The sequence below is a fragment of the Falco biarmicus genome, chromosome 6, assembly GCF_023638135.1.
Source record: "Falco biarmicus isolate bFalBia1 chromosome 6, bFalBia1.pri, whole genome shotgun sequence".
Taxonomy (NCBI): Eukaryota; Metazoa; Chordata; class Aves; order Falconiformes; family Falconidae; genus Falco; species Falco biarmicus.
In genome coordinates, this window is record NC_079293.1 from 60,797,990 (window position 1) to 61,000,597 (window position 202,608).

Below are 202,608 nucleotides of genomic sequence, written 5' to 3' on the forward strand. Positions count from 1 at the left end.
GGGGACCCACACTGGAGCAGTCTGTGCCTGAAGGATTACACCCTGTGGAAGGGACCCACACTGGGACAGTACATGAAGAACTGCAGCCCATGGGAAAGGCTTACATTGGTGAAGTTTGTGGAGGACTGCCTTCCAAGGGAGGGACCCCACACTGAAGCAGGGGAAGAGTGTGAGGAGTCCTTCCCTTGAGGAGGAAGGAAGAGCAGAAACAACGTGTGATCAACTAACCACAACCCCCACTCCCCATCCCCCTGTATCACTGTGGAGGGGAGGTAGAGAATTCAGGAGTAAAGTTAAGCCCAGGAAGAAGGGAAGGGTGGAGGGGGAAGATGTTTTAAGATTTAGTGTTTGTTTCTCATTATCCTACTCTGATTTGATTTAAAATAAATTAAATTAATTTTCCTCAAGTCTGTTTTGCCTGTGATGGTAATTAGCGAGTGATGTCTCCCTGTCCTTATCTTGACCCACAAGCCTTTTTTTGTACTTTCTTTCCCCTGCCCAGCTGAGGAGAGGAGTGATAGAGCACCTTTGGTGGGCACCTGCCACCCAGCCAGAGTCAACCCACTACAATATATTATTTTATTAGTCTTATAAAAAATCTGACTAGTATTTGTAAATCTTAAAGCTGATTACTTCCCATATTCCCAAATGCTTAGACTCTCTTTGGTACCCTGTCTAGTTCTCCATCTCAATGACGGGCATCTCAGATTAAATCACAGCTCAAAACTGAAGGAAAGCAAAGGATAAGTAACACTAGACAGGCCTGACACAGGACGCAACTCAGCAACTTCTATTTATGGATCCACTTTCCCCATCCACCCATCCTGTTTTGGGAAGGACAGTAAAGTAACTCATTTTAGGTTAGATTATTAACCTAAAGCAACCCATTCACATTTCCTAGTTCTTAATATTATGCCTGCTTTACCTATGTATTTAGGCATTAATCCTAGTGTCTAGTTCACTGTATTAACCATTCATGAGCCACTTCACAAACATGGTAGCAACCCTTCTGCCCTGGTGGCTTAACCTCCAAGGCATTCTTATGCAGATTCAGCTGCAGGGACAGCACAGTTCCTATGCAGAATTTGTTGGTCTAGGCTTCAGAGCACACAGCTGACACTCCATGGCATGGATCATTTCCACATCACAGAAAGTAATCCAATTGACTAAAATAGGACAGAATTAGGCAGCGTCTAACAGCAGTAACAGTAATGAAACTGGCTTTAAGTAAGATTTCACCCATAATCTTGAAAGGCTTGTACCATGCCTGTATTTTCCCTGGTCACTATGCACCATCCTGGTCAACACCTGGCTGATCACAGGCCAGTAAGGTTAAGAAAATCTGGTGTGTAGAGAAGGTGAGGCATAGCTGTTTTAAGGTCTCCTTCTTGCCTCTGGCTAGTGCAAGAGACAACTATAAAGATATCCTGTCCTGGACAATAAATATGGGTCGTAACTCAAGCTGGCAACAAATAACATGTCGTGACAATATCTGGTTTCCTGACACAGTGCCTCAGGGACAGATTTTTATTCCCAAATGACTGCTTTCTACTCCCTACTTTTCCTTCCATGTACATTCAGCCCTAAGAACTCCTCTCTACCATTATCCTTCCAGCAGTTGGTGTACCATATGGTCCATATTCCATGGACAAATTATCCATATTTGTGTTGTCAGTCTTGAATTATTCAAGTAACTCATGGAAGAGAATTACTGGACTGGTGGCCCTTGCAGTATATGCCAACAGGGCCAACTCAAGGCTGGGGGGGATGTCTTCTGTGCAGGCTACAAAAGCATGGGAGAATGCCAGTTGGTTGGTCCTTCAGAACAACTAGATACAGGGGCACACTGTAGGCAAGTCTGTGGCCTGAAAGTCTGGCACCAGCCCATGCTCCTGATCTCCCATTTCTGCTATGAGATGCGGATGGGCAATGGCTTAAATGAAGTTATCACCTTTCTGCAAGACCACAGGATGGCTACATGTGGCACAAAAATGTCGGTGACAGAGTGATCAGCAAGAGGTGTAAAAAGACCTTGGTGGTAAAATTATGCCCCCTGAGATGCCTTGTGGAGGCCTTTGTACAGCCCCAGCAGGACTGTTAATAGGACAGGACTAGTGAGAGGACAAGTCAGCACGAGCCTTCACTAGCACAACAATCCAACCAGTACAGGTCTGGTCAGAAAGTCATTTCTCGAGTTTCTTTCCACTATATTCAGAGCTCTTTGCAGTTTTCTCAAACATTCTGATATATTTTTTGTAAATAGGGCATTGCTTTTTAGTAGTGTTGTATAAACAGTTTTCCACTAACATTCTGAGGCAAACACTTGACTATGAATTCTTCCAGCCACCTGAGTTCTATCAAATTGTCAGTATGAACTGAAACAGACAAGTAAACGTGAGGCAACGCAAGACAGAAAATCTTTCTCTGAAGAGAGGTGGTGAGGTTGTAGTAAAAGACAGCATGACACCAAACCACTGCTGATAAAGATCTTTAGATAGCCCATCCGTTTTTTTCAAAAGCAGTACTTGCAGCTCTCAAAAGAAGGCATGGAGAGGTCATGCCATCCCAAACCATTAGAGAAACATGACTTTTCCCTGCCTGCTAGCTAGGATGGATTTATTCTTTCTTCCACTCCAACTAGAGAGAAGAATAAATTACTTGCAGCTGCTTAAATGCTATGTGGTAAACTTTGTTGTCTATCAGGAAACACTCCTTACTGATCAAGAAAAAATCCTATCCTAATTTTAAAGATCTATTTCAGAGCAGTTTGTAAATCACTGTTCTCCTACTATTGAGCAAACAATAATGTGTATGCCCATGAAAAGAAACTGCCTCTGTGCTAACCTTTGGGTGCAAAAGTGGAACAACAAGGTAAACCTGCGTTTGATGGGTGATTCTAGGAACATGACAACCTTATCCAGATGCCTCATTCTGCTCTAATTAGAATGTGTCCTCTGTGTTCATACCTTAACAATTAACTTATTTTGCTATCTCTCATCTGTTGATTCAAAAACAAAAGGGGAAAGACACACCAAATTATTTTTATTTGAGCATAATATCTGATGCCAATAATGAGTCAAAAATAAGGAACAGACCATGAATATTTTTCAGATGTAGCCAGTTACTGGTTAACTTGAGAAAATACCAGATATTACCTCTTACAGTAGCTATCTAAATAGACTGATGTTCACCCACTGTTAGAAAAACTAACTATTCACTTTCCACTTTTGCAACTGCCTTGTAGGTTTATTCAAGAAAAGGCAGGTTTCCAACCTGCTGGCAGGGACATTAAAGGAACAGAGTGTATAAAAGAGAGCTAAAGAAACATACAAAAAGGCATGAAACTATGAAAAGCTTAGAGGACTTTTTTCCCCAACTTGTAGATTTGATTTACGTATAAACATTTACCCTTTTCTCAAGACAATACTCTACATTCGTGAAGATCTTCATGCGACAGATACCGGTCTGCAAGTGAAAAATACATTCTTCAGTCTCCAGCATCTTCTTTGAGTTAGGAGGGTTTCCGCGCAAAACATTTGCTTCTGACTCAATAATTACCTTCCCTTTTCAGCCTTGATATTTTTCTGAGTCTCATTCTAAACAGAAATCTGCTTGTCCAAAAGCTGCTTGCTGCTGTATCACTTCTGTCATGCTTGAATCTGGGATCACACACTGTCTGGTGCTTTTGAGGGACATAAAGCACTCAAAGATGACTTGAATTCAGGAAAGTATTACACACTGCAAGCTCAGAGCTGCAGCAATAGACCAGAGCATCAGATGACATGGAGGCAATACAGCTGTCAATAAAGCAGAAGACTCAGGGACAACTGGACATATGTGGAAGAGAAAGAAGACCTGTGTTTCAGGAAGACAGCCAAAAAAGTGAAATGAACTGGCCTGGGATAGATTGTCAGTGGTGTGCTAAAAGTTCTTGGATTAGTAACTGGGCACTGAAAACTAGGAAGAATTTAATTTCTAAGGAAAACAAAGCATAACTTTGCACGTCAAAACAACATTTCATCTAAGAATATCAAAGCAAACTCCATACATTAGGTCTCACTGTCAAATAGGTTAGCTCTTATTTTACAGCTGAGGAAACTAAGGCTCACCATCATACAGACAAAAAATGGCAAAGCCATTTTTCTTATCTAGGTTTTCAGTAAGATCCTGGTTTGACCAAACAGCAAGAGCAAAGGTCAGACTAGCTCTGATTTTTTCTCCATTATTTAGCCCAAGCAGTAAATCAAACAAGGGAGTTTCAGTAGGATAAAAGATCAGATTTGAACTGAGGCTGAAATTGCTGGATTTCATTTAGAGAAGACAAATAATTCACAACTGTGTAAGGTCTGAGCAGACACACGTGCACTGCACACACACCAGCTGGCAGTATGCAGCTGAGAGCCACTACTCTGGGAGTGATTTTAGCAAAGAAAAATTCACACAGCTTGTCAGGGGGTAGCTGCACACATCTGACACATTATCACTGCGTGCCAAGGTCAGTCAAAACACCCATGGCTCAGACAGGAAAATAAAAAAAAAAAAGATTAACTCTCCATCACCAACAGTTTTCTGTGGCTTGGGGTAAGAGAATCCATCATGAACTGATGGAACTGGCCACAATAATTTTGAACAAGATTCTGTGAAGAGGAAATGTGTAGTGATCCTAATTAGAAACACCGGAAAAAGGTGCATCAGTTTTTTTCAGATGACAGAGCCAGTAAACAGTGGAATATTTTTCAATAGGAAGTATTAACTAAGAAAAAAACTAAATACATAACCTCTGCTGCTTGTAACCCCAAAGCTGTGTAAGACCTACAGAAAGAGAAAGCTCAAAAACAAAGTAGATTTGGAGTGATGCCTCAGTCAATCAGGGTACAGTCAGTAAGCCACGTCTGTACTTGTTCTTTTAAAATGTGCTGTTGAGCAGAATTAACTCATCTAGTTAGGGAAACAACCACTAGGAAGAGAGGCACAAGGACACCACTTCAACTATTACATGAGGGCAATTTACATAATACACGTGGCATCACACATGGTTGGGGTGATAAAAGCTCAGGAACATTTTCAGCTTTGTTTTTTATGAAATAGCCAAGGAGCCATTAAATACGGAATTAAAAACATGTACAAATGAAGCACTCCTAATATAAAGAAATAAATGAGTAATTCACCGTGTCCTTTGTTTTTAAGATCTCCTATTAATACTTTCAGTCATCTGCTATAGCACACTTTTATTCCTTAGCAGGGTTATTGGTTTAGCAATAGTCTCTCTAGCCACTTTTCCTTGGGGCCGTATACTAAAAGAGCCAGCTCTGGTTTGCAACCAAGATGTCCATTTATTCCCATCATCTGGCTGCTAAATACAGCTTTTGAACAGTGCAAAACCCAGCTCCAATGACTACGTCTTGTTTTCTGCCAGCGCATGTCTCCTCTGGTTCAGGAAAGTGATGCTACCTTGGAAAGGAAAGTAAGTCTGTTTTCCAAGGATCCTCACAAAATTTTGCCTCCTTGTCTTAATTTAATCCTGTCAGAATAAACTCTAAATTCATACCTGTAAATGTGGTACACAAACTTCATGACAGAAAAAAGCACTGCTGAGAGAAAGCATTTGCTACAGTCATAGTGCTGGCACAAGGTATTTTAGTGCTATTGGAGAAAATTAAGACTAAAGGAAAGCAAGGTAGTAAATTACTTTCAGTCACTCACAATCCACTGAGCTTTGTCCCTTAAATATATGCCATGTCTGGTGGCTTTCTGCCTTTACTGGGGATTGCAGCTACAGAAATGGGAGCCTGGAAGTGAAAGAACATATCAACCTCTATGTAACAGGAGTCTCTTCAATTCTGAGGGACAAGGGAAGATAATAGAGGTACTTCACATGGCTTTTAACAATCTCTTAAACATCTAAGGTCCAGATGGAATTTCATGGGGTTTCTCAAAACAACTTCATCTTTAATTGCTCTGAGAATAATTATACAAGATGCCTATCTGAATCTTAAATGAATGAAACACCATAAACGCTAACTTCCATTTCATAGCTTCAAGGATGTGACCATTGATAAACTGTTCTGGAAAGAGGGACAAAATTTTGTAGCTTTTTTTCTTTCCTTTATTTTCCTACCTCTCCCTTGCACACATAACAACTTGGCCTTGTTTGCTTGCTTTGAGGGACTGCAGAATGTCTATAACAGAAGCAATTAAAAAAAGATGAAAAGCAAGGATTAATTTAAGTGAGATATTCTCAAAAATGCCATCTGAGGTTGAGTATGATAGCTTCATTCTGGTACTGAACATGATCCTGCAAGTGGTCAGAGTTCAAATTCTAGACTCAGTTTTCTTGCAGTGTTGAAGAAAATGCTTTTAATCTTTCATGTTTTTATAGAATGAGAGTCAAGTATTTCCTTCAGGCAGCGTTTCTTGCAGTTCATCTGTGCCTTCTGAAATCTTGAGGTGCAGAGAAAGGGCAGAGCTTTTCCGCTCTTAACTGGATGCTTAGCTGGATGCTTTTTAGCATACACACACCCCAAAAAGCACTGAAAGCTGCATGCACTACAGAGCCTCCCATTTCAGAAATGAATGATCCCTTCCCTCAGGTGGGGATGGAAAGAGTTAAGAAAGATAATTCCAAAGATACTGGTAGAAAAGAGACCTTTGGTAGCATGAATGGGCCATGCCAGAAGAGTTAAAGGAGTGAAGTAAGAAGGTCTGCAAGCTTACAGCTTCATATTCCTGTGACATTTCTACAGTATTTATAACGTTTGGCTATTAGCCACATTCATCCCATGTTTAACTAGAGGAAATGTTTGTTAAAGGCTGTCACAGAATTTTATTTTCTTTCTTCTGTTTTTCGTCCTCGGGTAGGAGATCAATCTTCAACACCTGTCTCATTGGGAAGGCACTAAACTGGTTTCTCCTATCTCAGTTTAGTGCCTTAGCTCGTAGGCTGTAGGCTTCTCTGGGAGTGAGGTGTTCTCACTTCAGGGCTGTAGAGCAACACCCTTTATGGAAAACTTTTCTCCTCTTTGCCCTCAGAGTCCTGCACTCCTCTCTGAGTCACAGCACCACTTCAAAAGGAAATGTGGTGGGGAACGTACACATTCTCCAGGATATTATTGCAAGGCAAAAGAGGATAATTTGAATCGCCTGAGACTGCAAAATGTGTTGAACATAGATGTCCAACTTCCTGAGCAAGTGCTTTAACCACAGTACTGTTAAATAAGTGGTCAACACTTCTCTCTTCTGAGCTCTTAAAGAAAAGCACGCAGCAGTCCCTTATTCTCAAAGCACTGAAGATCAAGCAAAGTTTTTGTGGCTGTGAATCACATTTTCCTCACACACTATACTAAAAACTGCAGCCAAGCACAAAAATCGGAGAGACAGAGCACATTTTATACACATCTGGTCCTCAAATGGCTGAAGCCTCCTTCCAAACAGCATGCTGGGTGTTATGAATCCAGCTTGTGAGCCCTAGGAAACCTATGTGTATGTCACGCTACTTACTCTACAAAAAACTGGATGTCTCCTGGGTTTGTGAATCATAACCCCAAAGGCAAGCCTGTTAAAAGCATCTCTGAAGAGCTGGGCAAAAGTGTTGCATTTTAAAAAGAAGCGGACAAGTAATTTTTTACAGTAGGCTTAACCAGAACGTAACACTGGGAACCCCTTGTAAGGTAGTGGTACTGTTACAAACTCACTGTTCAAAAAGATGTATCAGTCAGTATCTCTGCTTCAGCTGAACGTGCCTAAAAATGGGCCAACTGTTAATACTCTCCTTATCTGTTACATGTATCTTTCAGACCCTGTAAACTAATTCCCTATCACTAGGCAAGATCCAAGACTAGAACCACAACAGATTAGGCACAGCTGATTTTAGAAGAAAATTAAAAAAGCAAAAGAAACTGTAGCTATTTTTTTCCAGGCCTTTCAGTCAATATGCAGCAAATCTGCCCATTCAGAACATTTATTATAGGAAAAAGCCTTTGTCCCTTGATTATGCAAATCTCCCTCTCACTACCTCTCATGTATCAGTTCTACCTTTCTATAAATGCCTGACTTGTGCATGATTGCTGGAAAGTGATTCCTGATCCTGCAGCTGCACCCACAGAAGCAGCAGTTCGCTCCACGGGAGGGATGCAGCCCAGTGTTTTGTTGGTGTAACCAAACTGGATAGGACCTAGCCTTAACCAGCATAGCAAAATGACTGCCTGAAGACTCTTGGGTTTTTTTCCCATTTAGCAGATGTCATCCTGGAAATAATGCAGATCAATTAGGAAAAAGAAAAACCAAAAAAACAAGCAAAAACCCAAACCAAATGAAAACAAACGTGCACACACACACACACACACACACACACACAAAAAAAAAAAAAAAAAAGAAAGAAAACAAAACAAACAAACAAACAAAAACCCCCACACCAACCCAAAGTGTCAGCCACCTCAATGTTTCCACCAGCCGGACATACTGGCAAAGCTGTATCAAAAGAGAGAGACTACTCGGGCTTTTCCACTGCTGTCACTAGGTTATTGCAAACATCAGGCTTCGTTTGTTCCTGCTTTATTTGGATTTTTTTTTTTTTTACACTATTTAAGCACCTATCAACATGGTTTACCTTTACAGCTGCATTGCCTGTTGGACACAGCCAGTCGAAACCAAGCATGTACAACCTTTGGTTCTACTATCACATGTTTTCCTGAGAAACTGCCCGGATTTTCATGTTCTTTGGAATATCTTGTACAGTTCTGTATTATGTCTAAAGCAAATTATTGAGAAAAAAACCCAAGGGACTTGTATAGTAATGTTGGATTGAGGCAGGGTGGTTTGGTTTTTTTTTCTTTCAGTCTTCATTGCCCTCATCTTGTAAACAGCTCCGCATCCCGGTAACTTTACATGCATCAATAGTCCCACTGAATAGTTCCCACATGACTTTGTTGGTAATTGCAACATCAAGTGCTAACAAAGGGAACGCTTTGCGTACAAAATTTAGGGTCCTGTCCAGAGGAGGAGTTCCATTTTAGGGCCTAGATTAGCGTCGTCCTTGGAATGACACCTCCTCACTGAGACTAGTAACAATTTCTGTCTTTGCATAGAAAATGCTGGTTGTTGCTTCCCTCAAGCTCATGAAAGGCGCAGGGTGTCCCAAAGATAGCGATGAGGGTGGCAATGAAACCCCTGGCACGGATTCACATTTAAGCCCTAGCACTTAGGATGGACACCAAAAGAAGGCAACAGGCTGGTGAGTGCAGAGGCTTCAGTTTAGGAGACACAGGAGCAGAGCCCTGTGTGATGGTACTTCCCACCCTTGCATCTGTTCATGAAGTGCTATAGAAACACGGCAGCCTTAGGAATTACTGTAGAACACTGAAGAAAGGCAGTTCTTCCAGCAATAAATTCTGCCTCCAAATATTATCACATAAGTGATGAGTTTTGAGGGCAATCTGTGAAAAATATTGTACACCCACATACACAGCAACTGAAGCAGAATATGCTCACTGAAGCTGAGTGTGGTATTTCACCATTTAGGAAGCTCTTTCATTAGTCGACTGTCTTTCAATTGCTAAACTCTATATTTGCTACCTTAAATGTTGCTTTAAAAAAAAAAAAAAAAGTCAGCATAGATTCTTATCTCCTTTTCCAAGCAGGCTAAATTCTTCAATCCTAAACAGTTTTATCTTGGCACAGCTATCAGGCCACGTTACACATTTCTGGGAAATGTGTGTTAAAATCAGAGTGCTTATTGTTTAGTTAAAGGAATACTCTTACATCTAAATGTGGGGAAATGCAACTGAGGAAAAAAATAGGATTTAAAAAAAAGCAGACCAAAACCTAAAGGAAATGACTGATTTTGCTGGATGCAAAACTGGGCCCCTGATCCTTCACTTTTACATATAGTCCTGAAATTTTACAGAAGTATTTACTTGTATACTGACGGGAGTTTTGCAGAACTCAATCCAACATTTCTATGTAACTGTCTTCTCTAAACCTGTTTTTAATTAATCTATTACATATTCTAACTTCTAAAGAATGGGATTTAGAAAAGCACTGGGCAGCAGCCTTACTTTATTCCTATTAAGTCAATGGTAAAACTCCCCTTAATTCCACCGGGAGTGGAATTAGCCCCATGCCAAGTCCATTTTCAAAATCATGTCTTTACAGTTTACGCAATGCCTTCTCCCTGCCCTTGTTTAAAGCACAGGCTTCCCTCTGCTGTTTTGTTTTGGTTTGGTTTATTTTCCCCCTTGCAAAACAAAGTCATGCAAATATACAAACCGTTCAGCCTCAGCATCTTAACTTCCGGGAACAGCACATCTCACTGTTTTCTTTGACTCTGTGGTTCACATTTTGGAGGAAACATTGAAGTTTACAGTGCTGAACCAGTGTGAAGGTCCAGGTAGGCTTCTAAGTATGTTCCAAAAAAAGCTGGAGATAAACCTCTGGGTGTTGGCTGGATTCCCTTTTCCAGTTAAAGTGGTCCAGCATTTTATTGTGTTTCCCTGCTTCTCACATCCCCACTGTTTATTGCACTGCTCTGTAACAGGAGCAAAATAATAAACCAGGTATCTTATTTTTTTAAAATGTTTCACAGGAGGCCTGGGGAGCTTGATGCAGCAATCCGATCAGCTATCAAACAGGACTTTTCTTTGGGCCAGCACATGTTTTTTCATTTGCACTGGCGTAGAGGGAAAGTCGAATTCTCACACTCACATGGCTAGGTTCCCCCTACCTCCTTGCAAAAGATGGACCTTTTACCGGCAGAAAAATAAAACCGCACCGAAACCCCGGGTTCCTGACGGAGAGCACGGCTCCTCCTAGACCAGCGGGAAGGGCACTGCGCCCAGCGCCGCCCGCCGCCGGGCCGGCTCACCCGGCCTGTGCGCACGTGTGAGCGTGTGCACACGCGTGTGCGCGCGTGTCCGTGAGCGTGCAAGCGCCCCCGCGCGCCGCTGTGGGGGGCACACGCGTGTCTGCATGTGTGTCGCTGGGCGTGCGGGCGCGCCGGCGAGTGCACGCTCACCTGGGACACAAGTGCGCACGTGGGTGCGCGTGCCCGCCGGCCGGCACGTGCCGGTGCCGTGCGCCCGCCTCGGGCCGCCGCCGCCCGCGGGGGACGGAGCGGCAACACCCGCCGCCCCGGCCAGGCGGGCCCCCCCCCCCCCCGCAGGGCAGGCAGCGCCCGGGCAGCGATCCGCCGGGCCGGCCCCCGGGGCCCGCGGCGCCGGGCAGCGCGGGAGGGCGGCAGAGAGGCGGTGCCCGCGCCCCGCCCCGCCCCGCCCTTGCCCCGCCCCGCTCTTGCCCCGCCCCCCTTCATTGGGCCGGCGGCCGCCCCGCCCCGCCCCCGACTGCCCGGCAGTTCCGCGCGGGCGGAGCGGGGAGCGGCACCCGCGGCGGCGGCGGCCCGGCGGCATGGGCTGGAGCTGACAGCGCCCGCCCCGCAGACGCCGAGCGCTGCCGGCGCGGAAGGGAAAAGTTGCCGTGTCCGCCCGGGGAAACTTTCTGCCGCCGAGGCGGGGAGGCGGCGGCGGCGGAGCCGAGCCCGGCCGTCCGGTCCGGTGCGGTGTGGTGCGGTCCCTGCGCGGCGGCGGCGGGGCGCGCTGCGCTGCGCTGTGCTGAGGCGGCGCGGGGGTCATGCCCGCCGCCAGCCTGCTGCCGCTCTTCGGTAGCGCGGCGGGGCCGGGGGCACTGGGCGGCCCCGCGGGCGGCGGCGCGGCCGGCGGAGGCAGGAAGGCGGCGGGCCCCGGCGCGTTCCGGCTGACGGAGAAGTTCGTGCTGCTGCTGGTGTTCAGCGCCTTCATCACCCTCTGCTTCGGGGCCATCTTCTTCCTGCCCGACTCCTCCAAGCTCCTCAGCGGCGTTTTCTTCCACTCGGCCGCCCTGCAGCCGCCGCCGCCGCCGCCCGGCGGGCAGCCCCGCGCCCCGCCGCAGCCCGGAGGCGGCCCGGCGCCGGCAGCGGCGGCGGCGGCCGCGGGCGGGGCGGGCAGCCTGGAGCGGATCCGCGCGGACCACGAGCGGGCTCTGCGGGAGGCCAAGGAGACGCTGCAGAAGCTGCCCGAGGAGATCCGCAGGGACATTCGCCAGGACAAGGAGAAACTTCTGCAGGACGCCCGCGGCAGGAAGGAGGCGGGCGCCCCCGGGCTGCCCCAGCGCCTCTTCCGCCAGCCCGTCGGCGCCGTGGGGCAGGAGCCCGCCGACCCCGCCGTCCGGCAGCGGAGGGCCAAAATCAAGGAGGTGGGTACCAGCGGCCGGGCCCGCTCCCGGGGACGCGCCTCGGTAACCCCGCGTGGGGCAACAGGTCGCTGCCGGCGGGGTGGGGGGCAGCCGTGAACCCTCCTGCCGCCTCCTCCTCCTCCAGCTCCCGGCGGAGGGGGCTTTCTGGCCGGCCCTCGCCCGCCCGCCGCCGCGCAGCTCGGCTTCCCCGCCGGCGGTGGCACCCGGGCAGCCCGCCGCGCGTCCTGCGCGCCCGCGGAGCCAGCGCTGCCTGCGGACCCCGCGCTGCCGGCGCCGGCGGCGTTACCGGGCTGCCCCCGCTGCTGCACGGAAACCCGGGGAGGAGGCAGAGCCCGGCGAGGGCCGGCAGGCTGCGGGGCGCCGCCGAGGCAGCAGCGGGCCGGCCGAGGACCGTGGAGGGACGGCGGCGCCCGGGAGCCCCATCGCCCCATGGCCCCACGGCGACGCGGGCCCGCCTGCGCGCCCCGTGGGGCATCCCGGGCTCGGCCGCCGCCGGTGGGAGCGCGGCGAGCGGCTGCGCGGGGTGCGGAGCTAGCGGGGCCGGCGCTCTCCCCGCACCGCACGGCGCCGGCGGCAGAGGCGGAGCTGGCCCGAGCCGTCCGGCGCTGCCCGAGCCCCCGCGCTCCCAAGTGCGCGGCGCGGCTGCGGTGCGGCGCTCCGGGGATGTCGCGATCTGCCTCGCGATTCGGCGGTTCGCTGTGCTGTGATACCGGCTGCCTAAAGGGTTGAGAGTGTTCGGCAAAATACAGTCCGTTTCGGTTGTAGCGGTGAAGCACGTGAGCTGTGTGCGTTTGACAGATCCCCTCAACCGCCTTCCCGTCGGTTCGTGCTGCTGGGTCGGTCCGGGCACCGCTTCAAAGTCCGTCCTCAGAAATTCCCCAAACTGTCTATAGGTAAGGCTGTCGCGAGCAAAGCTTGACCGGGCTCTCCGGCAGAATTTCCCTCATAATACAGCCCAGCTTCCTGTCATTACTGGTCTGTTTATTTATCGAACTGACCGTTTCAGCCTCCTGCAGAGATTAGGGTGTATGAATTAATTAGTAGTATACGTTTCCTGTTCTGTGGTGGTGGAAAAGAGATAAGAGTGAGACTGTTAACTACGGAGTATTTCTATGTTTGTGAAGTATTGTTAGCCTTGCTTGGACTGATTTATTTTTATTGTGTGTTCGTACGGAGTGGTCTGAAAAGTGTGCCCTGACATCACATGGCGCATCAGCTAATAAGCTCTCGCAAATCTCAAGATGTGTTCTGTGCTCTGGAGTCCTTGCATCAGTTTAACTGTTTTAGCAAATTGTGCAGTGGTTGTAAGCAATAAATACCAATACAAAGGTATTTTGAAGGGAGAAACTCTCAGAAGTGTAAGGTATAGACCACTTCTCGAAGTGCACAGAGGCTATGTTGTCTTCTGGTTTAGTCACACAGCCTCCCTGAGGCGTATGGAACAATTAGAAATACCGGCAAAGTCCTTCTCCAGTTATCTGGAATTGCTGTGTAGAAGTATTTAGAAGTAACGAGGCTCCGGACATGATCTACATGATTCTGTAGTGTGGAAGGCTGCAACAAGTAAATAAGCAGGAGGAAGAATATAAAACTTAATATACTGCTGCTGCTGCTGGTCCCACTCCATGCCAACTAGTCCAAGTTATCTTTCATTGTATATGGATAGACATGAGTATGTGTGCATATGTTTGTATATATGTATGTGTATGTGCATTCATACCCCGGTATCTTCAGGTTTTCTTCCTTCCTTTCCATTCCATCACTCTTCTTTCTTCTCCACATCTACACAGGAGCCACCAACAACACAGTAATACCCCTAAAGCAGATTTTCAGCTGTGTAAGCGTAGGAGATGACAGAGAGACTGCACTTAGTTTCCAGCTTTTTATTTTTCCTTCAAATCTCAGTATAATCCCTCAATACTACGTGTTGTTTCTGGGAGTTTCCTTTCCTCCTGATTCAGTACGTGTCCTTAACATGTTGTTTACTTAATTACTTTTGCATTTTTGCAGTACCTTGACTGGTTTGATTTGCCTTTTTTGAAGAATACTGTTTATTTTTTTTTGCTTGTTTTTTTCCTTGATTGTAAAATGTTTCCTATTCTGCATTAACTTGCTTCACAGTTTCATGTGTCGGCCTTTATGTTGCTTTTTTCTCTGTCTTTGCAAGCTCTCATCTACTTTTTTGTGTTGATGCTTTAAGGTCAAGCTGGAATTCTAATCTGCAGTCCTTTTAGAAAGAATTTTAAATTGTAACTTTTTAAAGTATGAACTTCTGTGCTATGCTGTACATGCACAGACACTGGAATTGTCCCTTAAAGCTCCTCTCCTTTTGCCTGGTAGTTGCATACTCATTTGAGCCTAGAATTTGCGCCTGCATTGTATGATCTATGTCATATAACTAGAACTCAAAATCTGAAACTGCTCCTGTGGATGTTTTGGCAGAAGGAAGCAGGCTACTTTAAAGGAAAAGAATGCCAAAAAATAAGGTTGTTCTTGCCTGCATTTCTGTCCTGGAAGAGCTGTGTCTCATAAACATGCTGACTTAAAGCTGAGAGGGGAGACAGCGTAGAGATGTTTTGTTCATTTACTGTTTAAAATTCTAGACTGAAATAAGTGTTTAGAAGTCTAGCCAGTACAACATGGTTTGCAATCACAAGACAATAAAACGCCATGACTTTATAGCATTTCTTAACAAAGTCTTAGTATAGAATTTTAAGCTTTTTTTCTAGGACATACTGTCATGTATTTTTGGAAAAAAAAAAAAGTGAAACTCAAAAGGGGTGGGGATATAAAGATTCTTGAACCCTTTTTAGTATTGAAACTAACACATTATGACAAATGACTAGAAAAATAGGTTTCTAGAAACTTAATGAGCAAGTAAAAGACTTGTGGAAACATGGAGAAGTAGAGACAGTGTTGCTGTCACTGCCTTTGCCTTCCACTCCATCAAAACAATGTGGTTGCTTGCAAGGTCTGTGTGATAACCATCCCACCGTGTTACACACACAGGGCCTGCCTGTGCGCAGGTGTGCCTGTACGGGTAGGGGATGTGGGCCAGAGACACCAACGGGTGCTGCGATATTCCTCTGTTTCTCTTCTGATGATGAGTTACAGGCAAACTGCAAAGAAAGAGGGTCTGGCAGTGCTGCCGGCAGTGGGGTTTGCCCAGTACTTCCTGTTGTAAAACCGCTGTCAGTTGCTTGTGATTGCTGAATTTTTTACTGGCTGACCTAGTTGCCTGCTCTGAGCATCTTCCTCATGTCAGATGCTTCAGGAAGGCTTGAGCAAAGAGGCACAGCTGCCTTTGAGCATGCCAATCCACTTGTATTTTATCAGAACTGGAGTTCTTCGGGAAGTTCCACTGATGCTGTGGTGTGTCTGTGAGTTGGGGCAGAGTCTGGGTACTTGGTACACTGGTCTCTGTTTTGGTGTCCTAATAGGAGCGCCAGACTGTGAATGAGGAGTTTGTGGTTTATATGCCTGCTTTTCCACTCACTGATTTGAGAGATGGGCCCTCTTTTGAGTAAGTACCTCCTGTGACATCTGTTCCCCATCTGTAAAATAGGGGGAGTGGAAGGCAATGATGACTCCATTCCACTCAAATAAGCTGAAAATCTTCTGGTCTCTGGTCTTGTCCCTTTTGGTTGTGGCTGGACATCATTATTTCTGATGTCCAGGGAAGACTTGCAAGTGCATAGGCAGTTTGGAAAAAAGTGGCAGCTTGAAATGAACAAAAGAAGAGATGGTAATAACGATAGAGGAGAATGGTAATAGTAGGGACAGGTTATGGAGGCAGGAGATGCACTGTTTCAGTTAGGGAAATCTGACTTTAATCTCTTCCAAGTCTCATTCTTCTCACTTAACAACAACAACAAAAAATTGAATTATTTAGGTGTTAAGAAAATAGCAAAAACTGAACTCCTTTTATTTCAGAGGAAAGGAATAGAAAACGATGAATGAGGTAGCTCAGATACTAGAAGCAATATAATCACGTTAGTGCGGTGTTGTGCCCAGGCTAATTAATCCTGCTGAACAGCAAGTATTGGTGTTGGTGGAGCACCATAATAATGCAGCTTCTTGTACAAGGTAGCCAGCTTGGAAACTGTAGACATCATTGTTTGAAGCTGTTTGGGCATGTTTTCAGGATAAAAGCCTCCTTGGTAAACTGGAGTCGATGTCTGAAGAGCATGGTCATGCAGTGCTCCAAATACTTGCAGAGCTCTGAACTGTTGCAGTCATGTAGTACAAGTCTTGGAGAGGAGAATTTTATTTGTGATTCTACAGTCACTCCTGGGCACTAGTCCTTCGAACTCAACAGGGCAATGGTCAAAAGTTAGCAAAACGGATGTCACAGCATGAAGATTAATTCATGTTGTCTTTCTATAAAGAGCTGAATTGAGGTTGCATTGGTAGTGTGAATTCTGGAGCTTCTGAACTCCTCAGCATTCATTTTGTTTGTTTAATTGTTTTCTGTGGTGGCTTTTATGCAGTTCAGTTTAAGAAGTCTTAGTAATGTTGCAGGGAAGTTCAGAAATATCTGAAGGAAAAAAAGCTTCTAAGCATGGAAATAAAGTACTAATAATCAGAGATCTAATATGCACTTGACATAGCAGTACTTGGGCATAATCAGAACTCTCCGTTAACAAGCAGGAGTGACGGGGAAATTATAGGAGGTGGGTTGCTACTGAAGAAGGGTGGTTGGCCCCTTGTGCCTTCCTGCATGCTTTCACTGCTTGCTTTCCCACTGTCTGGTATGCTGGTGCTGCTGCCTGGGAGGGTCCAGTGCCAGGTTGGGGGTACATTTATTTCCTTTTGGTGATTTTTATGAGATGAACTGAGCTCGCTACTACTTGTTGCTGTTGGAAGAGGAGGGGGAGTCTCTTCTTACCACTTTTGACTGCCTTCTCCTACTGTCTACTTTGTGTTAATTCCACCGTAGTCCTCCATAAGCTGCTTCAGCTCACTAAACCAGCAGAAGACTGCCAGAGCAAAACAAGTTAGGTAGTTTTGGTGAGTTGAAGGCCTTAATAGGAGGGTGGACTTGGTGATAGTTTTGGCTGTGGTGAGGGAACAGTACCGCGTGGATGAAAAAGGTACAAAACCTCTTTGAGTAGCTTTGTTTTAGGAGCTGCCATCTGATCTTCTGGCCTAGCTTCTCCATTAAAACTGAAACTCTACAATGTGACATTTGCAAAAAGCAAAACTTCAATCTGCTGTAATAACCTTCTGTAGCAGGCTGAAGTGCTGTGCTTCAGGAGACTGTTACCTCCCAACCCCTTTTCACAGAACAGAAAAGGGGAAAAGAGACACAGTGGCAGGAATTACTGAAGCCCCAGCTCCTGTAGACTGAAATTCAGAGTGCATTTACTGGGAGGTTGTGGGGTCCTTCATGGGAGGGGGAGGGAAGGAGTTAAAATGTAGCTTTGAAAGTGAGTGGTTTGGGTTTCAAACAGAAAAAGCTGTGTTCCCTGATGGTGCATTTCTTCAGGAATAAGATACGGTGAAAGGAAAGGAGTTGACATGTAATGAGTAAGCAGTGTGATGAATCCTGGCAACATGCTGATGATGCAATGCATTTTGAAAGAAGTTTTCTTAAAGTACTTTGTGACCTTAATGCTGACATTGTTGCTCTCATTGAGTTTGTTGAAGGAGTTTAAAATTAATCTTGGCTGGTTTCCCCCCAAAGCTTTATTTATCTGCCTATAATCTTAAATATTTTTGTACCTACTAGTTCTTTTTGAGTGTTTTGCAGTACCTTCCTTCCTGATAAATATTGTTTATTGTAGTTCTTTTAGCTCTTTTCTTTTTGGAATGGTTTTATGAAAGACACTAAGGAGGTGAATTAAGTGCCTAAATACAGGGAATCAGATATGGTGGGTAGGTAGGTACCTTATAGCCCTAAGTTAAGGGCATCCTCATGGGGCTCACAGATGTTTTCCCTGGGTTTGTTGGGGAACTTGTGCTCTTAGGAAGTGGCACTTGTAGGTGGCAGGGGTTATCTTAAGGCATCTAAAATGTCACAAAAGAGTAAATTAAATTGCTTGCTTTAGGGATAATGGCAGTGCAAGACACAGAGAAGTGTCATATGAGTTACTAAGAGTATGATTCAGTGACTTAAGGAATCTCTCGCTTGCCAGCCAGACAGAAAGCTCCCTTCACTTTTATTGGGTTCATGGCCTGGTGAGGTAAGGAGCCAAAATGGCTTAGTGGAGGTGTGATGACCATGGGAGCAGTGGACCCCCCTTTAGCTAGTGTGTTTGAAAGGAGACTAAAGTGGAGGAGGATGGGACTGAGGCATCTTTTTGTCCACAAGACATGAAACAGGATATGCTTATTTCTGTATTTGCCAAATTAACATTCTTTCTGCTAGAAACCCTTAAGGTCTTTTTAGGGGAGGACATTGTTTTAGGTGAGTTGCTTTACTTGCCTTTTTGTTGTCTTTTGAGAACCTGACAGCTTCTTCTCAGTCAAATGACCCAAAGTTTCTGTCATATAGGCAAACACCTGTCTGATTTGAACATTGGTCATGAGATGGAGCAATGTCTCAGTGTGTGGCTGAGTGCATATTTGACTGGAATAGGGTGTGTTCCCATTGCTAGTTCATGTTTTTTTCAGCCTTATACCTGTTTTCTGTGAGCTAAGAATATTTAGTTTTCTTACATTAGGACTTGGTCTACATTCTCAACAGGTAGATTTACCAAAACTAACTGAATGTCCTATGTAAGTAGGTCCTCAGAATTGTGGGGGAAATGAAAAGGTTTTAAATAGGCAGTGGAAAACATCTGGATATCAAAAAACCCAAGCACATGAGTAATTCTTTAACTGAAAACCCACGTGCACATTTTATGTAAAGGCAAAACGTAAATTCCAGATGCACAGGACTCTTTGTGAAAGCTAAATAAGGTGATGTAAAGACATGAGGTAAAGCTTAAAATGGAATGTCTCCTAAGTTTTGGCAAAAGTTATATTCTCATGGTGATGATTTTGTATTTGATGTTAGTGTAGCAGCCTATGGCAGCCATGAAATATAAAGAAATAAAGTATATCATGTTGGTGAATACAGTTGCTTAAGGCAGTAGTTCTGTGCTGTGGACAAACTGAAGCAGAAAATTTCCACCTGTTCATTAAAATCTGCCACTAAGGCCAAAAAATGTCTTATTCAGGGGGAAAATAAGAGTGGTGACAGCCAGGCTTTGATAGCTCCTTTGAATGTTAATGACAAGGAAATCATGGGGACAGGAGACAGCGCTTCATGTGGAAGTTAGTTAATGTCATGACAGAAGCACTTGTATGGCTGTTGGATGGACAGACCTTCTCTTAGAGCTATCTGAAACATGCTGCTGTAGGAATTACCGAGTGTTAACTTTGTCTTTGGTTCGGTTATTCTTTTTTCTAGCCTGGGGAGCCAGTGTAGGTGCAAATTTCTGCAGTTTTCATCTTAAATATAAAATCTTAACAAGTAGTTCCTTTATTTACAAGTACAAAATGTTTCTTCCTAATTTATTTGGCAGTGTAAGTTATACTTCAGGAAAGTGGCTTTGATTCAGTGTTTGCTGCTGTCTAACAGTGCAGCACTTCTCTGGCAATAAACTGCCGGCTGAGATGGTACAGAGATGATGAAACACTCTGGTTGTGTGCTTTTTTGGTAACTAACTCCACTATTCAGATGTGGCATGTTTTAGATGTTCAGTTTTGAAAGATTGGTCTATTTCTAAGTTATTTCTAGAACTGTCATTTTACAAATGAAGAAAATAATTGTTTAGGTGGACCTATGAATTAAGCAATGTGGGCAATGTACCAGATACTCAATATACTGGTTCCTTCTTTTGTGTGAAAATTGTCTTTATCCACAAAACATTTTTTTTTCCTCTTCTTGTTTGGTGTTTTGGGGTTTTTGTTAAACATGTGACACACTTCTAAGAAGCATCGCTGTTCTGTTTTCCATGACTTTTTATAATCAGGTCTTCAAGTCTGTCATGAAAACATAATTGGTAAGTAATAAAGTGCATGCTTGCCCAAACCAGATTAAATGAAACCTTTTACAGAATTGCAGTTAAGCCACTGTCATATCGCAGTGCTCAGCAGCCTTGCCTGCAGAATCCAGAAGACTTTACTACTGTGAGACAGCAGTTTGGTTTTCCAGTGTTGAGAGGGGTCTAGTGACTTGCACAGTGTGACAGGTTTAAGAGCAGAGCTTGATTGCCTGGATCCTGTTCAGTGGTTCACCGCTAAACCAGGAGCTGTTACTGTGTGCTGGAGGGTGAAGGCTGTCTTTGCTCATACCCATGCTGCAGATCTCTAGCCTGGGCATGTCAGCTCACTAGGATCAGTTTAAACCTGGGGTTTGGAGCCTGGTTCACGGCTACACATGGGCAGTTGTGGTTTGCCTCTAAACTGCTATTAATCGCACTGTTTATTACAGGGGGAGGCTAAACCTGAGACTCCCTGGTTCTATGTTCAGGTCACTAGTTGTAAGCTTTTTAAGCAATACTTGAAATCAAATGTTCTAGTCCAGCGCTGTTTTGAAGGCAGGCAGGCAGGGTAGTAAAATTCTGCCTTTCTTGCAGAAATCTTTTCTTGAAATCTTCAGTTTGAACTCTGTTGTAACCAAGAAATAATTGTACAAAATAATATGACAACTTGCTATAACTCTGCAGTAAGCTGATTGGATTTTATAGCTGGTGTTTATGAAGATACAGGTATTGCTCATTCCAGTGCCTCTAATTTTAAAAGCTTTTCAAACAGATTGGATGAGCACATAACCTGCTGTTACATTCTTACAACTGTTAAAAGTTAAACATTCACAGCCCTTGTGGGAACACTGAGATATGCAGTCTCTTATGCAAAGGTAACTACAAGTGTAAGATGTACTTTCATTTGTCCTCCCACTCCCTCTCGGAAACTATATGTACCTTGGCTTTTAAATTGTCTTAGGAATAAAGCAAGGGAATGGAAGTCTGGCTTCTAAGAAAGTTGCCCCCTCCTGCCCCCCCCCTTTTTTTTTAAATGCAAATCTCTAATAAGGTAAGGAAATACATAAAGATCGGAAGAGATGGTAGGTAATATTGAGCAAAGGACCAAAATGATTCTGTGCAATGAATGAGCTTATGACTATGGAACATCTGGCTATTACAAGACTTCCTGTGCACATCTTAAAAATTATTTCAGAAGAATCAACTTTTTTCTTTGATGCTGGGCAGAAGCAGAAGTTGCAATTTTAATGTAAAAGCATGCAGCTTTGAAATTCTCCTGTGAAGATACATATTGCTGGCATTTATGTTAGAGGCAGTACTGTGTATTGTTTATATGAGTAAAGTAGAAAAGAAAGACTGATACTTTTGTCCAGAATTTTACATCATCTGACTTGTATAGGGGTGATCTTACTGCTTGGCAACATAATCCCTCTTTTTAATTATTTATTCAAAGTCGATATGTGCTTTTAAAACATTACAATAAAATGGCATTAGATCAGTGTGGCTTGCTGCTTTAATTAGTATTCAGACCAATGTAAGGTTATTTTTTTTAAAGTATCTGCCTATTTTTCTTTTGCTTGGTCCACTGCATAATAAACATCTCTTCGCCTTTCGAAATTTCTTTTGTTCAGGGACTGCTTTCTTTCCAAGGAAATAAGAAGTAGCTGATGTAAAAGAATAACAAGCTAGAAAACATTTTGCTTTCAAAGTGTAGGGCTTAAGGAGATAGTAATTTTACTGTTCACTGATAAACACACGCAAATGCAGATCCAGTCTTTAACTCCACTGTCAGTTTTCTCACTGCCTTTGAGCACTGACATCTGTTGGTGCACTGAAGGGTGATACAAATGATAAAGCTTTGCCCATACTGCTGTCTGTGGGGAAATCTGTTGCTTGTTACTGTGGTTATAGTTCTCCACCCATCTGTGATTTTGAGAATTGCACTTGAAATTTTATGTTGGACCTAGATAATAATACTGGATTCTTCAAACTAAAGCTTAAAGAAGAGAAGTAGATTTTAATCATTTGCAGCAATGGATTTACACACACACATGCAGACACCCGCTCAATCATGCAACAGTAAACCTAGTTACCATTTGGAGAGAGAAGAGTTATACATATTACGTATTTTAAAAGTCATAATACTTCAAAGCCACATTCTGCTTTCTTTGTTCTGGTGAGATTGTCTGAAGAATCACCACGGGAAAAACTATGCTATGTAAAGACAAACTGCAACTTGACTGGTATTTTTATGTCTTATTCTGTAAAGCTCTAGAGTAAACATGGCACTGAACCTGAACCGACTCTTCATGGAAATGTGTGTGATCTTGTCAAGGGCTGAAGTGACATCATGGATCAGGAAGGGCAATTTTAAAAAGTGACCTTTCCAAAGAAAAGCCCATAAGTCTTTTCATGCAGTTTCTTTAAAAAAATCACTGTATTCATATATTGAGATAGAGATGTATTTGTATCTCTATATATATGTTTTACTTAAGAGCCAAATATATTGTGCAGTTGTTAAATAATAGATTCTGTTGTCTGTAACTGAAGATGTAGTTTGTTGGGGCAAGCTCTGATCTGAATATACACCTTGAAAAAGTGAAAGGCATAGTTGTTTGGGTTTGGTGTATTTTTATACAAATAAACATTGAAATGGAAAAGGTAATTTATATATATGCTGCAAGCAAAATCCAGAACATTAGGATGAGCAAAGAAATCAGAGTACTTCAATAATCAGTTTAGTTCAAGTTTATTTTTTTCATTATGTAAATCTAAACCTTGCAGAAAGTAGATGCTCTGTGAGAACATTTTCAAACTTCATTGAATGGTTTTCATATGCAGCCTGATCAGCTGAAAGTATTACGGAGACATGGCTGTCCTGCGTTTATGCACACTGTAGTCCTCCCAACCTTCTGCTTACCACAGGATTTTGTTGTTGGGGGAGAGAGATTCAGACTCACCACTGGACCTCTGGAGGCCTGATCTCTTGCTTAGAGCAGGGCTGACTTCAAAATTAAATCCGGTTGCTCAGTCTTGTGCACTCAAGTGTGGAAAATCTCTGTGGAGGGAGATTCCGTAACCCCTCTGGACAAGCATATGCCAGTGTCTGAAGACCCTTATTGTAGGTTTTTGTTTGTTTGTTTAATTATTATTTTATCCAGTTAAAATATCTCTTGCTGCAACTGGTGACCACTGCCTTTTTTCCTTTCATTGTGCACCACTGGGAAGCGCTCGGCTATCTTTTCTCTGTAGGCACCCACTAAGTTATTAAGTTATCTTCTCTAGTCTGAACAAACCCATCACCATCTATCTCTTCTTGTATGTCATGTGTTCTCCACCTTTTTTTTTTTTTCTTTTAAATCTCCAGTTGGTACAAGGGAGCTGAAAACCAGGAACAGCCTCCCATCTGCAGCATCAGGAATGTTGCATAGAAAGTGTTAATTGCTTCCCATCACTAGCAACCACTCTTGCTAAAGTGGTGCAGCCCACTATACAATTATCCTTCATCACTGCAAGGATGCCTTGCTTGCTTGTGTTCTACAGGTTGTTTATCAGGACCCCCCAGGACATCTGTTGCAAAGCTGTTTTCTAGCCTCTAAGTTCCCATCATGTACTGTGGAAGGGGATTATCCCACATTAGGTATAAAATTTTTGCATTGGTTTTTATTTGGCTCCACAAGGCTTGTCAGTTCACTCCTCCAGCCTGTTGAGGTCCTTCAGATGGGAGCCTTACTCTCCAGCTTCATGATTGCTGGAGTTCGGTATTATCCGTGAAGCTGGGTGAGTGTGTTCTGCTCTGTTGTTCAGATTAAGCCCAGAGAAATGTCACTCATAGCTAGACGCTAGTTAGACTTTGACCTGTTAACTGCAGTCTTGAGCTTGTCAGTCCAGCCGCATTTTTCATCAACCTCGTTGACCAGCTGTCTAGTCTATCATGCCTTTTTGGCTGCTGTAGTGCAAAGGCAGACTGCACCAAAAAAACGCACTGAAGTCAGGGTAAAGGATGTCTGCAGCTCTGTCTTCATCCACAGAGCCAGTGGCTTCATCACAAGTAACTGGGTTGGCTGAGCACATTTTGCCTTTGGGAAATGATGCTTGCTGTTCACAAAGGTATTTCTGTCCTTCATGTTCCTGGAAATAGAATCAAGGAGGATTTTCTCCATTTTCTTCTCAGGGTTTGGAATAAGGCTGATGGGCCTGTAGTTCCCCTGTCTTCTGGACAAGCATATTCCACTGTTTTCTTGCTTTCTCCCTCAGTTACCAGGGTCCTCCTTTGCTTACTATGGCCTTTCAGAGGTGATCTAGAGAGCCCCTGCAATGACGTCAGCCAACTCCCTCAGCACTGTCAGAGGCATCTCATCTTGTCCTGTGGACTTGTGTGTGTCCATTTTGCTTAAGTGCTCTGTTCCTAGCTTGGTTTTCATTTGCCTGCCGCCTTTCCCCAGGCTCCTGCCACTTAAGCCCCGTGAGTGTGCCTTGCTGGTAAAGACCAAAGCAAAAAAGACACCGAGCGGTTGAGGCTTTTCATGTCCTTTGTGACTACTTTTCTGAACCTGTGGAGCAGTGGGTCCCTGTTTTGTTTGGTCCTTCTTTTGTTGCTGATGTACCCGTAGAGTTCTCTCCTGTCCCGTGGCAGCTTCCAGCTGAGCTTTGGCCTTCTCTCCCCTGGGCAGCCCCCCTGTACTGCTGCGGGACAGCCCCTGCCCACTCCTGCTCTGTGTGCTCCCCTGGTTTCTTCAGGTTTGCAGCCACTCTGCGCTCCTGCCATGGGACACTGAAGACCAGTGAGGTCTCCTGGGCACCTTAGCCCAACAGGGAACTCTCCTGTTGGATCTTACAGATCGGGTCCCTGAACAAATGGAGCTTGTTGCCCTGAAGTCCAGGGTCTTTGCTACTTGTCTCCCTCAGTTCCTTCAGGATCCTAAACTTTCCCGTCTAGCATTTAAATAGGTTTGGGGTTTTAGACATTTCTCATTCATGCATTAATTGTTTTGAAGTGAGCTGTTATTATGGGAGGTGGGGTGGTAGAGGAAAATGGCATGTGGCCTTTCCTGCTAATATGCATCTGTGCTGCCTCTCTCAGTCTCATTAGGGAATGAAACAGGCAAATGCATGTTAGCTCAGCGGGTATTTTGAAATTTTTAAAAATGAGAAAATGTTTACTGGACAAACAGGTATAGTTAATACAGGGAGTTTCCATCAGAAATTTTGAAATACAAGCTATTGATGGAAAAATTGCAGCTTTTGCCACTTTTGTGGGTGTATATGGGTTACATACTTCTGATCGAAGTATCAGTTGTCTGATGTTTATACATTGCAAGTGTGAAGCTAAGGATGTGAAAGCTAATACAGTGTCAATTCACAAAGCTATAAGTTCGGAGTTTGCATTGTAACTGAAACAGACACCATTGATATAAATTTAAAGCACAGTTCTGCTTGATTTCTTACTTAAGGGTCTAATTGCTAGCTTGCAAACTTGTTTTATTAAATTTCCATTTGTGTGACTTGTTATGTGGTTTATGGCAGGCACTGTAAATATTTTTACAGTAGGGTTGTACTGTTGCACTGCACTACCAATTCATGAGAGTCCAACTCTTCAGCATTTGATTCTCTGTTGCTTTTGATATCACAGAGAGTTTTCTGGCTTTACAGAAGCTTGGTTTTGAAAATGAAGTATTCCTTTACACTGCCTCATGTTCAGTGTCCAAACTCGCTACTCACTTTAAAAAAGCATAGGTTTCTGTAGTGATTATATTATCAGCATTATGGTGATACATGAGCATCCCTTCAATTTGGCACGCCTATTCTGATTTTGTGATGTGCGAAGCAAAGCTCTTTCTAGCTATAGCAAGGGCTATATAACCTTGCTTTTGCCCCAGTTTTATGATCCTTTGTTATGGGAACAGTGATCACCCATAGTTTTTATTTGGCCCTTAATGCAAAAGTGTGGAAAGGTAGCTGTAAAACCTCCATAAGTACTTTCGGTAGGAACTGAGTAAGCCTAAGGAAAGGGCCTCCAGATTTTGGAAAGGAGTTAAGCTTGTTTTGACTTTCAGTTAGACTTTTTTTTTTCCTTAAATTTTCTTCTGTGTACGGAGGATTCATTTCATCAAGAAAGTAAGTTATTTTGAATCCTGTTTAGCAATCCAAAGCATGAGCAGTGGCTGTGCCTCCACTTTCACATTTTTGATCTGTGACTTCAAGTAAAAATTCAATATTTCATTTAACAATGTAAAGCAGATCCTGTAGTCTAAGCTATTGAAGTCATACCACTTGGGTCTCCTGCATGTGAAAAGAAATTTTAGATGAAAGGCCTTCTGGTTTGTATGTGCTGGGCATTGAAAAAAACTTTTTTTTTGGTAGCTGTAGTCTTGATGATAAGAACCAAGAAGGACACAACTATTACAAATTTATTTTAAACATATAATAGTGCACTACAGGATGTTACACATGTTCATTTCAGAGTGACTTTATAACAGCTTCCTGGTGTGCTAATTACCCATTGCTGTGTTCTGTGAGGGCGGGTACTTTGTGGCATTTTCTGTTTCCTTTTGTTTGAACACGGTACTTTTGTGATGCCTGTTTTATTCATTATTTGTCATGAAGAGTCTTTTCCACTTCAGATTCATTTGAGAAATTGTGGGTTTTGTTTCATGAGCAAGGAACAAGACCAGTGGCTGGTGCCAAAGAGAAGTCTCAAAATCAGCTTTGAAAGTCCTCTGCGTTCATATGAACACTGCAGTGCAAATAAATGGGGAGGTGGTCTACTACCACCATGTCAAACACACCTAGTTAACGTCTGTTTGACCAGCTCTGCCTTACGTCCACATGGAGAAACATTTCCCTAAGAACTTTGTGGCTGCTTTTGCTGCAGCTTCACCAATAGTGATTCTCTTGTACTTGGTAACTTCATGTTGCCTTTAGTCCTGTGCCTGTGTTACGTGGGCAACTTCTGCAGGCTGTAAAACAAGCTGTGAATGTGCTGTAATCGGAAAGAAAATAACTTATTCATAATTTCTCTTGGATATTCCTGCTGTGCTTTAATATCCAGTCTCAAATATGCTGTTTATAGAAAACATCCTGGGTGGCATTGTACCTGCTGTAATCAAAACAACTAGGAATTTGTTTCATGTTATCTTTTTTACCACCACCAGCCCCCCACAAAAAACCCCCGAACACTTCAATTTCTACTCCTGTGTTTTCCTTAGAAGGACTTGACTAAATGTCAGGATGTCTAGATGTTACATAGAAGGAAGAGAGAAACTTTGTGGGTTTTCTGATGGGATAAGGAACATTGAAAGATTGGGAAGGAAAACTTTCTTTTGTTTGAAAACTAGTAACTGAATGTGCCATGTTTTACCTCAAAAAAACCCAGAGGGGGGTTTGGAGCGGAGAAAGCTTTGTGTATGTATATATAAAAATACATCTGTTAATGAAAAAAAAAAGACTAAAGAAAAAGCTCATACCTTAATATGTGGAATTACTGCCAAAGAAGCAGAGCAAAGATACAATTATTACCATTTTTAAAAATATCGTAAAGATAGGATTGCAGCATACTATCTGTATTTATTTGCTCTTACTGCAATTAGCATGAATGTTTGACAGAGCCCTGGAACAGGCTGCCCAGAGAAGCTGTGGAGTCTCCTTCTCTGGAGATGTTCAAAACACACTGGGACGTGATCCTGTGCAGGTTAACCTGCTTTAGTAGGGGGTTGGGCTAGACGATCTCCAGAGGTGCCTTCCAACCCTGACCATTCTGTGTGATCCTGTGATTCACAGCCGTTCCACCTTTTGTATAAGACTGAAACCTGGGAAAGGCCTTCATCTTGGCTGGCAAGTAGGGAGGAAGTGTTTTGCAGGTCGAATGATAAAAGGTAGTTCTTGAAACGTACAGTATAGCTGTATATGAGGGTGTACTAATAACTATTGTATAAAATCTGATGTTTTATTATTCATTTACCTTTTGGCCTTTGGACTGCTGGGAATAAATAACATTTTAGATCAGGGGTCCTCAAACTATGGCCTGTGGGCTGGATACTGCCCCCCAGGGTCCTCAATCCGGCCCCCGGTATTTACAGACCCCCCTGCCGGGGGTTGGGGGGGAAACCAAGCAGCCGCAGATGACTGCCTGCCACTGCATCCGCGTGCCAGCCCCCTGGTTAAAAAGCTTGAGGACCCCTGTTTTAGATCTTCAGAAGTGCTATTACTAATTAAATACAGACCTCTTTGGGCAAGGACAGCATTTGCTTGCAAGTCATATGTTTAAAAATAAATTTTATTCAGTATTTTATAGCTTACTGAAAATCCTTATCAGCAGTTTTCAATCAGCTTTTCATATAAGGAATTTGATAACAATTCATTTGCATGGTTAATCCATGTAGTTAAATCCCTCTCACTTTGGGATGTCACTCAGTTTCATTCATGCTCTCCAGCTTTTGTGATACGGTTAGTGATACTGAAGTAGTTATGACCTCAGTAATACCTCTGAGTGAATTTAGAAATATTTTGGTTTTTTCTAGTAGAATTTTCATTTCTTTTAGCATCTGTCCCTAAACCTACTTGATTCTGTTTCTACAGACAAATACTGAAAATATGTATTGTGTGGAAAAAATATTTTTTATGTCTTCATAACCTTTCAAGATCTATACAGTCAACCACTTTCTTGAAATCAGCACAAACCCATGTTCCTTTCATTCTCCCTTGAGCTTTGGTAGTATGCTTAAAAATCTAACTAGTCATGGCTCTGCCAGATCGGAACTCGAAGCAAATTCACCGAAACCCCCGTTCTTTTGGCATACACCTTGCCACTGAAAAATCCTTTTCCCTGAGGGCAGAGTGTGTGTGCTGGTGTTGACCGTAGAAGAGATGTATGTGCTCTTGGTGCCAAGCCTTTTGGATTGCAGGGGCCAAATAGTTCTGGAAATGAATGCAGATTGTGGAATATTCATACTTATCCTTGAAGCTTTGGTCATACAATGAACGTATATTCCTTTATTTGCTTTATAATGTGGATGACAGCCGAGCTACCTAAAACTATAGTTCACTTTGATCTGTAAAAACCACAGCTTGCATGAGCAAACTGATGACAGTGGTTTGCTTCCAAGAAGAAAAGTAGTGTACACATACGGGATCACCAGCAATCCCTCCAGCTGGGACGAGAGATTAAACTCTTGCGCACTATCTCCCTTCTTAGGCTACCCACAACACGGTCACTTCTTCAGTATTGAGAATGGGAACAGATAAGCATTGGGGCATTGCAGTGGATGAGAGCGTCCTTTCTTTATGGCCGTATCTGTCAGTTTCAAACAAGGCAAATGCTACTCCACAGGGACTGCTGTTGTCAAGAAAGAAAGCAGTAAGCAATTTCTCATAAAGTCACTGAAAAAACCAGCAGACTGCAAACATTAAACAGGGCGTGTGTTTTGCAAGACTGTAATTTTTGAATTTGAGTTTATTTAATACTGTCAGAAAACTTCAAATGCAGATGTATTTCTGAAGTGCTGCCTCTCTTGCAGACCCTTCTTTTCCCTTTCTGCTTGACATCCCCTTGGGTTTAGTCTGCAGTCTGATTACAGCGCTAGCTTGCACCAGCAGGCTTTATTGACTTTTAGAAGCAGGTATGTATGTTTGATGCTGACTTTAAAGCTTTCTCAGAAAATGTAAAATACTTGCTCAGTATTTACACTTGATAGTTTCTTGCTGTGGCTTCTGGTTATTACCTATTAACAAGCAGCAGTAGCATCATATATAAGGTAGGCATGGAGTCAGCTAGAGAAACTGAAAGTCTGAGCTACTGCATATTTTAATTATGCTGATGTGTTTGTGGGACCAGCAACAGGCCTAGTCTCTGGCTTTCTGTTGCCGGCCAGAGGCTGTGATACGAGACTTGCTCCAGTACCACCACACACCAGAGCAAGCCTTCTGTACTGTACTGCACGGCCCAAAGGCTTTCCTGCCATGTCTCACTGCTCTTGGATGGGATGTGAGAAGCTCGAGGCTTCAGCACTTCAGCTGTGGGCTCTGACTGGTGTGACACTTCTGGAGGGGTCCGCTTTGATTTAGCTGGAGCAATGGTTAGTGACCTACTTCAGAGTCAGTAGCAGATGAACACGCTGCCTAGTAGCTTTTGTCAAAGCTACTATGTTAGTACATGTAAAAGGACTAGACTCAAAGCTGATATCCTCTCAAAGAAATGACAGGCTTAAAAGAATATAGGCTATTAATGGGAACGAGTAGAATACAAGGAAATGAGCCTCTTCTCTCCAGCACAGGGTGAGGCAGTGATAGAGCTGAATTGTTTGTTTTTATGACTGACAGATGGGACAATAAGATTTCCCCTTCAATATCCACATCAGCACTTTGTTGCCTTCCTTATCTAGTGCAGGTAAATTTTTAACTCTCAGTTAACCATCCCAGCTAAAAAATTTGTAAATAGGCTTAACCTGTTGTACGGCGGGTTGGCCCTGGCTGGATGTCAGGTGCCCACCAAAGCTGCTCTATCACTTCCCTCCTTAGCTGGGCAGGGGAGAGAAAATAGAATGAAAGGCTTCTGGGTCGAGATAGGACGGGGAGAGATCATTCACCAGTTACCATCATAGGCAAAACACACTTGAGTTGGTGAAATTAATTTAATTTATTACTAATCAAATCACAGTAGGATAATAAGAAATAAAACCAAAGCTTAAAAACTCCTTCCCCTCATCCCTCCCTTTTTCTTCCCAGGCTTAACTTCAGAGTTCTCCACCTCCTCCCCTCCAGCAGCACAGGGGGATGGGCAGTGAGGGCTGTGGTCAGTTCATCACACCTTGTTCCTGCTCTTCCTTCCTCCTCAGGGGGAGGGCTCCTCACACTCTTCCTCTGCCCCAGAGTGGGTCCCTTCCATGGGGCACAGTCTTTCAGGCACAGACTGCTCCAGTGTGGGTCCCCTGTTGGGGTCACAAGTCCTGCCAGCAAACCTGCTCCAGCCTGGGCTCCTCTCTCCATGGGGCCACAGGTCCTGCCAGGAGCCTGCTCCAGTGTGGGCTTCCCACGGGGTCACAGCCTCCTTGGGGCATCTACCTGCTCCGGCGTGGGGTCCTCCACAGGCTGCAGGTGGGTACCTGCTCCAGCGTTACCCTCCATGGGCTGAGGGGCACAGCCTGCCTCACCGTGGGCTTCACCAGGGGCTGCAGGGGCATCTCTGCTCCAGTGCCTGGGGCACCTCCTGCCTCCTTCTGCAGTGACCTGGGTGTCTGTGGAGTTGTTGATCTCGCGTGTTCTCACTCCTCTCTTCAGCTGCAATTGCTGTTGCACAGGTTTTCCCACCTCCCTTTTTAAATACATTATCCCAGAGGCACTGCCACTGTTGCTGATGGGCTCAGCCTTGGCCAGTGGTGGGTCCATCCTGGAGCCAGCTGGCATTGGCTCCATGGGACACAGAGGAAACTTCTAGCAGCTTCTCATGGAAGTCACCCCTGTACCCCACCCCCAACTACCAAAACCTTGCCACACAAACCAAATACACCAGGCCTGTTTGTAACTACATGTACATCTTTTTTTGGGAGTAGCCACTACTGTTAAGAGCTGTTACTATGGCAACAAGATCAGTAGTATTGCACTAGCATGGGACACAGTGTTGAGTTGCCAAGTATGGAGTTCCATTGATGTAGGTACAAAGCATATCTTCCCTTCCTTAAGGTACACTGCTTGCTCATAACTTAATGAAAAATTTTCACCTTTAGTAACAGGCTTAACTTTTACATAACAGATCTCAGAGAACTCTTTATTATTATTTTTAAATGATGCTTTAGACCAGCAGCTTTTTATTGAAGTGACAAGCTAATTCTGTCAAGTCTGAATCTCCTGGCCACACAGCATCCTGTGTTTTGACTGCTATTTTAAAAGGTTATTTGCTTGTTAGAACAAATTCCACTTCCCTGTTAGGGTCTGGCCCTTAATTATATAGAGCAGTCAAATTTTTATTTTGACATACATTTCTTTGTACTAGCCCTTCAGCTCTTAGTTGAGATAAATACTGGTTTCCCATTTCATGAAACACTTATCTGATAAGTGTACAAAAAAAGTGTAAGTGAAAGTCAGTGGATTCTTGAATTAGGTGTCCTACTGTCTGTTCATAGTGGACTGTAGGTTACTTGTTCTAAATTAATACCATAGCTTTCAATGACAAATACTTCCTTTTACTTCTCCACAATGATGCATATGTAGGTATGTTCTGGCAATACTGCATTGCTAAAAATTAAGAGCAATGAAGTAATTTAAGGTATTCTGAAGTAGCTTCTAACAACATCCTCCAAATCAATAAAGAATTGTTAAAATGAACTTGGGTATGCCAGAACAGAGGTCTCCAGGTTGCCTTTGTAACCCCCAACAGTCAAACAAAGGGAGCCCTGAAATATTCCATGTGCTTGGCAGACCTGAATCACTGTAGAGGGTGATGGGGCTTGCTTTTTATGATTAACAGGAAACAGCTAGGATGCATTGTGTTCTACTGTAAACGAGTGATGCCAGGACTTTCCAAAGTGTGCTGGTTTTAAATCAGACAAAGAAACAAACAAACAAACAAAATTACTGTTGGAGATCCAAGTCATAATGTGCAGATGAGCTCTTTGTGGGTGGTCAGTCAGCTCCTGTGCATGTGGAAAATATAAATCAGCATTTTGTGAAAGTGGGCAGACAAGGCAGACTTACGGATGTGTCAGGAGGGGGGTTTTGTGATGGTTTTCTTTTCAGGTGGTCATTACAAGACAGAAGCCTTGGAATGAGAAACCGATGTAGCTTTTCTGTGTTAGTCTTGAGCACAGCAGCAGGGGAGCATTTGGAAGAAATTAAATGCCTCTCAAATTCTTTGATGTCAGAGTGAAACATTTCACATTTTTGTGAAAATGTATTAGAATAACAACTATTTCTTCCCCTTTCATTTTTGAAGGGAGACATTATGAAAAAGTAAGTTCTATGAATGAGTGAATCATGTTGCAGTTTTGAGAAGACTGGAAGAAGCTGTCTGAAAAATCTTGTATGTTCGACTTCTGTGCTTAAAAAGGGAGCTTTATATAGCACTGGCAAAATGTAATATCCTTAGAGGGACTGAAACCTCTGTTGTCCTAAACTGTCATCTCTAAGGCGTGTTAGTTTAACATGCTAGATGTTGCATTTGAATCCTTGAAAATTAAAAGCTCTGGTTTTCTGTAATTTGATAAAGTCCCTAAGTGTATGGAGACGGTGATATAATAGGTAACCTGAACATCAGTAGGAGTAAAAGGGTGCTGCTCATGAACATGGTGTAGAAACTGGGTGCTATGATAATACATGGCTATGTCATGTAAGGTTTTTATGGATGGATCTTATGAAATATTTCAGAGATCAGAATTGCTTCCCCATTTTAGAATACAGGAACTAAGCAGATCTAAAGCACTTTAGCTCCTTGTAATACACAAATAGTAGATAATTAGAAGGAAGCTAAATTGCACATCTGTCAGTCAGTCTGTTCTCCAAAATTCTTTACCAAAATGCTTAATAAAAGCATACTTTGTTTCAAAATTTTAGGATTAAATCAATTCAGCATTTTCCAGGGAAGTTATGTAATTGAGAGAAATAGTTAAGAATAAAACACTGATTTTTGTGGTGTATGTAGTGGTGTTATTTAAGCCTATTCTGAGAAATATTCCTGTTTATCAAATATAGGGCACATCAAATGAAACTACAAGGTGACAAAATCGGGACCAACCTGTTCTTTAAACATTATGCTGTAGAGCTGTAGAGCCCTTTTGCAGGACGTTGTGAATATCAAAAGTTTACACAAGTTCAGAACACAGTTGAGTAATTTAACAAAAGAAAACTCTACTGGGGATTATTAATCAGACAAGCATCACATCTGGCTCTGAAAGTCCCTAACTGTCAAGCTCTGAACACTCCTGTTAGTCATAGGAAGTATTTCTGTTTGCTTGTATTGTTCCTAAACTTTTGTTAGGGATAGGAGGGTGTAGTAGATAAGCCTTTTAGACTCTCATCTAGCAGTAATTTATTGTCTTGGGGATCTTCTGAGAACTGGAATCGTTGTTGACTGGCTTCTACTGAGAGAAAACTATCTTTGGGAGAGGAACAGCCACCAAGAAAAGGTCCTGCAGATAAATCTTGGAATTATTTCAGAGTGGCACAAACAGAATTCCTACCTGACTTAAATAGAATTACATTAGTATTACCCAGACACTCAGTTAATGAGCTATAAACATGGGGAAAGCTCTGTTCCATTCTGTACGTTGTTAGGATGTCAGGAGGTCTCCTCTAGCTGTTCCCTCACTGGCAGGAGGGAGAGCACCTCACTGCCTAAGTTGGATGCAGATATGAACAGAGCATCAACAGATTTATTATCCTGTTCCAAGATGCATTGATAATGTGCCCTCAAACACCTGATTTGTTTCCCCTTGTATTCCCTTCTCCTGCTTTTCCCTTTCCAAGTTCTTCCCATTTACCAGCCACATCGCTTCCCAATTAAACGTCTCAGCCGTTTTCCTTTCCCCACTGGCCTTGATTCAGTTGAACTGGTAAATTCTGTTAAGCTAGCACTCCCCTTGTGTTATCTCTAGTGCCTGCCTGCCCTTTCTCATGTTGCTGTCTTGTTAGTGGTGCCACAGGACTGGGTGAGCCATCTGCATGTATGATACACCTCCCCTGTTATCTGTAGCATCTCAGGCTTGGTGGTGTTATCTTGTTAGAGGCACCACAAGCCTGGGCGTGCCCCATTCGGGTGCTACCCTGACTTACAGAAAGTCTTGCAGTCTGTAATTCTTTGTGTCTGTGCCCCCCAAAAGATTGCAGAATAATATAGTTTACATATACTTCAGTGTTTACATAACTATAGATGTGGATGGGGATTTTCTAAAGTCTTTATATTGGGGTGACCACAGTTGTTTGCATTGGAGATTAGGGGACTTGGCAGCTGGAAAAGGGTAGACTTGGAAAAGGGATCAAGCCCAGAGCTGGATAGAAAACATTTCTTGTGGCAAAATTTGAGATTTAGGGAAGACATGTGAGACAAAAGAACAAATTATTTGTTTTTCAAAAGTGTTTCACCCCAAAATGGAATCTTCAGAATTTACAAAATTTCCTCATGGGCAGCCAGTAAATCAGAAATGAAAATTGATGGTGCCTGTCAAGCAGGCACTGGGGAAAATCAGTCCCTGCCTACTCTGCTCCTCACCCATCAACCTGCCTGGAAGGGACTTGTCAAATTCAGCTTTTTATCCACAGCAATTGAAGTTGATGTGGTTTTGGGTTTTTGTTTGTTTACTTTTGGTGGGGTGAAGGGAAGCTGGTTTTTAAACCTGGACAGTTGGATCTTCAGCAGGGAATTTCTCCACCAGCTCTGTTCTACCAGACACTTTGTAGCTCAGTGAGTTGACATCTGTATTATTTTTTGGAAATTATTATGACAATTTGGATATTCACTTTTGCCACATAATTGGGCTTATCTTTGAAGTATTTCTTAGAAAAAGCTGCAGCAAAGTCCCTAGATTATTTTGGATAGTTTAGGCTGAACTATCCAAGACACTTTGAAGAAGAGCAAAGACTGTCTCTTCTGTATTGTAGTTTGAAGTACAATAAATATTTTCATCAATCTCCTTTGGGGAACTTTGAAATAAAGTGTGGAATCAACAGAGCTGATCTGGGAAACTTGTGTGGTTTTACATACCTGCCTGAAAAAAAGCAAGAGAATTGAAGGAAATGAATAGTATGTGTTGGAAAACAAGGGCCATCCACAGTCTTTTCTTTGCAGGTCTGTTAACTCTTATAGCTGGCTTCCCTGTTCTTGCTTAGGAAGGGACAGAAATTTCGGATAGTTGTTTGACTGCATTGTATTATGGAGGAGCAACACATCTTCTATATTTTTTTATGTTACCTTAGGTATTTCTGTGAGGCACCACACATGCTGAGAAACTGGTAAGTTTAGATGGCAGTGCAAAGCTAAGATTTTTGCCCATTGCAGGAACTGGGGTTGTTTAGTCTGGAGAAGAGACTAGGGGAAGACCTTGTCGCTCTCTACAACTACCTGAAAGGAGGTTGTAGTGAGGCAAGTGTCAGTCTCTTCTGCCAAGCAGCAAGTGATAGGACAAGAGAAGATGGCCTCAAATTGTGCCAGTGGAGTTTTAGATTAGATATTAGGATAAATTTCTTCACTGAAAGGACTGTCATGCTCTGGAACAGGCTGCCCAGGAAAGTGATGGAGTCACCATCCCTGGAGGTATTTAAAAGAGGCATAGATGTGGTGTTTAGGGACATGGTTTAGTGGTGGATTTGGCAGCGCTGGGTTAATGGTTGGACTCAATCATCTTAAAAGTCTTTTCCAGTCTAAACAAGTCTATGATACTATCATTCTATAATAAGTCTTTGCTGGGTGCATGCATTGGAAGGTGTCTCCTCCTAATGACACTACACTGCATGAAAGTCATCACACCATTAGCTGTGTTACAGATAGCGCAAACTGGAATTACGCTCCATTGTGCTGTGAAAGCTATAAGGCATGTGAAACACTTTCTGTTAACAGGATGGGAAGCGCAGCGTGAAATTTGGGCCAATATCAGCATCTGCTCTGAAATCTTTCAATATCCCATTAAGTTGACAGTGTGTGTCTTCTGGAAATTATTCCTGAGTGTTTGCCTTATCAGTAACAAATGTAACATTTGTGTGGTTTTCTCCTTTTCTATTTTACAAATGTGTCCAGGAGAAGCCCTTACTTTCTTTATGCTTTTACTTTTATCTTGTTCTCTTTTTTCATTTACAAACAAGTAGAGCTAATTTTTCAGCCTTTCCATTGAAGAAAATGCCTCCATGCTTCTTAATTGAATTCTTTCTATTTCTTCTGTATCTTCTACTTCCAGGAGACCGCTAGTATTCATCTTGGCTTTAACTGCATATCAGTTTTGCAGTTTTCCATTAATTTCCTTGTACAACTGAGCATCTGATTTCTTCTGCCTGTCATGAAAGCATGAGCACAGTCATTCTCCATAAGCCTGTGACAGCTCTTCTGAAATCCATGTAGAACTGATTAGATATTAACAGTACTATAATTTGTTATCTCATTTGTAAAGGCTTCTTGCTGAGGAACCTTCGGATATGTAAGAAAAATACCGTGTAAAGCATTCATATATCACTGGAAGAGATGCTACCTAGAGGGTTAAATTACTTCTAGTATGTAAAAGCAAATCTGTATATATTTTTAAGGTTGTTTTTAAATTTTATCCTTCTACAAAAGTATTCACTGCATATATATGCTTTTCAGTATAAAGGTGTCATTTCCAAGCTGTCATCCTTGACTTCAGCTTGACTGAAGAAAATTACAGGTACCAGTAGGTACATTTCATCAGCTGTTCTTGATGTGTTTATGTGACCTGGAAAGCTAACTTACAAATCTGGTTACTGTTCTGTAACATGTATGTACTCTGGTAGTGGATTTAAGCAAAAGAAGGTCTGAGTGTCATGTATTTTGGGAACTGCACCAGCACTGGGTGTGTCAGGATCCACAGTCCAGGTAATCACATAGAAGTTTCAAGAGGAAAACAAATGCCACACAAAGAATGATAATGTTTAGGTTTACAATATCAATTTTGAACATTATGATAAAATTGCTAAAGGAAAACAACTTGATACTCATTCTCTGTTGTGGTGGTTCTTTCAGAGCACAGAGATATGTGGTGACTAATTTACAACAACAAATTCTCACCTCAGAAAATTTTCTGCAATACAACCCTGGAGATGGTTTGATGGCTGCAGAAATAAATCTTTCTTAGAATAATTTTCTTCTTAAACCAAATGCAGCCCTGGGTAAGCTGTTTGATCAGTCTTGACCAAGATAAGTTGATGGAAATGTGAAATGGGCAGAAATCATGAATTCATATGTGACACTAGATCTTCTTCATGTTTCACCAGGGTCTGATCATCTTCATTGTTCTTGAATCTTTCTATACTAAGGCAATAAGCAGATAGCTCTTAATTTCTGGTCAGAAACAAGCTGGCAGTGTTTTGCATAGCTGGAGTAGTTTATTCAGTATGAAAAATACTTTGAAATATTTCTGAAAAAACCTTTAACAACTCATAATTCCCATCTGGAATATTTTAAACAGCTACAGTCTTGGGCTGGAATATGAGTTGTGTCCTTGTTGGTGGGAAGAAGCAGGTCAATTAACTTGCTCTATAAAATTGAGGTAAATACGTGCAACCCATACTGAATTTAGTGGGATCACAGAATAAGTTGGTCTAGAAGTCTGAGGAGGTCCCAGTCCAGCCCTGCCACAGCAGCTCAGTGTCGAGGTCAGGGGCTGGAAACGCCCCAAGGATGCAGCCCAGCACAGCCTCCCCTCGCTGGGCCCAGGGAAAAGCCTTTTCCTCAGGCCCACTCAACCTCTTCTGCATGGTCCCGCAGATGCCCCTTGTCTGCGGCTCCCTCTTGTTGGCCGCCTCCCTGCGGGTACGGGGGTTGTGGCCAGCCTGCCCAGGCTGAGCCAGCCCCATCCGCAGCCTCTCCTCACAGGGCGACAGCTCCAGCCATGACCAGCTCGGGCCCCACTCCCTGCAGGACTCCCGGCAGTTCATTGATCTCTTTCCTGGAGTGGGAGGCCCAAAACTGGATGCATTACCTAGATGTAGTCTCCTGAGCGCTGAGAACATGTGGATAATCCTGTCCCTTGAGGTATGGGCTGGGGTCCTGCTGCTCAGGCACTGCTGGCACGTGCATGGCTCCCTGTGCACCAGAGTCCCAGGACTTTCCTTGCGGAGCTGCTCCCCAGCCTGTACCATCACCAGGGGTCATGGACTTTGCTGCATTTGTCCCCAGTGAGTTCATGAAGTTCCCATGGGCCTGTTCCTCCAGCCTGGCTTGGCCGCTGTGAATGGCAGCCCTGACTCCCTGGTGGGATTTCCCTTCCCCACCCCAACTTGGTGTCACCAGCAAACTTGATACGGGTGCACTACATCACATCCTTTAGGTCACTGATAAAGATGTTAAATGGAGAAAGGAAAAAGTCGTAAGTTAGTATAATCTGCTTTTGACCTCTGTGTAACTGTTTTTCAGCTGTTGGGAAATAGTCTCCAATCCTTTTGCTCTAATTTCAGGCTATTAGGCTGAAGATACTTCTCTGAGGGTGGTGGTAAATGATGCAGACTTAGTCTTTGATCCATGGAGCAACTGCATATCAGGTTAATCTATGTAAATACTTTTCAGTGAACAGGTTCTCTGACTTCCAAAAGTGCAAGTTTTGCCATGGCCACAATAATGAGCTTTACTAGTGGAGTACTTCACCTTTAACCAGATGCTGAAGAGAGGAGAGGGGAGTGGAAAGGAAGCACTCGTTTGGGCGGGAGGAAAAGGAGAAAAACCCAGCTGACAATTAGTGGCACATGGGTAAGGATTTGATACAGTCTGGTATGGCTTCTTGTCAAAAGTCGCTGGCCTGAGCATGCAGAAATTGTTTATTACCAGTACCTACTCTTTTGGAAAGCTCAGAGTACCTGGATTTTGTGGATTCAGTGACAATGTCAAGCTTGGTAAGTTTCTTATTAACTGATAATAACTGAAAATCTAATAGTTTTTATAATTGCTTTGTGTTTTTACTTACTGTTGTAGCTACTTTATTAGGTTGGTGATAGTCCCAGATCTATTAATAATGCATGACTTCCTGTTTAATTTTTCTCCTTAAGAAAAAAACTACTAGAAAAATAATTTTAAAATACTTGCTTCAAAAGAATGCAATTAAATAAAAGAAAATACAATTAAAGAAAAATTGCACTTTAAAAACATGTCAGGAATTTTGCTTTTCAATGCCAGTCTGGCATTCCTACTGCAACTAAAACTTCTTAGTAGCGAGGATACTCTCATCTCTCACAGTTTCTGACATGTGCCCTGGTAGGGGAGCAGGACTGTGGGATGAACGTAGACTTATTGTGCAAGTGGAGAAAACTTCCGGTGGGTTCTTGTTTTGGTTGTTGTTCCTGTTTAGTTTTTGTTTTGAAAGACATCCTGGATAGGCCTGGATATCCTGACACTTTCCATACAATGGGGTGGTCAAATTTTTTTTTTACTTCCTCACTTAGTGGCAGAGTAAAATTTATAAATATGGGAGGGGAGCCTGTGAGTTCAAAATGTGGGAAAGAAAAATAAAACAGGTTCTTTAAATCCACCTTACTTCCTTTTTGTGGATTTTAATCATGTTCTGAAACAGCAGCTTGAATCACCTTGATGTTAATCACTTTATCTGGATGTGTTGTACTGCATAGCACTGTGCTTATTCTTTATTTGCATTGCCCCTGCTGAGATTGGGAACTTCAGCAGCAGCATTGCTATGTAGTGCCAGGTACCTAACGAACAAGCAGGAGATACAGTCTGTGCCAGGAATAATTTATAATCTAATTAGAAGCAAACCTTATCAAATAACTGTTTAAAGAACAGTAAGAAAAAATAGAGAACAAAAGCATGATTGTATCATGCAGTTGTGGGAGCCTAGTTGTTCACACTGTTTGGTTTGGTAGTTCTTGGAAACTGCAGCAAGTCATAAGTAGACCAGGAAAAAAAACCAAAAAAACCAGAAGACTCTGAGTGGGGTGAGTCTCTGTATACCACTATTCTGCATAAGAGTAGCATTTCCACAAACTGCTTTCTTTTTTCTTTCCATTTTGTGACATTAGTCAAATTATGCATGAACTTCAGAGGCTGCTACTAATTCTGCATAAGATCAAAGAAACAGGTTTTTTTACAACTCTGCAATGCTTTTCTGTTTTAAGTGAAAATACTTCAGCGTTCTTTCTGGTCATTGTCAGTATTGAACAATGACTTTAGTTCTTGCACGTTACCTTATGAGGTGTTATGTTTGTCTTTTAATGGCTGTTTCACTAATGCAAAACATCTGTGTGATTTGGTTCTTTAAAAATCAGCCATCAGTGACTCTCCTTAGAAGAATAACATTGGAGCATCACTGATTTGTCCATCCCAGAGTCTAATAAAAAAGAAATCCAAACTCCTGAAATAATAGGTTGTCTGAAGAAACATAATCTACCTCTTACACTAGTAATAAGGAAACAATTTTTCAGTCTATCTGTTAATAAAAAATTCAGATGGACTCTTAAGTGTTTGAAGAAGACTTAGCTTTGAAGAAATACAGCTGTCTTGAGTGACAAGCTGTAGGCTTCAGTTTTTTTCTGAAATGCAGATCTTGGTAACGGTTGCTAAGTTGTAAGACGGAGCTGTACAGCTTATTCTTTAGATTGCTCTTTTGTTTGTAACTGGATGACTTGGATGGCTCATTTAAGATTTCCCTCCTGTATATGTATACAGATGTAAATGGCAGCCGAAACAAGTTGAAAATAGAGCATCTTCAACATTAATGTCATCTATGCTCAATTTAGTAATGCTACACTTGAATACTATTTTTTTTCCCACTGTTTTTTTTTACAGTTAGGTAGTTACTGAGAATGTGTCATTGGTTACCCCACTAGTAACAGAGATGGAGGCCAAAGCAGTTCGACAGCATCTTAATTGGTGGTTTCAAGGCAGGTGTTTTCAGGAAAAACTCTTAAAATGCCTACAGAACATACTCAAATTCTAGCTTATCTGGGGAAGAAACAAACAAACATATCATCCAAACCCCTCAGTTTTAAAAGGAGATTTTTTTTAAAAGGAGATGGCATGTCCATTTTGCTTTCCGTATCTTGGGTGAAAGACATCTGAAGTTGAGCAAATTAATCTAAAACTGATCTGCTTCAGATGGTTCAAGGTAAGATGAATACTATTATATTAGATTTGGGTAACTGTATGGGCAACATTTTTGACCCACACTTTTTTTTCTTTCCCTGAAACTGATAATTTAATTTGGCTGAAATTAGCCAGACCTTCAGCTTCAGAAAGTGCAAGGACAGCGGTCTTCATGGCAAGATTATATGTTCTTGCCTTCCTAGTTTTTGTTAAGTCAAGGAAAGGGTCTCAAGCTAGTGTGCTTCTGTGTTGCACACAGTAGTCTGGTTTTCTTGTGTCTGTGGTGTTGGGATGGCAAGGTAAGAAGCAGGCTGTAGATACAGCTTGAACTGAATATTACTATTTAGAATACACAGGTGAGCTTTGGTATTCATTCAAGTTTCTCTGCCTTATCACCCTGTGACTTCTACTATGCAATAGTTAAAGCACTATGGCCTAGCTCTCAGAAACTAACTGTAAAGCGTTCTGGTATCTTCAGTTTTTCAGTAAATTAATTTTAGAAGTGCTTTACTGCTCAGTAAAGAGAGGTATGCCTCACAAATGAGTAAAATATAGCTTGTTGTCGTTTAATATTTTGGTATGTTGTACAAACATTTTCAAATGAATTCTTTTTTTTTTGGTGCAGACATATCAAAGCATCAGGGCTGCTGTTCTTATTAATTATTTCTTACATGAAATAGGCTTATTTTTCCTGTGTGCTTGTGCATTAAATAAAATATGCAGCAATAGAATAAGTGTAGAAAATACCTTACCTGCAGATTTCTCATTTTCTTTAATTACCTTTTAATTAGAATTCTTGTTACAGAATTAATAAGGTAATTGATTCCTTTTAAAGTGTGTAACAGAATGAAGCACTGTGCAATGTTTGTCCCCGGTTGACAAATGATGCCCAGAACAGCATATGATGAATATTAGTTGGATAGTTTAATACACTACTAAAGAGGCTTACAAGCTACTGTGAGGAGTAGAAAATACAAGAATAAAAGCTTATCTGTAACTTAACACATGTGGGAATAATACTTAGCATTTCTGTCAGGCTTTCTGTTTGAGAATTTTGAAGTGCTTTGCAATACAAATGATGAATTAATCCCCAGAATAGTCCTTAATGTTTTTATTTTCCCTCTTAGTTCCTTTTTTACATGCAGATATTAGACTTCTTACTTTAATTTAGTTTTGCTGGCAAGAAGTGAATTATTTGTAGGATCCTGAAATGCTGAGAAGTAGCAGGAGTTTGCTCATATATCCCTTTAATAGAGCATTAAATACAGAACCATATAAAATGTTTCATGATATGATATGTGTGTTTAATATTAACAGAGAATCCTGTAAATGAGTTTGGCTACCTTAGCTGTACTGTCATTTTAAGAGTTGTAAGTATTTGCCCCACTTGCTGTGTGACAGTACCCTATGCTGTGGGTAGCGCTCTCGGACAAATGTCTGAGTTGTTCGGAGTTCTTGCCATGAGTTAAATGGCAGGTGCCTACATGTTCCCCAAATCTCTAGCTGCTACTTAGTGGAAAACAGCAACTATGAATCCTTGTTACTGGCCCATTAACTAACACAAAAGCCTCTTTCAGCGGTTTACTTGGCTAAGTGGAAGTCCTGTTGGGAAGCACTTGCAGGAACATCTCCAGCCTGCATGGGCTTCGGAGCATGGTTGTCATCCACCTGCTAAATTAGAAATGGTGACGCTTTGGCAGTGACTTAAACAAACATTGACAGTGTGTAGCTTGCTTTTAACTCGGGATGATGCCATTAGGAGAAGAGGTTATAAACACCAGAAATCTGTCAGGCTCCTGCTTTGCAGTAATCTTCCTGCTGACGAGTAAGAAGTGGCTGTATACATATGAAGGATCCTAGTGACAGGATTTATTTTCTGTGTCTTGAAGGAGAAAAACAAATGTCTGTTTCCAGTAAAGAAAGTATGTTGTTATTTGTATCTTCTGTCAGACTAGGATTCAAGGAAAAAAGTAAACAGTATCCAATGAGATGAATCTTCCTTGGATATTTGAGATTATTTTTTTTTTCAGCTTTGTTTCTGGAATAAGAAATCATAACTAAAAATGAAGAGCTTGAAATAAAACTCTGAAACTATAGTTGCAAAATTTTAATATGAAATCAAACTTTAGACACAATTCTACCTACAGAAAACCTGATCTGAATATAAACCAGTTTTAGCTAGTTTTCTAGTGAATCTTGGTCTTCAGCCAAGCAGTTAACTTTGAGTTTTTGTTTTGTGAAAAGTTGCTTAAAACTAATGTTGTCAGCAATCTAGCATAAGGGCAGGCAGTGTAACTGAAAAAAAACCCCAAAAAGCAGACACATACCACACTTAGTCATAGTTGTGTGTCTGCTTAGATAAGGTTATGAACTAATTAGTGAAGTAACTGCAGTAGAACACCCTACATTTTTACATAGAATTTCCACTATAGAGCATGTCTGGACAGAGTAAAAAGCTGTGAATTCTGATAACAACTTTCAAAATCCAATTTATTTTTTTTTTAAAGGCAATTCAAGGTAGTTATAAGTGATCGAAACACTTTCACATGGAAAAGACATTGGAATGTGTTAAAATTACATGCAGAACTGCAGGGAAAGATTGAAATAAAAGGTTTGAAGTACTATTGAAACAATAATAGTGAATAATGACAAAATTAATAAACGTCATGCTCCAAAACAAGGGAAGTTGTCCAATGATTTCACAATGTAGTTGTGCTTCCTAATCCTAGAAAAAAAAGTGTTATGTATTGAGATCTAGAGAAAAATTAATCTATTACTTCATGTTTCCAAGATGCAAATTATTCAAGACAAGACCAATAAACTCAATTACTTCAGAACTGCAATATTACACTAAATACCATTACAAAGATGATGAAACACAGATGTAAATACTTTTAATAACTAAAGTAAAAAAGATAGTTTGTGTATTGCCAAAAATTATTCAGTGTGATAATCAGTAGATTTTGTAAGCATATTAAGCAGAGCTCTTCTATACATGGCATGATTTTATGAAAACTGATAGTAAATCAGCTGAAGGAGATCATACAGTTTTTCACAGAGAAATCCTGATTAGTGACAGTACCTTCAAAGGTACTGTTATGTTTACTAATAACAGATTTCGGGAGTGATTGTGAAGTTTTTTATCTGTACTGCAATCTGGCTGGTGCTTGATGACTGTAAAAACAGTTGAGAATATGTCTTTCAATGGAGGTTGGGCAAGATGGCCTCTAGAGTCCCTTCCAGCTTTAACCCTTCTGTGATTCTGATTCATCAGGTCTCACTTAGGTTCAGTTGTTGGTTAACAGTAATGGGAGTGGAAAGTAAGGAAGTATGGCTTTCTAAAGCTTGAGGTTTTGCTGAGGGTTAATATAATATTGACATCAGAGTGAAGAAACCAGCTGGGGGTTGTGTTGTGGTCACAAACTTCCCACACTGAACATGCTATGAGACATTGTGGTAGGGTCACCTAGGCCAGCAGCCAAGCACCCACACAGCTGTTGGCCCACCAGGTGGGCTGCAGGAGAGAAAGGGAAGAACGAAAGCAAGAAATCTGGTGGGTCGAGGTAAAGACCACTATGTAGGTAAAGGAAGGAGGGGGCAGGGACAAGTGATGCAATGGCAGTCACTCAACCACATCCCACAAACAGACTGATGTCCAGTCTCTGAGCAGCAGCCACCTTAGAAAGCCCCTCCTTCTTTCTCTGCCCCGGTTTTTATTGCTGAACATGATATTACATGGTAGGGAGTATCCCCTTGGCCAGCTGGGGTCAGCTGTTCCAGCTGTGTCCCCTCCCAACCTCTGGCTAACCCCCCCATTCTACTTGTCGCAGGGAGTGGGAAACGGATGGGAGCTGTAAAAAGAGAAAGCCTTGATGTTGTACAAGCACTGTTCCTTGATGTTGTACAAGCACTGTTCAGCAATAGCCAAAACATTGCTGCTTTATCAGCATTATTTCAGTCACAAATTCAAAACACCATATGGGCTGCTGTGAAGGATGCTAACTCCATCCTGGCCAGACCCAGTACAGTCAGCACCATGCAAGTTGATTTGTACAGGAGGAAAGTGGAATGTGTATTGACGTTTCTTACTAATTCTGGGGACTTTTTTCACTTCCCTTGCTGATACTGTGAACAAACCAAGTTTGTTCAGCAACAGGAAGGAGAGAAGATTCCGGGAGACTAGGGTGAATGAATGTGTAGCTCTGGTAAAGAGAAGTTTAGAAGGTGAGAATAATTTAAATGTGTAAAAAGTACAGTGTAAACTGAGGAATAGTAGAGGTTAGACAAGCAAGCTGTCATGTTTTCTTCAGAGTTTTGTTTTGGTTTTTAACTGGTCTCTTCATTTCTTGGGCTTCTAGTACCTTAGCCTTCTGCCTTCATCCCTTGTCTTGGCATGGTTTAAATGGCTCTGTTGAAAGTCAGCGTGGTACTATTTCATGCACTGAAAACTTTTTTCATTTAATATCCCAGTTCTAGAAGGTGCTTGAATTCTTTTCCTGACATCATCTTTACATCTCCCCAGCTTGTATGTAACTGCTAAAAATAAACCTTATGAAGTTCTTATTATTTTAATTTCACCTGGTGCTTTTTGCACCTAAACACCACAATCACTGTGCTGCTTCATCATCTTTTTGTTTTCTGGCAACATTTGCTGCCTGAACTCTTGGGTACTCCTGTTTGACTAGAACTGTATTTTGCACATTTCAAGTGGGCTAGGTGTCCTCTGTAGACTTTGTGTTAGAGTGTTTTGGAAGGTGGCGGTAACTAAAATACTAACAAACAGGAGTGTGTTCTCATCATCTTTTGGTTGGCCAGCATTATAGCTGTAGAAAAGGTCTTTGTTTCTGCTTCTGGAGAACAAATTGGATATTTTTTTTTACTTTATTTCACTTTATTTTTTTTAATATTCAGTGGATTGAGAAGGATTTTAAAATTGTATTTCAAAATGCTTCCATTAAAGACAGACATGCACAGGGTCCTTTTGTGCGTAATGTCAGACCTTCATCTTTTGCTTCTAAGTGACTTTGCTGATACCAATTACAATAGCACACTTTGTTATTCTTCAACAGATATGGGGTAGTATTGTGGCATTTTCTGACTTTGTATGTAAAAATCAGCGCCCCATTTTTTTCTGAAGATGTAAAGCCAAACAGCTTACTAGTAAAACAGTGCTAGCTAGTCAAGCCTTTGGCTGCTACTTTTGATTGCGAGTGACCCGAGACAGAGCTCCATTGGAAACAGACTTTGCTGTTGTAGACATGGGGCTTCCAGTGAGCTATCAGGCTCTTCTCAAGTTTGAAGTTAATGAACATATCTTAGTAAAACTAGAAGGACTGAGGAATACATCTATGCAAATGTAACTCTGCCTGTTGACATCCTGGAGAACTAGTAAGGAATTATTTGAAAGCACTTGGGTGAAATAATTTTATTAGTTACATTGTAGAGGAGTATGAGAGTATCTGAAATCATCTGGTCAAAAGCTGTTAGACTCTTCATCATGAGGAATTTCTTTTTAACAGGATTCATAATGTGGTGTTGAAATACAGATGTTCTCTGTAACTGTGGTCTTTCAAAAGTACTTGTAAGAGTAGTCAGAGATGTGATCAGAAGGGCCTTTGTGAATTAAAGAAATGTAGAGACATTGATTTGGGGATGTCTCATGCAAACAGAAAAGTAAATGGATTTTTCAAAAACCTGTTAAAATTAATTCATGAGGTACCAGTGCTAGGAGTTTTTTCTAAGCAAATAATAATTTTCAGTGAGCTGGGTCTATTCAAATTGCTACTCAATATTTTAGAATTTTTCTATTCTTATGTAGAAAATAAAACTATTAACAAATAGGAAATGTTTTTAATAGGAAACAATACAGTTTTATAATTTCCACAGGGGGAAAAGCATGTAGACTATTCTGATGTATTGCATTCTAGAAATTGAGACTTCTTGCTAGGTTCGAAGCCCAAACTCACTTGTCCAGCAGGCAGTGTTGATTAAGGTAGTTTTTGTAGGCTACTGTATCTATGGGCTATTTTCCTAGTAAGTACAGTAACACTGATTCCTAGGAAGTTTTGGCTAAATAGCCATTAACATTTGTGTATAGTTGGAAAAACTCGGGTCCTTTTGAAACACTAGAGGGCTCACTGAGTGCTTTTGGAGTTGAATTTTACTTTCCATGTTGTGTCCATAAACCCCCAAAATGTCTAAAGCAAGGATGTTCTAAAAGTGCATTTTCTTAGGAGAAAGCTTACTTACTAAGCTTGGTGGTTTTATCTAAATCTAGATTTTCTGGAAGAGTTCTAAATTAACACTTTGATTAGCCAAAAGAGATTAATTAGGTCTCATGCTCAGTAGATTCTGGTGGGTTTTTCTTTTCCACAGAAATATTTCTTAAAGTTTTGGGGTTTTTCCAAATTACTTGTCTGTCTGGCTTTTTGGATTCACGTATTATAATTTCCTGAGAAGCAATTAGACAAAAACGTACCTGAGTACTTGGACTCAGCAAAATAGGAGAATGCTTTGGGGGAAAAAATACCCTAAACCAAAACACTTGTTATTCATTAAATGCAATAATAAATACTATTAGTAAGTAGTCTGTGTGGGATAGCTTCCTGTCTTAATATCTAGGAGCTGACGAGCAACAGGGTAGTGAGAGTGCTTTCAATTGACAACTCACACATGCATTTACAATGCGATAAGATCAAAATGTCATTCAGTTGGAAAAACTAAAGGCAGCTGAGCACAAATAGGACATCTTGTAGCGTCATGCACTTTGTGACTGTTGTGGTTGAACTGAGCTGAATTGAAGCTGTTCCTGCCTTTCCTGCTTGCTAACTGATACCCCTGTAAACATGAAGTCTACCACATGGCTGCCTATTACCAGTTCTGCGTTGGGACAAAATATCCTGTCCTTGGAGAGCACTTAAGCTGTTTTGCAATGAAGTCAAGCAAGGGACACCACTCCTGCCATCCAGCATATCAGTGGCATTCATGGCCTGAGACCATTTCCTCAGAGCCTCTTACTCATTGCCTTTCAGCTGAGGTCTGACACCAGGTTAACCTTCTGGTTGAAAATGCTCAGGTATTAAATGCAGGTGCCAATCTTTCCATTTGTACATCTGGGGCTGTAAGGGCTCTGGAGTAAATTAACATCCCTGAACTTTCCTGCAGTATAGATGCACATTTGTGCTTCCATAAATAGCAAATAAATGTTTATTCTCACAAGTGCAGCAGTATTCTAGAAAATCAGTTGTCATTTATTATAGTCTGGTTTAATCTATATTTTTAATTGACGTAATTTCTCTACGTGATTTGAGCAAAGGGAAGAGGAAGGAAGTGCAAGACTTCTATTATCATTGTGCCCCAAGGCTGTTTTTTTTTAAATTTAGGATTATAACTGTTATTTAACAAAATTATCCTTGACACACATGGCCTCAAGAAGAGGTCTGAAAGCAAGGGCAGAACAGTGTTGTCAGCTGACAGCCTGAAGCAGTATCTTTGAAAAGGTCTGAAATTGTCACTTTTTGTCTAGAAGATGACCTCTGGCATTCCCAGCACTGCTGTGCCTTGTGGAAGAGGGGAAGAGGGGCAATGCAGAGGCAAGATCTTTTTTTCTGTTATGTAAAGTCAGGCTGCTTGTGGTGACCATTAAGGAAGACTCTTCCTGAGGAGGTGTTAAAGGTGGTGGTTGGTAAAGGGAGGTGTTGGACCTGCTGGCGTGGCAGTGGTTCTTCACCAGGCCTGCAGAGCTGGGTGCATTGTCCTCACTGCATGTTTGAGAAGGGACAGGTAGGGTCCTGGCTGTGCACCTGGGCAACCCCCAAAAAGGACAATTTGGGCTTGCTTGGGCTGATCATGGTGGTAGAGAGTGTGAAGGGGTCCTTGAGTCAACCTGCTGTCCCGGCTTCTGACGTGATTGTTCTCTGCTCTTACTGCAGAGCTGCTGCGCTAGGTTCCCTGAAGCAGTTTCTCAAAGCGTTATTTATTTGTGGTGCACCTCTTGATGCAGAACATGGTTTTGTAGTGATATGTGTTTAGTTGTGAAAGTTTTCAGCTATTTGTGGAAAATGACATGTGAAAGTAGCTACTGATACATACAATGGCATTTGTAGTCATAGAAGATTATATCATAATAACCTCAAAACCTTTCCTAGGTGTTCTGTCTGCCCCCTTTAGCTTCCTCCTGTTATTAGCCATACCAAGTTTCATTTTGCTAGTTTTATGCCTGAGAGTCTCTGCCAGAATCTGAAAACTACCGTAAGCTTAATTTTGACCTTAAAAATTCTTACTTTAGGAGAAAAAACTAATTTAAAAATGTTACTTCCTCAGTTTGAGGTGTATGCATAATGGAAATAAAATCTTACTTGAATTGATATCTAACACAGTAAATTCCCTTCCTAAAAATTAATTGGTTTTCAGTGTGTCTTGACCATAAGCATGCAGATAACGGTAGGGGTGGGTGGGACAGACAGAATTCTGACAATAACTATCACAGTGCCACCCAGAAAACAGTGCCACTGTTATTCTGTATTGAGTATTTCATATTTCTAATATAACTCATATAACATGAATTTAATTAAGCATTGGATTAGATGTGTTTAATGTTGAGAATTTTCTCAAGTCAGTATTTGCTGTGGCTTCTTGCTAAATCAACATTGTAATCCTGCTTTCCTTTCTCTACAGATGATGAAACATGCCTGGGATAATTATAAGCGTTATGCATGGGGATTAAATGAACTGAAACCTATATCTAAGCAAGGACATTCAAGCAATTTATTTGGTGAGTAGAGTGTATTTTTGTGCTTAGTGACGTTAGCATAAAACGGTAAATCAGATGAAAAGCTTATAGGTGATAAACATGTTCTTTCTACCCTCTGTCATTCAGTGTGGTGTTTCTTGCTTATGTATAAAAGTAACAGTAAATGACGGTGATGCTTGCTATGACTTTTATAGATTACCATCTGAATGAGAATAAATGAAGCGTGTCATTGCTGTGTGCTAAAGGTGTAGTTTTGTTGTATTAGATACTACCCTGCCTTAAACTTTTCCTGTGAAGTGGAACTCATTGACACCACATTCAATAAGCAGGAAACAAAAACTGTAAGGGGGGCTAAATCCAGAACAAGGAATAAAGCATACTCTTCACAGTCATGAAGGTAGCTGAAGCTGTCTACAGTTCTCAGGAATTTATTTCCATTCCTTAAAAAACTTGTTAGTCTGTATCAGTCAGGTTTCCTTATCAGGCTTTCTCTTTCATGACTATAACCATTATTTGCCCCTCTAAATGTTGCACGGGAGATGCTTAAATAATGACCAAGTTGTTATCAGTGTAGATCAAATAGTTGGCTGAAAAGTTCTAGTAGGAGAGGCACACTGCTGAAATCCGGTGTAATAAGACTTCTTCAGTGTCGAGGTGGGACATAGGGCTGGATAAATAGCAGCTGAAGAGCAACAGCATTCTGAGGAGGCATGAGAAAGCAGTCCTATGAACTGTCATCATCTTCAGTTTTGTAGAAAAACAAAGAATTAAACTGTTTGACAGCAATCTTTATATTCAAATATCTTCTGTTTTCCAAATAGCTGGAAAATTAACTAATTTCTACAGCTGAGACAAAATCAATACATTATTTTGATTTTAACAAGAACTTATTTTGTTGAATGTTTGGAAAATATAGTTTGAAGTGGAAACGTTTCCTAAAACAGCCTAAATAGAACACTTATCAAATCCTCAACTATACTTAGAAGTTGCTAAGAGAGAGCAGTTGTGATTACAAAAATAATTTTGAAAATGCATCTACATTGGTCTTGCTGCACTGCTTGTCTACCCGAGGTAACATAAAAAATGTTACTAGGTAATTATTATATAGTTAGTGATTGGACTTTAAGCACAAATTGGGTGCTTGAAACCAAAGTAGTCTGAGTGAACTTCAGGGTTAAGTGGGGCTTCTGTTTTCTTCTTTTCTTGAAAACTAAAATTTGTTATTAACTTCATGCAGATGACTGATAGTTGTGCAATTTAATATCATATTTGAAGAACTACTTAACACAATCCTGTTTTCTTTGTGTTCTTGGAGGACAGCAAAAAGGCACGTGATGTCTTGAAAATTAAAATGCTCAGTGTAGTTTAATTTGGAATCAAAAGTGGTATAAAAGTTTACGAGGTTTGAGTTCTTAATGATATTGCATGGATTTGCAGAAAACCGTGTAGATGTATTATTGACTCTGGAAATTCTTAAGCAGGAGTTCTGTGGATGTTGCATAAGAATAAGTCACTGCAGACACTATTCAGTGTGAAACAGGACAAGTGTTGAATTTGAAAACAAAACTGCATTTAAAGGAGTAAGAGCCAGAGTCAGTCTACATGTAGATTGCTTTCTCATTGTGGTCATCTACTATAAGATCTTACTGCTGAGGAGATTTCCGAAGGAACATCTTCACTCTTGTTGATCTTGGTGGCAAATCAAAATAAGCATTAGGTCTCTTTCTGCTGAATTGCTTTACAGAATACTGAAGAACAACACATCTGCGAGTAGTCGTGTCTCATAAGCTACCCTTTCCTGAATCCATAATCTCCTTTTGGTTTTTAGAAACAAAACTCCTTGTTTCTGTAATGCTGTCCTCAGATGATTAGATCTGATCTGTACCTTCATGTTTGAATTCAACAAATGCCTTTTTAATAAAGCAATAAAAGTATGATCTTGTTTTTCTTTTTTTCCTTTTTCTTTTTTTTTTTTGTCAAATAATTTAACCTCTCTTTCCTTTTGAAAGGACAAACATGTTTCCTTATTGTCTTTGTTTCTGGTTCTTATTTAAAAAAAAAATAATGCAAATGTTGACTACTTTTAAAGGTAACTCTAAATTGAATTAGTTGAGAATAGGTTACTTCCAGCTCTGTGTCCTGCAAATCTCCTGACAGCCTTCAGAAATCAAGTAAGACCTTCAGTTCACTGTCATCCACCATAACTATCTCCAATTTGCCGTGATTGTCTTTTCTTCTTGCTTCTGGGTCTCAATTTTACAAAAAATAGCAAGTTTCTGATTGTCTTAACAGCAGTAAAATACAGCATATTTCATTAGCCAGCTGTTTAATTTTGAACACTTCCCCTCCTATGAATTCATTGATGCAGTTAATGGTATTTTGCGTATACTGGGAGTGTCTCTTATGGGATAGAGACTTTAAATACCTGATTGTGGGGAACAGCGAGTTCCAATACTGTAGCTCGCTGGTGCTTAATGTTGTGTAGGTTATAGTCACTGTAGCTCTGACACAGAAGGGGACGGTTGTTGTCAAATGATACTGCTTCTAAGCTGAATTTTGGAGGTAAAAATGCTTTAGACATTACAAGCATGATAAGGCATTTTATAGATAGAATATATTGGCGTTTGTGTCTTGAAGACAAGACACAACTGTCACGTTTCTCTGAAACACAAAAATAACATGGGGTTTTCAGAAGCGTTGTTACACATAATGTGACTGTTAAGCAATACCATCATGAATTTGGCAACTACTCTGACACTATTGTTAGTCTAGGGGAAGAGGAACATGGCCAGTGGGATGATGATGGGAGAAAGGATAGTGACAACTGGTGGTTTTGACCTCATCAGGGGAAGGAAAAGCATCTTGCTTTAGCACCTTGTACAAATTAAGAGTAGAAGAGCTCTTCTGTAGCTGAGGACTTCTTGCTGAACTTTAAAATGACATTTTATATGTCCTAAACCCAGGGCATGAAATGTAACTTTTGAAGACAAGGACTTGCCTTGATCTCATTGGTATTCTGTGAGTAGTGTGGGTACAGAGTATATTTAATAAGTTGAGAGACTCTTTAGACTGGTAGACTGTAGACGTATTCATACTATGAGCAGAAATTGCCTCCTTTCACATGTGCACGCTAAAAATAATTCACTTTCAGAGAAAGGCTGAAACGTATGTAAGCTGAAATATTTCTATTTCAAGCCAAAGCCACATACATGTTTCTGACCATTGCAGTCTTTTCAGCACATCCATGTAATGTTTTTGATTTCCTTTTTATTTGCCACTTTATCTTTTACCACGTTGTCTTGGAAAGTAACTAACATTGTTGTGGGTTTTTAATAGTTTACTCCAAGTATGAATAATTCAGTTACAATAACAACTGTTTGAACAGGCAGAAGTGAAAAGTCATCAGTTGTTGTCTCTGTAGCATTCTTATTAGTTTAATTCCAGTAAGTGTACAACTATTTCTAGGCTAATCAAGTAAATTGGACTAGCTAATCATCAGTTTGCACCATACCTGTGCATTAGCAAAACAAGGCATGTCTCTTATGCTGGTATGACTTCTGCTGTGAGTACTAATAGTTCTCTGCCCAGACCTGGCAGAAAGTAGGCCCTGAGTAAGTGCTGTTAATTTTAAATAATTTGATCTTTAACATTTCAGATTTACTATCAACAATACTTGCTAAAATAGAGCTTTATCCATGTACCCTCCTCGTGTGGAAGTGGCAGAATCACAATTTTGCCAATTTTTTTGCAGCGCCCCACCACCAGCCCCTCAGCCCAGGAGTTATTCCTCTCCAAGCCTTCTGTACTAATTTTAAAACTAATAAACATTGTGGTACTAGCGGAGAGCTCTTTCTAGAAGTGTTTTCTGTACCTAAGCATGTGTTACTAAAGGGTTTTAAAATTATCTGTAACTGTATTTCATGTGCAGAATTGCCAGTTTAATAATATTGTAACTTGTGGGCATAGTATAATTAATCTCTGCAAGTGAAAAAGGACCTTTTCTGGAAGGGAAAAGGGAGGCATTTAAGAAATACCCACAATCTGCAAAGCCAAAGTACTATAATTTAGCAAGATCCTGTTCCTCCCACTTTGAACTGATTTTTGTAGTTTCTTGTATGGGGTACTGAGGTGTATGACAATTTTTTAAAGCCTGCCAAATTTCATATTCAGAACTGTCTTGCGGTGTACAACAATGTATTTTTAACCTGTAAGTTTATGTAGCTTTAGAAAATAAATTGTGTATGTATTTAAACAATATGTTAATCTAAATTGAAAAAGTTCAACATCTTTCCTCCACACACACACAAACACACACACACCCCATCTTGTTTGTCTTCACTGTTGCTGCTGGATTCCTTGGAATTTTAGCATTCAGTACGCAGTCTTAATTTTGGAAATAAGCCTGACCTCTTTCCCAACTAAATGAATAGAAACTAGTCTAAAGAATAACATTAGCAGATACGTGGATGAATGACTCAACACAGCATTTGTGAGAGGAGGTCATGCTGCGCAACTGCTGGGTTTTTTTCAAAGAAGATGGTCAGGATGAAGACAGGTTTATTATCTTTTTAGATTAAAAAAAAAAAAAACCAAACATTTTTCAGGATTGTTACTGGCCTCTTGCAGGGATCCATTGCTGCTGAGGCCACGGTCTCAAATTACTTATCACAGCGCTGGAAAACCAAGTGACCCGAGTGACAGTTTGGCAGCGCTAACAAGTTACTTGAGGTAGCTATGGCAATGGCAAACTGCAAACAGTTCCACGAACCCAGCGGATTCCCCGACAGATTGTAATTGCACTTCAAAATAGCAAATGAGGTCTAACATACCTAAACTTAAACTTGCACGTAGTGGCACGGAACGTACAATTCTAAGTTAATACACAGAACTGGTGAACTTGAACTCTTAAGTAGTAAAGCGCGAAGGCTTTTCAATGCAATATATGGAGGCCCATGAAAAGTGGCATAGATGGAATGAACAAGGATTTTTTGTCCCATGTGGGGAGCAATAGGCTTTGTAAGGGGTGGAAATACCAAATCAGTAGGAGTCATGTTCAAACAAATAAAAGGTGGTTCATAATGGAACATGTAAAAAGCCGCCTGGCTGGCCGAGCCCAAAGAGTGGTGGTGGAGTTACACCCAGCTGCTGGCTGGTCACAAGTGTGTTCCCCAGGGCTCAGTATTGGGGCCAGTCCTGTTTAATATCTTTATCAACAATCTGGACATGGGGATTGGGTGCACCCTCAGTAATTTTGCAGATGACACCAAGTTGTGGGGGAGTGTTGATCTGCTTGAGGGCAGGAAGACTGCAGAGGGATCTGGACAGGCTGGACCGATGGGCCAAGGCCAGTTGTATGAGGCTCGACAAGGCTGAGTGCTGGGTCCTGCACCTGGGTCACAACAACCCCACACAGCGCTACAGGCTTGGGGAAGGGTGGCTGGAAAGCTGCCTGGTGGAAAAGGACTTCGGGGTGTTGGTTGATTCAGCCGGCTGAATGTGAGCCCACAGTGTGCCCAGGTAGCCACAAAGGTCAAAAAGCATCCTGGCTTGTATCAAAAACAATGTGGCCAGCAGGACTAGGGACGTGATTGTCCCCCTGTACTCCACACTGGTGAGGCCACATCTCAAGTACTGTTTTCAGTTTTGGTTTGCTTGCTTTCAGCAACAGGGATGCTGAGGTGCTGGAGCGTGTCCAGAGAAGGGCAATGAAGCTGGTGAAGGGTCTAGAGAACAAGTCTTATGAGGAGTGGCTAAGGGAACAGGGGTTGTTTAGCCTGGAGGAGACTCAGGGGGGACCTCATCGCTGTCTACAAGTACTTGAAGGCAGATTGTAGTGAAGTGGGTATCAGTCTCTTCAGTAACAAGTAGTAAGTGATAGGATAGGAGGAGATGGCCTCAGGTTGCACCAGGATTGGGTATTAGGAAAAAATTCTTCACCAAAAGGGCTGTCAAGCATTGGAACAGGCTGCCCAGGGAAGTGGTGGAGGTATTTAAAGGAGGTGTAGATGTGGTGCTTAGGGACACGGTTTAGTGATGGACTTGGCAGTGCTTGTTCACAGTTGACTTGATGATCTCAAAGGTCTTTTCCAGCCTAAATGATTCTATGATTCTATGTAGCTGAGCTTGTGTTGTATGATGTATGCAAGCTGTACGATGCCGAGGGCTTCCACAGAAAGCAAAGAGATGAGTGATGTAAGAATAATTTATCAAGCACTATTAAATACACAAGCTGGCTCTAAAATGCACAGATGTGCAAAATACTAGAGATTAGAAGACTATTCTAGAAATACCACGGCATTATTTCATGGTACACATATGAAAAGCTAATAGCACAGCATTATTTCATGGTACACATATGAAAAGCTAGATCAGTAAAAAAATTGAAATTGTTTCTTTTCCACTCTTACCAGCTGGTAATAGTGACTGAAATTAAAAACATGAGGGTTGCTGGGGCGTTGCCAGTACTTGAGTAAGAGTTTCATGTTTTGGCATAGCACACTTTAACAATTAATCACTCTTGACACTTTAAATTGGTAATGATATTGGATAGGAACCTTTTCACTGAACTTTAAATAAAGGAAAATACTGTTTTAAAATCCAAGTCAGCTTGTGAAACAGCGCTCTAAGAAACCTACAGCTCAAGTCAAAACATAGGCTTGACAAAATCAATATATATTCTTGAATATGTTGACAACAACGTAGTTCGGAGTTGTTAATATACAATGTATATGCATATAAAGCTGAAAAAAATAGATGCTTGATTGATTTTTTTGAATTTGCATATTTAGTGATACAAAGTATCTGATCTTACTCCCCATGTTAAGATCTGAACTGTTCTTAATGACCAGATAAGGAAAAAATTGTGACACTTGTATTTGTGTATTTTTTTGGCTGGAATTTTGAGTCTGAAAGGAAAAACTGGAGGAAGATTTCATAGGATACATCTGCTTTCACTGAGCTTCTTCAACTTACAATAACTGGAAGGTGACAAAACAAGTTTGCCTCACTGGCTGAAAACAACGAAGAGTCTAAGATCAGGGTGGGGCTGAGTCCAATTCAAATATAGCGATGTATACAATTTTTTTTTCTTTTCCACAAATAGTACAAAGTAGCCCAAAAGAGCAGTTCTTCTGACAATAGAGGAAACTTTTTTTGAACATTTTAACTTTGAAGGGATGTTCACTATTGTTTGTATGTGCTGAATTTCCATCATACTAAAAAAATTACAAATATAAATGTCCTATATTAATTTTTGTACTTCATATCAGAAACAAAAAATTTAACTGTCTTTCTGGAAGAAAACCCCAACATTCCATTAATCTTCTACAGTCAATCAAGAACAAGAAATCCTAGCTTATGACTCTTGTCGGATGGCGAACTATTATAGGTGAGGGAGCTGACATATACCATGATCTGAGGCCATTTCATAGTTCATCTTTCCTTATCTTCCATTTTTTTTTATATGCTTTGCCACAGTTTCCTTCCATTCTGAATATGACACAAACTTAGAAAAAGAAAAGGAGTTGAATTTGGGAAGAGTAAGGAGCTTGGCTTCCATCTTGTTATAGATGGTGCGTTAGGACACATCTGAAACTTTCCTCCATGTAATGTTCTATATGATATGCTTGCAGATTACAAATCTTCATCTGTTTCACATATATGTATGCGTATCTGTGTGTGTGTGTGTATCTATATCTCCAAACATATTTGGTGATGAGGAATGTGGATATTCTGGAGAACTGTGCCGCCTTAGTTGCTGGCTGGGGTTAAACCGTGACAAGAACCAAACCACAAACTTGTTGTACAAGGGATGGGAGGAAAGTTGTAAACAAACTGTTAAGTGTGTCAGCATACACTGATTCTAGCATCCTCGCTGTATTCTATTTCAGGCTTTTTTGGCTAAAATATAAGCCATGTCTAAAAGCCTGGGCTAGACAAATAAAAGCTTATTTTGGCCCACCCTCCAAATAGTTTGGCCATAAGCCAGTTGTGGTTCTTAAGCCATATGGCCACATAAGTTCAGTCACAGAGCTGTACTAATAAGCTTGTCCCTGCAGTGACACCCTGGAAGTTATTCATCTTCTGATCACTTTTTAAATTCTGCTCTTCCCACCCACCCGTGAGGTGCTACTTCATTCTCTAATGTGATCTCCTTTTCTTATTAGCGTTCTTATTACCTTTGCATGGTTAAATATTAAAAAGCATGCTGTTTAAATGGACACACTGTGCATTAACCAGAGGTGATCTAGACTGCTCTATGCTTTATATGATGCTATTCTGAAATGCTGGGTAATCAGTCATCTTAGTTAATCATCCACAAATCTTGTTAGCAGCAGGTTCTTTTTTATTTTCTTCCAGATCATTGCAAAGGATTTCAAGTGTTAAACTGGAAAGGATGCTCTGTAGATGCTGCTGGTTCTTATAATTAGTCTAAATAGTCCACTTGAAATTCCATGTTGACTGATTTATTTTGCTCTCTCTTCAGTTAACTAGCTTGTAGGCTCTTTTATATGTTCTCTATTAATCACTTATATGGAATAAATGATGCTGTTAGCAAAGAGGAGAGAAAAACAAGCAGATTTGACAAAGGAAGTGAAATGGAGCATATATGACTACTTGGTCTGGAGGTTTTGGTAGCGACTAATGATGTTTTGCTTTGGTAGGCTTGTACATCTGGTTATCTCTTTTATCATCAAAATTACTCACTTCAAGCTTATGTTTTATGAATGTCAAGTCCATTTTCTCTACCTTGAGTACGGTATTTTTTTACTATCTGAAAAATGTATCTGTAATTACCTGAGATGTATGAATTTGCTCTGGGTATTGCTTGTGATATCTCCCTTCTTTCTACGATAGCTATGAAACTCTGCCGCGGTGACTGCATCTTTGCTGGCACTTTTTGTAACCCAATGCTCACTATTAGCCAAATTCATAGCAGTACCTTAGGTGTATCACAAAACAGTCCTTCTGTTCAAATATTCTGTGTCACGTGAGTGTGTATTGTAATTGTCTAGCAATAATCTTTGCCTCTTGTAGACCATGACTCCTGTGTAATTCCTTGGGAACATTGTGTTGGAACTAACGTGAGTGATAACTGTATTTAATAATTTATGTGGTGTGCTTTGAGAAGCATAGCATATATAGGCTTGTGAAATATTTGGTTTTATTCCATAATAAGAAATGTTCATTTAACTTCTTTGTGTTCCTTTTTTGTAATTATTATTTTATTTCCTCCCACTCCCTTTGTTTGTCTAACTGGTTATGAATGAGCAGCTACACAATTTCTTACACTCTTAATTTTGGATTATCCTGTTGGCTAACAGTGTAAACTGCAGTTGTTCTGAAGTCGTAATTTTGGCCTCTAAACTGACACTTTAAAAATGCATTCAGTGTTCTTTTATCAAGAATTTTGAAGTATAACTGTTCAAGACAAACCTGACTATTTAATTGCCACATTAATTGCTTTATCCTGTTTTCTGAAGCCTTCAGAATAATAGCAAAAGTTGTTTCAAATAAAGTAAGATCTACCTGAGATTCTTCCATTTTCTTCTGTCTGCCTGCAGGGAGAGGTCTATGCTCTAAGCAGGCCATGGAGGCCAAATTCGGGGGGAGGGAAATAAAAATCATAGGAAGTGTGTGACTCCAAGGGTGATTTCTCAATAGGGTTGAATTCTCCTCTTTTTCTTCTGACTCAGTAGTGAATTGCAGCTCAAGTACTAATCCTTGAAATTGAAAGCTCAGTTGTTCAGAAGCAGTGTTAGTTGTATTACAAGAGGACTGACTGTCACAAAGAATGTCATTGCAGGTTAGCCTATCACAGTCCACTCAAGCAAATCAGGTTATAGGTGATTTTTCAGTAAGTAGTGCTCAGTTGTAAAAGTTCACCAGGAGCTGCTTTTGTTGTATAGAGTTACTAAGCATTTCCAGAGTCTTTGCAGAAGTGTTCTTGAGAACGTGTCCTCCAGCAGTTTTCCACAATAGCTCTCACTTTCTCATGCGCTCCGGAAAAATACAAGTTAGCTAGCCAAGTTTAAAGGAATGTTTTTCCTTTAGTATGAGAGAAGGGCAGCCAAGATCCAAATAAGCTCTGGGTTGATGTGATGTTCTTCTTACCAAAGTACGCTGCAGTGTTATTAGTGGACTATCTGGGGGAAAACATATAGATAGCTTCCTTCAGAGTATGAAAGGGATGTTCCAAAAAGGATGGTATAAACAATTAACAGCTGCTAAAAGGAGAGAGACCATCTGGTTCTGTTAAGTGTACCAAGTAACTGTCATAATAATCTCAAGTATTACTTTGTTTAAGATGGTACAAATGGAAAATTATTTCCTACCTGGAAGCTTAAGAAAGGAATGTGATGTCAATCCTGATATATGCAGGTCTCCGATAACTTCTCCTTTTCATGAGAAAGCAGGAAACCTTGATGGTAGTAAACATATGAGTTGATGAAATAGTGGATTTCCTACTTAAACATGAGTAATTGAATTCTGATACTTCGTAAGTCTACAAAACTAAGTTTACCTTTTCACCAGGTATTTCAGAGGCAAGGTGGTAATCAAGTTCTGTAAAGTTAGTTGTAGCTACTGTCTTATTATTTGCCCAGTGCAATCAATTCCTGAATAGTCAACTGTCCACCTGAGTCATTAGCCCTGCTGCGGGAGAGATTGGACCTCATGACTTCCTCTGTGCCTTACAACCTAAATTATTTTGCAGTTCTTAATGTTTCTTTCTGTATTTAAGGTCTGCTCTAAAGTATATCTTAACAGTAGTTTCCATTGATAATGAAGATTGCTGGAGCCAAGTTCGTAAAGATAAAATTGAGTAAAGTGGCTAAAATTGAATTTTTTTACACTATTCAGTAAACAGGAATTGAAACTCTTCCTAGAAAAATGGTGTTTTGAAAAGGTCATAGCAAATTTGAAGGAAGTATGGGAAAAGTCATTTGAGTGGGTTTATTTTCTCCTCCACCCTCCACATTAACCTTTCATATGGGTTCATGAACATTTAATCCATGCCAAAGTGAACATACTGCTGACGTTTCATCTTGCAGTGTTAGATGAAGGCTAGCTCATGCATCTCCATAACAGGGGTAAATGGGTGCCACTTTTGCAAACAACCAGAACTTGCTCTGAAAACTGGCATCTGGCAGTGTCTCTCCTGAGCTGAGAAATTCATGTGTGCAAGTGTGCATTTGCTCCCCCAGTGCTATCTTGTGCAGGTTACATGGTGATGCACGGTATCAGAAAAAAAGTTTTTCGGAGAGAGTACTTTCTAGAGGGCTTTATTAACTGAAATGTGATCAGTACTTACCAGCTTCTTAAAGTTTTATGCATATTATTGAGTATGAAAACAAAAAAGCAACTGATTTTTTTCACTCCAAACTGGAAGAAACAGTCGTTTCTCTACCATATGTAATGAGTTACATTTTATGGTTAACTGTTCTATCAGTGTTTAAAAATGCAAAATCGGGGCTGAAAATGCAGTACATCTTCTGCTCTTCAAAACTTCATTAGTAGAAGAAATACTTAAATATTATGGTGTTGTGTTGTGGCATAGGAATCAAAGTTAAGGCTGTAAATTGCTAGTTGCCAACTTGAATGCTTATATGCCCATTTTTTAATTGCATTAATTGAAATTGGATTTTGAAATTAATTAAAATTAATCAGATTTAACTGAAAAGCCTTCCAATGGAAAGTAAATCACTGGCTCTTCATGTATTTCAGGTAACATTCAAGGAGCAACAATAGTGGATGCCCTTGATACACTATACATCATGGAAATGAAAGAGGAATTCAAGGAAGCCAAGGAGTGGGTTGAAAAAAACTTAGATTTCAATGTGGTAAGTAGCATTGCTGATAAACATTTAATGCTCTGTTCGGTCTCCAGGGGCCAACTGAAGACTGGGTTTTGATAGTGCAAGCATGATACAAGGCTACAGAATTTAGATTGTTGATAGACAAAAGAAGGTAGGGAGCAGAATTATAATAAACTTACTGCTCTGCTTATATGCAGTTTTTCAGTCTGAGAGGTTTAGGTAGATGGGAGGCAACGAGCTGGCCTGAAGGAAGGAATAAGGTTATCGTTGTAAAGCAACAGAGACCTTTCAGCTCTTTTGGACGCAAGAACTGGGATACTTCAAGCGTTAATTTTTTAGTTATGTAAACATTTTATATGTTTGCTTTGTGAAATCTTCCACAAATGTGACTTGTGTTTAGAGAAAACTACACACCATAAATACCGTTTAAATTCCTTTCTGTATACTACTGAAGTTGAACCCCATGAGTTAAGCTGAACTACTGACACAAACTGAGCTGCTTTAGTCTTAAGAGGCATCAGATCACAACTGCATGTATAAATCTTCCTATTAACTGGTAAATATGCAGCTGAGAACAGAGTTCATCAAAGTTCATTATTAAAGTTTCTATTCTAGAAAGGCCCTGAACAGGACAGAACCTCTGTAAAAATTCAATTAAATTGAAATGGCCTGGTTTTTGGTTTGTTTGTTTTTTTTCTTTTGGGGGTCAGAGTACTTGTTATTGCTGGGTATAGAGAGCCAATGGAGTACTTCTGCTGATCAGTGTAGGAAAGTAGGAAAGTATTGTGGGCACAGTACACTGAGCTTAAAAGCTCTTGTAGGTGATGTATGCAATGGCAGAAACACTTTCTGAAAACAAAGTACTCTTTCTAATATGTTATGCAAAAGTCAGGATTAATTATGTTCTCCTACATGCTTGAGAATTAATTATCATTTTAAGAAGGAGAAGTTAAGAAGAGTGGATATTATATAGTTTATATAAGCAGCAATTTAGTGTGCATTAATGTTTACATTAATAGTGTAAATACAGGATATTAATTTGTGCTTCCAAGTAGTGTCAGATGTCTGAATGACATGCTGACTGTAACTTGTGCATAAGATTTTTTTTTTCTAAAGGAATTTTTGTAATATTAAAATCCTTTCTTATTAGCTTAACATTATTAAGATGTTTAAAAATGTAAGAACAAAACATCATAGAAAATAGCAAACTCCACTTTAAAGGAAGAGCTGAGCTCCACTTGGAGTAACACCATAAAGCGCTGTAGAGTGATTTACATTAATAACACTAAAATATTCAGGTTTATATAAATCTTGCTAGATTTTTTACTGGAAACTTCTAGATGGTATTGCCTACAGCTTCAACTCCTCTTGTTAATTTATGTACTTTTTAAAATTAGGTAGCCTTTTTTTTCCCCCCCTCAGTAATGCTTAAAAGCTATGAAGTCTTTCAAAATGTCTGAAATTTTGTATGGCATTAGTTGGTCAATGCCACAATCCAGCATTTACCAAAACTTACAGGTAATACTGATATTCCTGTAAATAGCTGCCTTGAGTTTGACACCTCACAAAAGATTTTTTTTAATCTTCATGATCATATAGAATTGAATTCTACATTGACAACAGTAATGAATAGATGAATTTTCCCGAAATGGAACGAGCAAACGACAATAAATAACTTGGTATCAGTTTGTTTAATGGCTGAATTGTTTGAAGCTGCTCAGCTTGCACTCATTTAGTTTTCCACTTTAAATATAAGTTCTAGTTTCAAATGTTGCTTTGTATTTGTATCTTACAGTTTAAAGTTGGAAATTACTTAGCACAAAGAACAGCAGGGCCCTCTCTTTTGTGTTTAACCATTTATCATTTATTAGGCATTACTTGACATTTTCTGCATTAATGTTTTGTACACTTACTTGCTCCTGTTTTAGAAACCTTTCTCCCATGAAAGTGATTTAGTTTTTAATAACTGACACACTGACATATCTTTAAGTGTTATTTCTTGTGAGTAGTATAAAACATGTTTCTGTTTATTTCCTGGGCAGTGACTGCTTAATCGTCTTTTGGGGAAGCATGTTTGGCCTTTATTTATATAAATAGAATTATTTTTTCTCTCCACTTAATCGTAGAACTATGCTTTTAAAATCTTTAATTTTTTTTAAGATGTTCTTTACAAAAATAGCTGTGACTACTCTGTAGCAGAATCTTTTCTCTTTATATTCTTTGTCAATGCAGCTGGATAAAGCAAGTTTTCCTCTCTAGAAGTTTGTAATACATCAGATATTCGTGTATATGTTGAACTATTTGGCCAGCACTCAATCATTCTCATCACCTGATCATAAAAGCTTCCAGATGTCACTTTCTAAAGTAGGCAGTAGTTCATCCACATAAAAGGATTTGTAGAATAAAGATGACTTAATGAGAATTGGCATCATCTTGTCACATATATATGTTTCAGTTCCTCAATTCAATGAATTACTATTCAGGGTTACTCTTGTTTACCTTTCTGAAGAAAGCAAACTGTTTTGATTTCGAAGGAAAATTCTAGTTAAGTAAATGCCACCTTTCTCAGCAAAGTTGTGAATTTTGGTAAGCTTGTGAGTGGAGGTGTTTGGAAGCTTCCCCATTTGGCTTAGGCGATTTTTATTATAGCTGGAGCTGTTAGCCCTGTGATTTTATAACTGAGATATCCACATAAGCAATGCTTGGAGGTTTTTTCTTTTATAACTGCTGAAATTCCTTGTGTTTTATACCTTGTTGAAGTTTCAGCTAAACTTGAGTGGTCCTTCAGGAATTAAGTTGGATTTTCTGTTAATATTCTAGGAGATTTAGACATACATATACCTTTGGAAAAAGTTGATGTTTGCCGTGGCTAAATCCATGGTCTTTGCATCGTGGATTTGTGCTCTGTTTTCTATTAAATCACTTCACCTCCATGGAGGTGTATAGTTTTGCTCTTCAGTTAATATGGCTGAGGGTTTGGCCTGACCTCCCCACGCATGCTGCTGCTTGCACACCCCTTCCATGGTGCTCGTGCGTGGCCGTGCCTGAGGCTGCACTGGGACAGGTTGTACATCAGCACTTGCAACGGAGGAGAAAGGAGCCAGTCTTTCATGGGATGACTAGGGAGCTTGGCTGTTTCCTAGCTACAGCTACACACTGCTGCATGCTTTTTTGGGTTTATTTTTTCATAGTTTGCTTTAGAACCTGCACACACAGAGAGCATTCATAGCTTTCTGAAAGAGTTTCTGTACCACCACCCAACTTCTGCTTCATGCTGGGGAGAAAAAAAGCTATTGGCCTCTGCAGTGCAAAGGGTGAACCCCAATGAATCCATACTTGGGAAGAGAGATTGGAAGAAGGATCTTAATGAGACACATGAAGGGGTCAGGGTTAGGAGAGGAGTGGTGTGGGGGTTGAGCCGCATGGCACAGCAGTGAAGGACTGGGAGTTCTTAAGTATTAGAACTGATGGCGCTTTGCTTCTACACCCAGACACACCCCAGCTTCTTTAGGGTGAGAGACTTAACTGATCCCTCCCCTTCTTCTTCAGCCCTGCTAAATTCCTTCCCTGCAAAAGGACACTCTTGCCCCTACTGCATACTGAGAACAGTCCTTGGCCTACATGTTGTCCTAAAGTGTGCCTGGGCATTGGCTGGAATGACAGGGGCCCAGACCAGACCAGAAGGTGCTAACTAATTAAATGGTATGTGGGATGGTGCTTGAATTCATGACCTGACTCACTGATCAACTGTCTGATGTGCGTGTAGTCAGACAGGACCAGAATGGGAACAAGGTATGGAGCAGGAAGCTGTGTGCTTGTTGAGACAATAGGAAAATGGTTATTCTACTAGGAGATTATCTCAAAGGTGAATTTGGAGTCAAACTAAAATAACCTTCCTGTTGGTTATTAGTGGATTTTGCTTTGTTTGCCTCATCCCTCTCTGTTTTTTGTCAAAATGAAGGATGGTGGGAAGTTATGATTGCTCAGTCAGATGAAAGTCGCAGCAGTCTGTGCAGCAGCTCTACCTATGTGGATATAATTTAGCTGACTTTAGTTGACATTTTGTGTGAGCACTGACTCGTTGCATATTATGTGTCTCATCACAGATACTTTCCATTGTTAACTGCATAGGACGATCAACCTAGGAAAGAGTTGCTGTTGTGCTGTGGGGAAAGTGTGAAGAGCGTTTCGTTATTTGCTCTTGCAAATAGGTACTAAATGAGTTTGAGGAACTGCATAAAGAGAAGAGAATGAATAAGACAGCAAGGATACGTTCAGTCTTGTGTACTGCCAGCACTCTTAAGCAAATCTGTTTACAGAGGTCAGTCAGTCACTGTTATCTGATTTTATAAGCCACCCTGAAGCTTGAAGGCTTACTTAGCAGTTCTGATTTTCATCTTTGTACCTAGCTTTGCAAGTTCAAGTATCTTTTGAAAAAGCTTCGAGTGCATCTCCATGCAATGTAGAAGTTTTGTGTGTAATATATCTACTACTTTAGGAAGTAGAAAAGAGTGGAAAAAAAGTATAGAAACTTGGAACTTAAGTTTATCTCTACTGCCATGTACAGATTAACATACAACTTTTCCAAGATCACAGAATAACAAATATTATTTGTATCTTATTATTAATGCTTCCAGCATTTATATTTAGCTCAAATCTGTCATGGTGGGGCAGTCAGTAACAGGGCAAACTTTCAGAATCGAGATTGTTAATTTCTAACTTCAGCACGTACAAATTTAATTCCTACTACTCTCAAACCGTAGGCATTATGATCGACCTGTTAATATATTTAACAGATCATAACCTAGTGATCTGGCTTGGACGCAGATAGGGTTGTGGCACTTTATTTTTGGTGTTTTTCTCTCTTTAAGTGAGAAAATTAGAAAGTTTCCTAATATAACAATTTGTGGCTGAATAGCTTTACTATTAAAAAAAAAAAGCAGCACGTGGGAGGTGCGAGCAATTTGACTTCAAGTAAATGTACAATGGGTCTGTGAAGAACCTTAAGAAAGTCAGCAGCTGAAAATGGTTCTTTAGTTTGTAAGACTATGTCGCAGCACTCTCCAGACTATCAAGCTGCAGCAAGGTCTTTTACCATCTCATGCCAGCATACTCTTCATGCCAGTCCCTCTGCTGCCTTCTCCTCATCTCACCTCATCCAGGGCACACTCTCTCTTCTCTTACTTCTTCCTCTCTCTGCTTCTTCCTGAGCTGCTCTCTCTTCATTGGCTCTCAACCACTTAACCAGCCACAGCTGCACCTTATCTACATTGGCCAACCCACCGCCCCTGAAGCCAGCCCACAGCTGTATATATTAACCCAGCTTCATTCCTCTACAATTCCCCCCCTTTGTTTTTTTTTCCCCCTTTTCTTTTTTAACAGGACTATATGTTTACTACTTTGCCATATAATTTATTAGTACACTCTAAATACCAGACTTCAAAGTGACTTGATTTTGGTTTGATTACGAATAAGAAATTATTTTGATGGGCTGAAAGGAGATCTTGCACATTTATTATTAAATCCAGTTCTTTTGCTACTAGAGTTCGTTAATGCCTTTAGTAGCACTTTATTTTTGTTCCTGTTTAAGATCTTAAAGTTTGTCATGTGGGGACTTTATCAAGGTTAAATAACATATTATGCAATAACCAAGCTTTGACAATTGCAATAAGAAGGTGGCTAAAATGGTTTCCCTTGTCTATGGGAACAGAGTATTTTAGCAGGCTGCCACTAAATTTCATTTGTGGAATACAAATGAAACTTACTTCCCCCACAATTGCAAGTAATTAAAATGTTGTTAAATTACAGTAGCTTAAAGTGAGCTCTTGTGATACTCTTGGTGTCTCTATCATACTTCCCAGACTGCTTGAAAATGCTAGAATTTGTTGTTCCCAACCTTTGCGGTTTAACTGGGAGATATTATTTAAAAGTAATAATAATAATAATTACTTCTCTCATTTCACTGGAAACATGGTTCCTTTGTGTCCATTTTTTAGTCTAGAATTATGCACATTATTCAGCTTTGCTCAGTGTGGAGTCCCTGGTGTTCTCTTGCACAGCTTGTTAACCTGCAGGATATGGGCTGTTTACAACAGTACGGTATGGTATGTAGGTGTGGGGGGAGTACCTATAGTCCTTGTACATAGGAGCAATAGATGGAAATGCAGATGAGGTAACTGAAGTTTTATTACACTCTTGATGAGACAAGAAAAAGAGAACTGAAAGAAAGAAAGTTTTGGAAAGAACCTGTGCAAAAAAGACTGAAACAATTATTTGGTAGGATTTGTAGCCTTATTTGGATCTTTATAAAAACAAGGAGAGTAAGCTTTTTATCAGATTTAAATTAAGATATTGGGTATAAATTATTGTGAATACATTCATCCATGTAAAAAGCACACAGTATTTTCTCCAATTGAATTATGAATGGCAGAGCAAGTACCAGTGTTAATGAGTGCCAGGTGGAAGCTTATACTAGATAAATAGAATTTGGTTGTATTTCAAATGAAATATTTCAAAATCAAATATTTCAGAAGAAAACATAGACAAATTGTTTTGGCCTTGGTCTACAAATTTATGGAAAGGAAGACTTTCAGGAATGATGCATTAAGGAAATGATTCAGAAGGATGTGAATACTGATTTTTGGGAAGCTGGAGGAGTCAAAGGAAAAAGGCTTCAGGAGAGCCCAGCTGACAGTAGTTTTGTCGTCTGAACAGTGCTTTCAACACTAAATTCAACCACAGCTCGTTGAAGCTTTAACAGTTTACCAGTTGTAGATTAATTCTCTGGTTTACAGAAGGGCGAGGGAAGTGGTGAGATGCAGCTGAGATCAGATTGGCCCTGTTGTATGTTTGCAAATAAAGTACAAATGCAGGGTAACATAAACTAGCTAATGTAACAATTCCTCCCTACCCCATTTGGGAATAGTTGTTGCTTTTGGAAGATGGGGCTTCCTAAGGTATAGTCAACCTCCCTTTCTTTAAAAGGAGTGACTTTAATAGGTTTAGTGGTTAAACCTGTAACATCCTGCAGCTTCTTGAGTGTTTCCAAGCTATGGTTCTTCTCTTGCTTAAAAAAAATCTTATTTTATATGCTTATTTTAGCATTTCTCCTTGTCAAGCCAAAATGTGGTAACACACAGCTGTTTCGTCCTTTTGATTGTAGAGACTTGCTTATTCGCATAGCCTGAATTTGAGAAGGAGCGGTTTCCACCATAAGTAAATAGGTTCACTTTGGTGTTATGTGTCTAGCCAGCAAACGTAAAGGATGTTACACCTCTTTGTCAAAAGAATTTTGTCTTTAGAAGCCAATCAAGGAAACCACATGAAATTCCATACAGTTGTCAAGTTTTAACCTTGCATCATGTAATGGATACATATATTGCTTTTCGTTTCCACTTTCTGTCAGTATGGTGAACTGCAGTCACAATTTCTCTGGATTTCATTTAGTGCTTGGATGATACCATTTATGATTCACTTATCAGAAGATCAAATAGCGAATGATAAATTATTGAACAAATGTAAGATGAAAGACCAAGTTACTCATATACTTCAATTAACATAAAAGCCCTGGAAGTAAAACAAAAATACGTTCCCAATATACATATCCCTTTCCCAAGCATCTACATACTTTAAGAATCCTTTATACAAGGGAGGTCTCCAAAATCAGCAGCCAGAGTAAGATGATATTGCATAGGAACAGTAAGAGCTTAGCACAGACCATGTACTAAAAAAGGTGTTTCAGATATCGTCATACACAACACATGGCTGTGCTGCCTAATTGGAGTACTAATGAAAAGACTGTAAAATTAGAAAGAATATCTATCCAGTTGGTCAGAGCCATATTACATACTTGGGATTTTACAAAAGGAACATCATAGTCATTTTAAAATAAGCCTATCCAGTCACTTCTCTTTACAGAAGTTCCATTAGATATAATGGAATTAATTCAACCGTATCTCAGACCTGCTATATAATGATAAAATGATGGTTTGAAAGAGAAGACTAAACTTAAAATAAAAAAATAAAGTAATTCTGGCCTCTTCAGCTGCTGAAGTAGAAACTTTGGGAAGTGAAGATGGAGGGGTTTGCTATATGTCTTGGCACTGTTAAATAGATCATAAGGTATTTGAGTACAGCTGGATAGCTGGATCCAAGAGCAAAATAAAAATTAACATTGCTTACTTAGGATCTGAATGCTGAGTAGAAATATACAGATTCATTTGTGCAAATTCTGTGTGGATGATGACTAGAAATGTGAAAAGAGGGTAGTGATCAAAGTATGGCACCTTAAGCGTGTAATACAAAAAATTTAAAAAACAAAAACAAAATAACAAAAAAACCCAAACAAAAACCCCCACCAAATCAAAACATAAAGAAGGGTAAAGTTGGTATAGCAGAAATTGCTGCTTTTACAAGTTCACTTTTCTTAACAGACTTCTTCACATGAACTTTCCATGTAAAGATGAATCTTTCTTTGACATGAAATTATAAAACTTCTTGAACTGTTTTGCAAATTGCTGTAATTCCTGTGCTTTCTGAGAATACTACTACCTTGATGTAATGAGTTTAAGAATGACTGTGTATTAAGCATACAACATTCAAATCTACCATTAATGAAATGTCTGTCCATTTCATTAATTGCATCTGCTTTAGTGGCTTGTGTAAAAGTTTTAGTAAGAGACAAGGATTTCAAACAAAGGTTCAGAGATGTGTACAAGTAAGGTATTGGAAATCTGTTAACGTTAAAATAATGGTTAACTTCAAGAAATACCCTGAAAGATCACCACTTCAGCAAACATTCAGGATTACAGTGCAATTAATCTTTGTGGTTTGACATTAAAATCTTTATTCACATTACTTCAGAGTCTTTTAGTCTGTAACTGATTTCCAGAAGCAGATGTTGGTGCATACGTACTGAGCTTTTCTTAAAGGGCCTTTGCATTCCTGGAAAGATAGTAATGGTTTGCGAGTTAAATGGCCATATTAAATCCAGAAAGGCAAAATGTAAGGTACTGGAGACAAAATATTCAGCTCATATATCACTTCAAGCAATTCAAAATGAAAAAGTAATTTAATTCAATCCTCACAGGAAACACAAGTGTCTGGGATATCTGATTAACTCATTTCCTTGTCTAATACCTACCTCTTTACAGCTTCAACTTTCCCACATCAAAGAAAAGTTCTTGGCATGTGCTGAGGCTCAGGACTGAAATGGAAAGAACTTGAGCTTCTGAAGAAGGTTCTTAAAGTGAAATACTATTTTTAGGCATTTCAGCTAGCTCAAGCTCCAGGGAAAAGAAGCTGCCCCTATTAGTCCTTTTAATCATCCTTTCTTCAGTCTGATCAGGTCAGCCTTTCTTAAGTCTGATCAGTTCTTTACAAGCTGTTTTATGCATTGGATGTAGTTAAGGTAGACTTCTTCATTTAATGTAGAGTTTTTACATAGGTAGCCTGCTTAGATGAACAGGTGTATTGTCTAGTTAGTTCAGAACTCTAGAGGATTTAAATGTTTTTATATCCATCTCCCCAGGTTTGCCATATATCATGGTATATTAAAAGGAAACACAAAGAAAAGGCACTAGTTAAAGTTGAATTGAATACCTGTTCCCGGTTATTTCATTCTCCTTCTTGCTGTATTCAGTGAGACGATGACTGAACACTTGGAAGCAGAAATATCAGTTTAATTTTGGAAACAGAAAGTAAACCTTTTTTGCCTTTGTAGTTTCTTTCAGAAAGAATAAGAGTAGACCAGTAGTGGGATAGCAGTGGGTGAGGAGGTCCTGTAGAGTTTTAGTACACTTAAGATAAACTTAGAAAAAAATCATGTTCTAAACAGTGCAAGACAGCAAGATCACTTTTTCAGTTTCCAGTCTTAACACGTGATGCCAGGTCTGAGTTTTCAGCAGGCAGATGTGTGATGGCTTTATTTCATCTGCCTCTTTGAATTGTGCTCGTGTGTATACAAAACCTACACAGCACACATATATATAATGTACACATTATATATTAATCAGAGCAATTCTGTGAATGGAATTATATCCTGAATTTTTAGAGGGGGAGGAGCAGGACAGATTTTAGAGGAGAAAAGTTAAATGCGTCAGGGCAAGTGGACAAGCATTGTAGCAAGTCTGTGAGTGTTTTTTGAAGTCTGTACCTTTATAACTGATAAAACACTGCACAACTCTGCAATGTGTCTAGATACTTTTCCTTAATCAGAGTGCCTTGCAAACTGTAAAGCATGAAGTAATACTTCTAATAAGTAACCTAGTGCTGTTTTCTTCTGCAAAGGCAGTTTACTGGAATTTAAAATCCATAGAAAAGAGGGAGCAACAACTTCTTTGCTCCTACATAAACTGGTATCTGCATGTTTAAACTGGAAAAGTACAAAAAATAGCTGAATGAGAAAAGCCTGCAAGCCCTTTGGAAGAAAATCCTGCAGCCCCACCATGCATTGATTTATATTAAATATAGCTCTAATGTATTTCACAAATAGAAGATGGAAAAGACCATTCAACAGAAGCAAGAGCAACCCAGAACACACAAAAGTCAAACACCTGTTTATGTGCCCAAAAGTTTAGAGTTTAGAAGATTGACTGCTGGGTGCTATTTTTCTACAGAAATACAAAAATATAAAAAGTAGTATTACATAAAAAAGTGAAAAATAAGAAACTTCGATAGATGAGCTTTCAACTGAATGCCTATTGAGTAGATTGAATGTTGTGTGTCAGAGTAAAATTGGAATTGACTTAGTAAAGAGCAAGAGAATGTAGCAATCATGAGACTCGGATTCTTTATTTAGGTTTGCATTTTAAAAAGGCAGAGAAGAATGTGCTTTGACTTTTGGGATAGATAATGGCTGTATCTGTACTGCTTAATACAACGAACCTAGTCTCTATCATTGGTAAAGACCAGGCCAGCTTCAGAAGGGCTGTCACCATCATAGTGAAAGATCATCTGCTTCCTTGTGAATACATGTCATGATTACATTTTTATCATGAACATATAATTGACTCATTCTAATATTATACACATGTGCCCCATTTTACAATAACTTATGTTTAGACTGTGAGTCGCATTTAGGGTGAGGTTGAGGTAGTGTGGGACATGATCTGAGAGTACTTTTTGTGTCTGAGTGCTGAATCATCTGCAGGGAATTAGATATGTGGATTTAGAGGATGACTTGTGTCGAAATAATTCTTTGTTAATAAGAAGAGGAGAAGAAAATACTTCAAAATGCTCTTAAGTTCACTTACGTTGGCTTTCCCTACATCATCTCTGTTTTGCCATTTACAGCTGGTGTAGCTTAATACCTGCATGTATATAAAAGACAAAAACAAACAAACAAAACCATACAGAAAAATATCAGGGAATAAAACTATGTTTGTTTATTTCAACAGAATGCTGAAATTTCAGTATTTGAAGTGAACATTCGTTTTGTTGGTGGACTACTTTCAGCTTACTATCTTTCAGGAGAAGAGGTAAGATATTTCCACATAGTTTATCTGAAATATCGTCATCTAGATAAGTAGTTAACTTTTAGTTTAATAATTTTTATTTATCCAATTTATACTTGTTTAGAACTTTGAAAATGGCTTGTACAGCAGACATCTGTCCAGTGGCTTTTCTTACTTCTGTTACTGTTGCTTACTGTAAGTCTTAAAGCTATTACTTCTTGTAAGTGTTTTGGGGTTGGTGTTTTTTTCCTGAGTTGAAACCATACCCAGTACATTCTTACTGGGCTTTGTGCTGGTGTATGTAATTACGGAGTTCCTATGCCATGGTAGTGGTAGATTTGGTGCATCAGGTTCCTGATTCACAAATTGGTTTCGAGCATATCCTTTCACTCCTGTAAACAATCCTTGTGTTGGCCTTCCTGAAGCTGAAGCATCAACTCATATGGAAAAGACATGTTAAGAACAAAAAGATAACTGGTAAGCCTATACATGTGAATGTCTTTAAAACATTAATATCCCATTGATCTCTATTGCCTGTCATGGTTCCTGGAGAGGATGAAGAAGCAATTTCATCTAAGAGCTTTGACTAATGCAATATTATTTCTGTAATATATTTGGAGAAGCTATACTGAGTCACAGGTACTGTGATACTTTAAATTTTTAGCTTGGCACTTGAGAAGTCTTTTATCTTACTAGCTTAAATGCTTTTTCCTGTCTCTGGATTATAGCAGTATTTTATTGTAGGATTAACACAAGTTTAATACTCTTTAATCATAAGTTGCATTTACCATTGGATTTCTTAAAATCCAAAACATTTTCTGGTGGAAACTCCACAAAACCCTAAAGATGTATTATTCTCTTTCATATGTCAATTTCCCACATACTGGCTAAAGCTCTGTTTTGAACCTGTCACTTCAACCTAAATTCTATGGTGTGCATGTTGGTTTTTGTTAATTTTTTTCATTATGTTAAAGCTGTCTTAGCAGGTACTTACTGGGTCATGTACCTGACAAAGCAGTTATAAGGAGACAGTGTTCCTCTAATATTTTCACATCCTAAGTAGACTTACCTGTTTATTTCCCATTATCCTGTCCTGAGCATATGTGATCTTGAAAAGACACTCATGTTTTAGAATATACAGGTTTTCATATTTTTACTGTTTTGTAATTTTCTGCAGAAAAAAAATTGCACTTACACCCATTTCAAGTTCACACTTAAAAGTAATGAAAAAATCTGAGAGGTGCTTGGTAGCGCATTTCTAGATCTTTACTAAATATAATTTTGCTGTTTCACCTCTGACTCTTGAAGGAAATCCCTTGTGCTCCTCCAGTAACTCAGTGCCCAGAAAAGTGTATGTAAGGATGTCTAGAACTGAAAGCTCTTCCTTCTGCGATGAAACAGTTCTATCTTTCACTGCAGATCTGTGTCTTACAAACAGGAGCGAACTTTTCCAGTATAACCTATTGCTGCATTTTAATTAACCAGTTCTGACAGAAGCAGAGGATGCTTCTTGGCAGACAGTGAGCTGGCAGAGGACTGCACGCAAGCCTTTATATCAAGCGACAGTTGTCTGCCAGTAAATGCTTCAACCATTTGTTATCTGTTGTTGATTTCATCTGTGCTGATGGTTTATATCTTGTGTCTGTTAACGTGCAGTCTCACTTTCAATCAGTGTGTATAGTTTCTCCTAAATAACACCTAGTCATTGCTCCTCAGCCATTCCTTCAGCTTTAAAGAGGCAGCTTTACCACCACCTCTTGCACTAGATTGATAGCAACACTGGTGTTCAAATAAAACTCTTTTACAAATGAAATGAGGAAGCATTTAAAACAAAGTGTTTCACACCATGAATAATTAATTGGAACTCTTTGCAGTAGGATATTGGTTATACTGGATGCTAATGTCCATTCTAAAAATGCATGGACTTATCAATGAAAGTAGAGTGGGCTCCTAAATGCAAAGTTGATGTGTATGATTAAGGAGCATCCTGAGCTCTTGCAGACTGGGAAAGACACCGTCCATGCTTGCCACTGGTTTTCATACTCTTTGATAGACACCTGCTGTCCAAGACAGAATGATTTTCCTAGACTAATAGCTGTCCTCAAGGCTTAGAGAGTGCAGCTCAGCACGCTCTGCCTTTATCAGATTGGGGAAACTTCCTGATTTGTCTCCAAAATCCAAGATACTGAAGCAATAGCCAAGGGCTGCCTTATGGGAAGAGCAGGGTGTAGCAGTTTTGAGGGCAGAGCCGCTGTGCAGCAGTGTGAGGTTTCCCGTGTTGTGAGAGTCTGTCCTTTGCTGGTGCTGCTGGCAGGTGTGGAAGGGACTGAGGGCCCCAGAGGCTGGCTGCCACTGCAGAAAATATATCTTTAGTCATCTGCTAATCCATTATGTTAGGAGGCCTTCCTAAGGAGGTGGAACAACCTGTGTGCAGACTGGAGGATTAAGCTTTCTCAGTTAAAAGCTCATTTAATTCTTTATCAGATTAACTATTTAAAAAGCTTATGTTTGCTGTGCTCACTTATCAATATCCTAATTAAAGCAAGCTGTGTTTCAGTAAAAGGAGTGACAGAAATAATTATTGTTTGTACTTCTGAATTACATTTCTGTGGGTAATGATCCAAAGCTGCAACACATTGTATGTTCCATAATCATTTGCATGTCTAACTAATCATGATTAAAGAATATCCTATCATACTGAGTAGTTCCTAAAACATCCTGCTCACGTAATAGTTCATTTAGATAAAGGCACCAATGTGAATAATTCTAAAAATGATCAAATTGGATACTTTGCCACTTGGTAACTGTGTGTGGTGCTCACTTGCAAATAGAGCTATGAGATGCATTCTATTAAACTTTTTACAATTTATGCTTTACTAGGATTAATATGAAAAACCTAAAAGTGGTAGAAGAATGTTGTACACTTTAAGTCACTTTTAAAATTTATTTTATGGTTGCTATTTAAACCCCTGCTAGAATTCCATCAGTTATCAAATTTTACTTGAATAACAGCTACAAATACCAGAAAACTTGGTTTCAAGATGAGTAACCTTTCAAGGACTGCTTTTTTGTTTCTTTGGGTTTTGTTTTTAAGTCCCTTGTAGTAATATTGCATGTGAATGCTTCCCTTCCATTTTTCCATGAGTCAGTGGCTGTACGAGATTATTAAAATGCACCTGTCTCCTTTAAAGCACTACTAGTATTGATTTGTTTGCTTGTTTGCATGAAAGCCTCTGGAGAAACCTATAATATGGTAATTTTAACCCATATGAACAAGGCAGATATTTTTGCAAACTTTCTTGATCATTTTGTTTTAATTAAACCCAAAGTCATTAGTAGACATGCACTTCCTTTTCTAAACAATTTGGTATGCAACCTTTTTTTGGTTTTGTACTGGCATAAGATGTCCAGTAAGGGAGAGGTTTGGTTTACAACTGCTTTGATGTACTTACTAGTCTGATTCTGGTACATCAAGGCTCAGGAGCATTGCATGCAATAAGATCCCCTGTTCTGCAAACCCACGTAATTGATTTTTTTCTCTTGCTTGAAATACACTCCCAAATGTAGTCATATAAGGAGATCATTTGTTAACTTCTAGAGGAGGACAATGCTATATCCTCTAACAGCAGCTAAGAACTTTCTTGGAATTCATGGAGATGAGAAACACTATTTCTGAGCACTATGATCTTCATTGTTGGGGCTAACTGTGATACTGGTGATGAAAGTCATGGTAAGCATATGGCACTGCTTGTAGAGGATATACAAGTCTAAATACTGTTCTGGATAGCTCTTCTAATTTACTGATGCCTGGTTCTTATAGGTACTGTTAAAGCTGTTTAATAAGGGGACTGTTTTACTTGAAGGCTCGTTCCACAGTCAGGGAATACATTGCATAGGCAGAAATAGAAGGAGCTTTAAATAATTGCTGTTTGTATGAGTAGCAAAAAAGTAAATCTAAAATGCTCTGAAGTGAATAAGGAGCATGTGAGTTTCAGATCCAGCTGGTAAGTTCCCACATTCCTTTGAAGCTTTTCCAGTTTTTGAATGGGATGAGTAATATTTTTTTTTCCCCCAGAGTTAAAATATTTTTGATTCAGCAGCTGTTCTTCCTGCATAATAAAACCTTCTCTTTTCTAGGACTAAAAATAGTTATTTTCACTGGAGGAAGACAAAATAAAGTTGGCAATGATGTTCATGTTGCCATTTCTTTCCATGGTATGAAGCAGAAGTGTGATAGTTTTTTTTTATTTTTTTTTTTACTTTGGCAGTATATCTTGTTTAAAAGATCACAAGTTTATCCTGATCATGATAAAGGAATAAAAAACCCACAAAAAACTGTTCTTCATGATGATAAATGTTGGGCTTTCTAAGTTTCATCTATTACTCTTTGACCAACTGTTAATTAGAAGTAAAAAAGGTGGGGTAAAAAAAGTGTTGATGTATCACCTAACTAGTTTACATCTGCATTTTAGGAGTTACAGTGCCACTATTCAGCTTCATTTGATGATCTTGGCCTCCTGTCTGACTTCAGACCTAATAACTGCCCACTTAAAACAACCATGCATCAGTGATGGTAGTGCTGTCTTATTAATGAGCAGCAGACATGAAATAGTGATGCAGATGCTATTGATCTAGAGCTGCCTTTGCCAGGCTAACCACAAAACATTGCTGACTTCATGTAGTGCTAAGACAGTCTCCAGAATTTAGCTGTAGCTGGTTTTATCTTGCTCTCCCTCTCTTGTAGAGGTCTGCCTTCACAGAGAATATTTAAATTCCATAAATACAAAAAATACGATTAATCATTTAGCAATCTTGAGTAGTAGGGAGACAAAGTTTGTCACCTATACAAAAGTATTGGCTCATTTCTGCAAATCAGGAATGTAAGTTCCAGTATAGGTGCCTTGGGGATCTTGCCTCACCAGTGTGAGAATTGACCACATGTTTTATCTCCTGCTTCCTTTCACCTAATGATGCTAATTAACAAGAGGTCTTTTCCTTTTATTTCTTGGAAGCTTGATTTCTAATGCTGTTTGAAACTCCAGTCATACTGTATCAGCTTGATCACTTCTGTGTGAATGCCACTTAACTCCTCCTTTAGCATCTTCATAGACTGGCAGTAGAATTCCCTGTTTGATAGAAACTAGAAGACTGCAATTGCCTGTAGTTTTCTACCCCCTTGTTTTCAGATTTGGGTCCTGTTTGCCACCTACCAGCCATCTGCTGCCGCTTTAAGTGATGTATCAGTACTTCAGTGGTATTATCTTTCAGTTCTTTTGGAGCTCTGGTACCTTGATGATTTGTTTCATTTTTATCAATTTATGATTTTTTTTGTTGTTAATTTCCATAGAGTCCTGGAGTCACCTAGCTTAGAAGGGACCTCAGGAGGTCATCTAGTCCAGCTTTGATATTGGGACAGTGCATTAGGCTTGTCCTTTTAAAAATCTCCTTGCATGGTAATCTGCCTAGGCTCTTCAAGACTGAACACTGGGGCAAATACAGGTTTTCTGCAATGGCTTCATTTCATGAACTGTGCTCTTTTACACAGACATCTTTTATTTTTTCCTCCTGACTCTCTAGCAGGCCTTATGTTTCTCTTTTTTTGTTAACTTTTTTTTTTAACTGTAAAAAATTGTTCTTCAAAAATTACTTTTAGCTTGACCTAATGGTTTTTCATTTTACTTGTCAAGCATCATCAGTTTCTGTATTCCTTAATTGGACTTAATATACTCTTGCTTTTAATTACCTTCTTTGCAGTTACACCAAAAGAAGATAGAAGTCATCTGAGCCTTTTGGTTTAAGAATCTTGTAACTCTGAACCTCATCTTTTATCCTCCAAGTCAGCTCCAAGCATTTTACCCATTTGGCTGCTCCTTTCTAAGTTCATTTCAGCTGGTCTTGATTCTCTTTCCAAACTTAAACATTACTAGAGTGAACCTTTTGTTTATAACAGCATGTTGAATTGGAGCATGTGGCCCCTGTTAGCCAGCAATATGTCAAACTAAGTCAAGAACTACTTTTTCTTTTATAGCCTGAGTTTCTGCAAGAAGCTGTCATTACAGTGTATAAAAGCATGGTTTATATCCACTCAGATGTGGCATTGAACAGCCTACTTGGGGGCAGAGAAGGATTTAAAATCTCCTGTGTTTCCCACAATTGCAGGCTGTAATCTCCATTAGTATTTCAGTCTCTTCACCACGTTTAATAGATCTAACGGTGTTCTTTTCCTGTGCTAGCTGTGTCAAAATGTACCACAGAATCCCTATGGATTCACATTCTGGACATAACCTTAACTCCTAAAATTTTCTTTGATGTAGAATGTTCTTCTGCTGTTGCAAGCAGACTGCCCTTCAGTCCTCTATTTCTGTCTCTTTAAGTTCTTGCAGTGCAATTACACTGTCGCTGTTGATGATACCCATCTTTTAAATAGGTTCTCTATACTCCAGAAACTTCCTAATTCCTAGTCCTTCTGTCTCCTTTTTCCTGATGCTACTTGCTCAGCTACTCTGTACAACTCTGCCTTTCAAGCTAGCCCCACACATAATTCTGAGGAAACTTCAAAGAATGGTAAGAGAGATGCTGATTTCCGGTCTTGCACTGAATTCAAATTTTGCGTCTTTGTTTTCCTTTTCTGCTTTGGAGTTACTGATACCACATATACATACCATGACTGGGAACTCTTACTCAGCATTAAGTACATGAAGCCTTGTGGAACTTCTGCCGCCTGTACACCGGGCATGCAATCAACTGCCATCACCAACAATTTTTGTGTCTCATAATAAAGACCCTCAGGCTAGTCTACTAACCTGCAAAGTGAAAATAGTGGCAATTTACATTAATTCATGAGTTACTGTCTGCTGGAGTTCAGCAATGGGCATGTTTCTCTTTCAGATGTCAGCCACATGAATATCCGCAGCAGGGGGACAGAGAAGCTATGGTGACAGCCTGCTGCAGCTGCCATAACTAAGCCCACTATGAAACCAGGGGCCAGAGCCCTGATTTTGGTCTGAGAAACATGAGTTTAGAACTCCAACACGTACATAACCACATTCTTCACTTTTAGTGGTTTCCCTTTTGCATAACTGAAAGGAGTTGGTTTGTTTGGGGTGTTTTTTCAAAACAGCAAGAAAAGTTGGTTTGTCCTATGGAAAACCTATTTGACGTGTTTTTGCATACATGTGTTGGCTTCAGAAATAACTAAACTGAAGAGCTTTATTGCTCGTTACATTAATTTTAACAAAAATCCCTGCTCACCTCCAGACTACTGTAGTCTGATGCTGAAGCTGGTAAAGTTAGAAAGGAGAATGGATGGTAATGAGAGCTAAGTAATATCTGATTGTGTTTGTAACAGCTGGTGTTTGACATGAGCTCATGAGCTATATTATTAAGTAGAATTCAAGCAGCTGAGAGGGAGCTGGTTTGTTTGTTCTGAGGATTTGGCTTTCAACCAGCTCCTGCCATTTAATTTGATTGTGGTTCTACAGAAGAGTTGGAGAGGGCATATCTACCAGAAAATACTAGTGTGGTTGCTTTCCTTTTGAGCAGCAGCTCTAGATAGACCCAAAAGAAGGATTCTTTGCATGTGAGTTAATATACTATACAGAAAAAATTATATGTTATTAACAGTCTGTCCAGAGTCACCAGGCATCTGCAAGAAGTTTACAAGATGTTTGTCTCAGTATTCAGTTCTGTCATATTGCAGCATCAAATGCGATTGCAATAATAAAGAGTAAAAGGAAAGTAAAAACATATTGTCCAAAGAGTTGGGGGGATTGACCTGTTATGCAAATTTAATAGAAAATGTGCAACATATGGTTAAATACAAGGTTCTGTGTAGCCATTTGCAAGCAGTGTTGAGATTGTTGCAAATATACTATGTAAAGAATAATCCTTATATATAATTTTACAGCTGAGAATTTGACTTATTTCTGCAGATGAAAGCAACATAAAAATATCTCAGTCGGTGCTGACAGTGGGAATATATCAGCATTAGTTTACCCTCCTTTAATTCTAGGCTATATAAAATATTTGGGAAAGTATATTATCTCTGTGGATGTATTGGGAAAGTGCAATTAGGTAATAGGTAATAAATGTTATTGAATCATCATAGTGTTTTTTTCTTTTTTGCCCCGTCACCACCCCCCCCCCCCCCGAAAAAAAAAAAAAAAGTACAGATGAAATAGTATGTATTTGCATTTTACTCTGGGCATGGAGTAACTCTTTATTATTTCATTTAAATATTTCACAATGTATAGCCAGTTTATATAAGATTCCATTTTGTGCTTTGTCTCCATAGACTGAGTCTGATCCAGACATTATTTTTCATGAAGTTGGGAGTTAAGTAGATCATAATGTCCTCTCCTTATTAGCTTAAAAAAGATAAAATCATAAACCATCCAGTAGAAGATTCCTGTGTTTTTCATTCTGTTAGAAACTACTAAGGCATTCTATCAGATTCCCAAATATGACTTTAGCAAAGAATACTTTTGTATCCTTTTGCAAAAACTGTATTACTTCTATTAAAGAATATGTAAGCATTAATTAATTCTAAGTATTTTAAATACAAGTCAAGTGACTAGTAATCTTTGGTGAAATTGGGAAAGTTCCTTATCCAATTTGCTGTTTGAAGGATCAGATTAGAGGTTTGTTACAAAACACCACTTTGTGCCACATGCAAGCCCTGCTGCTTCAAGCTAACTGAAAATCATTGAGAAAATTGAATGCCTGAAATCAGAAGCAGACATTATTGCTATTCTTGTGTGCCCTTCGTGCCTCCAGCAATAGCTACAGATAATGGCATCTTTGCTGCAGAAGAAACAGATATTCTTTTAGTCTCCTTTGGATTTAGCAATACATCTTGCTTAGCAGATCAAACCTGAAACAGATACAAACAAGGTTCACTGGCTTTAAATTAGGGAGAACTCTTGCAATCAATTTATGGAGAGTACTAATTGGCCTGTGTTGGGTTTTGTTGGGGTTTTTTGTTTTTGTTTTGTTTTGGTTTTTTTGTCAAGATCTATTGTTTGTGTATTTCAAACACCGTAAATCTGTAAGATTTGAAAGGAAAGATAATGAGGGAGCTTTTTCCCAGGTCTTTCAGAAATGGGAGGAATCCGCATGCAATTTGGATTTCCCATTTGTTTGTAAAAATGCAACAGTTGAATAAATGTTGATGAATGTTGTGGTTCTAAATGAGTGCAGTTCTTGACTCTCCCATACCAAAAGCTTGCCTCTGCCATATGCAGGCTGTATTTGCACCCTGTGTGCAAATGATTGAGAAGGAATTTAGAAAAGATGTTCACATGAAAAATCCTGTGCCACTGGCAGCACAACAGATGCCAAGGGGAATGTGGGGTTTTGGCAGGTGATTGCCCCTGAACGGAGCTGTCATGAAGTATTTGAAAGACAAATCTTTGTTTTCCTCAAATCAATTAATATAAGGGCTTATTTTGCATAGGGCTAAGTGCACAGAAATGGGCAAACTGCAAGCTTTTCTTAAGCCAAAGACTGAGAAGCAGGCAAATAAAATCACTCCTATTAAGATTTGAAAGGTGAAAAAGAAGAGTAGTATTCAGTGCCAGTGTTTCATAGAAACCTTCCTTGCTTTCCTCAAGGAAAAATATTTTAAGGTGTATTTAAACAACAGATTCAGTTTCTTGACTCACTTGTTTACATTCAAAGTCTTACGTCAACAAGCATTGTATTCCCATAGGTGTTAGCTCGTCAGCTATCTTACTGTTTAATTTTCTAGTAAAAATATCAGGTATAAGAGAGATTGGGAGATGGTAAAATATTCCAAAGAACTGTTTGGATATGTTTGATGTGTTCAGCTCTGATATTCTTCACTCAACACCTTTGATTGCTTACTTTAACTCACCTGACCTTGCTAAGTTCTTCAAACAGTAACTAATTAGGACGGTACAGTATGAGGGGAGACTTGTCGTTCAGCTACATGAAGGTGCAAAAGCTTAACATCAAAAAACCCCAATCTTATGTAAACTGACAAAACTCTACAGCGAAGATCACTTCAGCAGCATTGTTACTGGGGTAGAGTCAACCTTCAATTAACAAAAAGCAATCTTCTTTCAGGCGTCAAGGGCCAGTTCAGTTGTTTTTTATGATTCAGATACATTAAACTACTAAAAAGGCTCTGTAACTAGTTAATCTGAAGCAATTGATATGTCTGGTTTGTTTCTTTTCTTCAGCCTTTAGGCAGTCATCTGCTTTTGCAGGCTAAGCAAAATAACTACACTAGTTGTTTTTGGAAGCTGGTTCAGTCCAGTTAGTGCTTTAAAGTCATGTTGTCCCCTGGGGGGCAAGTTGTCCTTAATTTTTGCAAGCATGACTAGATAATTTTACAGTCCAGTAGATCCTCAGGATCATCATGTGAAAAGGATATGCTGTGAACTTCATTCTCTTCCATTTTTCTTTGCAAACTCTTTTGTTTTCTTCAAACCAACAGCTGCGGAACGAAGTCAGCAGCTCACAATGCCATTTCTTAAAGGATGCTATTTTCCCCAACTTGTTCTTTAAAAACACTATTCATCATATAAAGTCAATTTCAGTCTTTTTCCTTTTGTCATGCAAAACCAGTGAGTAACTCAAACCTTCTCATCATCATTTGCTGCTTGTAGGGTATCTCTTACAAACATCATTCAGTCTGCACTCAGTTTTTTCTCTCCAGAGTTGCTTTTGTTTCCTTTTATATTCTAGAGGGAAGAACAAATAATCTGCCTGATTCCAGGCAAGATCAATAACTGCTGAGATGCTCTGGGCAAACATTGCCACACGGCTGCAGGAGGCTATGGCGATGGTACTCAGCCTGTCTGGGCGGACTTACTCCCAATGTTAAAGCCATCAGCCTTTCTGATTTGCTTGAAGGTTGTGTGTTAAATTAATATGGTTATTAACTGACCTAAGGCCAAAAGTAAAGACTTACTGAGATAGAAAGAACTCCTTACTCAACCAATTTTTTTCTTGACAGAGAGTTGAGTGTAGCTGGTGCTAAGATGCCCCTTTTCTAAATCATACTTTCAAGATTTCTTTTTCTTTATATATATCTATTTCCAGCATATAATTTCAGTTAAGATGTCCTAATGTTTTAATTCTTATGCCATCAAATATAAAAAAAATAATTTAGTGAAACCTGCAAAGTACTGTCTCTAGGAATGGCTATGTGAAGTGTTCAGTCAAAGAGTAAAATAGAACACTAAAGTCATGTCATGAGTCTGGGTAAAAACAGAGAGAGTTTACATAAGTGTCATGTCTTTTTTTTTTTTTTTTTTTCTTTCCTCTTCCTTCAGGTGGGGGGATGGAAAGCAATCTAATGATACCTATGTTAGTACGTGTACTTGAAATATTTGTGAATACTTCTAACCGTTATTTCCTTCAAATATATACTGCATTAAAAAATAATGTTAATCTTTTGAGAGAACAAGTTACGGCTGTTTAATTGCAGGAATGATTTTGAGGTGTAAGTGTAAAAAAGTTTTAACTGCAGGGAATTCAGAGAAGCAGCTGAGTTGCTCATAAATTTATGACTTGCTGGCAGCACTGCTTTTCAGTCAGAGCGCTTATTTCTGACTTAAGAATTGGAAATGTCTGCTTGCCACCTTGCGTTTTAGTCACTTTAGTTTTATGGCTTGTCCAGTAAGAGAAATAGTCTTACAGTAAACAGAAAGGAATTGAATTAGTCTGCCTGATGATTTAACTTACAACATAAAAGCAGCTTTTAAAATCATAGTTCTCTCCTGAAACCTCCTATTGGGCTTACATTATAAAAAAAAAAAACAACAAAAACAAACCAAAAAAAAAACCCGCACTGGAGAGTTGACATTTCTTATATTTAATTTAAGGGAAATACACAAATGTTTAGGCTTCCTTTGGATGTGCCTGTTACTCATCAGACAATTCAGTGACTATTGTCTTTCAGAGAAATCTCAACAATAAGAAAGCAAGCACTGAGTTAAGTAACCATCATCTTCCCTTCCCTTCCTGCTATACAAAGGAAGTTTTTTCTTGTTATGTTACTTACATAAAAAGCCAGCTAGATGGTGTGTCAGAAGTCCTTTGGAGGAAGGAACCTGCAGAGTATGTTAATTTTTAACATGTTCCTCTCCCCTGAAAAATAACTTCTTAGGCATGTATCATTAGTGCAACTGCTAGTGTTACAAAACTCACCTGTCATGGAGTCAAGCTAAGCTGTTCGCACATCCAAGCTGAATTTACCCAAATGGCACCTTCTGGATCCCAGTGTTTTTAATGGAATTTACCAAAACAAATGAAAGTAGTTTCTACGATGTTAGTGGTTGTGACAGTTAATCAACATGTAATCTGATAAACCACTGAAACATAGGGCTGGAACAGATAAAACTCTTGGTTCCTTTTCCATATATATAAAAGGAAACAGAAGTAATCTGTAGCTGCGGGTGGTAAAGATCGATGAGTTCTATGATCAAATGGCTTGATCCTAAGTGATCCACGCTGTAAATCTTACAGAGTGACGGTTGGTATTGTCTTTGTACTTGTGATCATTTTACTTTTTATGAAATTTATGATGTATCTGGTATCTGAGATCACAAAACCTGGAAATTCCTGTGTCAGCTTCAGTCTTGGTATAAGGATTAAAAGAAATGCTTCACTGTTTAAACGTGAGACAGCCTTAATATACAACATTAATTTTCAGTGGATACTCATTATATTTGATATATGTTTAAAGAGTAGGAAAAACACGGTAAAAGAGTAGTTTAAAATTTATTCTTCCTGTATCCATGAACATATCAAATTAATGGTCAGTGGAATTGCCCATGTGTGAAGATGAACAGAGGCTCTCTGGTAAAGGACATTAGAGTAAAATTTAATGCAAATGAGGCTCCTTAAGCTTTTTGTGTTTAATGAAGACTGTGTAAAGCCCAACCTCATGACTTGTTCTTAAAACTTCGGCTTTCAAACTTGTCAGTTTGGATTCTCATCCTGCTTTGTTCCTTGTCCTAGTCCTTTTGTCACCTGTGTTGCATGTGGTTCATTAGTTATTGGCTGTTACTATTATTAGTTTACTGTTTCCTTCTTTCCAAAGCAAACCTTTCAAGAGGAGATTCTCGTTGATAAATAGTTTGTTCAGTGTCTACTGAAGCTATACCTTGGACAGAAGTCACTTAGAAATATACTGTGACACTGCCCTGTACATGCCCTAATACTGTGTCATAATATGTGTATAACAATTATATATACCTTTCAGCAGAGATTCCCTCTGAACATCAGGAAACACGTTTTTATTATGAAGGTGACCAAGCACTGCACAGGTTGCCCAGAAAGATTGTTGAGTCTTCATCCTTGGAGATATTCAAAAGCTGTCTGGACATGGTCTTGGGCAGTTGGCTCTAGGTGGTCCTGTTGAGCAGGGGGTTAGACCTTCAGAGGCGTCTCCACAGGTCCCTTCCAACCTAAACCATTCTGTAATACTGTGAACTTTCACTCACAGTTTCATGAAAACACAGCCCCTTGGCTATCTGGAGCACTTTGCATGGAAACAGCAGTGAAAAGGAAAACGTTCCTTTCTTAGGGCCACGGCACTACCACTGCAGACCCGTGACAATTGCTCAGCAGCAGTAGGAGTAACTCTCTCCAGAAGGAACAAACCCCAGGCTGGCTGAAGAAGAGCTGTTCTGTGCTACTTGGTTTGAGGATATTGTCAGTATAAATTTTAACCATTTGAGGACTAGCGTCTGAGTGATATAAATACCTGACTTAAGATACTTGTGATAGTGTCAGATGGAGACTGTGATGATTCAGGAAGATGACCCTTTTGAGTGGGACCTGGGCAAAAAGACAGAGTAGGTGTTTTTTTTCCGTTGGCTTGGCAAGCTGACCAGGTACCCATTTGCTAGTGGGCGGTTCAAGGAAGATGGCAGAATACGGGAGATCCTAGGCCTTGGGCCCTTTTGTCCAAGGATCCTTTTGATTCTAACTGTTGAGAGTCATTTCATTAAGCTATTATTCTGTTGGATAATGTTGGAGTAAGATATTAAAGTGAATAAATGAAGTTAGGAAAAAATGGAGAAGAATAATAATGAATGTAGGCATACTTGGTATCCTGTTCACATTATTATATATTTGTTAAGTATCATTTAAAATTATTTCCATTAAGACCAGGAGAAAATTTACAAGTATCATGTAACACTGGATGAAACAAACAGCTCTCCATTGCTATTAATGTCAGAAATTACATATATTAAATATATATAAATATAAATAGAATATCCTTTACATATGCAGAGTGATTTTAGCCTTTTCTGTGCTTGCCACCATGGTCTAGGAGCATGCTTTAGAGTGAAGGCTTCACTCTGAGTCGCTTAATGGTATTAGAATTAAAAGATAGAGTTGAATTTACAAGGCCAGGAATTAATCTTCTCTTAGCACTTTATGCTACATTAAGGATGTAATTATTGATTCACCATGCGAAGTTTATTAGGCTCCTCCACCCCACCCCCTGCTTTCACACAGATGGTGTTGCAAATCACCTCTCAACGGTCACCTGCTTGAAAGGAGAGTTTCATATGCAAAGTGCTGTTCTTTGTTTAGATATGATAGCTTGCAAGACATAAATGAGGCAGCTATTTAAATTTGTTGTTACAGCAGTTGGGCTGGGTACACAAGATTAAATAAAAAGAAAATTAGGAAGCAGATGCTTGTGGCTTAACAGAGGAATTGTGCTAAAAGATACTCTTCATTACTGGTGGATATGAGTAATTTTACTAAGGCAGCTGTTTCCTTAATCAGGAAAAACACAAAACCTCTAAGATGACATCCAGATGTTTTCTGTATCGCTTCACAATATAATGAGTTTTCGTTGTATACGCCACATTTTTAATTCCTTTCGTCTTTACTTACATCCAATATATTTTCAAATACAGTTATTATCTTCCATAACTGTAGAAGACCTGAGTGCTAAATACATGACATATTTTGTGCTCTTGACATCCTTGCCGGGTGTTAGTCTGCAAGCTGCTTCTAGGGCTGACAGTGTCTGTCACCAGCATCCAAGCATTTGAATATCGGACTTCTGCAGGTTTGAGGAGGGTTTGTTTTGTTGGGGATGGAAGAGTCTCAGTAAGGAGTTTTTTAGTGGTAGTGTCTGTTCATTCTTCAGTTGTGCAGTTGTATAGTGCCCCTTACAGTGCTGCCTGTTCAAAGCAGGACAGACTATAATGTTAATATGTATATAGTGGGTTAATATCCTGTTACAGTTATGTGGGTATTTGGTAAAAACAGATTTAGAACTTCCACCAGTGCTTAGGTGTGGGCTCAGTCCTCTGTCATGCGCTGCTGACAGTTTTAATGCCTGCTAGCTTACCATCTGCCCTTGCTAGAAACACATGCTTTATTTGACTGGAGACCTGGGATTCCAGGCTTTCTGTTGCTGACAGGATATAAGAGTAGCATCCCAAATCTTTGACACTGATTTACTGACACTGAGCTGTTTCATAATTTATTTATTTGGGAGTTGTGGGATTTCAGAATCTTAAGATTTAAGCGCATCTTTTGTAGGCGGAGTCTTGTTACCTGTGGTTTGGGCCTCAGGAGCCAGCTGCCAGTGTGCAGTTGATCTGCACATATGCAGCAAATCCAACGCATTCCTCATTGTGCATGCTGTGTATCGCACCTCTTGAAAAATTAAGGCTGCCCTGAGCTTGGGGTAAGGAATTCTCAAAGGCGTTTATACCTAACAAATTCCTTTTATTACAGGCAATCATTAAAGTTTGTTTACTACATTCATCACCACCTTTTCTTGAATTATCACAACAGAGATATTATTAAACAGTCAGTTCATGAGCTTTCCAAGTACTAATGGGTTGTAGCTAAGCTTTTAATTGTGCAAGTATACATAAGCTTTAAAAAAAATTAATGCTTTCTTGACATTAGTAGATAAATTAGCAGTTACTTTTTCTCTTGTGGTCTGAAAGTTTTCTTCCTGTTAAATAGTTCCTGGAGTTTATGTCTGTGTAAGCAATCTTAAACACACATGAGTAGCACAAAAGGAAATAACTAAATATAACTGGAACAAACTCTTCCTTCATGAGTTTTAATTCTGCAGTTGTTTAGCAATTCCTTCCTTCATTCCAATTTTAAAGTGCAAGTCAGTTGTGTATGTTACTGTATATTAATATTTCTTTGTTTTATGCATTGCCTTCTTTCTGCTGGTTTGTACCATTTATTACTGGCCTTCCTGAAATAAGAATTTCAAACACAATATATCTACTTAGAAATTCTTCAGTTAAAAAACAACTGAAGTAATTACATGTGTTAGCCACTAACTGGGGGTGGGGGGGTGGGATTGCTTGTTGCTACATACATTTGGATTAAATCTGGAAATCTCTCACTAATCCAGTTACTTCCATTTGATTAAGTTCTCTACAGTCTTTTCTACAGAGGGTGACTCTTCATGGTACTATGTGACTTCTCTGGTACAATAATCAGCTAGAAAAGAAAATTAATTTTCTTGCTGTCAGTGAAGCCATAACAAAAAAGGCTGATGGAATACAAGAAGACGGTTTTAATTTTTATTTTTCTTTTAAAGTGGATTTGCTTCTATGAGCTGGTGACCAGCATACTGGAGTATTCTGGAAAGACCAGTAGAAATCTAAAAGCTTACCCATGTTTGTTATTTCCTCAGGTTGTGAAAAAGACAAATACTGCTTTAGCAGTCTGCAGGTGAGAGTGAGTTGTTGCTCTTAGATACCACAAGTTGCCTGAATCTCTCCAGTAAAGTTATTTGCATACTTCTACAATCACAGTTGTCAAAAGCACCTCCCTGAATTGCCGTGTCATCTTGGGTGCCAAAAGCTTTTGCAAGGTTTGAGCGCTCTGATGCCTGCTGCTCTCACAGATGTGTCAAAGCTTTGGATTGCTGTGCTGAAGATCTCAGTATAAATACAACCCTGTGGTGGTTTCAGCCTTAGATGGGGATGGAAAGTCCCCTTTTGCTACAGGATCTATATTTTCCAGGCTCTCTCCACTGAAAACCATTTGTATTTTAACATGTTCCAGCCCAGCACTGTATGACAGTAGACGCTGAGCAAGATTGTGGGAACGGCTGCAGACTGTCATTATTTTAAAATGAGACATTCCTCCTGCTTCATACAGCTGCGATGTTGTTTATATGTGTGAGGGAGAGATTTACATGAAAACCAGTGCTTCTTTGAGAACTTTTATGAGAGGGGAGCGTCTGAGATTATTTCCCAAACTAAGTTTTTTTCCGGTTTAGTCCTTATCCTGGGATTCTGACATCTAACCCCAAGATACCCCTGCACTGTTCTGTGTAACAGTTTAACTTGTGCTGCCTCTGCCGGCATCCCGATGGGATTAGAAACCCAACCAGTTGCATTTTGCTAATCTCCAGGGAGGGAGGGACTTGTTTAAATTCTCAATAAAATTCTGCTCTGTCTGGTGAATATCCTCATGTGAAAGTGTGACAAACCATGCTTTGTAAAGGAGCTAAAACATGCTTTGTTTCCTTCATGGTGCTTTTACAGAATTGGTGCCACTTGAAATTTCCAGCTCATGGTCAGGTTTTCACTGTCCAGGCTGACTGGACAGTGTTGGTGGGTTTGGCTCGGGCAGCACAGGCGGTGTGGGATGCTGTAGGGTGTTCAGTGCAGAGGTGCCCCTTTGCCTCTGGAGGGAAACTTGCCACATCCAGCCAAGCTTCAGAGCTCCAGGTTGGTACAACCCCAGGTGAACCAGGCCTGCTCCACTCAGCCATCAGTGACCCTCCAGTCGTGGGGACTGAGAGGAGCTTATTAGCTCTGAGCAAAGTAGTACAGATGGGCAAAGGTGCTTTGGGTCTGATGCTACACTTGTAAACCAGAAAGCCTTCCCAAAACTCAGTGCTGAAGAGCATGATGCTGGCTCTGGTGTCGGTGTATGCAGTCATGCTGATTGGCTCTGGCTTGTCTTTGACCACTGTAGGCGTAGCCTCAAGCTGAGCTGCTTGTTTTTAAGGCACTGTCCTGTTCTGTATCCTGGTAGGATGACATGAGGCTGCGTGCAGCCCTGGGCTGGAGGTAGGCTCATGCACTGACGTGGCATTTCACGTGTGCTCTGCTCAGGTCTGGCAGGACCAGGGCTGGCCCAGAGCTGGCAAGTTGGTCTTGGACCCAGTCTGTTTCCTGGGGAAAAATGCTCAAAACAAGTTCTCGGCACTTCAGGCTCTGGGTGTACAATAAACACTACTACAGCTGCGAAGATCCTAGATGAAGTCCATTGGGTGCCTTCCATTGGTACTAGTTACCACACTGATATGACTCATTACAGTGCTTGTTTCTAGAAATGTCAACTGTCTCCTCACCTTGTAGCGCAGATAATTCATAACTGACTGGGCTCAGCCAGGAGTAATTGAGGACTGAATGAAATTAAACTCAAAACCACCTGCTAGTGTCAAGGTGACAGTAATTGTAAAAGCAGTAATTGCTTCTGAATTAATGCCAGCAGCTGGGTAACTTATCCAGGTGTCATAAACACTGGAAATATATTATAAGAAATGGTTTCAAATAATAGGCCACTTAAGTGTGGCAGCACTTGGTATTGAAGATAGTGGAAGAATTCAGCTTAAGCTATTTTGAGTATTCTGGTATGTCTCATGGAGCGCCACAATTTTTTGTAGCATTTCTAATCTTTCATTTAAAAATAAACCAAATGCAAATGTAGCAAAAATTCTGGATTGTCTTTCAAGAAAGAAGGTATTGGAACACATTCTTCTAAGAGAGTTCTCTTCTGTTAGCAGATCACTTTAAACCTATCAGCATTTGTTACACTGAAAGGATTTCTATTCAGTGTTCTGAAGAGCAGCAAAGTGGCCTGTCCCTGTTAATTTTTCTGCTCTGGTTTCCTGCTTTTGCACTGAAATACCCGTTCCTTACCCTACTGGGAAAGGCAGTCAGGTACAGAAAAGAAAGCAATAAATCTTACTTAGTGGTTTGTCAGTTTCTATTTGTAAACATAATACAAAGATGAAAAATGCTTAATTTGACAGAATTAGAAATGTGGAGAAAATGTCTTTGTCAATTGAAAAAAAAAAAAATAGGATTGTTTCCTTTGGTATTAAAATCTAACTTCTGGTTTCCCTTGTATGGAGGACCTTTTCAGGCAGAGTTCTGACCGTTCTTTAATTTATGATATTGTACCATGTTATGCTCTTTTTAAATTAGATATGCCTCATACAGAATTCTAATATATTTCTTTGTTTCCTGTATTTTTTTTCCTGGTTAGGAACAGCAATTAAATGTATGATGGGATAATCTAACATTTTCAAAGGGGTTTGTCATTCCAGCCAGAGGAAACATTTTTGTTTATCCAGAGGAGATAACATTCTTGCACTATAATGAAAGCCACTGCTCACCAGATGACAGCTCTGGTCTTACCCCTGTCGTTGCATCTTTGCAGGCAGATCCTCATTTCCCTGTGGGAACGCTGTTCTTCCTAATAAGATTTGATAATGGGCACAAGAGTCTGCAAAATCTGATTGATTGTGGGATTTGGTCTTGTAAAACAGAGTTCTGGATGTATCACCTCTTTTAACAATCTCTTTTAAAAGAAAAAGACTTGTTCTTTAAAGCCATTTAAAAAGAAAATAAAATCAGAAGCCACAGTTGGTACCTGGATGCCACAAGGTTGTGTAGAGAACAAAAGTAACTGCTTTAAATTAAGTGGGTATTTGGAAAACTTGGTTCATTAAATTCACAAATTCTTTTTCATCCATTTTTTTTTCTCTGTTCAAAACCTCTGCATTTGCATCAGTGGCACAAAGTAAGCAGAACCGAAAAAAAAAACCCATACCCAAACTGCTTTTCTAAGCAGAATGCCTCACTGAATTAAGGTCACATTTGAGACAAATAAGGAAACTTTTATTAGGAAAGCTGCTGATGGAAGTTCTGTATATGTAAATGTGGTTACTTTCCTTCCCTTTTTCGGTAATAATGCTGGCAGTCCTACTAGAATGAAACATGCAGATTATAGTTCCTGAGGGAATGGATAACTTTTGGCATGGGGATCACGATGTGCACAGGTACAGTGTTGTGCAAAAGCATACCTCCTAGCAGCTTGTGCAGAGGTGGTGTGGCAGGGGAGTTCCTGGGTTAGTTTGTTCTCTCCTATGAAGACCAGAAGTATTTATATGTACTTAAAAAATAATTGAGAGCATCTAATGGAGTAAGAAAGTAACATTTTGCTCTCTGGCTTGGTGCATGTGTGTTAACTGTGGAATGAACAGACAGTAACAGGAAAGCCAAGTATACGCAGCAGCGAGGTAGATTTCTTGTTTATGTATTACTGCTTACTCAAATGTTGTTCAAAGACTTGCTGGAATAATAGTGATGGTTTGGGCTGACTTTGTAAGGCACTTGAGATTGGTAACTTGAAGGATGACAAAGGTGCTGCTTTACTGAGCATTGAGTTTATTGTAATTAACAATTTACAGCCTACTAATATAAACCGAGATCTCAATAGAAACTAGTAATTCTACCTTCTATATAATTATTATATGACTATAGTAAGTATTTAATTTTCTTTAGTGCTAATTTTGAGTAGAACTGCAGAGTGTGAAGGAGTCTGCGTACTTATTCCATAGGGGAGTCCTCCTTACACAGGACCTTCACATGGTGAGAATCAAGATCACACAAGTTTGTTAAGAGACCTTACATAAAAATTTAAAAAAGGTTAATAATACTTTTGAGTTTCAAAAGGATTATCTCACATCCAAAATCTATCTTCTGGCAAAAAGTAGGTTAGAGAGAAATGCTTGAGAAAGCGTTTAATATCCCACCTAACTCCACGGAGTTACATCACAGATCATTTCTGATTGGTTTCAATTATCATTTTCTTCCTAAATCACAGTGCTTCACTTGGAATGATTTTCTTTGTTGTAGTGTAGTATCTAGCCGAGTTAAATGTCAGTGCAGTTTCTAGTGGTTTGGTTGTTTTTTAAAGGCATCAATAGTACTTTCCTCTGAATCTTCAATTTAAAAGAAGGGATTGATAACAGTGTGACTTATCACACCACCTGATGAAAGGACAGCTGGTACGTCATGTAAATAACTCTGCAGTCCCTCTTCCTTAAAAAAGCTTGCAGTCTAGATAGGATAGAGCACTGGAACAAGTCATGGATGTCTTGGGAGTGTTTTTTAGACTTGTAGGTAAGAGCACTAAGTGTGGGGTGAAGGGTGGGTGCAGGTGTGGGGCTGTGACAGCTTCTGCCAGGTCTGATCCAGCTGCAGTAGTTCAGGTAAGTAAGCCTGCATTACTGCTGGCTGAGCATCCATCAGGAGAGGCCAAGAAAAGTCCTCAAGCCTCTCAAGGTGACCACCGGGATGGGAAGTTTTGCTACAGGTCTTTTCCTTTATTGTATATAATGTCTCTCATTTCTGTGCTCTCTCACTTCTGCCTTTACTCTGTGCATCTCCATAATGGCTGTCATACTTTTTGCTTATCAAAAAATGGCTGTACTGGGTGATAGTGGGGAGAGATTAGGACTTGGCAAAAAGTTGAATTTCATGTAAACGGTAGAGACATTAAGTACAGATTTCTGTTGTTCATTTACTTACATTATCTGGGGGAAAAAAAAAAATCTTACCTTGTGCAATTATTTCTTGTCCAGTATTAGAAGTTTCTGCAAAAGAAAAATGCAGTGAGCATTGTGGACAGTGTGCCATAATTATAACACTCGCTTTTCCTATTATTATTTTTAACTGTTAAAGCTGCAAATTGAAAAACGAAGTGGTTCCTTTAGTAATCTTCACCCCTTTACCCTTGCTGAAAGAGCATAATTTTGCTGCATGAAGTTGCTATTTATTGCGTTCATTCACTGTATTGTAGTATTCTTGTCATTCTTGTTTATACTGTTCTACCTAATAGTGATTTAGCAGCCAGCTGTTCAGCCACATTAAATTAGCCCTAGAGAAAACTGGGTAATGTCCATAGATTACTTTTTTTTTTTTTTTTTAAACTTTGGAAGAGGAAAGAAAATCACTAACATGCATTAGTAATAACCTGTTGAAATTTTCATGTAAACAAGAAGTGCATCTTCACCTCAAGACTTGTTCCAAAATTGTAAGATGGTTTAAAAATAATTTTGTAGTTCTCTTTTCCTAGTTGCCTACTAGGAAAATTGTTTACCACATTGGAAGAGTGCATTTTGGACAAGAAAGAAGTTAGAATGCCTGGCTTCACTGTATGTTTTAATGTCGGTGTTCAGAGCGCTGTGCTTATCAGGAGTGAATTACAATTTCCTTGCATATCCGTATGTGGAACAGTATTTCCTTACTGCTTCATGTCAGATGTGTTTATTTTTTGATAACTATTATTTTTGACATTTCTATGAGGTAGGCAATTTTATTTTGAAAGAAATTGGGTTGTTAATTTATAAAAGAAATGCAATAGAATTGAAAAAATGTGAGACTTGGTAGAAATATTTGAAAGTAAAGCGTTATTGCTGTACATCAAATCTTTAATTAAGATACTAAAATGTTATATTTTTGTCCAGAAGCAATTATTGTAACAGACCTCTTTCTGAGCTTGCATGTAATCTTTTTAATGATGAAGGATTAATATAGCCTGTAAAGTACAGCAGTTACTGAGCCTTGCTGCCACTGCTGTGGTTAAATAAGTATGTGCCTTTTCAAAGGGAGATTTCCTCTTGCCCTTAAAAACACATCTAGAAAGAGTACAGATGGCACCTTTAACCACATTCCAAAAAATAAAATATCTACCAGCTTTACATATGGCAAAAAATAGGGTTTTACACTGCATAGCAGATGCTTCTACAGAAATTCAGGGTCCTTATGTGCCCGTTGCTTGGGAGGGTCATTGTAACCACTCTCCTGTTAATACTTCCAGTGTTTCAGGACAGAGGTGCTAAGGTAAGCTGATGAGTTGATTGCAGCATATGTTGTGAAAGGCTGAGGGGGCTTCTCTTGTGCTGGAAGAGCAAAGCATAGGTTTGGGTTCAACAGACCGAAGGTAAAAAAATGTGGCTGCGTAGTGTAACAAGGGGAAAGCTTGTGTGCTCCTGGTGGGTTACTGTCGCTTGCTCCTCTCAAGGAAATCTGCCTATAGATAATTACATTTAGCGTCAACTGTTTCTGAGTGTCCCTCAAGGTTTTAACCCTTGGGGAGACTGAATTATGTGCTGGATGAAGATCACAAATCCATAACTTAATTCTCAGCAGAATCCCACACACCTGGTAAACCAAGGAGTCAGAAATAACATGGATTATGAAGGGATTTCCAAGCAAATTGTTTTCTGTGCTGCCTTGCTTCAAGTTTCTCCCAGCACTCACATGCCATCCACTTGAAAAAGTTTTCTGACTCCAGCCATAATTTGGCTTCAAATTACTTAACCTCACTCAAAATGTCTTGTACTGTAATTCTAAATCTTTGAGTCTTGTCACAGAAATCTTGAGATCCGTGTCATATGAAGACACTGTGGGGTAGCCTGGAGCCTCTTTATGGTGACATGATTATCCTGGAGTTCTATATTCTCTCCTGATCATATATTTTTCAATAATAAAAAACTTTTCTCAAAGTGGCTTGTAGAAAGTGGGATTTTATAAACTGTATTTTATTGGTGTCAAAATAAATTTCTTCATTACTTTCTTTTGACCAGCAAATGTCTTTATGTTTTCACGTGAGTGTATATGCATTGTTTTTCCTTCTCTGAAAATTTGCTGTACTGTACTACATGATAAGGTGCATTAGGTGTACATTGATTTCTAATACTTCAATAAATAAAAATTCATCATAAATATGTCTGAGGGAGAAAAATGAATTGAAGGGAGGCATTATTAGAAAGAGAACAATGAAGGTGACTTTGCTATTTTGGCCTCTACACCTGGGATAATCCCTTTCATTGTTGCGCAGGATCCCAGTGTAATTCCAAGCAAATAGGCCTTGAACATCCACATATTGAAATCACTAAATAGGTTTCTATATTTAAGTTGGAACAATATTGCTTCTAATTAAAAACTGTCTTACTAGAGCACTTGGTGCTCAAAAAGTCAGGTTAATGTAACCTGAGCTTAGCTTGCAGTTGAAGGACAGCAAATTCCTCTTTGTTCTAGCTTTGTAACTATTACTTTGGACGTTAAAAGTTCCTGGTGTTAAATTGCTTGTCACTCCTGTGGGCATATGTTAAACATTTGGGGTCTTTCCACTTCTTGTTTTTAACATGAAACCTGAAACTCTTCAGATACTAAAGATCAGTTAAGTCTTCAGTTACCTACACAGATATATTCCATTTTTTTAATCAATCATGGCATTGGTACCACCTGGGCATAAGCCAGCTGAGTCCATAAAGACTGTACTGCAGATTTATTTTTTTTTTTTGAGGAGGGGAGTGGAGGTAAGGGGAGGTGGTTTTGCCGCAGATTGCCCGTGCAGCACGTTCATAGTACGGCAGGTACCTGGTGATCCAGCCCTAGTTCCTGCAGCGTGCTGAGCCACTGCAAATAAACCCCATGCAGAGCAAAGGCAACATTTCTGTGGCTGTGTGCCTGCCACTCTGGGAGGAGGTGTCGCACTGATGGCCTCGGTTTGATTCTGGGGATGCCAGATGCAGGTTGTCTGGCAACATTGCTGTGTGATCCTTCTGTGTGAGTTCTGCTGTTGCTGTGTGCAATGGAAAGCAGGTTGTGCTGCTCTCATTCTTTTGACTGTAAAAAAGCAGGGATGCCTCATCGTGCTGAGATGACTGGTACTGTACGCTTAGTAATAGTATTATCTAAATTAATTCAGTGGGAGCAACAATCCATTTTCCAACCCTTTGTTTCTTCTTTACTTCCAGGTTTTCCGAAAAAAGGCAGTGGAGCTTGGAGAGAAATTGCTGCCTGCTTTCAATACTCCCACTGGCATACCTTGGGCACTGCTTAATATCAAAAGGTAAAACAACTGCTTTTTGGTAACTAAAGCATATTAAAAAGTTCTGCTGAAACCATCTTCACCACAGAACCGTTACAATTGCTGCAGAGTTTATGCCATTCCAGCTAGGTAAAAATTGACACAACATCCTTGGTTCTACAGTTTAAATTGGGAAATTTAAGTAGCTATATGTTACATGCACAGGAATGCGTATAGAAAGACATTTATTCCTCTCAGAACTGACTGCTTTTTTATCAGTTAGTATGTTGCTCATCACTTTTCCTGAAGTCCTTCATTGCTTTTAGTGTTGTTACAGGTAGGGTAAAAGCAAAGGGTCATGTGCTACTCTGAAAAGATAAGGTTTCCAGCCACTTTGTACTCCGTTTTTTCCCTGATCTCAAATGTAGTATCAGCATGTCCTTCGTATTGAGAAGCAAGAGTAATACCTGCTACAAGTGACTTATCTCCCAGGGAGTAACTCTGCCTTGGCCAGTTGTGGTTTGAAGGTATATGTTTGCTGTAGGAGGTGCACGCTCTTCTGCAGTTCCTCTGGCCTCCAGTGTCTGACTCCAGACAGATGTCAGCCGCTCCTGGTCCATCTCAGGACTGCTAGCAGTGACACTGTGCTGGTAAAGAAAACGTTTTCCTTGCACAGCCTGGGGAAGAATATTGAAAGTTACATCTGTGGGGTATGTTTGTGTATTCATAAGGACACATCAGCTTTCTTCGTACTGTGAATAAACCCCAGCACCATCTGTCACAAGAAAGCAAATCAAGAAGAATTTCACATGTGCATGTGGTGGTGTTGTCTTGTGGTTTTTTTCACGATTCCCTCTTTGACAGTCAGCATCTTCCACTGTTCTCTGCCTGATCTGTATTTATGGGTATGCTTTTTCCCCGTAGTGGGATGTACGCTGGCATGTTTGCTTGGTTTGCTGTGTTTGCTTCAGGGTTCTCAGTAAACTTCTCAGAGCCAGTCCTACAGAAACCCCTGGTATGTCAGTTCAGACAGGCTTATCTTCTGCCTTCCTTTCAAACAGAAGCAAGGTGGGAGGCAAAGAGCAGGTCTGTGTGCAGGAGCAGGAGGGAGGGAGTGGCTCCTGAACTTTCTCATCTTTGAAGGGGCTGATTAACTGCTGCCTGGTGATGATCCTTGGACTTTGACTTACATGCGTGCTAATGATTTCTTCTCAACAGACTTTAATGAGTTCTGCACGAGTTCAATAGCATAACAGCTAAATGTTGGCATAGGTTTGTAATTGCAACACAAAAGTCAGTACCTTTTTCTACAGAGTATATGTAAACATGTTTAAGGTGTTTAGTCTAAAAAATTGTCTTATATGTAGCCCTTATCTAAATCCCTGCTTATCTACTAAATATATCAATGGTGTTTGCAGATAGGTCAAATTCTGTGGTAGGTCTTTATGGTTTTGTTCCTAGCTGCTCACACTGCTGTGGTGCACTACATGTGTCAGCCACAAGCACTGCAAGGTGGTAATGCAAAAGGGATTCATTTCCTATCTGGCATGAAAGTAGAAAAGAATGTCTGCCAAGATAAGTTCCTTTGCTATGGCAGAAAAAGTTACATTAAATGCTGGATTCTTGGTTATTCATTCTGAATCCTTGCACATCTGTCTAGATTTGACCTTCAATATATGACTTTCATAATACTGTGTGTAAACAAATACGCTGTCATCCAGGCTTAGGAAATGCTAAGCCACTGAAGCCTGCATATATTACAGATATAATATGCCTCATTTCTGATTAGTACTTATTTGATTTTGTTTTGATTTATGCTTTAAATTGGAGAACACTCACAATAGATTGTGGGTGTCATTGGTTATTTTTCAATACTATTTTTGGATTAACAGATGACCTGGATATTTGTTTCACTATGCAAATGTTCTTCACAAAATAGTTTTTCTCTGCGCACCCTGTATCGTCATAGCCAGACTTGCTCTCTCCTTGTGTGTCTGTGTGTAAACGTATATATGTGCTTTTGTCTGAGTGTGTCCTTAGATACACTGAAGGCATACTCCTGAACTCTTGTACTCTTTCTCTTTTCCACTGTTTTTCTTCATGCTGATTCTTTCCTCACAGCTTAATGACCATGGAACACTGTGGAGCCCTAATAATCAAATATGTTAAGAAGTTCACTGTACTATTCTTCAGCTAAAATTATTAGCCAATTCTTAAGTGTGATTGTTTATAAAATTTCCTTTTGTCTCTGAAGTACATTTTAAGTAGTTAGATTGGTAGTTTGTGCTGGGATTTCCTTTTCTTTGTTTCTAAATGTTTCAGTTGCATTTCCATATTTTGATGTTCTTGATACTGTTCTGTATCTTCAGTTCATCTTCAGCATCTGTTTTTCATTCTTCTTATACTGCCAAAGCTGAAGTGCCTTTTATGGCTCACTCGCTTATTTGAGTAACCAGTGTTGTGTATCACTTGTTGACTATTCTGGCTGAAAACACTGGTACAAAGAGAGGCTGCAGGGGGAGAATGTGTATAAAGTGGTGGTGGCTTGACAAATAGGTTTGAGTTGTCTTTTGGGGTTAAGGAGCCCAAGCTGGCAAAGCTGCTTTTATTTTTTTAATTATTTTCCTCCATCACTCAAATCCTTTGTTAAGCTATTTTGTCTTCAGTACTTCTAAAACACCAACTATAACAGCTTCTTAAAATACTGCTAGTTCATGATCCTTTTCTTCTCAGTGAGCCATGACAATCTGGCTTCTTCATGCTAAAATTTTATTTCCCTTTCTAAAAACTTCAAGTAATTTATCACTGAGCAATTGGATTTCTTGTGCATTTCTGTAATGTGCCTCTCAGTTTTATAGAAATAAAAAACCCCCCTGAAATTATAACTCTCGTAGCGAGTTAAGTAAGCTTAACAAATATCCGGCTTGCATCATGTTCACATGATCAAGTAGTCCTTTTAATGTACCTATTTTTACCTCTGTAACTATTAAAATGAAGCTGTATGGGGCTTCTATGTATGCAATGATGCTCAGCTGTGAAATTCACAGAAGAACCCAGATTATTGTTAGGCTGTTGGGTAAGTCAGGAATAAATTTCTGGGTCTAAGATCCTGTACAGTATTTTTTCTCTTTTGGATGGAAATTGCCTCTTTAGGTCAATTTTTCCCCTCCTGAAAGCAGACCTGTATGGTTTTTTTAGTCACTATTAGTTCCAGTAAGACCACATTACTGCTTTCTAGTAAGCAACCCAGAAGCGTTCTTATATGAAAGAATATTTTTCCTATAAAATGTTTGCTGTCTATGCATTGACCAGTTGAATAAGTTGTTTTAAGGTTATTTATTATCCCGTGTGTGCTACGGTGTAAAAATATTGCTAGGTAGTAAGGTGCCTGGCTTTTTATGAAGAATCAATGTATCATATAACCTTTAAGTACACCTGAAACTTTGAAAAACAGTTAGGCCTTACCTTAATGAACAAGTTTTCAACTGGAGTAAATAATATTTTTATTTCTGGAAGCAGGAGAAACTGGAAATGGGTTTTTTGGACGTCCAGCCTGTTTGCAAGTGTTGTGGCTAAGGGGGAACTGTGCCTGTTCTACTGGCTTAGTGACAAAATAGTAAATAGTGTAAGCATTTGTGGATATAGGGATCATGGAAAGTTCTGTATAGCAGGAAAAGCTGTGAGGTATGGGTGGAGTGGGTCAGGGCAGGAAAGCTGAAGAGAAGTCAAGAAGGATGAGTTTGAAATCAGTTTGTTTAATTTGTATTAAAAGCAAACCACAGGGGGTAGTAAGTTTTACTCAACATAAATGTAAAACGTTTGCTGTGCCTGATGTCAGCTCAGGATTCTTTGCCTTTTACACTTTAACATTGGTTGTACATTAACAATGGACCTTAGTTGAATTCTATATTGCATATTTTATGAAGTGAGATAGCAGAAGCCTTGCTAAATTGTTTCCACAAAGCAGTTACTCATTTGTAGGTAGCTGAGGATGGAAGTGACAAAGCTGGAGTATTTATTCTATTGGGATGTTGTCAGAATGATTTTAAAGCAAGGTCCTCTTCTGAGTTCTTTTAAGAATTATTACTCTTTTTTAAATTGCTACATTTTGTACAGAATATTTAAGTTATGCCACAGGCCTTTCCAGGCCTCAGTGTTTGAACAAAAGTTTCTTGGATCTACTGAGCCCACAGAGCCACTGAATGGATTCAGAACAAGAAGGTACACCCACAGCACAGCTTCAAAACCAATCTTTTTTTCCTTCACATTACTTGAAAAAAAGAAAGTAACCAGGAAAAATATACCTGTCTTTATTATTATTGTTATTATTGTTATTGTTATTATTGTTATTATTGTTATTATTATTATTTATTTTGAATGCTTTAAGTTTTACCACCAACTAAAGTTCCTGTTCCGTGACAGCAGTACCAAGCGGGATGGCTCTCCCCCACCAGCCTGGCAGCTTTGGAGAGGGATTTTACACTAAAATGCTACAGTGTCTGCCAGGGTGACAGATGCACAGGTGGTGTTTTCTTCTGGGGCATACAGTCTGGTATTTCAGAGTGCTGGCAGTGTTTGAGGTTGTGGACATTTAAAGGAGCTTATCTCTCGGCACCTTCTACCTAGGAGGAAATGTGGCTGGATAAAGCAGCAACCAGGGTCCTTGGACAGCACAACTTGCTTTAAAATACTTTGAAGTTTCAAAGTAATTCCGAAATTACTTTGGAAACATGTGAAAGGTCTCATGTGCCTAAATCACTTGAGGAATAGATGGCCTTTAAAATGTCTTTAGTGTGCTACCTCATTAGAAAAACTCCGGCATTCCTAAGAAATGATTATAGTGTATAACAGAATGTTTCTCTTTGAGCTCTGGGACTTCTTCCAAAACATAATCAGTGCACTTCAGAGTATATTCCTTTATAGTTTGTAAATGAATCTTAATGCATTGAAAAAGTTTGAAAATATAAAGAAGAAAGGATCCAAACATGTAAATTCAATAAACCTTTTGGTCAGCTTAATTCCTCCATTTACACTATCAGAAATGCCTGAAATGTGATTGTTGCATTATTTCACAAAATCTTCCTAAGTATTGACTTGTTTGTATATTATTCTTTAACAGAATTAGTGGTCATGCTTTTACTTGTCCTAGTGACTCAACAAGCACATTCTTGCAGAGATTCAAGCAGGGCAGCTAATTTAAATTTTCTAATTTGTGCTATTAACTCTCATGTCTAAATGAAGTTTTTTTAAAGACTACAGAGTTTAATATAGCTTACTTTCCAAATTTGACTGGCAAAAATAAACCTGTTTTTTAAAGGGGTTTTAAAGAGGAAAAACTTACATTCTCTGCATGGTTTATCATTGCAGGACCATGCAGAAGTTGTGTTTAGATGGAATCTTTAACTTTATTCCTTCTGTATAACCTGGGCATAATTTTAGAGGTCAAAATCAAAACTAACTGAGAAAAAAAAGCCAGAAGTATTCAATTTTGCACACTTAATAAAGGCTTTGTGTGTGTGGTTTTGGCAAATACTCCCCTGATGTAATAAAGTGGTAATGGTAACAAAAAGGATTTGGTTATTTGGTTAAACACTATTTCCCCTGTAGCAAAATAGACCTACTGAAACTAAACTTTTTGCTTCAGGTGTTTAGATCACAGTGTGGACTTGTATTAGCACTGGATGCAAAGAGATAAATCCTAGCTGAACTTTACCTATCTGAAAATATTTGTCTGGTGTTAAACATATGTTTTAGATTGCAAACATAAAGCATAGAATGATTTACCTTCTAGAGATACTGATCTCTTCCCATTGATTAAAGAAGACCTTAGGCAAATAATTCAAAGAACTAACTTTTTGAGTTGAGGAACTGAATTCCATCCTAATTTATAAGTAACTAGTGACAAGGATGATTTCAGCAAAGGGTACATTTTTTCAGCACTGACATTTCAGGTGCTGGTTAACCCCCTGGTTCATTGCATGATTCATAAACAAGTTTACATTTCTTGAGTCAGTACTGAATGCAAAATAAACTTGAAAAATAATTTTGTTTGGGGCATTTTGATATCACCATGTTGTATGTTGTCTGATTAGCAATTCCATTGGTTTAGAACATGTTAGAACACCACAGCAAGCAAATTGCTTGCTTTTTGCCTCACCTAAAATGAGTAGCCAGTTCTTCATTGAATGACTAGTGCTTTATATTCAATAAGAATCAAATGAACTATTACAAAATTATACTTAATGAAAAAAAAATTCCTTTTTTGCTTTGAGTTTTCATAAATAATTCTTCCATGGTCACACATAAAAGTAAAAAAATTGGTCTGAGAGTGTTATTAAAATTTAGATTTTCTGATTGTAGGTATCAGTACATACCAGTGCAGTTTTCAGGGTACATACTTTTGACCTGTGGTGCTGTCTGATTTGCCATTGAGCAATGCAAAAAATCTCATTATAAAAGTATCAGAAAAAATCCCTGAGATAGTTCAAAGAACATCTCTTTTGGTGATAGCCCATAACGTTAAGCTGTATTATTCAAACAGCAGCTTCAATTCAGTATTGTAACACTGAATTTGTCTGGGAGACTGCCCTCTGGCAGTAACGCAGGAAGGGTTTGGGACCTAGTACTGCTGCTGCAAAATACCTTTCTCAGTTCAAGTGCTTTCTTTATAGCCAAAGAAAAGAGATCCCAGTCCTGAATTCTAAGTATAAACACTAACTCTTTCCCCACAGTTTAGCGCACTGTAAAATGAATGTAAATACAAGTTCATCATTATCATACTACTTATCTGTGTCAAACCCTTTGTAAGGATTAGTAATGTGATTCCTCAGCACTAAAATGTATGATTGCAAACACTTTTAGATTTCTGTGGTGCTAACAATAGGTAGTGTTCTTTTGTAAAACAAGACAAACCTCGTCCCACAGAAGCCAGCTGGTTGCAGGAGGGTCTTGATTTTCACTTCATTGGTTTTGCCACCCTCCACAGCAAGGTATTTTCACCAGGGTATCAAAACCTTCAAACCTTCCCCAGCTATCATAAATGTTTGTCTTGATGGCTTAATTAAAAAAAAAAAAAAAAAAGGCTTTTTTGTGTGTGTTATTTATAAAGAAGATAAGATTCTGTGCCAGAAAGGGGAGGGATTTGAATCAGGTTAAGCAGGTTGCGCTCTTTTGTGTTTTGCCCTAGAAGAAATAAGGAGTAGGAAGTTCCTCGTGGTCACCTATGGCCTGTACCAATAGGTGGCATGTACCAGCCAGATACTTCAAATTTTCTACTAGTCTGGTTGTAAATTAACATGTCCCTCTGTGATAGGATATAGGAACCATGGAGATAGAGTGGATAGTGATGAGTGTGGGAAAGTTGCATTAGATCCACAGTTGGCTTCCTGGTAGTTACAAAATGCTCTTGCTCCCCAAAGAAATCTGCTTGCAAGAATTTGAAAGTGCATTTATTGAAAATAAAATTTTATAAAGTAGTATATAGATGCTGGTGTCGCTTGTGCTCTAGCTTTAGCTGGATAACTGCTGTTACCACCTCAGTATTAGCAGATAATTAGGAGTTATTTGTATGATGTCCTTTCCCACTGCCTAGGAGATGCAAAGGAACCCTTAGTATTGAGTTGTCAAACATATTTGAGAGCTGGAGTTGCACGTAAATGTGTGTAGGATGAGGCGCAGTTCAAGATGAGACATGTTCCTATGTTTTACCAGCGCAGCAGGAGCTAGCTCCCATCACAGTCATTAGGGAGCCAGGCACTACAAAGTAGTTTAAGGAGCAGTTCTCCTGCCCCGAAATAAACGCCTGGTGCCTGCCCCCATGGAGCTGTCCTGCGTCACCGTATTGACTGTGCTGGGAACTCCGGCACCTAAGTGTAGGCACATTAATCTTTGCGCTGGTTAGAGATCATTTCCCTTCCAATTGGTTGTATCATGTATGTCTTAATTTTAATCTGCGTCCAGTAAATTATAATCTTATAATAGATGAAATGTGACTGTTGGAAGAGGCTTCCTTCAGAGGGAAGAGAATCAATTCTTACAGACTTCAGGTTCTGTTAAATAAATAGAGTGCAAGCACTGCTCGATCACTTCCACCACAATTCAAATCACCTCAGTGAAACACGTCATCTAAAAATTATAGTTGTGTTAGGATTGTTTCACCTAAGAATTTTCTAACTGACAAATTGTAAAGACACAAGTTACTTACTTTGTGTATTTGATACTATGTATGTACATTTGTGGGATTTTTGCCTGCAAAATCCATCACTCATTTCTCATTAGGGAACTCTTTAAGTGACCATGAGAAGAGGGGAGAAGGCATCTACAAAGTGTTTTGTTTGTGTACATTAGCTGGAATTACTTAAATACTTCTCTCTGGCTAAATTCTCACATTGTGCAGGTCATTCTTAAAAATATTTCAAAATGGAAAGGTATGTGGGTTGTTTGGATATTTTTTTCATACTCTGGTTTATGCATCTTTATGATGTAGTAGATAATAAGGATTGAGGTCTACCAAGCACTATACTTTGACTGTCTGACTAAATCGTTGGTATAAGGGTATGATACCTGTTCAGCGTTACAAGACTGGAGGAACGAGGTTTTTCCTTAACATCCAAAGTAAGGACCATTTAAAGTTCCAAAATAAGCACTAGATTAAATGGGTGACTAATGCTTGTTACTCTGTATTCTTATTGTCCTAAAATAACGAGTGTGAAGAAAAGTTGCTAACTGAATCTTAAACTTCTCGTTACAGAGCTTAATAATCCTATTAATACTCTGAAACTTGCATTTTGTGTTTTTCAGTTTCATTATACCAGTCCTGATGGGCATTTTTAATGCCATCTTTAGAAGCCTGTTTAATTTTCAGCTGACTAGTCATAACTGCCTATGACATCTTTTGTTTTTCTGAAATTCATGGCATACCCATTTTCATGGATACATCAGATACTGTTCCAGTGTACTTTTCCATTTAGTCTTTTACAATGACCTTAACCTATCTTGCGCTGATTTGTTATTTCATCTTTTTCTTTAGAAATAAGTCCATTATATCAGAATAAGAAGAACATTTATGCAGATTGGTTTTTGGATTTTGATTTTAACAGACACTATTGTTGATTATTTGTTAATTGTTCAGTTATGTTTAACATTTGGTGAGATTTGCAGGGTTTCCTTTCTTTTAAGGAATCTTAAAATGATGGAAGGATTTTTGTCTTCCTTGCGAACATAATTGCTGATTGTTGGTTGCGTTTTCTCAGGGTTGTGATGACCAGCTTCATACACCCAGCTGAATACAGAACACATCCTTGTATTTAAGCAGTATCAGCAGTAAATGCAGACACCTGTAGTGCTGTAATTGTTACTGTATTACCGTAGTGTTAAGTCAATGTGGGTTTGGTTGAAAGATAGCTACATTGTTTCTCATAATGTCTCTTTAGCATCCAGACTTTATTTGAATCTTTAATCTAAGTTGCAAGTATTTATCACAAGCTGCTGAGATCATCCAGTGCCTTTTAGCTGTATGTTTTCTGTAAATCAAGAACTGTTGCAATTCATCTTTGATCATGCTCTAATTTATGTATTTTCTAACCCTGCTACTCCTCTTCCCTGCTGGCTGTCCTCTTTTGAACCATTTTTATTTTGGAGGAGAAGCAGACTGGTGATGATTTTCAGCTCTGATGGGAGCTTTTTTCTACTGAACTGTGATTCTGCCCTTGCCCCCACATGTTGTATAAAATGAATCTGAATCCTGGATGCATCATGTTTCCCAGATCCATGGGATGCGTCTCTGAGTCTTTTTTTCAGATGTTTTAGTTTCATAGCTTGCAAAAATTAATGCTGGCGAACTGTACTGGGTGTTGTCCCACATATGTCTTCTGAGACTTCTAGACTGACTGTTTTTCAGCCCCTCCTTTTCCTCCTTCCCTCCTCCCTCAGATTTTTGAGGTTATTTAGTTGATCTGCTTCTCTGCCTCTCTGCAGCACCCAAAATGGGATATATGCTAGAGTTGCTGCCTTAAGGCAAGATGCTTTATGGAAGAGTTGGTCCATAAATCCTACTTCTCCTAGTATATTATCATATAATACACTGTTCCTTAAGGTCTTGAAGGTGTTCAAGTACTTCGGTATTCTAGAAGGTGATAATCAAACTATTCTTAGGCATATTTTGGTATACATTCAGGGGCGGGGTGTATGTATCTATACACACATATAGGTGTTATATATATGTAGATATATATAAAACATAATAATGTTTAGCAGTGTAAGGCAAATTGGGTTTCTTTAGGGAAGTTTGGGAGAAAAGGATAAATACAGAAAAGGTTGTACTAGGCTTTGCTGCTGAAGGCTGTATATTGTTTTTAAGTTCCTCTGCTTGTCTCCAGTTTCTCTCAAATACAGAATCACTTGTTTTTTACCATCCTCTGGAAGACTTTAGAAACATTTTTAAAAGGAAACAACCCACAAGCTCAAAACATTTGCAGCCTTCATTTGCTATTAAATATTCAGTCTTCCTTTTCTGACACCCAAACCTGACCATGTGAAGACTTCTATTAGATCAAAATAAAATAGGTTGCTGCTCTTTGGAAGCCATTATGTCATAATTCTCATATTTGTACACTCGTTCTTATCTTTTAGAAGAAGGGAAAAGAGAGAAAATAAGTATTTTTTAAGCAGAAATGAGGCTGGAGAAATAAAACATCTTTCAGGCATGAATGGAAAATGAAAAAAGGGGCATTGATTTTACTTGGCTCTCCTTTCTTCAGATGAGAAGCCTTGAAAAATCCTTTCCATCTTATAAAAATGGGGTTTGATACTAATACAGATATGGACATGAGAAAACATATGCTTCTTGAGTGCTGCATTAGTTATCTGTACAGTATTTATAACTGAACAGTCTTGACCAGAACTCTGATGAACTTTAGTATGTATTTCTATAGAGTTGTTTTCCCTTACTAGCTCTTAAAATTTCTCGCAATTTGTTCTCTGTGAAGGCTAGACAGGTATGGAGCACTTTTAGTAGTTTCTAATGGCAAAGTCAGCTGATGAAGAAATTTTAAAAGTCTCAGCAGTGAAGTCTTTCAACGATGCAACTATAAGTAAAACCTCTTTTCTAGTTGAAAAGATACTGAAATACTATCCATTTCTGAATTCTGTCATTAAGAAGATTCTTTAAAAATTCATTTTTAAGCCTATGTAGTTTTTCTACTAACTATATTAAGTCAAATTATAATTTATAATTTATTTGCCTTATTACAACACTTCATTAAAATGTCAGAAGGTACAGCTTCTAGGCAGGGTATTGCACCGAGAACTATGCATGCAGCGCTTTTCGCATATGGAAATAGCTACAGCAGTTCTGTTCTGCAGCATGAATTAACAAAGATTGATTGCAATCTGTTTTTATTAACTCAAGGAAGAAAAGCAGTGTAGCGATATTAAGAAAATTAATTATAACTTTCTAATCTGGTAATTAATGTGCAGCTGGGCGTGAGTGCAGTTAGTGCAATTCAGTAATTTGGCAGTCCTGACAAATTATCATCATCTGTTTTAAGGTAGTCAACTGTTCTTTAATCTTTGCTCAAATTTGTATAATCTTTTCTGTTTCAGAATGGTTTTAACAATTTAGATGTTAGATATGGCCTTTTACTATAACAATGTGAACTGAAGTTCAGTTGTATTTTTTAGAACCCTCTTTTATTCTTTTTCAGTGTTGTACTGAAATTTTTTATGAAGCAGTTGTATGAAACAGTGATTACTGGTAATTGACCTGCATATGTTGAATAATCTTAAAATGCTACTGAGAATTTAATGTACCCTGTAAATTGAGATGCTTCCAATTAAATAGAGTTCTTAGGATAATCACTTTCAAAACTAATCAAGTAATATGATGGTGTTACTAAAACTCTTGTTGACTTAATTATGACAAATTAATAAACCTAACCAACGCAATTACTGTAATGTTCATATCAGTTCACATTTTTCATAACCTATCCATAAATGTTTTTTCAGAAACACAAAGGGAAAATTGAATTTACCTAGGTGTATTGAATTAGCATGACAAGGTGACTTGAGTGGGGGAGTGTTTGTGCCCTCCTTGCCTTCTTTATGAGGTGTGAAGGTTACTGTGAATCACCCCATGCTCAGTGCCTCCCATCTATTAGGAAATCAAATGCTACTGAACAAAAATTAGAACTAGGATCCTAGCAGTGGTATTGATAAGAGAAAATGTTCTTAAGCAGTCTGGCTGGCTTTGATACTATCAAATATGATCTCCTGGAATAATGCTAGTAAACAAAGCACTGTAATCTTGCCAATAGGGTTTATCTTTAGTATTATTTTTAACAATTTAAGGGGAAAAAGCATAAAGCATTATGTAGATCAGACTCTGAAAACCATCCAAAACTGCTCAGTATCCTTACACTGTTAGTGAACAGCTAGTTTAAAAAACCTACTTTATTTACATAAGACTTTGGATGGGGGGGTTGCTTGTCTTGTTTTAGGGCCTTTGTTGCTGTTGTTGAAGTGTTCATTAGGAATGCATTAGAGAAGGTGTTCTGGGAGATGAAAAGCCAGGAGTTTTCAGCTCAGTGAATCTGTCCTTTCGATTGTTTTGTGACATGTTTCAACAGGAGAAAAGACAGACAGCCTTTGCCAGAACAGCCACTTGCTTAGTACTTAAGGCATTCCCCAGGAGTTTAGCAGGCATGGGTTTGAACCTCCTCAGCAGGAGAATTGAACCGAGGTCTTTCACTTCTTGGACACATGCTTTAGCTCTTTTAGGAAGATTATTGCTTCCTTTAAAAGAAATCATTAGCTATACAGCTTAAATCAGTCTGATCATACTGATAGATGGGTGGTAGGTATGTTATGGCTTACGGGCTTGTGAATAATTAAGATCAAGGAATCAATGTGGATTTCTTCATTAGCAGGTTAGTTCAGCGCAGGAGTGAGCTTTTGAGGTGTTTCTCCCAGTCTTCCCTACTTGCTGTGCTGTGGTTTATGCTTACACACAGAAGTGCCTAAAGCTGGGTATTTGCTCTACACCATTGATCTACTTGTTCTCAGGACATGTGGAGATCACAAATCTGGTCTCAGATACCTAAAGGAAAGCAAAGCCTTGTATGTCTTTTGTTTGATCCAGCTCAAGCTGAACAGAGAGAAAGCCAGATCAAAGATTTTAAGCAGAAATTAAAATATTTTATTATGCCATAACAACAATAAAATATATAAGGGATGGAAGGAAGGAGTTACTGACACTCTAATCAAATAAAAGCCTTGAAATTTTATAAAGGACCTACTAGGAATTTCTGGTTTAGTGGTAGAGAGTAAGATTCAAGCAGATCTCATATTTGATTTGCTTCACGCATAACTTCTGGACAAAAAAAACAACTGAACAAACAGCCCAACCTCTTGGAACCTGAAAATTATCTGAGGTTTGTTGGTTGGCATTAATGTCTGTGAATACTGCATGGTGCTGTTTACCATCTTATGCCTTCTTCTAATTTATGTTTCAGAGCCAGTGTCATGTCAGTGTCATGGTTTTAGAATCCTGAAATATTCTATATTGTTCTCCCTATCAAAAATTTGTCATTGAATGAATTAGCTTGATTTTCAAAATAAAAAATGGACAACAATATCATTTATTGCATTAGTCATATTGAACAATTAATTTTGGAACAAATTAAATTAATAAAGAATATAGCAGATTTGGTAGTTTTTTCTGTTTAGACACATGGTTATGAACAATTCGTATTTCCATTATTTTTGTCTGCTTCAAACCATTTTGAAAGTATCTTAAGTTTTTGTATTGTTTTATTTTCATATTTGCTGAGTGTTTACTTTGCACTCACCAGTGTAACAGAACTTTCATGAGCATTCACAGTAATAAAGCTCAGTTTGCATATGGCAAATTAAGAATAGTTACATGACATGCAGCTGTTTGGAGAAAGAGATATTTTGAAGTGTCTTATGTGTTCTTTGAAGTCATTCTGTGATGAATTAGTCACTCCAGTACTGTAAATCAGTTTGATCACGCTATAACTTTCAGTTAGATCAGCTATATTTCCATTGTGTGCTTTCATGTACTACCAGGTATTATGACTGACAAAGATTACACATTACAGAATTAGTTTGTAGATATGTAGCATAAAATATAACCTTAAGTGATCCAGTATTGTCATGCATTCAGCTGTGCTGATGAAATGGATGGTTGCAGAACTGACGTGTGTAGTGAAGTCCAAGAGATCCTCCAAAAGCAGATTCAGTCATACATATGAATGCCTCAAGGCTTTTTGTAGCTGTCGGTGGTTTTTCCTCATAGTACTGAGAGATATGGAGTGTTAACTGCAAAACTTCAATCTTTCTGACCAGTTTTGATAGATAGTTTGGCTTTTAATGTCTTTTTTCTTTCTTTGTTTTTTTTTAAGAAAAACTTCTAACAGTTTTCTGTCTCCTGATTGCTGATGAGTTGCATGTACATATACCTTTGAAAGCCGATCCTCTGTCATATCTTTGGGTCTCTGCTATGATGGCCAGCATGATGTTCATATTGAGGAAGAAACCATAAAAGAAGAGGGTGAATTCTTCCATCAGGAGAAATGAGGATTACCATAGAATCTGTATCTGCTGAGATCGTTTTGGATTTTGTGTATGATATTTTGCAATGGGTTGTTGCTAAAAAATCTGTATGTGTTCAAACTAACTGTATGGCATTATCATATTGATGTTATGGCAGGGTGAGCTTTTCAAGTGAGTGTGACTTTTGCTACTGGAGCCTGCCAGTGTTAGGGTGATTATTAGATGCTGTGTAGGCTGGCTGTCTGCTATTTTTTTTCCTAGTATTTTCATATAATTTGGAATTACTATAGCAGAGAGCTAATGCCTGGCTACTCAACCTTAAGACGGACCCAACGAGCAAAATTTCCATGATCATGTTCTGCTCTGACTGACCTTTAACTCATTACAGGCGTACTTGTGTAAGGACAGAGAAGAGCAGGAGCATGTCTTTATGTTGTGGAAGACATGCAACCTGACTTCTTAGTCCTGTGGGCTGATGTGAACTCTCTTTTAAGTGTTGAGTTAGGTGGACACACCTAGCCAACATCCAAAATATGTGGTGTTCTTGCTCTAATCTCACATTAAACGATGAGTGACCTTGTGTTTGCTGCTTTTGATGAGCAGACCTTGCTCACTGTAGTACACCATAACCTAACTGAGTAGACCTGGCTTGGAGGATATGGTATAACTTAATATAATTTTTAAAGACTTATCAGAATAGTCACTTTGCTCTCTATTAAAGAATCTGCTGCCCACTAACAAGTAGTAAAAAAAAAAAACACCAAAAAAAAAACCTCAGCAGTAAATGCCATAAACACATGATGTCACAGTAGGAATCCGGATAGCAGAGGGTAAAGACAAAATGAGATTTGTACAATGGTGGGGTAGTTTCAGAGCTATTGAGTAGGAAATAAAAAGAGGCTTGTGAGCCACCTAAGCAGTTTGTTCCAGAAATTTGCCTCCATTGGTTTAAACTTCATGTTAAAATTACATTTTTATTGTTACAACACTGACACATCTTTATGAGAAAGTTAATAGGAGGGAACAATCTTTCAGCAAATTAAATGAAAGGCTACTGTTTCCAATTGACATCTATGAAACTGCTGCTACATTCCTTGCAGTAGTGCTTAGAGAAATAAATGAGCAAATATTCATTATAATCGAGCTTTAATGGTATCCATATGCTATATATCTTGCTATGGTGCTCATGTTGTGTGTTGTATGAAAAAAATGAGTACTAGTCTGTCAAAGGCCCATTAATGTAAATGTCTTGATTCAGTCCTTAGCCTTGGTGAGGCTCGTGTGTTTTGAATATATCCCAGCAAATCGTGGTTGGTGCAGCAAATCTGAGAGTCTTTCTGGTTGACCTTTCAGGTTGTCCATTTCATGTCATACAGCATACTTTCTAGATAACAAAATCTACTGGAGCAAAGAAGATTTAAAAAATTTATCATTTTGATTTTGATTCTTTTCAAATTAATATTTTCTAACAGACATTAGAACGTGCAGTTTTTCAGCAATGTTGTTTCACATCATGGCATGATATTTTACTAAAGCCATAAATTAACTATTTTCTCGATCTTCTACCCAGATTTCATTTTGTAAATTAATTGAGTTTTGCTTAACTATGTTTTAGTCAGCATTGTGTTAACAGCTAATGGCTTTTGGACCTGTCTTTGAAGACTTAATTCTGTCACTTTAGTATTAAGCCTGTTGTATGGTTAAGGTTTACTGTCATCCAAGGTTTTTGTGAGAACTACAAGTTCACAAGCTTGCTTTTGAGTGATTAAAGTTTGGACAGTGGTTCAATCTTGCTCCTTTTACTCCATTTAATGAAGTCTAAACTGTCCAATTTTTGCATGACGTACTGGTTCTTCTGAATGATGTACCACAGATGCTTTGATAAGGCATAGCTTAAAAATTCAAAAAGGACTCTTTATGAGCTTTACTTGCTTCCCTACTCTGATAATACACAGAGATGAGATGCTGTGAAATTTTTATTAGTAAACAAGCTTTAATTCATCAGGAATGTATGATTTAGCTTTGTATTGCTTTATCAGAAGTTTATTGGGAGGTTTCAGAAATTAAATAATGACAGAAAATAAGGCAGAAGTCATGTCATCAATCCATATGCTCCAATACGGAGCACTTAAGCTGTGCCTCAGTTATCCTAGACAGATGTTCGTCTAGCCATTTCTTCAAGACCTGCAACATGGACATTCCATGCTTTTCCAAGGAAGCTGATCCCGGTGCTTCTGTATCTTCACTACTGGGAGTGTTCTGGGGTGGCTGTTATTTTCTCTGATGTCTAGCGTGGAACTTAAATACTTCACTATTTTGGTGGAAGATTTATCCCCCTTTACGTGTTGGAAGAAGACTATTGCCATGTCTAACCCATTATCCATTAACAAGATCACTCTTCCTGCCCTCAGCCCTGGGGCAATACTTTCTCTGTTCCTCATAATCCTTGTTACTCTTCTCTAAGCTTTCTAAAATTTGTCGCTGTCTGTCTGTAGCTGGTCAAGGAAGGCCTTTCCATGAATGAATAACATATGCCCTTCAGCACCCTCATTCCTCAGTTGACATTTAAGCCATGTCATACAGCTCACAACATGCCTTGTTTGCATTTCCGCTTAACAGCCTGCTCATTTCTAAAACCTCCTTCCCCATACCTGCTTCTCCAAGCTTTTGGGGATGCTTCCGTAGCAAACTCTAATCCTAGATTTCTTCATGAGTTCTCCAGACCTCTTTTCCATACACATTTTTTGAGTCACCAAAATACTTGTCTTATCAGAGCAGCTCTGGTGTACGGTCAGTATCACTTACGTTTGTTTCCTCTCACTCAAGCACAACGGAAAGAGAAGACAAATGTTGGACAAAACCATGGCATCCCCATCACTTTTATGTATGTTTTATGCTATTCTATACCACATCAGTACTTGATCCTCTGATATGGGAGACTATGTTTCAGTATTTCTTGAGCCTCTTTGAAGTGAACAACTGGTTTATTTTTTCTTTTTTTCCTTTTATGATCCTTTGTAATTGTATAGCTTTTTGTGTGTGAGCCAAGTTGGTTTGTCGATAATCAGTCACATATTGACTAAATATGTCTTAGGTACTTCAGAGGATTAGAAAAAGACCTGTTGCTGACCACAGAGATAGCAGCTCCAGCGGAAGTTGCTCTTTGTGCTCGCCTTTTAGGGAGAACAAGGGATCCTGGCCTTTATATTCGATCCCTGCATTCACCCACACATCAGACATCCTTTGGAAGTCTGTCTACCTGAAAGAGACGGGAGTGAGAAAGGGGAGCCGTCTCCACTTCTGTGTTTGCTCTGATCATTTTGACTTGGACCAGGGTGTTGCTCTCATACTCACAAATTTGTAATATTGTAAGAATCAAGAAATTAAATCGTTTTGATAGAGTCAACAGACTCTATTTGAAGTTACTTATAAGAGACCTAAAACCAGCTTATTTTGATGGCTTTTGAGTTCAAAGTTTCTCTAGTACCCAGAAGATAATTGTGCTCTTGACCAAAAATTCTTTTTTTTACTATCTTTCAAAAGGGTCAAGACAACTAACCAATATGCCATATCTATCCAGAATATACTCCGTTCCCGACAAGGTCTTAATTTTAGTTGAAGAACAAGTATGCCACTTCTTACATGATGATCCTTGCAAGATACTCCATTCTATACCATATTATTCCAGTCTACAGCTGGAAATACAAAAAAGGAAAAAAAAAAAGAAGCTTAAAATACATATTCTTGCACTAAAGCCATTAAAAGCAGTGAGGCATTACAAGCAACATTTAAAACCTTTACGGAAATGTTTTCCTAGAATTCAGGTATAAACTTGATTTTCTTAAATGCTTTGTAAAACTATAGCATCATTGTTCTTATTGATAATTTGATAAAGAAAAATAGCAAGCTAATTTCCCTGTGTAAATTGTTCAATATGGAGAAGCTTTTTCAACACGGTTAATGCAACAGTATATGCCAGTGCAGGAAAAAAAACTACACATATAATCTCCAGCGGGTTTCCAAGGATTCCAGAAGCATGGGGGTTTTGTGAGCCTTTGATTGTTCTATCATTTTAAATAGTAATCCTTTCATGCTGATTTCACTTTATCCTTTATCTTACTTTCATTATATTGATTAAAATCCCATTATGGTTAAGAAAAGCTTATTTGACTACTTGATGCCAGCCCCTTTATTATCTGATAATCTTGTTTACAGAATCCTCCAAGGAACATCTTTAAGTGTGGTCATGAGTGCGAGGATTGTGATCTTGTTTTTTTAACAAGTACTTTTAGAAGAAATGTTTGATACTTCTTATTTTTCTGCTCTGCCAAGGTAGCGTAGGTATTTCTGCCTTTTTCAACTCTATTGAATTATTAGGTAACTGGATGGAAAACTCTTTTCCTTCTTCAGGATATTCACTACTTGAAGGTATCATTGTATCGTAATTTAAAGCATGGATTACTGCAAAACGATTATGGAACAAAATTACTTTTTCTTTAAAAATACAAGTCTTGCCTAATCTGGCTGTGCTGAGTTTTTGAGGTAATGTTTGTCCTTTTTTTTTAATTCTTCTCTTTATGGTATAATCAGATTGTCCTGGATCATAATTTTTAGTGCATATCTGAGGATTAAGCTGTATTGTGCTGTGCCTTGCTATCTGAGATAGTCAGCATCATTGGTTTCTTGTAAATAGCTCATCTATAACATGAGAAGCAGCTGTGTAGAATTATTTGTTGCATGAAGTAACAAGTGAATTAAAGGTGAAATTTTGGTTTGGTGGAACACAGCTAAATAACAGCTGATAGAGACTGTACCACAGGAAAAGTGTGATGGAGATACTTTCCTCAGGTGAAAATCAGGTGTGTATTAGATTGGGGTGAGGGGCTGGCGAGTGTCCATCTGCCTGCTATACAGTAGAAAATATTCCTATTTAATCATACCTTAGTTAATGAATTTGATCATGATTTAGCCATTGGTTGATATTCCTTGATTACACAAACAACGAGGGACTTGATTCATTTGTACATATGTGATCCAATGAAATCAGATGTCATGTTTATTAAACCATATTCCATTTTGTTTGGAGCACAAGCATAACATTTAGAATCAGAAACTGATAAATAACATGGATGTTTTCCACTAGCCTAGCGATACGCCTGAAACTAATGTCATTTGAGGACAATAGGGATAGCTCTTTATTGTTAAATTGACTGGTACACCCTGAATAATATGTATCTCTATAAATGTATGAAGTGAGGGAAAAGGAACCTGTAAATTGCACGTAAGTGCGTACTTCTCTTTTTTTAAAGTAATTGACTTAGATCTTCATTTTCAAAATTGATAGGCATTGAAGGATGAAAATGTGCATAGCAAATGTGTCAGGTGCTGGGAAAAGAAACTGAAACAGTCTTTTTTTACATCGTATTACTCATTTCCAGAAAGAGAACCAGTTCTCAGTTCCCAAATCTGAATGGTGTTAATGGAAAGAATTTATACACTATGGATTCCCCATATTCATATTCACCTGTGGTCTCTCCAATATTGGCAATTACAGAAGTTTAATGCTTGATCAGTACCTTTTGAAGCCACCAGGAAGGAGTGTTTCTGTTGGCTGTGAGTAAGGATCAAGCCCTTAGTGATGGGCACTGAGAAAAACAAATGTTTATCTGATCCCAGAACAAATGGATTTATATGACACTGCAACGTGTCGGTAAAGAGGAAGAAGATTGAAGCAGACTGGAAAAAAGGGACATTTATACCTTTCTTAAAGCATTTGTCAAAACAGATTATGTCTTTAGCAACACTAGTCTGAAAAAGACTACTTCAGGTTTTTTTATCTGGAAGAGCTGTCGCTTTCAGTGAACCAGAATGCCATTTCAGTAGTGTTTCATACAGCTGTCACAGCATCTGTGAAAGCAGATACTGAAGGGAGAGGTTTCACTTGACAACAGTGGTGTCTCTGTATTGTACATTTAGGTTGATACACATATCTGCAAATGCATATGCAAGTGTAATTTATGGCATTTGTAAGTTAACGTTATATCAGATGAGTATTGCAGCTGCAAGTCTTGTGTGACAAGCTGTCCAGTATCTGAAACCACTGTTGATCCAACAGCTGTATTAAAAGGAGAAATAATTGACTGTCAGTCAGAAAGCCTTTGGCGTAGGCTCCTCACAATGAATAGTAGCTACAAAACTGCTTAAAACAGACCTTTGCAACTAGTCAGCCAATTATTTTTAATAACGGAGCCGTGCAGTTAGTGTCATGATTTTGATTCTCACTTCAAACATTTAATGGTACTACATGCAATATCAAGCACAATAAATGTGACTAAAGGCTTTGAAAGGCTTCTTAAGTGCCTGTGAATCCACTTAAAATATTTTCTTGAAATGAGAAACCAATAAAAGCTAATTGAGTTCAGAAAAGTAGAAGATTAAAACCACTGTTTAAAGTTACTGTCTGGTGGTAAGGAATGAGTATGATTGGATAAACAAGAGTGATAGATATTTAAAATGACTGAGATTGAGATTAGGGCGATCTAGGTATTAAAAAATTAGTGTTGGAAAGTGGGAATTAGGGACTGGGAAGTTTCATGTAGCCTGTCACTTGCCATCCGTTGTTTTGATGCTTTGAATCTTTACCTTCTCTGGAAAGTCCCTGATCAGACTGAAAAGACCGAATACTCAGATTTTGTCCTGTCCAGAAGGTCATTAGTGGCGTTGAAAAAGTGACTCTGACTCATCTGGTAGAGAAGCCACTGTTTTCACAATAATTCAGTACACTAATATTCTTGACTGAGTTGTGAGTGTCCTTAAGCTGAACTGGAGGTGACCACTGTTGTAGAATCTCCATCATAGAAATGCATCTTGCTGCTGCTACTTGAGGCTCTGTGGAGAGAACCTGAAGATCTCAAGTGACTGACAGCAGAGGGAATAATATCTGGTAACACAGAAGTTGAGTGGAAGAGCAAGATGAGGGTTGTGGGAGCAGAAAGATAGAGGAGCAGCAAAAAAAACCCAAACCAACAAATACATCAAGAAAAAAGAAATGGGCAAGTTCTGAATTCTAGCATCAATTTTCCACAGTGTTTCTGTGTTACCTAGTCACTTCCAAATGCAAACTGCTCAACACTCATCCTCATAACAAATTATTTTACAAAGGAAATTAGTAAAGTTGATTTGTGCTTGGACAATGCGATTGATATGGTACAAGAATAATTTAGAAAAGCTCAAATAGGAGTTATTAGTAAAGGAATGCTGATGCGAGACAGAAACTCACTGAAGTCAGAAGTTAATGAACTAATCAGTGTGGAGGGGGGTTTTACAGCAAACCCTCAGCAGAAAAAAAAAAAAAAGATAACCTTTAAGCTGAGTGTTTGAAAAGTGATATAAAACTGGATGCAGAGTCTTACAGAGAGATGTACTGAGCAAAGTAGATCGACAGTGCTGATGCCATGGCTGAGGTGGTTTAAGGCAGCAAGTACTCTTACTTAATGTGAAATGTAAAGTTCCAAAATAAGCTTTATAGTTAAACAAACAAGGTTAGTTCATCTTTTAGTATTAAAAGGCATGGCAGAGAAGAAGAGAACATATATATGGTCTTTCTCATGGACTCAATTTTTTTTTCCCAGTGAATCTGCTAAGAATGTGTTTTCCATTGGCTTCTCAGAACCAGGAGGTTTGGGAGTTTTTCTTGCTTTGTTGGTTTTTGAGGTTTTTTTACAGATGGAAGGTCTTTTTGTTTGGTTGTTTAGTTGGGTTTGGTTTTGGAAGATTTTTTAGACTGTCACTAACACTGAGTTATACCAGTTGCTACAGTAGGGAATTTTATTGTAATACCGTCGTCTTTTACACCGTGTAACTTATTGTTGCATGGATGGCAGAACTGTAGACTTCCATTCATGAGTTTTGATTTCCTGTTATTTTCAGTTTTCTTCAGGGACCTGATTAAAAGTAGTCTGTGCTGGTGCTTATTATCTCTAGCCTTGCTCTGTTGTGTTGTATTCCCTCTTGCTTTCCTAGCTCTTGGAATTGATTAATTAAACCTTTAGTGCATAAAGTAATAGGAAACATGAATTGTTTAGTTTATTCATTAGTGTGTTGTGGGAGACATGTAGGTCTGTGCCATGCTCAGATAACTTTTATCAGAAATCATTACAGTAGCAAGTACAGTTTTAGTACAGATTTAGACGGTGACACTGCAAGTTACCTTTAAGTACTTGACATGTCTCATATTGACATTTCAAGTCATGTACTGCTTGGCTAATAATTGTCTCTCCCTTTCTCACACTCCTCCATGTGGGTGCGTACGTGTGAGCTTACTGCTCTGTTGGTTTACTGCAGGGTGCCAGTTCCATAAGCTTTGATGCTCCTTTAGAGCACCAGTAACGCGAGAAGTGTCACAGGGCAGACAGCCATAAGGAAAGGACTGTACAAGCCCTACCTGTAAAGTCCTACAGAAATTCAGTCTTTTTCCACAGAGAAATGCTACGGGAATTTGACATTAAAAAAAAGCAGTCCAACAGTCTGAATGAACCGGTAAGAATAAGATACTCCGATTATTCTAAGCATCAATACAGTATTGTTAATTCCAGACGTTCAGAAACCATGTATTAGATCACAGAAGAGGTATCTGATGGTGTCTGGTGGTTTTTTGAGCCCATGGAGGAAGTGTTTTATTTTTATTCTCAGTAGCTGCCAGGCTTCAATGCGTACAGTAAAGCATGATCTTCCCACGAGCAATGTCACTGACCTTCACTTATTCTCTGCTGCTCTCCAGAGGCAGATGAGACTGTCTCTTCTTCGTCTTGATATTCCCGTACATTTTGGTCTCCACCTGTGTCTTGGCTCCTCCTGCTCCCCCTGCCGCTGTTCCCATTCATTTCAGTATTTCCCCAGGAGAGCAAGTACATTTCACCACAGAGGCACTGGTCCTCTTGCCATGGTAGTAAGTTTCATGGTAGCATTGAACAATATCTTTTTTTACTGAGTGAAGAGTACTTAGTGGGGTTTCATGGACTGTGACTTGGACATGGAGCAGGCATAACTCTCTAGGCTCCCTTGTGTGTTTATATGCACACTTCTCCAACACCTCCTCCACTGCTAACTTGATCCTTCTGAGAGGTGGGGATCTGTTCTGGCAGAGGCCACAGCACAAGTTGATACTGGAAATTTTGTACTTCATGCACCTTCTGCTCAATTCTGCTTTTACATTAACGGTGCTTTTCAGTCTCTGTTGCTGTGTTGTCCAGTCGGAAGAGAAATTGCCTGTCAGATGGTCACCTGGAGGAAGATCAGCCCACTTGATAGTGTTCCATGACTGTTGAGCATTTTAACCTTTTGCCTCAAGTACAGTAAGGAAATAGTGACCATTCTAGGATAGCTTCAAAGGTTGCTAGGTAGTTTTCCCTAAACGGGACAAAAATATTGGGAGGAGGATAACTTTTGCTCTTGAAAAATTTAACCACAGATAGTGCACCTGATGTGCCTAGGTACTGTAAGTTCTCTAAAACAACTACTAATCTTCAAGAACTACAAAACTATTCTGACTGGTCCTGACTTCCTAAAAATGACAAGGGGAGCAAGGAGACCATTTCTGCTTCTACTGCCCTTTTACGGGTGGGCATCTCTGTAATGTTTGGATTAGAAAGCATGCCACATACATTGCCTTTGAAGGACCTGATGAACCTCATGGAGGAAAGGAGGGATCTTGTTTTAAGATCTGTTTGATATTAGCATATATTTGGAGCTGCGCTAGTAGTTTCTCGTGTGATGAACAGTCAGCCACCCACATTTCCAGCCAGATAATGATGTGCATGTGCCTTCAGTACAAATGGATGCATCTCCTGTACTGGCAGAACTGAACTGGCCAGGAGATCAGCATATATTAATGCTGATACTGCATATGACTAGACAGATAAATAAAATTAATGTTCTCAAACTAATAGCTCTTGAGGCTATGCCTCTTAATTATCTCACTTGTTACAGTCAAAAAAACATTCATGTTCTGTCTGACATTACAGCACAGAATTTTTTTAATTCCCTGTCGTACTGTAAAATTGAGTAACCACTTTTGTTGTTAGTTTTCGTACTGCAGTTGCTGATGGTGCTAATTCACAGTCTGCTGCCTCCTGCTAAATCAACATCCCTGGAAATCACCTCACCAGGTAATAGCTGGTGTCAGTCAGTCTTCAGAGAGGGCAACTGAGTGGAGCAGGAGGCCACCAGCTGGGCAATGATTAGGCAAGGGCAGTAGTTACACACTCATTGTCACAGCTGAAAAACTAACCAGCTGTTAGCATTTGCCTAAATGATTCTCCTAACAAAGTGGAATAAAACAGACATCAAAAACTACCACATAGGCTGGCTAGCTGATTTAAGTTTCTTTTTCTGCTGTCTCCAGCTGTCAAGACATTGTGTGAGAGATGCTTAATCAGATCATAATTATTTTATTTTCTCAGGAAAGGGATACAGTGGAAAAGTCAGATCTCCAGTAGAAGTCTGTCTGCCTTGGTTGGTGCTGTCTGGGGGGAGATAGGGACCACGTAGGCTGCAGAAAGTTAATTGCCATTTATTAGAAGTTGGACAGGAAGATGTTTCACACTTGCTACTGGGGCTAGAAGTGCACAGCGGCTCTGCTAGCCCTGTCACAGGTTCCCCCGATTGAATTTGCCCACAAGGTGCTGTTCTGGCAGCTTCTACCACTAGACTTGGGTGGAAGAGTTGAGTACCAGTGGTGTAAACAAACGTGGGATTTCTGTGTTTCTATCTTTCTTCTGTTAGATAGGTGTTCAGATGATTTGCCAGGTATGGGGAAAGGAAAAACATATTAAATATCTTTGAAGTCTTAACAAATAAATCATTGATTTCAGTGCTTGTGAAGACAGGCCCTGAAAACAAGATCCCATATGTTGTACTCTTGGGGGTGGTAGGTGAAGGAAAATTAAGAGAAAAAAATAATCTTTTGGGAATGTAATTTATCAAATACAGCAGTTGAAACTTTAGCAAGCGTTGCCTGTATGCTCTGTGGTTGGGGTTTTTGTTTGTTTTAAAAAGTATGAGCCTCTAATAAAATAATTTAATTCTTCATCACATTTCCTTTATAAATTAAATCATAACCCATAGTTTAATAGCATTATTAGTTAGCTGCAATACTGAAAGCAGAAAGATGAAGAGAACCTTTTCTAACAGCAGATCCCCCTTTAACTTCCCAGTGTGGTCCATGGTCCTGAATTTAGCTTCTCTCTTGGCAAGCTGCTGGGAAGGGATGTGTGTCTAATGATCAGCATTGGTTTCTGGGAAGAGAAGAAGCTGCTTTTAATTTATTTTTTGTGACATATTGACAAATGGTTCTATTCAGAGCAAAATAAAAAATCATTCTTATGAAAGCGTTTTCAGATGTGGCAATCCTAAGTCATGCATGAAACATTAGATATGCTATGAAAATAACCTCTGAGTATCATCCTTTTGGCTGCCGTAGTGACTCCCTTAGCTAGGGCATCAGGATCACAGTATGCAGCTATAGTGTCCATGAAATATTTCTTCTGTTATTTTCTTATTTTTATGTTGAGGTGTGTGTCACAAAGTATATTTAACTGTTTGGTTTTGAGTTCAGTCATTTGCCTAGGAAATGCTGAAAGCAATTAAGTTTCATTTAGCATTTTGACGTATTTTGTGCCATCTAGGGCTCTATAGCAACTTAAATCTTTTAAATATATTTTGTTTAAAATGAAAATAGGTACTGAGTATGTAAATGAAAATCTGACCCTTTACTGACTTAATTTGTTCTAAGGAGACTCAGTTGACTTAATTAAATTAAAATATTATGAAAGACTGGTAGTGGCAGAAAAGAAATAGACTAAAGCCTTTTGTAATGTATAAATACTTTATTGGAAATGCAATGACTGGCCATTATGTAGTTATACTGACTTTTTATAAAAGGAATACATTTGGGTTGTTTTTTTTTTAAAAAAGCCATCCATAGAAATCATGACTGATTCTGCCAAAATGGAATGTGCCTTTCGACATTTTTCTCACTGGATTGAAATATGGCAGAGAAAATAATAATAAGTTGACATGTATTATATCTATGAGAGAAATTTTGGACATTATGCATTATGTTAACTTGCTTGTTTTACTAATTCACAATATGTGGCACTGTCTGTATGGCTTTGCCTGGCTATGTATAGAAGATTCATGGACTTTGTGGTATCCTTTTCATGTCACGGTACTGTAGAAAAGTTTTCTGTATTTATTTTTTGAATTTAATCTGCCAAAAGTTATCTTGCAATATTTTATAAAAATGTCATGCAAATGTGACCAGTACAAAAAAAGGACCATTAAAAATAAATTGTGAGCTAGGAGAAACCTTATTTTAAAATTTAAGAAGTAAGAATATAACATTACAAAGTGTTTAACTCCAATCCTACTTTTTGTTATATTTATTAGCCTGTAAAGAGTTAAAAAAATCCATCTAATACCTGTGAAGTTAATTGAAATCTTGAGGAGATTTGGGCACCTGGCAGGGGGTAACTGTAGGTGAGGCTGGTCTCCCTGGGTTTGCTCTGTAAAAGGAGAGACTCCACCTTCAGCTTAATCTCCTCTGTGAAGTGATTTAATTTTGTTATCTCCCTGTACTGATTGTCGGGGGAGCCTCAGAGATTCATTTCTGTGAATGCCCTTGCTGGAGTTGCACTGCTCTTGCATCTTCGCTGCAGTCAGACCCGTCTCTGGTGCACAGTGTCCATGTGCTGAATGACAGTCTGGGGTGTGAGCCGTGCAGCCTCATCGCCTGTGGCTGTGATCTTAAGGCTGAAACATGGAAAAGTGATCATTATGCTTTCAAAATTGTCTGAGGACCACAGACGTCCTTTTGGAGGAGAAGCGGGGGATGACGGTTTTTTTCACAAAAAAAGCTGGTAATTTTACTTTATTTGTAAGACATTTACACTTGTGGGTTGAGACTCAAGAAGCGTGAAGTGGTCCTGGGGAACAGGGCGGGGGAAGAAAGAGAAAAAAGCTGCAGGAAAGTTTGTGTGGCCTTTGCATCACCCTCCCCCTTTTTCCTGACCTCCGTTTGGGAAGGTCCCTCTCCCTAATGGATGTCAGAGGAGTGGCTCATGCTGCAGAGCAAGGGAAGCAACCCAGGGACTGCAGGCTGGGCTGGGCATCTGCTTGTGCAGGTTCCTGTTAAAACAAGATGAAGCCCAACCAATTTCAGTTGTAAATTGTATTCTCTGGGCAGATCCCCCTGTTCCTTCAGCACTCCTGGAAGTACCAGGGCACAACCTGTATGCTCCAGCTTGAGTCTCATGGCTCTGGGGAATTTAAATGGACCCCTCGTAGTGCCATGTTCTCATTTCTCTGTCACAGTGTTTTGCATTTTCACCTGCCGTCATAGTTGGAGCAGCTTTTTCGCATAAATGATCAGGATTAGTGCAGTCCAAAGGAGCTATAGGGAATTATTTTCATATTTAATCCTGAAACCTTTTGCAACTGTGGCTGTTGGACTTTTCACATTGTTGCTGCTAGAGCTCTTTTATTCTGGCCTTTTGCTTTTTTTACTGGCTAAGTCTGCAGGAGGATACTGACAATTAGGTTGTGCTTTTACGTTTTGCATTAAACATTGAAGTTCTGAGGTCTCTGCCTCCAGCTTGTGGAGTTGTCCTGGCAGCCTCCAGGAAAGGTTGGGGAATAATAAACTGTCTCCAGGGACTGAAACAGTTCTGCTCACTGATGGCAAAATTTTGATTTGGTGAGTGTTTTGACCCTTTGAAGTATTTATGCAGTTTCCCTGAGGATTTGCTGTTCCTTTCAGTTGAAAATTACCTGCTGCTTTGTATATATTTGGGACATAATGTAATTTTTAAAAAATTTTGTCAATATTGTTGTGCCTCTGAATTTCAGTAATTTAAAGGAAAAAAACTTTACATATTTATGTTTCCTCTGTGGTTCCCTCTCCTGGTACGTTCTGTACATTTTGGAAGAGATACTGATCTCATAGCTCCTGTTCCCAGTACAGAAGGAGCAGCAGTGGTCTACTGGAAAGATACTGAGCTGAGTTACCAGCAGCCCAGGCCAGTCAGACCCATATCTCCTGAGAATGAATGACAGTGGAATTACAAACACTGTTACAGATTCTGTGGCAGTCAGTGTTCAGTAGCAAAGTGTATAAAATAAATGGGAAATACCATAAACCAATGATGGTCCTGCTTTAATACACTTTTCTGATTCAGATCCTCATTTCAAATTTCAGTTAATTACGTAATGCTGGTGATGACACTAGTTATAATGATTTAGAAGAAAGCTCTAAAGTTCTATTAATATTTTACAGAAATTTCAATGGATTTTAAGTAGTATAAACAATGTCATTTTAGACACAATGATTAAATAGTACCCTGTAAACTGAAATTATTTTAGTACTGGTCTGGAACTTCAAACAAGTTTAAGTAGTGTGGCTTCTTCCTTCCTTCCAGAAGTATATAGAAGGAGTTTTGTTTAGTACAAGTTGTAGTGAGTATCAACATAATAAAATTGAAAAATACAGTGACGAAATAAATTACAAAAAGAAAGCAAGGTAACAGAATGCAGCTAATAAAAGGGGTGAGTGTCATACCTGGGCCCCCTTTGCTGTCTTCTGCCAGTGGTGGTACGTATCTATCTCTTTCTGAAGAGTGCGTTTGTCAGCTTACAAGGCATCTGGGACTTTATACCATTTTGGAAGAATAACTGAGTGAAAATAAGCTGCAAAATATTTTCAGTGCTTTACAGATTTTTGCTTTGGTTGAAACGAGTGATTTGCACATAAGTTTGTGCAGCTCACAAACAGAGCCGCAAGCCACCTTTTGAAAATCCCCCAAATTTGATCATTCTTTGGGTTCAGATACCTACTGCGGTTTCTTGACCTGAGTAATGGGTGTCCTTGGAAGAAAAACTGTAAGAACTTGCAATGTTATACATAGTTTGCTAAAACTTGGAGCAGAAATAAAACCTTACACCAGACCCCAGGCTTGCATCTCAAAATTTCAGGAAGACAGCCCATAAATACATAACAGAAGAATAAATAGATACCCAGCATTGACTTTATGGCTGAAGAGTAAATAGGTACCTAGCACTGACTTTTTTTAACTTTGGAGAATTTTCTGGTCACCCCAATAATAATATTGGTGAAGAGCTTGAAAAATGTCTGAGTTGGGAACACTGGATGTCTGATGTCATGCATGGGCAGAAATCAGTATTATACTATGCCTGGTTATTAAGATTTACGGAGCTATTACACTTATTTATGGCATGTTATTTTCTAGGGCACCTAGTGATTTATAAATGTACTCATTGTTTATAATCCTTGACACAGAATTCTTTTTCCATTTCACCATATCCCTTCATCTGTTCAGGTTCTGTGCTGCTTAAGGTCTGTTTTGTCAAAAAGTATACAATATTTAGGAAAAAAATTGGGGGGCGGGGGGGGAAGAGCAGCCTTTGCAGTTTCATTTTTTTAAGTCAAGAGACTGTTAATCAAAAGCCAAAGTCTACTTTGTCTCATCAAAGATCAGAGAGTATGAAATCTCTCTTATTCGGTATGCTGAGAGCTTTGTTGACTATCTCCCGGGCTCTGGCAGTGACCCTTCAGGAGCTGGCTGCATAGCTGTGCGTGCTGGGCTGTCACCTTCAAATAAGGATAGAGCTAAATGGAACCAGAAGCAATACTGTGGCTGCTCCAGTTAGTGTGAGAGAATATGGAAAACTTACCTGTTCTGGTGCTTCCAAAGGTGCAATATATGAGAGAATGTATGAGGTTGCATGAAAAATAGTTAAGGCACTGAACTGGATTTCTTGGATTCTGCCATTTGTTGAAACGAGTTGGTCAGTTTTGACTTAGAGCACCCATCTGAGACTAAACCAACAGATATCCTTGTTATTTTGCAAATTTGCCAGAAATATGTTGACGCCTTTTTTTTTCCTAATCAGCCGTCCCAACTGAAAACAATGAAAGCTACATTAAGTAGTACTTAGATGCAACATAGGTGTTTCTTTCTACTTTCCTTGCATTAAGAGTAAAGAATGCAAGTTTATAGTTTTCAAACCATCTTAAGCAAGAAGAATCTTCCACTTGTGATAAAGCACATCACTGCATGCAGAAAACCTCAGCAGCCATGACTGGAAATTTTTCTGGTTAACAAAACGTAGTACATCAAAATGTTCTGACAGGTTGTGTTGATATCAGCAGGTGTTGTGGTGGAATAGAAGTAGGGACTTTATTATGTTTTCTGCCAAGTTTGGTTGGCCCCTTGCTGCAGGAACAGCCTAATGTTTCCACTTTGAGATTTACTGAGAAATAATAGAAAAAAAGTGGGCTTTTGCCATGACACGGTAACTTTTCAAAACCTTAAAATATTCCACTTTATAATCTGGTGAGCTTTATTTACCCATAGTATCTTATGTCATATCTTTTAATCTGGATGATTTGGAAACAAACTAAAATATTTTCATCTAGAAGTCAGCAGTTATGCAGAACTTGGGCCAGTGTGTCCCAGAGCTGTCACCTGTTCTTGGGTGTATAACAAGTCTGTAGGTGTAAGCTCTCCAGTCTGTAGATGAGGTTTCCAGACATGTTGTCTGCAGTACTCACCTTGATCCTCTTTTTTGTAATATCTTCACACTTTTATGTCACCATTTGGAAAAATTGTGACCCATGGTGGATTGAAGTCCAGACAGCTTGTAAACCAGGTGGGTTTTTCTCTTCACTTTTGCTTTCCTCAAAGGTCAAAAGATTGCTCTTAAAATGAGATATTCAGATCCCATAAAACTTGTGTTCTGTTTCTGTCACACAAATATCATATCAAAGTTGGACTGCGTGCATCTTTGCAGCACCCTGATTTCATTATGTTATTGATTTTGTCTGCAGCAATGGAGATTAGAAACATCTTTCTCCTTTGGAGTTTTGGCCAATCATTTGCATCAGGGGACTTCCATGTGTGCCAGCCTCTTGCACCTTTATGGTCAGCTGGGGGAGCCTCATTTGAGCTCTTTCCTTTTGCTTTCCCAAGTTCTCCCTCCACTCAGCACTCAGATAAGCTTAGTCACTTCAACGCTTTATGATGTGGGAAAAAGAAAATCTATAGCATACCTGTGGGGAGTGTTTGACAGATGCTATGGTACTTCAGAAATGGGACAATATGTGTCTGCCTGTCAGGAGATAATATTCTGGCTTTATTTTTGGTGGCACTTGAGTGAGTTCCAATGGTGCTTTCAGCTCAAGGCCAGGCAGCTAAAGGTGTTGCAGTTTAGAGCCGTAACATTTAAGCAGAACACAAAATGTGTTATCTGTAGCCTTTACTCTGCTTTTAAAGTTTAATGACTTGTTTTTATTTTGTGTGTGTGTGGCAGAAATCTCAAAACAATATGTTAATGTAACTGGTGGGGAAATCAATTTAATGGAGTCTTAATTTCATTGTATCAGTTAAATTTCGCTTACAGATAGTTGACCTTTTGAGAAAGAAATTTTAATACAACTGAGGACTTCCAGCACGATGAACTAAAGATGGGGTTTCTTGGTTTTTTGCTTTGTTTTGGTTTTTTTCATAATATGAGTCATATTTTAACTCAGGAAGAATACCCAATTTTCATGGTTGTGCAAGTGCTAACTGATGACTGTAGTGGCTGTTTATGTGTGGAAGTAAAACCAATCTTTTATATATGTATGGAGTGTGTTTAATGCTGTTTACAACTTGAAAATGAGGAAGACATTCTAGTACCTAATAAGTGTATTTGTATTGAACGTTCATGGTCTAATATGTCATTATTCACCTAGATGCTCCAAAAAGATAACTGGCTTTTCTTTAATTTCATGTTTATTTCTGAATATTGCTGCTGGAAATTTCAAGGGAAAAAACCACCTTTTTGTAATGAAATTTTAGCAGACTTCTAGTCCTGAATCTCAACCATCGTTAGTTTCTAGTGGGGATTTAGCAATAAATGTGCTTTTCTTTACACTCAGCACAAAAACTGAGATAAATTTTGCTGTGAAGCATCTTTAGGTCTTAATTAAAACTGAAGTTACTCATCCTGGTAAGAGTCCCTGGCCAGACAATGCCTACATGTCCTACTCTGTTAAATTTTCAGGCATTAATACTGCATGTAATACTTTAACTTTAATGCATATATACAGCATAGGCTTTAAGTTAATAAAAAATTGCACTGCAGAAGGAAGAGTTAGAATTGGAGAAGGTTGTGTTAAATACAGGGAAAACAGGTGAAGTATGAGAAAACTTCTCATACTTCACCTGTTTTCCCTATGTTTAACAGGGGAATGTTTTCTCATACTCAGTGGGTTTTGTAGTGTCTTTAAACATGATATCGTACAGTGAAACAGTGGTACAGTGATGTGTGTGATGGAGCTATTCACGAGCTAAAAGATTGGCTTGTTGCAAGAAGCCATTCTACAAGCCCAAGAACTGGACCAGAGTAACTCAGGGTCTTGCGGTGAAGTCATGAAAGGCTGCCAAAGCATGGTTCCTTATGCAGTTATTAAGTACATTTTAAATTAATTATCTTCTCTTGATAACAGTATATCTACTACCTGTCAGATTTGTTAGCATTGCATCATAGACTCTCATGGTTATTTTCTGTATTTCTCTTCCCCCCATCTTAGTGGAATCGGTCGAAATTGGCCGTGGGCCTCTGGCGGCAGCAGCATTTTGGCAGAATTTGGGACTTTGCATCTGGAGTTCGTACACTTGAGCCACCTGTCTGGAAATCCTGTCTTTGCTGAAAAGGTTAGACTGTTCAGTCAAAATCATGTTGTAAAAGATAAATCATGTGTTAGGAGGCTAATACCTCTGAGGAGAGATTTGGATTTTCCTCAGTCGAAAGCATTTATCACAGGAAGTAGGTATTTTCTGGATGTTTCCCTAATCACCTTTGCGTGGCTTTTCTATTCAAAAATCTGTTCCAAAATCATTTTGATGCATCTTCTTGTATCTAGCACTTACTCGGATCTATGAAATATACCATTTCTGTTTATGTTCTAAATTAGTATCACATTAAAAAATCGGACTGTAAAACTTTCTTCAGCACTTCACCTGCATGTGGTGAAAACAAAAATTATTATATTGGGGTTAATATGTGATGACTACATTGTGTGATTTCAGCAAGTTTAGTCTTCAATATGCTGTATGATATCACTGCTGTCAGGGAGGTCTGAAACCCCTTCTACCCCACTGACCTTTAAAGAAATGTGCTTTGAACTTTCTTTGGGGCAAGAAAATAAACTAAAAAAACATCCTTTGATGAAAAAGTTGTGCTTACTAAGTCTTCCAAAATTTGGTGACATTGTCTCCTGGATACTTTTTTTTTATGTGAGCTGTGAACAGCAATTGCTCTTCTCCTTTCCTCAATTCCCACCTAACCAATTTTGCTTTGCTTTTTGGTATGTAAGTAGTCAGTGAGGTATGTTCTTTATAATAGACTGTATCATTTACCTTTTTTTTTTTTTTTCCTAATTGAAACTTCCACTTGTTTTGGTTTTGTATTCTTAGTGCAACTGCCCCATGTTAGCTAAAACTGATGTTATCTATCTAATAATGAGACTCCAAATATTTAGCAGTAGCTGTAAAAGTGATGGTGAAATGTAAAATGAATACTTGTTGTACCAAACTTAAAGGATTGAATGACATTGCTGCAATACCATTGTCAGCACTGGAATAAGTTTTGTGAAACAAACAGTTAGGGATTTTAATGTATTTAGAGGTGAATTTGAAGATAGAGTTTCTCTTAAACAAATCTGAACTGTGGGGGAAGGATGGGGAGTGTGACAGCACCAAGAAACAGCCAGAAACAGACATACTAGAAAACTTAATTATCTTTTGACATTTATGGTAATTTAATGTATAACATCTGTTCTACTAAGAGACAATTAAAGTATGATGAAAGTATGTATATTAAAAATCCTAGCCTATGGTTCTCTTCCAAAGTGGCATCAAGCTATAGCTGCAAAATGCTGGAAATCTGTGTGTGTAAGCTGCTCTTAAAACCCTTTAGAGATTGCAATTCCACAGCCCTCCAAGGCAATCCATTCCAGGGCTGGTATGCTTGATAAAAAAGAAGAAACATAAGCATAAGCTTTGCATGGAAGAATTCATTAAATGTGGTCTAGGACTCGTTGCAGTCTGCATTTGTGCAATGACTGTTAGCAATGTAGTGTCAACATTGCAGAAGGCAGTTTGTGTACAACAGAAACCCTTCTGTGGCTTGGTGTAAGTTAATTTATCTTCTTTCTCAGCAGCTAGCTCACTTGATCTCTAAGCATGCAGGGTGTTATAATGAACCTGTCAGTACTTTTTTGTTATGATTTCTGGTCTGTGGTGCTCAGGATCTTCATTCTCCCAAGTTGCTCCATTTGCTTTTTTTTGTGAATGTTAAAATTCAGTATAAATAATTTCATGTGCTCTGCAATGGATTGTGCTGCTGGGTGAATCCAGCTGCAGAGCATCTGGGCTGTAATTGTTTCCCTGGGCCTCTCATTTGTAGCAAGCTCCTTAACAGTGCCAGTGGAGTGCTCAGGGCTGCGTGGGCTCTTGCTGGGCAAGCTGCTTGTATGAATCTCAGTTCCAGCAGTACTCTCTCCTTTCCAGGCAAAACTGTTCTCTTCTGCATCTGAACTAGGTGATAGGCTTAATATTTAATAGCATTTCTGATTTGGGTATATGAGGAACATCGTGCTGAAGTGGCTGAGCTTAGTTAAGGCAACTAGCCTCCATGAATTTCAGTGTCCTGTGGAGGGGTGAGATACACTGTATGGCAAGTCCTGAGCTTCGGAGCTTGCTTCTGTTGTGTTGTTTCATTACTGATACTTGACAGAGAAACTCCAGAGGTTTTGAGGAGCTCATTTATATGATGATATCAGCTTAGAGATCTTTTTTAATAGTAATATGATTGCACAGAAGTATTCAGGTATATGTGTTGAATAAGACTATTTTTTTTTTTATTTTTAGGCATATTTGCAATGTAAGACTTTTGTGCCCGCGCTGTTTTATTTTGTGGGGGGAAAATGGATCAGTGCTCAGTGTTTTGTACCCTTCCAACAGGTAATGAATATTCGAAAAGTTCTAAATCGATTGGATAAACCAGAGGGCCTTTACCCCAACTATCTAAATCCAAGCAGCGGCCAATGGGGCCAGCGTAAGTAGATCACTTCTTTGGTACTGTGACCTGTCTATCAGTGTGCTGTTTGCAGTCATTAACCTCTTTCAACCATTGTTATGGGTTTTGTATATATATATATATAAAGAACTTCGTAAAGTATAAAAGCTCACATTATATCTGAGGTTCTATACAAAGTAACAAATACTACAAATATAAAAATAATAATCCTACTTGCCGTCCTTTTTTTGATCTTTCAGTATGGCTTATGCAAGCAGGGAAATGTCTGAATATGTATCCGTTTGGAAGGGAATTTGTAGACTACAAAAGTCTTCTATTCAAAAATATAAAGTGTTTTCTAAAGTAGATGTTTAAGGAAACATTATCAGCTTGCCTGAATCAAATTCTATGTTTTAGAGCGGTGTGGCTCTACTGAAGATAAAAAAAAATAAAAAATCAAACAAATCTTTCCAGTTAATACTAGCTGTGATTTCTGTTGAATTTTAATGCCAACAACTGAGGAAGCAAACTAAACAGAACTGTGTCATGGCATTAATCCCCTTGGAACCATTTCTGGACCAAGATTAGAAGGGAGAGAGTAAATAAAATGCTTGACGTATTTGATCTTCTTAGACCCTTCCTGATGATTGAGACCTTTCTTGTACTTTGCCTTCTCCGATCTTCATAACCTGTTCAAAGCCTACATAGTGTGCAGGGTCACGATTCTAGAGCCCCTACTTCTTTTGCACTTTGCCCTTCTTAGATTCAGTCTACCACCATCCCATTCATGTGATTCAATGTTCTCATATTTTTTCCTCCCTACATTATTGAAAGAAAAAAAGCAAGATATGCTGTCTTGGCCTGAAAAGACACACACAGATGAGATGGTCCTGTAGATTACCGGTGTTGGAGCTGGTTAGACAATACAAGGGAGGGAAAGGACTGAAGAAGTTTTTGAATATAATTGTTTAGGATGCAGCTAAGGTGGAAGTGAGGTTCTGGAGTCCTTATGGAACCGGCTACAGTCTGGATGGGTAAGAGAACTTTCACAAAGGCAAAGAGCAAGTGTTTTATTGAATAAAAGAGTTTTCTGAATGCTTTATTTCACTCTTTGAATTAAAGAGATGTCCAAAAAGGTGGTGCTGCTCAGTTGTATTGTCCCATCAAGGCAAATGCCATTTCCCTTTATGAATTAGAAGTGTGCTTGTCATTTTAAAAAGCCTTCTAGTCTGCTACCCTGTGATGGCTTCCTTCAGGTCACCATGTCACAAGGCCTGTGGCAGCCCAGCATACATAACCATCAACTCCAGTTGGCATGTTGGTATAAACTCTAACTTCCACTTACAGATATGAGAGATGTATACCCGCTTGTTATCCATGTTTGTTTAGCACAGCTTTGTAAAACATTGAAACGTCCCACTGGAAGTCTTGATCCTACAGCAGTAGGAACAGGGTTTGGTTAGAAGGCCACTCAGCATCTGTGAGCCAGGGCCAGTTACTTCCCTGCTCGGCTTCTGTCAGCCACAGAAACACAGCTTTTTGGTGAGCTGCATGAGAGCAGGTCTTTCTAGTAGCTGACACCATTAGTGGCTTTGTCTAATTTATTTTAAAGCAGTCAAATATTTACTCTGCCTTATGGCCTTTGCCATTTCCGTATATTAATATATTTGTGTCTTACATACTCCTCGCTCACATTAATTGCTAGTTTTTGTTGGTGTGCACAGGAAAAGTTACAGTTTATACAAGCTTTGCTTTCCAATAGGATGTAGTGTTAACAAAGAAATCGCTTCCTGCACATGCGAATGATGGATGCGGATGGTGATGCAGGTCAGCCCTTAGCATTCTGAAGCATCAAAAGCAAATTCCATCATGTTGTGTCTTCCATTTCAGTTGCCTCTGTTTGCAGACACTGATTTATTATTTTTTTTTTCCCATAGCAGATCAGAATGTAAGACTTGAGGGATGTTTTATTTGAGATTGCTCTTCTAGGCTGTTTTCAGTTGATTACAACAGGAAAAAAAAATTGACTTAGACTCTTGATTGGTACAAGACAGAAGTATTCTTTCTCACACATCAAGTGGGGAGGGAGGAATGGTTTCTGAACATTTCTTCTCTAGTAGTGCTGTAACTGTGAAGGACACTGCTGGATCACTGCCATTGTTCCTGTAAATTCATTTAGCCCTTGTTATTTTGACAGTAAACTGACAGTGATTTGCCGCAGCGTGCATCAATTGGATTTGTCTACTGCAATAATGTATATAATAACAGGGCTTATTATTGATGAAACTGTGCTTGTGCTATTTAGTTTGCAAATGTCAGAGGTTTCTATGGTAATTTATTTAGGAAACCGTAAAGGTCATTTAAATGCTGCTGTTCAAAGATCAGCCTTCGATCATAGAAAATGTTCCCATTTTTTTAAGAAGCCTCTTTTCCTTTTGGATCATGAACATTTAATTAAATAAATGGTGTATTCTTTCCAGAAATTTAATATATCTCATTCAAAAGAGGAGCTGGGGTGGGGGAAAGCCATTTATAACCGAGGTTTCATGGTACAATGTATTAGTTAGGCAAAGGGACAGGATACATTTGGAAAACTAAACTATTTATGTCACAGTCTAGTGGAGGGAAAAGGCACTGTTAATACCCTTTTTTCTATTCAAAATTTATCTTCTACATTTGCATGGCTTTGCAACCTATTCAGAAGGTGAAAGGAGGTATTCCGTTAGAAGAGTTTAAAATAAGGAGTTTAAAAATAAAATATCTGTGTTCTTTTGAATTCCACCAACAGAGGCATAACTTTGAGGCTAAGATCAGAGTTAGGTGTTGGGAAGTGTGAGCTCTGTACCACTAACCCTTCTGCATCTCACTTTACAAGCCTGGATTACTCCATGCATGTTTTGCTTTTCTCATGCCCAGAATTTTGCAGTATGACTCATGGGCTTGCTGTGTGATATATGTAACCACATCTCCACCCTGGATGTCTTGAGTCAAATTAGCAGACCCCTTCCTCACTGTAAAATTAACGATTATACATGAGTAGATAAAGCACTTTGAAAACTTTTCAGTGAAGGCTTGATAAATGCCAAATTCCTTAATGTTACCAGGCAGCGCCAACTTCAAAAAGAAAACCTCTAGCTAGTGTTCTTAGTTTAATGGAGCTTAGAGAAACACTTCACACACACACACTTTTATACACACACACACATATAATTGTAGTAGTGTTACGGCAATCTATGCTGAAATTGTGATAGCCCATTAAAATTTAGCCAGGAATTTTTTAGGCTCCTCTTAGGACAGCAAGTGAGTGCAACCTTCTGCAAGCAGCTGAGAGCATCACTTTCACATCACTGGTGCAACTGACATCAAACAGTCTGACTTGTGTGGTGCTAGTGTTTGCAGGGTCATGTCCGAAATGTGTGTAGTTAAATAATCACAGCATCTGTAAGTGCAGGGCAGAATAAAGCAATGTGATAGCAGTAATCCTGTGTAGATGTGGCACTCTTTTTTTTTTTTTTTTTTTCTTTTTTTTCTTTTTTTTTTTTTTCCTTCCAGAACGACTGCTGAGCTCTGAGAGCAGCCAGATATTCAAAAATGTAGTATTATTTTAAAACATATGGGTCAGCATTTTGAAATACCATTAAATAACCTGAAATTCAAGTCCGCAGTAAGGAGCTAAAATATTTTGGCCTTATTTAGAAAGTGACTTAAATGGGGCATTAATTAATTCTACTTTTTTCCCTGTTTTTAGAATAAAAACCCCTCAGATTAACAGATTTTTGTGTGGGATAGACTACATGAATTAGATGTTAAACATATAAATTCTTGTTGCTTTGCCGTGAACTCCTGTGGCACGATGTGAATATTAGGTAACTATGATGCTTTAGCTTGATGAAAAAGCAATTAAAGAAATAATTCTCTCTATATACCAGTTAAGTTTTTCCTGAGTTTCCAGGTTTGCATTTATCGAAGATTGTTGTAGGAAGAGATCATTAAATTCCCTGTTTGAAATTGTAATTGTATTTTATTGTCCAGGCTGAAGATGAAATTGCTGTTCAATCTCTTTCTTCCCTCTTAAGATCACGTCTCCATTGGAGGGCTTGGGGATAGCTTTTATGAATATTTGCTCAAGGCATGGCTGATGTCGGACAAGACAGATGAAGAAGGCAAGAAAATGTATTATGATGCTGTTCAGGTAAGTAAGATATTTAAATCTTCCTTTCCATAATAATCTGATCTATAATAATCCTAGAGAGACAGGTACTGGGGACAATGTGAGAGATTTATATCTTTGCCACCACAGTGTGTGTTTTTTAAAGAATTAGTTTCTCTTTTAAAAAGGCTTCATCAAATATAAATGCTAGAGGAATACAGACGCTGGGAATGGGGAAAGTCTTGAAATATAGCTATTTGTTTTCCAACTGCAATACAGTCAGTTCTCTCCAATACTGGAGCAGAAAAGTATACAATACACAACAAAAAAATACATCTATAAGTAGCTCTTAGGTAGAAATTCAGTTCTTTTTTCCTCAGTCTTTCCTAAATATATTCCTTTTGTCCTCTTTCCTTATATCCAGGAGGGAGTTCCTGTCTTGTGTTTTGACCTCATATTTCAGCCATTAGAATATTTTGATTGTGGTCAACACAGGGTTCAATATATTATGGTAGATAATTACAAGTGAAAATAGATTTTTTTTGTTGCACAATGACTTTTTGTTACAAGAGGCATCTATTTGCCAGCTTCTGTGAAACAGCCAGTTATTCAAATTGGACACAAGAGAAAGTTTTCAAAAATCAGAACTGTTCATACTTACATATCTATGCGGTATTTTATTTACGATCCTTCTGATATGCAATTTGCTTTGTTATTGATGCTACTTCCTTAATATGCTGTTTTGGGAGAAATAATGGTTTTATGACACCAGATTGAGGTTTGAGAAGTATTAAGTTTAAATTCATATTTACAGACTTTCCTTCCAGTCTTGGGCAAATGACCTATTTTCTTGGTTCTTTGCTTTCAGAGATATATATATACATATAAAAGAGGATAATATTACTTCTTTTTTCCCCATCCTTTCATCTGTTTTGACTGGAAGCTCTCTAGGGTCAGAACTTTTATCTGTTAGTAACTCTATGTATGTACAGTGCCTCTGCAGACAAGGCTTCAAGATGCTAAGCAGTATCTGCTAATTCTTTTGTACATCTGGAAATACGCTGTCCCTAGGGAAGAGACATAAGTCTCCTTTTACTTCCCATACCACAAAAAGGGGTGGCATTAAAAGAATACAGCCCTGGCTTATTGCAAGTATCTTCTTTTTTTTTTTTTTTTTTTTTTTCATGAGAGAGAAAAGTCATATGCAATGATTTAAGTCATATGTAATGATTTAAGGGAGAGTGTGATCTCTGGTGGTAGTAAATTTGACGGCCAAATATCCTCTGCTAAGAAAATCCAGCCTTTAATTTTGTAAGTGCAGATTTGGATGCAGTCAGCCTCATTTTCACAGCTAACGTGGTTTCAGCTTCAGAGCAAAAGGTGGATTTTAAATCAGGTTTAAGTGCATTCGGGCCTATAATATAAGAACAGTGATACTGTAATAGCTCAGCCATTAGGTTGGCAGCCAAAAAGAGAGAACAAAGTGTCTGAGAATACAGTATCAATTCATCTTGCCACGGAAGGCATTTGGAAACACCTCAAAGCTGCTTCTAGTCTTCTACTCCCACTGTCTTAATAACATCAGGTTTTTTCTTCTAAAGACAGTCTTACACAGGGTAAGCACTAGTGCATACAAGCATGCAGTAAAAAAAAGGTGGGTTTGCTAGTACAGCTGTTCTGGAAACCACCTCAGGTAGCCTATCCCAGTTGTGGTGTGACCATCACCCTTGTTGGCAGGACAGCAAGTGCCTCCCATTCTGCTGGGGAGCAGCAGGGGCACATTGATCCCAATTGACAACAGAGAGCCCAGGAGAGCCCAGTGCCTTGATGGCCAGCGCTGGGCTGCCCCAACTAAGGCTGAAGGTTCCCCATCCCCTGACTTGAGCACAGCTGGAGTGAGGTACGTCAGGAAGCTCCTCTTGCCTTATGCCCCGTGAGCGGGTGTCCCATCCCGTGTCAGCTGCACAGGGTCAGTGTGCCTGCCCCCCGCCCCGAGCCAGCCCACACCGCCCAGCGGGTGGAGAGCTGCCTGCTGGTGCCTGGTCATCGGGAAAGAGGGCCAGGAGTGCTCCGAGGGGAGTCCGTATGGAGTGCGGCAGCGTGGCTTTGTTTAAACTCACACATTAGCTACACCAGGATAACAAGCTCCTCGGGTACAAAAGTTGTCTTAGGCTCCTGAGGTCCCCACAGGGAGCAGAAGTGGTGATGGCCACCACACTGGGCAGCCACTTCTCCCTGCTCGGGGTTGAGCTGGGGGAGCAGAACTGCCCAGTCAGCAGCAGCACCGCATGTGGCAATATCAACGGCAGGGTCTGAGCTCTGCTGTATATGACTAGACTTAAAGTACCTATTATCTTAATATTTTTAGTAGTACTAGCTCTTAAGCAGCCCAAGCGTTATGTCTGTCCAGAGTATCAGCGTTTGAGAGGGCTGAATGATCGCTGCATGTGTGCTAGGATTCACCGTGCTGCTGGCTGAATGCTATTTCCAGTATTTTCTGAGTGATGGTGTTCATGTTCTCTGTTTTCTATACCGAGGTACATCTGTACCCAAGCTGAAAGTGTATACGCAGCGTGTGGAGGTACAGTTGGATGTTGTCACGTAGCTTGTTCAGAAAACAGCGGGGAAGTTGCAGTCTCACCGAAACTGCAGAGTGCTTGGGCCCCATTGAGATGTCGGGTTATTCTCCAGAGTAACTAGCCTGTTTTGCAATCCATCCTGATATTGGCTTTATTGCTATCGATCCCTTACTTATCTAAATTAAAGCTAATTTAAGTGTCTGCCCAAGCTGCAGTCTTGCTTTATGACTAAGCCTACATAGTTTGGGCATTCCGAGTCTGCTTCGTATTTTCTTAGATAAATTTCCCCTGACACTTTCAGAATCTTTTTAAGACTACGCCAAAGGGAAGAGCATGATTATTCCTGGCCGTTCAGTTCAGCACATACCCACCAAATTCTGAAAGAGCAATGTGAAGGTCTGATGCCTAAATCAATATTATCCGCTATCCAGAAACCACAAATGAGAATATATGACGAGTTATAGTTCACTGTGAAAAGCTGAAATTTATTTAGATGAAGCTTTGGGGTTATTTCTTACATTTTTCTGTAACTCATATTAAAAACAAAGACTTCTTTCTATTAGAATTTTTGTAGCACCCATAGATTGTTTTATGGCTTAAGTTAAAAGTAATAACTAAGATGTCAAACTAGATTTAAAAACTTTTTCTGCTTGCCTTGAATAAGATGGGTATTTGGCTGACGCCATTTAAAGAGGAGTTTATTTCTTATGGGAAAAGGGACAGAGATAGTGTTATTTTGAATACCAGAGCATAATATGAATGTATTTATAAGGCTGTCAGGGGGGATTCGTAAACTCTAGAATTTGCACAAAAAGACAAGTGAATGTATTTTTAATGTAAGTTATTTTTCTCTTTTGAAAAGCAATGCATATAATGTCCTGCTTCACATAATACAGGAAGTAAGAGATCTTCTTAAACTGATTACAATGGATAGCATGCAACATTTAGGTACAGAACAAACATGTATTCAGCTTTTAATCATATTTTGAGGATGTAACTGCCCATAGAATGATCTATCAGTCTTTGCAAGTACCCAAGAGAGGAACCATCCCACTCTTTTCAGATAACGCAGCTGATCTCTGAGACACAACTGAGTAGGTTTAGTAAGAGAACATGGTAATTCAGAATGAAAATGGACCTTGTGGGTTCACTTATATCCAGTCTAGCAACAGCAGTGTCACATGCAACTGCATGAAATCCTCCCCTCTTGAACGTGTCAGCCCTCATTTTCTAAGTTGAAGGGCAATTTTCCCACTACTCCTGTTAATAGGTTGTCTCACACCTGGTGTCTGATGACGAGGTATCTTTTCCAAATTTTCACGTTACATTTATTTATGGCCACTGCTGCAAGCTTTCTGCACCTTAAATATTTCTTCTTCCTCTTTCTGATGCTGCCTTCATCCCCTCCTCAGTGTGTTTCTAGAGAAGTGGCATACCTAAAGGCTGTAAGGAGAGCAGTAGCTCAGCCCAGAGGAACTTAAAGAGGGAGAATCCCTTGCCAGCCCTTCCCAAGCAGCTTGGTTCAGTACAGCCCTCGGTGGCCCTCTGGTATCTGAGAGGTAAAGCCACCGTGATCTGCAGTTTTACCTTTAGACAGGGGAGTTTACTTTTAGACATTTAGATTGTTTAATTTCTCTGACTGGGTAAAAACTGCTCAGAAGATTGTAACAAGAAAACGAGTGATCTCTGGAGAACCTAGCGTGTGGAAGTAGAAACAATGGATGTAGCAAAAAGTATAGGTGTTGTGAAGCAGTGCCAGGGCTGCTCTCTGCCAAATTTCAACTGCAGCCAGCCTGCTGCTAGCCTGGGTTGCATGGCTAAAGAACGCAGTAACCTTTTGTGGGTATCAAAAGGTGAAAACGTAATTTTTGGCCTCAGGATTTTGAGTATTCACAACAGAAAATGTATAGGATCACTTTTTAATATTTTTTTGTAGTTTTTTTCTTTTTTTCACATTGCTAACTTTTTAGACTAGCCTTGATTTACTCAGTTTGTACTCTGCCAAAGGAAGCTCTATGGCTCTGATTTTTATTTTTTTTTTGGGGGGGGTGGGTGGGGATATTTAATTGTCAGCATTAAGTAGTGAATATTTTTAAGAGCTGTCAAGATTTCAGCCTTTCAGATAAATAGAACAAATCCATGCAGATTCCTTTCTCATTGAAATGAGGGAGAGAACAAAGTGTTATTAGCAAACTGAAAACATGATATTGGCAGATAGGCCCTTTTCATCTCCAGAGTTTCCTGAGAGTCTATTTGAGTGTGGTGACAGTCTGGTGGTTGGTCTGTGCTGATTGCAGTTTCCATTAAGTTGCTTGAAGTGGTTTGCTTTGTGATCATAGTGATCTTAAAAACTACATAACTGATGTGGACAATGACAGAACTGCAACAACTCAATTAGAACAGTTTGTCATACTGGGTAAAGCCAAAAATCTATTAATGATTTGAACATTCAGTACTTGAGAACTTCTTGGCATTGAAGGAAACACGTAAGTAGAGGAGGCAGGGTGCTGCAGTGGGAGCCTGTCTTACAAGGAAAGAGTTGGTAGAGGGAACGCAGTATTCCCCCTACATACATTTGGGGGGGCAGGGGAGAAGGTATGGCCTATAACTTGAATGTGTAAAAATTACTAAACAGGCAGTTTATTTACATCTTTTGTCAGCTGTCATGTTTAAAATATTTATCACCCAGCTGCACTGGTGTTCTGCACGTAGCGATAGTATAGCTGCATTATGTAGGAACACAAGATTCATTACGCTTAACAGACGAGAACATCCAGAGGACTTGCTGCTCTTTTTTATTCCTTCAGTATATTTCCCCTCTTGACAGGAGTTTTGAGGCTCTCTACAACTGCTTACAGAAAGGATCAAGACTAAAGACAGGCTTCTGCAGATTTTTAAATTGTTGATAACATACTTATAGCTGCACGATGTCAATGTTTTGGACTATAGAAAGTACTTACTAAAAAGTTTGCTTGCTTATGGACTGTCAGGAGAAACAGCAAGATATAATGGTCTTAGAACTCTTTAAGGAGGATTTTAACTAAAAAGTCCTGCGACAGAAATTGTCCCCTTTTTGCTCATGGCTTTGCTCTTGTTCTCAGAGCAGCTGTTTCCTTACTACTTGTGCTGTTTTCCCTTCCTTTTTTGACAGAAAAAAGCTTGTCAGGAGTGATAGATATTTATTCTAGAATTTTCAGGAAATATATAATATAACATTTTAAGAATTACTTGCTTTGATTCATGCTATTCTTTCAATACTGTTTTAGGCATGTGACTAAAACTAGCCTTCTGGTAGCAGACAGCATTAAGTACATTTAGTGCAAGAGCATTGGTGCTCTTAGAGACTCTAACAGATGTATACAAGGGGCGGGAAAAATGGATCTTCAGACAAAAGTTAATTATCAGTTTTCCCCTAGAAATTAATCATCCTTTTAGTGATCAGATGGATAGGTATCATAGTAGTTAAATGTTGCCAATGTTTCCATTTTAAAAATTTAGGTATTCGTATTTCATTTCACATGTCAGCTTGTCTGTATAACACATCCTAAGTCCAAAAGCAGTAAGTGCCTTATTGCTTTCAAAACATTCTTATCTATTGTGTTTAAACAAATGAACATTCTTCTTTGTTCAGATTTTGGTTTTTTCAAGCACAGTTTAGAGAGCAGTGAGGATCTCAGGGTAAGAAGATGGCAGAAGTATTTAAATAAATTGTTAACAAGAACTTGACCTTCCTATTCTGTCCTTTTTCTGACTGTATGTTTTCACATTTCATGCATCTTGTAATACATATTTAAATCCTGTATGAAGGATATTTAAGCAAGCAGAATCAACTAATAAATAACATTTAAAAAAAGAAGTGCCATGGTTTTCTGCCATCTCCAAAACAGCAATAATAATGGAAAAAATGCAAATCTTAAACTCATTGGAATTTTGGATGAACAATAAATTTGATAAATTATAAAGATTGCTGAAGAAAAGTATTTATTGCATTAGATGAGCTCAACAGTGAAAGCATGAGGGAAGTAACTTAAAGTGAAGAAAACAGGCAATTGACTTATAAATGCACAGCCCTGCCTGCTGTGTGCCATTTCAAAGCAATAAAATGTATTGGTGAAAGCCGTAAATAATAAAATGAATAAGCAAGCAATTGACATTATACATCTTTGAATTATTGGACATATCACATGGTAGAATCCTCTTTCATACTCACTGTTGCTTCAAATCATGAAAATACTGTTTATGAAGAAGATTCCTAGGGGAAGAAAAATATATTAGAATTTTGAACTGAGCTAATTTATAGTGCTTTGTTGTAAAGAATCCTGCAGACTTGTAATTATCCCCCAAACAAACATTATTAAACCCTGGAAATTTAGAACCAGGATCATATTTTTGAAGTTTCAAATTTATTAAGGTATGGAAATACTTAACTATGACTTGCAAGACAGTTTTCTCTCTAGCTGCAGTGACATCTTGAGGTGGGAAACGAAACACCTGGTTTTTGTGTTAAAACATCAGAAGTCATTGAAATTCATTAATCATAATTAGACAGTTGTTGTAAAAGGAGAGGTAAAATGCCTAAGTGCTAGAGGAAGTGGAACTGCAGTTTTACATTGCATTTTGAGGTTTGCAGTTTGTTATCCCTGCTCTTTTAGCAGAGTTAACTTTTTTTGTGGCACTTTTATTTTGAATTGAGAAACTTTGAGTTGCAGAACATTTTTCCTGAGAAGCCTCCATCTGTGCTCTGTAGGCATCTCAGTTAATATTTTGATTACCTGTCAGCGTAATCCACCAAGAGGATACCCTCTATGAAACGTAAGCTTGTTGATAGCAGTTTTTTACTCGTTTGGACGGTGAGATGACTTCAGTTCTGTATCCTCTGTTTCTCTATAAACAATCCAGTTCAACATCCCGAACAACTCAAATGATAAATTAAGGACTTCCCAATCCCAAAATCAAGTCAGGGATTGAGGAAGGGGGTGTTGAAAACAGCATTTAAGCTGTGTGAAAGGCTTAAAGGAGTGAAGAACTGAATGAAAGAAAATGGGTATTTATTGGCAGGGTTCAGTTCTGCTTTATTTTGTGAGGGTAGTAAGGACGGGCAGTATAACGCGAAGGTTAAGGGACAGGCTGTTAAGCAGAGAACACAAAACATATCGTCTTAAGAAGGGGGGCAGGAGGGGGAGGATATCGGGTTGGGAAAAACTGAAGAGTTTCTCTTTTGTGCTGTCAATAACAGAGATTAGGCACACGTACAATTTGCAATCCTGTAAGCTAAGCAATTCCGAATGTCTTATTCATTACAGTTCTTTCAATGTGACAGATAGGCAAGGGCATAATTTTTAACGTGCAAATCCATAAGAAAGATGCCAGGAGTAATACAAGGTGCACTTCAGTCACAAGTCAAACTGTAAAAGGGACTGTTATTAATGCTTCTAATTGAGTGCTCAAGCATTTTTACAGTTGTTTTATAGAAGGAATAATTTCCCACAAGATGGAAGATAAAGCCAAAGGCTTTATTGCAGCAAGGACAATAAGCAGAGCCTTACATAAGAACATGAAAAAAATATAAATTGCCAGGAATCATATCAGCTGTCTGTAAGAGCTTGTATGTATGCAACAAACCATATGCCGTATCAGCTTTACATGTAGTAAATTTATTTCTTGAAATATCTGGCAAATGTTTATTTTCCTTTAGTTGCCTTTCCTTCCTCTCCTTTTTTGTCCACTACAGTCAAAAAATCAGGTTGTCTCAATTTTTTGTTGTTGTTTTTTGTTTGGTTGGTTTGGTTTGGTTTTTGGTCACTTCCAGGTTGCTCCCTTTGGGAACAGACATTTACAGCCACTTTTTTTTTTTTTTTTTTTTTTTTTTTTTTTTTTTTTTTTGCAACCTTTTAGGTTGCACAGTCTCTCTTCTTTACTTTGGTGGAAAGGAAGAAATTACTATTTGAATTGCAGAAACACATTCTGGAAAAAAGTAAAATGAAATGTCCATTTACTATACCAGCTCCAGACAATTGTCCATCAATAATGGATTTTCAGCTAATCAAAGACAACGTTCTTCTAGCTTTTTTGATTATTTGCAGATTCTGTATATTGGTTTGTACTGACAATATTTATTACAGTAAAATTAAATAATAATCTCTATAGTGATAAATATGACACCACCTGATGTGCAAGCGGTGCAGGAAGGAGTTATTCATAGGTGGGGACCAAGCTGTAATAGAGCTGCAGCTCAAATAAATGTGTCTTTTTTAAGTGTGATAATTATATCAGGATAAAAGTAAATGAATTCCAAGTGTGAAATTCTGAATTAAGTCTACCAAACAGGGCTTTTCATTTGGGTGGATCCTTGTCACCACACTACCTATTCTCCTTTTATAACAACTTGGTTTAGTAACTTGATTTCCCTGGCAGAACTGTGCCCGCAGCACTGCAGAGAGCAAGTAGCATTTCCCTATGGGATTGTAACGCCTTTCCACCCTACCACTCATGTTTGGAGACCCTTATATCTTCATTTAAACTGATAGTATTTCTTCCTCATCCTAGTACTTTCTCAACTTTGCATTCAAGTTTTTATACTTAAAACAATTGCCCACATATTCCCGCCAGTGATTTAGTCCTGCTCTGAACCTCAAGTTTATTTAGAAACTGAATGTCTTTCAGAAAGTTCAATACAGCCTGATGGCACTTACAAACCTTGTGAAACTCACTGAAAAATATTTTGATGTGCTGCTTACAGAAGTACATACCATTATATTATAACCACAAAAATATTTAGAATGTGAATAGCGTTTTTGTGAATTTCCAATAGATGGATGATATATGGCACTTTGGCAGTTTGGGTATAGATTCAGAATTGATAATTGTAAGAGTACTGATTTTTGTTTATTGTTTACTTTGAAAAAATTTTATTATACAAATTCATTTTACAGACATTATACATTCCAGAAGTAGTGCTTTAACAATATTTGGAAGTAAATTCTGAAATTAAACTATAGTTAGGTTGGACTTGTGGGGAAAAGGAAGGTTTTACTGTGTCTTAGTGCTGCAAATACTGTTATTGATACAGGAGTTCAAAATTTCAGTGAATGCATTTATCAATAGTTAACGTTGGGGAGTTTCTTTTATGTGTTTAACTCATGCAGGAGATACATTTTTTTTTAAGATCAAAAGCATCTACATTTTTAAGGCTTTCTAAGTATGCTGATTTTTTTTAAAACAACTTTCTTTTTTATGTTGAGATCCTGAAACAAGCGGAACACGCCTAACATTCATTATAATCTAACATTTCTATGGCATGCTGGAATTGTTCCAAACTTTATGCAACTTTAATACTGCAAATTCATTAGCAAGCCTTTGGAGAGTGTTGTTTCAGGGCAAGCGGTTAGTCTGTCTCTTCTCAGTCAGAGGGCAGATGAATAGTGATGAGAGAAGGGGAACTGGGTTCTGACAAAAACAGTTTCCCTAGCTCAGACTGAAAATGGCCCATGAAGCAACTTCTCGGGTTCAGTTGGGCAGCCCCACTGTGAGCTGCCTGGCGGTGGTTTTGCGAGCTCCACTGGTGTACTTACAAAAAGAGCTACAAGTCCTCTGGGAAGAGACGCTCCGCTGCCTTTCATGCTTTACAAAAGCTGTTTGGTTGAGATCACTTTGCTTAAATCATGTAACTACTACAAACTATGACTTCATAAGTATATAACTTCAAACGCAGATTAGGCTTTACCAAGTTACAGTGTTTGTTTTCCTGTCTTCAAGAATAAGAATTTGCTGAGTGCTGATGGACTTGCAAGTTCGGCACACTGGGGCTTATGGCTTCTGATAGCATATCAAAGGGTACTTGGATTTCACGTCTTGGCAGAAATGATTAGTTACCTAGCTTGCCATTAATAAAGGTATATGCAACCAGTATAGGTCTTATCTAGCCCTCAGGGACCTGTGGTTATAAAAAGTATGACAAGGCAATTTGAGAATCTGTAATATATCAAATAACTACGTAATAGAAATAGCTTTAAATAAGATGCTTACATAATAAAAATATTTTTTAATAGGCATATGTACTAGTTCTTAATAGGACCCATTTATAAAACCAAGATAATTTGCTTTACTAAACATGAATATTCAATCTGGAAACATATTTTTATTTTGTGACGTTCTTAGCATCAGTTAGCATCAATTTGTTAGTTTCTTGACACCAGTTTGTTAGAATAATTTTTTAATTTCCCAAGTGGAAGTCATCTTTTTTTGGCCTGAACTTTAATTTTGAGCCAAGAGAACAGGAAAAAAACCCCGCAAACTCTGAAAGACTAATTGCTATCGCAGAATCCATTTTCATAGTACAAAATTCAACTCTGCTCTAGTTACTATAGTTCTGAAGGTACATGATTACTGTTATTTCCATCAGGTACAATAATACTTCATTCTGTCTTTCATTATTTTTTTACTAAAATAAATGTAATATATGTAAATTTAGTCATCCATCTATTTTTATATTTGTTTATTTTTTAAATAAATTCTGATTCAGCTGCTAAGTAACCAGTAGAGTTACCGACTATTGCCAGAATTGTTAATTTGGTGACATAGGGATTACCATGCTGAAAGGCTTAATGAAATGTCATTAAGTTAAAAGGTTTTTTTTATTTCTGAACATGGTTTTACATAGCTTATTTTTCAGAATGCCTAAGTATTCTGAAAGCTGTTTCCCGCAAAATTGTTGTGTGCTTTCACACTTTAACCCTTTCATATTAAATTCTTCTTTTTATATGTTAAAGTATGCAGGATTTGTTTAAAGCACAGGAATCTTCATTGTTTACTGCAGCTGTAAAATTTAGGTATGTCTTTCAGTAGGTATCTGGTGCTAAAACCATACAATTAAGGAGAAAACAAAGGGATTGAGTTTTCTGAGCCAGTAGTGGGTCTGGAGCTGGGCAGGAAACATCCTTACTAAGTGCTTTGCACCAATATTAGTGGAAAACCAGGTGTAGCTTTCCGTGTGACATTCTTGGCACAACAAACCTACTCAGTAAGTAAAACTTGTACAATTATTCTGCTGATGCTTCTAGTTCAGAGCAGATTTTTCATGCTTATGAAAACAACCTTTACGGATGTTTAAATGGGAAGAAGTAACTACAATCAATACCTTCTCTTTATAACATTTTTTTAAAATCCTGGCTTTTTTCTTGTTAATACTTCTCTGTACTGATATTTTATTCATGTTTTTTCTCTTGTATAATGCATATTAAGTATTGTTTCTGAATCTCAGGATTTCAATAGAATAAACCAGAGCACTGCTGGATAACTGAATGTATGATAGCATTGTTCATCTCCTCTCCATTACCACTTAAAGAGTAATAGCCTACTTTCGGTGTGGGCTTCTAATTAACATGCTCTTCTGCATCTCCTCTATTGTTTTAGTTCTGTTCCTTCCACAAGGGAAGGTTGTTGTCCTGGATTTTGTGATCAATGACCATACATTGCTAACAGCACCAACTTCTAATTCTCTCTAGGAGATTAGTGTATTTTTATCCTGCCTGGGTTTTTTTTCCAGAAATCACAGTGAGACCCTACTCCTGATTGATAACTACAGAGGAATTGAGTTTGGGATGGAAAACTCATGGGACTTTGGGAATACCATATAGAGTCAGAGCCCTAATATCATTCAATGCACTCGTTGAGTCAGGCGTTTAGAATATGAGTTATGTTTGCATATAAGTGGCATGAAGTTATATCAATAACCACATCCTTTAAGTCAGAATTAAAATGGGAAGTATGGAACCTGAAGCGATGGCTAATGACCATTAAAAGTGAAATTACCCAAAATTGCTCAAAGTAGAAAGGGAAAGAAGTAAAATAATTTTAAAATTGAATTGTATTTTTCAGGTCTTTTCAATATTTTAATAAAATGTACTGCATAAGTTGCCCAGAGTTGTAGCAAAATGAATCATTGTTACTCATGTATGCTAATCTGTGTTGGTTTGGTTGCACTTTGAGGTTATGCTAGATCATATTATCTATTTTACTTTATAAGCAAAGGTGATACGGAGAAGAGCCAACCAACATACAAGACAATTTTGTCTTTGTCCCACATGCTTTACCAAATGGTACATTTGGTTTGAAATCACATACTTTTGCAGGCTATAGAGACCCACCTAATTCGAAAATCAAGTGGGGGGCTGACATACATCGCTGAGTGGAAGGGTGGACTGCTTGAACACAAGATGGGACATCTCACTTGTTTTGCTGGAGGCATGTTTGCTCTAGGAGCGGACGGAGCACCTAATGACAAGACAGGCCATCACATTGAGCTTGGTGCTGAAATTGCTAGGACTTGCCATGAATCCTATGATCGTACAAGTAAGTACTGTATCGCAGAGTTTAGTTTCACAGTTTGACTTTGTGGAGGCACCCACTGGTATTTTTGCACAATGCTGAATGAAAGTTGTATGATGATGAGAACTTTTTATCCTTTCTGAGCAAATCCTGCTTTGCTCTTAGAGTAACTTTAAGAACGGCTGCTCTGTTTTATAAATAATTTCTGTGCACCTGAATCATATCTACTCACTCTAGTAATTAACATGATAGCTTTTGTTTCACTTTGCCAATTTCTGTATAGCCGAATACAAATCAGAGAGGGACCCTGTTCACTTATGCATCAATATAGCTATTAATCATGTGTTATGCACAAAAAATTATTTTATGCTCAGTTCTGGTGGTATAACGCTGCACACAATAGAATTGCACAAAGAAGGTGGATTTCTGTGCAGAAAATTTCTCTGGATTCTTTCATCTTCTTATAGAAATAAACCTGGCAGCATTTCAGGTCCAGAGTGTATTTTCCAGTTTGACATAGAAAAGTAAATATCCTTGTCTTTTAAGCAAAATTTCACATGTTGCTGTTCATATGAAGTCTTCCAGAATGCAAATGTTAGCATCACTATTCAAACTGGAACTGCTGTTTAGGGCACTGATGAAGAACAGCTTTCTCCTACTCTGAAGTATTTACAAAATATTAAAAACAGAAGGAGCTGCAGTATCGTCCAGAAATTATATACCTTTTGGGTAACCTGGCTTTGTGCCACAGGAAAGGATCATTGATTTGGTAGATGACATAGTTGAAAGCCTTTCTTAATGCCTTCATTTTAGCATGTGATTTTATATTTGCTAGGCATGAAACTGGGACCGGAAGCCTTCAGATTTGATGGTGGTGTTGAGGCCATTGCTACAAGACAAAATGAAAAATACTACATCCTACGACCAGAAGTCATAGAGACCTACATGTACATGTGGCGGCTCACTCATGACCCAAAGTACAGGCAGTGGGGATGGGAAGCTGTAGAGGTAATGTTCTATTGGACTTTTTTCTTACTAAATCCTAACGTCTTGTTAAATGAGCTACTGAATGATATCTGGATGTAGTTTAGCAGTTGGAGAGTAAATATTTATTTTAAGTTAGTAATATCAACTCAAATTTCCAGAGATTCATTTACTAAATTGATGAACTGAGATTGTTTTTACAAAACCAAATAGTGCTGGTATTGTGTTATTAGAAAAATACCTTGGGATTTCTCCTTCTTAAATACTTCTGAGATCAGGGTCATATTTGGATGTACTGCTCAAGATGTTAAGGATCACTGCATGTGAATGGAAAGTGCGGATGTGTGTCAAATTTGAGACTTGGACATGGAAATAAGCTTTATGATATGTATTTTCAACAGTAATGTACAAAGGTGATTTTAATTAAGGTGATGAAGGCCAAAATGAAGTACTAGATAGCACCGAATGTTTAAAAAATGGGTCACTTTCAAAAAGCATAGGTCATCTAGGCTGAACTCCATTAATGATAACAACCTCTTCTAGGCTTAAATTTCTGTGTCCCACTAGCCATTGAGTTTCAACCATCACGCTGAACCTAGCTATTCAGTTTTGTCTAGCACAAGCCTTCCAAGAGAGCAGCTAGTCTATACTGCAAAAATTGGCTTGCCAAATCCATTGTTTCCCTTATTTCAGTGGTCAATCACTCTTACTGTTAGAGAGGAGAGCCTTTGCATTTACCATGTTTTATTCTCTGGGTATGGGTATTGCGCTCCTAGAGTTCACTTATTTTATCCTCACACTAACGTTCCCCTTGCTAAATTACCTGCCTTTAACTCTTACTTTGGAATTTTTAAGATTGAGATATCACAGGAGATACAAGAAGCTGAAGAACATTATTTTCGCAGCTCTGTATATTTAAGAAAAATGAAAAAAGAAAAAAAGAAAACAAAACCCTGTGCAGTATTTTTTTCATTCAGTGACCTCTCCTTTGCAGAGTTATTGCTGCCCAGGATTTCAAAAATGTCCTGTCTGTCAGTTTGCCCAATGCCCCTTGCTCCTAGGAGTACGTGACTATAACTTTCTTGGACGGGCCTACACAAGTAGTTGTAGAAGGTTGCTTTATACTAAGGGAAGAACATTTAGACTCATGTCGTCCAATTTCTCACCACCAAAGGACCCTACTACAGAGCTGTTAATGGGGTATGACTCCACATACCTGGCTGTGACACGACATCCGCCAGTCACCTGGCTCGCTCAACAGCAACCAGGATCTGTAATTGTATTCAGTATTCACTGTGTGATATAGTGAATGTGTGGCAAATGTTGTTGAGTGTTGTGAAAAAAAGAGCGATTCAGTTTTGGTAATTAGATATTCTTGAAGAATGAAATCTGTGGTAAAATCTGCTTTCCGTAAAAGAATAGCTGCTAGCATTAACTATACTTCTACTCTCTAATTTCTCCTTGTTTGAATATTCACAGCAATTCCGTATCTGCAGTCAACACTGTATTCAGCTAGGTAGACAGTGGTTATTTAGGACATTTTACTTGCCTCCCTCGGGTGTTGGCTCTATCAGCCCTGAAACAATATGCTCCTCAGTTAATGATTCCAAAGCAATTTTTTTAAAAAAATTATTTGGATATTTTAGATAAATAATGTAATTTAGAGCGCTGTTTCCTTACTTTCTTCTTTGCTAGCGCTACCCATAGGCATGCATTTTACTACTGGAATCTTCCCAGGCAGATTATAACTGGAATATTTACAATGGCTGTTTAGGGAAGTCATCCCACCAGGCTTCAGCAATGCCAAGTGCTCCTTCTTCAGGAGATGTTTTTCCTGACTCATTGTTGCTGCCCACACTGATAGCATTGTTATAAACAATTGAAATGTTTTCCTTGTTATTATTGTGTACCCTGTTGGTTCAGTTTGTTTGTGTTTACTTCACGTTTGTACACTCGTTTACCTTCTTAGCATTCCCCATGTGTTCCTTGTTTAACATTTTTGTAGTTATTCTTTTCTGGCTCTAAGGCAGTGGATTACAGCCCACGTGTGGGAGATGCAGCTGGTCACATTGTGTACAGGCCCATCTTCTACTGTCCTAATACACAGTTGCGTGTTTCACATAAACAAACAGCTTCACAGAATGTATAGTCAGCTGTAGGTTCCAAATCTTTTTTTTTTCTTTTTTCTCTTCTTTCTTGATATTTATACCCATACAGCTCCACCTGATAATGTATTATTTTTTGTTCTAGCATGTGTCATGATACTGCAACTATTTCATAAATTCTGCTCCCTCTTGCTCCCTGTTCTTGCACCAGAAAGCACGTCAATCCACCCTTTTTGTTCTTGGGGAAGTCCCTGACTACTGACTATAGCTGGTTTAATTATCAACATCTGTTGCACAGAGAGGAAGCTGAGATTGAAACAAGAAAAAAGGGGGAACATTCAGACCATTTGTTGTTGCCCAGAAAAGCTGGGCAGGTCTTCAGGTGTTTCATGTTCATTTTCAATTCATGACACTGGCAATAAGAACTCATCAGGTTTGTTCCCCTGTGCCCTTGTAGTAGAAAAGGAGGCTGTTCTGTAAGTCGTGACTTCTAAACTTTCCAACAAGTCTATTAATTCTTTCTCTAAAAACATGCTCTAGCCTCTCTATTTTTTTCTTTAGAAACTTGCTTTGCTGCTTTAATTTTGAGTCCAAGATCATTCTGTATGTACTTCAGCAGCTGGAGAAAATGCGGTTACGACCAACAGCAATATCCACTATTTCTGAGTCAGAAAGGTTTTATCAGCTTAGCTCATGAAAGTCTCCCTTTCTGCATTATAAATGTGGCACATATTTTGAATTCATAGCACTTCCTTTGTTTTTTTGCCTTTATGATACTTTGAGACTGTCAGCCAGTTTTCCCTCTGCTTGATGTTTTCCATTACTGTAGCATAACTGATCATAGCTACCTTCATTTTCTGACAACTACTAATTTTAAAAGTGTTTGTTTCTTCCCACTCACCAGTACCCCGAACGTCACTGTACTCTGAAACTGCAGGTATGGGCGCAAAAAGCCATGACTGCCAGTTAAATGAGGGTGACAACCAAGAGCTTTTTTATTGTGCTAAGGCTGCACATGAATGTCCTGTTCCTTCAGTTAAGTGGCAAGTAGCTTTGAGGGGTAAGATATTTCACATTTTCATCAAGTGGATAGCACCAGGTGGCTAACAGGGTGCAAGTTAACCTCTTAGTTTACATCATAGCAGTGTGTTCAAGTACCTATATGGTGTATCTCTACAGCAAACTCATAAAGAAGGCTCTAACTACATGTTAGAGCGTGTAAACCACAAATTCAATTTGCTTTTATTTTACCTCACCCTGTTTAGAACACAGATATTTCCTTGAATAATAGCCTTATCCTTCTAGTTCAAGTTCCCTTTCTGCTGTGCCCTGGAAAACATAATCTTATGTTTGACGTTGAAAATCCAGACACAGATTCAGCATTCTGAATTCGTTGCAGGTTGAAGTAGACAAGAGGGAAGGAGTACCAGCCAGGGGAAATTACTTGTTTAAACTTAAGTATATTTGTCACTTAGTAAAAGTGTCCAGGAAAATTAAAGAACATAAAGACACACAAGAAAAGAAAAATAGGCCTGTTTATATTTTAAAGGATCTCTCCTGGAGAAAAATCCCTTTTAAATATACAATAGGCAGCTTACTCTCTAGTGAAAACTATGGAGAGACTGACGTGCAAGCTAAATATATGCAGATAGCTATAGGGACTCCAGCAAAACCAAGGACATGTAGGATATCTGCTCACACACACATCTTGAGCAGCCTTTAGAGCAGCTGGAGGTGATGGATACCTCAGTAATTATTACTGACTTTTAGTCCCATCTTTCGTCAGAAAATGCTTATTCTTATCTTGCAGCTTTTTGCTATATGTGGTTTGAAATGCAGCATCTTTCCCTAAATAAAATGTACACATCCTGTAATCACTTCAGTGATGTTTTTAATAACTTCAGAAATGGAAAAACTAGTTGTCTTCCATCTCTCCATCGGGAGTTTGATAAAACTCCAGGTATTTCAGCTTGAAAGTTGTTGCTCCAATACCTGCCTCCACAGCAGGCACCATGTTTCAGAGTAGTGTGGTCCTGAGTAAATGTGGTAATCCACCCTGCTTACTGTCGGTTTCATTGTTAGAATTTATTTAAGGCTAAAGACCATTTTCTGATTTTTTTTTAATATAATGCATTGTTTTAAATGTAATCATCTTTGATTCTCTTCATTCCTTTATTATACTGCATGATAGCAAAGAGTTATTATAAAAGAGTAAGAAAAATTAAGAGTCTAATAATACTTTTGACCTTGTTAAATAGGTAAATTATAAAGAAAAAAGATGAATGAATATTTTTAAACAGCAGTGACAAAAGAAATAATATTCAAATAAGGTATTGGATAGCAGTGTATTTAAAGAAGTTATGGCTTGTACATAGGCATATAGGTACTACCTTTCTAATGCAAACACCTGTCTAAAATAAAGCAAAGAAGCAAGGTTTATTAAATAATATAACTGTATATACCTTCTACACTTCCAGCACCAGGTACATGTTCTTTGCTTTCTGTCCAGTCTTCATCTGATCTTTTTTCTCCTTCAAAATCAGCTGATCATATAGAACATTTCTGTGGGCAGAAAAGGAATTATATTTTTAGGTGGTCCATGTGCTCCTTTTCATTGTAAAATAGGAATCAATCATCTGTTTTACACCTCTTAACTGAATACACAGTTTGGAAACTAGTTAGAGAAAAACACATTCTTATTCCTACATCTAAAACGTGTTGCATTAATTTCAGCTACGTATTAGCTTTCCATCTACTCCTGTGGAATATATAGCTTTTTCAGAAAGGTATCAAAGCAAAATAGTACCTACTGCAGAAAAGAAAACTCAGTCACAGCCCAATAGCAGAGCTTTCCCATTGAAAAACGAAAAATTGCAAAGAGAAACTAAACCACTTACATAGAAAATGGAGAGTTGCCTTACTTTTTTTGAAGCAGCTGTCAGGAGGTACGGAAAAGACTGGTCTTTATCACGGTACTCAGTTCTATCACAACAATTTTTAAGCACTAAAATATGACCAAGAAAGGTATATGTGACATGATCTCTGAAGTCTGATAGTCAAGCCTGTGAGAAAGAGGCTATTATTATTCCTATTAAAAAGAGGAAAAAGAAAATAATTGAAAATCCATATGTCTTTACATCCATATATCCCTATATCTTTCCTTCTGAAAACTGGTTTGTGTTCACTTCTTTTATTAACTTATTATTTGGTTCTCTTCTAAATGTAAAATTAGACATGTGTGCCTATGTCTTTGTAAAAAGAGTTTTCTACCTAGAGCTTTATCTGGTTTTCAACTCTTCAACAAAGTGACAATTTGAGGGCAGGGCCTAGTTTTATTGTCAAAGAAGATAAAAATGGCAGCTGATTAATTTTGTTAATCCCACTGTTGGTTTCCCCCCCCCCCCCCCTCTTCAGGCACTGGAAAAACACTGCAGAGTAGATGGCGGCTATTCTGGCATTAGAGATGTTTACAACAATCATGAAAGCCATGATGATGTGCAGCAAAGTTTCTTTCTTTCAGAGACACTCAAGTAAGTTAAGAGAGTTGACTTTGATTAATATGAAGTAGTTCTATGTATCATCTTTACAGACAAGTATTTATCATTGGTACCCTTGACATTCACAGAACAAAATCTGACTGAAATAGTAGAGCTTTTCTTAGGTGACGGGAAGCCAAATTGCCTTTATTTTTTTTCTTTCTGTATCAATAAACTAAATCCTGTGACTTCTGGAAATTTTCTTTACTTCTGATAAAGGTACTTTATAGTCTCAGTTGAGAAATTACATCTCTTTGTTTTGATAGGATCTAATTATATATGCCAACAGTAGTGAAACAAAATGACTAAACAGAGGACTTATCAGGCTTGTATTACTTTTCATTTTTAAAACTACAGAAAAAGAAAACAGAAGTCATCTTGCATGGTAAGCTCGCAGGGCCTCTCCTAAGTTTTTAATGAAATAAATAATGAAATAAAGGAAGCATTGTCTTGGTCTTTCCACTTTTTTTTTTTTTTTTTTTTTGGTGCTGTGCAAGAAGAAGTTGCAAAGACCAGAAGGAAGCAATCACATCATTTCAACAGAAATTATAATACTCAAGTAAAATAAATATTGTAAATACAGTTATATACATGGTGGGGGGTTTTTGGGTGGGTTTTTTGAGATGGTGCACTCCTCCTACTGTGTCTTTTAAATTGGCCTATCAGAATTAGACCAAGAAAAGCCTTCGGGAAAGTATGGTCATTAAGAAAAAATAAAATGTCACTTGGTAAGCAGACTTCCATCCCTAAGAAGACTTCAATAATCATGCTACAGTAGCTACTACCTCGTATCGTGACATAAGTAAAATATTGGATTTGTTTATTGGTTACTGATGGGTTTAATAGACACCATCTTAGTAAATGGGTGCCCAAGCTACTGGTCTAGTACTGGTTTTCTTCTTTAAAAATCCTAAGCCAGAGGTTGTTCTTAAAATATTGTAGTCCAATCTTGTCTTGCTTCTCATTCCTACACTTTGATATACGTGGACATTCAGGAGGAAGAAACTTACTGTGGTTGTGTATTATCAAAACAATGTGTAATAAAATTACTGAGGATGAAATGGAAGTGAACTGATATTTAACTTTGATAGCCTAAATGTCTTTGTATTCTGTCAGGATAGAGGCACTCTTTTGTTGGTCTCCAGTTGCTATTGCCCTTAAGTCCAATCTGAGTTGAGTAGCCCCAAAGTTTTGTGCTAATCATTGTGGTGCTGGGACTTACTGCTGTTTTGTCATTGGTCAGCTTTTCCCGTTGGTATATTCATCTAGGGATCAGGTGTTTATGCTTTCCTGATAACTGTTGTAGTTTCACTTGCCTGATGTCATCACATTTCCTACTTTTTTTCTTGCCAGGTACTTGTATTTGCTGTTTTCTGAAGATGATCTTCTTCCATTTGAACACTGGGTCTTCAACACAGAGGCTCATCCTCTCCCTGTTCTTCACAAAGACTATGGGAATACAGAAGAAAACCAGAAATAGATGAAGATTAAGTTACACTTTGTTTATTTCTTATGTTTCTTTCCAGGACTTGGGCACATGATTTGGGTTTAAATTCCTGAGTTTTTAAATCAAGTGTTTTGCAGTCTGTTTTCTTTAACAGTAAATTATTATGAATGGACCCAAACTAATTATGATAAAACCTCAGTCCTCTAATCCAGCTGAGCCACTTCTTTGAAGAGAAATAGGACATCTCTCCAGATTTTGTTAGGCTGCAGTATCGTCCTGGCCAAAAAGAGCAGAGGGTCTGCATGTTACTTGTTCCCTGTTATGCTTGTAAGTTGACTGCAAAATTCTTTTCTCCTCTGTGAGGAGATGTCTGCTTTAAGCTGTAATATTTTGCCATGTTGCAAAAAGCCATATTGAATTAAGTATAAAAAGCTTTTTCTTTTTTTTTTTTTTCTGTGTTAATTTGTTTTGTGTGTCATCCAAAACAAATCTTGTGACTGTGACAGCCTCTTCTTATGCGGGTCTATCATTACTTGGTAAAGTATCTGATGTATTTCATTGTCAATGAAGTCTACATTAGGAATATTTTAATCTCATGCAGATACGGCTCGGAAACTGTAGTATACGTTGAAGTTAGACTTAACTAGTTTCTATGAATTTAGCACATTAGTTAGCAGACCTTAGTTTTTCAGGTTTTGATTAGAATATTGTAATAGAATAAATTGTTTCCTCCCTTTTCTAAGTGATGTTATTCTCATGCCTTTAGTCAGGCTACTATGGAGTAAAAAAAGATAGTAATTTCTTATTAAGAAAGGGAGTCTTACCTTCTTTATGTATTTTGTCCAGTAGCTTTCATTTGATCGGATGGTGAAAAGGCAAAAAAAAATACTCAATGACATTTTCCTGGAAGCTGAGAATTATACCAGAGACAATTTGTTTGGTTTTCTGGGACTTTAGCAAACATTCAGCTGAGTTCAGACTTGATAGTATATTGTCACAAAGCAATTTAATGTATCTACATGAATAAAGCTAAATGTTCAGATGCGTTGAGGAAGGTAAAAGAAGATAATCAGAGGGGAAATTATCCAGGATAGAACTAAAACTTTCTGAAAGCACCAAGTCTGTCATGTTTAAGTGAGAGAAACACAGTATGCTTAAAAATATTCCCTAGATTAGAGGCCTGGTTTACTAAGAAAGATAACAGCTTTGCCAAAAATGTTTTACTTTGTGGCATAACCAAAGGGAAAAAAAAATAAAGATGAGGCACTATTCATTCCTGTTTCTATTTAAGTGTGGTTTGGAGTGGTTTACACAATTATTAAGTCTACCTATGTTTTCATTTAGTGACAGGATGACTTTCACACATTTTGAGTAGGGTATAACACCTGGCTTCCCATTCAGAGAAAGTACATTATTTACCGATTGGACTGCAGCAAAACAAATATGGTTCTGTACAGTAATCTTCTTGAAAGGTATTTAGTAAGATAGCTCACGTGTCCAGCACAGCTGAGGAAGCACATTTGTTTAGGCATTACAGAGTATGTTTTTTCTAGACTGATAGAGGTCTACAATGTAGGTTTTCTTATGTAGAAGCCAAGAACAAAGACGTTTTTGTGTATAGCAGCTGAAAGCTGACCTCTAAACTTTACCCCTTCACTCTCTGGAATCTGCAAAGACAGCACTGCCTCTCTGCTTCCCCTGCACAGAGAAGATGGCATGTGCCACACGAGCTGCCAAAGACACGTATGTAGGCGGCAAGGCAAGAGGATCTTCAGTGATGCTGATCCTTCCCTCGCAGGCCTGGCAGAGCTGAGCATTCATACATGGAAGATAGTAGGGGTACCCTGCTGAGCCTAGGCCACCCAGCACTGGGAGAAGGGATTCAAATGTAAATTTTACCTGCAGGTAAAGCCTGCTTATGTGGAACCAGCACTGGCTCAAGGCTTTTTGCTTTGCTGCTTTTTTATTGCTATTTTCTTTTTTAAAGTATGGATTCCCTCATGTCACAATAACAGTTTGCTGAAACTGAATGAACAAGGCTGAAGTTTTGGCTCTCCTCTCTTGAGAAGCAGAACTTTTGCTGATTTTGATACTTCAAATTTGTATCATTGGAGGACTAAAATATTTCACTGTATTTCTTCAGAAAGAGCATTTAAGGAAGCCTTCCCCCCTCCCATGTACCACAGAGAAAGTACAGCTGTGGAATAAAAACAGAAATTCTGTTCCCTTTTTAACCAAAAAGTAATAATAATTACTTCTGTTTCGGTTATTTTTATTGGGTCATCTGCTGCTATTTACCCCATGGTTGTGCATGTGCTACTATAGGCCTCATATCACTTAAATAGCTACAATAGCTCAGACAAAAAAAGTCTTTGAGAAATGTGTTTTGTAAGCCTCTTTTTACATGGTTTTCTTAACCACAGTATGCTTCCCCCAGATGTGTCTAGTGATCTTGCCTTTACCTAACAAGCTGCAGAGAACCAGGAGAACAAGGTAGCTCTTCTCTGTGTTGCAAAAAGCAGGCTACTCTTGTGTGCATTGGGTCCTATGTACTTAAATATAAGCATCATGACTGTTTCCTTGTAATACAGACATTTAGTATGAATATTTTTTTAGTTTGAGAGTTACAATGATATGAAAGAGCACAAATTTGACATGACTGGTATGGGTATTCAGGTTGTATGTACAAACTGCACTATACTGTACCTTTTGTAAACTAATGTAAGTAGACGAGAAGATTGTACAACGTGTAGATTTGCCAACTGTAAGAAAAAACCTTTTCATAAACTGAGAATATATTGATTTTTCTTTTTCTTTTTTTTTTATAACCCCAAAACACCAAAGTTAGAGCAATCATTTTGAAACAGTCCGTACTTAACACTGCCTGTTAGATTGCCGAGAAACCATGCATTTTATTTCCCATTCACTTAACTAGCTGCATGGAAGTGGCTAGTGATGCTGTTCCCAGTCATTCATAAGAGCAAAAGAACTTGCTTTTTTGTTTGGGGGCGGGCAGAACAGGGGACGGGACACACAGACAGGACATGACAACACGGGATGACATTACCTTTGTATAAACACACTGCCTATACTTTTTCCATTTTGTTGTAGCATAATAATGCATTTAAATCTGCATATGTTAAGTTCTAAGAGGCAGATCACTAAGTGGCACCCACATTGCTTCATGGGGAAAAAGTTTTGGTTGTTTGTGAGATAAGTATTGCATATGTGTTGGTTGTACACAGATTTTTGCAATGCCCAATGGCTCACTGTTTCTATGGTGACTTCATCATACATATTATCCATTTCTGTCATGCATTTAAATTGTTTTTGATTGGTACATAGTCCGTTTAGTCTTTTCATCTTTATATAAACTGAAATTATGGAATACATAATAGATCAAGATGCTTAATTTTGAAGAACTTATATTTGTAAAAATTTCTCTATTGTGAATAAAGTCTTTTAATATATCTGTTCAACTTGTTATAATTTTTCCTAAGTGTGTTGCAGAAGTAACTACAGGAGTCTGCTGCATAGTCTGGTTTGGCTGCTATACTCATGATTTTTTCTCAGCAGATTGGTTTGGTACAGATTAGTACTCTGTGTACTTGTTAAGATACTGTTGTTAATTAATGTCAGCGTACAGAATTGCTAGCACAGAAATGAATTTCTGGGAGTTCTTGTCAATAAAATTCAGCATACCAAATGTATTTTGGTAGAAAGTGAACCTACTAATGAAAAGCAAGAAGCTGGGAAGTCAGAGGTGGCAGGCAGTAAGCGCAGTGAAGGTCAGTTGCTCCAATTCACATTTTGCACAATACAAGCGGGCTTCAGCTAGATGCCATTTAGAAGCAGACACTGGAGCAGAGATGACAAGGCTGTCACAGTGCCCAGCATTACATGATTATGTAATGAAATGCTATCGTTAGTCCATGCTGCAGAGGGGAGAGGAACAGTTGTCATAGGAACTGTAACTACATTTTGTCTTGGAAGGATGTTAAGATCTCCAGTCTAGATACTGAAATAACAGCTACACCTCACACCTAACCTTGTTTTCTCTGTTTAGTAGGAAGCCTTATCCAAAGATGATAGTGTAATAAACTACTGTGATTTTACAGAACAGTCTCAGTAGAATAAATTTCTGTCAGAGAACTTACTCATTAGACCTGCTCTAAGTAATTTTTGAGGGTAGCTCTTAAATCTGGTGTCTCGTTTTTCCAGCATGGTTGTCGGTGTGCAGCTACACAGTGCAATCCTTGGAGCAGCCACAGGCAGTCCCCTCCGGTAGCTGGCTCCAGGATCACACAAACTGCTTCTCAACAAGCTGAACACGAACTAATGCAAACCTTACTACAGATCATTATTCACAAGAGATGTAAATACAAGCCTGGGTTAGAATTTCAACCAATTCAGTCTCTTAATTGGGTGCTTGGTGTGGTTTGTTTTCTTCAGGGGAAAAAGGAACTAGGACCGAGTTGACAGTTAGTCAAGACAAACAGGATTTGCCCTGCCATCTGCACTGCCCTACAGTCTTGCTCTATCAAGAGGAACTCAGCACTTGTATGACAACGTCTGCTATAGAAACAGCCCTTCATCTAATCCACCCTAATCCTGGGATTAGTCTATTCTGGTTGATCTCAAAAGTAGGGTGAAAGATTATTCATCAAAAAAGCAGTCTGCCAAATGCAGGAAATGGTCACCGAGAATCAAGAGTTCTTGTCCAAGTACTACAAGAATAGATATAACACAGGGGCTTGCTCTGTCCTGGTTTTGTGCATTCATACATGTACAAAGTGGTGGATGGAGCAAGTCACGGAGCTGCAGAATCCAGTTAAAGCCCAGCAGGCTGTTAGCATTCAAAAGTACCTCAAAAACCAGCAGTTTGATCCTCATTTCTCAAGTATCTGCTCCTTTATCTGCACCAGCTCTCACACACCCTGTACGCAAAATCACCATAATTAACCTCCCCTTTGGAAGCCCCTCTGCCAAACTTTCATGTGCTCTCCAAACTGCCTGTGCATGCTTTGTGGCTGATTTGTGGAAGATTGTTTGCCTTTCACCATTCCCACACTGACATTTTACAGGACATTAAAGACCCTTCTGGTTAATATTTTCTCTTCAATTGTGCATTACTTTCACACTGTCAATCAGAGTAGCAGAGCTACTATTAGTCTTAAGCATATCAAGTTTAAAAAACATACCCTAATAAAATTGTCAGTGTGACTTATTATACTGTCATGTTCTGACCATTGATTCATCTGCCAAGGAGCATCACTCTGACAAGGGGACTTGCTGGTACTCCAGAACTTCAGGGAGGTGCTATGGTTGGCAATGCACATGAGCCTAAAGTTATTTGTCTGGGCCATGTGTGATAGTTAAAGGATCATGATGCTGCAAACAGTGATCCTACAGTAGTGGCAGGTTATGTCATTTTAAAAAGTTCTATCAGCACATACCCAAAGGAGCGCACAGGCAATGGCATACTGAGACACCATGTAATACCCTGGCCCAACTACCCCCAGATCCATGGAGTCAGCCCATCAAAGGCCCATCTCCACACTCCCAGAGGAGCAAAGGAGCACACAGGCAGGTGGGAACCCATGTAAGGGACTCCTGTGGAAAGGACACCCTGTCCAGCCCGCCTCCCAGGGCTGTCCCAGGAGAGCCTCAACCCTGGTGCCCAGGTGTTCAGCTATCAGAATGAGTCAACAAGAGCAAATCAGAGCACCCTTGAGTGGGGGTCAGTGTCAAGGGGTATGCAGGGGGAGAGCATTTTGGCATTATGCAAGACTTATGGGATATTTAGAGGAAGTATCAAATGTGGGCTGTGTTGCTGGTTGACCTCAGCTGGTTTGAACTGCTAATCTCTACCTGCTAAATACTTGCTATTTAATAACCAACACATTCCCTCCCAAACAACTTTCTATTTTGATGCTTGTTCCTTGAGGAACCTCAGCTCTGTGAAACATTCTGTGCTTCAGTCCTATTTTTCTCAGTCCAGTGCTTTATGTTTGCTGCTGGGGGCACCTCTGCTTCCCTTGGCTCCAAGTACCTCAAGTACCCCGGGCCCTTCTCTAAGGTGGAGACCATTCTCACCAAGGTGTGTTCTCAGAGCTCACTCCTCTGCTGCTACTCACAGGTCACTGCTGCTTGCTCCTAGCATGTTAAATCCCTCAACTTCCCAAAACTCAGAATAAAAGTAGGCTTATAACCTTGTTGCTTTCACATTTGCTATGTCCAATTGCATATTCAACCCCATGGGAAAAGTTGTTGCTATGTACTGTGAAGAGCTATGTCCATAAGCCTCATACCATTCCCTCAGTTTGCAATTTAAAATATTACAATCCTCTGCTTCAAAAGTACAGTGCAAAGAATTATATCTCAAGGGGACAAAGTAAGGGATGAGCAAAACTATACCAAATGCTGTATTTACAAGAGGTTTTATTGTAGTTTGATTATCTTTTAGCTGCAGCTAAATGGTCAACCACAGTTGCTTTCTATTCCGTTCACTTCTGGGTTTGATGTAATTCCCAGCTCCTCTTGTACATGTTTCAAATTATTTTCCTCAGACATTTGCATTTAGTTTTCCATTGCTAACAACTAGCCATAAGTGCTCCATCTTTAAACAGAAAACCAAAACCCAATAGAAAAACAACAAAAAAACCCCAGAAAAAAATAATTTTACTTTAAATATTGAGCTACAACTGCATCGTACACAAGTAAGCAGAAACAGAACTTACTCTAAAAAGATATTTTTCATGTGCAGTTCCAATCATTACAGTTTACACAACACCTCCTAATCTACAACTGCACAAGAGTTTCAAGATTTGTCTCTGCCATCCTCAAAGACACCACCCAGAGCTAACAAGGGCAGCAGCAGCAAATTAATACTACAACACTCCATAGTCATTCTGGCCAGGAGCTGACAGATAGATCACAGGACAAACCCAGGGAAAGCAAAACAATGGCTCAAAATACCACCAAGAGTTCAACATCCAGACGTATTTACTATGCTGTTAGGAAGGACAGAGGGAGAAGAGACTCAAACCATCAGTTCAAGCATCACAGAGCTCCTTCTTTGTGGTTGAGGAACCAGAGGACTGGTCATCTGATATTTTCTCTGAGTACATAGGAGTTTGCCACCAGTCTCCTTTGCTGCCTGTCCATGCGTAACTGCTGCCCCTCAGTGCGGGTGATCCTCAGTGCAAGTGACACACAGTCCTGCTGCCCGCCCTTGTGCCACTACACAGCGTGGCACAATGGTGCCTGGGTGCTGCAGACCAACTCCTTTGGGCACGCCACAACAGAGCCACTGGTGATGCCCCAAAAGCCTCTGCTCCCAGCCCCTCACTTGTAATCCACCTAACACTGACTCTAATGACTCAGATTTCTAACCCAGAATCACACAACAAAGAGGGTTTGACCACTTCCAAGCCTTCCCCAATGAATTTAAGGCTACTGCACCTTCTAGTCAATGAGTGGCTTCTACTCTGTTCAGAGTGAAACCTACTGAGACATATCATACAAGTCCTAAGGAAAAATCCTCCATTCCCTGGGGCTACATGAAAAACTGAGGACAGAGCTGATTAGGGGAGCAGATTTGCTAGTTGTGAAGCCATAGTTTTTTTGCAAATGCACCTTTCAGTTACAGAAGTTTTTTCTGACCACCGCTGTCATCCGCTGACCAGAAATGCCATCCAGAAAGCCAGAGACTCAGGTACTCACTAGGGCAGCAAAAGATGCAGGTCAAGTGCCTGGTCCAAACTGTAGAGACCCAAACCTGATTCCATGGGGTCACTGAGCTCTCCTACACCCCCACCCCACCCAGGCACCTCCTCAATCCCACTGACATGCCAGAGCAGGACCCAGCAATAGGAGCAAGGCCTTTGGAAGTGCTCAGCTGCAACAGAGCCAGGTATTGCTCACAGCATCCCAGCCAAGAAATGCCACGGAGCTGCGTGCTGCCAGTGTTGTATGGGAAGCAAGGTTACCTTAACAGCTTGGCTTCTTCTGGAGTCCAGTCATTTCTCCAGAAGCTCTGCAGCCCAAGAAAAAGTGCTGCTGTATTTTGTTTCAGTATTTTAACATTAAGCAGCAAATTGCCAAGAAGTAGCTTCAAACATTCTTTCCCCACTGCAAGTTACAACGCAAAGCCAGCTCTCACCACTGTGGTCCCTGTGTTTGGGAGTGACCACACAGGCTAAAAGCAAGCATGAACAAATCAAAACTTGCCTAAGAGCAAACAACCTCTGCCCCACTAGCAGTTAACTGCACCAAGGACTGACAATAACGACTGAGCATTAATCAACCACCACCCACAGAAGTTGGGAACAGAGTGCTCCCCTCTCCACTGTGCCAAACTCCCTTCCTCATGTCCCAGAGTTCAGAAAAACACAAGAGGACAGCTCCTAAAAAAAGGAGGGGTGATTTCTCACAGCACAGCAGAGGTGCTGCTCAGACAGCCCAGGAAGCTAATTTTGGTGGCTTAGCTCAAACACAACCCACACCAGCAATTAAAAGCAAAAAAGAAGGAGCCTTAGCAGGCTGAGAGAGTAGGAGCTTAAAAGAAAGATGCTTGGGGAAAAATGAGAGTTTCTACAGAAAAAAAACTTGTTCTTTCTTCCTTTTCTCATGAAGCACCTTCTTACTGTAAGTGTCATTGCAAGAATACAGAGATACAAAACTATTTAGAAAACACCTTCATGGTCTGATGAGATGGAAAAAGAGAGTTTATCATCTTATTGATCACTCTCTCCTGACACTCACAGGTGTAAACAAGGGTGAGAAGATAAGCCAGGACCTACATAAGGAGCAACTACCTGGGTGGCCTCCTTAAGGTCTCCCAGCAAGACCAGGGTGCAGCAATTCAAGAGTGCCTCTCTCAATTTCTGCAAGGGCCCTCAGCTGTCACCATAACTATACCCACCCTGAGAGCTCTACAGACAGTAAGTATGAGTGAGGGCAGTTGGTGTTGCACCCACATCTAAAGCCCTGAAAAAGCTACACTGAATTACAGGAAATAGAGGCTATAGACAAAAATAATGACTTTTTCAATTTGCTGGTTTTGTCTCATGCTTATCTCTGACCAAATAACCACTGAAGTACTCTGATTTTTTTTCTTAGATCTGAAATTTAATAATTTGTCCAGTAAAATGCTATTGTCCACATCTTACTTTAATCCAAAACCTGAACATTTCTCAACAAAAACAAAAAAGTGAGAGTACATATAGACTCCGTTAGTGCTTTATATTCAGATATATTTACAGGATTTGATAGACTCTAATGTAAGTCTCGGTATCTCATTCTCATTTCTTCCCGTTCCAAAGCAAAAAGGAGGAAAAAACAGCCTCACACTGAAGTGTATGAACATTTCCTGGCCAGAGAATTAATTGGCTGCTCATGGTCACAACTTGTTTGGGGCACTAAATCTTCTATCTTTATACCCATGCTGTCACCAACATGGGGGCTAACTGGGGAAAATTTCTTACATCAATAAACTTTTTTTTTTTCTAAAAATAACTTGTACAGCTAGAAAACCAGCTCCATTTAAGTCAATGGCAAAACTCCTGTTTAGTTTAGTGAAGTCAATTTTTCACTCAAAAAAAGCAATTTCATAGACTTTTACATGGAGATTTATGGAGCAGATACAGCCTAAGGAAAGCTCGAGGAAAAGACAGCATAGGTGCTACGTCTCCTCTTTTCCTTCTTTTCTTTTTCAATATCCTATGGATGATCTATTTTTCAAATATGGTTATTTTAGACAATAAACACTGTCTGGATTTATTCTCATTGAGCAAACTATCCATTTTCTTATCATTCAGAGCTATGTCTTACCTAGCGAAAACAAATCAGCACCTTCAATTCAGCTGATGTTTGGCTTTAATTAAAACATGCATGTCTTAACATGAACAGCTTCAACAATATTTGAAGTTTTCTTTTCTCTATCATTCTCAAATGTTTAATATATCACATATCAGGTTCTTTTTCCTCTCCCTCTCCCAATGCTGGCTGCTAGACATACATAAAGCCAAATCCCCGCCTTTCATAATCTGCATACAAAATCTTGCAGCCTCTCTCCATTTCTCAGTAAAAGTTAAACAGCCAGATACAGTAGTGAATTCTCTATTTTGTGGGTCTCCATTAATTTTATAAAATATGCTGCAGAACACTTACAAGCATGCCATAAATATTATATGTTAAAATAAAAGCACTCTCGTCAAATAAGCGACCACTTTGAAATGCATTATTAATAACACCCATTTATACTACATAATGCCATAAAGTTAGAGCAGCTTATACAGACACATTCTCTTCCTGAAAATTTTTACAATAGAAGATAAGATGTATGTAAGTCACTGGGCAATTATTCAAATGAGAAAAGGGCATAGGGAGATCAGTGGTGGAAAGATAAAGCAAAATAAGTTGCTGAAAGCATCAGGTTGGAAGGAAGGTGGTAAAGAGACAATGATGTAACTTTTACAAGCAGAAGCCACTAAACCAGGCAAGGTGAACCACGATAATGGTGAGATACTTAGGAATGGAGGAGGAGACCGAGAGATAATAAGTGTGTCACCCACACACCCCCAAACTGGGCACTTAAAAAAAAAAAAAAGTCATGTTCAGACAGGCCAAGAATTGAATTACAGTGAAAATGGTACTGCTGTCTCAGAGATGACTCCTCCTTTCCAGGGCAGAGGCATGCAGAACAGACACACCAAGCAGGGCAGCTACAGCATCCTGTGCTGCATCTACGGGGGCACCAACTTTGGAAACCAAACATAAGAGTCAACCATTGAAAATATGACCTGCTAACTCCAACTAGGAAAAAACCCAAAAATAAACAAACAAAAAAACAAACCCCAACCAAACAATTATTTCCCTGATGTGATGCTGCATTGCAGACTGACCTCCTGTCCTCTCATGGCTCCCAAATTGCCCTCTCTCCTCCTGGTGTATCCACAGGCTCAGTGCTTCTCCATGGCGCAAGTGAGTGCTGGTAGCACAAAAGAACCCAACTGCCAGGGAAAAATGAAAATATTCATGTATAGCTTTCCTTCCACAGCTTATTACAATGCAGTACATGCTACATCCAGGTTTTTTCTTACTCTGTGTTAAAACAACAAAAGAAACAAACAAACCCCAAGAGCTGATAATTTTTTCCCCTGTTGCAAAGATGGCAGTCACAGGTTGTTGGTTGCTCATCAACACGAGAGTTACCCAGCAATTTTTATCACTCACCCCAGCTCTCTGCTCAGCCTTATACACTTCACAGCCCGCCTGAACCCTGTCCTGGTTTTGGCCCCTCACTCGATTTGCCCTTTCACCAGGAGGGAGGTATCTATAGACTTTCTCCAAGTAAATCTGTTAGTGAGATGCACACAGACCCTTTAAAGATTAGGAGAGATGGAGATTTCCGTGAGCTCATACAGCTCTTCCGTGCCTACCCAGACCTAGAGCATTTGCACAGCTTCCTAAGTTTGAACAGGCTTTTTGTAAATCCCGCTGGTAAAGCACAGCCCAGGCCACAAAGCACAAGGATTAGTACTCAGGCTGGAGTGATCGCTGTACATTTCAGCGTGTCCCAGGCCATAGCTGTTTGTAGTGTTTAGTGAAGAGCCCCAAATGGCTGTAAACAACATTATTCACAGATTTGCAGCGTGATGAGCTGATTAAAAGCACAGAAGCAGTGTGTATGATAGTACAGCCACAGCAGCATCTTCAGAGTAATTTAGGGGAACATTTTAAAGAGGCACAAGTCATTTTACTGTCTCCAGTTACCAGCAATAATGTGTAAATAATTCATTAAGAAAGAGCAGCCTGCACATCATGACCACTCAGAGGAACCAGAAAGCCCACAAAAATGAAAATAGAAACATGATCATTATATTAATTACTGATAATGTAAGGTTTAGCAACTCCATTTCATACTATAATATCCCGGCTTCAAAAAGACTAATAGCAAAGACTTCTTACAAACCAAAGTGCCAGTAGAAATAAGCCAGTCTCATCATTTAGCTTTCTTAAGAGCTTAAAAATGCTGAAAACAACCTGGTTAGGCAGAAAATGGACATTTCTGGTTTTTCAGTCCATTCACACCAGTAAACACACATTATTCACACCATAGAACCAATGCATTTTTGATAGTTCCACTGTTTCTTTATAAAGCACACCCTTGAACCTTTGAAAAGCAGAGGCCATGTCCGAGTCAACCCAGCTTACCCTCAAACCTCCTCTTTTCCCTCTGCCCCACCTTCAAAACTAAAACACCCCCCACAACAAAACCTGTTGTCGTTCTCCAACGTGAGGGATCAAACTGCTCCAAGCTAATTTTACGTAAAATCTTTATCTCTTTTCATGCATTTTTTAGCATCCACCTTGTCCTTGCCAGGTCTCGGTCTCATTTCAGGCCACCTCTAGACCTTGAGGGGAGCCGCTGCTCAGCCCACACCACAGAGCAGCCCTGACCATCCTTGAACTTGAGGATTTTCACAACGTTTTCACCAGTAACAAGGGGAGTTTTTCTTACATAATTTTACCCAGTCTCCTTTTATCTTTGCGTTTTTAACAGGAAAGTCCTGGGAAATAAGTTCTCAGGCACACTTCATTTATGCCTTCAGTCCAGCTTATTTGTCCAAAGAGGCAGGTACCTTAGAAGGTCACATACTTCATCTGAGTCTCATAATGCCTAGTCCCACTGGCCCTAATCTTTTTTATCTTACTATTATGTATCTTAAAAATCAAAGGTTGCTTGCTTTTCTTTCAGGATTATATTCCACTCTCTCTTTCCCCAGGAAAGATGTGAAGGCTGAAATATACTTATGGAGCAAATATATCTGCCATAGAAGAAGAGAGGAGGAAAAACTCTTATTCAAACATGGAAATAAAGCAGCACGACACTGGAGTACTATTTTCTGGTACTTCACATGGGGAGAAGAAAACCCTCTACAAACTAGCCAAGAATTAGATCTGTGTTTACTGAAGGGAGCATGTACACCAGGCACACAAAATGACTCACCCAATATACAGAGCCAGGCAGTCAAACCCCTTCAGCACAGCTGCCAATTCTCAACTCCACTCCGCTTTCCAGCTGCTAAACAATATTCTTCATCCCACCCCCATGCAAGACATGAGCCAATTTTACTTTTATGAGACTAAATTACCTCTATTCATCTCCTGTCATGGTAAATGAGTTACTAGTGAGCTCTCTCATTTCTCAAAATTTTATTCACAAAAGACTTGTCTTTATAATCCCATTTACCTGTATGCGAAGAAATACATGCTGTTTATACAAGCACAAATAAATTGGGTATGATTTCTTTCGCTTTAAGTTGCTGTTTCTTTTACTGCAGGGGAGTAGAGAAGCATGAGTAGTAAAAGAGAAAAAAAATTAGAAGTGCAGGGATTATGGCTAACATGCCTTAAATAGGAAAAAGTATTCCCAGTTTCAGGAGGCAGACTCAGAGAGATGTCACCGTGAAGTAACAACCACAGCACACATCTCTTAACATGCAGGAGCTGACTCAGGATGCCTCCTGCATCCTCTCTTTCCATTCCTATGAGGAAAGGAGGAAAAATCACACACCGTACAGATCAGGAGTCTGCAACACAAGAGCGTAAGGATGACATTAAATAAATTAAAAGGCGCAAAAATGTACCCAAAGGGATATCAGGGGATACTTGTCTTCATCTTTCACTAAACACTGTGAGACATGGCAAGTAAATGATCATGCCCCGACAATGTCTCTGGATAAACCAGTAAATTTCTAGCTATAATCCATTTTGAAATGGTCATTTAGTCTGCCCATATTAGTTTGTGCCTCTCTGAGGGCTCTCTAACCTGTCAGGCTGATTTGAACCAGATTTTTCTCCAGAGGTGAAGCACTTGAGTCCCACTAACAATGGCACACCTGCAAGTTCTAAAAAATACATAGGTAAAAAAAGGAGAAGATATTAACAATAGCCACAGACTTTTGATCCTATCAAAGAATGGTGGTGGGGTCGGGGTGGTAAATCAGTTGTGAATACAGAGCTACTAATTTTAGGAAATATAGAGACCACACAGTCAGACATCAGTAACTGCACCCAGCACCACCGGCTGCTCTCAACAAGAGGGACACCAGTGAGGAACAGAGACACAGCTGCACCCCAGTAGGGGCTGCACTGTTTCAGAGGCAGCAAGGAGAAGACTTAGCAGGGGCCAGGGTCCTGGCTGTGCTGTGCAAGGTCAAGTCTGGAAGGAAACATCTTTGAGCAAAGGACAGGGATCTTTTCAGCATCTGTAGCTGCAACCCAGTTATTTTCACTTTGTGGGAGTGCCCAAAATGTGCTAGGTCCTTCTCCTAGGCTGAGGGAGGGGTAATTCCTTCCATTGAGAGTTTACGATTTAGCAAAATAAATTGAAATCTCAATTACTAATTAAGTACCTTATATGCCTACAAGAATTTTGTTTTCCTGTCTTGTGACCTTTTCCTGATTATTTTTTCCTTTTCTGGTGACTTGGAAACTATAGCCACACCAGCAGTTCTGTAGCCAAAAGTTTAAAAAACCCTTGTGAGAACAATGTAAAGGAGATTAATATTTAACAACTGTTTCTCCTTCACCAAACAGAAATAAACAAGGCCCTGGTAGGTGATTGGGTTTGAGTTTTATTTTAGGGTAGGGAAGAGGAGGAAGGGTCTTTTAGTTAAGTCTACTACAGTTCAGTGGACTTTGAATTCCCAAGTTTTTAATTAAAACATGGATCAAAGTAACAATGAATGCCAGTTGGAAAGTTTGCATTCATCTGAAAACAGAGACCAACCAGTCCAGAGCTTTCCAAACACGTCACATTCAGCAGCCCCACAAGGGATGAGGAGGAACAGCACAGACCTGCTCAGCCAGCTGGGCTGTCAAGTGGCTTTTATTTCCCCCTGCGAGAGAGCAGCAAAGGTGTTGAGCAGACAGATGATGAAAAAGATGGGGGGGGAGAGGGCAAAACATCAGAGGAAACAGATTCATAAGAACAATTTAATTTAGAACATAAAATTAATCCAACAAAATAGAGGAACAGATGCGAAGGGATTTGAAACTCCTTCTTGGATCATATCCCCTTAACTTTACTATACTCACAATCTGAATGTGATCTTATTTATTCATAATATTGAAACCATATTAATTAAGCAATAAAATACTCCAGACAGCTTATTGTTAGGATTATTTACATAATGTGTGTATTAAAGTGGGAAGAGGAGAAATTAGTAGCTCTATCCTGAGAGGTGATGAGATGCTGGAGAAAACAATTCCTGGCTTTTTATAGCATGAAGGATTCCTCTTGCTGTTGGAGCACTTGCCACAGACAGTTTTTCAAAGAACTTTGCTAATTAAGACATGTACTTAGCCAAATATTTGCTCGTATATCTCAGTGTTGCTATGTCCCCTGTGAAGCTGAGAAACCCAAGGCAAACAGATGCATAAGGAGATCTGAAACGTTTCCCATCTCTGACCCCACTAGGTTGTCTTCTGCTTTAACCACAAGGTGATTAGTACAGCAAGGATTAACAGACACAAATCTGGATGAGCCCTCTGGGGAGCCTGCCAAGGAATACGCTGCCTTTCCAAGTGGAAGACATGCCACTCTTCACTCTGCCATTTACCTGCTGTGGGACACTGGGAAGCAAACTAACGATCTCAAGGATGCTGGTTTTGCCTCCGAGGTAGCAGAACAGAGGTCCCACTACTAACCTCCTCTGCTACCTTCTGCAAGCCAGGCCTGTCTTGTTACAGAGCTAGGGTGTGCAGGACCTGGCTGAATTTTGCATTTTGAATTAAGATCAGGAAGGAGAAGTAGTCCATCAGCAGAGGCTTACCTGAATATTTGGGGCAACAGGCAATACAAAAGTAATTTTCTCTGTCCATGCAAAAGCTCTCTTACTTTACAACCCTTGCACAACCTTCAAGTTTAGCAGTGGTGGTTCCACAATTTCTTCCAGCAGGGATTACCACTAGCCCTACACACCTTAAAACTGAATCCAGCTTTAAGGGACACCACTGATCTCCTAAGTACTAACAAGTACAGGTCAGGCCATCATGCCTGTGTAATTTACTAATGCGAGTGACTTCACTATTCTTCATTGTTTTCCTTTGGAGAGGGATGAAGCATTTCCACTTGATCTTTTCTCCATGGTTTTAATCTTCCTAATTCCGTGTGCCAGCCATTCCCTGAGGAGCAGTGAGGAACAAGATCTAACTGATGCCCAAGTGAGTACAGCTGAGGGAGGAAGCTGGAATGGAATGCATTTCATGGGTATCTGCTTGCTCTCAATGACCAGCATCAGCAGCACAATGCTTGAGAAACCTTGAGTTTTTAATAAACTCACTGACTAACTTCACAGAACTTCAGGGCTGAGTAAACATAAAAGAATGCACCTGCAAAAAATACACTTACTTGTTTTAAACACCCCTTCTCCAAATATAAAAGTTTACTCTCATCTTGGGACTGGAGACAGTAAAATATTTCTCCCTGACATCACTGCATTTACCAATATTCTTTAGTCTGTTTGCAAGTGACTTAAAAGCTTTTTTGTGTAGGTAAAAGCACCTTGTATGAGGAATACCCAGTCATGCTGGGAGCCCTATGTACATATTACAGTAATTAAGAGTGAAGATTTCATCACTGATGTGGACAAACTTACTCTCTCCATTGTAAATTCTAGACACATCTTTACTCTTGGAAGAGAAAACTATTTTATTGATCTCCCTTCAGAGACTAATTGAAGGAAGAAGATTTCAAAGGGCTGGTAAGAAAAAAAATTATTCAGCCACAAGGCCATTACTGACAATATGCTAGGATGCTGCAATTATTCTGTCTAGCTTTTGGTGCAGCTGCTCAAAAAGACCTTCCTCCTCTGAATCGTTTCCAAAAAATTTGCTTTTCTCCCACAACCAAGATATTTATATTGAAAACTGTTTTCTACCTTGCTCTCAAGTAAACACCTTGTCTATACATACAGCAACAAAAGTTTTATGGTTGGATTGCTATATCGAAATCCAGAAAGCCTATGTTTGGTCAGTCATAAAAAGACATGGCTTTGAGGAACGAATAGAAGCATTTCTAACAAAGCAGGAGATTACTGATTTAACCCAGTTACCTGGGAGGCCCGAATCTGAAATGCTATTTTAAATCGTGTCATTAGACAATAAGGAATTAGAATTATTCATTGTGTCTCACCTAACCTTATTACAGCCTCCGCTAGGAATAATTATTTTAAAATGTTTCTTGCTCTTCAGAACCTAAGGGCACAATTTTTGAGTCTTCCTGAGCTCCACTGTGGCTCCCAGCACAAAGTGAACCCACTTAGGAATTATTTTTATTTGCAGCAGAGAAACACAGGTGGCTGCTGCTACATTTACCTATCGGCCCAGCCCCAGCCAATGCCATCACATCACAGTCTGTGGCTGTCCCCCTTACATCCCTTCCCATCACAAAGATTCATTTCCCCAGATGGGGGGATCCCACCTTTCAAGTCAGGGCAATGTTACTGCTACCAAATCATTACAAAGCAAACCTGTCAAATATCAGGTGTTTTCCCAGCTTGTTTAACCCTTTTCCACAGAAATGCAGAGATAATGAAATGTGTATCATTATATGCAGTTTGCAACTCATGTAAGTTTTGGAGAAACACCTCACAGACCCCACATCCAACCTCTGGCAGACAAAGCCTTTCCAAGTTATTTTTCATAGGGAATACAATACTTCATTTGCAGAAAATGGATAATTGCAAGTATTTCTTTCAACATCTCGTCTGATTTGTTAAGATTAGAGTGTATTTAATAAGAAATGTGATGTCAGCAAAATATACTGCATAAGGTTCTGGCAATAATGTTAGCACAGCTGCAGGAGATTCTCAAATCACTCTTTAAAGGAGTAACTAGTAGAGACAGTAATATTTCAGATTTTTTCCACAAGTATAAAGTACAGTTCCAATGAAAAAGTGTGATGTGACTTCTATCAGTCAGGTCTTGACTTGTCTAATAATACTACTTTTTCCACTAGCGTAAATTAGCTTGTTCAGGGGTGACCTTTGTCTTTTCAAGGATTTTTAATGCCTTTATGAAAAGGTATAGGGAGCTGCTACCCAAAAGAAGTTGAGGTGAAAGACACTCTCCTCTGGTTTTTTATACTCAGAGGTTCCATCTCCGGAGAAAAGTCACTAAAAAAAAAAAATAAAATTCTAAAGAGTGATTGAAATCACAAATAGAAGTGACAGTCAACTGGAAGGGGCAATCTTTTCTGAGTCATACTGGACTTCACTGGAGACAGTCTATCAAGCTCTTCTACTGTTTAAGCATGGGAATGATTCTTCCACAACTAAAAAGCTTTAGAAGTTTCCACAATATTACATCCTTAGCTGAGGAATTTTTTTTTGCATTGTTCTGATCTAAAATCATGATCAGTACGAAATAGGTGTAAACACTGGTCCTGTTTCCTTGTAAGCCAATTAAGACTTCTGGAGATGATTCAGAACTGAAATAATCTCTCCTGGGATTATCAGGCCTAAAGTAATTTCATCTGAACAAATAAACAGATTGTGATGCATTTCCTGATTAGCCAAAAGAGCACAGCAAGACAAGATTAAGTAAACCAGCTGACGTAAAAGCAAGATAGAACATCTCATCTAAGTGAACTGTGGAAGTGCTAAATAAAATGCATGAGGAAAACGGCAGAAGCATTTGTGTGTATGTTTCTTTCTTTTTCAAAGAAGCTCTTCTTATAAGTCATAAATAAATGATATTTTAGGTTTATAGAGTTCCAGTAAACATCATTTGGTAGTTACATTTGTAATCTCAGATTTAAAGGGATTTTCAAGCTACTTTATCAATGCATCACACTGGTCCAAATCAAGCCACAAATTTAAAACAACATAAACAATCGAAATGTAAGCAATATATATAATATAATCACATCACCAATTTGCAACAATATAAAACTTTTCTGTTTGAGCTTTGACCAATGTGCCCCAGAAACTTTGGTCTGCCATCTGAAAGCTGACCTCTCATTCAAACCACCAGAGACAAAGACTATTCCTGTTAATGGAGGAAATGGGCAAGGTTTCCTTTCTGTGCTTAGCTAGTTTCTTTTTAAAAAAAAAACTAATTTTTTTACACTCATTCAGGAAACCTTTTATATAGTACTAAGAACTCGGGATGATTCTTCAGTAATTCTACATATTGTTATCCTCAAAGAACAAAGAGGGTTCATGAATAATGATTTGGACATATGGATATCCTTATAGCACGCTACCAATCGCCTAGCACCTTCATTTCATTTAACTGGGAATACGAGAGAAGGATAAAGATTGTACCAGTTTTTCCAATGGGGAATGTAGATCTGGTTTTGGTTTAGGGGCTGGCAGGTTTTGGGTTGGTTTTGCAAGTTCTAGTCCTACACGCAGCACCATAAAATTCCAACCCGTTCCAGTAGCACATTAAGCAATTTGTTATCTCAGTTTCTTTACAGGGGGAAAATGCAAAATGAATCTTTTTAGGGCACCCAGAAGCATGCCTCCTTCTACAGTTGGGGTCCACTCCCTCACTGCTATGATTCATACCAAAGATTTTTCACTCTTCCCCCCAAGCTGGTGCTGGTTATAGCCTCAGTACCACAATCACTTGTTTACTCCTCCTTACGCTAAGAAATGGCCTGTTTGTCAGAACAAACAGCAATTTTATAGTATTTCATAAGTAAAAGATCAGTGACTGCCCTCTTAGAGGCAAGTTTTGCCTCTGCACACACACACTACACACATAACTCACAGTTTTAAACTCCACTGCCTAAGCTTAAGTCAAACAGTAAGATGTCTAAAACACACCAAAACACACCAGGCAAACAGAAGTTATTTTTGCCCTGTTGTGAAGCAAAACAAAAAAAATGTACATTTAATTAGAAGCAATTGTGTGTGAACTGTTTTACACCCACTCAGCGTTGCCACAGCCTCTAGTTTGTGCGGTGAGCTCCGACAGCACTGTGCTGCCACCCTCTGTCCTCAGTCTTCTTAAGCATCACCAATTAATGCTGGGGCAATATTAACTTCTCCTCAATCTGGGAATCGGTGAAGGTTAAAATCTACATCATAAAAGTAGCTGATGAGTTATCAGAGCATAAGAGAGAGCTTGTTTTGCTTCCCAAGCATATGAAGCCTTGCTGAGCATCCTGTGCTATCTGTAACACTGTGGTTACGGGACCGTTTGGGAAGCCCATGGTAAAAAGGTCAGCCTGGAGGAAGAGCCCCAGTGAAGCAGGCTTGTGTGTACCCCAGCTGCCCTCGGCATATGAAGAAAGGAACAAAGCCTGAAGCTAAGCCCACCTTCGTAAAGACCTGACCACTACTTCTCTGGTGATTTTTGTTTAGATTCTTAAAGCCACCAGGTCTGTCTTACTAGTCCACATTTACTCTGCGATAGCTTTTGAAAAAAATAAATTTGAGCATTGTTACATACATACATTTCCTGTATTTCTGGGTATGCTTATTCAATATTATGTTTGAAACAACTGGAGAAACATGCTTTCCCTTGCACACCCCAAAGCGTCCCAAAAGGGCAGCTGTTTTGCAAGGCTTGTTAGCATAAAGAGAGGCTCAGGATCTTCCCCATCACACTGACAGACACTGACTGGCCCTGGGTATTTTCTATGAAATTGAGAACTAGGATTATTTTTTCCACAGAATATTCTCCCAGACTGGAATTCTTGAAGCATTTTGATTGAACATTTGTCACTTTTTGAGAGAGGAAGGAGCACTTAATGTAGCTGGAAAACTGAAAACCAACACAGACTTTCAACAATAAGGGAAGAAGAGCAGTATCTTAACAACCAAACAGAATGACAAAACAGCTTCCACCTTCCTGGCTAAAGCGTGCCTGGCTACAGCCCTTCAACTCAATGCCAAGTAACTCTTCCAGTCCCATGTTTAGGCAGGCTCTATCAAGAATCATGACAAGAGAGACTAGATTAATAAACTCTGAACAGTAATTAGGTCAAATACACATCTTTCTAGCCTAGCTATATAACAGCAAGGAAAAGCAGCCCTGTGGGAGACCTGAACAAAACACAAACAGGCCCAAAGTGTCCTCATTTGTCAATCTCAGCTTTCCATAAGAACTGCCAATGTTGCTTTTGAGGACTTCTGTCTGTTCTGAAAGGAACACATAAAGCAGAACATAGAGCAGAAAACAAGGATAAATGCCAATAAGACTTTCTCTTCTGTGTGCTTTGTCCATGGGAAGGCAAAAATACAGACTGTAATCTGCCAAAATGAGCTCGAGTCCAAACAAAGACAACTATTTCTCAAGGGGCTGTCAAGCATTACAATATTTCACTGTAAAGCAGCAAGCTTACATGGAAAGGATTTTGCATGGTGCCAGCAATGCATGAACGCTTTGTGAAGCCTAGCTTTAGGCATACTTGGAACACCTAAATAGAACTTTACAAACTACAGTGGGAAGGAAAAAAAACCAAAAACTAGATCTTCAGGGTGAGGCAAAGTCATTCCAGGGTATGTAGATATTTCTAGATCACTTTGCAACATCCTGCTTGCCCTTCAGTGTTTTGCTGTTTCTGTTCATTTTTAGATTGTCTCCCTAACGGCACTATTTTGTCTTAAAACGTTTGGAAGTCATAAGTGCCCTTTTGCACTCATTAAGCTCTCAGCAGAAAGTTGCTATAAGTAAAAAGTCAGGGTGTCAAAGTGCCTGGCAAGAAAGCAGAAAGCATGGAAGGGGTGCAAGGAAAACACAAGGGCATGTGTCAGGCATCTCCTTCCCAGGGCAGTGGAGAATTCATAAATTGGCCAGGGGTCACTACACAGTTGCTAATGCCAACCTCCTGTTAGCAGGCTGCTAAACTCTGTTCGGGTGGGGAGTGGAAGGAAAGGTCAGAAAAGCAAACATCCCACTCTTATACAGCTACAGCTCCCAGACATGCAAACAGAGGGATAAAACCACTGTCATCTTACATTTAGGAAGGTCAATTTTGCTGGTGCTTGTAGCTTTACCACAAGCTGTAAGGGCCACAGCGAGCAGTAGACAGTTGTGTGCACACATGCACGCACCCGCATACACAGGGAAAGGTAAGATCTAAATAAAGACATTCTAGCTATGCATTGACTTTTAGGGCTAAAGGGACACTGTAGAAACTGTAATAGGTGTGACTTACTTGGAGACCTTGTAATCACAATCCTTAGAAACCCTCATGAGATACAAGTAATGCATATATTCACATGCATCCCCACTAGTACATAAAATTTACTGCAGAAAAAAAATCAACAATTTCACTTACATCAATGACAGCCTTTTTCCCAGAGGAAAAAAAAACATCCTTATATAAAAACGCTTTTATTCATTGATCTTAAGAGAGAAGAAAACATTGCTTTTCTCCTGTTGCTCAACAGCAGCTTCAAAATAGCTCTTAGAAGACAAGAACTTTCCTAGCACTTCCCTAGCCCTCTGACCCAGCACTGCTCCTTCACTTTTTCTCCTTGCAAATATACTGGTTTTCCAAATTAAACCACAAAGTACAGCACCAGCATGGAGACAGTCTCTTGACTTTGTACTCCTTCCCCTCTGGCTCTCAACACAAGCATGCCTGAGGCTCCACTGTTCTTAGAAAGGTCTTAGTAGAGACTGAGCTGAAAGAAATTCTACCCTGCTTACTGCCTATCTGCAACTACTACCACAACACCATTTTTCTATCAGTTACCAACTAATTTTCTCTGATTCAGCTTTCATCCTTTTCAGCACCAAAACCACTCCTGAAATTCCAGATGGCATCTGCCTTAGCAAAGTTTGTATTGCTATACTTAAGCTTATTTTGCTTTGTCTCTATTTTTTGACTCAATTACATCTTTATTCACAAACCCATGCAGACCTGGTCATGACAGTTGAGTATATTGCTCTCTGTGGTCCAAAAATCTGTTCACAACCTCCTATCTTCCATGAAGATATTTAAAAAAAACAAAACAACACACACAAAAAAAACCCCAAACACAACAACCACACATCCATGCAAAATTGTTTGTACTTTTAGTTTCTACATCTGTAGCAATGAGGCCTCTATCTTCACCATACACTCTGTGAAAGGCTACCGTCTCCTCTGCTCTAATGCTACTGCTTGAATTTTATAGTGCATCTCTTACTTCTGATAAAGATGACAAAGGCACACAAATTAACTATAGGACATACACATGCAACCCACAGATACCAAAATAAAAAGGACATTGCTCTTTCTGCACAACTTTGGTATGAGAGCTCTTTAATCACCATTATTTATCACGCAAATTAAGCACCCAGGTTGCTTGAATATAGTCAGGTGAGGGTTTCCCTCCCTCCCAATCTGCCATCCCGCACTTTGCTGTTGTTTGGAGGGAACCTGTCAGTGGCTCTAGCTTTTAAGCTCGGGGTTTAGTTTTCTCCTAGCAGTCAGACTTAGCTGGCAGAGAAGATGACAGCCTGACAGCCTTCTGTTAGTGCTAAAGCACTGTCTAATGCACCTGCTATCAGAGGTAATTTTTCAGAGAAACCTAGAGATAATTTTTCAATTTGCTGTCTAGTCAATCAATTGCAGCTCAGTAATCAAGACAATGGCTATAAATTGAAATGTGTGGAGTGTATAAGTGGAGTGACGGTTTCACGCTGCACATCTGAATCTGAGAAGAGTAATAGTATTTTCCCTTAAGCCTATGGAAACCCCAGAAGGACCTCTGAATTTAAAAGGGTAGCAGCAAATTACAGCTGCTGATACTCTTGAAGATTATTCTTGCTTCTGACAAAACTAGCAGGGAAATAGGTGTAGGCAGGCTTCAGTAAAAGCAATGTGCTGTGGAAAGGCATAGTGGAGATCATACCCTTTTTATAGAAGCACTGAAGGAAATTTTAGGACTGTTGTAAATTGTGCAATACCTCTAATTCACAGACACCACTGTTGCTCTTCACTTCCTTAAAAGATTTTTAAACGAAACGTACAACCCAAAGGCAACTATATCATTATCATGTCAGTAACTCTCATATGAATAGTTTGGAACACAGTTCTAGCTAGATTTTTGCTCCAATTTTTAATATATGTTTGGTTAAGGAAGCTGGAAAACTAGGAAAAATATAACAGGAAAAGAAATAAAGTCCAGGTACCTGATACTATGACCTTAATATGTAACCAAAAAAAATTTGGGCAAAGTTCTATCAGGTAGAAAGGATTTCAGCTATAAGCAAAGCAGGTCCTTCCCATTTCCTCTGGTTCCCAAGAAACAGGGTTTCCTCTGAGACTGCCAAACACCTAAGAGATCATTTGCAAGGCCCCAGAGTTTGGCTATCAAAAGAAGGATTCATTTTCACATAAAATTAGAATGAAGGTTATATACGCTGCACTTCCAGAGATGGAGAGTCCTCCTGTATGTCATCATTTTTAATTCATTTCTATGTTTTTATGTTTACTTTCAAAAGTTTTACAACCAAAAAGCTTGAAGGTGACATAGCAATCTTCTGTTTCCTTTATTCTGAATTACATGGGTAGGATAGAAAATTACATGTCTTTCTAAAGAAGAGAGACGAAAAAAGATAAAAAAGGAATAAAAAGCTATTTTCCATACTAATCTCAGAATACAGGTAACTGAAAACAACTGCCCTAGTGAGTATAACTTCTCCCAGAGGCAAAGACCACACCACTACAGCAAAAAACCAGACATACTTTTTTACTGTTTACACGGGTATGTTCTCCAGGCTTGGGCAAAGCAACTCCTCGCTGAAAAGGGAACAGAATTTCAACAGGCTACACCATGTCCATATGTTCAAAAGGTTTTACCTAAAGGAATCTTATATGCTTAGCAGTTATAAAAATGTAAGAAAAGGAACAGCAGCAGGGACAGGCTAGTTTGTTGCCTGCCTAGAATTTGGCATCAGTGTATCTTGTATAAACCCTGTAAGACAGTGTCTCCATCTCAAACGATTTAGAGCCTGCTTGGAAAAGACACACAGGGAGCAATATTACTGAAATCCCAAAAGGAAAAAGTGTTTATAATCTGTTTAATTGGTTCCATAGTAACACAGGAAGTCTACACCCAAGTGAACAATCCTCTGACCAGTGCTTTGCTCACAAGCCTATCATTCCCTTTAGCCCCTAAAGGAGGTTGAGTATCTAAAGGGGGCTCACATATTTTGCTTTTATGCTGCTGAAATGAAGCTGAAGAACCGTCTGCAATTTCTTGTGGAACAGTGTAAAAATTAGTAAACCAGGATAGATGTAGCTAATATTACAGTTACACATGACTTATTTTGCCAAAGAACGTTTGCAAAAAAAAAAAGAAACCAGATGTTTCACTGCTTTGGACAGATGCACCATTTTAGAGGCAATAATTTAAATTCACTGTCAGAATAAGCGTACTTGCACTTTAGCCTGGTAATTTATCTGTCTGGGGAAACAGTTTTTGCATAGTGAGCACTGCCTACTTTGTTATTGCATGCTTAATAGAATTGACACTGCAGGCTGTAAAAGTCCAGTTCATGAACACACAAGATCAAGAAAAACAGTTTGGAGACACTTCTGGTTTTATTAATACATTGATTTGTAGAACAGCTTTTAAAAATCAGATCTCTATTCTAAGAAAAATTAAGAACACTCGATCTAAAGCCACGTATTGGATTTCTTGGAGCTTAGTAATGGGTATTCACTTCAGGTATATAAACCTGAAAAAAAAGCTGTACATCCAGTTTAAATATTTTGTTGGCTTTGTTAACCATTTGTAAACAAGCATGTGGGCCAGGGATCCATCTGTTTGTCCCATGCCTAAATATATGTTTGTGGCAAGTTATTTATACCAAAAGGTTTTTGAAAAATAAGAAAAGCATTTCTAGGTCCACAAACTTTGTTCAGTGTGTCTCCCAAGACCTCTGTTTTCTCACAGTCATCATCTGCTCCATGAAAAGTACCTCTTGAGGGGGACTTGTGTGAGAAAATAGGCATAGCAGATTCAAGCTGGTAATAATAAGTAGCACCTAAAATATCTACAATCAGAAAAAACCCAACAACATGACTATGCAGGGTAGCAATTTAGGCCAGTGCATGAGACATCATGAGCCAGTTTTGGTTTTCTAATATTTCAGTATTTTCTCTCCAATCCAGCCTAACCTGGCTTTACTCACATACAATACTAAAAACCTAACATCAGATCTTGTCTCTGCTGCAGTGATATAAACCTTTGTCTCTCACATCATGGGGGATATCTCCCCATTCCTCCAGTATAATTCTTCCATTTTCTCCCTTTATATGGACAGAGCCATAGAGTTTGCTTCTGTTGCCCAGCATTTCTGACATGCCTGACATGATAAAAAAAAATACCAACACACGACAACAACAAAAAGGGGGGGTGGGAGGTGGGTGGGGGGTGGGCAGGGAGAGAGAAGTAAAGTCACTTACTATACAAATCCATAAATCCAGAAGACAAAACAGTCATCCGGTGTGAGAGTCCATGATATCTAGGGAACTCCTCTGGCAGTTTCCTATACCACTGGGTAAAGCTCTGACCATTGCCAAATTTGCTGCAACAAATCCCAGCTTGCTCTTGACATGCTCAGAGAGACAAGCCAGGCTTGTTTCCAAGAGAGTATGCAACCATGAGTTACCTGTGGAATTAGGTACCCATTTATCTTTCACATTTCCTGATGCCCCACTTGGACTCCGCTGGTGCCCAACAATCCCTTTATTAAGCATCTAACCAGCAGGCACTACCTCAAAAGCCTAGGAACCTAGCTCCAGGTTGAATATTCCCTTTTTTTTTTTTTTTTTTGTCAAAAGGTCAGTAATGCAACAGCAGCTCCTGAGCTCGCTAGATTATTTGAGCCAAATCCCACTAGTCTTATTAACATACCAACAACAATCTGACAGTTTACCAAGAGTTTGTTTTCACTCCTCTAGACTAATTAAAACCAGGTTAGTCCAAACATTAAGCTGGAACACCAGATGCAGAAGATGTTGTTAAAAATGCATCCATGTGAAGTACAGGTGAGTTACCTGTGCAGTACCCATGCAGTACTTCTAGACTTTTAGGTTGGTTACAATTTACCCTGGAGGCATTATTACCATTTTATTGGACCATGTGTTTCACTGTGTCAAGTTCTAACAGAAGAATCAAAATCAAAAAAAACCTGCTTCTTCACTCTGTATTTTAAACAGAACTGCAAGTTGTTCTGCACTTAAAACAGCAGTTCAGGTCATTTCCCTTTTTGCTTGATCAAGGCAAGAACCTCTGTAACAAGAATTTTCAGGTACTTCACCAAATTTTGTGCAGTAAGTTAATGGTCACACTGACCAAATGCTCCTCTTTGCCAAGATCCTTTTCAGGCAGTAACTTGGACTTTAGGAGTGCTAATAGCCTCTCTGGTTTCCACAGAAGAATTTCCAAAGGTCCATGAAGACTGTCTATCTCCTTCACTAACAGAACAGCAGAAGCAAGATTAGCTCCTTTGTGAAGATTCCATTTTAATGTAAAAGAGGTAATAACAGTGTCTCAGAAAAAAAAAAAAAAAAAAAAAGGCAGGTCCTTCCTAGCCAAAGAGATCTCTAAATAGAAAGACTGGATGATAAGAAAGGCACAAGTTATAAAAACTCTTTTCATTATTTTTTTTAAAAGAGATGTAGGAATTGAATATTAAAGTAATTCAGTGCTGCCCTCCTCACCCCCCGAACAATCCTACAAAGAAGGCAAGAGCACAGCACAAGGCACAACAATGAATTAGTTAGACAAGTTCCCAGACAGCAGCACCCACAAAACCTCCTTCAGCTGGTTTCAAAGCTATTCTGATGATTTAGGAGGTAAAGCAGAAGACAGGATAGATGAAACACCAGAGTAACACACCACCTCAGCTTTGTACGCTAAATGCTCAAGGAAGGCACACAAAAGGAGCAAAGCAGGGAAACCTTCTCCCTTGTTACCCATCTGAGTATGAGCACTGTTCACCTTGGAGTATTTGATGTCTGGAAAGGCAGCAGCCATCAACCATCACTTCTCAATAGACAAGACCGAAAACTTCTGGCAGTATCATGCCAGAAGTGGGATTTCCCATAACAAATGGCATTCACAGTGTACTTGCTTATACAAATAACTCATGGGTCTGTCTGTAGGCCTTCTGTATCCAGCTTTCTGTCCTAAATCAAGCCACAGAATACTGAAATTTTTAAATGATCAATATAACCTTGGCCTAAACATCCAGTAATTTCAACCTCATCCTTTATCTTACCCCTCAAAGCAATTTAACAGTTAGATGCAGAAATATGAATAAATTATAAATCCTTGTTTCTCACCTTCCACACAAGTATCCTCGTCACCACTGAAGAGGGGTGGGTATAAAGACACTGTACATTTTTCCTGGTTGAGCCATTCAATGTATAATAAAGGGAAATCAAGATTAATTGAGCCAGGAGAAGAGCACAAAAGACTGTGACTCTACATAAACTGTAAGCTACAGTCATGTCTGTTGGCGGGGAAGAATTCATTCTCTTCGTTTTCTCCACTAATTGTTTAATTTCAATACAGAAAAGTCCTCAAAGCAAGGACCAGAGCAAGGGAGTGACCTTATCAATAATTAGAAAACAGCTGAAAAAGTTTGTTATTGCAATCAGCTTCAGCTTGTGTCCTGTTTCCTAGAAGAGTGCTCTGACAGAGATCATGGATACACCTTACACAGAAAGCTAAATAGTGCCAGAGCCTATTCTCTGGCCCTGATAGCAGCTGTACAGACCAGCCACATCCACAGCATTAAATCTGTTTCCCTCCAGAATAGTTGTGCCCCATTCAAAAAACACATTGGCAACAGTCCTTGGCCTATGCTGGGAGAGCACTTTTAGACCCACCCAAGAAGCCAGATAACATACTAACAAATTAATATCCAGATACCATTCGATTTGCTGGTATAGGCACAACGATGAATCCTGTTACTCATTTCTCTGCCATTGAGATACATAGCAACATGGAGCAGTTCAGCAGACGTGCACTTCTGAGCTGCTGGAAGACTTAATTTTAGAAAGATGGTGACTACAGACTACAAGTTAGGTATTTCTGCTGTTGAAAAACAATCCAATAAAAATTGCAAATGTTCCTTATTAACTCATTTTTTTTTATTCAGGACTCTTCTTGGAGTGATTAGGAGAAATACACCTTGCTCAGCTGCTACCATCTATGTAATTATTTAGCTTTGCCATGCAGTTCTTTATGCTTTTTTTTCTTGATTACTTAGCTGTTCAGAGCCTACCAATATAAACAAAACACTAAAGCAAAACATTTATATATAAATATGTTTGTTGGGAAATGAGTGAATAAGGCAGGGCAGGCTCTGAAAATAGGATTCCCTCTCCCCCATAACTAAATACTTAAAAACAGTCACCACATGAAATCTTGTCAAAAAAGAATTCAGGAGCACTGTGTCAGGTGGCATACTCTCAACCCACATATTATTTGCTATTTTGCATCACTCCTCACAACTGGGCTTCAACATTAAAAGACAAATGTTGCATGACAGGTCTCAGACAGAAGATTTATTTGGTGGACTTCACCCTCAAACCAAGAATCTAGCATGCACACTTTCAATCACAACTATTTCCTCTCTTTACTCCTCCACACTCCCCTACCTGCAAGGAAACAGCTACCAAGGTTCACAAGAACAAACCACCGCACCAATATCTGATAGAGAGCACAAACCCTGCAGCAAGCGTATGAGCTATTCTGATTGTATATGCTTGTAGTCATCACCAATTCTTACCGGCACCAGTGAGGGTACATTCGGGGGTTCTACAGTGATGCTATTTGGCTCTGTTTTTGAGCCAAAAACCCTAGGAAAACTACTACAGAATGTCCAGTTTAGCTTTAAAAGTTCTTCCTCAGAGAACTGTTTTCAATTGCCTCAGATCAATCACCCCTTGAGATTAGCAATCATAAATCCACACCACCGATGTTTTAGAATGAAGGATTTGATTTTGATAAAAATACAGATAATTTTTAAGAAAATAAAGTCAAGGGACAAAGTTGTTGGAAGTTACCTCAACCTAAGCCAAAAAGACAGGAGAGCCTCTTCATAAAACAAAGCAGTCAACCTCCATGTTTTTATAACCTGTTTCGGCACTCCTGAAGTATACCCTCTCTGCCAGGTGCCGGCTCATTGCAGTCACTTCCCTATCAATCTGTCTGCTGTATCTTTGGAAAGGTCAAGTAGGATGAGGGCCCTTTCCAGTGCTCTTTCAAAGCACTTCATTCCCTTCCAGAAAGGGCGAAAGCTCTCAGGTGACAAGCTAATTAATTCAGTCTTTTCAGCTGTGCAGAACTGTGACATTTGTAATTTATCCTGAAAAAAAAAAAAAAATATAATTTAAACCTGTTGAAAACAACACCACATCCCTTATCAAAATCTTGTATCACACTGTTTTATTCAGATGACACTTCAAATGTGTCAGGTTAACACTTTGTACATATTTGTATTCTATGCTTCCCTCTTTCAAAGATGGCTCCAGCACTACCACATACAAATAACATACATATTTATATTAAAAAATAAATTATAGTATTTCACAGCAGTGGCTAAAAACCCTTAAGCAGAGCTACTGTAAACTATAATTTTAGGACTATTACTCTAGCATTTTCCATAAAACAAGGTTTTTCATTTCTACCCATGAGACTGCTGCTTCAAAAACAGCATAGCTAATGTATTTCAGTCAGCCATGGTACAAATTTATTTTATATCAAAACAGGAATTCTTTGTGTGCTCAGATAGAGAACTGAGATTTTCCTTCAGGAAAAGTGAAGGTCATCCTTGCGAACAAGAGATGTATATAAGAACATGAGCACTGCAGAGCAAGTTCAGAGAAACTTTAAATGCAATAAATATTTAGAATCATTTCTGACAGATGCCCAGAGCTTAGACTAAATGAAAACAAGCCAAATGCAGATAATTTTTTTGTTGTGTTCAAAAGTGTCTTTGTTTTCCTTAAATGCAGAAACACACAACAGGGATCGCTATCACTTTAGCAGGATGGGACCCTTGTAATGGCTTTAAATGGACAAGGCTGAGTCAACCATTAAAACAGGTCTAGTTCAGATATGATCTGCCCTTCAGATAAAGGGATTCCTGTATACAGTCTGCCTTCTGTCAAAACGAGCAACCAGAGCAATTTTTCAGCTGCAGGTACATTTCCCTTAGGCCAAGGCAGAACATAACCATTTACCATGCAAGTCCTTGCAGTAGAAAGCCATGACAGCTGTATGGATGCTGGTGCACACAGTTCTTGAGTCTAAGCCCCCTTGATAATAAATATCTCTTGCTTTTTTCGGTGGCTCAGGATGTCCTAGATCCTTTGGAGAAATAACAACTGTTTAATATTAATAGCATTTAAGAATCAGAGTGATTTACTGTAGCTTTTCATCAAATTGCTCTGCTTATATTTCTGGAAAGAGAACGTCCTTTCCAGTCTTATGTTCCGAAGTCATCAACTCTTGTCCTCTGCTGTCCCCACAGCCCTATCAAATAATTTATTTTAACAGCAGATCAAGTACTAGACAAGGCTTAGATAATTTTTAAGCTCTATTACTCCTGCTGGAAAGCTGTTTCAGAACTTGAACACTGTGGTGGTTTGTAACTTTCTTCGGTGTTTACTAACCTTATACCCAGCTGTTCTGGGCCTAACACCATATCCTGTACCTTAAATGGGCTTCCTTCTACCACAATGTTTACCACCTTGATGTACTTATGATCAATAAACATTTTGGTTTTCAGTCTCATGTCTCAGGTAATGACTTACTTCCTAAACTAAGTCAGTCAAGTCCTCTCAAGAAAATAGGCTCTCCATTCCCCCAATTCCTGACGAACTCATTTATGTTTGGACTCATCTTTCCTGGTAGCAGCTACTGGAGTTGTCTGTTAGTCATCTTAGAACTGTATCTGCCTTTCCCATGGCTGTATCAGCACTGGTAGCCTAGTCAGGTGGCAATAAGATAATATACTCTCAGTTTATTCCCTTCAGATTACCTACTGTCCCCAGGTTTTTACACAGCAATGCACAAAATTGTTTCACTGCTGTAACTCCAGCCTTATTTGTTTCTGGTCTATACACTGATCTTTCTTAGCATTCTCCAACTGGAGTAAGCAAAAATATTCTAAGAGTCAAAAAAATCTATGCTTGCAAAAATACACTGATAGTGTCTTTTCACCCAAAAATTTTGCCTTAGAAATAAATCTTTCAAAGAGCTGTAGAATAATTTAAGTTGAAAGGGATCTCTGGACATCATTTGATCCTACCTCTCACTCAAAGCAGGGTCAACTCAGACATTAGATCAGATGGCTCAGGCTCATCCCCCGCATAGCTCTGAACCTCTTCAAGGGTAAAATTTTGCCATTATCTCCACACAATTTGATCTGCTGTTTGACCTTGCTCACTGTGAAAAAAGCTCTTCATAACATCTAATTAGAATTACCTTTGTTTCAATGTGTGTCTTTTTACTCCCATCCTACCACTGTGCACCTCTGTGAATGGTGTGGCTTCTACCAGTGCCACATTTTTCTACTAATTTGTGTCTTCTCATGTAATGAATTACTCCCCAGCATTGTACCAATTGCTTTACCAAGTGCTTTACTGAACTACGGAGAACTTAACAAAACAAAAAACCAACCATGTCAGACTGACACAATCTACTGTTAGTAAACACATACATCACATTTCATCTCTATTTTCCCTTTATGTGCAAGTCCCTACATACCCTGACTTCAGAGTTGGTTATAAAGGCTTCTATATTTTGACAGTCAAACAGGTCTGTAGCAATCTGGATCACATTTCCTTGATTAGTAGCATATGTACTACTTTCCTATTATTTTAGGGTAGCATCTAAGTTTTTTAAATCAGATAATCTTTGTTTCCAAACATTCTCAAAGAAAATTTGTATTTTAGCTTCATTTAACTGTGTTCTAACTGGATTACTGTATTTAACTGCATTACTTTACTAGAAACTAAGGCAAACTGCTCCCTTTGTTCCGGTGTCATACTAATACCACTTCTAATTGCTAGTCCGTTTCTACTGCACAGTACCGCTATATCATCCCTCACTCTATTTCCTTTCCTTCAAAGCAAGTCAGCTACAGCAGCTTTTGGTCAGCTGTCAGTCTTGACAGTGTCAACTTTATAGGCCGCATTAATTATTTACAGTTTAGGTTTAATCCCTTTTACCTAGTTGAGCTCTGCCACTTCTTTTTACTCAGCAGGTCCCACAACTATTGTCAAAGATCAAATACCTCCAGATACCTTCAGCTGCAAAGCCTCCCTCTTCACATCAACGCACAGCTCTCCAATAGTGTGCAAATTACCACCAAACCAAGCAAAACCTCACGTAGATAAATTAATGTATCCTCTAGAGAAAATAATTGCCTCTTTAGCAAGAACAAGTTTTATCTAAACATCCTTATTTACTGCTTTCTCTTCCTTAGTCACCTCAGTAACTGCCAGCTGTTGAGCTTTCTAAAGTTTTTCCCTCAGCTGGCTCTGCCCCATTTACCCTGAGCAGCTAGCTCTGAGCTATCATCAAAAGTAGGGAGTCTCGTTATGTCAGCTGCAAGGTTATTAGTTTAACTAATAATGCATAGCTCCCGAAAGGGAACTAAATTGCAAACGACCCCACTACCACACAACAAACGAGCAAATTCTCTTCACCCAAAGAAACCAGGATGGCTCCTTCCTCACCCAGGACAAGCCTCTTGCAGAATCTCAGGCTCACCATAACTTGTTCACTGCACCCACCCATCCTGGGAAGCAGAAGGAGGCAATGACTAGCCAAGCAAGTCCAATGCACTGAGGCCCATGAAGCCAGCAGGGTTGCCAGGAGGCAGCTGGGCCACTGCCAAGGCTTTGGCCAACCAAGGAAACGGTATGGAGATGCTGGTGAGACCAGGCTGGAGGTGGCTGTAGCAGTGCGAGATGCAGCCGCCCATGATGGACAGTGCCACCACGGATGGTGGGATACTGCAGGGGGCTACACTCGAGATGTGTGAGCTGTAGGTAGACTTCACAGAGAACTGGGAAACTGGAGGGGAGTGATGAGGACATTTTGTGGAGTACAATCTAGCAAAGCAAATATCACATAGGTTGTTATTGTTACCAATCTACAAGAAGGGCAGGAAGGAGGATCAGGGAAAACCACAGGCCTGTCAGCCTGCCCTCGGTGCTAGGGAAGGATTTGGAGCAGGTCATTACATGGCACATGCAGGACAACCTGGGGATCAGGCCCAGCCAGCATGGGTTTATGAAAGGCAGGTCCAGCTTGACAAACCTGATCTCCTTATACGACAAGATGATTCACTTAGTGGGTGAGGGAAAGGCTGTGGGTGTTGTCAACCTGGACCTTAGTAAAAGCCTTTGACACAGTCTCCTATTGCATTCTCCTGGAGAAGCTGGCTGCTCATGGCTTGGACAGGTGTCCTCTACACTGCATAAAAAACTGGGTGGATGGTTGAGCACAAAGAGTGGTGATGAATGGAGTTACATCCAGCTGGCAGCTGGTCACAAGTGGTGTTCCCCAGGGCTCAGTATTGGGGCCAGTTCTGTTTAATATATTTATCGACGATCTGGACAAAGGGATCGAGTGCACTGTCAGTAAGCTGGCACACAACACAAAGTTGCAGGGGGGTGTTGATCTGCCAGAGGGCAGGAAGGCTCTGCAGAGGGATCTGGGCAGGCTGGACTGATGGGCCAAGGCCAGTTGTATGAGGTTCAACAAGGCTGAGTGCTGGGCCCTGCACCTGGGTCACAACAACCCCACGCAGCGCTACAGGCTTGGGGAAGGGTGGCTGGAAAGCTGCCCAGAAGAAAAGGACCTGGGGGTGTTGGTTGACAGCCAGCTGAACATGAGCCCACAGTGTGCCCAGGTGGCCATAAAGGCCCACAGCATCTGGGCTTGTATCTGAAACAGTGTGGCCAGCAGGACTAGGGACGTGATTGTCCCCCTGTACTGGGCACTGGTGAGGCTGCACCTGGAATACTGCATTTGGTTTTGGGTCCCTCACTACAAGAAAGATGTTGAGGTGCTGGAGCGTGTCCAGAGAAGGGCAATGAAGCTGGTGAAGGGTCTAGTGAACAAGTCCTTTGAGGAGTGGCTGAGGGAACAGGTTGTGTAGCCTGGAGAGGAGGGGGCTAAGAGGGGATCTTACCGCTTTCTCTATAACTACATGAAAGGAGGCTGTAGGCAGGCAGGGGTCAGTCTCTTCTCCCAAGTAACAAGCAATAGGACAAGAGGAGATGGCTTCAATTTGTGCCAGGGGAGGTTTAGATTGGGTATTAAGGAAGACTGGCCCCAGTACTGAGCCCTGGGGAACACCACTTGTGACCAGTTGCAGTAGGATGTAACTCCATTTACTAGCACTCTTTGGGCTCAGCCATCCACCCAGCTTTTTACACAAAATGATCTGCGCTACCCTTTTTTCAAAATAAAATCTGAATGCTTTGTAATGAAAACTTCAGTTTACTAGCATAGTTTTACAGAAGATAGTTTTTATAGCTACAGTTTTTATGAATTCTGAATGTGCTCACCATTAGCCAAATCACATATACATAATAAGAGCTTTTTAAGGACATGAAGTCAAAAGTCTCAGAACATTTTCAGCAACTAAACCTTGTAATATACTTGTCATCCAGGTATTACTGGCTTTCTAGTGTGAAAATTAACACCTTAATCTAAACATGAACAAGACCGTTAAATGACTCACTCAGGATTCCACAGTAGATGATAGCATAGCCAAAACCTGAGCACCATGATTCCCAGATGCTGAGCAAAAGGCCTGAGCACTTCTGCATATCTGGGGATTGTGAAGTCTTCTGATGAACAAGAAGTGGAGAAAATAAATACAAACAAGGTTATATCCATTTTCCTAGTGAACATAAACACTTCCAGATTCGCTGAAATGTCTTGCAACAAATTCTGGACCATATAAAGAAAATCATTGAAACTGGATTGACAATGACTACAATTTTTTACCTTGATCTCAGCACAGAAACAGTTTTTTATTATGTGAACTTTAGCGTTGCTGTGTGAAGCACTCTTTGGAAAAAGAGAATCTGGCAAAATATAACCACTGGTGTTTCATTTATGCACCATCTGCATAAGTAACAATCTCCATTTGTCAGAAGAAATTCAGACATTGCTTTTTTGTGACTACAAAAACAAGCTGGCAGTTCACTCAGTGATTAAACTATAGTAACAATGCACTTCACGCTGATCACTGTTATATTGTACTTTTATTACATTTGTTGATACTTTAAGTACCCCAAATTGGGCAAAAGAGCATAAACTATAATATTCAGAAAGGAAATTATTATTCGAATCATCATTTATGTTTCTCAGTTTGAGTAAAGTGTTCACAAAACACTTAAAATATAGGGCGAGACCTTCTGTTTCTACAAATCAGTGCTGCTCCATTGGCTTCAGTGAAGAAACAGTGATTTACAGTCCTTGAGGATCAGACTTACAACACTTTTTCATTCTGCTAGTTTGCAGAGATGGGACAATCAAAATAGACTGTCATATTAGATTCTTACAAGTACAGAGCTTTTTAGCTTGTAAATGTGCTGTATTAGAAAAGTTATAACTAATACCTCTGAAATGGGATGCAGTTCCTTTACTAGAGTGCAGGAAGGACTTCAAAATATTAGAGAAAATAGTATTTTGCTTTCTTATGCAGACAGTCAAAAATAATCTCTTACCATAACACCTCAGTAAAGTTGACTAGATTCATTTGAAAGAAAAAATTACAAAGTTATCCAGCCATACTTAGAAAATGTCCATGCCACAATAAAGTAATCATCTCTACTAATCTCCCTTGTGCCATTCTCATTCTTTTATGTAATTATTTACTTATTACTGTATTTATTTGCATAATATTTTGTATTTATTTTATTTATCACTTCTACTATTTTATATGCATTATCCACAAAATTGTAAAATATACAGAAATATTAACTGTTTGGGATGGTTTTAGTTAACCCAAACATCCTTTGATGCATCTAGATTTTTCTGGATGTATTGGTGCCTAGAATTATTACAGTCCTGTAGAGGTAAATCTTATTAAAATTACTTTTCTTATTCTGTTCAACATCAGCCTGATACATGCAGGCTTTAATGCCTTTCTGTTCCATACTAGGATCCACCATATATCTCAATAAAAAAACCCACTACAGTAATATGAGGACAGCTGGCTTACATCACCAGCTGTCCTCCTACTTTCTTCTAGAGATGAAACAAGGAGATAGTCCAGTTCAGAAAATGCAAATGTTCAACTTTCACTCCCAAACCACTCAAGTTCTGTGTTAAGGCTGGAAAGTTTCTGAAATGTTTCTGCTCAAAGTTTAAACAGTGGGATAGTGTTGTCAGTGTTTATAGACTGCAAACTGAACAAATTGACCAAAAAGAGAGCTGAAGAGATAACTGTGAGGGTTTACTATCTATCTGGATTGTCAATGAACTTTACAGCCAGAAGTTACATACTTTTATGTAAACACTTCTCCTCCCTTCTGCTAGAGCAGGAACTTGGTATTCAGGACAGAATGACAGTCATTAATGCATGCCTGGTCGCTTGTTTGATATCTGAAGGTCTTTGAAGACACTGGGAAGGAAAAATGACTCATATAAACTGAGATTAATATTAGATTTCAACTGCAGATGGCAGCAAATCCCCAAATATATCTGTAGTCTCACCCAGGTAATCTTTGATCCATATACAAAGAAGAAAAAAACATGCTTTAGCATATTAGAAATAAACAAAATCGTATTTAAAAATGATTTAAATAATTTGCTAAATTAGAGGGTGACACAGCTGACAGAAACATGCAAGATTTTTTATTAAACATCCAAATGCCAGTGGATGATGAGAGATGACAGCTCCCCCAGTGAAGGTGCCAATCACTTGCATAAAGAGTCCTAGAAAAAATGACAGTGAGCATGGGCTGTAGATTCTCCCTGCCTTCTGTCAGGCCCTCTAGCAGTCCCTGCAGCTCTGCAGTTAGCAGCAGGAGGAAGGAAGTCTGGTAAAACAGGACACCTACGTGTCCTTGCCTCATAATCTAATTCTCAGGGCGCATGGACATCTACTGAGGACACTAGTGTTGAGACAGATGGCAGTCAAAATGGAGCCAGCAAAATTTCCAGCCAGGAGACCGGCCTCAACACCTACACACTGGGAGCAGATCAAGGGGAGGTAATCCACATCTGCCTTCACAGAGGAAACTGACGGTGTGAGAATACGTGCACCCTAGCAAAAGATGGGCTTGCAATGACATCACTGAGTTAAGGTTGTGCTAAAAGTAGCACTGGCAGGACCCTGAAAACAGCGCGGGAGGATGATCTGAATGCATCTAAACCCAGCAGCTTAGCGGGTCCATTAGTAAAAAGGTGATCTTGAAGAACAAGGAAAAGATTCACCCCAGGATATAGCCTAAATGGTGCTTTTCTAGATGTTATTTTCAGGAAGCCTGATATTGCTTAATGGCCTTGGGGACATTAACTGAGGACAAGGTTGTCGCATCAGTTAAAAATCTGGCTCTTTGTTTCTGTACTTTCCTGAGATAACTTACAGTGGTAGACATAGGACGTTCAACCCATCACTGAAGCAAGGAGCAGTGAGACAGTGTAGTTGTAGGCAGTGATCAGATCAGGTCTTATATTTTAACCCACACGAGGGGAATTTAGGGCTCATTTTTATTATCCTCTCATCCAGGAGGAGCCCTGGACCCATGCATCACTGAAAGGCATGCCAACAACTTCCATTCATCCATGCTGCTGACTAACTTTTTTTCATATTTTGACAGGCCTATACAGATTGAAGAGGTATAGCCGCTTTCTTCTAAACCATTAGATACTAGTTATAGGTAATTATTAGCAAAGTTAATTGCAGTAGATTATTTGATAGTATGTTTCTTTGTTGTCTTTTCCATGCCCTTTTACTTCAACTCTTCCCTTTGCCTTTTGTGTATACACTTACACACAAAACATTTGTTTCATATTTCCCTAACACAGTGGGTATTTCTCATTTAAGCTTCTTTTAGTTTTCATTTCCTTTTCTGTCTTAAAGGCTGGGACATCACAGGAGCTGCATTTTAATGCACCTTACCTGCGGTGCAAAGCTTTCTCAAAGGGCAAGTTGTGCATTGGAAATATAGTTTGATTCCAGAAATCATATAATTGAGGCTTTGAAATCCATCAGCTGAAAAACAGTCCTATGGCCTGATTTGTAGCACTTATGCATGGTTTCTTTGTAGTTTCCTCGGCACCAAATACATCCTGGTATATATAAGAAGATAATGGGTGGAAAAAAACATTGAAGTCAATCTCAGAATTGCTACTGAAGTTAGCGGAGTGAGGATTTCATACTAAATCTGCAGCCCAGTGACCCTCCTATGATTGCTCTAACAGCTTGCCTATTTTTTCTTCCCCAAATGAAAGGAAAGAATGCTGGTAGAAACTCAGCAAGACTTTGGGGCTTCTACTTCCCAAATAAGCTTTCTGCTTTAAATCCAATTCTTCTTGGCACCGTGCTTCAGTGTGACTCCTGAGGGTTGAACCCAGCAGGAACAGAGACATAAGGGCTCTGTCCAACCATGCCTGACCCCGGGCTCTTCCCACAGCAAACCCAACATTTCAGTGCCACTTCTGTAACAGGAGCAAGGTGGAAAGACAGAGTAGCTACCTATTTTGGAAACCGTTATTGGGATTTAGTGTTCTTTTCTCTGGGAGTGATGGGAAGAACAATTCAAAAGCATTTCCTTTGGAAATGTCAGTGCCTTGAAGGTACCCATAGGTCTTAACAGCCCTGATCAGCCTCTTCTGGTGCCTTCCCCACCCCTGTCCATGGGGAAAGGAGACCTTTTTCAGCTCAGCATGAGGCTGTCAGTCCCTGCCTGGGCAGCACTGGAGCAGTGCCAATCTCTCACCTCTGTCCCTGTCCCTGCCTCCTGGATGCACGTGGACCTGTGCTGTGGGCAGCCTGTCTCCTGGATGGCCCCTTGAATACTGTGTTTGATTTTGGGCCTCACACTACAAGGAAAACACTGAGGGGCTGGAGCATGTCCAGAGAAGGACAATGAAGCTGGTGAAGGGTCTAGTAAACAAGTCCTATGAGGAGTGGCTGAGGGAACTGGGGTTGTGTAGTCTGGAGAGGAGGAGGCTCGGGGGGATCTTAATCTCTCTTTATAACTACGTGAAAGGAGGTTGTAGGCAGGCAGGGGTTGGTCTCTTCTCCCAAGTAACAAGAGAGAACAAGAGGAAATGGCTTCAAGTTGTGCCAGGGGAGGTTTAGATTGATATTGGGAAAAATTTCTTCACCAAAAGGGTTATCAAGCATTGGAACAGGCTGCCCAGGTTAAGTTGTTGATTCACCATCCCTGGAGCTATTTAAAAGATGTGTAGATGTGGTACTTAGGGACATGGTTTAGTGATGGACTTGGAAGTTCTGGGTTAATGGTTGGACTAGATGATCGTATAGGTATTTTCCAACCTAAGTGATTCTATGATTCTATTTCCACCTGCGCGTGTAGAGTTGAAAAAATTGGTTGAACTACAGAGAAGTGACAACTGTTTGCACTCACTGAATTGTACTGTGAGGCTACAGCTTCTTAAGGAACATTAAGACTATTGTCGCTATGTTGAACTTGCACTATTTTGTCTTACAGCCTTTATCATTCTGCAGGTTGCAGACTTGAACTTATTCAGTGAATATCAAAGCTCTTGGAAGGAAGGAAAAGCACATACTGTAGGTTTTGCCAGACTTCCACACGGAATGCTGGCAATCTTCAGATATGTACCTTTCCCTTAGACTATCATGGCAACACATTTTTTTATACTTTCCTTCTCTTCCCCAGTATGTTTTTTAGCAGCAATGACCTTTTACATGTCTCTAAATACTGCCTTCAAACTGCTAGCAACCATTGCATGAAACAAAGTGGCTTTTTGGGTGCAGGACTCTTCCAGGGGGTAATCATTAGTCTGATGTGCTTTGCATTTTGAAGTAACTCTGCTTTAGAATACCTTTCCCTCAACTAAAGTGAGCAGATGCCAAGCAAACACATATCACAACATTCCCTGGGAAAACTAAATAAAACAAGAATAAAATCTGTGTTAAAACCGAGCAAAGCTGATGGAAGATTTTTGCTGCCCTAGGCAGATAAAAATTGTAATTCTCTTTCCTTATCAGTACTCGCTCTCTTTCAAATTTTTCACCCTGCCCTGTGCAGCTGTTACCTCTTTGGGCTCTGACAAATTTTGTAGGGAGATCTAAATCCTCAGATATGTGCACTGTTTCTGCGCCCGGGAATGCTGCCTCAGTAGCAGCAATAGAAAAAGGGAACGTGTGTCTACATGTCTACTGTCCTGACCAATAATCCGAGCTATTAGCTTGAATCCAAGCATTGGGCACCCTAACTAACTGGTATTAACAACAAAGGAAAAAATTATGTCTCAAAAATTATAATATACCCAAAACATTGTTAAAAACTACAGTCTTGTTCTTATTGGGTGAGTCCTTGTCTCTTTAATCTTCAACCCTCAGTCACCTAATTTACAGCATACATCCCTGACATCACAGTTGAGGAACGCCAGCCCTAGAACTGATGAAAGGAAAGGTTTCATGATACACATAGGATGCATACAGATGCCACATCTGTGTCACATTTGTCACATGTAACAAATTCTGATTATACAAAACAGGTTCCCACTGACATATGTGCAGATTCAAAATGCAATGACCTTCTTCCTGAGTTATGACAAACTTCTGAGAAAAGTTGCTTAAAAACAAAACAGCTGGTTCCTTCTGAAGCCTCCAAGGTCTTCATCGGAGCCTCAGTACAACACAAATCAATGGGTTTAAGCACAGGTATTACTGGCTGTGAAGAGCAGCAGAAGGGCAGCACATGCCTTCACCAGGTAACATGTTTTGATAAAAAAATCAATTCTGATGCTCCCATGTTTGTAATTCCAGTATTGTTTATATTCTAAATACAGTCTGTGAGACTGGATAGCTTAAAAGGCAATTGCAGCTTTTATTTTACAGTATTTCCTGTAAAAATGTTGGTAATTTTTTTTAATTATTCTTACCACATCTTGCATGTTTTTAAGAGTAAGTCTATGGAAATTATTTATAAGTATGAATTTACTTAGCCTTAGGGAAAGCTGTGGTTTAGTATGTGTGAGGCAGTAAATACAAAGAAAAAATTTTCTCTTAAAATTCAGTACATCTTACATGCTTTTCCAGCAAAATGCCCAGCTTTTTTAAAAATACACAGATCCATAGAATCATTTAGGTTGGAAAAGATATTTAAGATCATCAAGTCCAACCTTCAACATACACATATGAGATTCACTTTTCAATGTTATGTTGTACCAGAAATACTCATAACAAGGGAGGATTTTCCCTTTCCTTTTCTTTCTGCTTTGTGTTTATTTACAGTTAATTTACTGTATAGGCAATTTATTTATGTATGCTTAGCATAAGCTTGTTTATGCATATCCATTGGCACTTTTTAAAAAGGAGCCTTACAGTACCAGGAAGCCACATTGCTCACAAGATAGATTTTAAAAAACAAACAAACAAACAAACAAACCTGACTCATTTAGAGCTGTCAGCATTTGTATGTTCAAGGCTGCATCTAGCTGTTGCCTGTCGACAGTGAGTCAGAAATACAGCCAGGTCTGCAGTCTGTGAGAAAGTACACAGGTCACAAAACACCCTCCCTCTCAGGACAACAAAACCTCTCCTTTTTCTGTGACATTGCTCAGTAGCTGATAGCTTTAATGTCTCACAGACGGGTGATGGAGCTTGGAAAAACAGGAACTCACTGGTAGGTTTTGGTGTGAATATTAACTTGTGCAGCCTTCAGTCTGCAGCCTTCAGTCTTCTTTTATGCATTTCAGCAG

General features: G+C 39.3%; 1 protein-coding gene across 3 annotated transcripts; it reads left to right on the forward strand.

Annotated features, from left to right (window-relative positions):
- The first annotated feature begins 11,334 nt into the window (after positions 1 to 11,334).
- Positions 11,335 to 163,137, forward strand: MAN1A1 (mannosidase alpha class 1A member 1). 3 transcript variants are annotated; one of them, XM_056344517.1, is made up of 12 exons: positions 11,336 to 12,219; positions 50,605 to 50,701; positions 62,405 to 62,520; positions 73,893 to 73,973; positions 98,779 to 98,873; positions 132,052 to 132,175; positions 134,486 to 134,579; positions 138,617 to 138,732; positions 151,400 to 151,619; positions 152,431 to 152,603; positions 158,099 to 158,214; positions 159,574 to 163,137. In XM_056344517.1, exons 1-12 carry the CDS (start codon positions 11,620 to 11,622, stop codon positions 159,698 to 159,700), a joined length of 1,959 nt encoding a protein of 652 aa, XP_056200492.1. In that variant the 5' UTR covers positions 11,336 to 11,619; the 3' UTR covers positions 159,701 to 163,137. The 3 variants fall into 3 exon arrangements, with proteins under 3 accessions (XP_056200493.1, XP_056200492.1, XP_056200494.1); XM_056344519.1 differs by lacking the exon at positions 11,336 to 12,219 and adding an exon at positions 39,702 to 39,728; XM_056344518.1 differs by lacking the exon at positions 158,099 to 158,214 and having other exon boundaries at positions 11,335 to 12,219.
- Positions 163,138 to 202,608: the final 39,471 nt, after the last annotated feature.

Excerpts from the sequence above, each read along its gene's own strand:
- MAN1A1 (XM_056344517.1), top strand. The coding sequence starts at position 11,620 with ATGCCCGCCGCCAGCCTGCTGCCGCTCTTCGGTAGCGCGGCGGGGCCG. Across the intron at positions 62,521-73,892 it reads AAAACTTAGATTTCAATGTG|AATGCTGAAATTTCAGTATT; the intron begins GTAAGTAGCATT and ends TTATTTCAACAG. Across the intron at positions 132,176-134,485 it reads ATCCTGTCTTTGCTGAAAAG|GTAATGAATATTCGAAAAGT; the intron begins GTTAGACTGTTC and ends CCCTTCCAACAG.